At 50.9% G+C, this 279,526-nt stretch overlaps 11 protein-coding genes, 1 long non-coding RNA gene and 1 pseudogene across 30 annotated transcripts; 8 read left to right on the top strand and 5 right to left on the bottom strand.

The window, feature by feature from the left end:
* Positions 1-461: 461 nt before the first annotated feature.
* Positions 462-18,598, top strand: ST6GALNAC6 (ST6 N-acetylgalactosaminide alpha-2,6-sialyltransferase 6). Its single transcript, XM_082402713.1, is given in 9 exon segments — positions 462-607; positions 1,761-1,910; positions 1,912-1,932; positions 1,934-1,945; positions 3,764-3,854; positions 6,203-6,382; positions 8,402-8,808; positions 16,335-16,442; positions 17,129-18,598. Coding segments are annotated over 8 exon segments (1,053 nt in total). The 5' UTR covers positions 462-607; positions 1,761-1,866; the 3' UTR covers positions 17,319-18,598.
* A 4,908-nt stretch (positions 18,599-23,506) lies between these two features.
* Positions 23,507-32,237, top strand: AK1 (adenylate kinase 1). 3 transcript variants are annotated; one of them, XM_082402722.1, is made up of 7 exons: positions 23,507-23,617; positions 26,603-26,641; positions 28,202-28,237; positions 28,417-28,580; positions 29,336-29,452; positions 31,560-31,751; positions 31,997-32,237. In XM_082402722.1, exons 2-7 carry the CDS (start codon positions 26,635-26,637, stop codon positions 32,063-32,065), a joined length of 585 nt encoding a protein of 194 aa, XP_082258848.1. In that variant the 5' UTR covers positions 23,507-23,617; positions 26,603-26,634; the 3' UTR covers positions 32,066-32,237. The 3 variants fall into 3 exon arrangements, with proteins under 3 accessions (XP_082258848.1, XP_082258849.1, XP_082258847.1); XM_082402723.1 differs by lacking the exon at positions 23,507-23,617 and adding an exon at positions 25,041-25,107; XM_082402721.1 differs by lacking the exons at positions 23,507-23,617; positions 26,603-26,641 and adding an exon at positions 27,767-27,863.
* Positions 32,238-42,352: 10,115 nt separating this feature from the next.
* ENG (endoglin) lies at positions 42,353-72,084 on the top strand. Its single transcript, XM_082402627.1, has 15 exons — positions 42,353-42,774; positions 50,851-50,993; positions 59,576-59,716; positions 62,594-62,759; positions 63,469-63,634; positions 63,937-64,066; positions 64,509-64,683; positions 64,933-65,075; positions 67,349-67,486; positions 67,709-67,747; positions 68,259-68,375; positions 68,702-68,953; positions 70,005-70,059; positions 71,060-71,161; positions 71,288-72,084. The coding sequence occupies exons 1-15, from the start codon at positions 42,708-42,710 to the stop codon at positions 71,410-71,412; spliced, it is 1,959 nt and encodes a 652-aa protein (XP_082258753.1). The 5' UTR covers positions 42,353-42,707; the 3' UTR covers positions 71,413-72,084.
* On the top strand, positions 42,790-47,245 carry LOC309633630. The gene is made up of 2 exons (XR_014247655.1): positions 42,790-46,476; positions 46,581-47,245. It is a non-coding gene; the product is annotated as an uncharacterized lncRNA (long non-coding RNA).
* Positions 72,085-72,881: 797 nt separating the features above from the next.
* On the bottom strand, positions 72,882-92,502 carry FPGS (folylpolyglutamate synthase). 3 transcript variants are annotated; one of them, XM_082402662.1, is made up of 15 exons: positions 92,352-92,502; positions 80,491-80,619; positions 80,347-80,400; positions 80,188-80,252; positions 78,086-78,200; positions 77,853-77,933; positions 77,660-77,721; positions 77,469-77,571; positions 77,070-77,147; positions 76,681-76,828; positions 76,463-76,552; positions 75,510-75,660; positions 75,115-75,190; positions 74,181-74,247; positions 72,882-73,349 (listed from the first exon to the last, which is right to left on the bottom strand). In XM_082402662.1, exons 1-15 carry the CDS (start codon positions 92,472-92,474, stop codon positions 72,964-72,966), a joined length of 1,728 nt encoding a protein of 575 aa, XP_082258788.1. In that variant the 5' UTR covers positions 92,475-92,502; the 3' UTR covers positions 72,882-72,963. The 3 variants fall into 3 exon arrangements, with proteins under 3 accessions (XP_082258788.1, XP_082258787.1, XP_082258789.1); XM_082402661.1 differs by lacking the exon at positions 92,352-92,502 and adding an exon at positions 81,838-82,869; XM_082402663.1 differs by lacking the exon at positions 92,352-92,502 and adding an exon at positions 81,529-81,664.
* Positions 92,503-97,651: 5,149 nt separating this feature from the next.
* On the bottom strand, positions 97,652-102,305 carry CDK9 (cyclin dependent kinase 9). Its single transcript, XM_082402697.1, has 7 exons — positions 101,600-102,305; positions 101,054-101,135; positions 100,198-100,288; positions 99,669-99,835; positions 99,383-99,554; positions 99,075-99,223; positions 97,652-98,584 (listed from the first exon to the last, which is right to left on the bottom strand). Exons 1-7 carry the CDS (start codon positions 102,037-102,039, stop codon positions 98,219-98,221), a joined length of 1,467 nt encoding a protein of 488 aa, XP_082258823.1. The 5' UTR covers positions 102,040-102,305; the 3' UTR covers positions 97,652-98,218.
* Positions 102,306-107,892: 5,587 nt separating this feature from the next.
* On the top strand, positions 107,893-139,347 carry SH2D3C (SH2 domain containing 3C). 3 transcript variants are annotated; one of them, XM_082402617.1, is made up of 12 exons: positions 107,893-108,813; positions 110,856-111,333; positions 121,450-121,489; positions 128,762-128,890; positions 129,997-130,451; positions 131,754-131,878; positions 133,370-133,893; positions 134,816-134,931; positions 135,499-135,670; positions 136,486-136,597; positions 136,952-137,158; positions 138,730-139,347. In XM_082402617.1, exons 1-12 carry the CDS (start codon positions 108,717-108,719, stop codon positions 138,903-138,905), a joined length of 2,631 nt encoding a protein of 876 aa, XP_082258743.1. In that variant the 5' UTR covers positions 107,893-108,716; the 3' UTR covers positions 138,906-139,347. The 3 variants fall into 3 exon arrangements, with proteins under 3 accessions (XP_082258743.1, XP_082258744.1, XP_082258745.1); XM_082402618.1 differs by lacking the exons at positions 107,893-108,813; positions 110,856-111,333 and adding an exon at positions 113,379-113,505; XM_082402619.1 differs by lacking the exons at positions 107,893-108,813; positions 110,856-111,333; positions 121,450-121,489 and adding an exon at positions 124,486-124,768.
* A 1,551-nt stretch (positions 139,348-140,898) lies between these two features.
* On the top strand, positions 140,899-154,445 carry TOR2A (torsin family 2 member A). Of its 5 annotated transcripts, none has more exons than XM_082402698.1 (6): positions 140,899-141,136; positions 141,742-142,007; positions 142,760-142,935; positions 143,976-144,103; positions 144,420-144,532; positions 146,708-148,144. In XM_082402698.1, the coding sequence occupies exons 1-6, from the start codon at positions 140,986-140,988 to the stop codon at positions 147,170-147,172; spliced, it is 1,299 nt and encodes a 432-aa protein (XP_082258824.1). In that variant the 5' UTR covers positions 140,899-140,985; the 3' UTR covers positions 147,173-148,144. The 5 variants fall into 5 exon arrangements, with proteins under 5 accessions (XP_082258824.1, XP_082258828.1, XP_082258827.1 ...); XM_082402700.1 differs by lacking the exon at positions 146,708-148,144 and adding an exon at positions 154,175-154,445 and having other exon boundaries at positions 140,917-141,136; XM_082402701.1 differs by lacking the exon at positions 144,420-144,532 and having other exon boundaries at positions 140,916-141,136; positions 146,708-146,956.
* Positions 145,127-159,203, bottom strand: TTC16 (tetratricopeptide repeat domain 16). 3 transcript variants are annotated; one of them, XM_082402614.1, is made up of 13 exons: positions 158,765-159,203; positions 157,329-157,919; positions 157,010-157,153; positions 155,704-155,804; positions 155,475-155,604; positions 153,056-153,270; positions 152,155-152,399; positions 151,644-151,785; positions 149,813-149,978; positions 149,151-149,293; positions 148,819-148,990; positions 147,279-147,363; positions 145,127-146,221 (listed from the first exon to the last, which is right to left on the bottom strand). In XM_082402614.1, the coding sequence occupies exons 2-13, from the start codon at positions 157,584-157,586 to the stop codon at positions 145,266-145,268; spliced, it is 2,757 nt and encodes a 918-aa protein (XP_082258740.1). In that variant the 5' UTR covers positions 157,587-157,919; positions 158,765-159,203; the 3' UTR covers positions 145,127-145,265. The 3 variants fall into 3 exon arrangements, with proteins under 3 accessions (XP_082258740.1, XP_082258742.1, XP_082258741.1); XM_082402616.1 differs by lacking the exons at positions 157,010-157,153; positions 157,329-157,919; positions 158,765-159,203 and having other exon boundaries at positions 155,475-155,628; positions 155,704-155,788; XM_082402615.1 differs by lacking the exons at positions 155,475-155,604; positions 155,704-155,804; positions 157,010-157,153; positions 157,329-157,919; positions 158,765-159,203 and adding an exon at positions 155,239-155,451.
* Positions 159,204-159,214: 11 nt separating this feature from the next.
* On the top strand, positions 159,215-160,734 carry PTRH1 (peptidyl-tRNA hydrolase 1 homolog; the record flags this gene model as incomplete). The annotated part of the gene is given in 7 exon segments (XM_082402724.1): positions 159,215-159,334; positions 159,688-159,907; positions 160,172-160,189; positions 160,192-160,270; positions 160,420-160,465; positions 160,554-160,634; positions 160,636-160,734. Coding segments are annotated over 7 exon segments (639 nt in total). The 5' UTR covers positions 159,215-159,238.
* A 186-nt stretch (positions 160,735-160,920) lies between these two features.
* CFAP157 (cilia and flagella associated protein 157) lies at positions 160,921-167,292 on the bottom strand (the record flags this gene model as incomplete). 2 transcript variants are annotated; one of them, XM_082402665.1, is made up of 9 exons in its annotated part: positions 166,793-167,292; positions 164,559-164,830; positions 163,741-163,894; positions 163,056-163,323; positions 162,570-162,700; positions 162,192-162,342; positions 161,658-161,824; positions 161,306-161,492; positions 160,921-161,000 (listed from the first exon to the last, which is right to left on the bottom strand). In XM_082402665.1, exons 1-9 carry the CDS (start codon positions 166,963-166,965, stop codon positions 160,929-160,931), a joined length of 1,575 nt encoding a protein of 524 aa, XP_082258791.1. In that variant the 5' UTR covers positions 166,966-167,292. The 2 variants fall into 2 exon arrangements, with proteins under 2 accessions (XP_082258791.1, XP_082258790.1); XM_082402664.1 differs by lacking the exon at positions 160,921-161,000 and having other exon boundaries at positions 161,192-161,492.
* A 2,284-nt stretch (positions 167,293-169,576) lies between these two features.
* Positions 169,577-239,550, bottom strand: STXBP1 (syntaxin binding protein 1). Of its 2 annotated transcripts, XM_082402659.1 has the most exons (20): positions 239,339-239,550; positions 205,215-205,264; positions 203,465-203,546; positions 200,142-200,218; positions 199,096-199,174; positions 197,860-197,963; positions 195,998-196,146; positions 194,189-194,273; positions 193,254-193,384; positions 191,692-191,799; positions 190,581-190,641; positions 189,177-189,242; positions 188,456-188,536; positions 186,155-186,293; positions 185,326-185,435; positions 184,197-184,298; positions 182,099-182,184; positions 178,651-178,805; positions 176,912-177,037; positions 169,577-171,555 (listed from the first exon to the last, which is right to left on the bottom strand). In XM_082402659.1, the coding sequence occupies exons 1-19, from the start codon at positions 239,373-239,375 to the stop codon at positions 176,928-176,930; spliced, it is 1,812 nt and encodes a 603-aa protein (XP_082258785.1). In that variant the 5' UTR covers positions 239,376-239,550; the 3' UTR covers positions 169,577-171,555; positions 176,912-176,927. The 2 variants fall into 2 exon arrangements, with proteins under 2 accessions (XP_082258785.1, XP_082258786.1); XM_082402660.1 differs by lacking the exon at positions 176,912-177,037 and having other exon boundaries at positions 239,339-239,549.
* Positions 239,551-242,447: 2,897 nt separating this feature from the next.
* On the top strand, positions 242,448-272,701 carry LOC309633624 (transcription and mRNA export factor ENY2 pseudogene; annotated as a pseudogene). Of its 4 annotated transcripts, none has more exons than XR_014249597.1 (4): positions 242,448-242,793; positions 243,384-243,477; positions 264,512-264,659; positions 267,492-272,701. The product of XR_014249597.1 is annotated as a transcription and mRNA export factor ENY2 pseudogene (transcript). The 4 variants fall into 4 exon arrangements; XR_014249599.1 differs by having other exon boundaries at positions 243,384-243,501; XR_014249598.1 differs by lacking the exon at positions 264,512-264,659 and having other exon boundaries at positions 243,384-243,501.
* Positions 272,702-279,526: the final 6,825 nt, after the last annotated feature.

Here is a 279,526-nt window from a genome sequence, read left to right as displayed (position 1 = left end):
TGTGAGGTTGTTCTCCCTATTTCCTGGAAGCAGGGGAAGCATAAGTAACGTGCCAAGGCCGCACAGCTAGTAGACGGCAGGGCTGAACTTGAATCCAAGAGTGGATCCCTGAGTTCACCCAGGGTGACTACTGGGTGCAGGGCTCTGGAGGCCCGAGGTAGGGATGCCCAGGGAGAAACTCAACTGATTCCAAGCGCAGTGTGCTCTGGGACTCAGTTTCCCCATCCCCGTCGTGGTAACAATAAAGCGAGGTAGAAGTGGGCCTGACCCACACTAAATGTTCTCCGGAAGACTGTTGTTATTGTCATTGTCACTACAGGCTGCCCGGAGGAGTAAGCGAGGCGCTCGGGTGCCCCGGGCCGGGGTTCGTCCGCCCCTCACCCATCCCCGCCTGCACCGCCCAGGGGCGGGGCCACCCGCGGCCCCCCAAGGCTCCGCCCACCTCCCAGGCCTGAACCGGAGAGAGGCGAGCGGCGGCGCTAGGACCCGGCGGGCCGGGGCTGCGGCGGGGCCTGGGCGGCCAGAGTGGCGCGGACCCTGGCTCTTGGCTCCCGGCGCCATGTGAGGGGCTCGGGGGTCGCGGGGAGCCGGGCGCTCCCCGGGGGAGGTGAGCTGGCGCCGCGCGGGGGCGGGCAGCGGGAAGGGGGCGCTGCCTGCGCCCCTGGAGGTGGGGGGGCCGTCAGGAGCCGCTGGGGATGGAGATTGATATGGGGGCCCCGGGGGCTCCCGTAGACCCACTCACTCTTGGCAACCGCGCCTGGAGATCCCGGTCCCCGCGCCCAAGGGCTGTCGCGGGGTTCGCGGGGCCTCCTGCCGCTGACTACCCCATTAGAGCTCGGGGACCCTGCCGCCGTCCTGCCTCCCTTCTCTTCCCAGCTGAGGCTAGAGCTCCGTACCCCCCGGAGTGCTGGAGTTGGGGGGGTTCAGCGCAAGCGGGGCGCAGAGGGTGAGTCGTCCCCCTCCTAGGTGCACCCACGGTTTTGGCGCCCCCCATTTGGAATTAGGAGCCCCCCTCCCCCTTCTCCCGTGAGCTCTCCTCCCACGCGGCTCGTGGGGGCGTCCCAAGCCTGCAGGAGGACTCCCCGAGCTGGGAGAAGCAAAGCCCCCAAGCAGAGGGCAGGGTGTGGCCCCATAGCCTGAGCTCGCGGTTTCAGCCCTCCGGCTTGGCCCACCTTGGGGCTGAGTCCACGATCCTGGCTCAGAGCTATGGGCTGCTGCCTCCCTAGCCTGAGCAAGTCGCTCCCAACAGTCCTGCTCTCCGGTGCTGGGCCAGGCGCTGGGAACGCACTCAGTGGCCTCTGGTCAATTCCAGCCCTGGGGGATCCTTGAGAGGGATCCAGTCAGGCTCAGCCCTGGGCTGATCCCTGGAAACAAGCCGGGAAATAAGGCACCCCAGCAGGCTCTGGACAGCTCTGCAAGGCACTTTGCCTCTCTGAACCTCGGTCTCCTCCTCTGTGAAATGGGGATAAGAGCCCCTGCTGTGCAGAATTGCCAGGAAGATTCAGTGAGTGGGTGATGCTTAGCAAAGGCTCCGCATTTATTGATATTAGAGGGAAGTTGCTGGGCCATGCATCAGAGGGCAGGGGAGTGTTTCTCTGGCAAGCTCGTGGAGAGGCAGGCCTTGAACAATGAATAACCACAAAACTAACAGCTGCTGGCACTGATCAAGCACTTTCAAATCCTGTGCTTCCCTTGCCACATCTGCTTGAATCCTTCTAACAACATTGTGAGTTACCTACTCTTATTATTTCATTTCACAGATGAGGAAACTGAGGCTCAGAGAGGTCACATGGCTTGCCCGAGGCCCCTCAGCCAGTAAGTGGTGGAACCGGGATTCGCACTTGAACATGAGATGCTGTACTGACCATGGTCTTCTCAGAGCAGGACTGTGACGGGCCTGACCAGGGGGACAGTGGTCCTGGCTGAGGGCACTGCTCAGGCAAAGGTGGGAAAGTGGGGGCGTGGGCCTGGGAACTGGAGTGCTCTAGTGTGTCTGGAGCTTGGGGCATCCGAAGGAAAGGGTAGTGAGAGGGGAGGCTCAGCTCAGAGAGGCAGCTGGAATGCTAGAGGCGTCAGGGTAGATGGGGACTACCCAGGGATCTGGATGACTTTTGCCTTAACGGGCTATGAGTCTAAGAACAAGCTGCTCTTCCCTTCTGATGAGCCGCAGTTTCCTGATCTGTGCCGCAGGGACTGGACTGGACTGTGAGAGTCTCCATGAGAGTCCGGGGGCCCTCCCTGCCTGGCTTTGAAGGCTGGCTGCGGAGAAATCTGAAGCTGGGCTTGGGAGGAGGGGGAGCCCGCGGAGAGGGGGCGGGGTTGGGTGGTGGGCGGGGTTAAGACCCAACCAATCAGGAGCGGCGTGGGGGCACCTCCTTTGGCCTGGGGTTCTCTGGCTATTCCTGGTGGCGGTGTAGGAGTAAACAGCTGCTAGGTCAGGGGGCGGAGATAGTGGCGGGAGATGGGAGGCCCCTGGAGGGAAGGACGGAGCTGGGGAGCTCCTGGGCCCCAGTTTCTCTCTCTGCGCACTCTCCTTCCCTTAGTGCCTTCTGGCCTCGAATCTGCTGGAGGTGGCTGGACACAAGTACTTACTCCCTTTTGACAGGTGGGGAAATTGAGATCTGCAGAGAAGCTGCGTCCTGCGTGGATGGGGGAGCCGTTGGGGAGTGAGGAGCAGAGCTGGGCTTGTATGGTCCCGGAGCCCACCGCGCCCCAGGGTGGGGCTGTGATTATAACCATTGGACAGATGCGTCTGAGCCCTTAACCCCCAAGATCTTACTTATTTTTTATTTTATTTTTTTTAAAAAATTATTTATTTATTTATTTTTGGCTGTGTTGGGTCTTCGTTTCTGTGCGAGGGCTTTCTCTAGTTGTGGCAAGCGGGAGCCACTCTTCATCGCGGTGCGCGGGCCTCACTATCGCGGCCTCGCTTGTTGCGGAGCACAGGCTCCAGACACGCAGGCTCAGTAGTTGTGGCTCACGGGCCTAGTTGCTCCGCGGCATGTGGGATCTTCCCAGACCATGGCTCGAACCCGTGTCCCCTGCATCGGCAGGCAGATTCTCAACCACTGCGCCACCAGGGAAGCCCAAGATCTTACTTATTAATGAACAAAGTCAAAGGGGAAAAAAAAGATAAGAATGAAGTCATTCAGCAGTCCTCCTGCACCCATCTCCAGGGCTCTGGAGACACAGCAGAGAATGTGAGGCCCTGTGCCAGCTGCGACCTCAGAGAGCTCTCAGCGGGGAGGTGGCACGCAGGGGACATTCCTGGCCCACCTCAGGCTGGGAGGATGAGTGGGCATGAACAACATTGTGGAGGGTGTCCTAGTCAGAGGGGCCAGTTTATGCAAGACCTGGAAGGGTATGAGTGTAGAGGGGTTTGGACCTACGAGGAATGTTATTCCCAGGCCTCAGGAACATAAGACAGGGTTTAGAGTAGGGGTGTGAATGGGGCTCCTGCTGGGTGGGGGGCAGGCCCCCCCAGCAGGCGAGCCAGTTTTAGGCCTGCCAGCTGCCTTCGAGCGGAGTGGGAGAGTGCATGGGCAGGGAGAGAGGCAGGGCTTTGCCACCACCTGGCTGTATGACATCAGGCCAGTTCCTGCCCTTTCTGGGCCTCAGTGTCTCCACCTGCAAAATGGGTACAGCCCTGAGCCTTGAAGTCATGGGTGGGTAGGAGGGCTGGCAGGGGTGGGGAGGGTGTAGCCTAGGACCAGCTGGACTTGGGGGAGGGCACCCAGGCCATAACTCTTTCTGTGGCTTGCAGGTGTGACCCCACACCCCTGCCCCCTGGGCCACCTGCAGGACGCTGGCCCCTGCCCCTCAGCAGACGCCGGAGAGAGATGAGTAGCAACAAAGTAAGTCCCCCTTCATTTCTTGTCCCCATCTCAGCTTCTTATTTCCCTCCGTGAAATGGGCTCCTTTGGACCTGCCTCAGACCCAGGCACTACAAGTCTCTCTTCCCTGCCGAGAAGCTGCTGATGCCTGGGAGACCCTGGTGTGAGCCCTGCTGTGGCCACTGATCTGTGTGGCCTGGGCAAGCTCCTGCCTCTCTCTGGGCCCAGGTCCACCTCTGTCCTCCTAGGCTTGACTGTTCCCTCTGTGGTAAAGGATTGGCCGGGAAGGTGACTGTGGAGTGCTGTGCAGGGGGTGGGGGTGGGGAGTGAAGGTGAATGGGAGGTTGGGAGAGGGGCCAGTGATCAGAGTCAAAAATGACATGATATTGTGAGCATCACTCTGAGGGTGTCAGGGTTCCCCATGATCCATTCATTTATGCTTTCCTGAGCACCTACTATGTGCCTGGCCCTGCACACCCCTTTCCTAGCTGCACTACAGCTTTGGCAGAGCCTGGGGGTTGGGGGTGGGGTGATCTGGGTGTATCTGGGTCCAATCCAGAAAGAGAAACCACACAGTAATTTGAATAGAGAAAGTTTAACATAAAGAATTATTAATTATAATTGAGCATTGGAGTAACAGGGGATTAGAACTCTACAGAATACAGGACTAGCAGGTATAAGGAGCAGCCACTGGGAATTTCCAGTCGTTAGGACTTGGTGCTTCCACTGCTGGGGCCCAGGTTCGATCTCTGGTTGGGGAACTAAGATCCTGAAAGCCGTGTGGCACGGCCAAAAAAAAAAAAAAAAGGAGCTGCTATCACACCCAGGGTTGAGACCCAGGCCTTGCTGGGCTGGAGAGGGCACAGCTATGGCCCACTGGATGGCAGAGAACTCACTGTGGTGCTGTGCTGTGGAAGTTGTCATAAATCCACCTGCTAGGCTACAGGGAAGGCTGTTCACAGGAGGTAACTCCCAAGAGACACTTCAAGCATCAGGTAAAACTGCTCCAGGGGGCTTCCCGGGGACTTCCCTGGTGGCTCAGTGGTTGGGGGTCCACCTGCCAGCGCAGGGGACACGGGTTCGAGCCCTGGTCTGGGAGGATCCCACATGCTGCGGAGCAGCTGGGCCCGTGTGCCACGGCTACTGGGCCTGTGCTCTAGAGCCTGCAAGCCACAAGTATGAAGCCCGCTGGCCTAGAGCCTGTGCTCCGCAACGGGAGAGGCCACCGCAATGAGAAGCCCGCTTGCCACAACTAGAGAGAGTCCGCTCACAGCAACGAAGACCCAACACAGCCTAAATAAATAAATAAATAAATAGCAATAAATAAATAAATAGATAGCAATTCCTATTAAAAACGAAAACAAACAAACAAAAAAAACTGCTCCAGGAAGGGGAAGCTTATGTTTTTTGGGTGTTGCTGGTGTTTGAGTGTGCCACATGAGCACAACTCTGGAGAAGCTGTGGTCGCAGCAGGAATCAGAAGCACTCTGCTTCAAAACTGCCTGAGGCTGGATGCTGGAGGAAGCTGCTGGCCACTGGGAGAAGCCATGCGCACTGTAGAAGCAAGTGCACCAGCACCAGGCCCAAAGCCCCCAGAACCAGGAAGCAAACGCCCTTCCTCCTGACATGTCTCTCCAGCGCCCTCTACTGACAAAGTTTATTATGCAGTTCGCTGGCAAGGAAAAACACGTAAAGGGCCCAGATCCATTTTCACAGAGCAGGCAAAAAGAGTAAACCTGGAGCTGAGAAGCAGTACATTAATAACCAGCCCAGGGAGCTCAGCACAAGGAGCCAGGACTCCCGGGTCCCACCTAGCCTTGCAGACCCCAGGCAAATAAATACCAGTGGACACTTCAAATATCACTTTCCTGCCCTTTGCCATATGTTGGTGTACTGACTACTCATGCATCCTGATTCCTGACCAGATCCTTTCCCTTCAGGTTTAAATGAATGGTAAACATTTATAAAGAGTTACTGTTTGGGGAAGACCTAGACCCTCTCGTTGGAATGTCCCTCCTGTCTCCAAGTATCCTTCCAGCTGCAGCTGGAAGGATCGTTCTGACCCGCACTTCCAATCTAATCCAGCAAACCCTGAGAACCTTCTGTGCTCTGGGCCCTGCCCTGGGAGCTGAGATACAGTGGGGATTAAGGCTGACTCAGTCCCAGCCCTCAGAACTCATGGTTTAATTGAGGGGGACGGCTCTTTGAAGGCAGTGTGATTGGTGCTGTGGTAGGCGGTGCTCAGGGGGCTGGAGGAGGCCTTCCTGGGGGAGGTAGTGCCTGAACTGGTCTGGAATAAAGAGCAGGCGTGGTAGGTGGCAAGGAGCCTGCCGGGCAGCTGGGCCCTCACTGGCCTCTCCCCTCTCCAGGAGCAGCGGTCAGCAGTGTTCGTGATCCTCTTTGCCCTCATCACCATCCTCATCCTCTACAGCTCCAACAGTGCCAATGAAGTCTTTCATTATGGCTCCCTGCGGGGCCGTAGCCACCGGCCCGTCAACCTCAAGAAGTGGAGCATCACGGACGGCTACACCCCCATTCTCGGCAACAAGGTAGGGCAGCTGCTTTGGGAAGCTCCCTGGGAGCTGCCTGGAGACTAATCCTCCCCATTGCCCACCACCGCTGCTCCCACCTCCTTCTTCTCCTCCACCTCTTCTCTGTACTTCCACCATCCCTCCTAAAGGAAAGGGTGAATCCCAAGAGTCCAGTGCCTTCAGCCCCTTGTTTGCTGTGTGACCTCAGACAAGTACCCTGTCTCTCTCTGGGCCTCAGTTTTCTCCAAGGTCCCACCCTTAGTGCTAATATCCTATCATCTCCTGAGTCAGCATCCCTTTGGAAAAGTCTCTGGTTTTCACTGATCTCTGTCTCTGCGTGGGAGTCTACATAGGCTTTTGGAGCAGGACACTAGGGTACTTGACAACACAACAACAGTAACAATAATGGCTGCCCATTGTCAGTTGCCTGCTGTGCACTGGGCACTGTGCCCAGCAGTAATCCTCATACCAGCCCGGTGAGGTTAGCGTTATCTCCCTTGAAGAGATGAGGAAATTGAGGCTCAGAGAGGTGAAGTCACTTGCCCAAGGCCACACAGCAAGGGAGGGGAGGAGCCAGGGTATTGCCCCAATGCCTGATGAGCTACAGCTGTGTCAAGAGGCCAAAAGTCATTCTGGGGCTTCTGTTGGCCTTGGGTAACCATGAAACTCAGGTTGTGTTTCTGGAGTTCACCCTGTAGTCCTCTGAGCCCTAATGTTTTCCCTGGGGTCAGGGAGAAAATTATTGGCCTCAAGCATGGACTCCACCTTCTAGGAGGATGTCTCCCCAGGCCCTGCCTACCTCTCTCTCCTGCCTCACTAAAACCCTCATAAATCTCTCGGGGCCTTTGCATACAGTGTGTTGGTCCTGGGGCTCTGAACATACTCTCACTGGAAAAGGGCCCATTAGCAGGTGTTTAGAGACAGATCAACTCCCAGTTGAGACTTTTTCTACCCTAAGGACCCTTGAAAGAGAAATTTAAAAGGTGGAACCTGGGAGAAAGTGGAATGGCTTGAGTGTGGGCAATGTGGAAGGGAATGAGACAGAGCTTGGCTTGCAGCTGTTTCCAGCCTGATAGGAGAAGCCAGAAAGGAGGAGCTCAGGAAAGCTGGCAAAGCCATCAGTTGAGGTACCTGGGACATGTTGCTTGATCTTAGAGTAAGGGCTCAGGGAAGGCTGTCTGGAGGAGGTGGCACCTGAGCTTAGCCTTGAAGGGTGCGTGGGAATTCCATGGGCAGAAAATAGGCTTCAGATAGCTTGTGGTTCCAACCCGTTCATTTCACCAATGTGGAAACAGAGGCTCAGGGCAGCCTCCACACCCTTGCCTACTGACAAGGTGGTGTCCTGTTCATGGGTGATGTGGAAATGTTATGTGTGCATTGGGGAGGATGTCTTCTCTGGGGAGGCTGAGGCTGGGGCTCCGTGGCCATATAGACCTGGGTTCAAATCCTAGCCCTGCACTCCTCTGCTGTATGACTTTGGGGACATCCCCGCACGGCTGTCCTGTTCTTCTGTTCCTTAACTCTGCCCCAACCGAGCAGCCTTCATTTGCTTCTCAACACACCATGGTCATCCCACATCAGAGCCTCTGGTCTTGCTGTTTCTCCTGCTTGAATACTTTCCGCTGCATGGTTCCTTTTCATCCTTCAGGTGTCAGCTCAGAGAGGCCTCCCCAGGTGACTTTTCTAGAGCAGCCCTCACTCCTGCCACTCTTGATCCCCTGCCCCTATTTTCTTTCCTTCCCAGCGTGTTTAACTTACCACCTGGCATTATTTCATCGTTTACTTGTACACCATGTCTCCCCAACCGTGAGCTTCTTGAAGCCAGGAGTGGGGTCTCTTTTGTTCATTGCTCTGTACCTTGTACTTGGCCATTAGCCAGCTTGCTGTAAAGATTTGTTGAATGTTGAATGAATGGGTCTCAGTCTCCCTGTCTTTAAAATCAACATCGTAATTCCTGCTTCCTGGAGGCCTGGATGTACGGAGCACAGCGCCTGGCACTGAGTGGTCATAACAGTGTTGGCTTTCCTTACCCCCCAGACCCTGCCCTCCCGGTGCCACCAGTGTGTGATTGTCACCAGCTCCAGCCACCTGCTGGGCACCAAGCTGGGCCCTGAGATCGAGCGGGCCGAGTGCACAATCCGCATGAATGACGCACCCACCACGGGCTACTCAGCCGATGTGGGCAACAAGACCACCTTCCGCGTAGTGGCCCATTCCAGCGTATTCCGTGTGCTGCGGAGGCCCCAGGAGTTCGTCAACCGGACCCCTGAAACCGTGTTCATCTTCTGGGGTCCCCCAAACAAGATGCAGAAGCCCCAGGGCAGCCTGGTGCGCGTCATCCAGCGGGCAGGCCTGGTGTTCCCCAATATGGAGGCTTACGCCGTCTCTCTTGGCCGCATGCGCCAGTTTGATGACCTCTTCCGGAGTGAGACAGGCAAGGACAGGTACCAACCTCCTGCCCGCTCCCTCTGGCCAGCCCTGTGCTCCCTCTCAGCACGCTCCGTCCAGAGGGCCTGTTGCTCCCAGCATGCACTGCTGTGAGGGTGTGGTCAATTCTTGCCACCTTCTGGTCAGGTTTCCTAGGGGAGTTGGCTTCATGTCCAGCTCTTAGCCTGAGTCATTTCCAACACGCTCTGCATGGCCTCCTCTCCCCCAGGGTGCATGAGTGGCTCTGAGAGACTAGGGCTCCCAGCATACTCTAAGGTTGCACAGTCACTCCTAGCATCTTTCTAGGAGAGCTGCCCCATAACATGCCTCATGGAAAGTGTTGACCATTCCCAGCACATCTTACTTTAAGCACACAGTTGTTCCCAGCATGCTCTATTCTAAGGCTACAACACCCTCAGTATGCCCTTCTCTGACTAATCTCCCTAGAAAAGCTAGGCCAGTGCTATCCAATAGAAATATCATGCAAGCCACACAGGTAATTAAAATTTTTATAGTAGCCACATTTAAAAAGTAAAAAGAAACAGGTGAAATTAAATTTAATATATTTTTATTTAACTCAATATGTCCAACATATAGATCCTGTACATATTTTGTTTGATTTATATCTAAATATTTTTAAAATTTTGGAGCTATTGTAAATAGCATTAAAAAAAATTTTTTTGGTTTCCCATTATTCATTGCTAGTATGTAGAAATATGATAGATTTTTGTTTGTTGACCTTGTATCCTGTAATCCTACTAAACTTACTTCTTGGTTCTGGGAGATTCTTGTAAATTCTTTGGAATTTTCTGTGCAAATGATCATGATGTAAGGACATGCAAATAAGGACAGTTATTTTTTCCTTTCCAATCTGCATGCTTCTTATTTCTTTTTCTTGACTTGTTGCACTGGCTAGTACTTTCAATATAACATTGAATTGTATTGGAAGTGGTGAGAGTAGACATCCTTGCCTTGGTCTCAGGCTTAGGGGGAAAGTGTTCAGTCTTTCATCATTGAATATGATGTTGGCTGTAGGTTTTTGAAACTGCGGGTTGAGGAAGTTATCAGGTTGAGGAAGTTCCCTTCTCTTACTGGATTGCTAATAGTTTTTTTAAATCATTACTGGATATTGAATTTATCAAATGATTTTCTGCATCAATTGATATCACATGGTTTTTCTTTTTTTTTTGTTTGAATTTTTGAATTTTATTTTTATTTTTTATACAGCAGGTTCTTATCAGTTATCTATTTTATACATATTAGTGTATATATGTCAATCCCAATCTCCCAATTCATCCCACTACCCCCTCCACTTTCCCCCCTTGGTGTCCATATGTTTGTTCTCTACATCTGTGTCTCTATTTCTACCCGGCAAACCGGTTCATCTGTACCATTTTTCTAGGTTCCACATATACGCATTAATATACGATATTTGTTTTTCTCTGTCTGACTTACTTCACTCTGTATGACAGTCTCTAGATCCATCCACGTCTCTACAAATGACCCAATTTCGTTCCTTTTTATGGCTGAGTAATATTCCATTGTGTATATATACCACATCTTCTTTATCCATTTGTCTGTCGATGGGCATTTAGGTTGCTTCCATGACCTGGCTATTGTAAATAGTGCTGCAGTAAACATTGGGGTGCATGTGTCTTTTTGAATTATGGTTTTCTCTGGGTATATGCCCAGTAGTGGGGTTGCTGGGTCATATGGTAATTCTATTTTTAGTTTTTTAAGGAACCTCCATACTGTTCCCCATAGTGGCTGTATCAATTTACATTCCCACCAACAGTGCAAGAGGGTTCTCTTTTCTCCACACCCTCTCCAGCATTTGTTGTTTGTAGATTTTCTGGTGATACCCATTCTAACTGGTGTGAGGTGATACCTCATGTAGTTTTGATTTACATTTCTCTAATAATTAGTGATGTTGAACAGCTTTTCATGTGCTTCTTGGCTATCTGTATGTCTTCTTTGGAGAAACGTCTATTTAGGTCTTCTGCCCATTTTTTTTATTGGGTTGTTTTTTAATATTGAGCTGCATGAGCTGTTTATATATTTTGGAGATTAATCCTTTGTCCATTGATTCGTTTGCAAATATTTTCTCCCATTCCGAGGGTTGTCTTTTTGTCTTGGTTGTAGTTTCCTTTGCTTTACAAAGCTTTTAAGTTTCATTAGGTCCCATCTGTTTATTTTTGTTTTTATTTTCATTACTCTAGGAGGTGGATCAAAAAGATCTTGTTGTGATTTATGTCAAAGAGTGTTCTTCCTATGTTTTCCTCTAAGAGTTTTATAGTGTCCAGTCTTACATTTAGGTCTCTAATCCATTTTGAGTTTATTTTTGTGTATGGTGTTAGGGAGTGTTCTAATTTCATTCTTTTACATGTAGCTGTCCAGTTTTCCCAGCACCACTTATTGAAGAGGCTGTCTTTTCTCCATTGTATATCCTTGCCTCCTTTATCAAAGATAAAGTGACCATATGTGTGTGGGTTTATCTCTGAGTTTTCTATCCTGTTCCATGGATCTATATTTCTGTTTTTGTGCCAGTACCATATTGTCTGGATTACTGTAGCTTTGTAGTATAGTCTGAAGTCAGGGAGTCTGATTCCTCCAGCTCAGTCTTTTTCCCTCAAGACTGCTTTGGCTATTCGGGGTCTTTTGTGTCTCCATACAAATTTTAAGGTTTTTTTGTTCTAGTTCAGTAAAAAATGCCACTGGTAATTTGTTAGGGATTGCACTGAATCTGTAGATTGCTTTGGATAGTATAGTCATTTTCACAATATTGATTCTTCCAATCCAAGAACATGGTATATCTCTCCATCTGTTTGTATCATCTCTGATTTCTTTCATCAGAGTCTTATAGTTTTCTGAGTACAGGTCTTTTACTTCCTTAGGTAGGTTTATTCCTAGGTATTTTATTCTTTCTGTTGCAATGGTGAATGGGATTGTTTCCTTAATTTCTCTTTCTGATCTTTCGTTGTTAGTGTATAGGAATGCAAGAGATTTCTGTGCATTAATTTTGTATCCTGCAACTTTATCAAATTCATTGATTAGCTCTAGTAGTTTTCTGGTGGCATTTTTAGGATTCTCTACGTATAGTATCATGTCATCTGCAAACAGTGACAGTTTTACTTCTTTTCCAATTTGTATTCCTTTTTCTTCTCTGATTGTCGTGGCTAGGACTTCCAAAACTATGTTGAATAATAGTGGTGAGAGTGGACATCCTTGTCTTGTTCCTGATCTTAGAGGAAATGCTTTCAGTTTTTCACCATTGAGAATGATGTTTGCTGTGGGTTTGTCATATATGGCCTTTATTATGTTGAGGTAGATTCCCTCTATGCCCACTTTCTGGAGAGTTTTTATCATAAATGGGTGTTGAATTTTTGTCAAGAGCTTTTTCTGCATCTATTGAGATGATCATATGGTTTTTATTCTTCAGTTTGTTAATATGGTATATCACATTGATTGATTTGCGTATACTGAAGAATCCTTGCATCCCTGGGATAACTCTCACTTGATCATGGTGTATTATCCTTTTAATGTGTCGTTGGATTCTGTTTACTAGTATTTTGTTGAGGATTTTTGCACATATATTCATCAGTGATATTGGTCTGTAATTTTCTTTTTTTGTAGCATCTTTGTCTGGTTTTGGTATCAGGGTGATGGTGGCCTCATAGAATGAGTTTGGGAGTGTTCCTTCCTCTGCAGTATTTTGGAAGACTTTGAGAAGGATGGGTGTTAGCTCTTCTGTAAATGTTTGATAGAATTCACCTGTGAAGCCATCTGGTCCTGGACTTTTGTTTGTTGGAAGATTTTTAATCACAGTTTCAATTTCATTACTTGTGATTGGTCTGTTCGTGTTTTCTATTTCTTCCTGGCTCAGTCTTGGAAGGTTATACCTTTCTAAGAATTTGTCCATTTCTTCCAGGTTGTCCATTTTATTGGCATAGAGTTGCTTGTAGTAGTCTCTTAGGATGCTTTGTATTTCTGTGGTGTCTGTTGTAACTTCTCCTTTTTCATTTCTAATTTTATTGATTTGAGTCCTCTCCCTCTTTTTCTTGATGAGTCTGGCTAAAGGTTTATCAATTTTGTTTATCTTCTCAAAGAACCAGCTTTTAGTTTTATTGATCTATGCTACTGTTTTCCTTGTTTCTATTTCATTTATTTCTGCTCTGATCTTTATGTTTTCTTTCCTTCTACTAACTTTGGGTTTTGTTTGTTCTTCTTTCTCTAGTTCCTTTAGGTGTAAGGTTAGATTGTTTATTTGAGGTTTTTCTTGTTTCTTGAGGTAGGCTTGTATAGCTATAAACTTCCTCTTAGAACTGCTTTTGCTGCATTCCATAGGTTTTGGATCGTCACGTTTTCGTTGTAATTTGTCTCTCGGTGTTTTTTGATTTTCTCTTTGATTTCTTCAGTGATCTCTTGGTTATTTAGTAACGTATTGTTTAACCTCCATGTGTTTGTGTTTTTTACGTTTTTTTCCCTGTAATTGATTTTTTTTTCTCCTGTAATTGATTTCCAATCTCATAGCGTTGTGGTCGGAAAAGATGCTTGATATGATTTCAATTTTCTTAAATTTACTGAGGCTTGATTTGTGACTCAAGATGTGATCTATCCTGGAGAATCTTCCGTGTGCACTTGAGAAGAAAGTGTAATCTGCTGTTTTTGGATGGAATGTCCTATAAATATCAATTAAATCTATCTAGTCTTTTGTGTCATTTAAAGTTTGTGTTTCCTTATTAATTTTCTGTCTGGATGATCTGTCCATTGGTGTAAGTGAGGTGTTAAAGTCCCCCACTATTATTGTGTTATTGTCGATTTCCTCTTTTATAGTTGTTAGCAGTTGCCTTATGTATTGAGGTGCTCCTATGTTGGGTGCATATATATTTATAATTATTATATCTTCTTCTTGGATTGATCCCTTGATCATTATGTAGTGTCCTTCCTTGTCTCTTGTAACATTCTTTATTTTAAAATCTATGTTATCCGATATGAGTATTGCTACTCCAGCTTTCTTTTGATTTCCATTTGCATGGAATATCTTTTTCCATCCCCTCACTTTCAGTCTGTATGTGTCCCTAGGTCTGAAGTGGGTCTCTTGTAGACAGCATATGTATGGGTCTTGTTTCTGTATCCATTCAGCGAGCCTGTGTCTTTTGGTTGGAGCATTTAATCCATTCACATCTAAGGTAATTATCGATATGTATGTTCCTATTACCATTTTCTTAATTGTTATGGGTTTGTTTTTGTAGGTCCTTTTCTTCTCTTGTGTTTCCCACTTAGAGAAGTTCCTTTAGCATTTGTTGTACAGCTGGTTTGGTGGTGCTAATTCTCTTAGCTTTTGCTTGTCTGTAAAGCTTTTGATTTCTCTGTCGAATCTGAATGAGATCCTTGCCGGATAGAGTAATCTTGGTTGTAGGTTCTTCCCTTTCATCACTTTAAATATATCGTGCCACCCCCTTCTGGCTTGTATAGTTTCTGCTGAGAAATCAGCTGTTAACCTTATGGGAGTTCCCTTGTGTGTTATTTGTCGTTTTTCCCTTGTTGCTTTCAATAATTTTTCTTTGTCTTTAATTTTTGTCAATTTGATTACTATGTGTCTCAGCGTGTTTCTCCTTGAGTTTATCTTGCTTGGGACTCTCTGAGCTTCCTGGACTTGGGTGGCTATTTCCTTTCCCATGTTAGGGAAGTTTTTGACTATAATCTCTTCAAATATTTTCTCTGGCCTTTTCTCTCTCTCTTCTCCTTCTGGGACCCCTATAATGCGAATGTTGTTGCGTTTAATGTTGTCCCAGAGGTCTCTTAGGCTGTCTTCATTTCTTTTCATTCTTTTTTCTTTATTCTGTTCCGTGGCAGTGAATTCCACCATTCTGTCTTCCAGGTCACTTATCCGTTCTTCTGCCTCAGTTATTCTGCTATTGATTTCTTCTAGTGTATTTTTCATTTCAGTTATTGTATTGGTCATCTCTGTTTGTTTGTTCTTTAATTCTTCTAGGTCTTTATTAAACGTTTCTTGCATCTTCTCAGTCTTTGCCTCCATTCTTTTTCCGAGGTCCTGGATCATCTTCACTATCATTATCCTGAATTGTTTTGCTGGAAGGTTGCCTATCTCCACTTCATTTAATTGTTTTTCTGGGATTTTATCTTGTTCCTTCATCTGGTACAAAGTCCTCTGCCTTTCCATTTTGTCTGTCTTTCTGTGAATGTGGTTTTCCTTCCACAGGCTGGAGAATTGTCTCACATGGTTTTTCTTAAGATTATTAATCTGATGGATTATATTGATTGATTTTTGTATGTTGAATCAGCTTTGCATTTCTGGAATAAACTCCACTTGGTTGTGGGTGTCTTATTCTTTTTATATATTGCTAGGTATGATTTGCAATATTTTGTTGAGATTTTTGTATCTTTGTTCATGAGAGATACTGGTCTGTAGTTTATTTTGTACTGTCTTTGCCTAGTTTTGGTATCACGGTAATTTTGGCCTCAGAAAGTGAATTGGGAAATATTTTCTCTTCTATTTTCTGGAAGAGATTGTACAGAATTGGTTTTATTTCTTCTTTAAATATTTGGTAGAATTTACCAGTGAAACTGTTGGCCTGGAGAGTTCTTTTTCAGAAGATTTTAAACTATGAATTCAATTTCTTTAAGAGTTATAGGATATTCAGGTTATCTGTTTCATCTTGAGTGAGTTTTGGTAGTTTGTGGTTTTCAAGGAATTGGCCCATTTCATCTAAATTGTCAAATTCATGTATGTCGTTTTTTGCAGTTTTCTTATTATTCTTTTAATGTCTTCAGGGTCTATGATGATATCCTCTTTTTTTATTCTTGATATTGGTAATTTGTGTCTTTTCTCCCTTCTTTGTCAGTCTTGTGAGAGGTTTATTTTCCTTTAAACTTTTCAAAGAACCACGCTCAATCAAATATATCCAAAATATTTTCAGTTCAACATGTAATCAGTATCAAAAATGATCAGTGACATATTCTACATTCTTTTTTTCATACTATCTAAGGAATCAAGTGTGTATTTTACACTGACAGCACATCTTAACCACACGTCAAGCGCTCACGTGTGCCCACATGTGGCTAGTGACTGCTGTAGCGGGCAGCACAGCCTGAGGTTCTTGGTTACTTGTTCTATGCCTTGCTCTGAACTTGTGGTCACTTCCGGCATGACCTTCTCTGATTAGTCTCCCCTTAGGAGTTTGCTCCTAGCATGTACATCACTGCATCTACCTACCATGCTCTGTGATCATGGTCACTCCCAGCCTGCCCAGGTGTGACCAGTCTCCCCAGGAGTTAATTCCCAGCATGCTGTGTTCCTATTCCTCCCCTCAAAGGAGCAGTCCCCACACCCCTCATCTCTGTCCAGACAGCTTGCCCTCTGCCAGCTTGCCCCTGCTGCTGCAGCAGGGCTGGACAGGGGGTGGCTGAAGTGGGGGGAAGGCCCCATGAGTGGGTGGGAGGAGTTCTGGAAAACTCTGTGTGGGTTGACCCTTCCTCCCTGCCTGCATGCCCCCTCATCATGACCCCTCTCTGCCCCCAGGGAAAAGTCCCACTCGTGGCTGAGCACCGGCTGGTTCACCATGGTGATTGCGGTGGAGTTGTGTGACCATGTGCACGTCTATGGCATGGTCCCCCCCGACTACTGCAGGTGAGCACCCCCAGGGCGATGCCTAGCCATTGGCCGCAGGGTGGAGCTGGGGTCCCAGAAACCTTGGCTGGGGTGCCTTCAAGGGCCTCTATTTTATAGAATTCAAACTGCTCTGCTGAGATCTAGGCTCTTTAGAGCTACCCCAGGAGCCTCAATCCCAAGCTTAGCCAGAGCCCAGAGTTTGTATATTAATAATAACTATTTTCATTATTACGATATGAAAAGCCCAGCAGGTGACAGTTATTTTTTACTAAGTGCTGACCATGTACCAAGCATGGCTTTTTATTATCTCATTTACTCCTTATAGTGACCCTAAGGGATAAGTGCACTATTCTCCCCATTTCATAGATAGAAAAACTGAGCAGGACGTTTTGTGAGTGGCCTCAGTTCCCACGAACAGTAAGGGGTAGGGGCCAGGCTCCAGAGCCCACAGTCCTTACCACTACCCCATATTGCCACCCTCTTGGGAAAAGGAAAAGTTTCCACTGCATTAAAAAAAAAAAAAAAGAAAGTTTGAGAGTCACACACCTAGTCCCTCCTACACCCATTTCACAGATGGGGAAACTGAGGCCCAGGGAGGGGCAGGGATTTCTCCCACTGAGGCCCTACAGCAGGTCAGGGGCTGGAAAGGGCAGGGTCCTGCTGGTGCCCACCTTGCCCTTATGGCCCCATCTGCTCTGCCCCAGCCAGCGGCCTCGCCTGCAGCGCATGCCCTACCACTACTATGAGCCCAAGGGGCCGGACGAGTGTGTCACCTACATCCAGAATGAGCACAGCCGCAAGGGCAACCACCACCGCTTCATCACGGAAAAGAGGGTCTTCTCATCCTGGGCCCAGCTGTACGGAATCACCTTCTCCCACCCCTCCTGGACCTAGGCCACCCTGCCTGTGAGACTCTCACAAGGGACACAGGAGAAGTGGGTCTCTGCCCAGCTGCTCGACCAAGGGCCATCGTCTGGCTAATCAAGGCTGGTCAGAGTGTCTTCTGGCCATTCAGGCCTTGAAGAGGATATAACCTCCAGCCATTCCGGGCCTGGGGGTATCTCTTGGCCAATCAGGGATTTGGGCTTCTATGTGGTTAGTCGGGTGTTGAGGGTATTTCTTGTCCAGTCAGGGTCTGAGCATAGTCAATCAGGGTATTTCTGAGTAATCTGAGGCTAATGTCGTGTCCTTTCCTATGAGGCCTTGGTTCAGAGCCCCAGGACAGACTCTAAATCACTTCCTATTGGTTGGGACAGTGGGGTCCTGTCCCAAGGAGCTGGGAACTTGTGTCGACCCCTCACTCCCCAGAGCCAGAAAGAGGTTGTGTGGCGGTGGGAGCTGTCTGGAGCCCAGGCAGGGGCATCTGTGGGGTTAGGGGGGTTCCAGGCGTGGGAGGCTGGTGTCCGGTTCTTGACTCTGCCCTTGGACAGACCCCTTGCCCCCTCTCTGGGCATCCTTCTGCCTGTGTCAGGTTCTAGAGTCTGAGAACCCTCCCACCTCCCCCAACGACCACCTTGGGTCTGTCCTCCGTCAAGATTGGACCCCTCCAGCCACCACCCCTTGCCGGGGGTCTCAGCTCTCTGAGGGTCTGGGGTTCCCTTCCCCACCTCCTCCTGGAAACTTGAGGAGATTTTTGCGCAAACTCTCCCAGGCTTTGGGGGACTCTGAAAAGAAGGGACAAACCTTCAGCTGTTTTCTTAGCCCTTCCGCCCAGCTGCCATTAGCGTGGCTCTTAAAGAGCCAGGCCCCCTTTTCTGCCATCCAGCAGTGAGGTTTTCCACCTGTTGGAGGAGCCCTTGGGGCTGAGAGAGGGGGGATCACAGCCCAACTGAGGTTTCCTGCAGCCCCTTTGTCTGCAGCTGCTGGAGTAGTCCAAGGGTCTCCCCCAGCTGGGCCTGGGAATGCCCTAGGGGGCTGGGAGCTGTTGCTGAGTTCTGTCCCCTCCCTCTACATCAGGCACTTTATTGCTGGACTTCAGTGGGGTGGGTTTAATCCCTGCTCTTCTGGAGTCTTGAGGAGAAGACTGGGGGAGGCTGTGGAATGGGACGAGTCAGGCGGAGGAGGAGGAGGCCAGCAGTGAGCCACTGCACACTGGGACAAGGGGTGGGGGCCGGTGACTACCCTAGACTTGGTTTTGTAATGATTTGTACAGGAATAAACATACCTAAGCTCCGGCTGCGTTTCCTGTGTCTGGGTTCGAGCTCTGCTTTCTCTGGCCCTGTACTGCGGGCCCCGTCGGGACAGTGCCCACACTGTCCAGGCTGGGAGCCCACACACAGGCAGGATGTCCAGCTTTGTCAGCTGGCCAGTGAGTCATGCATTTTACAGCTTGGGTGGAGACCTGGCAGCCCTGGGGGCTGGAGGTACGTGGGCTTCCGGAGCCAAGCCCACCTGGCTCTTCCAGTTTGGCCTCCCCCTGCCTGTGTGACCTTGAGCAAGTCACTGCCCCTCTCAGAGCCCCAGTTCCCTCTTGGCTGAAACCAGACACTGCTCTCAAGGAGCTCAGGACAGAGGGAGGGGAGGGGCCCCACGACAGGTTCAGGGCAGTAAGGGCCACACAGAGCAACACAGGGCGCTGCGAGCACAGCTTTGGAGGAGGTGACGTTCTTCCCGAGGAAGATTCCTGCAGAGGTTTTGGGGAAGAGCTTCCGGCAGGAAGAGAAGGGGGGCGGGAGAGGACATTTCTGTCACAGAAGCATCTGTGGGGGACGGGATGGAGGAGGCCAGAGCAGAGGGTTGAAGGGGAGAGGCAGGTGATGGGGTCAGAGGTTGGCTGTAGGAGGGCGTTGCTGAGGGCAGGGCGCAGGAGTACCCTGCAGGCCCCGGCAGGAGGGATCCAGGCAGGGCTGCAGCCCTGGGCCAGGCGGCGTGTGAACTGTGGATCCCTCACTGCTGCCTCTGTCCTCTCAGCTAAAGGGCTTGTTTACTCCAGGTTGGCAGGAGCAAGGGGGTCCGTGACTCTGGGAGATTACAACCTGTTTAGGAAGATAAGATGCCCTTGGGAGTGGAGGCCTAACAAAGGGTGACTGTGAGACAAGGGCAGGTGGCCTGCTGGAGATGGAAAAGAGCTCTCCCGGGCACTGGGCCAGCGGGATGGGGGCCACGGAGCTGGCCAGCGGGAATGGCCCCTGCATTTGTCTCAGTTCATGTATGCATTGGCTCAATAGGTGGCCACGTGCCATGCGCTGTGTTAGGTGCAATTGATGAGGGAGCGGATATCAGGTGGGAAGAAGGGCCCGAATGGAAGCCTAGTGGGAGAACCCACGGCCTCGCTCAGTAGGCAGCGGGGCCGCAGAAGGAGGGAACAGTGGAAGATGAGACCACCTGGGGCCAGATGGCAGAAGGCCGTGAGTGCCAGTCCGAGGCGGGGCAAAGCCTCGATCTTTCCTGCTAGGAGAGGCCATCCTTGCTCAGACAGCAGCAGGACAGGCAGGAGGCTGGGGGGTTGCAGGGTCTAGGCCTGGGGCAACCAGACAGTATCCGAGGGACGAGACTCCTGGCAAAGTCATTACGTGGGGAGCCTAGGGCCCTGCATGGGAAGGGGATATGGGGATACGACACACTTCCAGCCCCACGCAAAGGCTTCTGGGAATCTGGGTCCAGGCAGAGGTTTCTAGGGGGAATTTCTCCCAGAATGCTGTGGCTCTCCTGTCTCCCCACTGGTGGACATGAAGGGGAGGTCAGCAGGAGGGAGTCAAGAGGGGTCGGTTGCTGGGGGTGGACCCTGGGAAAGCTCGGTTCAGCATCAGCAGGTAGGACTTTGATGGAGGATGAGGGCAGGAGGTCCAGGGTCTAGTCCTCAACCCCACATGCTCTCACTTCCTCAGATGGGACCCAGCCGAGACCGCTCCACTCATGGCCAAAGTTAACTTCCTGAAGCCACCTCATCGCGGCCAGCTTTGCTCTGAAAACTTCACTGGCTTCCCACTGTGGTCAGGACCAAATCCACCTCCTAGTTTGGGGTTCAGGGCCCTCCCATGAACTCTTTTACCCATTTACCCCTGTGAGGCCCCTACCCCCCACTCCTCCTTGGGGGAGGGGGCATCTCCCACCAGCTGCAAACCCCACATGTGCTGCCCGAAGCAGCCACTCCAGCTGTTTCCTGCGGATGCTCTGCGGTCCAGCCAGGCCCGCCCAGGGCAGCCCCACACCTGAGCCCCATGTGCTGGACGCATGGGTCCAGCTGTGCACCTCAGAGAGGGTCCACCCCAGATATATCCCCCGATGCTGGCTCATTGGAATTCTTTATTAGCTAGAATATTTTAAAATGTTTTTTAAAAATTGGTTTCATTTTGTATGGTTATGTTTTAGGTACTTTTTTTTATGTTTTAAAATAACTTGAACTATACAAACACTGTAAGATGGAAAGCGAGGGTATCACCCAGTCCTATTCTCTGTTGACAGTCTAGGGTTTAATCTTCCAGATTTTTCTTCCGTGTACTTTGTTTTCTTTCCCTCTCTCCCTTCCTTCCTTTTCTCCTTCCCTACTTCTCTCCTGCCTTCCTCCCTCCCTCCCTTCCCCTCTCCCTTTTTTTCTTTCTTTAGAGTATAACCGGGAAAAAAATCCTGAAACTTTAATATCCCAGCATTGGCGGAAAATCCATAGGTCATGCGCAAATGAAATAATTAAAACAGGTACTTAAAATATTTTTTGTTCCGTTTGTAAGATTTTTAAGGTTTTTTTATTGTGGAAGAAAAGCACATAAGATTTACCACTTACCCATTTTTAAGTGTACAGTTTAGTAGTATTAAGTTTTTTTACACTGTTATGAAACAGATCCCCAGAAATTTTTCATCTTGCCTATCTGAAGTTCTCCCTTTCCCCTCAGAACCTGGTAACCAGCATTCTACTTTCTGTTTCTATGAATTTGACTGCTTTAGATACTCTGTATAAGTAGAATCATACAATATTTGTCTTTTTGTGACTGGCTTATTTCCCTTAGCATCATGTCCTCAAGGTACATCTATAGATGCTTGTTATATTAAAAAAAAAGCATGGAGAAGGCTTTAAGTAAGAAGTGAAAGTCCTACCCCCACCCAGGCGATCCTGTGCGCACAGCTGCTCTCTCAGTTCTGCTGTAGTTCGTCAGCTTTAAGATACCATTGATTTGATTATAAGACAAAACGATTTCAGAGATTTTTGTTTTGTTTTATAAATTTATTTATTTGTTTTTATTTTTGGCCGTGTTGGGTCTTCATTGTGGTGCACGGGCTTCTCATTGTCGTGGCTTCTCGTTGCGGAGCACGGGCTCTAGGCGCACGGGCTTCAGTAGTTGTGGCACACGGGCTCAGTAGCTGTGGCCACGGGCTTAGTTGCTCTGCGGCATGTGGGATCTTCCCGGACCAGGGCTTGAACCCTTGTCCCTTGCATTGGCAGGCGGATTCTTAACCACTGCGCCACCAGGGAAGCCCAATTTCAGAGATGTTAAAATGCAAAAAAAAATAAAAAATAAAAATATATTCTAGGGTTAGATTTTACACACACACGCACATACGCATCCGTATGTTTTGAATTGTTTTCATGAAGGTAGGATAAGATCAGTGCTGTTGGGCCTTTTGCCTCTTTCTCTTGCCCCACCAGCTACACAGACCTCCAGCTTCCTTTCTCCAGCTGACTCTAGGGCAGTTGCCATCTCCCCAGCGTCACTGTCTGTGCCACTGTCCTTCCCATCAGTCAGTCTCCACTGGCACTAGAGAACATCCTGTACACGTTTTGCGCCCACTTGTGTGATTCCTAAGAATAGAAAGACACATTTGAAAGTTTGATTGACATCATCAATTTGCTTTCCCCATCATCAATTTGCCAGTTCACACAACCACCTACAGCTTTCGAGAGGGCCTTTCAAACAATTTCTAAGGCAGACTCTCTGACCCACTACTCACCCCTCCCACAAATGGCGAAACTAAAATCCCAATGAATAAGAACCTTGTCTGACGTCACAGGTCGCAGTGCTGGGATTAGGCCCAGGCGTCCTGGTGTCCAGGCTGCTGTTGTTGCTAAGAAACCACCCATCTAAGGTGGTCTCACCCTTCTGATAGTCTCATCCTCTTGCTTAAACACCTTCCATGGCTCTTTTGTGCCTGCAAGACAAATTCCAAATTCAACCCCCTCCATCTGGGGCTGCTGCCTTCAAGGTTGTGAGGGGGTCTAGTGGTCAAGTGCCTGAGTTCTGAAGCTGCATGGTCCTAGGCTCTCATCTCTGTTCTGCTACATCATTGGGCACCTATTGCTGTGTCCCAGTCTCATGCAAAATGTTGGGTAAATACATCACTTTCTACCTGGGAACCCCAGGCAAGCTCTTTTACAACTGTGACCCTCACTTTCCTTCTCTGTATTTAAGGATTGACAGACATGGTCTGAGTCCAGTGCTCTGCCCGGCACCTGGTGCCCACTGAGTCTCATTAATGGGAGCTGTTCTTTTTTATCAGGATTGTCAGTCCCCCATCTGGGTGCCCTCAGCATTCTGAATGACCCAAATCCTCACACGGCCTCACTGGGAGCTGCCTGGCTGGGTTTTTTAATAATCTACACAGCCACCGCCTCGGAGATGGGTATGTGGGTGGTCTTTGGAGTCCCGGGAAGTTACTGTCCCAGAGGAGCTCTTGGGTCCCTTCGAACAGAGGAGGAAGAGATCCAGGTGGGTCTTGGCCCAGGGGCCTCTGGGCAGGATCCGAGGAGGGGCTGGGGAACTTTGTCCAGCCAGCAAATCCCCCAGAATCCATGCCTCGGTGCCCTCCATCCCTGGTTCTGGCTTCTCTCTGCCACCAATTTGCTGTGGGATTTTGTGCAAAGAGCCTCTCCTCTCTGGGCATGTTTCCCCAGCTGTCATACAGGAAGCCTGGTTCCGTCCCCCTGGAGTCACGCGGGCACAGTGCGGGTAACGAAGGAATGAAAAACCCTGGGGAAGCTGTAAAGTACCCTATGCGTGTGCAGGCACAGCCACCTGCAGGTGCACGGGCGAGGGCGCCCGGCCTGGCTTCCCATCAGGGCTCCGCTCTGGTCCAGTGCCCCCTCCCTTCCCGGTCCGCTCTCCCTCCCTCTGTCCCTCCCCCCCTGCCATCAAGGAGCGCTGGCTCCCGGCATGCCGTGCGCTGCTGACAGCCTTATAAATAGTCGCCTTTGCGGGCGGGCGGCCGGCGAGGACGGGCAGGGCACGCACTGTCCCCGGTGCCCACCCGCACCCCTCCCTCAGGTCAGTGTGTGCCCGTGTGTGTGTGTGCCTGTGCACGTGTGTGGGGTGCCCCTGCGGGGAGTGGGGAAGCCGCGCGCACCTGGGGGGTGCGTGTTTGTGTGTGTCAGGGTATCCTCGGGGTTTGTGTGGCTGTGTGTTTGTATCCATGGTTGTGATCTGTATACATCTGCTTGCCTGTATTCCCCAGGCGCTGCTCTGGGTATTTGTGCCACACTGTGTGTGCCATTGTGGATGTGTGTGTGTGTGTATGTTGCTCTCCCTCCCAGCCTCCGCGACAGTCACCCCTTTGTCCTGCCGGCACTCTTGGGGCTCCAGGTCCCTGCCCTTGGCACGTCCCAGCTGGGGACTGGGGAGGGGGAGCTGTGGCTGGACTCCCTGCCCCGAGGACCTGGGCAGGGGCAGCCTAGGTGATGGGAGGAGCTATCCTGTCATGTCATTTTGAGTGCTGGGGGGACGGGAAGCCCCCTGGATGTTTGGCCCCCTGCCCCAGCCTCCTGAAAGGCAGGGGCCCTGTGGGAGCCCTGGGACAGCCCATGGGGCCTTTCCTGAGTGCTGCTCAGTTACCTACCTAGGACTCTCCAGCAGCAGCAGGACTGGGCCTGAGGGTACAAGCCCAGAGAGGGTACACCAGCTGCCCAAGGTCACACAGCTGAGTGATGGAGTTGGGATTTGAACCCTAGCCAGTTGCCAACCACTGGAAATGCTGCTCTTGGTCAGAAGCTGGGAGACCTGGGTCTTGCCCTGGCCTTGCCTTGTGATTGAGATGAAGTCGCTGTCCCATTGGGCTTCAGCTCCCCAGGCCCCTCAGCAGACCACCCAGTCATATTAGGAGTTGCTGTGGCCCTGATTTGGGGGCCATATAAGGCCTGGGTGCGGAGCCCGTAACCCAACTCTGTCCTGGACCCCTGGCTTCTGTGAGGACTCCTCACAACCCAAGTTATTTTGGACCAAGAAGTGGCAGGTGCCAGCAGGACAGAGGGGCTTAGGTTACCAGGAGGGGGCAGGGCAGGGTGGGGTCGGGAACACTCCTCAGGGTGTCGCTGCCGGCTGTCCCTGGCCTGGGGACCCTCTCCCTCCCCCACCAGCTGCAGAGGGGCACTGGCAGCTCCTACTCTTCCTGAAGCACACTCAGCAGGAAAGAGGTTATAACTCATACCCCATGAGCAGCGGGACGGTCAGCAAAGCTGCTAAAGGACCTAGTGGGTGCCAGGCCCAGGGCAGCAGAAAACGTAGCCCCAAGTGTGACCTCAGCCAGGCCCTGGAGCAAGTCTCTCCTCCTCTCCAAGCCTCACTTCCCCCCCAAGGTGACTGTGAGGATGGAGTGAGGCTCCCAGCGCTGTGCCCAGCCGGGGCCAGGCCCAGTGTGGTGGACACAGGCCTGCAGTATACAACAGAGAGGCCCAGTACAGTGTGGCGCGTGTGATGCTGGGCGACGGTCACCTGCCGGTGTGGGAGTGGAGAGCAGAGTCCAGGAAGGCTTCCTGAAGGAGGTGACACCTGAACTGAGTCCTAAACAGTAGCACCTTGGGGAAGGGCATCCAGGTGTTGGGTGCAACATTAGCCGGGCCCTGGAGTGGGACACGGTCGTGGTGGATGAGGGAGATCGAAGCAGTTCAAGCAGTGGCTGATAAGGCTGCAGAAGGTGCTGGGGGCCAGCTTGCTGGGCCCGGTCAGCTACGTTAGGGTTCATTTTGGCGACTGAGGGGGCCATACATGGAAGGGTTTTAAGCAGGTAAAGACGTGGTTTGATGCTTGTCAGAGAAAACCCTGCAGATTGCCTGGTGGGGTATGGAGGTGAGGAGGCCCACGGGAGGCTGGAGCAGTGGCCAGGTCCCCTGCTTGGAACAAGGCAGTGGCGGTGAGGACACAGACTGGAGGGAAGTTCAGGAGCGGAGGGCTGGGACTTGCGTGTGTGGGGTGGATGTGCGTGGGGAGAAGGGCGTTCGCTCTGACTGCAGCCTCTGGCTGGGTGATAGGGCACAATGCTGGGGACATGGGAGGGACTGTTTAGAGGCTCGGGGTCTGCGGGGTCTCTGGGCCTGTCCAGGGGCTGTAGATGTTTGGGGCCGGGAGAGGAGGCCTGGGCTGGCTGAGCAGGGATGGGGGTCCTGGGAACCTGACGCCAAAAGTGAGAGGGTGGAGTAGGGGCCCCGGGTGGGGACGTCCCCGGCGGGAGGAATGCTGGCCAAGGGTTGAGGGTCAAAGGTCAAGGCAAGAGCGTCTCTGATGGTTGCTGGCGGCCTTGGGGAGGGCTGGTGGGTGGGGAGTAAAGAAGTGGGGGCCAAAGATGTGTTGCAGTAACTCTGAAGACACTGATGGGAAGGGAAGGTGGAGGGAGACCCCTGGGGCTGTGGATGCAGAGCGGGGGGGGGTCCCAGGAGGCATTGGGCTTGATTTACACACTGAGGGGAAAGTGTGGGCAGGGGCCACATCAGGGGTGGAAGTTGGGCCTGTGCAAGGGTGAGAGCCTGGGGACCCCCTCAGCTGAGGACCGTACAGGCTGTGGCCACGTGAGCAGCCCCGCAAATTTCTCTCCCACCCTGGGCCTCTGTGTCCCTTTGAGCATCCTGGTCCAAACCTCATCCCAGATGAGGACACGTGCAGCTCCCCTCCCACCTGCCTTCCTCCGGGCCTTCCCCCCGGCCCTGGGGAGTGTTGTCAAGTTGTCGGGCAGATGCAGGACCCAGGGTCTGTTTTCCGGGAATTGCAAGGGGAGCAGCTCAGCGGTTGCTGGTGTGGCTGTTTGTGCCCCTCGGTTCTGCCCCCGCTGTCTGGCTCCAGAGGGAGGAGGCAGGGACAGGACAGTGGAGGCACCCAGAGGAAAGGGGACTTTGTCAAGTTCTCCCAGCCTCCTGGGCCTTCCCTGCCCCCAACGGCCCCTCCACCCCCAGAGGACGGTCAGGGCCTAGCCACACCATGTGTCGGGGCGGGAGCAGAGGCCGGAGAATCCCCCTCACCCGCCCCGCCTGTGCCCTTGTCTTGCAGAGTGCTGCCTCGGCTCCCCAGACCTCGGCAGGATGGAAGGTACGGAAGCTCCTCTCGTTTCCTGCTCACAGCCTGGGCCTCAGTGTGCCCATCTGTTTAGGGGGTGGGCTTTCGGAAGACATTCGGGGAGGGTTCGGACGTGGCTCTGGGGCTGCTAGAAGGGGCCTATCTGGGGGCCTCCAGCATCCTCCTTAGGCCTCTCGCGGGATATACCAGCTCCAGGATTACTTTTAGAAGGGGAGAGGCCTCCTTGAGGCTCCTAAGGGCCCCACAGCTCACCTCCTACACTGGTATTTATAGAGCTGAATCTCTGGCTCTTTCTGGAGAGGGAGGCGGCACTGGTGAGGGAAGGCCTGCCCTGTGGAGAGGCCCCAAGAGTGCAAATGCCAAGGCAAACAATGACACATTCCTGCCCCTCTCCCAGACCAGCAGGGGCGGGTCTTGAGGATGTCTTGGGCCCTCCTGGCTCCTACAGGCTGGGACCTGGAGGGAGACGTGGGCCAAGAGCCCGGCTGGCCCGCCTCCTGGCAGCACCACCCGTCCCTCCCTGGCGCTGGGCCTCAGCCTGGGCGGCTCTTAAAGGAACCCAGCTGTCCTGGCTGCTGCTGCGGCCTGAGGCCGGCGGTCATCCTTCCACCCCCGGGCCTCTGAACATCCGCTGCCACTGGGCTGTGGCCTCCCCCCACGGCCAGGCTTGTGCCCATCACACGGCAGCAGACGATGGGAACCCACAGAAGTCGTTCTTCGGCAGCTCCTCTAGACCTCCAGCCCCGTGGCTGGGAGGACCCTGGGGAACTGCCGAGCTCACCTCCCCACTGGGGCAGGGACTTCTTTCCTAAGTGCACACAGCGAGCTCCTACTTCCCTGAGAAGTGGGGAAGGCCTGGCAGCCTGGGAAGAGGCTCCGGCCCCAGTCCTAGCTCTGGCATCCCTGGGGCAGGCCCCTGCCTCTAGGCCTAGGTTCCCCTCTCTCTGGTGGGGCTACGGTCTTGCTGAGTTCTGAGATAGAGGTTGAAACGTAAGCTCCCTCCCTCTCCGGGCAAGGGTTCCACGTGCCCACCAGAGCCCTCTTCCCCGGCAACCGTCTCCAGGGCAACGTATGTTGTGGTTGCCAACTCCACACTGATACCGCCCAGGGAAGGCAGGCGGCAGGCTGGCCCAGGGCCTGGGAGGGGAAGGGTAGGGGACACGGCTGAGCAGGACCATGCGGGCCTGCTGCTCGGCACCAGACGCCCGCAGCGTGGAAGACGCTAACGCCCGAGGTGACCGGGCGTCTCGGTCCAGCTGCCCACAGGGAGGGGCCGCGAGGGTTGGCGTCCGAGCCCCTGAGGGGCACCCTCACAGCGTGTGCTGAGCCCGTAGCCTTCAGGCCTCTGCCTCTCTGCCTGGAACACCCTCTTCTCCCTGACCTGTCTCAGTCTCTGACTTTTCCTCGCCCCATTATCCCTCACTCTGGGCCGACTCATCTGCCTCTCTGACAGGACCATGAGCTGTGTGTGTGCAACTGCCTGGGGCCCAGCACAGGCCTGGGATCCCAGAGGTACCTCTGGTTCTCTGTCCAGTGACTCACTGAGCTCTGCTTCCCTTTTCTCTCCCACAGAGAAGCTGAAGAAAACCAAGATCATCTTTGTGGTGGGTGAGTCCAAGGCAGGCGGGTGAGGCAGCAGGCAGGGCGGGGCTGTGCAGGCCCTGGTGGGAGCCTGGGACTGGGGCTGCACCCTGGGCTCTGCCCCCGCTTCACTGGGTGACCCGGGCAGACCCTGTCCCTGCAGGGGTCCCATTTCTCGGGGCTTCTGAATGGGCGGGCGCTTGCAGGCGGGCCTGGCTCGGGGAAGGGCACCCAGTGTGAGAAGATTGTCCAGAAGTACGGCTACACCCACCTCTCCACCGGGGACCTCCTGCGGGCTGAGGTCAGCTCAGGCTCAGCCAGGGGCAAGATGCTGTCGGAAATCATGGAGAAGGGGCAGCTGGTGCCACTGGTGAGTGGGCCCCGGCAGGGTGAGGGTTGGGGGGTGATGGTGGCCCTGAGTGGACACCAGTCAGCAAAGCCCATGACACACTAGCATGGTGGACCATGACCTTCCCTGTTTCTGAACCCTCCTGAGGGTCCCCACTGCCCTTGGCAGAAAGCTCCTTCCGGAAGCTCCCAAGAGCCTCCAGGACCTGCCCTGCCAACCCTTCCAGACTCCCACCACCCTGGCCTTTCTGTCCCCTCACATTGGTCACACTCTTTCCTGCCTGGAATGTTCTTTCCTCCTCATCTTTCATAACTTGCTGACTCCTCAGACATAGGCTAAGACCCCCCCTCCCGCCAACTTTATACTCCAGTAGCCTCCCTTCTTTGCCCGTATAACCCATGTCATGCTTGGAAACTATAAATCAACTGTGTAATTGTCTGTCCCCTCAGCAGACTGTGAGTTTGCGGAGGGCAGGGAAGGTCTGCTTTGTTCACAGCTGTGTCCTCAGGGCCCAGACAGGAGGCTGGGAGGAGGGGCTCAGTCATATTATTGAGTGAATGAAGAAATGAATGAATGAATGAACAAATGAATGAATGATTCAATCAATCAATCAAGTCGTCACAGTTCACAGAAGACTTCCTGGAGAGGGAGGCTTGTTTGGGAAATGTGTGTTAGGGCAGAAGGCGTTTCAGGCTGTGGGGCCACGCGTGCAGAGGCCCGAGGAGGGGGTGGAGAATAGGGGCTCATGACTCCGCCTTCTTTTGCCACGCCTCCAGGACACAGTGTTGGACATGCTCCGAGACGCCATAGTGGCCAAGGTAGATACTTCCAAAGGCTTCCTGATCGACGGCTACCCCCGGGAGGTGCGGCAGGGAGAAGAGTTTGAACGGAGGGTAAGTGCACCCTCATGGAGCTGTGACATGGGATGGGCAGGCAAAGGCTGGGGAATTCACAAACCTGGCCGCAGGTTCCAGCTCAGCTGCTTGAAGCCTTGGGCCAGTCAGTCTGCCTCTCTGAACCTCGGTGTCCCCAACTGCAAAATAGGGACAGACAGTTCGCAGCTGCCTTGAGGGGCAGCGTGGGGATTAGAGAGAATGCATCCTTCAAAAGTGGGGCTTGGCACCCCATAAACACACTATCAGAGGGGCAGGGAACAGCATGGCTAGGACTGGAAGGGTCACGCTGGTGTGGGGAGAACAGAATCTGTGGGGCAGGGCAACCGGCAGTGATGTGGGTGGGGACCTTCAGGCCGGGCTGAGGCCTCGAATGCCATAGAGGGGCGTCTAGTCTCCTTCCAGGCGCCACGGGGAATCTGGCTAGAAAGAGTGAGCCTTGAGGATGAGGGCTCTGGGCTGCCTGGCATGGGTGTCCCCCAGGAAGACTTTCCACAGTGGGGGAGCACCTCACCCAAACACACACATGTGCAGGCACATGTGCCCACAGGCATACAAGCACACGTACATGTGCACACAGGTACAGACACACATGCACAAGGCCAGAGGCATATGCACACATGTACACAGGCATGTAATGTACACACACGCACACTCATGCAACGTGTGTGCACGGATGCAGTACATCCAGATACAGGGATGCACAGAGATGCACACATATGTGCACACACAGTTGCACACACATACACCAATACCTCTGATGTCACAGGCCATATGGGGGAAACAGATGAAACTGCAAGTGCCTAGGAGGAGGGAGAGGTCTGCTGACCTCTAAGGGTGGGTGCGGGCTCAGGGAGGGCTTCTCGGCAGCAGGAATGCCTGCGGGGAGGATCGGACATCTTAGGGGGCTGGGGCAGGACAGACCTCCATCCCCATTGCCTGTCTCTGTGAGGCTGGGCCATCTTTGGGCTTCCATAGCTTTGAGCCTCATCCAGAGGGAGGATATTATATTCCTTGACCTCGAAATGGCTGCAAGACCTCAAGAAAGTGTCTGTCCTGGTCTGGGCCTCAGTTTCCCTATCTATGCAATGGGGATTGGCTGGGTTTCCTTCAGACTAGGAGGCCATGGACCCTGAGGTCAGATGCCAGGCAGTCCTGAGGCATGTCCTGATGTACCAGATGCATGATGTCACCTCAGGCCCTCAGGGTCACATCTAGAAAATGTGGTTAATGAAAGTTAACCCATCCCTCCTGGGGCTGTTGTGAGTGCTACTGTGCGGGCTGGGCACCTGGTCTTCTTAGCTCTGGACACAAGGGGGCGCCTGGGCCTCACCAAAGGAGGACTGGTCGGCCTTCTGGCCCTTCCAAATCTTCCCCGCGGATGAAATGCTTATTGCAATGACAGTGACATTGTTCAGAAACCCCAGAGCTCAGCAGGCCCTCGCCCCTTCACTCAGCCCTCCTTATTCCTTTGTCAAGTTCATATCCAGCCTTGCAGGTATAAGACGCACCTACCTGCCCTCGGGGGCTCCAGGCCTGGCTGGGAGAGGGACCTTAAGTAAATAACCAGAGGCCCTCCTGAGACAAGTTCGAGGCAGAAGTAAAGGGGACTGGAAAAGCATGTCCCAGAGAGCTGGGATGGTGGGGGTGGGGGTGGGCATCTGCAAAGACTGTCCTAGAGGAATGAGATTTTAGCTCAAATCTGAAGGCGAGCACTTGGTATTGAGGGAAAGGGTTCTTGGCCAAGGTTCCCAGCATGAGCAAAGGTCTGGCAAGGGAGGAGGTGGATGAGAGCCCAGACCACTGACAGTCCGTGTGGCTGAAGCCAGGAGAGCAAAGGACTGAGAAGCACGAGATGAGGAGGGTGGGAAGGGTAGGTCAGGTAAGGAGTTAGGACTTTCTCCTGAGGGCACTGGGGAGCCATGGAAGAGGTTTGAGCAGGGGAGGGGCAGGGCAGATTGGTTTTAGGAAGGTCCCTCAGGCTGCCTTGCAGGAAGGGCTTGAGGGTCCGAGTGGGTCTCAGTGGGGACTCAGAAGTGGGACGATGGGGAGGAGATGGCCCCAGGGGGCAGGAATGAAGCCCCTGTAAATAGTGCCCCGCCCGCAGATCGGACATCCCACGCTGCTGCTGTACGTGGACGCAGGCCCCGAGACCATGACCAAGCGGCTCCTGAAGCGTGGAGAGACCAGCGGACGTGTGGACGACAATGAAGAGACCATCAAGAAGCGCCTGGAGACCTACTACAAGGCCACAGAGCCCGTGATCGCCTTCTACGAGAAACGCGGCATCATTCGCAAGGTGCGGGCCCGAGGGGGCCCTAGGAAACCTGGGTCTTTGCCTGGCTTGGCCTCAAATTGCTGTGACCTTGGGCCAGCTCTCCTGTCTGGGCCTTGGTTTCCCCACTGGTTGGATGAGGGCCTGCTGTCCGCTGTGGCTGGGCTCGGGGAGCCTGGCCTGGCTTCCGGGAGAGGTCAGCCCCCTGCCTCGGTGGGGCCCACCCAGCCTTCCCCGGCATCCTGCCCTCATGGCCCATCTCCCCACAGGTCAATGCCGAAGGCTCCGTGGACAGTGTCTTCTCCCAGGTCTGCACCCACCTGGACGCCCTCAAGTAGCAAAGCTGGAGCCCCTTCCCCAGCTCAGAGCCCGGCCCCACCCTCGTCCTGACTCAAGGCCTTCCCAGCCTGAGCTCAGCGCTTCCACCCTGCCCGGCCGGAGCACAGGCAGAGGAAGCCACTTTATCCTGTTTTCATGGACAGCCGAGCACTAAAGGAATTTCCAAGGACATTCAGTTTTACTCCTTTTTCTTTGATTCCATCAGGGATGATTCACATGGCGTGGCCGCCCCAGCCTTGAGTCCCCAGCCCCTGCCCTTCCCGTACCTCTTCGGGCCCCTCAGCCCACCTCAGCCGGCGCCCCTCTCCTAGCTCCGCTGGAAGATGCAGGGCCCTTCCTCACACATGGCGTGCTGGGCCTGGGCTGTGCCAGGCCTGGGGACACTGGGTGACTGAGGAGTGGTCCTGGCTCTCGGGGACTCGTGGTCAGGCAGAGCTGGGCCCTGGCCTGGGTTCCTCTGCATCCTTGTCGTGTGGCCTTGGTCCTGAGCCCCTTAGCTCTCCGAGTGTGTTCTCTGTCCCGAACCCCTGCTGGGGACTGGGCTGGAGCAGGCAGCGTGGTCATGGGCTGTGGGAGGGCTTCCTGGGCAGTGGGGGCAGCACACATCAGCCGGCCGAGTGGGCAGCGAATTGGCCTCCTTGGTGCAAGAAGCTCTGAGGGTCCGGAAAGGGCATCGGGATTGAATGCGGGGTCATGGTCAGGGGTGCCTCCCTGATGAGGCGAGACCTGAAGGATATCCCACCATGTGGTCCTGGACAGGTCACAACCTGCCCTTCCTGAGCCCATTTCCAAATCTGAATTAGGATCAGTGCCCCCTCCCCCAACCCTCCCCCAAGGTTAGGATGAGAACACACTGAGCAAGGGGTGTGGGTGGTCAGTTACCGTGGCCTGTGGGACCGGAGACCAGAGCAGCCTCAGGGAGGTGCAGGGCTGGGGTGCTCTGGGGCTGCCCCGGAATCCCCTGGGGAGAAGCATCTTCCCTTTTCTGTTCTCTTTCACTCTTTGACCTCATCACGGAGAGAGTCTCCATTGGTGCTCACGTGTCCCTAACACATGTCCCAAGCCCAGCTGGCTCCCTTTAAAGCCAAGAGAGCCTTCAGCAGGGCACCCCCAGCTGGAACGAAATCCTGTGCGGGGCTGATGGTGCCCCTGTGTGTCCCCTTCTACCTACAGCAAGTGCGGCTGGTTTTCCATTTACAGTAGTTATTTAAACTTTCCTTTAAAATAAACGTATTTAAGTTATAAAAGATGAGTCTATTGAAAGAAGAACACGAAATCAATAACTGATAGCACAGGGGAGATAGGTTCTAGAAGGCAGGCATCATGCGGCCCTGGGTGGGGTGTGGGCCGAAGGTCTCTGCAGCTGGTCTTTCTGTGCCCCGTGCCACCTTGGGCGCGCCGGGAAGCCCCAACTCACTCTGTGACCGCCCACCTCGGGGTCTCCAAGTCGCATCTGTCAAACTGGGCTAAAACACGCACACACGCATGCACACGCACACACGTGCACACACACACACGTGCACACACACGTCCTTTGTCGAGGTTGTCATGATCAGCCCAAGGATGAGTGGAAAAACATGCCCCCAAGATGAAAAAAAGCTAAGAGAAATCCACCTGACAAAATTGTCTTCAATATCTTCATTTTTTAAAATTACAGCTTCATTAATTCAGGTGTGTTTTCAGTTTATGAAAACCTAAGCTGACCCAAACTATTCACCATGGAATCACTTTATTCACTAAAGAAAAAAAACAAACCCTTGAAAACTTGAAAAAAGCACAAAATTTTTAACAGCTCCAGTAACTACCACCACCCCATCCTTGCCACCGCGAGCCTCCCTTTGAGGGTTTCCCTAGTTCACGTTTCTGGAGCAACGGCTATGCTGGCAAAAGATGGGGTCGCGAGCCCCCAGCCTGCTGTGCTGTGGCTCCCAGAATGAGGGCAGCCGTATTCACAAAATTCCATCCCACCTACTCAGCCCAGACCAGCTCTGGGCAGCTCAGTGCACAGAGCTCAGAGGGGCCCCTGGTAGCGGGAGTTTCCTTGAACTGGAACTCTGGAGTGGGGCCTTGAGGGTACAGAGGAGTTTGCTTCACCATGAGACAGAGGGCATGGAAGGGCGGAGGGAACAGCTCTGCGGAGCCTCAGAGGTGGAGAGGACCAGTTGTGGGGAGGGCTGAGGCCTTAGAGGGACAGGAGTGCAGGCTAGAGGCAGGGCAGTAGCAAGAGCCAAGCCTGGTGGGTGGTGGGCAGCGGGGCTCTCAGGGCCTTGAATGCTGACTCAAGTATCAAGTCTTTCCCTTAAGAGCAATGGGAAGCTCAGAAAGAGCTTTGTTTTTTAATGAAAAATTTCAAACAAAGTGAAAATTGGAGGAAATAATATAATGAACACCCATATACCTATCACCAAGATTTAGTAATTGGGAACATTTTTCCATACTTCATTGTTTTACTTTCGCCAAGCTATTTTAAAGTAAATTACAGATAAGAGAAAATTTCACCACTGAAGTCTGACTTCAGCATGACTCTCCAATAAATAAGGACACTTTCCTATATAACCACAACTCAGAGGTCCAAGAACACTAAGTTAACAGTAACATTGTGATAGGTAATAATCAGACCACATGCAATTTTCCCCAATTGTCCCCAAAATGTATCTTTGGTCAAACCGGGATTCTATCCAGGACCACATGCTGCATTTGGTTGTGATGTCCACTAAACCTCTGTTAACCTAGAATGCCCTTCCTACTCTTTGACATTGGCCTGTGACGGGATCAGCTGTCCTGCAGAAAATTGTTCCTTCCAGATTTGTCTGTTGCTTCTTCGTGGTGGTGTTTAACTAGCTCCCCCGTCCCCTGAATTTATTGTAAACTGGAAGTTAGTTGTAGAGGCTTCGTAGATGCAAGTGAAGCCTTTGGGGCAGGAATACCTAATAGGTGAGGCTCAGGAAGGGTTTTTAAAACAGGCAGGATCATCAGATCTGCAGCGCTTCCAGCTTTAACCTGCACACGCATCTCCCTGGGGTCTTATTAAAAAGCTGATTCTGATTCAGCAAGTCTGGTTTGGGAGGGAGGCCCCAGCTGCTGGTCCGAGGCCCACACTTTGAGGAGCTCAGAGAGAAGCTGCTCTGTGGAGGCGAGAGCCCAGGGAGGGCGTGGGAGGAGGGGGCATCTCTAGGGTCAGCGTGTGCTCAGCCCCTAGTGGTGAGCTGAGAGGGCGGCATGGCATTGGATCTGAGACAGCAGAAGCTGTCACACTCTTGAGGTCTCTGGGGACACTCCAGGTTTGTCCCAGGATGTTGGAACATTCTAACCATTCAGAGGACTGATACAGTGCCTCTGTAACTTCAGGGTCTCGGACAGGGTGGGATCCCAGGTAGGGAGGTGTCCTCAGATGCCTCCCGTTTACTGAGCCCCTAAGTCTTGGCCTCGGGGCTCCTGAGGGCCTGGCCGGAGGCGCTGAAGTGGGAGAGGAAGGAAGCGGAAGCGGGGAGCAGAGGAGGCCAAGGCTGTCGCCTCCCAGCCGCGAGAGGGGCCTCGAGTAAACAGGAAGGCCTGGCGGCTCCACAGTGGGGGGGCTTTGGAGGGGGGTGCAGAGCCCTACTGGACATGCGCAGCAGGCGAGCACAGGGCTTCCTCTCTGGCAAGCAGACCCAGAGAGGTTGTGTGGCTTGCCCCGGGTCACACAGCGAGGCAGGGGCACAGGACTAGACCCTCGCCTGCCTCTCCTGCTTCTGCCCCCATCCTGGGGTTCTGGTGCAGGGTCTCCTGCTTCTGTTGCCCACTGTGGTTCATGGGGTGCTGGACAGTTTCTCCCCTTCTTGGGCCTCAGTTTCCCTTCCTATGAACTCAGAGTCCCTACAACTCAGAGGTTCTAGAATCCTGGCCCAGTGGAATCCTTCTGCCTCCAAGGTCATCTTCACGGGTTCTCTAGACCTTGGGCATCGTCGGGTTTTGTCAAGAAGGTCAACATCACCCAGGAGGCGGCAGGTACCAGGACCTTTCCTCGGGGAAAGAGAGGGAGACTTTGAGGGATTTCCCTCTTCTAGAATAGAGTCTGGCAGGACCACTGACCCTGGTCACCTCCCTGTACCCTTGGGGAGTCATTTGCCCTCTTCAGAGACCCTGTCCCTGGGCTCAGAATGCCCCCAACACCCACACCCTGGAGACTCAGAATCACAACCTATGAGACCCCAGGCTGTGTAGCCCAGTGGTTAAGTTCATTCATTCATTGCATGAGCACTTACTGAATGCCTGTCGTGGGCCAGGCACTATGCTAAGCGATGGGGATTCAGCAGCAAACAAAGCAAGGCCCTTGCCCTCATGGAACTTCTGTTGTAAAGAGGGAGACAGACAGAATAAACAATATATAGTATGTCAGATGGGGACATGCACCCGAGGTCCAATTGCTGGCTTGGGGAGAGGGCTATTTACAATGCGGTGGGAAGCCCTCACTGCCCATGCGACATTTGATCTGCAACTTAAAGGATGAGGAGCAAGACCTGTGGTTATCTAGGGGGACAGTGTTTCAGGGAGCGGGAACAGCAAGTGCAAAGGCCCTGAGGTGGGCATGTGCTTGGTACGTTCAAGGAACAGCAAGGAGGCCAGCTGCAGTGGATTGAGCGAGTTGGGGAAGAGCAGAGGTCCAAGAGGGGACAGGGGTGGGGAACCTCCAGGGCCATTTAAGGGGCTCTGCCTTTTACACTGAGTGACATGGTTGCCTGCAGAGGGCACTGAGCAGAGGAGGGATGGAACTTGACTTGGTTTTAACGGATTCCCTTTACGGTGTACAGAATGGGCTGGGAGCAAAGGTGGAAGCAAGAAAGCCCACTGAGGCAGTGACTGCTATATTCCCAGAGGTGCTGGTGGTGACCAGAGCGGCAGTTGTAGGGTGGTGGGAACCCCACAAACAATGGGAATTTGGGGGGAGGAGACAACAAGATTTACTTATAGGTTGGATGAGGGGCATAACAGAAAGAGTCAAGGTCACCCTTAAGTCTTGAGCAACGAGAGGAGGGAGCTGTCATGGTCTGAGATGGGGAGACTGAGGCAGGAACAGTTGGCAGAGGACGAACAGAGCCCAGTTTTGGATGTGTGAAGTCTGAGTTGCTTATTAAGGGCCTGGAGCCTGGGGGAGAGTTCTGGCTAGAGACACAAAGCTGGGAGCCACCAGTATATGGATGGTATTTAAAGCTATTTGTCTGGGCTTCCCTGGTGGCGCAGTGGTTAAGAATCCGCTTGCCTATGCAGGGGACACAGGTTCGAGCCCTGGTCCGGGAAGATCCCACATGCTGCGGAGCAACAAACCCATGCGCCACAACTACTGAGCCTGCGCTCTAGAGCCTGCGAGCCACAACTACTGAGTCTGCATGCCACAGCTACTGAAGACTGCACGCCTAGAGCCTGTTCTCTGCAACAAGAGAAGCCACCGCAATAAGAAGCCCGTGCACCGCAATGAAGAGTAGCCCCGGCTCGCCGCAACTAGAGAAAGCCTGCGCGCAGCAAGACCCAACACAGACAAAAATAAATAAATAAATAAATTTATTTAAAACAAACAAATAAATAAACAAAACTATTTGTCTGGATAAGGGCACCCAGAACAGTCCTTCTCAAACTTTAATGTGCACGTGAATGCCCTAAGGATACTGATGAAAGGCAGGTTCTGACTCAGCAGGTCTGGGGCAGGGCCTGAGAGAAGCTCCCAGGAGATACTAAGACTCCTGGCTGTCCAGTGGTTAAGACTCTGCACTTCCACTGCAGGGGGCGCGGGTTCGATCCCTGGCCAGGGAACTAAGATCCCGCATGCCACATGGCGTGGCCAAAAAAAGAAAAAAAAAAAAAAAAAGACTACACTTTGAGTAGCGATCATCTAGGGCATTATATTCTGTGGCCAAGACCCATGGGTGGGCAATGAAATCAATAGGGTGGCTAGTGATCAATATTTGAAAGAGAATGGAACAGGGTGGATGTACCTCATAAGGGTATATATACCTATACATAGGTTCACAAAATGTTTGTTTTAATTATTTGAGCCTGAATCCCAGGGTTTGTGCTGGGACATGATGTCATGGTCACAAAGATTTGAGAAAACCTGACTTGGAAGTGAGGGTAAACAGAGAAGGGAAGAGACCCAGGGTCCAAGCATGGGAGGATGGGGAGGAACCAGTGAAGAGACAGATAAGGCGACCAGGGAGGTGGGAGGAAAACCAGGACGGAATGTTCTGGAAGCCAAGGGAGGAAAGACAGGCCCAGATTTGAATTATCCTCTGCTTCTCCTCAGCCCTGTTGTCCTGCACACCTGAGCCTCAGGTTCCTCTATTGTAAAATGGGGACATGACGGTCTCAGCCCGTTATAGTGGCTGTGAGGTGGCACTTGGCACAGGGCAAGTGTGTGAGTGGTGCAGTGATTCTGATTGTTCTCCTGGGCTTTGAGCTCCCGCAGGCCAGCAGGCTGGCCTCCCACTGCGCAGAGGAAGAAACTGAGACCCAGAATATATTAAAGTCTTGCCTGAAGCCACAAGGGCAGAGCCTGGATACCCTGACTCCCAGGCCAGTGCCCTCTTTCCCCTGTACCCACTTTTTCCCTTGCCCATGTGGGTCTGGCCCTGCTCTTTTTTGACAGCCCCTGGCTCCAGGCCGGTGCTGGAGACGGACTGCCGCCTGGTGGGGGGATCCCTGGGGGCCGCCTAAAATTCCTCCAGTGGCCAGTGGCCAGGGTACACGTGCTCCATCCCTTCCTGCAGCCCTGGCCTTCCCGGCCAGCCAGGGGGAGGAAAGAGTGGAGTTTGTGTACCTGCCCACGGTGGGGCCCAGGCACAGACGTCTGGCTATTGGCCACATCTCTTTGGCGTGTGGATAGGCAGGCGGCACCCGAAAATGTCTGTATCAGTCAGAGCCCCAGCAGGAAACAGATGGCACGCTCCAGTGGGATAATTTGAGAAGAGTTTAATGAAGGGTCTGTTGACACAGGTGTGGGCAGGGTGGAGGGGAACCACAGGGGACCGTGCAGAGCCCGGGGCTGGCAGCGGCCGTGGGCCATGACCACCCTTGGCCTGAAGGGCTTTGTGGAGAGGGCCAGGTCAGGGCTGTGGCCTTCAGTGCAGGGAGGCCACCAATTTGCAGTGACCCTTCAGGGAAGGCACCAGAGGAACAAATCCTCCTCCTCCTTCCCCTCTCTGAACTGTGCAGGGCTGAGAGGAGGTAGATGTGTCCACTGGGACGGAGCATGCATCCGGGGGGCAAACAGGAGACCGCTAACTCAAGGTCTGTCCCCACCCGTGAGACAGTGTGACCGTGCAGCTTCCTGGGGACAGGCAGCCCAGTCCCGGACTGGCATCTTCCACTGGGGAACAGGAGCGAGGCTTACCTCTCTGTGCCTCAGTTTCCCTATGCCTCCATGGCCCCAGCCCCTGCCTTACCTTCCAGGGCACTTGATGATTTCAAGGGCCAAAGAGTCCTGGCTCTGTGCTGGGGACACAGTGGTGCAGAGGCATCAAAAGCCCCTGCCCTCGAGGGGCTTCTAGTCGAGTGGAGAGACCTACATAGCACGACACACAAGCGGGGGTGGGGGAGGCCCGCGGTGCTGTGGGAGCTTCGGGGTGACCGCCTCTCCACCCCAGGGGGTCCCAATCTCTTCCTTCCTCCACCAGGTCTCTGGGGTCAGGGCTCCAGGCCCTCCTGTGCTGCCTATAGATTTTTCTTTCCCTGGAAGTTTGCTGCAAGTTCTTCCTGTGTCCACCTGCAGCCTCTCCTGCTTTCAAGAGAAACCCGGTGGATCTTGTTTACAACGTGGGAGGGGTTGGATTGTGCAGCATGAAGGTGGGAGGGAGGGAGGTTTGAGAAGGGCCTCCTATGGGGTCCATGTTACGGCCTCAGATGCCCCGACGCCCATTCTGGACCACAATCCCCCTCACCCGGTGACATCTGTCCTCTCCAGATTCAGCTCAGACGGGAGCAGCAGGGAAGGAGCTGAGCTTGGAGCCAGGCAGTCCTGGGGTCTCCAGCTGGGGGTCTCCCAAACCTCAGGAGGCCTTGGGCTCCTCCTCTGTCAATGGTGTGACTTAGGGGTGGCTGTGAGGATTCAGAGCTGATAAGGTGAACGCCTAGGGCGGGGCAGAAGGAGAGTTCAGCCCCAGGGAACTGGATTAACTAACTGTCCCTGGGGCACAGACGCTGGTAGAGGGGCCTGGGAAACCTCACCCAACCTTCCCCCACTGAAGCCACCCTTTGCCTTGTGGCGCCCACCTCCCCATCTCCGTGGCTGCAGGAAAAGACGGAGGAGCTGCCACTCTCGGGCTGACGCTTTGGGGTGGCCCCGTCCTCCCTGTCACGGCCTTCCTGGCCTGCTGGCCCGAGATGGGTCTCCTGTGAGCCCACACTCAGGTCTGGCCGGGAATTGGCCACGCAGCCAGCCGCAGGGCTGGGCAAGCGAACCTTCCCCCCCGCCACCCCAACTCCGTTCCCCACCCAAGGAGCCACACCCGCCCTTCACCCGGGGGTCAGCTCCTGCAGACACACACACACTCCGGCTCTGCCCTCTGCTCCCTTCAGAGACAGCCAGCGCTCCCACCTTCTCCTCCTTCCCTGGGCTTCAATTTCTCCATCTGTGACCAGGACAGTATAAAGAGAAAAAGCCCTGGCTCCATCCCCGCTGTGGGTCCCGCCAGCACACGCCACGATTTGTCTTCTCAAAGCCTGCTCTGCCGGCACCCTCTGCTCCAGAACCCTTCATGACTCCCCATGGCCTTCAGGAGAAAGGCCTGGCATTCAAGGTCCCCCTCCCAGAGCAGGGCCAGAGTCTGCGCCTCCAGGCTTCCCGTCACCACCACACCCCTGCTTGTCCCATGGTGGTCAGGCCACTTCTTGCCTCTATGCCTTTGCTCAGGCTGGTCCCCAGCCCAACATGCCCTCCTCACCCCTTTTTCTCTCCCCACCCCCAACTTGCCCAGACCTCCACAGGCCAGGCCTAAATGCCACCTCCTCCAGGCAGCTCAAGCTTCCTCCTCTGAGCTTCCTTGGGCCTGACCCTAAAGTGCTACTCGTGACCAGCACCATGGTAAGCATGTAGTTGGCTCTTACTGTTTGCAAAACGAACAAGGGACAGTTCTGGGATTGTCTCCCAGGCTCAGGGAGCACTGAGCTCAGGTGAGCGCTTCCTGAGTGCCAGGCCCAGGGCTCTGTGCTGCAGTGCCCCGACCCATGGAAACCTCACAACAGCCTGGTGAGGAAGGCATCATCATGCCCACTTTACAAATAGGATGACTGAGGGTGGAGGGCACTGGCTCGAGATCTCACAGCTCAGAGCAAGCACGGCAGGGTCCTGAACGTCAGAAACGCCATTAAAGGGACTTCCCTGGTGGCACGGTGTTTAAGAATCCGCCTGCCAAATGCAGGGGACACGGGTTCAAGCCCTGGTCCGGGAAGATCCCATATGCTGTGGAGCAACTAAGCCCGTGCACCACAACTACTGAGCCTGCGCTCTAGAGCCCGTGAGCCACGACTACTGAGCCTGTGTGCCACAACTACTGAAGCTGCGCTCCTAGAGCCCGTGCTCCACAACAGGAGAAGCCACCGCAATGAGAAGCCCACGCACCACAATAAAGACCCAACACAGACAAAAAAAAAAAGCCATTAAAGTGTGTCCCACCCCTCCCCATACACACATGCTTTCATTTAGGGCTGTCATTTGTCCCTGAAGGATTTTCCAACCATGGAGGGGACAGACAGAAAGTGGCCCTCTGCCTGCCCCCTGTCCTCTCTGGGCCCTGAGACCTCAGCCCCAGCTGCCATGCTGTGCCACTTTTGGAGTGTTCCTCCCTTATCCTGGGCCTCAGGTTCCCTGCCAGCCGGGTGTCACACTTATGTAAGCCACCTTTGGTGCCTGATGAGACCTGTTCAAATTCCAGCTCCACCATCTTCTTGGGTCAATAATCTCATCTCAGCAGGCCTCTGTCTGCTCATCTGCAAAATGGGAACAGTGAGTACATGGAGCCGAGTTCCACATGAAGCACCTTGGCCAGGCCTGGCCCCTGAAAGTTCCCCTTGGTGGGCTGTTGGGGTGATTCTTTTCATCTGCCCCCTGGGGGCTGCCAGATGCACCCCACCAGCCAGCGCTGGAGAGGGTGGGATGGGAGGGTGGGGTGTGTGGGGAGACGAGCCTGGAGCCTGGGTCCTCCCACCCCACTGCCTCCCACACGCCCCAGGGCCCCCCACCCAGCGACAAAGCCCGTGGCACTTCCTCTCCCCGCCTGGCAGGCCGCCTGGCCCGGCCCCTTGTCTAAGGAAGCGCATTTCCTGCCTCCCCGAGCCAGGCTAGATGAGCCGGGAGCTCCGCACTGCTGACGCTCAGACCCCAGCCTCCATCCGCATCCACAGGCCGTGACTGCCGCTGCCGTCCACAGGAGCCCCGCAGCCCCTTCCCGCTCAGCCCTTGGTCAACGACCTCCGGCCTGGCCCCGCGCCCCCGTGCCCACTTCTCCTGACCCCTCGGCCGCCACCTCAGAAGGCTGGAGAAGGGACGCCGTCGCTCCAGCTGCCTGCTCCCCTTGGGTCCCCGCGAGAGCCCACGCCGGCCCCGGCGCCCGCCTGCAGCCCTGCCCCTGGACACCGGCTAAGGCCCAGCGCACAGATCCCCGGGTGGACAGCATGGACCGCGGCACGTTCCCCCAGGCCGTCGCCCTGCTGCTGGCTGTCTGCAGCCTCGGTCCCACAAGTAGGTGTCCAGGGACCCAGGGTGGGGAGACTCGGCCCCCAGGGCACAGACCAGGCCCCAAGTGTTCCGGGCCTCCTCCGTGTGTCCCGAGCTCACGTCCAGTGGAGCTGTCCTGGGATGTTTGGACAGCCCAAGACAGATGCCACGGGGTGACCAACCATCCCGGTTTGGCAGGACGAAGATCTTTCAGCCCTAAAAGTCTCAGGCAAACAGGGATGAGTTATTTACCTTAACTCTGGCTACTCTGGCTTCTGCCCTCCCAGCTACGTCCAGTTTCTCCCCAAGAAGCCCAGGTCCCAGAGTGCTGTGCAGCCCCTGGAGACTCTCCTGCCCTCTCTGGGCCTTAAGTTTCTCATCTGAGGAACGTGTGGGATGGGAGGGTGTGCGGCCTCACAGTCAGATCGTGGGCTCTGGGTTCAAATCTCATGTCATTATTTCCTCGCAGTGTGATCTCGGCCTCTGAGCCGAGTGGGGATGGTAGGAGAACTCCCCTCGGGGCTGTTGGGAAAGTCGGTGGTGAGGCAATGCTTATAGAGAGAGGCAGGCTGGTTGTTTCTGTGTTGTTGTTGTTTTAGGATTAGTTTTAAATTCCTCTACCCTCACCTACCCCGGGATCTGTGAATGGCTCCCGTAACCCTTCGGACGCGGCGCTCTCTCTGCTTCTACCCAATTCTCTACTCCTCAAAAAGAGTACAAGATGCGGGCACGGGCCCAGACTAGGTGTCCTGCGGAGGCTCCTCAGCCTGGGGGCTTCTCCAGGTGGTCTTGGCCTCTGCTGTCTTCTGAAATGAGCAGATGAGGGGCAGTGAGGAGCCAGGGACTCCCAGCCCCTCGTCCCACTCACTGTGGGCCTCACTGTGCCCTGCCCCTCATCTGCCTAGAGCCCCAGGACAGCCCTGTGGACACCCCTTCACCTCTGGCACATCCAGGACCTCCTTAAAGGATCGGGGGTGGGGGGTGAGCATGGGAACAGCAGCCACCCCCTCCCCACCCTACCCTAACCCGCAGCATTTGCAAGTCCCTAACCCTTGATCTCTAAAGCTCTTACCACTGCCTCACTGATAGACAGGAATGAGTCTCAGACATTAAGTGACCCAGCAGGGATTTGCCCCAGGCCTGGGCCTCCCTTGAGCGCTTGCTCCTGACCACGGGTGATACGGCGACCCCTCTTGATACAGCTCCTAGTCACCCTGCAAGACTGCGCCCTTTATTGCCCCATTTTACAGGAGGGGAAGTAGAGGCTGTGACCTGCTAAGTTCACACAGCTCAGACAGAAGCCCTACCTGAGCTCCACGATAGGCCCCCAGGCCACCCTGCCTTTCTCCCACCTCCCCCCACATTCTAGCTTGATAACACTCTCTTCCTCTAGGTCATCAAAGAAAGATCCTCGAAGCTCTTTAGGGCCTGGTTTTATAGGATCGAAGGCACTGGTGTGCTGGCGAATAATGAACAGCCGAGTGGGGGGTGGGGTGGGGTAACGTTTGTCAATATCCATGGTGTAAATGTTCCCACAGGGCTGATTTCAAGCTATCAACTCAGCAGACTCAGAGTTGGGGCGGGTGCACAGTAATAAACCTTTATCTACTATTTCCACCACACAGATATTACAGACGTAGATAACCTCAAGAGCACAGATAATACAAAAGGGAATAAAATAATTAGGGAGTAATGAGTTTTGATATTTATTAACTTTTAAATATATATAATTTATTTAATTGTAAGCTTATAAAATTTAATTTTTAATAATGGCTGTGTTTAAGAGCCAACTGGAAAAACTCCTGAAAATGTATCAATCTGCTTCTGTGAGCAGGTACTAGCACCCAGTGATCATAGGGCTCAAGGGCATGCCAAAGCATCCAGCCCAGCTCATCTTCAGTCTGGGAAACTGAGGCCCATGGAGGGCAGATGAGGACCAGGGCCAGGTTGTGGAAGCCAGATCTCCACGCCAGGGGAGGGGGTGGGAGTGCTAGTGACCGAGGCATCCTCATTCAAGCTGGGGGGGGGGGTCAAAATGGGATGAAAACATGTCCCAAACGAGTCCAGCCTTCTGGGAACACAGCTTGGCAGAATCTTTCAAAACCATAACTCGTGTAACAGACTTACCTTCAGAAGTCAACCCCGTGGAGTTACTTGACCAACTCTGTAAAGATGTGTGGTCCGTAGGTACCTGTAACAAAAACCGCACAACTGGAAACCACCCAGTGTCTGCCAGCCTGGGCCCTATGAAGTGGTTGACTATGCAGTGGAACCCTAGACAGCCGTTACCAAGAAAAAACTAGCTACAGATCTACATTGCTGTGGACGTATGTCTGGGACACATTGTCCGGTGTCCAAACATCAATGACTCCATTTCTGTAAGAATAAAATAGTAATAACACACAATATGCACAAAGAAAATCCCCATGTCACTCTTCTTTAGCACTGGGTTCCTCTAGAGGATTTTCATTTTCTAAGACACACATTTTTGTCATGTTGGAATTTTTTTTTTAATTGAAGTATAGTTGATTTACATGAATTTTTTTAAGAACAAATATGTAGAGATTTTTAAAAAGCGATTTAGCCATATATTCGCTTTAGTCCACTCCTCAAAGGAAACAGAAAAGAGGGGAAAAAATGACCTCCCCGACTCCTTTATTAGTATGGGTACTGTGAGCATGCTGGTGGATTGCTTACTAGTTTTTGTCTAGCTTTTTAAGGTAATTTTAATGCAGGTGGATCAAATTTGGAAATCTTGTGTACCCTTCTTATGTCCCAGAAGTTTTCTGTGTTGTCACGTGGACTCCATAACCATCCCATTGTGGTTCTAGAATAGTCTCTGCCTCAAACGTGCCATCTCATCGTTTGCCTAATGAATTCTTTATTGTTGAATACTTAGGTGGTTTCCCCTTTGGGGCCAGTTATAAATATCACTTCCATGCACGTTTTTGGTACATGCATCTTTTCCTGTATTTTGGAGTATTTCACTTGGATAGAGTCCCAGAAGTGGAGGTGCAGGGGATCGTGGCCCATGTTGGGTGGCTGGGATCAAAGAGTGTCTCCTAAGTGTGGATGAGCGTTCGCTGGAGGATGGGGTAGAGGTGAGACTTGGAGTCCCCTGTACTGCTGGCCACATGTGTGAGGGTCTGGGACTCCCTGGAGAGGGGGCAGGACATGTCCTGCTAGGGATGCAGGACACAGAACACAAATATCCATCTCTTAGAGCCTGCATTGGGGCAGCTTCCCATTTGTCCGGAGGAAAGGGAGCCGTGTGAACCAGGAGACAGTGGGTCCCTGGGGACGGTGGGGGCATGACCATTAAGGTTCTCACTTCAGCCAGACAGACGGTGACACTAAGACCCAGAGGGAGAGAAAGAACTGATGTCTCTCTCATGCGCACAGATGGGTCATTGATGGGCCCTCTGAGGACAGGCCTGGTCTATTTATTTGCTTGAGGACCTGACGAGGGATCTGGGCAAGAGGGAGGGACCACCTCTTCTGTGTCCCCAGTGCATCAGGCAGCCCTTTGTCTCTATACCCAGGTTACAGACGAAGAAATCAAGCCTCGGGACAAGTGACAGGTCCAGGCTTCTTTTCTTCAACCCAGGTTCTTTTCTCTGCCTCTTTGGTGGCCTGGGTGGGTGTGGAAGGCTTGGAGCGCTGATTGCCCTGGCTCCGGAGCAACCTCCCCCTTCTAGCTCCAGCTTTGGGGCCTCAGCCCTGGAGGCTGAACACGACCCTCAGCCCTGGGGGCTGAACACGACCCTCAGCCCTGGAGGCTGAACACGACCCTCAGCCCTGGAGGCTGAACACGACCCTCAGCCCTGGAGGCTGAACACGACCCTCATCCAAGGCTGAGCTGACCTCAATACCTGTGACGGGGTGGGGGTGAATGCCAGACACTGCTCTAGGCTTGTTTTGTGTACCATCAGACTTAACCTTCACAACAGCCCAATGAAACTGACACTCCTGTTACCCCCATTTTAAAGCTGAGAAGACTGGGGCACTGACAGGTGGAGGAATTTGCCCGAGTAACACAGCTCAGAAATGAGCAGCTGGGGCTCGGGCCCTGGACCTAACCATACACCGCAGTGCCTTAGGGAAGACGTTGAGGCTCTCTCTGTTGCCAGCTCCTCTCACCCCACGCATTAGGTTTCTTTCCTACACCTGCAGTGGCCCTCCCACCTAGAGCACAACTGGATGGGTTCTTTTGTTTTTTAAGATTTTTTTCATGTGGACCTTTTTTAAAGTCTTTATTGAATTTGTTACAATATTGCTTCTGTTTTACGTTTTGGTTTTTTGGCCACGAGGCATGTGGGATCTTAGCTCCCCGACCAGGGATCGAATGCGCACCACCTGCATTGGAAGGCGAAGTCTTAACCGCTGGACCACCAGGGAAGTCCCTGGATGGGTTCTGATGAGAAGATTTTCACAACAGGGTTTTAAAGGATGAATAGGAATTGAAGAGAAGTGGTCAAATAAAGGAAGACTATTAGTCTGGGAAAGGGCATGGCAAGGGCAAGGAGCAAGGTGTGTTTGAAGGAAAAGTTCACTTCTCCCCACTGCTGGACATAAATAACCGTGATGGCGGTTGCCAGCTCCTCACACATCAGGACCCTGCTTGGCCCTGTGCATGTGTCAATTTACCAATATTCTCACCAATTCGTTGAGGAAGGTATTTTGATTATCACCATCCTCATTTTACAGATAATAGCACTGAGGCATGGAAAGGAAGCTGGCAGGTAGCAGAATCAGGATCTGAACCTTCAGCATCTATCAGATCCCTGCACTTATTTAACTCCACTCCAGGTTATGGAGTATGGCCTTAGCCTGCAGACATCGGGCAGCCGGAGACAGACTATGGAAAAGAGTGTTGAGGTCTCACTGGTGGCCAGGCCCAGGGGCAGTGGTTGGGCTGGACACAGGGAAATCTCTGAGGCCACGACTGATCCCTGAAAGGAGCAAAGGGTGGCTGGGTAGCTGAAGAAGAGGAAAAGCAGAAAATATCCTTGTCAAAGAGGATTGGCCCTGCTTTCATGAAATAATCACAGCTACTGTGTCCAGAACACTTACTGGGTACCAGGCTCTGTACATGGGTTACCTCATGCAGCTGTTACATAGCCTGCAAAGTGGGTGCTGGGCGCTAAGGCTGGATTGTCTGGGTTCCAATAGGGGCCCTGCCACTTAACAGCTGCGTGCCCTCAGGCAAATTCTTGCACCTCCCTAATCTTCAGTTCCCCCTTGTGTCAAATGGTTATAATAACTGCACCTACCTTGTAGGGCTGCTATGAGCATCAAATGAATGAACCCACATAAAGCCACAAAACAGTACCTGGAGCCCAGTAAGCATGATGGAAACTGTTTTGCAAATGGGGAAACTGAGGCTCAGAGAAGTTAGGCTTTTGCTCAAGGTGACCAGCTTTTTTTTTTTTTTTTTTAAATTATTTATTTATTTTTGGCTGCGTTGGGTCTTCGTTGCCACGCGCGGGCTTTTTCCTAGTTTCAGCGAGCGGGGGCTACTCTCCGTTGTGGTGCAAGGGCTTCTCATTGTGGTGGTTTCTCTTGTTGTGGAGCACGGGCTCTAGGCGCGTGGACTTCAGTAGTTGTGGCTCGCGGGCTCTAGAGCGCAGGCTCAGCAGTTGTGGCGCACGGGCTTAGTTGCTCCGCAGCTTGTGGGATCTTCCCGGACCAGGGCTCGAACCCGTGTCCCCTGCATTGGCAGGCGGATTCTTAACCACTGAGCCACCAGGGAAGCCCCAAGGTGACCAGCTTTTTTAAGAGGCAGAGCTGGGATTTCACTCAGACCATCCAGCTCCAGAGCTGGCTTTGCTTGACCATCATCCTCTCGGCCACCCAAGGTGCTGGGGGTGGCCATTTGGAAAGCCCCCAAGGTGGCTCTGTGCTTGTGGGTGGGGGAGGATAGGAAGGTGACAGAGGTGGAGAGGTGGCTCCCCAGTTGGTAGGTCTCTCACTCACCCGGTCACCCAGGGCCCCAGCGGCGCCTCCTCCAACCCAGGTCCCAGGAGCCCCAGAGTTTCCCTTGGTGCCAGGGGATTGTTTTCAGCTCTGTCTGGGCCCGCCTCTGGCTCCGGGAGACAGGCCCTGGGCGTCACACTCCCTCCTGTCTCCCCATTCTCGTCTGCGGAGTGGGGGCGGCCAGGACTCGAAAAGGCCCCAAAATAAATGGACCTCTTATCTGATCTCCCAGCCTGGCCTGTTATCTGATCATTACATAATGGCTAGGCCTGTGGCCTCTCCCGCTGGCTGACGCGCTGACGGCATGGAGGAGGTGGCCCCAGGCAGCCCCAGCAATCGGGGAGGAAGTGGGGTTCCTGGAAGTCTGGGGAGGGGGCAGGGAAAGTCCGAAGGGAAGGAGGAAAGCGCTGCACTAATCTGCAAGCCAGACCCTGGGTCGCGTGGGGAGAGGTAGGTCCGAGCCCGGCCCGGTCAGCCACGTGTGCTGTGAATCTGGCACATCGCATGTCTCCGGGCCTCGGTCTCCCCATCTGTACAGGAGGACTAAGTAACAGCCAAGAAGTCTGTCTTCACTATCAGGGACAGGGAGAGCGTGAGGGGCTTGGTGGGTCCCAAGGGGGTGGGGGGAATCAGCAGCAGATGGAGCCAGCCCTGAGTCTACCTGAGCCTGAGACATCAGTGACCTCCCTCACAGAGGCCCCTCACCTGCAGGCCACCCTTTCCCACCACATCACCACCCCCCAGGACAGTCACTTCTTCTCCCGTGGCTGAAGCCAATCAAAGAACTGTGATAAAAAGAACTGCCATACACCCTATCTCACCTCTGTGGGTTGTGTGGGTTCTATTCTTACTGTCCTTTTACTGACGAGGAAACCAAAGCCCAAAGTGAAATAGTTCGCCAAAGCAGCATCAGTTAGTAAGTGTTGGGCCTGAGATTCAAACCCAGGTCGGCCTGGCTCCGGGGACCTTGCTTTTAATGAAAATGCCCTATAATGCAGGCACTCTGGCGTCCCTGGCACACAGGACGGGGCCAGGGTGAGGACTTACAAGCCAAGTGTCCTTGTCCCGGATTTATCCTTCCCAAGGTGTTGCCGGCGGGTGGTGTGGCTATGGCTGGGGTGGCCGTCTGCCGTCCTTCTCTGACCCCTGGGGGTCCTGAGCCAACGAGGCGGTGGAAGGAGGCCGGGTTAGGCCAAAGACAGCCCAATGGCCCGGGATTCAGAAGAAGCCTCCCTCCCCCCTCCTCTGAGCTGGCGTCGGCTGGACGTGCGGCCAGGCCCTCCGCGCCCATCTTTGATCTCCAAGAAAACAGGAAGTGAGCGCGACAAGATGGAGACACAAACTTCCAAACAGTCTCCCCTTCTCTGTCCTCCTTCCCTCCTCCGGAGCCCCCCCTTCCCCGGCACATTCCTCAGGACGAGGTGTAGGGGCCTCATTTCCTCTTCCTCCTCTGCTGGGTCAGGGTGAAATTCCACTCCCTTCCCCCAGGACCTGCGCTTCCGGGCAGCAGGCTCTGCAGCCTACGCCGGCAGCTGCCCTCTGAACCTGGCCTCACTCTGTCCATCGGGGCCAGGAGACTCTCAACCCTCCTTGGCCCGTTCCTCCCGGCCTCCTTGAGGCATAAGAGGGGAATTTTTGTCTCCTGATCCTTTGGAGTGGACCAGCCCAGAGGCTTGGATGTGGGCACAGGTGGATCCTGCCACACATTTAGGGTTGCCAGATGTAGCAAATGAAAATTTAGGATGCCCAGTTTAAATTTTAATTTCGGATAAACCGTGAAAAAATTTTTAGTATAAGTATATCCCATGCAAAGTTTGGGATATACTTATTCTTTAAAAAATATTCATTTTTTTATTTATTCAGATTTAACTGGGTGTCTTGCATTTTGTCTGTCAACCCGACATCTACTAGCACTGTGACCTCAGGCAAGAGACTTTGCATTTCTGAGGTTCAGTTTCTTCATCTGTGGAATGGGTATAATGATATCCACCTTGCAGGGTAGCTCTGAAGATGCAATAAAGCCCTTCACCAGTGCCAAGCACCCAGTAGGCATTTGGAAAGTGGGAGCAATTGTCACCACGTTGCTCTTAACCGGCCCACTCTCTGGCTGTGCTTTCCCAACAGGTCTTGCAGAAACAGTCTACTGCGACCTACAGCCTGTGGACCCACAGGTGACATACATCACAAGCCAGGTTTCTGAGGGCTGCGTGGCTCAGAGCCCCAATGCTACCCTGGAAGTCCACATCCTCTTCTTGGAGTTCCTAAAGGTGAGTGCCTGATGGCAGGGTCAGGTGGGGACCCAGCAGATGGCCCAGGGCTGATGAGATGAGGGGAACCTTTCCTTGTGGCTGTCCCTGGGACAGTGGACTGAGTCCTCACCAGGGCCCCTGCCAGGAGTGTGACATCGGCATCTCATCTCACAGGGCCTGTAAGGGGTGGCATTTCTGGGGCAATCTTCTGGATGCCCACACAAGACCCTGGTGGAAAGGGCTGTGTTTGGCCGGCAGTGGAGTGGAGAAGAGCCGGGCGAGCTGTCATTCATGTACCTCCGTGATGGGGAGCTCACTGTTTCTCAGTGACACGGCTCTGCTCTAGGCAGCTTTGACCTTGAGACAGTGCTTCCCTCAGTTGAGCGCAAATCTCCCTCCCTGGAATGTCACTCATCGAACATCTGTGACCCGGCCAGGCAGCCCCCCAGAGACTGGAAGCCGGTGATGTCACCTCGGAGACCATTCTCCCCACACCAAGAAGGTCCATCATGAGTTTGTCTAAGTCCCTCTTGATAATAATAACATGTTTATTGAGCACTTACTATGTGCTAGGTACTGTGCTAGGCCTGGTAAGTACCAGGAACAGAGCTAAGCACCTTTCGTGTATTAAACCTCCTGAGGGCCCATCTGTCAGGGTCTGTTTCCCCACTTTTCGGAGGAGAGACCTGTGGCAGGCTGAGAGAGGTGAAGCGACATGCCCGAGGCCAGAGTTCACTAGATCCCTGAGACTCCAAGCTAGGCCGTCACCTGGGTCTCCAGTGGATCTCAGTGTTCAGCCGGCGCCTGGCCTGCCCGGGCTGGCAACCAACCACACCTGGCCAACGCAGCCTCAGGTCCTGATAGCGATTTAGTGGTGTCAGCTCAGGATGAACTTGTGGCCCCCGAAACTGTTAGGTTGCCCTGCATTTGTGCAGTGATAAGACAGTGCCAAGACCACCAATATCGGGGGGGCCTGCTCCCCACCACCCTGCCTGCCACCAGGACTGTGGGTCTCGATAATCCCCAAGCCGAAGATAGCGCCAAACACACGTTGTGTGGTTTCCATAGCCATTGTAATTTTTTTCAAGTTTGGTAATGATATGTAAAGTGAGATTGCCCTCTGTAAGTTCATTATGTGTGTTCGGATGTTCAGGTCTCTGTGCCTCGCCTGGGTGGCACTGGGATGCCCCCAGCCCCAATCACTCAACAGTGGGCCAGTGTCAGAGAAGGCTCCTGGCCAAGCACCCAGGTCTATTGGACACAGATATGTAGACAGACAGCCAGGACCCAGATGATTGGTGCTTTCTCGGGGAGCGCGGGGCAGGGGTATGTCAGCTGCTATGGGATTAGGCCAGGCTTCGTGGAGGAAGCAGGAACACTAAGAACGGCCAGAGTTCACAGAATGAAGGAGGCCGTGGGGAAGAGCAGAGGATAGAGAGAACGCACAGGCAGGAAAGTGGGACTCAGTTGAGGCCAGCGTGTGATTCACTGCGTCGTGAGCTTACAGTTCACCTCGGGGCAGAGCTGGGGAGATGGACAAGCCCCCATCGCCGTAGTAAGGGGTTCGGTCTTTATCCTGTGGGCAGTGACTGTCATTGGAGGGTTTTTAGGGGCATGACAGGGTGCTGCTGTAATATGTCATCCTAGAGCTCATGACCACAGAATCTCCCTGTCACACTCTGCCTCTTCCAGAGAACTCAGTCCATGGAGTGTCCGGCTTTTAACTCAAGGAGTCAGGCTGCAGCCTCCAGGACCGCTGGGCCTGTTTGTTTGAGGGGGTGATGGAGAGAGCTGGGGTTCAGGAGATGGGGGCTCCAGTCCTGGACCCGTCACTGGCCAGCACCTCGTATCGTGCCTGGCATGCAGAAGGGACTCCTTCTCCCCACGCTCCGATAGACACACACTTCCTGGGCTAAGGGACCCACCAAAGAATCACGGAGTAGCAGAAGCTGGCCCAGGGCCTGGAGGATACCAACGACTGTTTGTTGAATGTATGAATGAATGAATGCATGAAAGAATGAATGCACTGCCATGTGACCTTGAGGCCAGGGTTAAGAGCATGGGCTCTGGAGCCAGACAGTCTTCGAATTGAACCTTACCCCCCACCACTTACAGGGGCACGACCTTGGGCCACCTCTCCAAGCCTTGGTTTTCCCTGGGAAACATGGAGATGATAATCATACCTAGCTCACAGGGGGCTGTGAGAATCCAGTGGGGTCACACAGGCAAAATACTGAGCTCGGGCCTGCCCAGAGCCACTCTCGATGTTCAGTAGCTCTGCCTGTTGTTATTATCACGTCTCCTCTGTGGGCTCCGTGTCTCCCCCGTCAATACCCTCATTCGGCTGAGCACGCTACAGTGTGCAGCACATCTTCACGTCAGTCAACTAATTTGATCCTCATAGGTTGTTGCTACGAGGCGGCTGAAACAGGGACTGTGAATCCATTTGCAAAGGGGGCAGCTGAGGTCTAGCCTGACGGAGCTGGGTGCTCCTGGCCTTCTGGCCCCAAGGGTCGAGCCCATGATCCCACCAGATCTACTACCGTGACAGCGAAAGACCCGTGGCTCCCCTGGGAGACATCTTCCTCCCCAGGCGGCCCCCAAGAAGGGGGTCTACAGCCCAACAGTCCTCGCCGGGTGCCTGCTCTCTGCCCAGCCTGTGTTGGGCATTGATGGTGCAGAGAGAAAGCAGATCTGGTCCTTGCCCTTGAGCCACTCGCAGGGGAGGCAGAGGTGGGCATGGGCATCCCTGGCACCAAGTGATGGACTCGGCAGCTGGGGAAGGGGATGCAGGCGCCTGCGGGCCCCGGGGGCATGAGCACTGAGTGTGGAGGGAAGGAGGCATTAGGGAAACGGTTCCCAGTGTCTAGCCAGACCCAGAGGGGAGTCACGGGCATTCCAGGCAGAAGGCACTGTGTGAGCAAAGGCCTAGAGGCAAGAAACACGAGCGGGCAGCGGTGGTGTGGGTGGCGACTGTCTCAGCAACTGGCCCAATCCCTCCCAACTTATGGCTGCCGCCTTCAAACCCTGGCACAGAGAAACAGCTTTCCCCTGCATCCCCGCGTGGCCTCTGAAGCCTCAGATTTCCTGTGGGTGGGCGGCAGATGAGTTGTGGCAGCCAAGAGCCTCGGGGAAGAGAGGTTCGGGGGTGTGTGTGTGTGTTGGGAGGGTTTGCAGACAGATGAGGGGGCCGCTGGGCAGGGGCTCTATCTTGCTGGGTCCCCGAAGGGCAGGCTGGAGCCTGGATTCCGGGAGGGGGCCCAGGGTCACATCCTGACCTGCGGAGACAGGAAACCGGCCTGGTGTCTCAGCAGTTCCCGTCAGGCCGACTACACTGATCTGCTGTCCTCCTAACAAACCCCAGGCAGCCAGAGCTGAGACAGCCGCTGATTCACCCCACTTCTGGGCAAACTCAGGGAACTGACGATGCCTTGCCCACCCCCAAGCACACGAACTCACGGGGCTCTGGCACCGACTCTTTCCTGGGGAGAGGGGCAGACAAGGCTGCTCGGGCAGAGGGAGGGCAGGGGGGCCATGGGTTCCCCCAGACCATCCTGGGAGGCTGTGAAGGGCTGTGGAAGGCAGTGCCACCCTCAGACCTGGGCAAGGGGCCCCTGCCTGGGACCCACAATTTGCAGCCCCTCTCTGGCCCTTTTCCAGTTGCATCTCCCCTGCCCCGGGTGGGGAATCTGCCGAAGGAACCTGCATCCCTCCCCTAGTCCCTACCCTGGGAACCCAGGACTCCAGAATTCCCTGCCCAAATGCGCTGGGCCTCCTCCCAGGGTTGGATGGGGCTCTTTCTTGTCCTTTCCTCTAGAAGGGGCACTGCATGGCTGGCGTCAGCTCCCTTAGACCTGAAGGCTGGGTGAGGTGACTAAGGGTGGACATTGATGGTGCAGAGAGAAAGCAGACCTGGCCCCTGCCCTGGAGCCATTCCTGGGGGAGGCAGAGGTGGGCATCAGCAGCCCTGGTACTGAGTGATGGACTCAGCAATGGGGGGCACAGGGGGCTGGGAGGAGTAAGCATGGCAGAGCTTGGGCATCCAGGATGGTTTTCCACACAGGTCCATGTGAAGAGAAGCAAGGTGGGCTGGGGCCAGGGGCTGTCATATATGTTCTTGTCCCAGGCCTTGCAGATATTAGGGGCAAGCTTAGTGGAGGGGCATGGGCTGGGGGTCAGACAGACTGGACAGGGATTGCGTCTGCTCTCTCAGTGCTGTATCCCCAGTGTTCAGCTCAGGGTCAGTCCAGGTATTGGATGGATGGATGGATGGATGGATGGATGGATGGATCAGTGGGTGAATAACGGAAGGAAGGGGAAATATACGTGTGTATAAGCATTTGCTGATTGTCCATCCCCAAGAGGTTAGTGGTGTCACTGACTGTTTGGGGGTGTTACTCTTGTTCTCTGCCAAGCTCCTTGATGACAGGGTTGTGCCTTCTTTCCTGTCCCCCTCTGACAACATAGAAGCCCCAGGCTGGGCCCAGTGGTGGTCTCTCAGACAAATGAACTGGGAATGTGGGGAGAACATGGGCTGACCAGGGACCCTCAGCAGGGGAGAGTAGCGTGCCTCTCCTGGGTGTTCTGGAAGTCCACTCTGTAGCCACCTGGCTGGAGACCATGACTCCCAGGTGCCAAACACTGGGAGCCCCAGGAGGCCGGATGGAATGTAGGGGCCACACAATACTAGAACATCACTGAGCCCAGCTCCTCCCCGCACAGATGGGGAGACTGAGGCCCAGAGAGGGGAAGCTGCAGGGCGGCGTGGCTGAAGTAGGTCCCAATTCCAGCTAACTGCTGCCCAGCTCTAACGCCAACCTCCTCAGCCCCCAAACCATGGCACTCCTCTGGATGAGCCGGCAGGGACGGAACCGGCGGCAGTGAAAGCCAATCTATCAATACTACCATGTATTTAGCTGGGCACTGGACAACCCGCTTTACAGGCAGAATCTCACTGAATCCTCACAAGTCTATGAAGTGGGTATATTGTTCAGCCCATTTTCCAGATCAGGAAGCCGAGGCCCAGAGAGAGGAAGTAACTGCCCAGGGTCACAAGCGAATGACTGAGCCCGGGTTTGAATTCAGGTCAGTCTGGCTTTGACCCCCTTCACCCGTTACCCTGCCTGCATGTGCCGTCTGAGTCTGCTAGGGTGGACAGAGGACGGCTGGCTCCAATCTGGCCGGCTCCAGTCTGGCCCTCGGAGTGGGGGGGCTGCAGGCAGCCCCGAGGCTCCACTCCTAGAAGAATTGCTGGAAGCGACTTTCTATAAGTGGCTACTAGCACTCAGGACCTCCTCACCGAAATCTCCCCTTCCCGCCACTGACTGCTGGGCCAACAATGGCATCTGTGGGACACGGGCACAAAAATAGAAACATGGTCTCCCGCCCACTGGCTCAGGGAGGGGGCCGGGGCAGGCCCAGGCCGGCCCAGGTTGCAGAGCTGGGGGAGAGGGCTTGGCTGGCCTGCCCGCCTCGGCTGGGCTCCCAGAATTCCCAGGATGACATTGGGAAGACCGGGAGCTTGGGGTGGGGGGCAAGGCAGGCCCCTTTCTTTGCCTTTGGGCTCCAGGCTGGGAGGGAAGAGGGAAGTCGGTGTGTGAGTGGCCACGCTGATGAGTCAGGGCCATGGGATGGAAATGTTTGCTGTGGAAACCCTGACTGGGTTTTTCTGGTAACCAGCTGGCCTTCGGCTCGGCCCAGGGGCTCAGAGACCCCAGGGAGCCCAGCCAGACGAGTTTCCACATGGCTCGCTTGCTGTGTGGCCCTGGCCCCTGCCTGCCCCTCTTTGGGCCCCAGCCCCCAACTCTACAGGGAGGGACTTGGTGACAACTGAGTGGGGGGATTGGTATGTGAGCCCTGGGAGCACAGCCAGATGTCATGACAAATGTCACCAAGCTCCAGTCTCCTAACCCCCTCACCCTCAGCATGACCCGACCCTGACCTCTACTTCTCTTTTTTAACTTCCTTTATCCCCAGCCCCACCTGGTTTTGGTTCCCAACCCTGTCTTACTCCCATTTCACAGATGGGGAAACTGAGGCACAGAGAAACTGGGACAGTTGCAGAGCGGCAGCAGGAATGGATGTTCACAGGGCTCTTTCCTCCCAGCTCAGGGGCTGCGCTCCCAGTCGCTCTGTCACCTGCAGTGCTCTCGGCCTGCGGGTGTCCACCCAAGGGCAGAGGAGGGATCTCCTTGTCTGCAGCAGCCGTGGCACCTCCAAACCATGGGGCCCATCTATTCACCATGTATGGGCCTCAAGGTCTACTCCTCTGTCGGAGGACAGACAGATGGGGCTGGACAGGGATGAACTGTGGGGCAGTCTGGGGAGTGGCAGGGTTGAGAGGGAGGACACGGTCCAGGTGAGCTATCCAGGGGTCCAGGCACCCGCTCTGGCACCAGGCTGATGTGCACTGGGCGCCTGACTTCATCACTCACCTTGGCATGTGACCTCCCTGTCCCCGACAGCTGCATCTGTGAAATGGGAGAGTACCTGACCCTGCTTCATGAGAGCATGCACAACTTTCACAGCACAGGACCAGGCACAGATTAGGCTGAACCACGTGAAATTACTGATATTTGATTGTTGTTTCTTTAATAGCTTTATCGTGAAAACATTTGCCTGTTTAAAGTGTACAGTTGAGTGGTTTTTATCATATACACAGAGTTGTGCAATCATATTCGATTGTTCAAGCTAATAATACATAGGCAACTAAGGTAAGGAAGCTGGGGTGGGTGCATTCTCGATGGTTCAGACAGGTCAGCAGTGCCCGGGCCTTTCCTGACACCGCCGAGGTGGGTCTCCCTTCACTCCGGTTAATTTCGAGTACTGATCACAATCCTGGAACAAAATGTCAGTTCTGACCTTTAGGTTGGTATTTCATATTTTACCAGAATATGATATTAAATCCAGTATTTAATTCTTCAAGTGTTAAGAATGCATAATATTTTTAAAAATTGATGAAACAAGATATTTCAAAATCCAAAAGTTATAAACCCATTAGAAAACATAAATTAATCAAAAATGTGAACTTATACAAACATAAATTTGAGACACATCATTCTACTATAAATTAGCATAAAAGTGATTATTCAAAAACTAAGCAACCTAAGTAGCTCACTAAAATGAAAAAAATTATTTATGAAACATTGAAAATGAAACATTATTTGCTTTTTTGTTGTTGTTTCAAAGAGCAAACTTACAAAGAGTGATTATGGTGTCATTATTAGGTAACGGAAATATTTCTGGCAGATTTTTCCAGCAGCTGAAACACTCTCTGGCTCTGTGACATCAGTTGGGGAAATGGCCAGGAGATAATTAGAAGTTAAATCTAAAAACTTTCCACTGATGTCTTCATCTTGAAATATCTGTCTCCTTTTTGATAAGTTTGAGGAGATTTGGGGAGGGTCAGCTTTTTGTCTCTTTGGAGAGACTGCCAGCTTTTGAGAGCCTCTGGAGTTTGTGTTTCAGTCAAGTGTTTCCATTTGTCTTTGTCCTCGTGAGGGCGGGGCTTCTGAGGCCTACACCTGTCTCAGTTTCAGGAGTCACCGGTTCATACTCCATTGGTTCAGAGAGTCTTTGAGCAGAGCGGGGGTTCTTCTTTCGATAGAAGCTTTGCCTTGTGGATCCCTGTGTTCTTTTTCTTCTTGAGAATAAGGAGGTATAGAAAAACGTGATGGGGCAGGATAGCGGTTGCCCAGGTCCAGATCTTAGCTCCATACTTACTTGCTGTGTGATCATAGCCAAATGACTTCACCTCTTTGTGCCCCACTTCCTCATCTGTAAGTGAGAATAACAATGGTACCTACCTCTTCGGGTTGTCGTGGGGATTAAGTGAGTCAATGTGTAAAGCACTTAGAATAGTCCAAGCACTTAGTAAGCACTATATAAGTGTGAGGTATTAATTATTGTTGTTGTCGTTGTTATGAAAGCATTCTAAATGCATACACCATGATCAAGTAAATTTTTTAATGCAGTCAGTACCTCTCAAGACATAAATGATTTCAAATTGACATTTCTTATAAAATATCAAAATAATGGTATTACTCAACAAAATATGAGTATTTAGTACTTTAAAATAGTAAAGCAAACAGGAATACTGTGAACTGGGGAGGGTTTGATGCCTCAGCGCTGCTGCATAGGGACAGAGAAAGGGCACAGGGTACTCTCTAAGTCACACAGGTGTTTGCAGGCCTGGTACACAGCAGGTGCTCTGTGGAAGTAATAAACCTCAACTGACTACTGGATAAAGTTCAGGCTCATTGCATTTATTTATTTATTTTCATGGAAAGGCATTTTATTTTAACTATAGCAGTGTGTACATGTCAATCCCAAACTCCTAATCTATCCCTCTCCGCTACCCTTAAAAAAACATCTCCTTGGATTTGCTGGGACTCATCTCCTTCATTCGTTCAGCAAATATTTTCTGGGTACCTCCTGAGGGCCAGGCACTGTGCTGGGCTCTGGGAGACAGGAGTGGACAAGCTGGGCAGGGAGAATGGAGTGGAAGCTTACAGTAAATGAGTCGTCACTACTGATCTGGTGGCACAGCCTGTGCAATCTGACTGGTCTATGTATGTGTCTCTCCCCTGCCCCCATTCCAGGAGGTGTCAGTGCTGGAGCTGACTCTCCAGACATCCAAGCAAAATGGCACCCTGCCCCGAGAGGTGCTCCTGATCCTCAGCACTAACAAGACCATCTTCCTGAAGTTGCAGGCTCCAGGAATCCCACTCCACCTGGCCTATGTGAGTGTGTTACCTCCAACCCCAGCCTCAGGCACGGGCCGTGGGAGGCTCCTGCTGTCCACCTCTGTGGGCCAGGGTCCCCTGCTTCTCTTTTTCATTCTGACATTATTCACCAGGGCCCTGCCTCGTGAATCCCATGGGGCCCTGACAGAGAGAACGCAAAGGGCAACAGAACCTGGGATAAAGAGCCCAAACCTGGAGGTGGGAATCAGGTTGATGTGCAACCCTGGCCAACTCCAATCCTCTCTCATCGCCTCAGTTTTCCCATATGTCCAGTGGGAGAACTGATGATAGTCCCATAAAATAACCTTGTCACTGTCTTTGAAAAAGTTACAAGACATAAATTTGAAAATATTTAAGTGCAGACGGAAAAGGCCAGGAAGAAACCTAACAATGATGGACTTCCCTGGCCGTCCAGTGGTTAAGACTCCATGCTTCCAATGCAGGGGGCACGGGTTTGATCCCTGGTCAGGGAACTAAGATTCTGCATGTTGCACGGAGTGGCCCAAAAACCAAAACCAAAACCAAAACAAAACAAAAGAAACCTAACAATGTGTTAACAGTAGTTATGGGGAATTCCCTGGTGAAAAAACCAAACAAAACAGTAGTTATGGCTGGGGAGTGGGATTCGGAGAGATATCTGTTTTGTTCTTTAAACTTTGTTGAATTTGCAAGATTTGCTATAATTAGCATGGCCTAAGTTGGAGAAAAATTATTTTTAAAAAATTCAGATATTAAGTGTCAGACACATCCACCGGAGAGAGGAGGTCCACTGTCTGGGACCCGCAGTGAGGAAGCTCAGGGCTGGAGGAGGTGGGGCGGACCAGGGCACTGCCCCCTCCACATGGAAGGCCCTGGGAGGTGGTCCCCAGATGCGAGCAGCTGTTGTTTACAGCCAGAGAAAGCAGAGGGGAGGGAGGCAGAGCCCAGGGGAGAGCAAAGATAACAAGTGGGAGAGAGACACAGAAAGAAAAAAGGCAACGGAAAGAGGGCGGGCCTGTTGTGAGAGGAATAGACAGAGTCTCGGAGAGACCACAGAGTTCCAGGAGCGGGAGAGAGGAGCTGGGGACCTGAAGAGAGGCTCAGATCCAGGGCTGCCTGGGAGACGGGCCCAGAGAGAAGTTGAGGGGTTGCGGGACTGGTGGCAGGGGCAGCACAGAGGCGGACGGAGCTGGCCAGCCCGATGCCCCTGGGAGGGAAGTTGCAAGCCTAACGAAGCCAACCAGGAGGGCAGAGCCGACCGACCCCACGCGGCACATCCCTCGGCTCCCAGTGCGGGAAAGCAAGATCCTGCCACGGCTCCTCCTCCCTCTCGACTCTCCCTTTTCCCCTTCCCATTCCCGGACGCCCTGGCGGCCCAACCCCGGGATCTAGGCCCGGCGGCGGGGCTCCGGGTGACGCAAGGCACATGAAAAGCGCCCGCCCGCCGGGCCGGAAGGTCGCAGCAGCCGCCGGCTCCGACCTCCGCCAAGCCTTCCTTCCCCCCTCCCCCCACCCACGCTAAGAATACACGGCCGGGGGGTCGGGCGGGGGGCACCTCCGGAGCCGCGCGCGGCCTCGGCCCGCAATTTCCGGAGCCGGGCCCCCGCAGCCGGAGCCGGGACGCTGCTGGAGGGACAAAGAGCCTCACGGGGGCGCAGGCCTCTGTGCCAGACCCAGCGCCAGGAGACTGACAAACGCCTTGCCCTTTAATCCCTATTACATCCCCATTTTACAGAGCTGACCCTGAGGGTCAGATGCGTAAAAGTCCCCCCACCCCCAAACTCTCCAGCTCTAACCCACTGCCCCAGCCCTTCCATGCGGGTGGGCGCTGGGTTCCTCACCCAGGTGCTCATCACTTTGCCCCCTTGTTACAGCCCTGCTCCATTCCAGGTGGACCATTCTATGGTGTCTTGCCTCTTGCCACTGTCAGGCAGTCCCCCTTAGTATCTAGCCTGAAGCCCTTATGCTGCTGCTGCTTCAGCGCAGTGCCTCTGGCTTTGGAGATAGATGGAAAAGGAACTCTCTTGAGTCTGTGGCCCCAACAGCTTCCTCTGAACCCTTTGACTTCAACAGAGTACCTACAGCAGGAAGTCTTTCGGATTTCCTTCCCCAGCCCACCAGAGGCTCTCCTGAGGCCTGGGCAGTGGAGGCAGTGAGGTGCTGGAGCCACCCAGATTCTCATCCCTGCCCATCCAGGGGACCTGTCTTGCTCCTTTGTTTCTTATTAAATAATATCCTCTGTCTTCTGTTGTTCCAAATGACTTGAGGCGTGACTAGTTTCTGGGTGGTAAGATCCCCCAGAGCAGGGACCACCCCTGTTTGTCTTTCATTCATTCATATATTCGTCCATTTCTTCTCTCTTGCCTCCTCCCTTCCCACGTGCAGGGAGCACCTGCCATGCGCCAGGCATCAGGGAGAAGCTGCCATGTCAGGATCCCCAGTGCTGGGCCCAGGGCCCGGCACGAAGTCAGACAAATATTTCTCAGTGCCTACTATGTGTCAAGTCCCATGCACGGGTGGGCGAGGCAGGCGTTGTCCCTCACAGACCTTAGAGTGTGGGGGAAACAGACAGTAACCACAGATGTCGTAAGTGTGGGCTGAATGAGGATGCCTATGGAGGGGTGCGAGGGTGATGTCTGGACAGGTGGAGGCACGTGGATATCTGTCCATCCAGCTCCCCAGGTGTAGAAAGGAGATGGGCAGATCCGGCTCTGGGGGAGCCCTAGTTAGGGGGCAGTGAGCTGACTTCAAGTCCACCGGCCTCAGCACCCTCAGGCCTGGCCTCCTCTGCTCAGCCAAACAGCTGCCTCCTCAGATTATCTCCTGACCTCCTGCATGGGACAGAGGGGACTCAGGCCCAGGAACAGCACCCTGAGCCTTCACGTGTCTCCCCAGAACCCCAACCTGGTCATCTTCCAAGAGCCCGCAGAGGTCAACACCACACAGCTGCCACCCTTCGCTACCAAGGGTGAGCTCCTCAACTGGGCGGACACAAAGGGTCCCATCACCTCTGCTGCTGAGCTGAACAATCCCCAAAGCATCCTCCTCCGTCTGGACCAAGGTCAGCTTCCCCAACAGCCTCTCTGGGTTCGGGACTCGGCTCTGGAGGAATGTGAATTCCTCTGGCTCACTCCTCGGATGTGGACACTAAGGCACTGAGAGGGGATGTGATTTGCCCCAAGTCACACATAGCAAGTCAGTGCGCTCTTAGGATGGTGATTACCCCTTCACCAAGTATTAGATTGAACCATGTGAAATTGCTGCTATTTGTCAGTTTCTTGAACTACAAAAACAGCACTTTCCTATTATTTATTGTGTACCTACTAGGCACCAAGCCCTATGCTAGGCATTTGGGGACTCTGTGGGGACAGACCCAGACCCTGCCCTCCTGGAGCTGGCACTGTGGTGGGGAGATGATAATAAATATGTACACAAACAAATTCTATAATTTCAGGTCATGGTAAATTCTATAAGAAAGATAAAAGGGGGATGATATGCCGGTGGTTGCAGGGCTACATCTCTAGCATATGCCATGAGTTCATACCTTAACTTAACCCTGTGTTGACGGATGAGGAAACAGAGGCCAGGGACCTCCCCTGGGTCCCTCTGCTGTAGGTGGTGGAGGGGTGACTTGAACCCCGGTCCTCCCATGGCCCCCACTCTTTGCTGCTCCATCCTGCCTGCCCCACCGTTTCTGTGGCTGAGGATGGGCCTCTGTATTAGATGCCAGGCTGCTCGAGGAAGAGACATAAGTGCGCTTGTCTCCGCAGCCCCGAGGTCACCGTCTTCCTGCAGTCTGGAACCCCACAAGGACATGGGCCACACGCTCGAATGGAGCCCTAACGCCCAGGCCTCCGTCCGTGGCTGCCGCTTGGAAGGTGTGGCTGGCCACAAGGAGGCACACATCCTGAGGGTCCTGCCGGGCCCAGAGGCCTGGTAAGGGTGCCCGCCCTGCCCCGCCAGCCCCACCCCCTCTAAAGCCCCGCCTCTGTCCAAGCCTCAGCCCCGCCCCTGGCCTGGTCAGAGTACTGTCACCCCCACCTATCTCGGGGCCCCGCCTGTTTCCTCGTCCACCCCACGGACCCACGACCAACCAGGTTAAGAGCGCAGCCGCTGCCCACCCGACCCCAGGTCTTGTCCATGCCCCGCAAGTCCGGGTCAAGCACCAACCCCCCGCACCCCGTCCCCTGCACCCCGCACTACCGCCCGCTCTGATGCGGCGGTCTGTCTCCCCACAGGCCCCGGACAGTGACCGTGAAGGTGGAGCTGAGCTGTGCTTCGAGGGATCCCGACGCCGCCGTGCTCATCCTTCAGGGTCCACCCTACGTGTCCTGGCTCATCGATGCCAACCACAACATGCAGATCTGGGTGAGACCCCGTTCAGGCCTCCCCAGGGCTCCCCAAAGAAAAACACCAAACTCCCTGCACCATCACCCCAGCCCTGAGCCTTTATACATGATGACCCTTCTGCCCCCAACCTCTCCTTCTGTGCACTACCTATTCTTCCTTCAGACCTTCACCTAGATGTTACCTCCTCCAGGAAGCCTTCCATGATCCCTTAGGGAGGCCCCTAACCCAGCCCACAGGGTCAGGGAAGTTTCCTGCAGAGGTGAACTCCAAGCTGAGTTGAAAGACGAACAGGAACCGGTAGATGAGGGGAGGTGGCCCAGGCAGGGGAAACAGCAGGAGCGAAGGAGAGAGCAGGATCGAGCCCTGGCAGACCCTGACTGGCCTGCAGGTGCCCCCGCCAGGCTGTGTGCCCCCTGACTGTGTCTGTAGCTCCCTGCTCTGCCTCTCTCCCTGTCATTAGACCACTGGCGAATACTCCTTCAAGATCTTTCCGGAGAAGAACATCCGTGGCTTCCACCTCCCAAACACAACCCAAGGCCTGCTGGGGGAGGCCCGGAGGCTCAACGCCAGTGTAGTAGCGTCCTTTGTGGAGCTCCCTCTGGCCAGTGTCGTCTCTCTGAGGGCACCCAGCTGTGGTGAGCACCCGGCTCCCTCCCTCGCCCCCCTCCCTTCCCTTGCCCTCTCCTTGGATCTGTAGCCACGCCCAGCTGCTGTGTGTGTGTGTGTGTGTGTGTGCTGGGCAAGTTGCATCAGCTGGTCGGAGCCCCATTTTCCTCATCTGCATCTCAGGGACACTGAGAGTACCTGGCTATAGAAGTGCTTAGCGCTTAAGAGCACAGCGAGCCCGCAGTGACTGTCTGCTGCCTGTCTCTGCTGCCCTGCAGGCAGTGGGCTGCAGCCCTCACCCACGCCGGTCCAGACCACCCCTCCCAAGGAGGGCTGCAACCAGGAGCTGCTCCTGTCCCTGATCCAGCCCAAGTGCTCCGACGACGTCATGACTCTGGTACTCAACAAAGATCTCATCTCGGTAAGGGAACTCCTGGCCTCCGGCCCAGCTGACATGGGCAACTGGTCCTTCCTCTAGCCCAAGAATCTTGGGGTCCTAATCTAGGCAGGAGGACAAATCATATCCCTCTGCAAGCGTCAGTTTTTCCACTTGTAAAATGGGGTTGATAATGGTCCTTACCATGTGGTGAGAATTACATGAGGTCTGATGACCCAGCCAGATGTGGAACAGTAAGTGCTCAGTAAATAGATACTAGGTAGTCGTCATTATTAATCCTAAATGGAGGCTGAGCTGAGTGGCCACTTAGAATGTCTATACAATATGATCTCTGCCTAATTGAAGAACAAAGATGTTTATTATAAAAATAACACAGGCTTTTTTAAATGTGGAAAAAATTAGAAGAAAATCTCAATCACCCCATCCAAAGACAATGGCTACCAACAATTCGGTGGATTTCTTTCTGGAATGTTTTTTCTGTGTATTTCTTATACAGTGTAATCATATTGGATGCAATTGTCTGTTTCCTGCTATATTCATTTAATGTATTTTTAAAACTTTGACATATGTACTTAATAATATCACTTTTTTATTATTTTTTTAATATTGATTTATTTATTTGGCTGTGCTGGGTCTCAGTTGCGGCAGGCGGGCTCTTAGTTGCAGCATGTGGGATCTTTAGTTGAGGCTTGCATGCGGGATCTAGTTCCCTGACCGGGGACTGAACCCGGGCCCCCGGAATTGGGAGCGCGGACTATTAACCTCTGGGCCACCAGGGAAGCCCCAATAACATCACTTTAAAAGCACATCCAATCCCATGATATTGACATGCCATAATTAACTCCTCCTCCCTCCTTAGACATTTGGGTTGTTTCCAATTCTGTAATATTATAAATATACAGAAAGTGTCATTGTGCATATGAAATTTTTCTTTAAATAGGATTATTTTCTTAGGATAGGTTTCCACATTAGTGAGATTGCTGGGTCAAAATGAGTGAAAATTCTGGAAGTTTTGATACATGTTGCCAACCGGCTTTCCAGTAGATGATTCCAGTTTTCACTGCTGATTAATGAGAACACTTTGACTCTCTCTCTCTCCAAATTATTATTTTTTGTCTAAAAAACTTTTTGCTGATGTGAGAGTGGGAACACTGTGTCCTATTCTTGTTTGAATTTCTACTTCTTTGATTAGTAGTGAGTTTGGGCTTGGCTTCGTGCGACTGATAATAACCAAAGTCTCTGTGTGCGTTGTAACTTGGTATTTTTCTTGATGATTTTTATTAGCTTTTTACATGAAGAAAGACATTTGTGGCCCTTTGTCCATCATTCTTATTGAAATAATCTCTGCCGGTTTGTTAGAGTTCTTTAAATTTTGGCCAAAGTGTTTTTTAATTTTTTGGACATTTGAAAACGTTGGGCCATCCTAGCTGGTCATCTTTTCCTTTGTGATTTTTTTTCTATTCTTTCCGAGGCAGGAAATCTCTCTGCCAGAGCCTTGACAAGTCATGCATGTTCTCAGGGATTTTTAGAATGACGTTTAACTCTACGTCCATGTGGAAGTGTTTTGGGGTGTGGGGTATTGGGGCCTAGGAGAAGCTCCATCTGTCTGCAGCCCATCTCCCCCTCCTGCCTTGCCTCTGCCTGGCCAGACAGATGTCTGGGAGGTGGAGGAGGTGGTGCAGGGACCAGCGATGGCTGGCATTACTGCCGTCCTGTCCCAAGAGGTCTGGATGCATACACTGTAATCCATCGATCTTTGGAACATTACACTCCAGTTAAAAAGAATGTTCCAGATCTATAATATAAACATAGAAAGATGTCTGTGATTTATTGTTCAGTGAGAAAACTAAGCTAAAGCATGAAGGATGGTATGATGTCATTTGTTAAAAATGAGGGGGAAAAAAGGGACTTGCCCGGTGGTCCAGTGGTTAAGATTCTGAGCTTCCCCTGCAGGGGGAACTAAGATCCCCCATGCCGGGCAGCACGGCCAAATAAAAAGGAAAAAAGAAACCAACAAAGCCACACAATTTCTCTGAGTATATATGTCTGTAGAGAAGAAAACACTCATGATGTCACAGATCTTATTGCTAAGTACAAAAGTGTTTGTCAAGTTCAGGAAAAGTAGTCTTAAATGGTGTGGGATGATGAGAACTAACAAAAATGGGGAAGGGAGCAGAGGCATGGCTGTGATTTGGGACCCCTGGGGGGTGGTCAGTCCTTGGTGCTGGGGTGTGATGGACAGGCCCCCGGGAGCCCCGTGCCTCCTGACGGTGCCCCCCCCCCAAACCCTGGCCCAGACTCTGAGGTGCACCATCACGAGCCTGACCTTCTGGGACTCCAGCTGCCAGGCTGAGGACAGAGATGACCAGTTTGTCTTGCGCAGCGGCTACTCCAGCTGTGGCATGATAGTGACAGAAAATGTGATCAGTAACGAGGTAAGAGCTGTGGTGGGAAAGGTATCAGGGCCGGCTTAATTGGTGCCCCCTGGATCTACGAGGCTGAGGGGCGTTTGGGAGAGCGGATGTGACGCTCAGTAGGAAGACAAGTTTAGCCATTGGTTGGCTCAGTCTCCCCATCCAAAAAAATGGGTGCGTTGGGTGGGATACCCTCTGGGCTCCTTTCTGGCTCTGACCAGCTCCTTGGCTCTGTTCCTGCAGGTGATCGTCAACCTCCTGTCAAGCTCATCACCACAGCAGGTGAGCTGGATGATCACCGTGCTAACCCATCTGGTCCAGGGTCCTGGGGTCCATTCCTGGCCTGGGAGGGAGCAGGCCTCGGGAAATTCAGGCCCTGATCCTGGCAAGCCAATGTGTCTCCAGCGTGCCTCAGTCTCCCCTTCCGTGCAATGGGAGCAGTACTGCTTAGGGTTATGTTCTCAGCCTCTCAAGTCAGAGGGTTCATGCACATATCGGCTGTGTGGCCTTGGGCAAATCACATAAGCTTTCTGGGCCCAAAGGTCCTGTTAATAGTGGCATAGGAAAGGATCCCCATACGGGATGAGCCATCACTGAGATGATGCACGGAAAGCACTTCACACAGGTCTCGTGCAGAGCAAGTTCTTGATCAATATCAGCTTTGGGTGGGGGGTGGTTTAAGGTGATGATGAAGGTCAGGCAACAACTCTGGACCGTGACTCCTGCTCCCACCCCTTACCTTCCTGGCTGGGTGCCTCCCCGACTGACCAAGCCTCCCTCCCATCTCCCACAGAAAAAGGTGCAGTGCATCAACATGGACAGCCTCTCCTTCCAGCTGGGCCTCTACCTCAGCCCGCACTTCCTCCAGGCCTCCAACACCATCGAGCTGGGGCAGCAGGGCTTTGTGCAGGTACTGGACTTGACCTCTTAGGCCTGCCAACTCCTGGGATTTCTCAGAGCCTTTCTTTCCACCCAATGGAACTTGACTTCCCAGAGGGAGGAGGGAGCCCCCATGGTGCTTGGTGGAGGGGAGAGAGAGCAAAGGCAGAGCTCAGACACTGGTTGGAATGTCCCCTCTTCTTCCTCATTTGCTCCAGGCAGGCCCATGACTGTCCTTCCACCGTCAAGGTTCTGGAGCAGGAACCCTAGAATGAATCTAGCTTATTTCATGAGAACAGGTAGGGCAGAGAGTTAAGAGTAACTGACCGTGCCTCGTCCCCCTTCCTACCCATGCAGGTGAGCGTGTCCCCATCGATCCCTGAGCTCACGATCCAGCTGGACAGCTGCCAACTGAATTTGGGGCCTGACATGGAAATCGTGGAACTCATCCAGAGCCAGGCAGCCAAGAGCAGCTGTGTGAGCCTGCTGTCCCCGAGCCCTGGTGGTGACATGCGCTTCAGCTTCCTCCTCCGTGGCTACATGGTGCCCATGCCCACGACTGGCATCCTCAGCTGCACTGTAGCCCTGCGTCTCAACACTTGGTCCCTGGTGAGTAGGGGCTGGGCTAAGCCCAGCTTCAAGGGTGGCTTCCGGGTCTGGAGTTTTCAGGAAGGGATGTGATAGACCATGAGGATGTGGGACCAGTGGGCGAAAGACACAGCCACAGGCAGGCGTGTGGCCTCTGCGTACCAGGGGCACTCTTTCTGCCACCCTACAGCCTTCTGATGGCTGTGTCTTGGACATTGGTAGGATATGCAGCTGCAACCATTAGCTAGCTATCCATCCATCCATCCATCCCACCCAGTCATCTATCCATCTTCCCACTATCCCATCCAGTCATCCATTTATCAGTTGCTACTTCTCACCATCCCACCCAGTCATTCATCCACAGTCCTTCCATCAGCCAGCCAGCCATCCTTCTATGATCCCACCCAGTCATACATCAATCCATCCACCCAGGAATCCATCCACCCACCCATCTATCCATGTAGTATGATCACCAATGTAATCTCAACAAACAGGAGACCTCGGGGAAGAGGGTTAGTACAAAGGACACAAAATTCTGATTTTCTGCTCTTACTGGTCACGTTTCACCATCCAGTGGATACCTGTTCTCGGACACTCAGCCCTGGACACACTCACACAGTCATCCCCAGGCCCTTGCACTCACAAGGGTCTCCAGGATTAAAAGCCTCTCTGGTTGTATGAAGCTGGAGAAGCCTCTGGGGCTGCTCCTGAGTGGGCCTCTCCCCCCAGCCACAGTGAGCCTGGGCCTCTGGGCTGACCTGGCTCCTCTCACCCAGGCATTCACAAGGGTGATGGGTACAGTGCCCCCATAATCCTCATGGGAGTTGGGGCCCTCTCAGGAACTCACAGGAACCATTCAAGTAGCAGCCAATGATTGTCTGGGCGACACCCTCCCAAGCACAGAACTGCCAGCACTTGCCCAAAGGCTGCCAACCAGAAGGTGGTGGAGAGGGGGCTCAAAATCAAGGCCCCAGGGGGGTGCTGTGACAGGCCAGGGTCACAGAGGCAGGGAGTAAGCCTGGAAGCTGCTCCCGAAGGCTGTGTCACACACTGTGTACTCTTCCTCCCCCAGGACGTCCAGAGGACTGTCTCCACACGCCTGAACATTGTCAGCCCTGGCCTGCATGGTGAGTTCTCTCTAAGTCTCTCCAGGGTTCCAGGGGCTGAGGTCAGAGTGGGGCACGATGGACGGCCCAGAGGGATGGGTCTAGGCACACAGCAGGGAGGACCCCAGAGAGTAGGGTCCACAGCTGCATCTTCCAGATGGAGAGCCTTTGTTCGTGACCACCCCGTGGGACCGGATTCCAGGCCTTTGGCTCTTCTTGATCCCCAAGGTTGCTGGCTGACCTTGCTGGGGGGCGGGGGATGGGGCCTCCTAGGAGGAGACTTGGGGCAGCACTGGCCTCACCTTCCTTAAGGCCCCTAGTGTGGAGGGTACCCCTCAGCCCTCAGCCCAGCTCCCTCCAGCCTGGGCAGAAGAGTCCCTGACACTGAAGGCAGAGGTGGGAGAGGCATCTGCCTCTTTGCCGTCCCACCTGGGTCTGGATGGAGCTCCTACACCCAGCCTGCAACCACGAGGGCAGGCTAATGACCCCACTGCAGGGATGGAACTCAGAGGCCTAAGGGGAGGCTGCCTGGCCCATAGTCACACAGGAATCGGGAGTGTGGAAAGAGTGAAGCTTGGGAAAACCCAAGAGCAGAGCTGAAGAGCCCTCAGAGGTGCTCTGGCTTATCCCTACCATGGTATAGGGCTCAGAGAGGGGCAGGGACTGACTTCAGGGCACACAGCGGGACTCTGGACTCTCCGGCCCCACTCACACTTGGCTCAGGTTATACCATTTATCCTTCCTAAAAATGCATCTCTACCGGCCTTGGGAGGCAGAGGCATGGCCCAAAAGGCCTGGCTGGGCCCTCTGGGTGGATGGTCATAGCAACCACGGCTTAGTGTCAGGCATGGGTGTGATGAACCCATTTGCTAGGTGAGGAAACTGGGTTGCAGAGAAGTCAGGGTCAGTAGCTGAGCTGAGACTGGCACCGAAACCTGTGCTCCTGGCCAGCACAACAGGGTAGGGGGGCAGGGAGGAGGCGGCAGTGCTGACCACAGCTGTCCTGCCCTCGGTTGCGCAGACAAAGGCCTCGTCCTGCCCGCCGTGCTGGGCATCACCTTTGGCGCCTTCCTCATCGGGGCCCTGCTCACCGCCGCGCTCTGGTACATCTACTTGCACACGCGTGAGTATCCCAGGCCCCCACGATGAGTGCTCAGGACCCCTCCACCACCACCTGGGGGAGCCCGGCGAAGCCTCTGGGGGAGTGGGGAGCCCTGGCCGGGGCCCTGACCTCCGCCCCTGCCCCCAGGTCACCCCGGCAAGCGGGAGCCCGTGGTGGCGGTGGCTGCCCCGGCCTCCTCGGAGAGCAGTAGCACCAACCACAGCATCGGGAGCACCCAGAGCACCCCCTGCTCCACCAGCAGCATGGCGTAGTGCCCAGCCCGGAGTCCTGGGGGCCACCCCGCCAGCCCTCGCCCAACAGGAGAGACTGAGCAGCCACCAGCTGGGAACCAATGGCCATGAGCTTATCCTGGGACCCCAACCCCTCCACTCGAGCAAGGATGGACAAGGCCCTCTGTGCCCGCCCCTCCTGCCTCCCTCTCCAAGGCCTGCTGCCAGTGGGGGCACCAGCTTGGAACACCTTGGGGTCCCCCCACCCCACCACGAACCTTCAAACCCAGTGGGCCTGGGGTACGGCTGCCCAGGACCACGGAGAGAGAGTCCGCTGCGCTATATGTCCACATTGCTGTAGAAACCCAAGTCCCTGTAATTTTAACCTGGATCCAGTACTCGGTGACGTGGGCTGGGCAGGAGTTGAGAACTCCAAAACGGACTCAGCCCAGCCCACCCAGGCTGACAGCGCCTCCTCCATGGAAACAGAGCCAGCCCAGAGCCACCTGGACCTGCTCCCATCGGCCTCTACATCTGGACTGGCCCAACTTTGGCGGGGGAAACAGAAGCCTAGCGGAGCCCAGCCCGGAAGTGAGTGGGGGAGCCTAGCTCCTCCCTGCGACTGTCACACAGAGACACCCCCCCGGGCAGCTAGGCTGCCTGTCCTGGGCCCCCTGTATATACTCACCACCAATAAATCAGACCATGAAACCAGTGCTGGGCTGGGCTGAAAGGAGAGTGGCACCTAAACTGGGGTTGGGGGGGTGGTGACAGTTCTGGGTTCAAATCCTGGACCTGCCACTTACTGGCTGTGTGACTGTAGGCAGGTCCCATGGCTTCTTTAAGCCAGGCACAGTTCCCTTATCTGTAAAACGGGTATGAGAATTTGCGATCACAAGGTCTCTCTGTGAGGAGGTCTGCAAAGTGGTGCATGGCCATGGTCAACGGACATCAATCCATTCTTCTCATTTCACAGACAGGCCACCTGAGGCTCAGAGGGAGGAGGGGACTTGTCCCAGGCCACAAAGCCCAGGCTCCTACACAACCCAGTTCCTGTACTAGCTGTAGCCCCCATCCCCCTATTGTCTGCTGAGGGAGCTAGAGGTCAAGAGTCAATCAAATGTTCAGCCAATGCTTTTTAAAAAAAAAAAAAGTTAAAGGCTTTAAATCACTCCGGCCACCCTCTGCCCCCAGGGGGCCCCAGGCAAAGACCCTCTCCTCTCCCAGAAGGCCACTGGGAGGAGGAAATCTATCAACCAGCAGCCAGTATCCGGCAGGACCCCAGGCTAGGTCAGGCAGCTTATACGATAAGCTGCGCCTGAGGCAGGGAGCCGACAGGGTGGGAAGGGAGATGGGCTGGAGGGTCAGGTCTACTACAACAACCAGAGAACTAGGAAGGAGAGGACAAGGGCACCTGAGGTTCAGAGACAGATCTCAGCTTCCTGCCCCCAGCCCTCTATTTCACCGCCCAGAGCCCAAGTCCCTGGGGCCAGTCTAGACAGAATCAGGAAGGCACGAAAAGCACGTAATTTAGTTCATGGCGAAATGCAGGGCAGGTGTGGGGGAACCCCACCTCCAACCCCACTGCCTCGGCTACTGGGACAGGGAGGGCTCCAGCAGCTTCAGCACGCCGCCCACCAGGTGCAGGCTGCCTGTGACCAGCACGTGGATGGCAGCAGCCTCCTGGAGGACGATGGCCCCACTGCCTGCCACAGGGTGGGCAAAGAGGACCCGTGGGGGACTGGCTGGCTGAAAGACAGGGTCCCGGCCTTGGCTGATCCACTGCAAGGCGTGGGAAATGCAGCTGAAGACGAGGGAGCTGGTGCTGTGGGTGTGGGCTGGGCGGGGTGCCAGCAGCAGGGGTGCAGGCCCACCAGCCTCCGGGCTGGCCTGGTCCTCGTGCAGGCGGCTCCAGTGTTGCTGGTGTGCAAGGCAGCGGAGCAGCACCTGGTCCAGGGTCACTGTGAAGTTCTGTTGGTCTGCGGGGCACAGGGACGGGCGCATCAGTGAGGCAGCCGAGGGTCGGGGAGGGAGAAGCACGCTGTGAGCACCTGCACGATGCCAGGCTTCATATAAGCATCACCCGTCCTTACAGTGGGTGCTATGAGGAAACTGGGGCTCAGGAAGTTCAGTGAATGCCCATCGTCACAGAGCCGGTGAGGAACAGGGCCAGGCAGTTTAGCTTCAAAGCTGGGGCTTCTGCCTACCAAGCACATCTTTCTGCCCTAGCCTTATTGCCTTCATCTGTAAAACGGACAGGGTCCATCACCAGGTGGGCATAAATACTTCCACAATGCAGACTCCCGGACTGTCCCCCGACAGTCTGATGTGGGGCCTGGGGATCTGTATTTTTTTAGATTATGTCAAAAAAACTTTTAACATGATCCACAGTAAAAAATACATTTTACAGTGGCAACCCAGTACTCACATACGTGCACATATATGTTTGGAACAGAATCTTCATCAAATAATACCTACCCTTAACTTTGTGCAAGACACACTGACACTCTCTTCTCTATTCTATTTAAAATTTAAAATGCTGGTTGAGACCCACTAAACTGATTTCAAGAACCATCACTGGGTTGTAACCTGCATTTTGAAAAATAGTTTCACCAACAATTCTTTTTTCAGTATTGCAGTCACATGCAAAATTCAAAATGTACCAAAGGGTATTTATTTATACGATAAAACAAATCTAGTTCCTACCCAAGACCTTCAGTTCAAAAGCTCTCACCGTCACCAACAGAGCAATCCACCTCAGGGCCCTCCGCCCCCTGCCCACCGGAGGGACCATGCCTGTCACCTCTCACCTGCATTGTCCGTGGATGACACCTCTGTCAGGTTAGGGCAGAAAATGGTATAGTCAAACTGGCAGGGCTAGAAGGCCAAGGGGAGAAGCTCAGTGTCAGAGCCCTGAGAGGATGTCCTCCATCCCAACTTCCACACAGCACCCCCGGAGTCCACATACACGTCCCCATCTCTGGAGATGCCCCCCCACCAGCTGAAGTGGAGTGATGCTGCATAAACCCAGCCACAACACTTCCATGCCCCCCATCTACCTCACTATGCCCTGCCTGGCCTGTGGCCTGGGCAGCATGGCCCAACACAGATGGGGAGACAGAGGCTGGAGCGGGGGGGCTGCATTTGCTTGAGGTGACCCAGCTACTGAGCACAAAGGATCGAGGTTCTGGATATGAAGAACAGCCTCAGCATACTGGTCTGTGAAATGGGAAACGATCACTAGGAACCATTTCAGCCCTGACAGTCTAGGGCAGGCTCAGTTTCCTTGGGCAGAGAAGGGCCCTTCCCGATATGCTTTATAGCCCAGTGACTCCTTAAACGAAACTTTAGAAGCAGGTATCCTAGTAGCAGCCCTGTTCTATGGAGAGGCAAATTGAGGTTCGGGGAAATGCCATCTCTTATCCAGGGTCATATGCTAGCAGCTGAAAGGGCCTGACAAGTGAATCCAGAGCCTGCACCTTACACCACTTACCTGGTCCTCACTGTAATCCTGGGCTTGAGTGTGACCATGGAGGAGAATGAGGACAATGACCTGTGACTTGACTTCCCTGTGCCCAGTGCTTTCACATTTAATCCTCAGTACAATTCAGGGGGGAGAGGAAAAATCACTCCCATTCTACAGTTGAGGAAACGGAGGCTCAGGGATGAAGGCACCGCTGCTGGGGGTCAAAGCCAGAACCAGGGCTGGGTTGCCTGCTGTCCATCCCCCAGCCAGCCCCTCACCTGCAGCAGCTTCAGCAGGGCCGCGGAATCCCGGTCCCCAGTGGAGTTGAAGAGCAAGACACGCACCTCAGACCCGCTGTGTGAGTGGTGATGAAGAGCGGGAGAAGGGAGGGTCAGAGCGGCGCCTCCCACCCCTTCTCCGCGGGCCCCGCCCCATCCTTCCTCCAAAACCTTCCCTCCTCCCTACTGTCCCAGTCCGACCCCGTCCCTGCGTCCCGCCCCATCCTTCCCCGAGGCCCCGCCCCTCCCCACTGGCCCAGTCCTGCCCGGGGCCCCGCTCCACCCTTCCTCAAGGTTCCTCCCCTCTCCACTGGCCAAGTCCCGCCCCCGTAACCGGGTCCCGCCCCATCCTTACCCGAGGTCCCGCCCCAGCCCCGCCTCTGTCCGCAGCTCACCCGCCCGGCCTCTCGGGGCTGTGCAGCGCCTGGCGGAACCAGCGCACGCAGGCCTGCATGCTGCTGGTGGTGTGCGCGCCGTCCAGGTACCAAGTGAGGGGCCCCCGCCGCAGCAACTGCGTCCGGCCCGGCCACTCCGTGTCCCGAAGCCCTGGGGGAGGGGAGCAAGGCAGTCCTCCAGCGGCAGCCGCGAGGCTGCCCTTCTACATCCTCCCACTCCAGTCCTCAACTCGCACACACTACCCGCACACACTACCCGCCCGTAGAGCCCCCGCTGCTGGCCGCCCTGACAGCCCAGGAGCCTCTTACTGGGCACTAGCCACTGGGATCAGCTCTTTGGTTGCCTCATCTGGTGGAATCATCCAGGCGGCCCTGAGAGGGGGCTGCTACCATATATCAGTCCCAAGTTTCAGGCAGAGAACCCTTAGCTCAGAGAGATTAGGTCACAGAGCAAGTGACACTTGGGGCTGGGATGTAATCCACCTAGCTCCAGGACTGTGTCATGGCCCTGACACGGGGCCTGGCACACAGTGGGCACACTGGAACCAACTGCTGAAGGGGCTTAACAGCCACGAGGACCTACTGTGTGCTGAAGGCTTTGGGGGCAAGCAAGAAGCCTGACAATATCACCATCCTCAAGAACCTCATGGTCTTATGATGATGACGACAAGGATGGTAGTTTGGCAGCTACCAGTGGCTGGGCACTTTATCCCATATCTGCCAGGCTCTGGACTCAGTCCCTTAGTGATGTCACCTCACAGTGGGCCCTATCATCATCTCATTTGGCAGGTGGGGAAACGGGCTCAGAGAGAGTTCATGAACTCAAGGTGTGGGAAGCTTACTGACTTCAGTCCTTTCTCTTAAGGCACCATCTTGAATTGCCCCCACCTCTCAAACAGGAGACCAAAAGAAACATCTGAAGCAGCCTGGCTGGGCAGGAAGGTCCAACTCACCATGCTGCATGTGGGACGTGGGCTGGAACACAGGTGCCAGGGGCAGCTGCCCCAGGAGGCTTGGCCTGGATGCCTTCAGCTCTCCAGTATCTGGGCAGGGGAGGGGAGGGAAGGGAGAGGGAGGGCTGTGTGGGACTCAGTGTGCTCAGGCCTCACCTAAGGGCCCTCAGAGGCAGGTTCCACATGTCCCCTGCCCACCCACTCACCTGCCCACTTACCCTGGTAGCCCTTTTGCTGCAGCCAGCAGCGAGCCAGCTGCAAGGCCAAGGCGGCATTGGACTGCTGGTGCTCCCCCTCCAGGCCCAGGGTCAGCAGTGGCCCCCCTTCCTCCAGGGCTTCTAGTGGTGGGCACAGGTAGAGGGGACACTGCAGAGGGGATGGGCAGCAGCTGGTCAGGGGTGCTGCTGCTGCCTCCTCGGCCAGCAGGCCCTCCCTGATGCCATCAGCCCTTCCATCTTTCCCCATCAACCACAACCCACCAAGTCCTGTTCCTAGAACCGAGATGTCCTCCAGCTGGACGAGCACAGATGAGCAAACTGAGGCCCCAAAGGATAAAGTACCTCCCCAGTCAGCCGCGCCCCCACCCAGCTGTTCCAATCAGACTCACTGAGATCTGCTGAGCGCGGTCCCTCAGCACTGCCAGGGGCCCGTCAGGCTGGAGCACGGTGAAGGCGGGGATGCCACACTGTGGAGGACACGGAGGGTGAGCCCAGGGTCCTCCACCTCCCATCACTGGCCCCCACATCCCTGGTTCTGGGTGGCCCACTCAGCCTTCCCCCCCATCAAACCTTTGGGAACCCCTCGATGGGGAAACTAAGGCCAGAGATGAGGCTCAACTTGTTCCAGTCCCATGCAGAGCTGGGACGAGAACCCAGACCCCACTGATGCCCAAGACCTCATCCTGAGTCAGGAGGATGCAAATGACCCTGCCACACCCGCCCCCACTTCCCTGAATCTTGGGGCCCAGGCCATCCATGTACCTCCCTCCCCAGGGCTGCCTGGTCACCTTAAAAATGCCCCCTTTCTGCCATGCGATCTTCTCCATCGTGTCCCCCAGAAGGCCAGTGTGGTCGATGCCAAGAGAGGAGACCCCACACACCACAGGCTTCCTGGGGGAAATGAAAGCGCCATGATGCCCCTGCCCCCGGCCACCGGGCTCCTGGCCACCATCCCTCTCCTCAAGCCGCTCCTCCTCACTTGACGATGTTGGTGCAGTCGTAAGCCCCGCCGATGCCCACTTCCATCACTGCCAGGTCCACCTGAAGAGGATCAGAGGACATGGCAGGGGGTACAGGGGCTCCTGAATGCCACACCGGAGCCCCTAGCCTGCTGAGATTCCCCTTCCCAAGGCCTGGAACACAGGGTTCTGGGGAGTGGCGGGCACACACACCTTCTCTTGGAGGAAGACATGGAAGGCCATGAGTGTGAGGAAGCGGAAGTAGCCAGGCATGGAGACACAGCTGCTGTCATCCTGTGGACAGGATCACATCAGAGCTCGGGGCCCCTGCAGCCTCTGCCCTGGGGAAGATGGTGTCCTGGGATGTGCAGTGCCCTCTGGGTCGGTCTACCCACCCACTCCGGGCCCCTTACCCTGCCCACCCACCAGCCCTCCGGCATGGGCACCTTGGTCTCCTCCAGCCGGTGGTAGAGGCGCCAGAAGTACTTGGTGAAGAGCTCGGGGCTTATGGGCTGCCCATTGATTCGGATCCGCTCACGCACCTGCACCAGGTGGGGAGAGCTGCCGAGAGACCTAGGGTCATCAGGACTCCCTTCCCAAGACCCCCAGGCTGTCCCCCTCCCCACAGTCAGACCTGTCTTCCAGAAAAACAAATCTAACTATGTCACTGCCCTGCTGAAAACCCTTCTGTCGCTTCCCCCTGCCCTTTAGAGTCCCAGCTCCTCATCTCAGCCTACCAGGCCCCGGTGGGTCTGATGCCACTGGCCTCACCTCTCACACATCCCTTGGTAGTTCCCTGTGCCCCGGCCCCTCTGGACTATTATTAGTTCCTCCAGCTCCACCCCCCACCAAATTTTCTATCTCCAGGCCTATACACAGGTCCACTCCACTGGTCTCAACTAAGACGGCTCCTCCAAAAAAGAGAAAGGACCCCGCCCTACCAGACTGCTCAGGCATGCTCTCTGGGCTCCCACAGTCCCCCATGCTTCCCCCATCCCACATCAATCAGTTACTCGGCCAACATCTGTCCCCATAATGTCTGTCTTCCTGCCCTTGAGGGCAAGGCCCCATCTGCTGTGTTCAAGCTGCATCCCCAGACTGGCCCATGAGGCCACATGGGCCCAAGTTAAAGGCTGGGTTTTTACCCCAAACATTATTTTGGAAGAGAGATTGTTGGCTTATATTTAAATCCTCAAAGGCCCTCTGGTATTATGAATCCACTCCATTTCTTTAATTTGAATGAAGAACTGTTGAGGGAAAACACATTGGTCTGAAATGACCTCAGTCAGCAGGTTTCAGATGCTTACAGAGGTCACTTGATGGAACTGGTAAAATAAAAGGAGGCAAAAATCTTGAACGCCCCAAGCTTAAGGACCAAATCCTGAGCAATCTACCATCATGTGAATCCCACTGCTCTACCAGTGACAGGCTTAAGAAGGCATGTACAGCTCCAGGGAAGAGAGACCCATGTCTAACCACCCTGACCCCCCATCCTCCGGTGTGAGTTTAGATGCCTGAACGCAACCAAGAGGGGGTGCTGCCTGGAGGGCAAAGCAGCAGCTGAGGCTGGCACAGCGGAAGGGCTCCCTTCCTCTGCCCACCTGGGAGGTCTCAACAGAGTTGTCATAAACTACGCTTATTGTTTAAGCCCTCACTAGCCTGGTTTTCTGCTCCTTATGGCAAAGATGCCCTAGTTGATAAATATTTCTATGTGATTTAAAAACTGTATAAATAAAATAAATAAATAAAAACTGTATAAGGAATTTAAGTTAATAAAAAGATATCTGAGGGGCTTCCCTGGTGGCGCAGTGGTTGAGAATCTGCCTGCCAATGCAGGGGACACGGGTTCGAGCCCTGGTCTGGGAAGATCCCACATGCCGCGGAGCAACTAGGCCCGTGAGCCACAATTACTGAGCCTGCGCGTCTGGAGCCTGTGCTCCGCAACAAGAGAGGCCGCGATAGTGAGAGGCCCGCACACCGCGATGAAGAGTGGCCCCCGCTTGCCGCAACTAGAGAAAGCCCTCGCACAGAAACGAAGACCCAACACAGCCATAAATAAATAAATAAATAAAAATTGTATAACTCAAAAAAAAAAAAAAATGTAACAGCTCTCCTGTTTAAAAAAAAAAAAAAAAAAAAAGATATCTGAGGGACTTCCTTGGTGGTCCAGTGGTTAAGACTCTGCACTTCTAAAGCAGGGGGCACGGGTTCAATCCCTGGTTGGGGAATTAAGATCCCGCGTGCCGCTAAGCGTGGCCAAATACATAAATAAATAAATAAAAAGATATCTGACTATTCCAGCTGTGTATTTCGTTTATCCATTCAAGTTGCTGCCCCCCTCCCCAATTTCTTTCCATTATGAAAATTAAAGATTGCCATAAACTTGGGCTAACTGGTAAATGCTAATTGAATGTTTGTTGAATGAATGAACACTAGGCAGAGAGACATGCAGCTGAGCTGCTGGGGGTGACCCTGGCCCTGAGGTGCTGGCTGGTTCCAGAGCCCCCCAGAGAGCTAGGAGACACCACATCCCTCTGTACCTCAGTACCTAAAGAATCCCGTCTTCAGGCCATAGCTTCGGAGGATACGTTCAGTGAAGGCACAGGTGGAGCCCTAGAAGAAAAGGTCTTGTCTGGGTAGGTCCCCCCCACCCCACCCCACCCCACCCCACCAAGTGCACGTCCTACACCTGGGTCCTGTGGCTCACCTTCCCCTTGGTCCCAGTGATGTGGATGATGTTCAGTTGGTCCAAGTCCTCCACCTAGGACAGCCGGACAAGGTCCCCGCCTCAGCCACAGGACTCACAGACAGATGGGAATGGGGGGGTGGTCAGAGGCCCTCCCCACCTTACCTGCAGCCCACTCCGTGCCAAGTACAACTTCATGGCTTCCAGTTGTGTCTGGGGGTCACCCCGCTGGCGCTTCACCTGCTCCAGGTAGTTGGCGTTGGTCTGCAGGGTGTTGAGTGTGCGCACAGCATCCTGGCAATGAGTCCCCAGGTAGTAGGTTAAGGCTCATTAGGGGTCCATAGGCACAGAGGAACCCAGCATACCAGTGGCCAGGGCCAGGGTCCAGGCCTGCCATGCCAGCCCTGTTTCCCCAGCCTAGAGGTTAGCCACCAGTGAGAAAGAAGTGGCATCTTTCCAGTTCTAGCAGAAATGGGAGCCTAGGGCAGTTCAGACCCACCCAGGGAGTGCCAGGCAAAGCAGGCAAAATGACTAACGGCCTATCCTTGCTTCCTGTTCGGCCTCTCCAGGCTTCACTCTCAGGCTTTTGCCCTCATTCTCTCCATGGTCCACCACTATATTGGGCCCCTCTTAGGGCAGGGCCAGAATTACAGAAGGCTGGGGTCTTAAAACTGAAGGAATTAGAACTAGGAATTCCTGGAGGCTTCCATGCCCAGGACTGGGCATGAGGATTGGGGTTCCACATTCTGACCCAGAGAAGAGTTGCTTGAAGCAACCAGATGGGGAAGAGGAGTCTCAGGGGGAGGAAGGGTGTGCCAGGGTCACTCAGACAAGAAGGCAAGTAGGTATAGCCTCAGGACTATACTATACTTCCACTTGGGGGAGGGGTGGGGTGGAAGTGGGGGTGATGTTTATTTCCCCTCAGGGCCTCAGTGGCTGGTTGGAGGACCCACTCTCATCACACTGGTGTCACCCGCCTGGCCAGCATCAGGTTCTGGTCTCTGGCAACTGGCCCCTGGCACAGAGCCAGGAGGAAGCTTTCTGTTTTCCAGATTCTTGCACTACCCCCACTGCTCCGAGTCCTGCCTGCTCCCCAATTCCAGGCACTTGGATCTTCATCTCCTGAATCCTAGAGATGCCAACCCAGACCTATACTCTGGGTCTCCCAAGTCTGGACTCCTGAATCCCTTTCCCCTCCCTCACCCCAACTGCTGGTTCTGAGTCCGGAGACACTGGAACTCCAGAATCTCAGCTGAGCCACTGGATCCCTTGGTCCTATCACACGGCGTCCCTTCCCATTCTCTATCGCGTACACTTCAGCCTCAGACTTCCCAAATCCGGTACCCCAGGTCCAACTTCCTGGTGCCTGTCCCCACCTCCGGAATCCAGGATGGCCCCGCCCCCCTGAGTCCCCCAGTCCCAGGCTCCTGGCCCCTCTCTCAGCTGGCGGAGGCCAGATGCCAAGTGCCTCAGGCCCGGCTCACGTGTCATTGCAGGACCTCCCTCCAATACCTGATACTCCATGCCGGGCTCCTGTGGCGCAGGCCACGCGCTCAATACTCGCCTCGCTGCGACCCCGGTTGTTGCACCACGCGAAGAAACCGCTGCCAGGAAGAGAGCCGCGCGCAGGTGGCAGCGTGCCCGCGACATAGTAGAGATGCAAGCGGCGGCACGCTAGGCCCGGACCGAATACTCCACGCCCCTCGCCTGGCTCCGCCCCCGACTCGCCTCCGCCCTCCGCCACTCAGCGTTTCCCAACAAGCCCACCGGCACCAATAAGAATCTGCGGGACGCCATCCTTGTGAGGGGCAGGCCCCAGGGCGGGGCGGAGAGCTTCATTCATGTTTATGAGGGGCACGGTCCCGAGCGAGTCCTCTGCCTTAGAGAAATACGCGCTCCTTTTCGTCATCATCCTCTCAAGGATACGGCCGCGCCCCCCAAATTAGCCAGTCCCAGTCAGCAGCCCTGCTCCAGGCCAGAACCAGCTTCGAGCCGGGACAGAATGACAGAACTGGCGGACAGCTTAGGGAGGTCGCTGAATCCTGGCCCCAAAACGTCCCGACCCAGCGCAGAGACCCCGGGCGGCGGGGATGCGGCCTCTGCTCTGTCGAATCTGGGAGCTCGATTGTGGGGCAATAGGCCAAAAACCAGGCACCTACGCTACTGGGGCCCCTAACCGTTCCTGGGCAGCCTGGGAAGGCTTCCTGGAAGAGGCGACATCCTGGCCTCACGAGGCCTGGAGATGGAGCGCAGTCAGAGAGCCCTGGGGTGACAGGATGCCAGATCCAGCAGGACCTTGTAGCCTTATAAGAAATTGGATTACATTTAGATGACAATAAAATGGTTCTAAGGAGGGATGACAAGATCAGATTTGCCCTTTGGAAGATTTGCTGTTTGGGGAATTGATGGGAGAGCCACCCACGGAGGGGGCAATAATCTGTCCTACCTGTGGGTGGAAGACTCCCATTTGTCCTGGAGTTTTCAGAACTTTTTCTGTCTATGACCTTCTTAGCCCCAACTGCTAGCATGGAAAAAAGTAGTATGGAGATTCCCTTTCTACAGCTGAGATCTGGAAAGGTGTGTGTGTTTGGGGGGGTGGGGGTGGGGGAATGTCTGCAAAAACCCTCCAGGGAAGTTTCCTCAGATAAAAGGCAGTCCCTTAACAACTGATGGGGTTTCAGAACCAGTAGCCCCTCCCGCTTTCCTGCAGGCATTGGGGATAAATATTTATCAGAGATTGTTTGATTTTGAAATAAACAAATATGTTGAGAAGACTCTGTCATTGGCTGGACTTCCGCTTTTCATATCACTGCAGGGTGCCCCACCCCTGCCGCATGGGAGACAGAGAAGTCCTTTTCTCTCTTAGTGTTCTTTTTTTTTAATCATTGAAACTTTCTTTATACATTATAATTTAATAATTGAATAAAAAATAATCATAAAGAGGCTTTAAATGATTTTTCTTTTGCTTAACCCTCGCCCCCAACCCCCAACCCCCAACCCCGGTTCTCTTTTGGTAATTCTCATTGACAGCCAAGTGTGTGTCTCACGGTTGTCTATGCTCATGAAATCCCAGACACACCTAGACATCTATAAGGCCTTGATCTTTTTTGGTTTTGGTTTTGGTTTTAGTTTTTGGGGGTTTTTTGGTGGTGGGGGGAGGTGGCACGCCCCACCTGGTTTCCAGGATCTCAGTTCCTAGACCAGGGATTGAACCTCGGCCACGGCAGTGAAAGCACGGAATCCTAACCAGCAGACCACCAGGGAACTCCTTATAGGGCCTTGTTGAGGCAGACAACAAGATTTTTGGCATCTTAACTTTCTTACTCAACAATAAGCTCATAGGGATCCCTCTAAGACATTTACTTAACAAATAGTTAAGTAGCATCTTTCTGGGCCAGGCACTGTTTTAAACACATTCTACACAGTTGCTCATTTAATCAACAAAACTCTATGAAACAGGTGCTAGTATTATATCCTGTTTCACAAGTGAGGAAACTGAGACACAAAGGAATAAAGACACATGCTCAAGTCACAAACTCAAGCTTTGAACTCTGGCCCCAGAGTCCTTATTCCTAGCCTCTGTACCTCCTTCCTGCCGCCCTCCCCCACTGTGGGTGAGGGGGCGCTGCTAACTCAGCAGCAGTGGCTGTACCCTAATGCATCCCCCACTTGCCTGCAGTGTTCTGCCGCAGTGGATAGCATCTACACCAGGGGCTTATATTTCTGCGGGTGAGATTGCACGGAGGGGGACAGTTGGGTCCAGGGGTGTTTGCATTCCTTCCCGCCAACACTTGTAAACATTGCAGCCCACCAGCTGTGTAGTGTGAGGAGAGCCCCCTTCTTCCAGAATGTCCCCCAGACGACTGGGTGTAGGGTACCCTGTCATTCGTACTCTGCATTTCCCTGGCTGCAGTGAAATTGAGCATCTTTCCAGGCATTTATTTTAGTAAACTGCCTCTCACTCATCCTTGGCCTATATATATTTCCAACGTCTGTTCAGCACCTTATTGTCAATTATAAAGCACTTTGGGTATCACAGATGTGAGTCCTCAGTTCTGTCCTCTCTATGGGAAGTATTTTTTTCTTAATCTATTAGTGGTGGCCCCAGTTGATTCATTTGTAACAGCGGGTATTGGAGGTCTCGGCCATTCTTCCAAGAATAAGATCCCAGGGAAAATGAGATCCCAGGAGGGAGACTCCCTCCTCATTTGGATGATTTGGAAGCAAGTCTTCCAAAGTGCAAATCTGACCTTTTCATCCCTCCTTAGAACCATTTTATTGTCTTCTAAATGTAATTCAATTTCTTATTGGAAAATCCCATTGCCTACTTTCCTGAATCTTAACTGATTTCTTTCCCTTTGTTCTGAGCAAAGCAGTCCTGTCAGTTCTCCCCTCTGGCCTGATACAGCCCTTCTCTAGGGTGGGGTGGACTCATAGTCCTAAAAAATCGTTGAGGGCTTCCCTGGTGGCGCAGTGGTTGAGAATCCGCCTGCCAATGCAGGGGACACGGGTTCGGGCCCTGGTCCGGGAGGATCCCACATGCCGCGGAGCAACTAGGCCCGTGAGCCACAACTACTGAGCCTGCGCATCTGGAGCCTGTGCTCCGCAACAAGAGAGGCCGCGATAGTGAGAGGCCCGCGCACCGCGATGAAGAGTGGCCCCCGCTTGCCGCAACTAGGGAAAGCCCTCACACAGAAACGAAGACCCAACACAGCCATAAATAAATAAATAAATAAATATTTAAAAAAAAAAAAAAGAAAAAATCGTTGAACTACACACCTCAGCTCCAGCTGGAAACAGAAATAGATGTAGAGACACAGAAGGCAAGAAACAGCACAGAAAATTCCAGGGATCCTATTTGGTATCATCCCAGTTGTGCAGGAAATTATAACTGGTGACTGGAGCCTTGGTAAAGTCACCCAGTGGCCTTAGGCATGTCACCTGTCCCCTGGACCTCTGCTTCCTCCATGGTCTCCAAGGACAAAATTTTTTTTGGCCGTGCCGTGTGGCCTGCAGGATCTTGGCAGTGAAGGTGCTGAGTCCTAACCACTGGACCACCAGGGAATTCCCTCCAACGACAATTTTCATAGCCAGTGACGCCAGGAAATTTAAAAGGGGAGGGGATAGAATAGGTTTATTTTCTTTTCCTTATTCAAACTTTTCCTTACTTTTTATTTTGTTTTTAAGTTCTAAATTTTTTTTTTTTTTTTTGGATGGGTGATACATCATATCATTCAAATAGTCAGAGGTACAAAAAGGAACACAGAGAAAAGCTTCCCTCCCACCCCAGGTCTTAGCATCCTTATTCCCCTCCCCAAAAGCAAAGCTATGTTTCTTGTGATCTTTCCAGAGACATTTTATGCATTTATAAGCAAATACAAATATATTTTGATTTCCCTTTTATACTCAGAGATAGCAGCAGACTATCTGCTATACATGAGTCTGCATTGTACTTTTTCCACATACCTTTATATCCTGGACCTTATTCTGGACTGTGTTGGCACCTAAGAGCTGCCCCATTGGCTAATTTGTTTTTTCAAAGCTGCATAGTACTCCTTGCTGAAGAAGTACTGTCGTGTATTTGGCCAGTCTCCTACTGATGGACATTTAGGTTTTCAATATTTTGCCATCACAAGCAATGCTACAATGGGTAACATCATTTCTTCCATGTGTGAGCACATCTGATGGATAAATTCCAGGAAGTGCAATGGCTAGGTCAAAGGTGATTTGCATTTGACACTTTCATACAGATTGCCACGTTGCCCTCCAGAGGGACAGGACTGGTTTCCACCCCCATGCCCCTGCAGGGCATGAGCCAGCTGCTTCCTCACCAACATACACTGTTAGCCAACTCTGATCTTGCCAATTGCATAGGTGGAAAAAGGAATTCTCAGGGTAGTTATCATTTGCATTTATTTTATTGTGAAGGAGGGTGAGCATTTTTCTTGTGTTTAAAAGTCATTTGTATTTCTTTAGCGGTCCACTCCTCTCCTTTGCATCATTGCTTTTAATTTGAAAAGCCACAGATGTTTGTAGAAGAAAATAGAGAAATGTATAAAGGAGAAAATCAAAGGCATCTTAATAGGGCACCTGGAGAGCCGCTGTTGGCCTTTTGGTGCCACCACGGAGGTGTTCTCAGTCTCCATAAAGAACAGTAGAAACAAAGGCATTGTCTGGAGAGCAAAGAAAAGAAAACAAGGGCACAGAGAAACTGGCAAGCAGGCCAGTGTCCACCCACGGTGAGGCAGGTCTGCAGGCATGTGTGGAGGGTTAAGTGAGGGGCCAGGGCTCCTGCTTCAACCCACGCCCTCCCAAAGGGAAAAGATGTGAATCCATCCATTCCCTCATTCATTTGATGAGAAACTGTCTCTATGCCAGACCTGGGCTGGGTGCTGGGGACACTGGGTTCTGGGGACAGATGACAAGGCTCTGCTCTTGGAGTGCCCTGTCCAGGGGGCAAGAGAATAATAAAGAATGAAACTTGCAAAGAACGAATATTTGCAACCCCTGATTAGAGTCTGTAGGGGCAGGAGTCTGAGGCCCAGAGAGGGACAGAGACAGCTCGGGGCCACACAACAGGTCAGCAAAGGCACCATGCTGGGCTTTCTAAATTCAGATCTGCCTGAGTTACTGCCCCCTCTCCTGCCTCATCATGACAGCTGGAAAGGACTTCAGAAATTGGCCTTGGCCTCTTCCACCTCCACCCAACATTTGCCTCTGCCTGAAACACCCTTCCCCTAAGCTCTTCCTCTTTGCTTTTTTGGGTGGGTTCTTTTCGCTATTATTAAGCACTTATCCCTGTACTTGGCATTGCAATCTCTCTCTTTTTTTAATAAATTTATTTTATTTATTTATTTATTTTTGGCTGCGTTGGGTCTTCCTTGCTGTGCATGGGCTTTCTCTAATTGCCGCGAGCAGGGGCTACTCTTCGTTGTGGTGCGCGGGCTTCTCATTGCGGTGGCTTCTCTTGTTGCAGAGCACGGACTCTAGGCGTGCGGGTTTCGGTAGTTGTGGCACACGGGCCTAGTTGCTCCGCGGCACGTGGGATCTTCCCGGACCAGGGCTCGAACCCATGTCCCCTGCACTGGCAGGCGGATTCTTAACCACTGCGCCACCAGGGAAGCCCTGCAATCTCTTTTTAGTTCTCACAAGAATTGTATGAATTAGAGATTATCCCCACTTTACAGGTAGCGAAATAGAGGCTCACAGAGGGTAAGCAACTCACTCAGGGTGACACAGCCAGGATGCTGCAGAGCCAAGATACAAACCCAGATTTCCTGGCTCTAACACGTGCCCCTACTCTCTACCACTTGTCTGGTCAATCTCTGCTGTCAATGCGCTGTGTGACCTTGGGCAATTCGCTTCCTCTCTCTGATCCTGACTCTCAGTCTCCTCCTTAGTAGAACAAGGGTTGAAATGAGTTCTGTCCCAGGTCATAATTTCTAGGGGGGTCTTGCTGAGGACAAGAGCCTCCAAAGGCCACCGCACTCCGCAGAACCTGGACTAGAGGAGTCCTGCTGCCCCTTCGCCGCCCCCATCCAGGGTTCTGTGGAGACCAAGGGAGGTTCAAGCTCATAGGCAGGTTTACGCAGAAGCCTAGCATTCAGAAGGGAGGTACATTTCTGATGGCCACACCAGGGTTCTGTCCCTCCGATATACATAAGGACTTCCCCACCTCTGAATATCAATTCATATCCAGTGACCTACAAGAAAACACTTTTCTGTCACTGGGTGAAAAGAAACTTGCCTTAAACAGAATTCCACACCCTCAGCGGCACAGCCTCTCCTTACCCTCGCCCCGACTCTGGCTACAGAGGTGTTTAATGGATTTAGTTTATTAGGAGGGCAGCGAACCTTGAAAATGGGCCTCCCTTTGACCCTGCAATTCTACTACTTCTAAAAATGACCCTGAGGAAACAAACAATTGGAACTGTGCTCAGAGCCCCACGTGCTGTTTATCACTCTCCAGTGGCAGGTGACACGGTTGGTGACCTGACAACGCCCTCCTTCCTGAAACCCTTTGTTCTCTGGGCTTCCCCGACACCTCCCTCCCCCATTCTCCTTCTTCCTTGCTGGGTGTGCCTTGCTGGCCCTGCCTTCTCCCTTCCAGTCTCCTCACCTTGGCGGCCAGGGGCTCATGCCTCTCTCCAAGGTGGTTCCCGCTGTTCTGGCTCTATGATGATGTCTGACTTTCAAATGTCCCTCTTTGCTGAGCTACCAGACATGAGCATCTGGTGACCTGATGCCTGCAGGCATTTCTGCCTTAAAACCTGCTGCTCCCCAGGACTTCCCAGCACGGAACAGCTCCACCATCCACCTAGGGGCTCAAGTCTAAAGCTGGGCCTCACCCTGGGTTTCTCTCCCCATCACCCCCGAGCCCCCCCGCCCCAGCCTCTCCAGCAGCCATTCCCATCCCTCCAGTGGCATCTCAGGCTGCCACTGCAGGTCTACCCTATAGCCTCCTTGCTGCTGTTCCTCTCTACCCTTACAACCATAACCATTCTCCATCATTTTTAAAGAAACACAGATCTCATCTCTCCTGCTTCAAATCTTCCAGTGGATTCCCACTGCACTTAGGATGAGGTCCAAACTTCTGATCTTACCTTCTCTAACCATTGCCCCCCCGCAGCCCTGCTGTCCTCCTCTGATTCGCAACCATGCCAAGTTCATGCCCACCTTTGTGAAAGTCCGCACCTAGTGAGCACCTAGCATTAAAAGTATGCATTTAGGGCTTCCCTGGTGGCGCAGTGGTTGAGAGTCTGCCTGCCAATGCAGGGGACATGGGTTCGAGTCCTGGTTTGGGAGGATCTCACATGCTGCGGAGCGGCTAGGCCCGTGAGCCACAATTACTGAGCCTGCGCGTCTGGAGCCTGTGCCCCGCAATAAGAGAGGCCGCGATAGTGAGAGGCCCGCGCACCGCGATGAAGAGTGGCCCCCACTTGCCGCAACTAGAGAAAGCCCTCGCACAGAAACGAAGACCCAACACAGCCAAAAATAAATAAATAAATAAGCCTACACCTTTAAAAAAAAAAAAAGTATGCATTTAATCCTCCCAACAGCTTTAGGAGTACCGTGATTATCCTCCTTATGAAGATGGGAAACTGAGGCACAGACGGGTTACGCAGCCAGCCAAAGGTCACACAGAGTGAACGCATGACAGAGCCTCAGGGCCTTCGCACTGGGGTTCCTTCTGCCTGGAATGTTCTTCCCCTCAAAGTTCACATGACCGATTCATGATCATTCCAGGTCTCTGCTCAAACGGCACCTTCTTGCCACATTCTTTTCACCATCTACCCTTTTGTACCTTTTGAATTTTGAACCACGTGATTGTATTAGCATTTCAAAATAAACGTTTTCTAAAAGAGTGTTATAAATCTCGATCTAAGAAGACCCTTAAGGGAACAAATCTGTTGATGAGACAGTATGGACAGTGGGATCCCATTTTTGTTAAAATAATTATAATTTAGAAAACAGCCTGGGTGTAATTTCCCCAAATGGTAACTGTAATGAGCTCTGAGCGGTGAGGCTAGAGGTGCTTTTTTAATATATACATGTATATTTTTTTCTTTTTTAAAAATTTTATTTAGAGGTGACTTTATTTTTTTGGCCGTACCGCACGGCTTATAGGATCTTAGTTCCCCAACTAGGGATTGAACCTGGGCCACGGCCCTGAAAGCTCCGAGTCCTAACCACTGGGAAGCCAGGGAATTCCCTAGAGGCAACTTTTACCTTCCTTTCACTTGTATGTGTCTTATAATTTTTCCCCTGGGAACATGCATAAGTGGGAAGAAGAATGAATGATTTCTTCCACACTGGGTGGCTGGCACTTCAGAGCTCTTCTTGACCAACCATCTCGGTCAGCAGTTGGGGACACTGAGGCCAGCAAGGGGCCCGAATTGATCCGGAAGCAGGTGTGGCTCCTGGATGCTCCTGGGGTGTTCCTGGGGTCCCCACTCATGGCCAAGAAGGTCCTTTGGAGGGCACCGGACATGTGGCCTGGGGCCTTGAGGTGGGCCAGGTCACAGAAAGGTTGGTTTCAGTTCTGTCACCTCTCCGAGGGGTCTGAATGCTCTCCGAGCTGGTCGAGCCCTTCTCTGCTCAAACTTGAGAGCAGGTGTCTTACCAATTTTCAGAGGGAAAAAAAAGTGTGGAATATTTTTTCTCAATTTTTTATCACACTCTGAAATCACAATTGTCCTCAGTACCTGCTCCCTGGGGTATAAAATTTACTGAGCCTCCTCCTTGCCATTTAACAGGTGAGGAAACTGAGGACAAGAGGAGAGGAATCACCTGTGAAGGTCACCAACTAGCAAGTTGGTTCAAAGATTCAGCTCAGTTCCAGCTCCTTTTGATTCCACATTTAGCCCCTCTGATCAAGCTGGGAATCCCTGGCTTTTTTTTTTTTTTCTTGTAATATGGATTTTCTTAAATAACAGCTTATGTGTGTTCTTTCTAGACAGCAGCGCTGTGCGAAGACATTTACACGCATATATTTCGTTTGATCATCACACTCACCCTGTGAGGAAGGTTCTGTTCTGGGCAGGACCCATTTCTCAGGGGAGGCAACAAAGGCCTAACGGGGGAAGTGGCTTAGTCATTCACAGGCGTCTGTAACACCAAGCCCCACGCTGCACCCCGGGCACCCATGGACCCCGCCCCCACCTGCCCTCTGCCCTTGGACGTGCCTGGTCATCTGGTCAACTGGGCTCTGGCTTTGAGCCGGCTCTCAGTTCAGAGGGTGGCCCTGTTGGTGATGAGGAGCCCTGTGAAAGGCCAATCCTCCCCAGCTCCTGGGGCCACCCTCAGTTCTTTCCCCCCGGTGAGGGGACCACACCGTGTGACAGGTCACCTCACCTCTCTAGGGTCCTGGCCTCTAGAGTGAGGGGGCCTGGATGACCTTGCAGAGGCCATAGCTGCCAAACCCTGGCTTCTGGGGCTGCCCTTCCTCTGCTGGTGGGCAGCAGGCTCTGTCTGTCACGAGGTCTGGGGAGAAGTGGCCCGCCTGGCGTGCGGCCCCTGGGAACGCCGGCTGAGTGCTGCAGGGCCTCGGACGGCCATCCCGAGAGGGAGGGAGGCACTGTCTCGTGGTGCCCATTCTACAGAGGAGGAAACCGAGGCTTGGTGAGCCTAAGAAACTTGTCTAGTGTCTGACAGAACCTAGACTCCTGTAGCCCAGCCCGGGGTTCCCATCTCCAGCTCTGGCCGGTCTCCGCCAGGGACTGGCTCTGCAGCTTCCCAGCTGGTGGGCTTCGGCCTCGGCCACGGCCAGTCTCCTCGTCCCCTGAAGCCCTGTTTCCTCATCTGTAAAGCGGGTGGACACAGTCCTTCCAGCCTCAGAGGGCCGGAGGAGGTGAATGAGGTAGGGCTGGGCCCAGAGCACAGAGCAAGGTCTCCACACATGAGCAAGGTTAGGAATCTTTAACAGGCCGAGTCCTTAAATGCTCTTAACCGCACCTTCCACATCTATGAAATGCAGATAATAATGGTCTCAGATCCATAAAACGCAGACAACAATGGGCACAGGGCCCAGCAGGTAGTAAGCACTTTGATCAATGTTGACATTATTATTATTTTTATTATTATCATCAAAATGGAGCTAACAGCCCTTCCTCACAGATCAGTCCGGAGAGTTAAATCAGAAGAAAACCAGTCTGTAAACGGGGCCTGGCACGCAGGAGGACCCTTGAGACTGCCTCTGCCACCTCCCAAGCCTGCCGCGGGGTCTCCCCTAGAGACCTCCCTCCAGAGCTTCCCATGCCCACACTGGGTGGGAGCTTCTGTGGCGCCTCCAGCTGGGCGGAAGGGGGGCTATGAGGCCTGTGGGGAGGGGTGGGGGCGGCCCTTGAGCACCCCAGGCCTTCAGAACAAGGCTTATGATGACAAGATTTCTCCCTTGGGGCCCCGCAAAGTGCGGGGTTACTATCATCACTAATGGCCTTGGATCCCTGGGGGCTATTTACACCCTTTGTACAAAGGAAGAGTTTAGAGAGGCAGGCCCCCTGTCCAAGGTCACCGTGTTTTCCTACCTGGAAGGAGGCAGCTTTAGCCGAGAGAGGACCCCTGCATGAGCCCGGCTGCTCCATGGGTGCTTCCCACCAGAGCTTCTCAGACACTGGCCAGGAGGTAGCCAGGGACCTGGCACCTCTCATCCCTGGGCTTCCTGCTCCCTGACCGGCTGGGTCACGAAGTGACTCACAGGTGTGGGTACCCCTGCCAAGCCTGCCCTGGGTTGGGCCAGAGAGGGGAGGGGGAAGTTGGGGGGATTCCCAAGACCTCGTAGCCTTCTCCCACCCTGATGTCGGGTGAGGCGGGGTGGGGAGTGTGCTGGGAGGCAGGTCTTCCCTGATAGGTCTCTGCTCTCATCCTGGGATCAGCCCAGGGATCTCAGCCTCCCCGGCTGTTTTCCGAGCGCAGGACTAGTCAGGATCTCCCTGTGAGTTAAATAACAACCGGCGGAGGTTAAAGGTGAGCAGGCAGAATGGGGTGTGTAGGGAGGGGGCACTTGGGAGACTTCCGGACCTTGGGGCTGGGCTTCCTGCCCAGTGTGGCTGGCTTTATCTGGCCTCTCTTATCACAGCCCACCCCTCTCCTTACCTCCCCTTACCGTTACGGCCGTTTCCCTGGCCCTGCCAGGCTGGGATCCCTGGAGAGGGGGGATAGGACACGGGGTGCCCTTGACCTAAGGCGTCCAAGCCTGCCAGGGGGAGGGCTGTGTCACCAAATCATTTGATTAAAAAGATGCCAGGACACAGACCCAGTCCTCGGCCTGCAGGGTGACATCGAGGGCCTGTCCAGACGAGCTGGCAAAGGCCGTTCCCAGTTCCACAGCCTTTCCAGCCATCCGCTTGACCGCTGGCTGACTCACTCCTGCATTTGGGAGACTCCCAGGTGCCAGGCTGCCTCCGGATGATGCCTCCACAAGGCCCTGCCCCCTGGGAGCATTTATTCCTGGCTCCGCACCTCCCTCCACAGATGGGGATGACACCACATCACCCCAGGGTTCAAGGCTGAAGGGGTCAGACCCACATCTGCCCGGCTAGTCCCAGCCTCCTCTCTGGGGTGTTCTATGGGGACATGGGGAGGTGGGGAGACCTCAGAGCCAGAAGCTCCAGGGTTTAGGGCCTGTTTTGGTTGTTTTAAAATACAGTTTAGGGCTTCCCTGGTGGCGCAGTGGTTAAGAATCCTCCTGCCAATGCAGGGGACACATGTTCGAGCCCTGGTCCGGGAAGATCCCACATGCTGCGGAGAAACTAAGCCCGTGCGCCACAACTACTGAGCCTGCGCTCTAGAGCCCGCGAGACACAACTACTGAGCCCGCGTGCCACAACTACTGAAGCCCGCGCGCCTAGAGCCCGTGCTCCGCAACAAGAGAAGCCACCGCAATGAGAAGCCTGCGCGCCGCAACAAAGAGTAGCCCCCGCTCACCACAACCAGAGAAAGCCCGCACGCAGCAACGAAGGCCCAACGCAGCCAAAAATAAAAATAAAATTAAAAAAATAAAATTAAAACAATTAAAAATAATAATAATAATAAAATACAGTTTAATTGCATGAGTAAAAATATTAATTCAGGAAATACGAGAAAACACAGAGAAGCATAAAGGACAGAACCACCCCAAATAACCATGGGTAATGTTTTAGTGTGATTGCTTCCATCACACTCCTGCAGAAGCAGGAGATACTTTGTAACCTGCTCTTTCCACCTGTTGTCTTTGTGTTGTTGTTGTTTTTTTAATATTTATTTTATTTATTTGGCTGTGCCGGGTCTTAGTTGTGATACACAGGATTTTTAGTTGCTGCGTGTGGGATCTAGTTCCCTGACCAGGGATTGAACCCAGATCCCCTGAATCGGGAGCGTGGAGTCTTAGTCACGGGACCACCAGGGAAGTCCCAATCCACCTGTTGTTTTTGGAACGTCTTTCTGTCATAGTGTATATACTTCGTCCTTTCACGTGGCGGCCCAGCATCCCATCATAGGGCCGTGCTCTACCTGCGCCACCCAGATCCTGGCCAGCAAGGCAGCATCGCCCGTCAGCTTGTTAGAGGTGCCCCACCCAGACCTGTGAGTCAGGGATCGGATGTGCAGTGACTCTGCATGCTCTAACTTATTGAAGCTGATGGAGGTTTATGCTTTTCCACCTTTTCCACAAGCAAGGCTGCCCTGAACATGATGGACACACTGGGTGGAGGTAGCAGAGAACAGGGTTGGAGCGTGGCCTTTGAGGTTCTAGTCCTGGTGTGGCCACTGTACAGTGGGCCACGTGGCTCTTCTGTGTACAGGACAAGAGTCAACACGTGCCCTCTCTAGTGGGTCATTCCATGATGTGCTGGCTCCCGTCTTAGAATATACAAGACCAGCTCCTTCCCTAATCCTCCTTTACAGTAGATTGTTGCTACTTCTTGTCTTTGGTCCCCTTCCTCCTGTTCTCCAGTGATCCTACTCCTCCCGGCAGGGTTTCACCCAAAGCAATCCACCCAGTGGCTCTTGCCAAGGTCATCACTGAGGTCAGTGTGGCTAAACCTGATGGTCAGTCTTCACCCCCATCTTCTTGGCCCATCAAGAGCACTTGTCTAGGCGATCACTCCCATGTCTCAAAAACACCCTCTGTCGCTTAGCTTCTGGAACTCACTCTTCCTATGGTCTCTCTCTCTCTCTTTTTTTTCTTTTTGGCTGTGCTGCGCAGCTTGTGGGATCTTAGTTCCCTGACCAGGGATCGAACCCGGGGCCCCGGTAGTGAAAGTGAGGAGTCCCAAATACTGGACAGCCAGGGAATTCCCTCAGTGGTCTCTTACTTCATCAGTTGTTGTCCTCAACTCCCTGACGACATTGAACACTGGAGTGTCCCAGTGGACCACGTCTCCCTACTCCGCTCTACACATGTGATCTCATCCTGCATTGGGACTTTAAAAACCACCAGGCTGGCAACTCCCAAAGGTGTGTTTAGACTCTGGGGGGCTCTGAACTATATATATAGTTCAGGTATATACCTGCCAACTCAACCTGGATGTCCATCTGTCAACCTCCAATTTACAATTGAAAAACCATGCTCCAGGGACTTCCCCGGTGGTCCAGTGGTTAAGACTCCGCCTTTCACTGCAGGGGGCACAGGTTCGATCCCTGGCCGGGGAACTAAGATCCCACATGCATGTGGCGTGGCCAAAAGAAAAACAAAAACCGCCTGAAAACCTCGCTCCAGCCTGACCTGCTGCAGCCTTCTCTGTCTCAAGGATGGCAGCTCCGTCCTCCTTCCAGCCAAAGCCTAGGACTCTCAACTTCTCATTCATTCAAACTCACATCCAACCTGAATGATTTGCCCTCACAGTAGCCTATACATCCAAGCACTCCTCACCACCAGCTTCATGACCAGCTTGGTCCAAGCCACCATCATCTTCTGCCCAGATTATTACAATAGCCCTAACCAATCTCTCTGCTTCCATCTTTACCTCCTTAGTTTTTCTCAACATAGTCACTGTGAGTTTTTTTATTTTTTATTTTTTAAATTTATTTTTTAGTGAAGTATAGTTGAATCACAATGCTGTATTAATTACTGCTGTACAGCAAAGTGATGCAGTTATACATATATATGTGTGTGTGTATATATATATATATATATATATATATATATATATATATATATATATATATATATATATATACATACATTCTTTTTCATATTCTTTTCCATTATGGTTGATCACAGGGTATTGAATATAGTTCCCTGTCCTATACAGTAGGACCTTGTTGTCTATCCATTCTGTATATACTAGTTTGCATCTGCTAAGCCCAAACTCCCAATCCAACCCTCTCCCACCCCCCGCCCCCTTGGCAACCACCAGTCTATTCTCTATGTCCCTGATTCTCTTTTTGTTTCATAGATAGGTTCATTTGTCTTCTTTTAGATTCTACATATAAGTGATAACATATGTGTCTTTCTCTTCCTGACTTACTTCACGTAGTATGATAATCTCTAGTTGCATCCATGTTGTTGCAGATGGCATTTTGTTTTTTTATGGCTGAGTAGTATTCCACTGTAGATACGTACATCTTTATCCATTCATCTGTTGATGGACATTTAGATTGTTTCTGTGTCTTGGCTATTGTGAATAGTGCTGCTATGAACATAGGGGTGCATATATCTTTTTGAATTATAGTTTTGTCTGGATATACATCCAGGAGTGGGATTGCTGGATCATATGGTAATTCTATTTTTAGTTTTGAGGAATCTCCATACTGTTTTCCACCGTGAGTTTTTAAAAATCATGAGTGTGTCCCCCTCTGTACAGAGCTCTCTGAAGGCTTCCTAGGCTCAGGGCTAGAATAGATTCTCCCTCAGAGCCTCCAGAAGGAAACAACCCTGCCGATGACACCTACAGATTTCAGAAATTCACCTCCAGATCTGAGAAAATAAGTTTGTTATTTTAAGCCACCATGTTTGGCAGCCCCAAGAAACAAATACACTAGTCAGGAAATTTTTTACTTTCACTGGCCTTTTGTGAAGCTGTGATCTAAGTTAATACCTACAAGCAAAGGACAGCTGCGGTAAAAGGTTTTGCCAATGTTCCTTCCCAGGTCCCTCTGAGAGGACTCCCACCCGACAGAATGTAGAATTTGCCTCATACATTGGCTGTCCCCAACTTCAGACTCGCAGGAAATGTATCCCCCAGAATGAGCTGCTCCTCCAAGGGTCCCAGCTCTGAGCCCTCATGATCCAATCTTCCACTAACTATTCTCTGTCCTCCTGCCCACTGGCCACCCTAATCCAGGCTACTGCCACCTCCCCAAGCCCCTGGAGATCCTTCAGCTTCTCTGGTCATTTCCTCTCTTGTACCCTCTATTCAGCAGCCTGAGAAGTTTTGCAAGTTACAGATTTGACTATTGTCCTTCCACTGATCAGGAGCCTCTGCAGCATCCCGTGCTCACGAGTCAAGTCTGAACACGTGTCAAGTCTGAACACGTGTCAGCCACAGCAGACTGTGCCTCCACCCCCACAGCCCCGCCCTGGGTCACCGCTGCAGATGTAGCTCACAGCAGGCCATCTCCAGTTCCCTCATCAGCAGACTGAGCCCCATTTCTCATGTCTCCCTGCTTCCTCTGAGTGGAGAGGAGGAGCAAGGGAGCATCATGGTACCTGCCCGGTGGGGAGCATGATGGCAAATGTTCTGGAAGGTACTCAAGAGAAAAACAGAAAAGACAAAGTCCTCTGAAGGTATGTCACGGGACATGAACTGGGTCAAAGAAAAGAACCAAGACTTGACAGATCAAATCTCAATGGTCAGCTACAGCGTTAAGAGCTGGGGGTCTGAACATAGCACAGAGCACACGGTCATTTACTGAAAAAGAGTCAACTTTAATTGTAACTGACCAAACTGCATCCAGGAATGTCTCTGAACAATTGAACAAAGAAACACGATAAAATTGTCCTACTGAAGAAACCAAGAGTTTCCGCCAGCCCCAGAGCTTCTGAGGGTTAGGCCAAGAGCAGCCCATTCCCAAGGCCGGTTCTGTCCCCCACGCCAGCTTCTCATCCCATGAGGAGGGCTGGAGATGGGCGAGGGACCTGTCCCCTCCTCCCAGCACGCTGGGATCTCTTAGAAAGTCACCAGTGCGGTGTGCCTTTCCTCCCATCTCATTCCTGTCCTAAGGTAAATGGAGACCCTCTGGGAATCACCCCAAAAGCCAGGAAACAAGGTGAGGCAGCCCAAGTGCCTTCCTGGACTCTCAGCCAAAGCTGTATTCCAGTCTGCTCGGTTGGTTCCTGATGCCCAGGGTGGGGATTAAATAAAATATGCACTAGAGAAAAAACTCAAATGCCCCCAAATCTCCACAACACAAGTCACAGAGCAGAAGAAAAAATAAAACAACGGCCCTAATGAGAAGCAACAGCGGCCGGCCCTCAGAAGACACGTTCAAACTCCGTCTGGTTGGTAGTGGCGGGATTGCGGCTCTGGTTGGTTGACTGCTGGGTGATCTGGCTGCCCTTCCGGCGCGGCGGTGCGAGGTACTCAAACATGGACGTCAGGTGGGTGGACAGCATGCCCTTGAGGTCCGAGGGCATGGGGTCGGACCAGAAGAAGTCGTGGTTCAGGGCGTCGTCACTGTCGATGCGCTGGGCGGGATCCAGCACCAGCAACTTGTCGATGAGGTCCAGTGCGTAGGGGTCACGCACATAGGCCTTCAGCCTGTCCTTCACCTTCCGCTTCTGGCCCTTGACCAGGTCCAGTTTCTCAAACAGCTCGTACTTGTCCACATTTGGCCACACCTGGGGTGGGAGGCATGGAAAAGAGGATGTAGTCAGTTCAGGGGGTACGTGGCTGGTCCACCGGTCAAGCACTTGAAGGGACTAAACATTCTCCGTTCAGAGGCTCCCAGACTGCCCCTAGAGGGCAAACTTGACCCCTCCAAGGTGAAAGCAGCAGGAACTACATATTTGGCAAACACCAAGTACCGGGCCCTTTGACACAAGTTGTCTGGCATATGTGCACCGAGCCTGATGGAACCACAGTTGTCTCACAGCAGAGCAGCTCAGCTCTGAAGTGAGGGGCTCAGACGCCCTCCCCAAAGCCACAGAACTAAAGGGATGCAGCCGAGACTTGAACAGTCTGCGTGGCTCTAAACAGCAGACCCCAACCATCCACCAGCAACCTCTCCGGAATGGAGCTTTTCCTCTATTCAGCACCCACCCCTCCCCTGCCAGGGAGACTTCTCTGCAGCCCGTGGGGCCCAGGGGCCCAGGCAGCCCGACTGCGTACCTCAGGAGTGATGGAGCCACAGAGCTGGCTGATGAGGGCAAGCTGGTGCTGCTCTGTGTTGCCCTGCATGATAGGGCTGCGGGTCCACATCTCTGCCATGATGCACCCAGCACCCCACAGGTCAATGGGGGGGCCGTAGTCCCGCTCCCCTGAGAAGAAGAGCACACCAGGAGGGCCCCTTGAGCCCGACAGCCTCCTGAGAGGCAATGCCCCCGGGCCGGGGGCTCAAGAAGCCCTGGCAGTGGGGAGCTGAGGCCAGGTAAGTGCCCAGCCCCTGCTTCCCTCTGCCAGCTCGGGAGAGTCCTCACCGAGCAACAGCTCCGGGGGCCGGTACCAGAGCGTCACCACACGGTTGGTGTAGCGGTTGGGCTGGCTGTTCTTGGCCAGGCTGAAGGCCCGGGCCAGCCCAAAGTCTGCCAGCTTCAGAACTCCATCACGGGTGATGAGCACATTAGCCGCCTTCATGTCCCTGTGCAGGATCTACAGGAAGCACACAGGTGAGGGTTCCCGAGGGTCCTTCAGCCACACCCACCCCACAGTGAGAGCAAAGGCCAGCCCCAGCCTTGGTCTCTCCTCCCCTACTCTGGCCCCCACCTTGTTCCTGTGGATGTAGTAGAGACCATTGAGCAACATCTGCATGACCCTCTTGATCTCAGACAGTGTGAACTTGACTAAGACGTTGCTCAGCAGCCCGGCAAGATCATGCTCGCAGAAGTCAAACACCAGGTATATACTGCCTTTGCAGCGGTTATAGGGGGAAGCTGAGACCAGAAGAATGAGGGGGAGAGAGAGGGACAAGAAAAAAATCAAAAATCTCATATGCAACTCACTTTCCCACAAGCAGCTCCTACCCTCTCTAACCTATGGACCCCTGGATATCCAGGTGCGAATTCCTTCACAGGTAAAATATTTTCTGAGCGCCTTCTCTGGGCTGGGTACTGTGGCAGGCCCCCAGGAGGCACCTGCTCTGATGAAAAGGCCAGAGAAAGCAGTCACACTTGGTATGTCTGGGTTAAGAAGAGGCAATGTAAGTGTGTCCACTTCCAACTTTTGCAAACAAAACCTTAGGCAATAAGCCTCATTTTCTCAATCTGAAAATGGGGATGAGATCCGAACAACTTACCTTTGGTTCGACAGATCTCAATCAAGTTGACCACATTCTCGTGTTTTAGAAGCTGGAGGATCTTGATTTCCCGCAAGGCTGTAATGGGGAACTGGGTGGGAAAAAGACAGGAGAAGGTCAAAAGTGGGTGAGCGCACCACAGACCAAGGAACTGGCCAGGGAGTCCACAGGAAGGGTCAAAGGTTGGGAGACAGAGTAAGAGCATAGGCTCTGAAATTAGCTGTCTCAAATGCCATATTTGTAAAATGGGTGTAATAGTATGTAGCCCTCAAGGAGCTGGTTTCAGACAATGAATTGAAATAGTGATACTTCACACAAATGCTCTATTACTAGTTATTAAATGCTCCACAGTTTCTTCAACCTTGTAAGTTTTAGCTCTATGCCTGTGTTTAACTGTTAGGTCGTTAACAAATACAAAAATAAAGAAGCAAGTCTCTTGAAAGCTGGACTAGAGCTAAGATCGGGCGGGGGGTGGAAGGCACTGTTGTTTTTCAAGTGAATACCAGTCACTCTTTTAAAGTCATTGCATATAACTTATTATTATTTTACATTCAACAAAATTAAACTCTAAAGAAAAAGTGCTCAAAGACTTCCTAACTTCAGGAACCAAGGTGCACTCAGTGCAAGCATGAGCTCCCTCTCCTGGCACCAACCATCTTCACCTAACAATGAACTATGAAGCGCTTTAAAACATTTGAATTAAAAGATTTAACTTGGAAGTCAAATTCCCTGGAATATGGAAATTTCCAAACACGTAAACTGAATCTATACGTTAAGAGTCCCAGAAGCAGCAGGGTGGAAACCCAACCTCATGCCCAAGGGAGCTGGCCGACCTGCCCACCCCACCCATACTCACCCCCTCCTTCTCGTTCTCCATCAGTACCTTCTTCAGAGCCACTTTTTGGCCGGTCTTGCGATGCTTTGCCTTAAACACCTCCCTGCAGGCCGAGAAGGGGACCCAAGAGGATCTTTAGGCCATTTCCGCAGGGCCCGCCCCTCCCCCACCAGAGGAGAACAGGAAAGGGAATCCGGGCGGGGCGGGGCTGGGCCGGGTACCCAGGGCACTCGGCTACCCCACCACGCGGTGTCTTCGGTCCCTCTCCGAGCCTCTACCTCCTTCCCTCTGCCCCTTCTCCCCACCCGGCAGTCTCGCGGAGAGATCCCGCACCACTCACATGCTCCTCTCTGCAACCCCTCCCTGCCCCCCATCAAGGGCCTCAAGCTCCTCCCCGCCAGCCGGCTCTGTCAGGCCCGGGCGGGCTGCGGCGCGGCCTAGCGAGACCAGGGGACAAGTCTGTGGCTAAATGGCTTCCCGACCAACTGGGCCCGGGCCTGGGCGTCCCGACGTCGGCCCGGAGGGGTGCAGGCTCAGGGCTCCCGGTCCCTGGGGGCCAAGACTTACCCGAAGGTGCCTTGGCCGATTTTAGCGAGCTTCTCGTATTTGGACACCTCATCACAAAAGGGGCATTCCACCGAGTCGTACTGCTTTGCCATGGCCGCCTCCAGTGCGCCGCCGCCACCTCCAGCCGCCGCCGCCGTCGCTGCTCCCGCTCCAGGTCCCGCCGCCGTGCTCCAGGCCCCTCCGCGGCCGCGCCACTTCCGCCTCCACGGCCACTTCCGGCCTCGCGGCGCCGACCCCACCTCTTCCGTCCGCCGCCCGCCGCCAGGCCCCCTGGGACTTGTAGTTCCCGAGAGGCCAGGAGGAGCCGGAGCTGCAGAGGCGCCTCCGCCACCGCCGCTGCCCCCGCCTCCGCCGCCGCCACTGCTGGCGGCGGCCCCGATCGGGGGCGCGGGGAGTCGGGGCGCCGGGGCTGGGGCTCGGGGTGGTGCGTCCCGCTGCATCGGCTCGGGCCGCCGCCGCTGCCGAAGCCGCTGCCGCTCTGGCGCCCGATCCGGGGCCAGCCGCAGTGCCCTGCTCCTCCTCCTCCGACGGCGCCGCCTCCGCCAGGCTGCGCTGGGCGCGGGGCGGGGGGGCGGCCCCCGAGCCGCGGCCTGGGGGCTCCCTGGCCGGGCCCGGGCCCGGGGCGGCCGGGCGAGGGGGCCGGACGGGAAGAGCCGATGAGGAGGCGGCCCGAGAGCCCGGGAGGGGGCGCGTTATAAAGGGGGAGGTGCCCCAGCCTCGCCCTCCCCTCCCCCTCCTCCCGCCCCCTCACTCCTCCCTCCCACCCTTCGCGGCCGCACCTGCCGCCGCCGCCGCCGCCGCCGCCGCCGCCGCCGCCGCCGCCGCCGCCCGCCCGCTCGTTCGCCCGCTCCCTGTCCGCCCGCCGCCCTCGGCGCGTCACCGCCCGCGGCCCCTCCTCCGCCTTCGGAGGTGGGGCCCCGCGCTCTACACCTGGCTGCAGGGCGACTCGCCGCGTGCCTCAGTTTACCTACACGTGCTAGCTGCCGCGGGGAGCCCCTTCCTCCCCAGCTCGGGGTGCACCCCCTCACAGGCGAAGGCGGGAGGTGCCGAGGGAGCGGCCTCCGGCCTGGGGAGGAGAGAACGGCCCCCACCGCCGCCTCCCCGGGCCCCTGCCACCCGCCGTTGATATGGCAACTGACAGCCGCCAGGGGGCGCGGCGACATTGGTGGCGGCGAGCGAGCAAAGCCCAGGCTTTCCAGCCCAGGACCCCCTGTTCTCCGGGAGGCAGGGATGAAACCCACAGGACCCCCGTCCCCGCTGAGCTGCGCCCGAGCTGGTCGCGCCCCGGGTCAGTAGTCACAAAAGTAGCTAGCATTTACTCTGCACCCTTGTGTGCTCAGGAAGTGCTGGGCGTTCCTGCTGAATCCTTAATCAACAGCCCCATAGTCAGGATCACTAACCAATTTTACAGAAGAGCACATTGAGGCTCAGAGAGGTGAGGTCATTTGCTCAAGGTCACACGGTGACAAAGCTGGGACTCGAACCTTGTCTGTCTGAATCTGAAGAGGATTCTCTTGACTCAGGCTATTTACAGTCTGTCCAGGAGGACAGCAGTCGTGCTGTTTGAGGCCTGTTGTCCTTATGTGCCAGGCACCAAGCCCACCATTCACCCATCTCCTTCTCTGGTCCTGTGCCCCCTTTCCCTACCCTGGCCCTTCCCCAGCATCTTTCTGATACCTTTCTGGCTCCAGGAGCCTCCTCTTTCTTCCTCCAGCCCTACTCAAAAACCAGCCCCCAACAAGGCTGTCTTTCCAACTCCTCTGCACCTCTTCTATCTGCCCCTCCTCTCCAATCCTCTGCCAATGGATCCTGAGTCCTGTCCTCCCCAGTCTGCCCTCTCCATCTGTCCCCCTTGGAGCACCCGCCAGATCATTCTGAAGTGGAGTCTGTATGTATTTCCCTCCACTGTCTTCAGGAAAAACCAAATTGTGACGTTTGAGGCTCTTTCCATCTTCCCTCATGGGCTGTGGCCACACTGTTTCCTGCCCCCTGGGCCTCCTTGCCTTCAGGGCTGTGCTCTCTGATTGCACCCCAGTACCTTTTCTACCTGCAGGAAGCCCCCCGCACCGGTTGCTCTCCACCTCTTAGCTTACATGGCTTGGCCTTGAAGCTTCCTTGTAGGAGCAGTCAGGAATGGGTCTGGTGATCCTGGTGTCCCAAGAGACCCTGTTCTGCCATGGGGGACCCTGCCAGGGAAGGTCTTGAGGGTCAGGTGAGGAGCAGAGAGCACTCTCCTGAAGGCAGTGTAGACCAGCAGGGGTTTGAGGCATGTCAGGGAGTGATCTGGGGTCAGCTTCTTGGGCACACTATTAGAAGCAGAGTGGCCATTGGCTAAATTGGGGGTGGGAAGGGCAAGGAGGGAGAAAATAACAATTGTAGGGCTTCCCTGGTGGCGCAGTGGTTGAGAATCCGCCTGCCAATGCAAGGGACACGGGTTCGAGCCCTGGTCTGGGAAGATCCCACATGCCGCAGAGCAACTGGGCCCGTGAGCCACAATTACTGAGCCTGCGCGTCTGGAGCCTGTGCTCCGCAACAAGAGAGGCTGCGATAGTGAAAGGCTCGCGCACCGCGATGAAGAGTGGCCCCCGCTTGCCACAACTAGAGAAAGCCCTCGCACAGAAACGAAGACCCAACACAGCCATAAATAAATTAATTAATTAATTAAAAAAAAATAATTGTAGTAAGTACAATTTATCAAGGGAAAATAAATGGTCCAAGCTGTACGCTTTGCACTTCATGGGAATTATCTCAATTCTCACTCAGCAATATACTATTATTACCTCTATTGTACTCGGAAGGACTGAAATTCAGAAGTGCCATCATTGGCCAGGGTCAAATGGCTAGCCAGTTGCTGGTATTTGAACCAGGTCAGTCTGGTGCCAACCCCAAGCAATTACCCGTGTCAGGACCCCACCCATCTGGGCTGAGGGTGGAGTTAGGGCACAGTCATGGCACAGTCATGTCACAGCACCACTGGCTGGGTGCCTTGGATGCCGGTGGGAGGTGCGGGAGGGGATAGTAGCATTGGAGGGGGTAGCTCTGCCGTGGGCTTGTGTGGCTTCCACCATCAGACTCTCAGGCTGGGGCCCCTACTTGTTTCTCACGAGCCCTCCCTAAGTCACATCCTGTGGGCAGAGGCCTCAGCAAAAGTTCCGGTGGTGTCACCTCCTCCACCCCACCATCCCTGGCCTGAACCCTGACATCGCCAGTCACTTCCCCTCAGGGCCTCAGACCCTCAGCCCTCCCTTGGGGAGGAAGGCAGGCAGGAGCGGTCAGAAGCCCTTCAGAAGGCTGCCCAGGTGAAAGTGAGAAGAAATTAGGTCCTAGCCAGAAACAATTTCTCACTGACTTTGACTTCTGATTTGCTGGTTTGAGGGAAATGTTTCCTGTTTCCATGGATCAGCTAAGCTGGCAAAGCAGGGCATGTGGCCAATACTCAGGAATGTTTGCCGATTGACTGACCAGGCTCTGAGAGAGCCTCTGGTCCTGCTGCCATTTAGCAGTTAGGGAAACTGAGGCACAGAGTAGGAAAGGGAGCCACTGGCCAGCTGTTTGACCCTGGCCTGGACCCTCTGTTTTCCTCCCCCGAGTAGGAACAGGGTACGGGGCATATTGAGAGAAGAAGAAAGGCTCGTGGGGTGGGGTGCTCTTGGCTGCCGGTCTGTCTGGGGAGACAAGGGGTCACTGGATAGGGGGATACAGGACAGAGAGTGGCTGTGTGATGCCCACAGCCCTGCAATCCCATGGACATTCTGCCCACACCGGCTGGGTACTGACTGTGCCCGGCCCCATGTTGTTATGTGTCAGACCCCTAGAACTTTATAGCACCCCTCTTAGGAAGTTGCTATTATGGGGCCAAAGTTATAGAAGAAGAAACTGAGGTTAGGAGTGGTGAAGTGGCCTGCCCAAGGCCACGCAGCGAGGGAGCTATGGAGCTGGGATTCAAAGCCAGGTCTCTTTGTCCCCCAATATAAGACAACTGGGTCAAGCTGGGGAAAGGTATCTACTGAGTGCTACAGTATAGCAGGCCTGAGGCCAATATGGATGCATGAGGCCAGTTCTTCTCTCAACGGAGCATGAGGTCTGTTTGGAACATGCATATAAAGACAAAAGTAAATGTAATACAGATGATAACTCTCAGTGTAAACGTGTTATTTCGTTGCCACAGGATATTGTGAGGGATGTTGTATTTGTCCAATTTTACTGATGAGAAAAATGAAGCTCAGAGAGTTGATGTGACTTGCCCGAGGTGGGGTCTGAACTCAGGTTTGCCTGGGTCCAACGCCTTTGACTATGACATTGAAAGCCTCCAATCCCTGATAGCACCTGGTCAGATTGCAGACAACGGTGTCATAGACTTGGGGGGAGGAGGGCAAGGAGGGAGGGGACAGAAATCAGAGCAGGGTTCCTGGGGCACTATGGCTCAATCAGACCTCAGGGACTCAGTGGAGGCAAAAGGTAGAGCCAGTGGAGGGACAAGTGGCATTCTGAGTGCGGGTCTGGCCCAAGCAAAGGCCTGGAGGTGGGAAAGCGCTTGTGTGTTCAGCGCTGCAGAGTGGGGCTGGGCTGGCCTCCAGCACCGGCTGAGGAGGGCCTGGGGGACAGCCACCCGCCAGCAGGTCCCCAGCCACACTCCCAACGGCCACTCGAGGCAGCACAAAGAGGGCTCTGAGCTCAGCGGAGCCGCCACACTGAGCCACCACACTGAGCCCCATTCATCCTCTCAGGGATGCAGCAACTGACCTGGCACCTGGGCCAACGGCAGGGCTAGCCTGGCGCTGACAAGGCCCCTCCACCATGGCAACAGAGCCTCGTCGTGGCTGGGACTCCCAGGTTTCACACCACGTGCCTGCCCTGGGGTTTTCCTGGCCTGCGCCAGTCTGCCCCTGGCCTGAACCACCCCCATCCCTCAGCAACAACCACCAGGGTTTGCTGAGGCCACAGTGTACTGGCCCGGGTCATCATTTGCTCCTTTCGTCTTCCCAACAACTCCAGGAAGTGGAGGCTACTGTGACCCCATTTCACAGATGAGAAAACTGAGACTCAGAGAGGTAAAGTCTCTTATGGAGGATCACACGGCAAGTCGGGAGTGGGCCTGGCCAGGAAGCCAGCACTGGCTGATGCCACAGCCTCAGCATTTAGCCCAAATCACTGTGACTGCCTCTTGGAAGAGAAGCTGGGGGACCCACCCTCCACCTCCCACCAGGAAGACCCCCAGCTACCACCAGGCCACAGGCCCCTCTCCCTTTTCTGACAACAACCCAGAGAAGGGAAGGGACACTGGCCTGGGAGTTAGAACACCCGGGTATCTGTCTGTCTAGTCTCTGCTCCTCTTTAGCCTCAGTTCCCTCATCTGTGAAATGGGACAGTACCAGGATCATCTCACAGGGCTGTGACGATCTGTAGGGGCTTCCAGCTCCATGTCTGGCTCATGGTCAGTGCTCAGTAGAGGGAGCTGGAGTTGTACCCCTCCTTATCCTCCTAAGGCCATGGTCCAGAAATCCCATCCTTTCATTTGAACTTTGAACACCTGTCCCATCCAGGCCTGTTTGCTGCCTCTGTCTCACAGGCTGTGTCCCTTTTCCCTCCAGGGCCTCAGGTTCCCCCTCATCCCATCGAGAAGGTTCAGCAGAACTTTCCCCCGCCAAGGTCTATCATCCAGCTGCCAGAGGGTGGCGGGAGTTATGAGTGTGGAAGTTAGGACCTCAGGTTCCACAGCTGGACAGGCAGATCCCAATTCCAGGTAACTTGACTTTGGTGGGGTGGGGCTCAGTTTCCACATCAGTAGAATGAGGACAAGAGAAACAACATTTGCCTCTTAGGGCAGAAGAACTGAGCCCTGTGGCTGCACATACTAAGTGACCAGAAAACGTTAGTCATTAGTAGTCACTATTTTTATGGAGGATGCAGGATGGGCCCCATCTGACCTTGAACTTCCCCTATCACAGCCCCAGTTGCCAGCCCTGGGGCCAGGATAATAATGTCCAATCATGCTGGAGCCTCTGGGGGTTGACTGCATACCTTGCACTTGTGCCTATTCTAGAGATTAGGTGACTGAGGCTTCAGAGGCAGAAGTAACTTGTCAGCAGCACTCAGAGCCAGGATTTGAAGCTCCTGGTCTTTCAGCTGCACCGCCCCCAGCAGCTGCTGAAAGCCTCCACAGGTGTCAGGGACAACCTGTGTAGGAGAGGTTTCATTTCCTCATCTCTGTCCTGTCCACGTGAGCGCGCGCGCGCGCACACACACACACACACACACACACACACACACACACACACACACACACACACACACACACACGGGGGTTGTAGGGTGGAAAAACACCAGACTGTGGGTTAAGGGGCCTGAAAGGGCAAGTTGTAACCCAGTCTGTGCCACCAACCCACTGTATGACCTGGGGCAATCCTTCTGCCTGTCTGTGCCTCGGTTTTCCTATCTTTGTACAATGGGGTGGTGGACTAAATTATCGCATGTCCCTGCTAGCTTGAAAAGGAGTATAGTGGGCACTGATTCTGTGTCAGGCTTTGCACCAAGCACTGGACTCTGTGAGGTGGGCATTGCAAATACCCCCTACTCACAGAGAGGAAACTGAGGCTCCGGGAGGTGAGTTCCCTAGTCCAGGATCACACAGTGACAAAGTGGCCAGCCAAGACTTGAATTTGGGTCTGGGTGGTCCCAGAGCCCACAGGCCAAACCATGGCACTCTCCTATCCACCGCAGCCAGTGCATCCCCCAGCACTGAGGCTTAGAATAAACCCCCCTGCCCTCAGGCCTGACTCCCTGCACCCTCCCAGCCTGCTGGCCAGACCCCCTGACAGCTGTTGGCAGGTCCCCAGAGGCCCCCAGCCCAGTGGGCTCTGTTCCCAGAGTCTGTGGTTTATTTCCCAGACCTTCCAGATCTCACGCGCTTGCGGTCTGTCCCCTGCCTCCCCGAGGCCGAGGCCAAGGAGGAGGCCCACAGGGGCCGGGACTGGGGGAGGCCCCTGCCTCCGCCCCCTGCAGAGAGGATGGGGAGGGTGGGGCTGTGGGAGTTTCACTGGTTTAAAAATACACAGAGGAAGCGAGTGAGAGGGCGCGAGAAAGGGGAAGGGGAGGTGAGGGAGGCATCTCAACGTTGATGTCCAGAGTTTCGAGTGGCCACTTGCCTTCCAGCGGGGGCTTTGCACGACTTGCGAAGATGACGGAGGGGACGAATAAGGCCAGCAAAAAGTTCAGTGAGTGCAGGGTGCCGTTTGCACTGTCCTTCATCCCTTTGTCTGTCCGTCCATCTCAGCCTCTCTGTATTTGCTTCTTCATCACTCTACCTCGTTTCTGTTTTTCTTTCTGTCCATCTCTGTCTCTCTCCAGAGGCCTCTGTTTCTGAGTTTCCAGTCGCCATCTCTCCATCACTGGCCCGGTGTCTCTCTCTCTCCAGCTGGTTAGGCTCTCCATCTCTGTTCTTCTCTGGTCTGTCTCTGCCCGTCTCTACTTCTCTGTCTCTCCCCACCCCAACTCTCAGTCTCTCCATTCGTCTGCGTGTCCTCTGGCTCCCTTTGACCTCATGGCTGGGCCAGGGAAGACCTCCACACAGCCCACCCCCTGCCTCTGGGCCTGGTTCACATGGGGTCTCAGGCTGGGAGTTGCTGTGGCTGAGGCGGGGGGAGGGGTGTGTGCCATGAGATCCTGTCCCATGTCCCCATCAGCAGTGACGCTGGGACCCAGAGCAACTCAGTGAGGGGCCACACCCACCCATCACTTCTCCCCCAGGTTGGCGATCCCTTCCTGGTTCCAGCAAACTTCGGTTTCCCCTGATTCTTCTGATCTGACAGCACAGGAGGAGGGTAGACAGGGCAAGGATTATGACTGTATTCTACAGATGAAAAGACTGAGACCAAGACACTTGCCTGAGGTCATATGGGGCTACAGAGCAGGGCTCGATCTCAAGTTCCTGGACTCTGGGCCTCAGTTTCCCTCCCTGCCCCACTACTGTTTCCTCCAGACCCCCAGTCCCCAGGGGACAAAACAAGTGGTGCCGAGAAAGAAGGCAGTCGTTGGCACAATTTCTGCCCCATGGCATAGCTTTCTAAGAGCAGAGCCTCAGCATCTTCTGACAGCATTTGTCAGGAGGCAGAGAATAAGACCAAGTGAGGGGGTGGGCAGGACTGGGAGGAAAGCCCCAGAACACTGACCCCAGCAATCCAGAGCCCTGGGCCCTTGTCCAGGCTCAGCCTTGCTTTGTGACCCTGGGCAAATTCCTTCCCCTCTCTGGGCCTGTTTTCTGTCTGGTCAGATGGGGGCATCCCACCTATATATTCCATCATGGTTGTGAGGACCTGAGGAGGCACAGGATGCCGAGGAAGTGGAAAATGCCAGGGTTTTTCCTTTTTGCTTATCTGGAGGCTGTAGTGAAGTCAGTCAGATGGTGGTGGCTGCGAGGAGGGGCAGTCTCACAGCTGGGGACAGGGAGGAGGGAACTCTCATGCACCCCTGCGGAAACGAGGAGATGGTATCACCCGAGCACTGCTGCCTGAGTCCCAACACCAGGCTCAGCTGACAGGAAGGACAGAACCGCAGGGAGTGGGACCCTCAGGCTCCCGACAACCCCCTTCTCATTTCATCCTCACCTCAGGGGCACAGAGCTTCATTCAAACGCCCCCTCCCCACCCCAACACACACGTCACACACACACACACATATACATGCTTCACCTCCCGCTGTGTGACCTCGGGCAGGTCATGTCACAGCTCTGAACCTCAATTTCCTCATCTGGAAAATGGGGGATTAAACTTGTGTCATGGAGTTGTGTTGAGAATTCAGTGAAGTAATTAATGCATGCAGCATGTCTGACAAATGCAGAGGCATTTATTGTGATCACCATCATCATCTTCATTACTTCTTATGGAGGTTATTCTGTGTGTCAGGTACCGTGTTAAGCATGTTATTTACATGCTGAGTTCATGCTTTTCTTCAGTTCTCCCATTGCCCATAGGAGATGGGTACTATAATCTCTATTTGACTGATGTGGAGAATGGGGCTCAGAGAGGTCAAGTGACTTGCCTAAGGTCACACAGCTAGGATGTGGAATTCAAGGGATTCAAGCCCAGGGCTATGCGATTCCAGAGCTGCCATATTATACCATAACAGTTAGAGGGGGTGTCAGTGAAACTCCTAACCCTCCTTGGACCGTCAATGAGTGGAACTGCACGAATATTTTATTGTTAGTATTATTAGTGCTGGCAATATCATTAACTTCTTTCCCTCCCCTTCCCCCTGCCAGAGTTCTTCAAGTTCAAGGGCTTTGGGAGTCTCTCCAACCTTCCTCGGTCCTTCACTCTGAGACGATCTTTGGCCTCCACCAGCATCCGGCCCCATCTGGAGGCTGACACCTTTGACGCCACACAGGATGACATGGTGACAGTCCCCAAGAGCCCCCCAGCCTATGCCCGCTCCAGCGACATGTACAGCCACATGGGCACCATGCCTCGCCCCAGCATCAAGAAGGTTCGGGACCAACAGGCCACCCAGGAGGCCCCGGAGGTTGGCCCTGAGCCCCATGTGGTGCCCCGAGGGCTGCCTGACCCCCCAGGCTTGGAGGCAGCCAAGAAGGTGGTGGTGGGGACCAATGCCCCCGTGGAGGACACCCCAGCAGTGGGGCCCAACCCTTCAGCAGTGGAAGTGGGCACCATGAGAAAACCTGAGGAGCCCAGGGCAGACACAGAAGAGGAGCGAGACCCCAGGAACGTGCTCTCAGAAAGGTAGGTGCCCATCAGGGGAGGGTGAGGGCAGGACCTGCGGGGATGGTGTCTCCAGCGACCTGCGGGGATGGTGTCTCCAGCCTCCTACGAGTAGATCCCGGAGAGGACCCCCGCAACACACACATCTGAGTAGAAACAAAACAAAACACACACACACAACCATACCTATACATTAACCAAGTGCTTACTATAGACCAGGCACTGTACTTAGCCCTTCACTTGTAATTAATTCTCAGGAAAAAAACAAAAACAAAAACAAACAGGGAAAAAAAAAACACACCCGGGGAGAAGATACTGTTATTTCCATATGACAGAAGAGGAAACTGAGATTCAGAGAGGGAATGTCATCTGCCCCAGTCAGGGTGCACATCTAGCAAATGACAAACTTAGGACTTGAACTAAGACCCGCCCCCGCCCCCCATGCCCACTCCGCGACTCCAAAGCCCTAGGCAGCCTCCAGCATGGACCCTCAGCTACTGGGTGGATCCAAGCCCAATCACTGGATCCCTGCCCTGGGGCCCACACCCGAATAGCCGCCTTTAATTCTGCTGGACAACATTGCTCCCCTTGATCTAGAAGACCATTTGTTAACTAACTTGGTTACAGGGTGTGTTGAGTTGATGCAAAAATACAAATAGTGATGATATGACCATAGCTCTCATTTAGTCAGTACCCATTTTACTGGGTGTCAAAACAAATGTTACTCACTGAAAACTCTGTAAAAGATTGTACTATTACCCCCCCCACCCCCGCCCCCACCCCGGCCAATCTTACAGATGGAGAAACTAAGACTCAGCCAAGGTTGCAGAGCTGGGATTTGAGCAGGAATCTGCCTGCCTCCAGTGGCTGCACACTCATCCACCACGTTGTACCCACCATCTTCTAAGCCCTACAGCCATGTACTTCATGCCCTTGGGAGACCCCCTCAGCCCCCACCAAAGGAGTCCCTGGCTTTTCTTTTCTTTTTTTCCAGTTTCTTTTTTTTTTAATTTATTTTTTTATACAGCAGGTTCTTATTAGTTATCTATTTTATACATATTAGTGTATATATGTTAATCCTAATCTCCCAATTCATCCCACCACCACCCCCGCACCCCCAGTCCCTTGCTTTTCAACCCTCAGAGCCTTTGTCTAAACCATACTGGTCAGATGTACCTACTGAAATAAAGAGGGGGAAAAAAATCTGAGCAAAAGTAACTCTAGGGTTGGTTCTGGAACCTCTCTTGAGTGACTTTGCCCTGAGACACCAAGCACAGCTTCTGTGTGCTGGGGTAATTGGTCCTTCAGTGGGGAGCAGGACCTTGTAAAGCTGCAGAGTGAATCCGGTCCAGACGCTGCCTCTTACTGACTGCATGACCTTGGACAAGTCTGTTCCCTTCTCCGAGCCTCACTTTTCTCATCTGATAAATGGGCACAACGATAGCACCTACCTTGTAGGGTTGTGGTGAGAATTCAAGAGTAACATACTTGTAAAATCTTAGCACAGCGCCTGACACACCACAAACAACTCGGTAAATGGGAGTGCTTACGTTTATGATGAATAAAACTAATGCTTTTCCACCATCTCTGGCTGCTCCAGGCTGCCTTCTCTAGCCATCCCTCTTAAATTCGGCCTCATTCGGGTGTGGAGCAAGGATTGTATGCAGGGTAGCGGGCCTCATAGTTCCGGGGGCGTTCTGAGGTAACCAAAGTCTGAAAAGCGCGCTGAGGGTTTGCGGAAGCGGGGCGGGGCGGGGCGGGGCGTGGTGAATGGGCGTGTGTAGGGGGCGTGGCCCTCCCATGCGGCGCGGGGACTGTTGGGGAAGGTGGCCTCGGAGTGGGGCGGGGCGAGGCGGAGGGGGTGTGCTCGGGGGCGTGGCCTTTCCTCTCCGACCTGACAGATGGGGAGAGGGCGGAGCGAGACAGCAGGCGGAGGGCGTGTCCGAGGCGGGGCGTGTCCTTCCCGGAAGGAGGAGTAGGCGGTGGAGCGCGCCCAGGGAGGGCAGAGGGGCGTGTCCGAGGCGTGGCCTACAGGCCAGGCTCCTCCCCAGGAGTCCTGCTGTAAGCTCCGCAGCTCCGTATCCTGAGAAAGGCGGGAGCCGTCGAGCAGAGGAGGTCCCTGGGCTGCAGGCCGCGACGACAGGGAACTATGACTGCGGTGGGCCGAAGGTGCCCCGCACTGGGACCCAGAGGGTGAGTGACCGAGCTGGGACCGAGGAGGGCCGCCGGGGAACGGGAGTTGTCTAAGAGGGAAATCCGTGCCCCTGGGGCAGCTGACAAACCTGGGTGTGAGTTTAGCATCAGGGACTTTTAAACTTTCTTTTGGTGTAACTCTATCCCCAGCCTCTCCCGGCACAGGTTGGGCATCTTCTGGTCACAACAGTACCAGGAGAGAGGCACTATTACTATCTCCAGTTTTCAGATGAGGAAAGAGAGGTTTACTTGCCCAGTTTGACACAACTAGTGAAAGTCAGAGCTAGGGTTTAACTCCACCTTCCTGGACCAGGCCCTCAAAGACTAGGCAACCCATTCCCCTCCAGCAGGTCTTGAGACACCTTGAGAATGCCAAGTCTAGGACCCAGCCTTCCTCCCCTGTGGGCAGAGATGGTCCTGGCAGTGCCTCTGGCATCAGGCCTGGCTTAGAGCTAACAGAGGAAATAGGGAGACTCTCCCTTCCCCCCCTAATCATCTGGAGTGTCCAGGGGTCCTGAGGGGGTGGAGTGAGCAGATCAGATTGAGCCCTTTCCTGGTGCCCTGGGACCCAGTGTCCCACCTGCTCTCCAGGCCAAGTAGGAGTCCAGGAATTGTTGAACATTTCTTCTAGGAGCCTGTGAAGCCCAGATCTGTGCTGGAGTCAGGCGACCTGCTTTGCCTGTGTGATCTCAGGCTTGTCCTGCCCTACTGTGGGCGTCAGTCTCCCCAACAGCCAAGATGGGCCTGGGATGGTCTCTGAGGATCCATCCAGCTTGGGAACAAGGGTATTTGAGAACTGCCACTGAGTAAGACTGGGAGCCTCATTCCTGAGTGTCCCAAGGGGGTCATCCCAGTGGCCGTTCAGGGAGCAGCGTAAGCTGGGGAAGACGTGTCCCTCCCCTACCCCCTGGGAAGCAGGTTGCACCTGGAGCAAAAGGAAGGAAGGGGAAGAGGTGAGGCTGCAGGAGTTTCCTGGTGCCCTGTTCCCTGCTGAGATCATGGGGGATGCAGAGGAAGGAGGGAGGAGGGGCCAATAGAACGGGAATGAAGGGCCTTTAGCTCCCAAAAAGGAGAGCACCAGCCCAGTCTCCCCCCATCCCCCGGCACCCTCAGCCTTCTGCAGGGAAATAGTGGGTCCAGAGAGCCCTGACACTCTACCTTCAGTCCATGTTATAGAGGAGGAAGCAGAGTCTCAGAGAGGGAAGGGAGGTCCCCCAACACCCCACACCCACACACGCACAGAGGAATTGTCAGGCCAGGGTCCCACCAGAGGACAACTGGCCGGCCCCGCCTGGAACACTCAATGGGTGCCATCTACCACATTTTACCAGCGAGGAGACTGAGGTTCAGAGAGAGAAAGGGACTTTCCTGGGGTCACAGAGAGATTAAGTGTCAGAGCCTAGATTTGATTCTGTCCTGACCAACTCCCAAGCCCAAGCACTTAACCACTAGGCCACATTTCACCTCCTGCAAGTAAAAATCTCAGAGCTGTTTCTACCATTACTTCAAATGACTTCCCATACCTCCCTGAAAAGGCGGTAATAGGAGCCCATTTTACAGATGAAGACATCGAGGTTTTGTGAGGTTAACAACTTGCTCGAGATGACACAGTTGAGTTGGAATTTCATTCATTTTAATAGTTACTGAGATGCAACTATCCCTAGACATTCTTCTAGGTCCTGGGGAGACAGCAGTGAGCACAGCAGGCAAAACCCTGCTCTCAAGGAGCCCCCATTCTAGTGTGGGGGAGACAGATGATAAACAAGATAATGAGTTACCCAGTCAGCCAGAAGAGAAAAGCACTACGGAGAAAGATTCAAATCAAGTAGGGGAACTGGTCTTGGAGGGTAGTGGCTGGTGGTGGCAATTTAGGAAGGTTAGCCAGGAAAAAAGTCTCAGTGAGAAACTGATGTTTGAGCAAAGGAGATGAGGGAACAAACCCTCTGTTTTTTTTTTTTTTTAGTTGAAATATAGTTGATATGCAATATTATATTAGTTTCCGGTGTACTGGGAACAAACCATCTTGATATCTGGGGAAGGGTATACTAGGCCGAAGGAATAGCAGGTACGAAGGCCCTGAGGTGGGAGCATCCTTGGCATGTTTGCGGAGCAGCAGAGAGCAAGATGGGGGCTGGGGAGAGGAGTGGTGGAAATGAGGCCAAAAAGGAAATGGGTTCAGATAAGTAAGGCCTGGGAGGCCCGGCAAGGACCTGGCTTTGACTCTGAGCGAGTTGCAGCCGTTGCTGGCCTCAAGCAGAGGAAGGCCCCACTCTGACTTATGTTTTACGAGGACTTCTCCTTTAAGGAGGATTTGACCGCAGTCCTACTCATTCTAAAGTGTCTCACCTGAACATCCTTTCCTGCCTCCCAGAGACCCAGGTCCCTCCACTCCACTTCCAGGGCTGTTCAGAAGGAAACTGAGATGTGGAGAAGGAAGCACCCTGGCCGGGGGCACCCTGTGTTGCCCGTGCCCCAGCCCTGGTGCCAGGCATTGAGAACAGGCCAAGACCCCCGTCCCCACCCCCCCACCATTTCCTTTCGGAATGTTGATTCTGGTCCAAGAATTCCCAACACTCCCCAGAGTCCCACGACCCTCTCGGCCCTGCAAAGTGACGTCAGCTGCCGGGCATCTGGTAGTGATTACCCACCGGGGGAGGGGGCTGTGGTGGGCTCAGCCCATTCAGCCTCCTCAGACTCTGGGCGGCTGGTCCTCGTCTTCCAAAGGGGCCCAGCTGCTCCTGGCTCTCATTTCCTGTGGAGACTTTCTCACAGCCCTTGAGACCCCCAGACGCCTGAGGCTGTGGGAACTGCGCTGGCTCGGGAAGGATGGACGGTCCCCCCACCAACCCCAGCTGGAGCCACATCCCCTCAAACCCTTAGGGGACTCTGTTTACAGAATGCTGGACGTATGTGGCGTGAGAGCTGGGGAAGAAAGGGGTCGGCTACATCAGCGGCTCAGAGGCCCACTGACTGTCTTTACAACATTGAGAAACCCCCTTCCCTTCTCTGACCCTCAGTTTCCCCATCTGTAAATTGGGGACAATAACAGCACCTGCTTCACAGGGTCATCGTGAGGACTAGACAAAGTAAAGCATTTATCCTGGACCTGGCCCGAGGAAGTACCGGTACACAGGATGCTCAGGCGATCACCACACCCATTTATAGAAGAGGAAACTGAGGCCCAACAAGGGGGATTCGCCCAGGGTCACACAGCCTCCTCCCTCCCAGCTGAGGGCCCTCTCCAGAGCCCCCGAGGGTCTTTCCTCTGTCCATGCCCACTCCATTTCCTCTTCCTGATGTTGATTCTGGGCTCCTGGTCTGGTCAAAATATTCTTTTTCTTCACTTTCCCCTCCCCAGTGTCCCCCATCTCCATCCAGGAGCAGTCCCCATCATCTGGGGGAGCCTGCCTCGGGCAAGGAATAAAGCAGAGCCAACCCAGGGCAAGGAATAAAGCAGAGCCAACCCAGGTCTCGTCTGAGCAGCTCTGCGCCCTTCTGTAAAGTGGGGCTTCCACACAGGCATTCAGTCGTCTTCCCCATTTGCTCTTCTCCAGCAGCTGTTAAGTCTCAGCAGCTCTTGGGACTGACTCCTCAGCTCTGCCCTGGGATGAGCGGCCCCCGATCTGTCCTCTCCTCACAGAGCTGGGACCCTTTCTGAAGCTCTGCTGGGGAGCTCACCCCTGTCAAGAAGACTGAGGGCGCAGAATGGTGGAGAGGAGGAAGGACGTCTCCAGGACGGTGGTGGCCCATCGTACAGGAAAGGGGGCAGGGCAGAGGCTAAAGCCAAGGGCCTTCCTGGCAGGGAATCCCAAAGGCCCCTTGGCTGGGTGTCCCCAGAGAGATGGGGCTTTCCACCCCAGCTCTCTCTGCTCAGGGCCTTTAAGGACTAAGGAGCATAGAGCAGGGTTGCCTCTCTGCCCCGGGTGAGTGAAAGTCGGAGTGAAGGAGGGAGAGTATCTTCAACCCCCCAGGAGGAGCAGGATGGGAGGTTTCATTTGGGGGGTGGTGGTGCTGGGGCGACGAGAGGAACCACAGGGGATAAGGAACCTCCCACCTTTCCTTCTCATAGGATCCTTGCAGCCCCTCTGGGAAGACAGTTAAAATATGCCCATTTCACAGATGAGGAAGTTGAAGCTCAGAGAGGGGAGGGCAGGGGGAAAGCTGGGAAGCATGAGGCAGACGTTGGGGAAATCTCCACTCAAGGCCATATGACCACATCCCAGGGAGCAAAGTGGGGGACAGACAGAGGGCAGGGAGGCTGCAGGGCTCTGCAGGGCAAGGCTGCCCATGGTGAGGGAGGGCCAAGGTGGAACAGGATGGCAGCCTCTCCTCCAGGGTCCCTGGGGGAGCCTCGCCCTTCCCTCCTGGCCAGGATGGAGACCCTGAAGGTAAAGCTCAGACCAAAACCTGCACTGGGGAAATAAAAGATAATGGACTCTAATGACTGGTCATTAATTCAATTAATTAAGCTAATATATGCAATGAGTGGTACTAGTTATAAGAACAAATCAGCTAATACAGGCAATTAAAGGGGTTGGTTATTTAAATAATTAATGCAGCTGATTAATGGAACTGATTTAGCTCAGTTGTCGCTATTATTTATTAATTGATTTTGCCACTAATATTAGAGGGGAAGTGCCTTTTAAATCCATAAAATAAGAAATTAATTAATTGATTAATTAATTAATGGAGCTGAGTTTTATTTTTAAATTTTTTTTAAAATACGGTATTTCAGTTTCATTTTATTATTTTTATTTTTAAATATTTATTTATTTATTTATTTATTTATTTTTGGCTGCATTGGGTCTTTGTTGCTGTGTGCGGGCTTTCTCTAGTTGCTGTGAGCAGGGGGTACTCTTCATTGCGCGGGCTTCTCATTACAGTGGCTTCTCTATTGCGGAGCACGGGCTCTAGGCGCACAGGCTCAGTAGTTGTGCCTCGCGGGCTCAGTAGTTGTGGCTCGCAGGCTCTAGAGTGCAGGCTCAGCAGCTGTGGCGCACGGGCTTAGTTTCTCCGCAGCATGTGGGATCTTCCCGGACCAGGGCTCGAACCTGTGTCCCCTGCATTGGCAGGTGGATTCTTAACCACTGCGCCACCAGGGAAGTCCCCAGGACTTCAGCTCTTACTCTGAGTAAAACTAGGGGTCACTCCAGTGGGTTGGAGCAGAGGAAAGTCATAAGCTGACTTTCATTTTAACAGGATTGCTCTGGCTGCTGGGGTGAGAACAAGTCAGAGGGACACAGATGTAGGCTGGGAGGCAGTGATGAGGTGGTGGCCATAGTCTGGGCAAATGATGGCAGTGGATGGTGAGCCAACATGGTCACCTTATGTCTTAGGAATCCTGGAGTGTTGTGGGGGGGCAGGGAGAGGTGATGGGGGCTGTTGGTGGCTCCAGGCCCTCAGCTTCCCGGGCCTGGGCCTCTGCCTGAGCACCCCCACTGGCTTTGGCCACCTCAGCCCACCTGCTCCCTGGGGCAGGCGCCCCCTCCCCAAGGCTCTACTCCTGCCCAGAGCGTGAGGGGAAGTGAACAGGAAACAGGAGGAAGTGCTAGGCGATCCCAGTGTCCTGGCCAAGCTGTTCCCAGCAGTGGGAGGATTTCCGGTCCTGAATGGCCGGAAACACTGGGATGGGACACCTCACCCAGGAAGAGCAGGGTGGTGAGAAGGGGAGGGGTCTGTACTCCGCCCCACTCCCAGCTCGACTGGACAGAGAGAACCCAAACACCTTTGGGAGCCTGCTGGGGCCAGGCTGCAGCTTGAGGGACTATGGTTAGAGATCAGGAAGGAAGGCTAGCACCAGGGACTCTGGAATGTCACAACAGGGAGGACTGTCAGACAGCTTCTCAAGGAGGAGCCCCCGGCCTCAGGAGCTGGGGGAAGCCCTGCATGGAATTCTGCCCTGGAAACGTATACTTCACCCACAGTTTTTGTTTTGTCTTGTTTTTAGCTCAGCTGTTTTTGTTTTAAATTTATTTTATTAGATTTATCACATTTAAATTTAAATTTGGTGCTTCTGTATTTGAGGAAGCAGTTCCCTGATGTTTGACTTTCCTCCCTATTTTGCAGATGGCAATACTGAGGCCTGTGCCAGCCAGAGAACCAGGGCCCAGCCTGACAGAATTAATAATAATAGTGATGAATACTGGTTGAGGGTTTACTGTTCATACATTCCTTAACCAATAAAGAGTTCTTGAGCTCCTACCATGTGCCAGGCACCGTGGTGGGGGCTCACCTGTGAGCGATACAAAGTCAGTGCCCTGGTGGAGGCGTCAGGTAACTGAGTCAACAAATAAATGTAAAGTGATTGTTTCAGGCAGAGATTGAGGAAAAGAAAGCAGGGTTGAGGACAGAGAGTGAGGGACAAGGGACTATTCTTGGCAGGGTGGTCAGGGAAGGCTTCTCTGGGTTGGGGACATTAAGCAGAGCTCTAAATAAAGTAGGGGGAGGGGCAAGCTGTGTGATGATGTGAGGTGGGGCGGAGAGCATTCCAGGCAAGGGAACAGCAAGTGCAAAGGCCCTGTGGCAAGAACGAGCTTGGCAAGGAGGCCGATGTGGCCGGGGCAGAATGAGGGACAGAATGAGGGAGGGAGGCATATTTTGGGGGTGGGAACTGATGAGGTGGGCAGTCAGATACCACCAGGGCGACGCAGGGTGTTGTAGGTTGGGGAACACATGAGCCTGTTTACACTTGTTTTTCTGGCATGAAAATGGCACCCTCTTTACTCTCACAAGGGAAGAAAAGTCTTGGTTTAGTTGATAAATTACATGGCCAGCCATTTGCAGACCATGGAGTGGGATTTAGATTTTGTTCTTTGAGAGATGGGAGGCTTGGGGATGGTTTGTGCACCGCGATCTGCTTAGCTTTTCACTTGAGCGCCGCCTGGGTGTTGGAGGGCTGTGAGGGCAGACACAGCGAGAAGGCTGCTGTGTGCTTCACAGAGGACACAGAGGGCGTCCCAGATGGGGCAGCGTTGACACACGGAGAGAAGTGGTCAGGATCTATTTTGGAAGTAGAGCCACAGGATTTCCTGATGGATTGGGCGTGGAGTGTGAGTGAGAGAGGAGGTGCAGAGGACCGCAGGGTTTTGGGCCAAACAAAGCAACAAGAAGGATGAAGCTGACATCAACTGAGATGGGAATCGGATGTGGGGAGCAGGGGCGTGGTGGGGGGGGGCAGATCAGCAGTCCTGCTTTGGATACGAAAGTCAAAATGACTTCAGACATCTGAGAGGAGATGCTGAGGAGACAGTTGGGTTTCTGAGTCTGGTGTTGAAGGGGCAGGTCCAGGCTGCATCGGAGAAGGGAGGGCATTTAAAGCCGAGGACTGGGGGAAGTGGCTCACGGAAGCCCTCACAAGGAAGGGTGATATCTATTTGGCACCTGGGAAAAACAGCCACCCCCAGCCTCTGGCCTCTCCAGACCCCATCCTGACCACCTCTTAGGGGAGGGGATCAATTCCGCAGCCAAATATCACCAGCAATGGCGCCATGATGTGCCCCTGGGTGGGTCACTCTGCACTAGGGAATGAGGGTAGGGCGGGAGGAAAGGAGGCTGAGGCCCAGCCTGGGGCCGCCAACTGTGGAGTCAGGGAGGAGGTGGGGAGCGAACACCAGGAGAGTGCAGTATCCTGAAGCTGGTTGAAGATAGCAATTCAGGAGCAGGCCCCGTGTTAAGCATGTAACCTTCACCAGCTCCCAGAGTCCTCGAGACAACCCGATGAAACAGAGGCTATCATTACCCTGATTTACAGACAGGAAACAGGCTCAGAGAGGTGAAGGGACTTGCTCAGGGTCGCACAGCTGGAGAGTGGAGGAGTAGCCCAGCCAACAGATGCCAGCAAGTGCCGTCAGCTGCAGTGCCCCCTCCTGCCTGCAGGTGGGCAGAGACTGGCAGCTGGGGAGCCAGCCAGGGCTGGGAACACTCACTTTTCTTCTCTCCTTCCAGGGCCACTGGAGAGCTGGAGGCTGGCGGGGACTATGTGAAGGTAAGAGGGGCTGGGAGGGGACACTGGAGGGCCCAGAGTCTGTTCCAGGAAGGGCAGAGTCCTTTTCTGGCCTTGTTAGGAGCCAGATCTCACCGACTGTTCCCAGGAGGAGAAGGTCTAGGAGTCAGGGCAGCGTGTGGGGTCTGCTTTCAATCCCAGCATCTTCTTCCCATGCCTTCCATCATTCTTTCCTGGCCCCAGACTCAGGACTTCCCAATGTTTGTTACTACCAGACTCCATCCAGCTGCCAGCTGGACAGGGCCCTAAGGGCGCCTCCATGCGAAGACCGGCTCTAATCCCACTTGGTCTCTGAGCGTGTGCTGGTGCCGGGAGGTGGCAGCAGGAAAGGATGACTCAGTTCCTCATCACAGATAATGGGCACAGTCACATCGATCATAAGCTTAATTTGTCCTGGGCACTGAGAATGTTGAAAATGCAGTTTTGAAATAATAACGATAACAACAATAACACGACAGAACATTTTGAGTGCCTATTGTGTGCAGAGCCCTGTGCTGGCTGCTAGTTCTGGGAGTCAGTTCTGAGCTCTTTACATGAATGAGGTCTGTGACTTCTTCCCTCATCACTGGGCAGTGAGGGCTTTCTTGTGCCCATTTACAGATGGGAAATTTGAGGCCCAGAGAAGTGCAGTGACTTGCCCACAACCACACAGCTACTGCAGGGCAGAACTGGGATTGCCGTCCAAGTTTATTTGATGCCAAGACCATGGACAGAGCCCTTGGCCTTCCGCATCCCGGAGCCAGGTCCCCTGCCGAGTATGGAGCACACAGCAGAGGGCAAGGAGCACCAGGCCCTGTGTTCCAAGGGCTCCTGGCCCATGTGGGGACCAGGGCAGAACCACACAATGGTTTGGGCTTGTGTTTTGTAATTTAGCTGACCCAAATTTTAGTCCCAGATCTGCCACTTATTTGCCACATGACTTTGGGTGTGTGTGTCACCTCTCTGAGCCTCAGTGTTCACCTGTATGAAATGGGGTAACAGTGGTGCTTCCAAACCAGGGTTGCTATGGGCTCAATGAGTCCATGCCCATGAAGGGGAGATCTGGGCCTGGAACAGAGCAGGCCGGGCTGGTTCCTGACCCCAGGGCATTCCATCACCCAAGATGCTGCCTGTCAAGCTCCTTGTAAGTGACTAGTAATGAGCTCTGTGGGAAGTGCTCACATTGCTGTCCCCCACCATCCCCAGAAGGCTCAGATAAGAAGCCATTGGAGCTCCAGAGGTAGGGGACGACTTTCAGCTCAGGAGCTGGGGATGGGGAGATCAAGGAAGGCTTTCTGGAGGAGGAGGCATTGAAGCCAAGCCATTGCAGTTGACCAGGAATATTCACCAACATCCTCTCTCCAAACAGAAAGCTGGAAAGGAGATAAAGATAAGCAGAGATGGGTGGTAGAGTGATCCAGGCAGAGTTAAGAGTGTGGGCGCGGTCAGAAAGCAAGCTTGAGTGAGCCCAGGAATTGCAGCCCAGGGCTGCAGCAAGTTGAGCAGGAGCTGCTCCTGGGATTTGGGCCCTGGCTCCTCATCCCGAGCCCTGACACCACAGGGGAACAGAGGCCTCAGGTAGAACCAGCACCAAAGCCAGTGGTGGACCACACAGGGGCATATTTCAGCACCCCGTAAGTCCCAGCTACCTGGCAAGGTAATGAGAGCCCCATCACTGATGGTAGTGAGATCCCTGTGAGGATTAGCTTTGTATTTTTCCCTTAGTTTACTGGGCTGAAAAATATAATTTAAAAATGCTATAAAAGAAATAATACCTGCTCACTGGAGCTGAGCTGAGACCTGCTATTCACTGCATGTATCATTGCCTCTGTGCTGACCTTGTGTCCAAGTCTTTGGTTGAAGAGATGGTATATGACTATTTAGTGTTCTCTTTCACACAACTTGGTTTTCAAATAAATATATTAAGATCTTCAGATGGAAAAACAAAAAACAAAAAACACACAAAAAAAACCCAATCCCTTGAAGGATGAACTCAAAAGAATGTTAGTTGTAGCGTCAAGCCTCAGAAGAGGTTGGAATCAATAGTCGGTTACCAAAAGTCCATTCCTGACCTTACGTACTCAGCTTCCAGACTCCAGGGTTTCTCAGACCGTGATGTGAGTACTTTGATCCTAAGGCAAGGATTCTAAAGTTCCAAGACCATAAAATTCCAAGCTCCATGATCAGAGCTTCAGATGTATTTACAGAAAATAATCAAATATCTGAGACCCAGAGAGGTGGACTCACCTGCCTAAGGTCACACAGCCTGTCAAAAGGATTTGAACTCCAGGCCTGACTGATGCAGAGTCAGTGATGACCCCCTTTGTGCTGAAGAGCCTATGATTCTAGGACCAAAAGTCCAGATTCTAAGACACTAAGCTTGAAAACAATAGCAGGCATTTATTGAGCACTTATTTTATGTCTGGCAACTTACATGCATCAGCTCAGCCAATGCTAACAAGAGTTCTGTGAGGTCAGCACAGGTATGTTTTCCAGATGAGTAAATCTGGGCTCCAGGAGAAGGGACTGGTTGGGTGGAGGTGGGGCATCGCTAGTTGAACCCAGGTTGATTCCCAAACTATTGAGCCTTACTGAGTCTCTGCCCTCCCCACCCCGCCAAGTCTGTCAGTGGAATATCCCGCAATTCCCAGCAGGGTCCCTGATTCCAAATCAGAGATGAGAAATCCTGGGCTCTGGGAGATTTCCTGAGGCCACAAAGGACTTGGTCAAACATATACAGGGATTTTTCCAGCTTTAGATATGATTTAATTCAAAGTCTCTGCCCGCTCCGGGTCAGTGAGGGGTGAGACCAGTGGGGGCGGCAGGACCCCCCCCCTCCCTTGCCGGCCCAGGGGTCCCCACCCCATCCTTCTGCCCCCCGTGAAGCCCCCCTTGGCAGGTCCCCCGTTCAGCATCCCCGGACTACAGGCTGCCGGGGCGCGCGGGTATGGAGCTCTGGGGGCTAGGGGCGGGGAGCCGGGGGCGGGCGGAGGGAGGAACAATGGCCCCCTCCCCTCCCGGGGCCGGCTGGAGGGTGGGGTCTCCCCGCCCCGCCTCCCCGCTCCTCCCCCGACAAGGCGATGAGGTAATCGCGCCGCCGAGAGGCAAGCGCAGCCGGTGCCCAGCCCGGTCGGTCCCGCGCCCCTGCCCCGCCGGCAGCCGTTCCCCGCACCGTCCCGGCCCTGGCCGCCCGGCCCCACCATGACCGAGCGGTGCAGCCTGTGGAGCGCCCTGTCGGCCGCCGCCTGCTGCTTCTACCGCGGCTCCTTCGTGCAGGTGCAGGTGAGGGGGCGGCTCGGCCCCCGCCAGGCGCTCCGGGCTGGGACCCCTGGCCGCTCGCCCCCGGAGCCGGGGAGCCGCAGCCCGTGACGCCGCGCAGGGTCCGGCCAGGCAGGGGCTGCGGGCTGCAGGCTGAGGGCTGCGGGAGGGGGCGGGGTCGCCCCAACCTCACCTCTGGGCGCCCAGACGCTCCGCAGGGTGAGGGTCCAGCTGCCACTCCCGAAACTCGGGGCTGCGGAGGCTGCCGTTCCGGTCCTGCCTCCTCTGCAGGATGGAGCTGAGCTGGGGCGTTGGGTACCTGGAGATGGGGTCGCCGGCGTCCTGCCGGTCCTCCAGCGAGCACTCCGGCCCCTGCGGCTGACCCGGGCAGCCTGACTCCCCATTGTACCGGGGGCGCTGGGCTGGGGTCCAAAGGCTGAGTGAGGGGTGAGAAGCTGAGGGGATGCTGCGGGTGCCGAGGCTGGGGCCAGAGCGCCTGCAACCCTCCTGCCCTCTAGGTGGGCTCGGGCGTGCTCCGGGCGCGGGTCTCCTAGCCCAGCTGGCCGGTCAGTGCGGGACGGCGCCGTGGCGGTGAAAGGGTTAAACGGAAGGGGGTGGAGGGGAGGACCCGGACCCCGCCTCTCTGCGGAGCATCATCTGGGGATGGCTTTGCTTAGGGTTGCGAGACTGAAGGGAGCTAGAGGGAGCTTGCTGGGCACCGGCTGGTGAGAAGGGGTTAAGACCCTGACCCGGGGTCTCCGCGCTTTTGCCTCCCGAGCCCCCTGGGGGACGCGGGGCGCATCACCTCTGCGCTTCCCCAGGCTCACACATGCTCCGAGCCCGCCTGAATGACTGCCCCGCCGGCGGCTGAGCGCAGCATCCCTGCACCCGCCAATCAGGCGCTCGCAGGCCGGGAGGCGGTGAGATCATCTCTGGCCAATAGCAGTGCACCGGGAGCAGGGATGCTGCATTCGCGCCCCAGCACCCACCCTCCTTGGGAGCTAGGGACCCCTGGGTCGAAGGTGAGGAAGCACAGGGACCCTAGGGTTCCCTAACCTCAGGTGTGTGGGAGGACCAAGTTTGTCCCTCCAGATTCTCCCTGACCACTGATTATGGTTGGAAAAGTGGAGCCCAATCTCCCACCCCCCATTTACAGATGAAGCTACCCAGGCCCAGAAAGGGAAAGTGATTGGCTCAAGGTCACACAGTGGCAGGCAGAGTCTTGAGGCCAGGTTCTTTACCACACAGCCCCCTCCCCTTCTTTGCCCCCTGTCCCTCTTGCTCCAGCTGTGGAACTGGGGCAACTTCTCAATTGCATGCTCTTTGTCAAGGAGAAGGAGCCTCCCCTGTGACTTCCACTCTTCCCTCTCCAGGGTGTGGTGTGGTATAGGAGAGGGGCCAGGACCCTGAAGAATAGGGAACCCCATGGAGGAGTGTAGGTATCTGAGTTAGCTAATCTCAGTTCACCCCGGACCTCCCTGCCTTTCTGGGGGATTGGTTTCTACCCTGGGCGGGGGATGTACAGTATCCCCATCCTCAGGCCCTGCCTTTCCCTGAGAACTCATCTCCATCACCCACTCCCACCGTCTGTCCCCAGAGCCCTACAGGTACCTCAAAGCCCAAATTTTTATGGGCCCATCCCCAAGCTGCTCCTGCCCCAGCCTTGCCCACCTTGCAGAGTGTCTCACTGTCCTCACAGGCTCTCTACCTGGAATCCTCTCTGACCCCTCCGCCCTCTTCCCCACACCTGATCAATGGTTGTGTAAACACCCTTCCCCCAATTCCCATCCCCACGCCCCACCCTTCCCTGCCATTGCCTGGAAAACACTAGGCCATCTCCACGCAGTGGATGGAACCTGCCCCAACACTTTAAAAACCTTCTGCAGCTCTGCTGTGGCCTCTGGGTAAACCCCAGCTCCCCAAGGCAGCCTCACAGCCCTGCCGTGCCTGCCCTTGTCACCCCCAGCCCTTTCGAAGCTTCTCCTCCCGCCCCCAGGGCCTTGGCTCTGCCTACAGGGCCCTGACTCTGCCACTGTCTTCCCAGAGCTCTTTCCTGCCCACCTGCCTGTCCCCACCCTGACACTTTTGCTTGGCTCAATCAGGTCTCAGTGGAGACGTCACCTCTTCAGGGACTCCCTGACCAGATGAGGAGGGACATGCTCATCTGCTCCTGGAGCTCCCTGTGCGTCTCTGAACATCCAGAGACCCTGGGGTTGCTTGTCAGTATCTGTGTGGCTCCCCCAGGACAGAGGCCACCTGTCCTGATGACCTTGAGCTCAGCCCCTGGCACAGGACCTGTCCCAGGGTAGGGGTTCAGTGTTGAAAAAATGGAGTCAGAGACTCTAGATATCTCTGAAGCTGGGAACCAGGATGTCTTGGCAGCAGTGTAGACTGAGGTAAATCAAGGCAGTGGGAGCAGAGGGGTGGAGAATGGAGCAGCAGGGTTAGGCTCTGAGAACTGTGAAAGGTCAGAGGAGGCAGGGAGCAGACTGGAGGACGCTGGACCCTGGTGAGGAGCGGGTCCTGGGGAGAGATTGCCCTTTAGTGCCCCTCTTCATCTGTCCCGCTGCCTGGCCAGGTCTGGGCCATATCTATCTGTCCTGGACCAGCCATCATTGTGGCCTGGAACTGGGGAAAGGGAGAGGAAGCAATGTCACATGTTCTGGCAGTGACAAGGACATCTGTGGGCTAGTTGCAGCGCTCTGGAGTATTGTATCCTTTCATCCTTGCAATCCTGTGAAGCAGGTTCTGCAATTGTTCCCATTTTACAGAGGAAGAAACTGAGGCCCGGGGAACTCACACAAGACAGCCAGGATTGGGCTGGGCTTCATGGTGGGGGCACACCTGGCAGCAGGGGCTCCCCTTCCCCTGTTCTTAGGCCTCCAACCCCAGGCCACAGTAACCAGGAAACCAGGAATCTCCCCCTTGGGCAGGTGGAAGGGGGGATCCTGAGCATTATCTCCAGTGAGTGACCTCAGGCTTCCCTGCTGGGCTGCAGTTTCCCCATCTAGCAAGGATTGCTTGAGACAGCAAGGAAGAAAGGGCTTTGGGAACTGTAGAGGACATCACAGGTGTCTTTAGGCAGTGGGGTGCTCTGCTACCCTGTTTGTAGCTGCCTCCTCGACGCCTGTATAAGTCACTGTCCCAGAATGTATCCTCGTACATTCAGCCCTGTTTTTGTCTATGCTTTTGCCTGGGTACCTGCTGTGTTATATACTTGTAGAAATCCTCCCTCCCTCCACTTCAAGATCAGTTTGGTGTCTTTGGTGCAGAATGAGTGTTTGTGATTGCCATCTCCTCCAGGAAGTCTTCCTGGACCACTCCACCTGGCCTAGACTTCATCTCCTCCTTTTGAAAAGCTACTCGGCTCTTTGCCGCTGTCCAGTGTTGTGGTGCTGACCTCAAATGCTCATGTCGCTTTTTAAAAAAAATTTTTTTTTAAATATTTATTTATTTATTTGGCTGCGTCAGACCTTAGTTGCAGCACACAGGATTCTCTCTAGTTGTGGCATGCGGGCTCAGTAGTTGCAGTGCACAGGCTCTCTTGTTGTGGCACGCAAGCTCTAAAGCACGCTCTTAGTTGCCCCGCGGCTTAGTTGCCCCGCGGCTTAGTTGCCCCGTGGCATGTGGGATCTTAGTTCCCTGACCAGAGATCGAACCTGCGTCCTCTGCATTGGAAGGCGGATTCTTAACCACTTGACCACCAGGGAAGTCCCTCAAATGCTGATGTCCCTTTTGCCTCCCCTCTTAGACTAGGAGCTTCCTTGAGGACAGGTTTATTTATTGACTTATCTACCCTGGCACATAGTTCAGAGCCTAGAACACAGTAGGCACTTTTTGGTGGATTTAATTGAGACTCCGTTACTCCTGCTGGGATAGGGACTCATGCGTGAGGATCTGTGCCTAAGTGTTCCCAGGGTCCCAGGATGGAATGAGTTCCCCTGGGGTGGGGGAGGTTGGGAGGGAAGGAGGAAGGGGCTTCAGTTTGGATGCCAACTTTTGCTGTCTCCTGCCCAGTTCTCCAAGGAGAAGTACATCCTGGACTCATCGCCTGAGAAATTGCACAAGGAGTTGGAGGAAGAGCTCAAACTCAGCAGCACAGATCTCCGCAGCCACGCCTGGTACCATGGCCGCATCCCCCGTGAGGTGAGCGGGCCCTGAGCGGGGACCTCAACTCTAGACCCACCGCCTTGGCCAGCCCCAGCCCAGAGAAGCTCTGACTATTGTTTGGTGGGTTCAATCAGAGTAGCCTGGGATGAGGTCTAGTTCTGCCATTTACTGACTGTGTGACCTTGAACAAGTCACTTCACCTCTCTGAGCCCCAGTTTCCTTATCTATAAGATGGAGGATAATAATAGTGCCTACCTTAAAGGTTGGTTGTGAGAATTAAATGAACTAATGCATGTGAAGTTCTTAACATGATGTCTGACATGCAGTGAACTCAATGAACATTGTCCTTTATGGTGGTGGTTGTTATTATTACTACGATTATTTTTACTGTTATTGTTATAGGTCTATACATCAGCCTCTTGTGTGTTTGGTCAGTGCGTATCAGTCCTTAGGCTACTCAATTCTGACAAAGTTAAATTTCTGGGCTGAGGCTAATAGTCACCTGTTCCCTTTTACATTCGTGCTGTAAATCTTTGTCAAGCATCAGCTCTGTCAGGTCCTGTGCTGGGCACCAAGGATGCAGAGATAAAATAGGTGGTGGCTTCCCTTGAGGGCTGGTATCCCAGGGTGGGGGTTGACAGGCAGGCAGACCGTCAGAGCCCAGTGGAAGAAGTGCAAGAATGGAGTACCCAGCAGGGAGTGTGGGCTGCCCCGAGGAAGGGGTGCTGAGGAGAGAGGCCATTGTGAGATGGATAGGAGTTCACCAGGTGGGCAGGATGGGAAGAATGTTCCAGGCAGAGAAAGTAGCTTGAGGTACAAAGGCCCAGAGATGTGCCAGAGCACTGGGTGTTTGGAGGAACGAGGATTGAGACTCCACTCTGCCCAACGTGAGACCTGAGAAGCAGTAGGTCTGAGACCTGAGTTTCAGATCATGGCGACCCCCATCCCAGGGTGTTATGTCCTCCCATGCCTGAGCCTCTGTTCCCCGGACCCAGGGCCTCTGGCTGAGTTGCACCCTCTGAATCTGGGTCAGAGGGTGCAACTCCCAAGCTTCAGATATCTCTGTTCACTGTGTCCCCCAGATCCGGGGTCTGGCCCTCTCTGCCCCTGCCCTGCTCCAGCCTGACCCTTGCCTCTCGCAGGTCTCCGAGACCCTGGTGCAGCGCAATGGTGACTTCCTCATCCGGGACTCGCTCACCAGCCTGGGCGACTATGTGCTCACCTGCCGCTGGCGCAACCAGGCCTTGCACTTCAAGATCAACAAGGTGGTGGTGAAGGCGGGTGAGAGCTACACCCACATCCAGTACCTGTTCGAGCAGGAGAGCTTCGACCACGTGCCGGCCCTTGTGCGGTATCACGTGGGCAGCCGCAAGGCTGTGTCAGAGCAGAGTGGCGCCATCATCTACTGCCCCGTCAACCGCACCTTCCCGCTGCGCTACCTGGAGGCCTGCTACGGCCTGGGCCAGGGCAGTGGCAAGGCTACCAGCCCCGCCAGCCCCTCAGGCCCCAAGGGCAGCCACATGAAGCGACGCAGCGTCACCATGACCGACGGGCTCACCGCCGACAAGGTCACCCGCAGTGATGGCTGCCCCACCAGGTGAGTGAGAACCTATGCTAGACCTCAGGCTCCCCATCTGTCAAATGGGGGTGTTGGTAATGCGAGTGCTGGTGAGAAAGGGGAGGCCCAGTCACACGGGTCTGAGGTGCTATGACTGCCCTGGAGCCTTGGTGTGCGGGGAAGAACAGGAGGAAGCTCAGGCTGTGCTGAGTGGAGGTCTGGAGCGCAGGTTGCCATCCCAGCTCTGCTACAGCTAGCTGTGCACCCTTGGCCCTGGCATTTCTCCTCTCTTGCCTCCACGTTCCTACCTATAAAAGGCCCTCACTCAGAAAGCCCTCTCTGGCCTAGGGGGAGCCCTGGGTGCTGTCCTGTCCCAGGCAGGGGCCTGGTCCTTGTTGCCAGCCCAACCCACCCCACCAAACTAGGCCAAGGTGGGCATCAGAGCAGAGGGCTTTGTAGGATGCAAGCCATTGCACAGGGAATGGAATGTTCTCAGCGACATTTTTGATGACACCCAGTTGTCTGGGGCTAGGTGACACCAGGCCCTGATCCCAGGAAAAGCCACAGCAGCCAATCATTCCTGAGGCCCTACTGTGTACCTGGCCCTCTCCTGGTGCTCTTGTGCCCAACTTCAGTGACTCCCACGTCCCCCTGGGAGGTGGCCTCTGTCCATGCCCCCACTTTGTAGATGAGGAAATAGGCTTGGAAAGGGGCAGCCGCTTGCTAGAGAGTGGTAGGACCCAGATTCTAACCCAGGTCCTCAACTCCGAAGTCTGTGCCCCTAATTTCTATGGCCTCCCTGGCTGTTTGCAGCAAGACCTGCCATCCTGTGCCACCAGCACTTGGATAGGTCCCATCTCCCTGGGCCTGGGCTGGGTGCTGTCAACCAAGGAATTGCTGGTTGGATACCCTGTGGGGAGTAGCCACTTGGCCTGTGGTTTGGAACCAGTGATCAAAACGGTGCTAGGATCCACAGGCCACGTGTGCCCAAGGCATCCTGGGTATAGTATGGGAGCAGTGAGGAGGGACCAGGCTGGTGGGCCTGGCTCCCTTGGCCTGCCCACCTTTCCTGCTAGCCCCTCTCCCGAGACTGTTCTGCAAGTTGGGGGCAAGGTTCCCAGGGAAGAGAACAGTTGTGCAGGTTGTGGACTGCACAAGCCTTTCCTCCTCTGGGCTTTCGTTTTTGTACCTGTCAGTTGGGAGGTTGGACTTGATAATCTCCAAGCCTTTTCTGCCTTTGAAGTTGAGCAGATCTTGGATGGACGCAGAGGTGGGGGTCCTAATGCTAGCTGAGGACCCTGACCTCTGGGCTCTCTGCTCATGAAGGTGTCTGCTCCACAGCACATCACTGCCCCACCCCCGGGAACCCATCCGCAACTGTGCACTCAGCATGGACCAGATCCCAGACCTGCACTCTCCCGTGTCCCCCATCTCCGAGAGCCCCAGCTCCCCCGCCTATAGTACCGGTATGTCCAGTGGAGGGGGTAGGGGCAGGTGGGGGGATCTGGTGGGAGTAGCCTTGTGTGCACACGTGTGCGCTATCTTTGACGACTTCTGTTATAGTATGTGATCATGTGTGTTTCTACCTCTTTTCTGAGAGCAATGCTCTGCAAGAGTTGACACTAAAAACTTGCCAGCAGAACTATCGATGTTGACATGCAAAACATATCCATGGCTTGTTCGTTCTGCAACGACTCATTGAGTCCCTGTTGGGTACCAGGCACTGTGCATGTGGTTTCCAGTGCATTCTCCTGAATGTTACTGAATCCGGCTCCAATGCTGTGAAGTGCGTGTGGTCAGGAACACTCAGCCCCCATTGGTCAAGTGCCTCCCTGTGTGGTGCTCTGCCAGGCCCTGCATCGGCTGGGACTTAATGCGTCCCGGATTCCAAATGGTGGGCTCAAACCGGACTCGTCATGCTTGCTTTAGTCTTTTAAATAGACTTTTTCAGAAAAGTTCTAGATTCACAGCAAAATTGAGCAGGAAGCACAGAGCGCTGTGCTTTTTTTAAATACAAAGAAAATTTCTACTGTAGAAACATGCCACTAGTTCATTTCTGGAAGAAAACAAGTGTTTTCAACAGGCCATACTGCATATTGTCCACCTGGCAGGAAAAGCTCGCAGGCAGAGGTGCATCCCGGGAGGAACCTTTGCTGGGAGACACTGTTGCCATGTTGCTGTCTATATGGGTAGTCGCAAATTCTTCTCTAAACACGGGCCTGCCAGCTTGTCATAACTGCCAACTTGCCTTCAAAACAATACCCTTGGGTGTAAATGTTAAAATGCCTTGCCACAATTTATTTATCGGACAATTTCTAAGCAACGCGGCTCAGGGAAGTACCCAGGAGTGAGGACTTAACACCTGGTTTTAAATCCCAGCTCTATGCCTTGCTGGCTGGGTGACCTCAGGCAGGTCAGCTGGCCTCTCTGAGCCTCAGTTTTCTCATCTGGAGAATGGGGATCATAAAAGTACTGACGCACAGGATGTTGAGAGGGTTAAACAGACTAATGTGCAGAGAGCTCAATAAACATCATCTCTAATTTTGGATGATGGTTACTGTTTTGACCGGTGTATCCCCAGCATGTCACCAGTTCCCAGGACACATGTACTCAATAAATCATTATTACTAATTCATTGAGAAATAATTCCACACGATGAACTCCAGCAAGTGCTTAGCTTCTCTGAATCACGGAAAGCTCCTTCAAGTAGCTCAGTCGTTCCCCAAGGCTACAGCAGCCTTAGGGTAGGAAAGTGAGACTCCTGGGGTCCAGGTAATTTCAGAGTACCACTGAGAGCTGGACAGTGTGCCAGAGTCTGCTGGGCTGGGCCTGGGTCCAGGGAGGTGGGACTATCACCCATGTAGGGTGGATGGAGCCTGTCCTTTGGGAAGGGGGTGGGGGAACCTCACTGCGTGGGGAGTCATGGAAACTAGTCCTCTCTCTTTATCTCCCTGCAGTGACCCGTGTCCACGCCGCCCCTGCAGCCCCCTCAGCCACAGCGCTGCCTGCCTCACCTGTCACCCGCCGCTCCAGTGAACCCCAGCTGTGTCCTGGAAGTGCCGGGGAGTCGGACAAGGGCCCTTACTCCAGCCCCTCCCACACCCGCTGCGAAGCCTCCCCATCACCGTCGCTCAGCAGCTACAGCGACCCGGACTCTGGCCATTACTGCCAGCTCCAGCCTCCTGTCCGTGGCAGCCGAGAGTGGGCAGCAGCTGAGGCCTCCAGCCGCCAGGCCAGGAGCTATGGGGAGAGGCTTAAGGAACTGTCAGAAAATGGGGCCCCCGAAGGAGACTGGGGTAGGACCTTCACAGTCCCCATCGTGGAAGCCACCTCTTCCTTCAACCCGGCTACCTTCCAGTCACCACTGATCCCCAAAGATAACCGGCCACTGGAGATGGGCCTCCTGCATAAGGTCAAGGAGCTGCTGGCAGAGGTCGATGCCCGGACGCTGGCCCAGCATGTCACCAAGGTTGACTGCCTGGTAGGTGCTGGGTGCGCACTGGGGCAGGAGCAGCACCTCCATCCTCTGGCTTGGGGACAGGGGTCAGGGTGGTGAGGAGCTGGCCCCAAATTCCCAAGTATAGCGAATGGGCCTGGATTCTGACTTCATGGCCGTCCTTCACTTGCTGTGTGACTCTGACTAATCACTTTACTTGGGCCCCAATTTTCTCCTTTAAAAAAAGCAAAACCCGAGATATTCTTGCTTCCTCCAGATGTCAGTTTGGCACTGGAACTGAGGAGTCCTGAAAGCCAGTGGCGTCTGGCTCCCTGGGACACTTTTTGAGCCTGGTGAAAGTCAGTCTGGCTGGTCCAGGGAATACAAAAGGCCCGACTTCCCATCCCCACCCCCCCTAGTGGACAAAACTCATTGCCTAGGTCCATAAATTGTTAATGCCTGGGCCTTTGCTTTGAATGAATCTTGACCATCTAAGGACCCTGACTTGCTCTCCGTCTCAGTTTCCCTCTCTGAAGTTTGTGGCGGGAGGGCACTGACTGCTTGGTTGCACTGGTCTCAGCTCAAGAAGCAAGAAAAGAAACAGTGCTGAGATGTAGCTCTGTGAAGAGTGCTAGGCGTGAAGCGAGCAGCCCTGGGTTCTAGGCCCACTGTGTGACCTTGGACAAGCCCTTTCCCCACCGGAGCTCAGGTTTGCCTTCTGGAATAAGGGTGTCCTGGGCACCTCTGGCCCATGTCAGACACCTCTGGGCATTTTCCCATTTATCCCGCGTTTCACAGATGGGGAGAATGAGGCTCATTTTGCTCCATGTCGGAGGGTTAGCAGTAGAGCTGGAATTCAAACCCAGCCTCCCAGCCAGGCTGCCCTCCAAGATAAAGCTCCCTGCCTCCCAGATGGCTTGAGCTAGCCTTGACAGAAAATTAATCAGCCCTCTGGGCGTCCTTGTAGGTTGCTAGGATACTGGGCGTTACCAAGGAGATGCAGACCCTAATGGGAGTCCGCTGGGGCATGGAGCTGCTCACTCTCCCCCATGGCCGGCAGCTACGACTAGACCTGCTGGAAAGGTAAGGCGAGTACACAAGGGGACTCTCGGGGAACCCCCTGGGCTACCGCGCGGCCCTTCGCTGTGGCCGGCTGGCCAATCACAGTCTCTCACCCCGGCTCCCAGGGGTTCTGGCCACGCCCCCTATCCCATTGACCAATCGCTCCTTCTCCATATCCAGCTCCAAGTAATCTTGGTTTCCCAAAGACCGAGTCCTTTATCTCCGAATTCACATTTTGCATCCTCTTGACCGATCACAATCCGTGAGCCTTGGCCCTCTCATCAGCTCTGGCTTCTCTCCTTTTCTTTCTTAGAACAGCTCTACCAGATGATTTCCGATGATTTCCGCTGATCGGTCACAAGCCTCTCAGCCTGGAGTTCTAGGGCCTCTGGCCCCGCCCCCTGACTTATACTAACCAATCAGAAGCCCTTAACTTTGCTTTTCCTCACTCTGGCCGCGCCCCCTAATCTCATTGACCCTTTACAATCTCTCGCTTTTGGCTCTGCCCTCCGCCCCTCGGCTCTCAACCACAAGGACCCCCAACCTTAGGTCCCTGGCCCCGCCCCTCTGACCTGGCTGCTCCGACAGGTTCCACACCATGTCCATCATGCTGGCCGTGGACATCCTGGGCTGCACGGGCTCCGCTGAAGAGCGGGCAGCTCTTCTGCACAAGACCATCCAGCTGGCGGCCGAGCTTCGGGGGACCATGGGCAACATGTTCAGCTTCGCTGCAGTCATGGGCGCCCTGGATATGGCCCAGGTACTGAGGGGCCCACGTAGAGCTGGGCATAAACTAGTCTCTGTCCGGAGGAGCCCTGGGATGTGTTCCTTTGGGATAGCTGTATATTGAATCAGGAAGAACTTTGTGACCTTCTAGGCAGCATTGGTGACAGGGTAACTGGGAGAACTGAGTCCTTTAAGTGCTGACCTGCTCCCAGACAAAGTCTTCCCTTTTCCCTGCTCTCAGTTTCCCTACCTGTAAAATGAATGAGGAGCATTATATGAGTGTAAAGAATAAATATAAAATGGCACTCATTTAGCAATCACTGACTATATGCTAGGTGCTACATCGAGTACTTTAGAAGCACCGATTCCTAAAAAAAAATCTCATGAAGGGAGTGCCTTTATTGTTCTCATTTCACTTATGGAGAAACTGAGGCAGAGCAGTACTTGCCTAAAGTCACATTCAGAGGCTGAAAAAGTTGGGATTCAAACTAGGTCTGTCTAATTTCACAGCCCGGACCTCATCCACACTACACTTCCTCTCCTTTGCCTCGTCAACAGTGACAGCAGGGTCCCAGAGCAGTGGCTCAACTCCCAGCTCTGCCACTTATTTTTGGAATGACCTTGGGCAAGTCATTCCCCTCTCTGAGCCTTAGTTCCCTCATCTGTAAAATGGGTTGTTGGGAGGGCTTCATGGGAGACGTGTGAAAAGCAGTCAGCACTGTCCCAGATTCATGAATGGTGACTATACTAATAATTATTATCCCACATCTGGGTGTCCGCTTGGCAGAGTGGCCTGTGGCCCCAGCAGGCCCCTTCCCTGGCCGGTCACTCACAGTCTGGTCTCCCCAGATTGCCCGGCTGGAGCAGACATGGGTGACTCTGCGGCAGCGACACACGGAGGGAGCCATCCTCTACGAGAAGAAGCTCAAGCCATTTCTCAAGAGCCTCAATGAAGGCAAAGGTACCTCTCCCACCTTGCTATGTGACCTTGGACAGGTTCCAGCCCTCTCTGGGCCAGCAAAGACTCTCCCAGCGGGGAGGATGATGAGGGCTTGACCGAGCTTTGTGCAGGCTGTTCCCGCACTCACTTTCTGCATCTGGCAACCGTGTATGCCACGTCCAGGTCCAGCCTCAGCCCCTGAGCTTGGCCAAGGCTGCAGTGGGTTCAGCTGGAGGAATCCGAAGGGTTTGTCTCAGGAGTCAGAATCTCTGGGGGCTCTCTCTGGGACCTCAGGCAGGCCCCTTCCTATAAAACATCCGCGGTGGATGGCTGGACCCTCGGGGACCTCTAAGCGCCGTGTGTCCCTCCCTGCAGAAGGCCCGCCGCTGAGCAACACCACATTTCCTCACGTGCTGCCGCTCATCACTCTGCTGGAGTGTGACTCCGCCCCGGCCGAGGGCCCCGAGCCCTGGGGCAGCACAGAGCACGGCGTGGAGGTGGTGCTGGCCCACCTGGAGGCCGCCCGCACTGTGGCACACCACGGCGGCCTGTATCACACCAATGCAGAGGTCAAGCTGCAGGGTGAGTCATGGGTCGCAACTGGGGGCGATCCCGCCACTGATCCTGCCAGCCTGGGCCTCCCTCCACATGACTTGCTCTCCCCTCTCCTCCAAACACCCCTTCGCATTTCTCCATCCCTCTTTCCTGCATGTTTTCCTGACTTCTTTTTCTCACCCCTTTTCTTCACTTATTCAGCAGTTTGACAAGCAGTTGTTAGTGGCAGGCACCAGGTTGGGTGCGGGGGACAAAGAGATGATTCAAAGAGCACCATAGCTGTGTATCTTAGCTTCTCTGAGCCTCAGCTTTCTCATCTGTGAAGTGGGCATCCTAACAGGCCTACTTTACAAGGTTGTTTACAAAGCACTCGGCCTGGGGCCCTGGGGCTGAGGCAGACCTGCCCTGCCTTCAAGGAGCTCACAGTCTAGTCAAAAAGTAGAACTCCTGGGCTTCCCTGGTGGCGCAGTAGTTAAGAATCTGCCTGCCAATGCAGGGGACACGGGTTCGAGCCCTGGTCTGGGAAGATCCCACATGCCGCGGAGCGACTAGGCCCGTGAGCCACAATTACTGAGCCTGTGCGTCTGGAGCCTGTGATCCGCAACAAGAGAGGCTGCGATAGTGAGAGGCCCACGCACTGCGATGAAGAGTGGCCCCCGCTTGCCACAACTAGAGAAAGCCCTCACACAGAAACGAAGACCCAACACAGCCATAAATAAATAAATAAATAAATAAATAAATAAATAAAAATTAAAAAAAAAAAAAGAATCCACCTGCCAATGCAGGGAACACGGGTTCGAGCCCTGGTCCAGGAAGATCCCACGTGCCGCGGAGCAGCTAAGCTCGCGAGCCACAACTACTGAAACCCGCACACCTAGAGCCCGTGCTCCACAACAAGAGAAGCCACCGCAATGAGAAGCCCGCACACCACAACGAAGAGTAGCCCCCGCTCACCGCAGCTAGAGAAAGCCCGCGCACAGCAACAAAGACCCAACACAGCCAAAAATAAATAAAATAAAATTAATTAAAAAAAAAGTAGAACTCCTCCTTGTGGAAGGAGCAGAGAGATAATGTCTTCAGATAATCCACCTTTTACTTCTCTAGGCAGTATTTAAGTCACAAAAGTTCTCTGTAGACCAATTGGAAATAACAGCTGAGCAAAACCAAGATAAAACAAATCACCAACAGTTACCTGGAGGTAAATGCTGTGAGCATCTGGCATATGTCTTTCCTGCCTTTCTTCTTCAGAGAGGACAAAAAGAAACTATTTTTTTACATTTACTTATAAAATGTATATACATTTCTTAGGAAAAATTTTGGAATTTACAGAAAAATACAAAAGAGAAAAGAAAAATCTCCCCCCCCAAATTAATTTTAATATTTTCTAGTCATTTTAAAATTATATGTTGCAAATAGTAGGACAAAGACTGGGTGCTAAACTGCTTGGTCATGTTCATCAGCGAACCTTGTGGGATCCCTGGTGGAGGTGGGGGGAGGTCCCTTGCTATGAGGCCCTGAGGCATGTGGTGGCTCCGAGCGGGAGTCCCAGCCTCTGCAGCTGGATGGTGGTTCCCTGACACCTGTGCCCCACCCTGCAGGGTTCCAGGCCCAGCCAGAGCTCCTCGAGGTGTTCAGCACCGAGTTCCAGATGCGCCTCCTCTGGGGCAGCCAGGGCGCCAGCAGCAGCCAGGCCCGGCGCTATGAGAAGTTCGACAAGGTCCTCACTGCCCTGTCCCACAAACTGGAGCCTGCCGTCCGCTCCAGCGAGCTGTGACCCCCATAGACCCTTCCCCTCTGCAGCTGCGGGCAGCAACAGGGACAGAAGGGCACAGACCTTTCCCCAGAGCACCCCAGGGACACTGTGATCAGCCCGAGAACGTTCTGGGTTCAACTCCAGGATCTCCCTTGCACCTCCAGGGTCCTACGTGGACTCTGGGCTCCATCCCACCTGCTACTCACTCACCAAGTTTTCCTTCAGGAAGAACTGGAACCCCTGTTTCTCCCTCCAGCTTCTGCCTCTCCCCTTCCTGCTGAGGTGCCCTGTATTTGAGCCACGGGAGGCTTCTCACACCTCCTCACTCTTCTCCAGGTACCTGCCCCCGCCCCCTCACTGACACCAAGGCCTCCCTCTGGCTGTAAATACATCTGTCTGTTCTGTAAATAGATGTACAGAAGCCGTGTTCTTTCTTTCATATAATAAACTTTTATGACTCTTTCTTCTGTCTCTCAGGGGGCTTTGGGGTAGAAGGAAGCGTCTTTTCTCAGGTGAAAGGTGGAAAAATTCATTCAACAAATACTTATTTAGCACTTGAAACATTCCAGATTGTACCAGGAGCCAGAGTTACAGCCAATTCTTAAAACCCAGTCCCTGTCCTGGGGGAGCTCACAGACCAGAGGGGAGATAAACAGCTAATTCCAACCAGTAGGAGAAATGCTGACCTGCCCTGCTCCTTCCGCATTCGCTGCTCCAGGAGCCACAGCAAAGCATCCCGCAAATGTACAACCCAGGATCCTAGATGTTTGGGTGGAAGGGCTTTATGAAATCTAAGATTCCAGCTCCCCTCAGGAAAACAGAACTGGAGGGAGAAGGGACTTGCCCTGGGTCACAGCAGCACAATCAGGAAGGCTGGAACCTGGGTGTCCTCACCTGGAGTTCTTTCCTTTTCTCAACAGTGGGAACTACTAATTTCTTTTCAAGTTTTGAAACGTGGCCCCAGAAGTCTTCGTGTGTGTGTGTGTGTGTGTGTGTGTGTGTCAGGTGGGTGAGGCAAGAAATCTTTGAGGAGGGCCGTGAAGGCAGTTGTCTTGATTTCATGGGTAGGGGAGGTAGGCAATGTGGATCAGCATGATTCCAGGCCAGGCTGGAGGCCTGGGGAGCCTGTTCACTGAATTTGAAACGTCTGGGGTCCTTTACCTTATGAATCCTTTGACCAAGAGAGGATGGATACCACAGTGCATTAGATCTTTGGCAGCAGCCAGACTTGGGTTCAGTTTACTAGCTGGGTGGCATTGGATAAGGGGCTTAACCTGTTGGGCCCTAAGTTCCTCCTCAATAAAATGGGGACAGTAACAGAACTGACCCCTTTGGGTTGCTGTTAAAGCACTTAATGCATAGTAGCTGCTAGGTAAGGGACTGCCATGTTTCATACATAATGGATTTTTTTTTTTTTTTTTTTTTGGCCGCACCATGCGGCCTGCGGGATCCTACTTCTCCGACCGGGGATGGAACCCGCGCCCCCTGCAGTGGAAGCGCGGAGTATTAACCACTGGACCACCAGGGAAGTCCCATAATGTATTTTCAGTGATCATTTATTGATTACTTTGTGAAACAAAACACTTCACGTGCCTGTACCTCACTGAAATATCACCATTCCTCTATATGACAGGTACTGTTATCATAAGATATATAAGGCACCTAACGTTAACGGTACATAGTAGGTGCTCACCAAAAGCTATTAGCGCTCTTTTATCATATAAAAGAAAAAAAAAGAGCACAGAAAAGGTGTTTTGCAAGGTGTAAGGTGCCGCACAAGTTTTTGCTACAATTATTACGTCACCCTTTGTGGTCATAATCCTTCATTTATTTTTCTTTCGGAGCTACTGTGATGGTCCCCTAGTTACCGTGGCCATGGAAACTCAGCCCGCAGTCCTGGCTTGGACGGTTCGCGGGCTCCCCCTGGAGGCCACCTTCCGGGCCTGCAGCGGGACGACCGGGCAGGCCTTTGAGAGGGGAGAGAAGGGAGCCGGGAGTTGTAGGCCACAGGCGATGGCTGCCGCGGAGCGATGCATGTTGGGAGTTGTAGTTCTCGGGAGAGGAGGTTGGCGGCCGCAGACCCAGCTCCGGTCTCACCCGGATGGCGGCTGTGAGGCGCGGCTGTTGGCTGTGGGGCTCGCTCCTCGGGCTGCTCGGGCTGGTCTCGGCCGCGGCCGCCGCCTGGGACCTGACTTCGCTGCGATGCAACTTCGGCGCCTTCTGTGAATGTGACTTCCGGCCCGACTTCCAGGGTGAGCAGCCGCGGGCGCCCGGACAGGAGCGGCCGGCGGACCGGGGAGCCCTCGGACCCCGGGGGTGCGCCGGGGCCGGACCTGGAGAGTAGAACCGAGGGTGTGACCCCCAGACTTCCGGATGGCCAGGGCCGGAAGTGGGCCCGGCGTTGAGGGACCCTGAGAGCCTGGGGCACGGGACTTGGGGCGAGGGTTTGGGGATGCCTGTTTGGGGTCCAGGCAGAGCCCTGCCAGGATGGAGAGAGGCCTTTGACAGCAGGGCCTTGGGGGGAAGTTTAGACCTCCGCACTGGACTGGCCATCAAGGAAGAAGCCTGCCTTGGAGATGGGCGGGAGTCTTGGGCAGATCCTCTTGACAGCTCGCGCCCACTTAGGGCTGAGCGCAATCCAGAGGGCCATCTGGTGGGGGCGCTGCTGAGCTGAGTCAGGCCTGAGGGTGACTCCTGAGGCCGAGACCCCAAGGGCCGCACTCCTTTCCGCAGACAGCCTGTAAAAACGTCCCAGAACGCGGATCCCCAGACCAGGTTCCAGACATGACTTCCCTCCTGGACCTCTTCCGTGGCGGGTGTGTCCTCAGCTCTGACACTGTCCTTCTTGTGGCCCTAGGTCTGGAGTGTGACCTGGCGCAGCACCTGGTGGGCCAGCATTTGGCCAGGGCGCTGGTGGTGAAGGCACTGAAGGCCTTCGTGCAGGATCCAGCCCCCACCAAGCCACTGGTCCTCTCTCTGCATGGCTGGACTGGCACCGGCAAGTCCTATGTCAGCTCCCTGCTGGCACACTACCTCTTCCGGGGTGGTCTCCGCAGCCCCCATGTGCACCACTTTTCCCCGGTCATCCACTTCCCCCACCCCGGCCACCTGGAGCGCTACAAGGTAGGCTGGTTTTGTCCTGGACCACCATCCACCTGCACTGTGGAGTGCTGGACCCTAGGGAAGGAGTGAATCCTGAGCCCAGAGAGGGGAATCACTTGCTCCAGGCCACACAGCCAGTTGAAGCCTCACCCTTCAGGACCCACCCTGAACAAAGCTTGGGGTGGTACCACCCGGCAGGGAGTTCTTGATTTAATTCCTGGGGGCCAGTAATGGCACCTACCTGCCAGGGTTGTTGTGAGGGATGTGGGATTATAGAATTGCAGGTGTTATTTATTGAGCATTTACCTTTGCCAGACAGTCTGCATTATCTTCTCTGTGTAAAGCCCTTAGCCCCAATTTGAGGCTCAGAGTAAGCACTCAGGAAATCCAATTAGCCTTACTACTGTTGTTGTTGATTGCAAGGTACTTTCCAGGCTAATCTGTTTCAGTTGTCAACTCTGTTGGGAATGTTCAGGGAGCAGGAAGGAGCCATCCCCTTTTTTAGAAAGCAGTAGGTGTCGGGGAAGGAGCCCTGAAAAGGCAGGTGAGAGGCCTGGGTCTGAGTCCCTGTTTTCTTGCTGACTTGCTGTGTGAGCTTGGACAAGTCTCTGCCCCTCTGTGGGCCACAGTTTCACCATCAGTCCCATTAAGGGATTGGTACTCTCTGGGAGACCATATCTTCCTGGGAAGGAGATTAATTCTTGCTCTGGGAAGAAATCTGGGATTGGGGGAGCATCTCCAGTCCCCCTCATACCCTTGCCTTTCTCCCACAGAAGGACCTGAAGAGCTGGGTCCAGGGAAACCTCACTGCCTGCAGCCGCTCTCTCTTCCTCTTCGATGAGATGGACGAGCTGGCCCCAGGCCTGATAGAGGTCCTGAGACCTTTCCTGGGCCCCTCCTGGGTTGTCTATGGGACCAACTATCGCAAAGCCATCTTCATCTTCATCAGGTGGGGCCAGCTTTGCAGCGGGCAGGGTGCAGGGACACTCATCAGAGGTCTCAGCTCTCCAGTCTTGGCCTGTGGTCCCATAGCAGAATACTGTTCCCCCCGGGCCCACTGGGCTTTCCCAAAGTCCCCCACACCCTCACTGGTGACACTGTCATTCAAGGTGGTTGACTTCCCTTTGACATTCTCAAAGCCCATTCTGGGCTCAGTCTCTCTCTCTTAAATAAATAAATAACTAAATTATTTATTTAGTTATTTATTTTTGGCTGCGTTGAGTCTTTGTTGCTGCGCACGGGCTTTCTCTATTTGTGGCGAGCAGGGCCTACTCTTTGTTGCGGTGTGCGGGCCTCTCATTGCAGTGGCTTCTCTTGTTGTGGAGCATGGACTCTAGGCGCGGGGTCAGTAGTTGCAGCTCGTGGGCTCTAGAGCGCAGGCTCAGTAATTGCGGCTCATGGGCCTAGTTGCTCCGCGGCATGTGGGATCTTCCCGGACCAGGGCTCAAACCCGTGTCCCCTGCATTGGCAGGCAGGTTCTTAACCACTGCCCAGTGTTCCCTGGGCTCAGTCTCTTAATCCTTATTTCTTTGCGGAACCCTGCTGGGTTAAGAGTTTTCCCTCTTTTGTGGCCAAGAGGACACAGGCCTGGGAAAAACAGGACTAGAGTTTCAGTCCCACCTCTAGGAGTCCTAGCTTTGTTTCCTCAGGCAAAACGCTTCAACTCTCTGAGCTCCCACCTCCTCTTCTGAACAACAGGGTCAATCTTAATGCCCCACTGTCCTCCTAGAGGCTGGGTGAGGGAAAGTCGGTAAGGGACCTGAAAGTGTTCTATAAACTGTAAAGTGCATGACACATATAGCCGAACTTCCAGGGGTCATGGTTAAGGGCACAAGCTCCGGAGAGGGGAAGTGGTTCCCGGGGTGTTTTGAGTGGGCTTGGCTCCTGCCAGCACTGAGCTGGGCCCCCAGGCTCAGGTCACGTTAGGTGGCACGTGGGAAGCAAGGGCCACATCCTGTCCTCACTGTCTGCGTCCCCCGTGGTTTTTAGCAACACTGGCGGTGAGCAGATCAACCAGGTGGTGCTGGAGGCATGGCGCAGCCGCCGGGAGCGCGAGGAGATTCGCCTGCAGGAGCTGGAGCCGGTTATCTCCCAGGCCGTGCTGGACAACCCGAACCGTGAGTTCGGCCAAGGACCCCACCCCAGGGTGGTTTCCAGGCTGAGGTCTCACGCCCAGATCACATGGAGGGATGGGCTGGGCTCCCTGGGGTGGGCCAGGCTCTCCCAGGTCTGATGCTCTGCCCCCTGACCCGGTACTTCCCAGCCCAGGCTTTGGCGCTCTGGGCTGGCAGACAGCCTCCCCGAGCCCAGCACCTGGAAGGTGGCTGGGAGGATTAAGACCAGCCCCGTTCCTGCACTTCCTTCCTTTGGGGGTGGACAGGGCCCAGCTGATCCCCGTGAAGCACTGCCTCTTCCCATCGCTCCTTCCTGCAGATGGCTTCTGGCGCTCGGGCATCATGGAAGAGCATCTCCTGGACGCCCTGGTGCCCTTCCTACCTCTCCAGAGGCACCATGTGCAGCACTGTGTGCTCAACGAGCTGGCCCAGGTAGGCCTGGAGCCAAGGGATGAGGTCGTCCAGGCTGTGCTGGACAGCACCACCTTCTTCCCTGAGGACGAGCAGCTCTTTTCCTCCAATGGCTGCAAGACTGTGGCTTCCCGAATCTCCTTCTTCCTCTGACTCTCCAGGCAGCATCCTTATCTTCCTCTACCTGGCCAGGCTGTGAAGGAATAGCCCTGGGGCCTCTGCCACAGGGTCCCTTGTCCTGTGCCTCCTGGGACCCAGAGCACAATAGGAAGATGAGGAGGGCTGTTGGCTAGGCCATGAAACAGAAGGCCAGGGCAGGCCCTGGCCTCTTCACTGGTCTGAGGGCATCTTGGCCTTTACTTCCTTCCTCAGGGAAACCGCTGGTCACCCCAGAACTTCAATGAGCCTTGACCTCACCCTCCAGCCTGAGCCTTCTTAAAATGTGAATTTTAACTCAGGGACGGTGGCTCGTGGCTGCTCCCTCCTTCTTTGGTCTCGGCCCTGGCTCAGGCACCACACCCCTACCCTCCACCCCACACCCTATGTCCCAGTATCGTAAAGCCAGGCTGAGACTTCTGTCTCTGGAAACAGAGGGACTCAAGTTGCCACTTGGGCTGGGCTTTTCAAGTTTTTAATTTTGTAAAAGAAGAGAACAAATACAATAAATTTAGCCATGGGACCAGAGGGATGTTGGCTGAGGTTCTGATTGCTCTGGAGGAGACTGCTTTGCTGAGCGGCCCCTTCAGAGAGCAGCCTAACTGCCGGGGCTGGGGTTCTGTCTCAGGCCCTGGGTGGTCTGCGTGTTGCTGGGACTTTGGATCAGTCTCCAGCTCCAGTCCTGGGTGGCACCAGCCTTTCTGGGTCTCCAGCTCTGGCCATGGGCACCCTTGGCCTTTCTGAGCCTCTGCCTTGAGCCCTGGGTGGCCTCAGTCCCGCTGGGCCTCCGGCTCCGAGTGGCCTCGGTCTTGCTGGGCCTCCGGCTCTGGACCTGGGCGGGCTTGGTCCTGCTGGGCCTCTGGCTCAGGGCGGCCTCGGTCCTGCTGGGCCTCTGGCTCTGGACCTGGTCGGCCTCGGTCCTGCTGGGCCTCTGGCTCTGGACCCGGATGGCCTCAGTCCTGCTGGGCCTCTGGCTCTGGACCTGGTCGGCCTCGGTCCTGCTGGGCCTCTGGCTCTGGACCCGGATGGCCTCGGTCCTGCTGGGCCTCTGGCTCTGGACCCGGATGGCCTCGGTCCTGCTGGGCCTCTGGCTCTGGATCTGGTTGGCCTCGGTCCTGCTGGGCCTCTGGCTCTGGACCTGGTCGGCCTCGGTCCTGCTGGGCCTCTGGCTCTGGACCCGGATGGCCTCAGTCCTGCTGGGCCTCTGGCTCTGGACCCGGATGGCCTCGGTCCTGCTGGGCCTCTGGCTCTGGATCTGGTTGGCCTCGGTCCTGCTGGGCCTCTGGCTCTGGACCTGGTCGGCCTCGGTCCTGCTGGGCCTCTGGCTCTGGACCTGGATGGCCTCGGGCTCGCTGGGCCTCTGGCTGTGGCCTGGAGTGGACTTGGTTTTTCTGGGGCTGTGGCTCAGGCTTAGGTCTTCCCTCTTGTCCCCCAAGTCTGAGGATTGTGTCCTTAGCAGTGAAGAGTCAGAGAACGTCACAACAGTGGTCGAAGTGCTCCTGTATTCCTGGCAGACAGTGGACATCTCCGTCTCTGAGGTGGACGTGGTCCTGACTGGAAAGGATATGTCAAGAGAAGCTGTCAGGCCGCCTTCCCCAGACAGTGCCAGGAAAGGGAGACTTCTAGGCCTCACCCTTGCCTATGTCCCAGAGGACTTGCATGGCCAAGGGGAAGGCCTGCCAGCTCACGGCAGCCCAGCCCTCCTGGCACCCTGAGCCCTGCAGGTGGGTCAGGGCCGTAAGATAAGGGGGAGATACGAAGGACCCCACTCGCCCAGCGCTGGCCTCCACTCTGCTGCCTGCCTCTTGCCCTCTGCGTTCCAGCCACAGCCAACAGCCTGCAGGGCCCTGGCCCCCTGCCTGCAGCAGTTCCCCCCGCTCCACCCTGCGCACACTTGGCTACCGCTCTTCCCCTGGGTCCTGGAAGCCCTTCCTGACCCCCCAAAGGGAGCTAAATGCACCCAGAGCCCTCAGGACTCCCCTCCATAGTATGGCTACACTGTCCTGGTATCTGTTTACCTGTGTGCCTTCTTCCCTCCAGGACCAAGAGCTCCCTGGGGCAACGACTGTGCCATTCATGCCTGTAACCAGCGTCCAGCACAGGCCTGGCCCTAGGACGCTCAACGCATTTGCTGAATGGCAGGAAGGCGGCTGGCCGCTGCTACTCCCGTCCCTCCCTGGACTGCCCATGGCTGCCCCTGGGACCCAGAGCAGCATTCTTGCGTTTTTTACTTTTGTCCCCTCCACGCTGGCACCTTTCAGAATTGAGGGTAAAAGCCCCCTGGACGTGCACAGGCTTCGTGGGCTTATTTCAGGGAGAGGCCAAGGGGGTAGAGAGAAGAGAGACAGGCCTGAGCGGGGAATGAGGGTGGAGCAGGCAGCAACTGTGAAGCGCCTCGCGGTGAGAGCCGGCCTCGCGGGCTGTGTGCTGGGCATCGCTGAGGGCTCCCTGTGCCCCCCGCAAAGCTGGGATGATTCCTCCCACTCCACACTCACACAGCTGTGACAGCAGAGCCCAAATTCACACTCAGGCCTGGGAGTCCCTGACCCCTGACCTTTGCCCTCCCTGCTGCGTCGGCTCACTCAGGTCTGGCAGGAGCAGGGGGACTTACAGCCCAAGATGGAGCCTGAAGAGGTCTGGCTGATGTAGCTGTCGGTCAGGGACCTCTCCTTGCTGGGACCCGGCACCAGCTTCTCCTAGGGCAAGAGACAGGCTGCATGATCACTGGCTGCACGGTCACAGTGGCCGCAGCTCTGTAAGTCCAGCCGCTTAGAGCTCCTCGAGGGTCACAGGTTAGGGCTGGATGGGGACATGGAGAGGTTGACTGGACAGGAGGGGGCGTGGCCAGGTTAGACAGGTGTGGCCACGTGAGAAAAGCAGTGTCAAGAGGCTCTTGGGCCTCATCTCTCTATCTGCAAAATGCAAATTAGTTCAATTGTGGGATAGGCTTCTGTGAACTGTGAAGTGCTGTGTCCGGGGAATGGCTAGTGAGAAACTGAGGACCTTCTCCGTGTTTCATCTCCCTGCGCATCTGGGAGGGAACTCGCCTGCCATTACCATTTCCCGGACCAGGAAACACCTAAGCAGCTGCCCTGGGCACTCGGCTAAGAGGCAGAGAAGCAGGGCTGGAATCCAAGTCAGGGGGACTCTGCGGCCAGGCTCTTGGCCCGGCTCTCGGCTGCTGGTCGCACTTGCAGGCCGCGGGAAATGTGCGGGAGTAAGATGCGATGCGGGAGCGGGCAGGGCTGCGGAGCACTCAGCAGGGACCCCACGATGACTTCAGGGCGTACACAGACCCAAGTTCTGTATTTTTGTATCCTAATGTGAGCTAGGAAAACGTAGAGCTTGCCTTTCCCATTTCTGGCAAGGGATGCTGGCACTCCGTTTACTTCGATGGTTAAAGTCTCCCTTGAACACAATTTACTTGCTGTCCATCAGCAGTCGAGTGGATAAATAAACGGCAGGATATTCGCAGGATGGCACTGTCTCCAGCAATGAGAAGGAGCAGTCAACTTGGATGCATCTCACAGACTTGGACGCTCGGTGAAAGGAGCCAGAGCAAAGGGGCATGCGCCACATTTGTCCTCTGTTGTGAAGGACAGGCACGCTCGTCTGTGGTGTTAGGAATCAGGACAGCCTTGTGGGGTGTGCTGGGCTGAGGGAGGGGCCTGGAAGGGGGCACGAGGGGCTTCTGGGGAACTGGGAATGTGTTCTTTCTTGATCTGGAGAATGGTGCCATGGGGGTATTCAGTTTGTGAAAATCCATCAAACAGTTCGCTTATGAGTCATGTACTTTTCTATATGTTCCATTCAGTGAAAAGATTTTAGAAATGAATTTAAGAATTAAGAAAATTCTGGTACAAGTGGCCAGTCCACACAGCGGAATTTATGAAGGTGAATGTGGACAAAGTGTGGGAAGCCTCTCTCCGTGAGGGGCCCACATTCTCACGCACCCTCCTTCAGGTGTACCCCTTACTGGTACCTTCTCTGTCTCACAGCGAGATGTCCCCAGCCCAAGTCACACATCTGAGTGGTGGCAGAGCCAGGCCCAGAAGCCAGCCTCTAGCCAGCGTGCATCCCTCAGCCCTGACTTGGGGTACATTCCACCTTGGACCTCAAGGACCTCCGGCTCCGGCATACAGCCCACTTACCTCCTTCTCCCCAGGGGACTTGGCCTCTTCTTCTGGGCCTTCTGGCTTTGCCTGCAGGGACTGGCGAGTGGCCTCTAGCTCTTTGGAGGTCTCGAACAAAGGCTGCTCCAGCTTCCATGAAAGCTGCAGGGCCCGGGCCCTCTGGCGCTCTAGTTCCCGCTCCTTGAGCTGCCTGACAAGCCGTGACCCCAGAGTGCTGGGTTGGCCTCCCTGACTCACCCCATCATCCCCAGGACTGGACAGTGGCCTGAGAAGGCGATTAGGGCCAGAGGTGCCTTGAGCCCCAACCGTCCCCCGACTCTGGGCCCGCGGGCCCTCCTGGAGAAACTTACCCCACGATATCCTGAGGGGTGCCGGCCTGCAGGCTGTGCTCCACCACCCGCTCCAGCTGCAGCCTGGCCAGGTGGGCCACCTGGCTGTTAAGCACCTCCTCCACTGACATGCCGGGGAAGAGGGTGGTCATCAGTGGCAGCAGCTGCCAGGAAAGAGGGTGACCAGAGTCAGGTGTGGGCCAGGACAGGGGGCAGATGGTGTGGTGCTGCCCTGGCAGAGGAAGGGTTTACAGATTGTTGTTTTTTAAAGGGCTGGACCTTTCTGCCCCAGAACTATTAGGACATCTTGAGAAAGGAACTATTCGGTGAGGGAGTGCTGATGGTGAGTCTGACCAGTGGTTCTGCAGCCAGCCAGATAAGAGTGTGACCTCCAAGCTCCATGACCTGGGCCAAGGGAACTGACTTCTCTGAGCCTTACCCTCTTCCCTCTATGAATTGTGGGGTGATGATAATGTTACCTGTCTCATAGGTACTGAAGAGGGTTAAATGGGGTGATGTAAGCTGAACTGGTTAGAACAGTGCCTGGCACATCGTAAATGCTCCAGCATTAGCAGCTGTTATTACTGCTAGGAAACCAGGTTTCTTTTAGGGACAGGGAGTATCTTTAGGTGGCCAGAGGTACTGACTCTGGAGTCCACCCTCCTGGCCCAGCAGGCACACACCTTCGGTTGTTTGGGGTCAAGGAGCAGGACAGTGGCAACATCCTGGCGGGCCCCAAAAATGTTCTGCATGAGCTGCCGGCTCCTGGCGCGGTACAGGTAGTACTGGGGCTTCTGGGGATTGTGCTGGATGGCCATTGAGAAGCGGTTCTCTGCCTTCTGGAACTGCCTGCAGGACACAGCAGGCCACAGGGTGCTCTGAGCTGGGCCACCTGGAGGATACGGAGGCTTCTGGACCCCAGTGGGGAGTTTGGGGAAAATCAGGCTGGTCTCTGCTCCCTGCCACCACGCCCCTCTTGATGGACCCAACACTTAAATGTTAGTGTAAAATCCCAACATAAGTGGACATTTTTATGATCCTGGAGTAGGAAAGGCCTTTCTGAGATGTCATAAACCCAGCAGCTAAAAATGAAAAAATTAATTTGACTATGGTTAAATCCCATTATTGAGTAGCAAAAACACCACAAAAGAAAGCAGTAAATAGTGAAGAATATTTTGCCATAGAAGGCAGATGATAAGCTAATTTTCCAGCCTACAAAGAACACTTATAACCAAAAAAAAATTTTTTAATGAACAATTTAAGAGCAAATGGGCGAATGATTTGGGCAGGCCATAATGGCCAATAAACGCACGAAAGATGCTGTCCTGCACTCACAATTTAAACATGCAAAGTCAGTCCGCTGCGAGAGAGCCTTTTTTTGCCTACCCGATTAGCAAAGTTGAAAAACAGTCTTAATACCCTGGGCTAGGGAGGTTTGGGGAAACCAAGACTTTCCTTTACTGGGGGAAGTTTATATTGGTTCATTATTTTTGGAGAACAATTGGGTATTATCTTTTAAAATGTTAATTTTTTACACTTTTTAACCCAACAATTTAACTTCCGGCAATCTAACTACAGAATTACTAGTATGAACGCATGAAAACATATGTCTTGGGTCTCATTACTGCATTATTTATAATAAAAAACTGAAAACAGCCCAAATACTCATCAGCATACTACTGTCTAAAGAAATTAATTGTGGTACCTACACAGAATGGAATACTTTGCAAGCAATAAAAGAAAATGAGGTCGTCCTATATGTAATTGCCATGCGGAGTAAAAAAGTAAGTCAAAAATCAGCTTAGTGGACTTCCCTGGTGGCGCAGTGGTTAAGAATCCGCCTGCTAAGGCAGGGGGCACGGGTTCGAGCCCTGGTCTGGGAAGATCCCACATGCTGCAGAGCAACTAAGCCCGTGCGCCACAACTACTGAAGCCCGTGCACCTAGACCCTGTGCTCCACAACAAGAGAAGCCACCGCAATGAGAAGCCGGCGCACCGCAACAAAGAGTAGCCCCACTCGCCGCAACTAGAGAAAGCCCACGTGCAGCAACAAAGACCCAACACAGCCAAAAATAAATAAATGAATAAATAAGCTTATTAAAAAAAATCAGCTTAGCATGATCTCACTTTTGTAAAATGATAACAGTTGTTAACATATGCATAGAAATCAATCTGGAGGACTCTTTACCAAACTTACAGGGGAAGGGGAGGCGTTGGGAGGTAGATATTAGAAGGAACTTTCATGTTCTAAGTTATATGTTACTGAATACTTAAGTTTTTTTTAATAAAAAGCGCAATTACCATAACAATATTCGCAGAAAAAATGAAGGAGTTTTAGAGAAAACTTGAAAAATAAAATAGATATTTAGGAGACAACTGGGAGAGCAGAGCATCTCGACCCCAGGATCCCAGCCGACCGGCTTCACTCCAGACTCTTCGGCCCCGCCCGCGGCCCGGTCCGCCCCGCCCACAGCCCCGCCCACAGCCCCCGCCCCACCCACAGTCAGCGCGCACCTGCTCCTCTGCTCGCAGAAGCCCAACTTCTCCTGCAGCAGGCCCATGCGCAGGTGGGCGCCCTCGTCCTTCGGACTCAGCGCCAGCGCCTGCTGGTAGTCCGCCTCAGCGAAGGTCAGGTTGCCCAGTTGGAAGAAGCAATCTGGAGACCGGGGGCCGGGGGCGGGGGCTGAGTGAGCCCCGCAAACCCAGGGCCCAGGAGCCCCAGCCCAGCTGGCTCCACCCCCAGGGGGCGGGGCCTGCAACGGGTGGTGGATGACACCAGCGGGCGGTCGCGGGCACCTGCAGAGGTTTTCCGTGCCTCCGGCCACCTTCTTCCAGCTGCCTGATGCCGAGCATTTTGAAGGGCTGTAGCCAGATTGTCTAAGGCAACGTTTCCCAAAGTGTGTCCGTGGGACCCTGAGACTCCGCTTTCCCTCCTTCCCTCCTCCCTCCCTCAGGGCCCTCAAGCGCCCAGCCCAGGCCTTGGAGGGGCAAGGGGCTCACACTGGGCTGCCCGGCCCCCACTCACCACCGCGGTTGATGTAGAGGCCTTTCTCCCGCTGCTCGCCCTTGAGCGCCTTGCTGAGCAGCAGCACCCCCTCCTGGTAGGCGCCCTGCATGTAGCAGTGCACAGCGAAGTCGTTGTAGGCCAACAGCAGTTGGCGCTGCGCCTGCTGCACCAGGTCCTGCTGGTGCTCGGTCATCATGTCCAACGCCTTCAGGAAGTTCTCCACGGCGGAGTCAAACTCCCAGAGCCGTCGGTACATGATGCCCCTACGAGGGAGGGACGTGAGGGCCAAAGTGCCCCACCGACCAGGGGTGTCCCAGAGAGAGGCTGCGGCTCTGGGCCCTCTGACCTGGGGGGGAGGGCCTCCCACCTCTTGCACTGAGTTTGGCCTGTGGGGCTCCTGGATTTTGCTACTTAGATAGCCAGCTAGTCACTGGTAATTTGACTTTTCTTTAAAAATAGCTTCCCTCTTTCTTTCTGGGAGCTGTGTGTGTGCCAGCCTCTATGCTAAGGCCTTTTTGTACACAGGACATTTTACCTCCACTGCTTATATGAGAAAACCCAGGCTCAAGGAAGTGCAATGGCCCAGAATGAGGTGGTGGGTCCTCGTGGGGTGGCCCAGATTCAAACCCAAGCCTCGTCCACTGAGCTGGGCTGAGCCTGCCAGTGTATAACTGCTCAGCAGGCCCGGGGGTCCAGGATTCCAGGCTCAACAGGCTGCTGCCTGCCCCTCCTCCAGAGGCAGTAGCAGAGACCACCTCCCATGATCCTGTGACCCCCGATGGGGAGTAGGGAAAGATTGTTAGAGGCTAGATGGGGAAACTGAGGCCTGGGGAGGGTCAAGGGCTCTCCTGAGATCACACAGCACATCTGAGGCAAGGCAGGGCCTGGGACCCAAGACCAGCCTCTCCCCACTCAGTACCGGAAGAGGCAGAGGCTGGGGTCCAGAGGGTTGTTCTCGATGGCGCGGTTGATACACTGCAGCGCATGTTGCAGCTTGCCCTGCACGGCCAGGATCCCGGCATCTTGGCGTGCCTCTTGGGCCTGGCCCACCATCACCTTGAGCAGCACCTTGGCCTGTGGGTGCTTGGGATCCAGTAGCAAGGCACTGTGTAGGTCTCGATGGCAGAGGCTGGGCTGCAGTTGGGGGGCCAGGGATGGCATTGGGGTGCAGGCCAAGCTGAACCCTGCCCTGTTCAGTGTGGGGAGGCAGACCTCCAGGCCTGTAGGGGCCTTTCTCTGGGCAGGCCAGCACCATGCCACCCATCTTCAGTGGCTCTGCATTGCTTTGTGGGAAAATCCCATCTGAGGCTCCACCCCTACTGGCCCCTTTCTAGATACGACCTCAGGTGAGCCAGGTCCACCTCAGTGGTTTCTGCTGTAGAATGGGGTTACAGATGCCTCCTCCTTGCAGGACTTCTGCAAGGCTCACTTCAGGAGGGGGGAGGGTGCGGTCTCCTGACTGTGACTGTCGTGTCCTCCCTATACTCCCCTGTACACCCTCCCCAACGCTCCTGACCTTTAAGCCCAAGACAACTCTAACGAAGAACAGATTCAGCCCTGGGCATGAGCAGAAAACATCCCTAGGCAAATACCTTCCACTGGGTGAGCAGGTCTGTCAGTCAGTCAACAAACAGTTTTAGCAAGCACCCCATGTCCTATAGGGTAATTGGTTGGAGGGTGAGTGAGGCAGTGTAGACAACAGGTGTGAGTGGAAGTCGGGAGGGGGAAGATGGCCGAGGCTGGGGCAGGGCTTTGGAATAGATGGACTTAAGTTCAAGGGGAGCACCACTGTGACCTTGGGCAAGTTACCCAGACCATCTGGACCTGTTTCCTCATCTGTGAAAAGAGGGCAATGGGTTGTGTCTACCTCAAAGGGTTACTGCCAGCCTTAGAGATAAACATGAGTAAAGTGCTTAGAATGTGCTTAGGCATCGCAGGGAGCAGCTGAAATCCCAACCATCAGAAATAATTATCAATAATTACTAGTCTCGGGACTTCCCTGGTGGTGCAGTGGTTAAGAATCCGTCTCCCAATGCAGGGGACACGGGTTCGAGCCCTGGTCTAGGAAGATCCCACATACCGCGGAGCAACTAAGCCCGTGCGCCACAACTCCTGAGCCTGAGCTCTAGAGCCCATGAGCCACAACTACTGAGCCCACATGCTACAACTACTGAAGCCCGCGTGCCTAGAGCCCGTGCTCCACAACGAAAGAAGCCCACACATCGCAACAAAGAGTAGCCTCCGCTCGCCGCAACTAGAGAAAGCCCGTGCTCAGCAACGAAGACCCAATGCAGCCAAAAGTAAATAAATAAATGTATATAAATTTAAAAAAAGAGCAATAGCAGCATCTTTAAAAAAAATAATAATAATAATTACTAGTCTCCTACCTTTGAAGGAGACTCTCCCACTGAGTCACCTGTGGGACACAGAAGCCCAACCCCCAGCATAGGGAGGCTCATGGTTCCAACACCCCCAGGACACTCCGCCCAATCCGGCCCATCCCATTTACCCCCTCCTGAGGTTCCCCCCACCCCACCCCCAAGCACTCAGGCCAAGCTGGAACACCAGGCATTGTTCTGGATGCCTCCCTTTCCCTTATGTTCACCGCGCCCCCCCCCCGCCCCCCCCCCCCCCCCCCCCCCCGGCTAGCAAGTCAGTTTCAGGTCCTGCTTCCAAAGGTCTGTGGAACTTGCCCCCTCCTTGCCACCCTCATGGCCATCCTCCTCGAGCCCCACTCCTATCCAGATGGATGGTACCCGGCTTCCGGCCTCCAGGCTTGCCCCTCCCCCCAGCCCACATGCCCCCTGGCAGCCAGAAGGCTCTTTCTAAGGCCCACTGCCCCAGGGAGCACCCTTTTGAGGCTCCTGCTGCCCCCCAGGAAGAAGTCAGAGTCCCCTGGATTCACAAGACCCTGCCCATCGCTCTCTCATCCCTGCAGTCCCTCCTCGCTTGTGACCCCAAGTCTCATATCTAAGGGAAGCCTGGGTGCCCCTGATGGTGCTTCACACAATTGGGAAATCATCCTTTGTGTAATTATCCGCTTGGGGACGTCTCCCCTGGGCTGTGAGTTCCATGAGGGCAGGGATGGCAAAGGCCTCTCACCTTGTGGTTTCTGGGGGCTGGCGCAGGCCTGGCACAGAGACAGGGCTGAGTGAGGATGGAACAACTACCCGACTGGGCCAGTGCCGGTTGGGGCCTCTGCCTGGGGAGGACAGGGCCCCCACTACACTGGGGGAGGTGGCTTCGGGGCTGGCCGACAGCCCAGCCGCCTCCTGTCATCTCAGCATCCAGACAAGGAGGAGGTCCACCCCGCTGCCCTGCTGCCCTCCCTGCTCTACCTTCTGGAAGAAGTTGTAGAGCCTGGCCCGGAGGATGTAGACATCGGCATTGGTGGTGCCATGCTTCACTTCCTTGGTGACGAATGAGAGGCATTCACGATGCCGTTTGAGGGCCAGGAGACAGGCCATGCTGAGGGCAGAGGGCAAAGGTGCTCTGTCTACTGGGTGAGAGGGGAAGGAAGGGGACGCCGTGGGGGCAAAGGCCAGCAAGGACAGCCAGGGCACTCACCATCGATAACGGAAGCAGAATTTCTCAGGCTGGAGCTCAGAGGCTTGAGAGAAGACGTTCAGGGCATCCAGAAAGGTGCGTTGCTCGAAAAGGCACTGGCCCTGAGGACACAGAGGGCAGTCACTTCTGCTTGTGACCCCAGCCTAGCAGCACCCACGAGTTGAGGGATGGCCAGCACTGAGGTGGAATGACAAGGGACAGGGACAGAGCCCTTTAGATCTGGGAGAGACTTTAAGAGATAGAGACACAGATGGAGAGAGATCCAGAGCTGGGGAGACAGAAATATACAGTTGACGACAAGAGAGACAGCAATACACACAAAGGAACAAGGAAAAATAGAGAAAATCTGGGAGGTGGACCAGAACAGCAGATCTAACAGTAACAGGCTCCCACCTGGCCTAGGGCTCCAGGTGCCAAGCCCTGTATTAAGAACTCGAACTTAGGGAATTCCCTGGTGGTCCAGTGGTTAGGATTCGGCACTTTCACTGCCCAGGATGTGGGTCAGGGAACGAAGATCCCGCAAGCTGCCCAGGTGCAGCCAAAAAAAAAAAAAAAACCCCAAAAAACAAAAAACCTGAACTTATCTCACTGGGACTAGCTAACATTCCCCTTTTAGATGAAAGAACTGAGGCTCAGAGAGGTGAAGTGACCTTCCCAAAGTCACACAGCAAGAGCAGGACTGGACTCAGGACCCCAACATTCTGGTTTTAAGAATGTTTCTTTTTCAGAATTGAATAATTATTGACATTAAAAACAAAGGCATTCAATTTGTCAAAATGGAAAAAAAATCAGGACTTTGTTGGGATTTTATGGTTTAATATCATCTTTATTTTGCATTGCAAATGGTGGGCACTCTTACCTTTTTAGTGCTTAGAGCCTGTGGACTGCAGGCCTGTGCTGCCCCATACAATAGCCACCTGCTTCCCGTGGCTATGTAATTTCAAATCAATTCAAATTAAATACAATTTCAAAATTAGTTCCTCAGTCACGCTCGCCACACTTCAAGGGCTCAACAGTTCCACGTGGCTAGTGGCTACCAGATGGGACAGTAATCATTGTCACTACTGCAGAAAGTTCTACTGGACAAAGCTGCAAAACCGTACCCAGCCCTGGTGGTAAACCAATACAGGAGGCGGGAGAGGTCATTAGTGGGGCAGCAGATGGGGACATAGACACAGGGACACGAAGGTCCCCAGGGAGTCAGGGCTGGTCTCAGGAACCAGGACAGCCCCCGTAGCTGGAGGGAGAGTCAGCAGGCCGGGGGGTGAGGTGGGGCCTTGTGTGGGCCTGGGGCAGCCCCAGGCACCTTCAGGTAAAGCACCAAGGTGAGCCGCTCCAGGTAGTCCGTGTTCTCCGGCTGGGAGGAGTAGGCCTTTCGAAGGTTCTGGGCGGCCGAGGAAAAGTCGCAGAGCTGGATGTAGGCCTCGGCTCTCAAGGCATAGAATTCTACCTGTGGGAGAGGGGACCCAGGCTGCCGTTCCCCTCCCCACAATCCGCCCTGAGGCTTGACACTCAGCTACAACAGGGACTTGGTGGCCCTGAGAGAAGGGGCCAGGCAGGTGGGACAGTGAGGGGTGAGCATGGGGCCAGCAACTGCCTGTGCCCACCCAGGCCGTCCCCCTCACCAGCTGGGAGTCCAGGTGGAGGCCGCGGGAGAAGAACAGCACCGCCACCTCCCAGTCTTCTTGCTCCAAGCACTGATAGCCTCGATGGTAGCTGCAGGGGCAGGGGGCACAGGCGGAGGGGCTGGCCCTGACTTGGGACCAGTCCAGAGCATACAGCTGGGGCTTCGGGAATGGGCTGGGAAGAGGGGGACTTGGGTAGGGAGACAAGAGGGGTAGACAGAGACCCAGGGAGAGGAGGCTGACATTCTTGGAGCTCATCCCGCCCAGCAGCCTTTTATCTGCTGAGGTGGAAGAGCCCTGTTATACAGTTGAGCTCGCTGAAGCTCAGGGAGGGAGAGTAACCGGCCCAAGCCTGCACAGCATGTCAGTGGCTGTGCAGGGTAGGAACCTGGGACCCCATGGCAAGGTAATCACTCACTACTCCCTGACTTTGAGGGGCACCGTTAACCCCGCAGCCTTTGGTTTTATATCATCAAAGTTCCGGAACACCTGGCTGGTCCCAAAGACGCGCTGTAGGGTCCCCTTTGGCACTGGAATCACCCATGGCTTTGGGATGTGCTGTGAGGGAGCCTGGTCAAGCCCCAGAGCATTCTGGAACCAAGCGACAGCAAGCTGGAGCAGGCCTCCAGAGACAGTCCCCACTCCGCTTACACACTCTCCTCAGGTATTTTACAGGATGGAGAAGGGGTAGAAATGAGGCCTGGTAAGAAGCACAATCTGGGGTCTGGTGGCACTCCCACCCCTACTCCCCTAACCTCTCTCCAGTCCTGCCTCTGTCACCTATGGTCAAGGTCTCACGCTCACACTGGCCTCTGCTCTCCTCCTGGTCCCCCTCAGCTCCTACCTCCAGCTACTGACACCCAAAACTCTGCAGCTCAGGCCCTGCCCCAAGCCACAGGCCCTGGGGGTCCAGCAGCTTCTTGCATATCCTGTAGGACCCTCACACTCAGCATGCCAAACTGAGCACCCCACCTGACTTCTGCCCCAGGTTTTCCCACAGCGGTGAGTCCACTTTCCTCTGCCAACCACCCAAGCCCAAGATCTATGTCCCATCAGTCCTTAAGTCCTGTCTATCCCACTTCCTGAAGATCTCTTAGATCCCTCCTCTTCTCTCATCCTCTCATCTTGGCCAATGCCATCTCTGCTATATGCCAGCTCCGGCCACCCCTCTGACCTCCCCACCAGCCACAGGTCCTAAGACCTCTGTTCTCTGCACAAGCAGCCAGGGACTTTATTGAATCGCACAAATGATCTTGCCACTCCCGTACTTAAAACCTTTCCTGTGAACCCAGACGTGGTCTCTTCTCCCCCGACCCTCTGCCTTTGCCTTAGCCTTCTCCCGCACCTCTCTGGACTCTGTCATGAGGCCCCTTCCAGGAGGACCTCCGGGCCTGGGCGGGCTCCCTCGCGGCCCTCACTTGCCTCCCGGCACCCACCCCTGACGTTGCTAGGCATCATCTCCAGGACGCCCACAGGCTCCGCCCCTCTAGCCACGCCCCCGGAATCCAAGGACTCCACTCGCTGGAATCCAATTTCAAACAGAGCCGGAAGGAAGTTAGCAAGTTTTTATCAGCTAGGGAGGCCGAGGTGTACAGCGGGGAAAAGACTTGCCGGGTTTCCAAAGCGAGGCAGGGCCACAGCGGGGGCCAAAATACGGCTCCCTCCTCCCAATCCGGAGGTCAAGCAAGGGCTCCGCGAGCCCCACGACAAACCCCTCGGACACGGTGACGCGGCCACGGGCAACTCGCGGGGGCGCCCCGCCCCGCCACTTCCGCCCCTCAGAAACATGGCGGCCGCGTGGCCCGCCCCGGATTGGACGCTAATGGCCGCCCCTGGATAGGTGGCGGCCGCAATTGGCCGAGGGCTGGCTGACGTCAGGGGGCGGGGTCTGGGCCATTTTTTGGGGCAGCATGGGGCCGTTTGGCCTCTGGCGCGTAGGGCTGTGGTTGAGTCTGGCCGTGAGCCGGTGCGTTTTGGAACCCCGGCCCCCGGGGAAGCGGTGGCTGGTGAATAGAGTGAGGGACGGCAGCGTAGGGTAGCCAGTGTCTCCTGGGCAAAGCCCCCCCCCCCAGTTCCTTGTCATAGTTTTAGTATCAGAAATGAGTCCGATGCTCGGATGGGCTCCAAACTTCCAGGAATTCCGCTCCTGCACTGGGGTGCCCTGCCCGCCCACCCCGGGGGCGCCCGTTTCCACTCGGCCTTCTGAAGTCTCCGGGGTTTCTTGGGCTCCTCTTCGTACCCCTAACCCACTCTGGCCCAGTTTTCCGTTTACCTTCCCCTGCTTTGGGTCCCGGAGGGCGCTGTGAGAAGGCGGATGGGGAGAGTTGTCGGGCCTCGGTTTCCCCGGTGTCGCCCGCAGGTGGCCGGCCTGGGGAACCCTGGACTGCCCGGCACGCGGCACGGCGTGGGCATGGCGGTGCTGGGGCAGCTGGCGCGGCGGCTAGGTGTGGCGGAGAGCTGGGCGCGCGCCCGGCGCTGTGCCGCCGACCTCGCCCTGGCCTCACTCGGGGATGCGCAGCTGGTCCTTCTCCGGCCACGGCGGCTCATGAACGTCAACGGGCGCGGCGTGGCCCGGGCCAGTGAGTTGAGGTCCCCAGGGGTGGGCCGCCCGGGAGGGCGCAGGGGCCAGCGAGGGGATTCTGGGCTGCGGCAGATCAGTTCACCTGGAGCTCCAGGTGCCTGTTGAGCTCCAATTGCTGCCTGGCCTTGGGTGATTGTGAGAGCCTCAGTTTCTTTATACATGAAGTGGGGTTAATTGCGGCCCCTCCTCATGGGAGCCTTGAGTCGGGACAAACCCCCTGGGCAGGTCAGCGGTAACCAGGGCCACCGTTTCCCTGTGCAAGCGGAGCTGTTTGCACTGACGCTGAGGAGGTCTGCCTGGTGCACGATGAGCTCCACAAGCCGCTGGGGAAACTGGCTCTGAAGTTGGGAGGAAGTGCCAGGTGAGGCCCTGAGCTGGTCAGGGTGGGGATAGGGAAGCTGGCCTCCCAGCTGGAGTGGGGTAGGGTTGCCGACCCCAGTCTTGGCAGGGGATGGGGTGAAGGGTGCTGACCCAAGACAGCACTAACTGCTCCTCTCGTATCCCTTGAAGGGGCCACAATGGAGTCTGTTCCTGTATTAGCTGCCTCAACTCTAACATGAGTCCTGCACTGGGTCGGGTGGGCCGGCGCAGGGCCCCCGACACTCCTCACCAAAGCTCCCTGGGCCCCTCTGGCTCGCCCACAGGCAATGCCACGGCTGCAGGTGGGCATCGGGCGCCCGACACACCCAGACACAGTGCAGGGCTACGTGCTGGGCCACTTCTCCCCCTGCTGAGCAGGAGCTGCTGCCTCCATTGCTGAGCGCCACCGACCTGCTCCTGGACCACAAACGTGAGCAAAGCCAGAGGCCTTCGTCAGGGCCCTGACGCCAGTGGACTTGGCTCCTTGCCTGACTGTCGTGCCCACACACCCAGCCACGTCCACAGAGGTGCCACGCCAACCTGTGGTATCTGTTTTTTATATAACTCTTCTCTGGGCTGCCCCAGGCTGCCTGTGGACGGAAGCGGGGACTGTGGCCGGAACAGTCCATTTTTGGGATAGGAGGTTGGTCTTCTGTGTCCTACTTAGAAAGTAGGGAAACTTCAGGAAGACTAAACTTTTTGAACCTTTTTGGAGAACCAGAGGTATGGATCTGTAAGAACAAAGATGCCAGCTTGGAAGCTGAGGCCTGCTCGGGGGGTTCCCACCTCTCCCCTGCCGGCAGAGGAGGGGGCCACAGGGCCTAGCAAGCCCCCCTCCCAGGGGATGTGTGGGCATGTCTTAGCCCACTGAGGGCTTGCCACACCTTTCTTCAGCCCATTTTACAGATGAGGAAATGGAGGCTTAGAGAGGTCCAGCCACCTCCCCAGGGCCACACAGCTGCAGCGTGGCAGAGCCATGATCTGCACCCAGGGCTGGCTGCCATCCTGCTGTCCCCAGGGCCCCTGGCACCCTCACCTTAGGGCTGCTGTGTGCCCATAAGTTTCCCACACGGGTGGTATGTGAGAGCAGCCTGAGGTCCTCAGGGTTGGGTGGGATGTGGATCCGTCGAGGCACCAGGCCCAGGCCCCCTAGCTGGTAGGGTGTGACGCTGGACAGCTGCTGCAGCAGAGGCCCTGTCTTGAGAGGCTGGGTGCTGCACCGCCTATGGGGAGAGGGCTGGTGTCATCACCTCCACTTCATAGATGAGGAAGCTGAGATTCAGACAGGCTTTTGGGAGCCAGGTTTCGGGCCCAGGCTCAGCTGAGGACAGCCCTTGGACTAGTCCCGTAGCTCCTTCCTCTGAGGTCACACAGGGTCACTCGCTCACCGCTCCTTTGGTGGGCCGCAGGACTGGCTCTCCCGGCGGGGGTACACAGCCATCTGGCGGCTCAGGGCCATGGCCGAGCTGAGCATGACCAGCAGGTGCTTCAGCATCTCGTTGCGCTGCAGCTGGAACACTACATCGAAGTCACCGTCCTCCTCGTCGGGCTGCATCTGCCGGTAGGGGTGCGGGCGGGCCCACGAGGTCAGGCCCTTCATGGCCCCAGCACCCACCTCTGGGAAACTCCAACCCCAGTGCCTGTTTTCTCAGTGTTCCCTGGCTGTGGTGGGATACCCATTCTCCAAATGGGAAGACTGAGACCCGAGGCCTTCCAGGGCCTCAGAGGACTCCATCCAGCTCCTTTGAGACCTCGAAGGGGTCTTTGAAGTGCAGAATCAGAAAAGGACAGACTTGCCAGGAATCTCACAGGGAGCAGGTGGGGCGCCTGGCCTGGCCACCTCCAATGGCCCGGTTATCTCCGAGCAGTTTCTGTCCTTGGCTCCATCCCCCGTCCCCCACTTTCACCCACTTCCAGTTCACCTGCACAATGTCCTGTAGGAAGGAGGTGGCCTGGGCCAGGGCTGTCTCCAGGCTCGCCCGAACCTTCTGCTCTTCGGCCAGCTCCTGCTGTAGCCGCTGCCCCTCGGCCTGCTGACGCTCCAGCTGCAGGTTCAGCTGTTCTCTCTGGCTCCTGGGCCCGGGACCAGGACAAGTCAGCCTCCTCCCCATTCTAGGGTGAGGGGCCCTGCCTTTTCTCTCCAGCCCACAGGGGCCCTCGGCCAGCCCCGGGCCTCAGCCTGTTTGACAGATGAAGCCTCAGGGCCCCTCTAGAGAGGGGGAGTCGCTGGCCCGTGTCACGTGGCCACAAAGGGAGGGGTTCCCACCTGCTCCCGCCGCTTGCCCTTCTGCGGGCCGCACCTCAGTGCTTGGTGGTCCTTCTGCAGCTGCATGAGGCTCTGCTCCAGCTGGCTCAGCAGGAGGCGCAGCTGCTTGGCCTCTGCCCTGCCCTGCTGCTGCTCGCGGCACTTCTCCGTCAGCATGAGGATGATCTGCAGTGTGGGCAGGTGGCCATGCCCTGGGCCCACCACAGGCCCTCAGCCAGCCCCGCTCCCCCGGAGAGGCCAGCCGAGGCCCTGGGAGCCCGGCACCCTCTCTAGATAGCAGCTGGGTCCCCAGGGTTGGGTTCGACTTCAACCAGTTACGGGGGCTTTAAACCAAATACAAACCAGAGATGGGGCCAGAGCCCGCACAAGAAGGGCCCCATCGCCTCACAGCTACCTCCCTCGAGATTTGGCCCCTGGGGTCCACCCGTGAGGGGCTGTATTTGCCCGGAGGACAGGGCCCCTAGGGTTCCTTCCTGTTCTCCGTGCCAAACACCCCATGATGAGGGCCTGGAGGGCACACCTTCTTGTGGCCTCTGCTGTGCCTGGCCATGACCTTCTGGGAGTTCTCCAGCAGCTCCAGCTGTTTGCACAGGTTGTCCTGGTTGCCCCTGAGCTGCTCGTTCTCCTGCAGCAGCTGCATGCCTTGCCGGGATATCTTGGCCAGCTGCAGGGTCACGGTGTTGTTCTCCATGATGGCCCGCTTGGTCGTGTCCCACATCTGGCTCGTGGCCACCTTGCGGAACTCAGTGGCCACCATGTTCACGCGCTGGATGATCTCCTTCTTCAATCTAACAGGAGGGGTGGGAGTGAGGGGGTCGGACAGAGTGGGTACAGGCACCTCCTGCCTACGCGGGGGTCCCCAGAGCACCTAGATCTCTACATTCTCTCCCCCAGGAGGGGATAGGGCCACAGGCGGGAGGCTTTTTACTGTAGACCCTTTGTACCATTTTGAACTTTATCCATGTAAATATTATTCATTATTAAATAAATATAAGTTAAGTCACAGAAGGTGGCAAAAGGAAGTCCAGGGATTCTTCAGCACCGGCGTGAGAACTGGGAACCTTTTTTCCCCTCCACCGTAAATCAGCCAGGATTGCGAGGAGCAGCGGGTCGGGGCGTCTAGGAGCTAGTGCAGTCCCCCCAGTTAGGAGCCGAGGCTGTCAAAGGTCTGAGGACCGGGCTGTGCTTGGCACCGGCCTGCCCACCTGTCCTTGTCCAGCACCGACTTCTTCTCCAGGTTATGCACGTAGTCCTTGTATTCGTTCTCCTGCTTCCGCAGCTGGTCCTCCAGCAACATGAACTTCTCCATGAGCTCCTCTTTCTGCAGCCGGAACTCCTCCAGGGCTGCCAGCTTCCCCCCTGCCCCGCCGCAGGGCACAGGCCTGGTGAGGGGCCACCTCGGGAGGGCAGGGTCCCGGGGATCTTGAGCGATGATGCCCCTAAACGTCCCGATCCAGTAGGGCCAGTCCCCTGTCCCCACACATGCCCTGCACGGTCCTGCCCACCTTTATGGCTTCGTCTGGAATGCTCTTCTTCTCCTCCACTAGTCTTACAAAGCCTGGGCTTCAAGGAGCCTCCCTTGACACTCTTCTCTACTCCCCTCTCATGAAAGTGACAGTGACAACAGTCACTGAATTTGAACACCTTCTCTGGATCAGGCGCTCATGCTGTCATTGAAACTCATAACCACCCTTGCCAGCTGGGTGACCTTGGGCAAGACACTCCCCCTTGAAGTGCTTCCTCACCTACAAAGTGGCCAGTGGTGAAGGGATTTCCTGCCTCAGGATTGCTTGGACAATTACCATGGAGGATACATGTGGGAAGCAGCACGTAGCTGTTGTTCCTCAAGGTAGACGTATTATCCCCATTTCCCAGGTGAGAAAACAGGGTCAGAGAGAAGTGCTAGCCCAAGGTCACAAAGATAGTCCATGGGAGAGCTAGGGTTTGAGACCAAATAAACAGAGCCTTGGATTCCCCACCCCCGTGGCGTGTGCCCCCAGGCTCGCTGGCCAGTGCCCCTCACCAAGGATGATGTTCTCAGTGGTGAGCTGGTCCTTGGTCTCCTGGAACTCGTGGCGCACCTGGGCTAGCTGTGCCTCGAAGGCGTCCTTCTCCATCTCCTTGGCCAGCTGCAGGCTTTGGAGCTGCTCGTTGAGGTCGGTGATCTCATCCACCCGCTGGTTGAGCGTGTGCTTGAGGAAGGCCACGATCTCCTTCTTGTTGTTGGCCAGCTGCTCAAACTCCTGGCGAAACAGCTTCTCCTGCACAGCCAGCTCATCCCACTTCTGCTGGTACCTGAGGCAGGTGCGGGGCAGAGGTCCAGGGAGCTGGACAAGCCAGCCCTCCATGCAGCTAGGCTGCTCCCTGGACCCTCCCATATCAGGGCATTTGAGGTTCCAGCCTCATGTCCCACTGTGCCCCCTGATCAATGCTTGCGACCAAGCCAATGCCTGTGCTCGGCACTTTACGTTCATTACATCACTAGAATGTAAGGTCCGTGAGGGCGGAGCCTCTGTCTGTTACATTCACAGCTGTGTCCCCAACACCGAGGAGAGTGCCTGGTACACAGTAGGTACTCTGTGTATTTGTTGAATCCACAAAAACCTGTAAGGAAGTAGGTACTATGATGATTATACCCATTTCACAGGTGAAGAATCTGAGGCACAGAGGGATGAAGCATCTCTGAGTTAGTAAAGGGCAAAACCAGAACTTGAACCCAAGTCAGTCTGACCCCGAAGCCGAGGCTCTCAACCATAATGCTTGCTGCTGGCTCTGCGCCCTCCTTAATACTTCAGGACTTTGCGATCCCAAGCCTTTGCACCTGTGATCTTCCTTACCCTCCTCCACTGAGTGAACCCCTGTGTTGCCGCCTCAGTGGAGTCTTCTTGGCCCTTAGCAGCATTTGTGGCCCTTTCTTTGGTGCCCTCCTGTAGGTTGACCCTTGTTGCACTGGGAAGTCAAGACCTGACCTCCTCCATCTCTGTATTTTGGTGGCCTGGCAGAGGAGCTTGGCAAATAATAAGTACCTAATAAACATCTCCCAAATACATTCCATCTGGTGTCTCAGCTTGAGGGAAGCTTGTGAATTTTTAAGAGTATCACATAAACAATTTTCTGGTTTCCAATGGAATAATTGATAGAAGTTATTTGGAAGGATGTTTTACTTCACAATTGACTCAACCAGCATCTTTTTTTTTTTTTAAGCCACGCTGCGCGGCTTGCAGGATCTTAGTTCCCTGACCAGGGATTGAACACGCGCCCTCGGCAGTGAAAGTGCAGAGTCCTAACCACTGGACTGCCAGGGAATTCCCACAACCAACACCTTTTGTATGGCTACTGCACACAGGGCAGTGCAAGGTACAAAGCTGAATGACCTGATCTGTGGAGCAAGGAGGCAGCCTGGCGTGGCAAAGTCAGGGGCCAGGGTTCGCATTCTGGAGCCTCTTCTTCGGGGTGCCTTCCTCTCCCTGAGCCTCAGTCTCCCCACCTCTATAATGGGGATGACATGAGGGCCTCTCTCGTGGGACCATTTTAAGGACGCGGTGAGCGGCAGCACAGGAAGGTCTCAACGTTAGCTGTGAGTATCTGCAACATCACCTGGGGAAGACCCTCTGCCTACTTGTCACCAAAGGGGTGTGTCTTTTAAGTGTCACCCTGAGACTGGGCTAGTGCATCCTAACTGAGAGGAAACCAGTGTAAAAATAAGAAAAGTGGGCAAGTGAACGTGTCTCAGAAGAGTTAGAGAATCCCCTCTCCACATACCACCACCCATGTCTCACAACCCTCCTCATTTACATTCGGGGAAACTGAGGCCCAGCATGGCCGAGTGGGCTCAGCAGCTGGGGAAGCCGGTGGGGCCCACAGATCAGGGAATCACGGTGCAGGCTGGGGGGAGGGGGCAGGCAGAAGGAGGGACACGTGGTCACCCGCCTGCCAGGGGGCTGCCATTTCCAATTCATCCCACTGATTGAACTCTGCCGTCTTATAAAATGCATGGTCCCACTGGGCAGCGGTGAGGCACGAGGGAGTGGTGCTTGCCTGGGGTGGGCTCGCCCTGAGACCCCGGAACTCTGGGGGCTGAGATGGAGCAGGGACATACATTTTGCCTCAAAGTGTTACCTAGGAGGAAACTGAGGCTGGGGTAGGGTGGGGTCTGGACATCCCATGGGAGTCCAGAACATAGGTCTAGGACCCCCTGGCTGAGCCCACACAGCGGCCAGCGCTGACCCAGCAGAACCACCCTACCCGCCCACCCACCGGGCCAGCCTGTCCTCCAGGTCGCGGATCTGGATGTGGTAGAACTCCCGGATCTCCTCGCTTATGGGCGTTTCCATGGGCTTGTTGGCCGGGCTGGGATCCTTCTTCCCACCTTTCTTCTTCTTGACCTCGGGTTCCTTGGGCCCCTTGCCTGCCTTCTTTCTGGGAGCCATGGCTGGGTGGCAACCACTACTCCAGGGCCCCTTTAAGAGGCCAGGTGGTTGCTAAGGAAGTTGTTCCCATACATAGCAACAAGCTGAGGATGTGAGGCAGGGCTTAAAGGGACCTTCCTTCTTCCTGGCGAGGCTGGGCTTCAGAGACCAGCCTCCTGCTCCGAGGCCAACGGCGTCACAGGGGCCCTAGGCCTGGGTGTCCCAGGTCATGGCATCTCAGAGATCAGGACGCCAGGCTCACAGGACGTTCTTTTGGGCTCTCGGGAGACCCCTCCTTCCCTCAAGTGGAAATAAGTGACATGGGAATATTAGAGTGAGTCAGAGCCCTAGAAATCACCACCCTGCCCCTTTGTGCCCATTGGGAATGGGAGGGACTTCTACAGAGCTCCCCCCCACCCCCACCCCACTCCCGGGTCAAGAAGCCCCTCCCTCTGAGCCCAGCTTGTTCATTCTTTGGTGATGCAGCTACACAGCAAAATCATTCTCTCGGTTCACCCAAAGCCGGGTGGAGAGGCAGTATGGTAAGGAATGGATGTTTTCTATCAGAGGCTCCCATGCTGGGGTCCCAAGATGTCCCAGTCCAGAGGCTGGTTCAATTTTCCGCAAAGCTCAGGGGAAGTGCTCCATCTGCCCCATGCTGACCCCGGCAAACAGAAGCCCATTCTGTAGCTTTGGTCTGGGGTGGCAGCATCCTGGGTCAGGAGGGCAGTCGGTGACTGGTTGGCAGATGCCCTAGCTGGCAGCCGTGTGCCCCAACCAGGCTCTGGCCCCTTCATGCTCCTTCTCCTGGCCCTCATCTCCAGCCAGCCACGCCTGCATGCCTGCTGTGTCCACCCAGCGCTTGTGAGCCGAGGCACTCCCCGGGACAGTGGCCGGGTCCTATCTATCCCTGTTGTCCCAGGGCTCGGCAAAGGCTCAGCACTTAGCAAGAGATGGCTGCTGCCCTTCCCTAAAAGTCTGACGGCTGGACAAGCGGCAGCTCAGTGTTACTTCAGCAACTGGGGTTGGTTTGAGCAGCCGGATCTTGTAAACAGTGGGATCCTCGGGGTGGGTGCAGGGAGACGCGGAGGTGGGTGTTTGGCAATGAGGCAGGTTGCAGCGGCGGTTGGTTAAAGCAGGCTCCAGTTTGGGTACAGTTTCTCGCATCCCATGGAAGAGACATCTTACATCTTGGGCCAGTGGCCTGACCTCACTGAGCTGTAAAATAGGGAGACCATGTTGTGGACTGAAAGTGACCTTGTATGTGAAGTCCATGGTGCAGGGATCTGGCCCAGGGATGCAGTAGGCACTTAGTAAGCGGCAGCTGACGTTGCCATCCGCGGAGCAGGTGGGTGAGGCTCCAGCCTGCTCTGTGTTGAGCAGCCTCTGGGATTTCCAGCATCCCAGTACCCCCAGCCTGTGGTGGTCCGTCTTTCCCAGAATATCTGTTCCCTGCAGGCTGGGGCAGCCCTGGGAGGGCCGCCACACTTGTGCACGGGCTTCAGCCTTTCCACAGACTCACAACAGTGCAGCGAGTCCTGGGACTGCAGACGGGGCGACACCGAAGCCCCAGAGAGAGACTGACCTGGCCCAGCGCCCGAGACCTGGGGCCAGCAGGGGGGCTGCCCCTCTAGCCCAAAGCAATGCCCCCAACTCCGGCTGGACACCGCCCTTCCCCGACCTGAGCATGGCATGAGGGGCCCCAGAGGAGCCCAGCCCAGGCGAAGCTTCTCCATGGTGCCACCCCAGTGCCCTTCCTCGTCACGCCTCTCAGGTTTCTTCCTTCTTTTACCTGAAGCACATCTCAGGAGGTAGCTCTGGGTGCCCAGCCCAGTGGGGCAGCATGACCAGCAGCCCCTCAGGCTGCCTGGAGCCCACAGAAGGCGTCAGCTTTGTACCCCCTTAAGGCAAGTCTCACCAGACAATAGCCTGGTTGTGGAGATGCACCTTCCACCAACTGGCCCTGACTTGTTGGATTTCTTAACAGTATGAGGGAGATCAGAATTTGAATGAGAGGGTGACTGGGGACAAAAGGGTAGAAACGGAAGTTCCTACAAAGAACCCCACAGTATACTGCGCCCAGTATTCTAGCAGGTTTCCAGTATGACCCCAACACTAACTTAAGGGTCCCCTCCCCACTGGGACCAAACTCATCACAGTCTCTCCAGGTCACCAACAGGCTTCATGACCAGCAGGATAAGCTTTTCAGATCTGGAAATAAGCTCATCGGAAGGCTAGATGGTGTGGCAGCAGGAATGGAGGAGGACAGCAGTAACACAGATAAAATGACCTCATCACGTGCCCGAAATGCACCGGCACCACATGCTCGAGTAGGGCGCCACCTGCCAAGACAGAGCCCTGCTGTCTCTGCGATAGAGAGACATTCTACATACAGAGACACAGGACGATGGAAGAACTGCCTGGTCTCAGGCAGTGTAGTACACACTTCATGGATCATTTCCAGACGCCAGGTCGCTCTAGATCCTAATGCAAGTAACAGTGAATGGATCCAGAAGGCTCCGAGCCACAGCCAGGGGTGGCTGGGCTCCTCCCCAGTGGACCATTGACAAAGCCTTTCTCCTTCCGCTCCCCAAAGTAAAACCAGGCCGCGAGTCACCCTGGACACCGTGAATGGGCGCTGATTTATTTATTTATTAGACTCAAGTGCTTTAGTACAGAACAGTACAGAGAGGATACATGTTTGTGCTTCAATACTTTCAAACACTGAGATTCTGATAATTTCAAGGTGAACAAGTTTCAAGACAGACTAGCTTTTTTTTTTTAAAATATCCTTTTGATAAATTATTTTTATATAAATAACAGAGAAAGGAAAACCAACATGTCGGACAAACAAGGTCCTGAAGCATGAGCATCGATCGTTTGGTCAAGGGCAGGGGACAAAACAAGCAGTAACAAGAAGAAACAAACCAAGGCAGGTCCCTACAGTCTGTCCTAAGGAAATAAGATCTTGTAAGGGGGGGAAGGGAGACAGACCTGAAAACTAATCTGAGTGCAAAGGGGAGATTTCAAAGCCTTGAGAAGAGAATGCCACGATGCATCTAATGGGGCGGGTGAGGAGTATATTCTGAAAGGGAAGTGAGGGCCGCGGAGAACTAGCACACACCACATTTGCAATGACGATGCCACAAGACAGTAATATACACACACGGTTTGCAGGGGTTAAGGGGGTGGGTGGGGGTGGGCGCGGGACATTTTTGTGACTTCCACTGTCATTATAGTTCACAACAGCAGCAGAACAAATAGTGCGCTCCCTTCCGGAGAACGAGCTGCTGAGTCCTGAGGGCGACGAGACATCCTTCCTGCATTTGCTTCTTCGATTTCTGCATTAGAGCTAAGTTTTATACAGCTACGTTTTTATACAGAGAATAAAATGATTGTTTTCTCTTACAAGCACGACGACATATGACCCCACACTACACAAAATAAAGTATTAGGAAGTATCTTAAACGGAGGATAACCTGAGTGGGATCAGGGTCTGGATAAATCCACCGGGCCACTCTTCAGGTGGTTTGGAGTGTCAGGGGCACACACAGTGCTCTACAGGAAGGGACCTCTGACCAGGAGCCTGCGGAACTCGCTCTGCTCTGGTTCGCTCCTGTCCCGTGAGCTCTACCCAGGCTGACCCTGCTGAGAAAGAGCAGCTCTGTCGGGGGTGATGCCTGGGGAAAGATGGGGTCTGGTCTGAAGGACCAGGTCTAACTGCTTCTCCAAGGGACCCAGGTCCCCGGTGGGAGTTTGCTCCCCACTCGTCTGGGGACAGTGACAGATCACAGAACAGGATCACAGCGCCGCGGCAGCGGCCAGGGAGCGAGCCATGACAGGCACCCAGCCTGACTTCCTGTGGACGCCCCCAGCCCCTACCTCCAGCACGGGGGAGGGGGGGAATGAGCCCCCCTGGGGAGAGCAGAGGTCGACTCCAGCTCAAACCTCTCGAGATGTCACCTGAGCTTCACTTCCAAGCTTATCTGGATGAGAGCTGGCACTGAGGGGTAGGAACTGGAGTGAAGATAACAGATTAATACTCAGTTTAAAATACTCCAAGAACGGACATCTCAGTGATTCCCAATAAGAACAGGAACGATCCCAAACGGGTTTTTAAAAACACCCAAACATCTACCTTCCCATACGCAAGCAATGTGCACATGTCACGCTGGGTTATGTACAAGGTCCTAAGATCATGACTGATGGGGAGGAGGTGTCCATTCATCATCCTACACAGTTCAGAAACCCTCCAGCAGCACGTCCCGCACACCGAACGTCTCCTCCAGGATACATCTAGAAGGTACTCTTTTTTTTAAAAAACACAATGCATTATTTTGTTTCAAACGAGAAGAGGGCATCACCAAACACGAGAACGCAGCTGGCGACAGTGCCGGCCGGGCGTGCAGAGCTGGGGCAGGCGATGGAGGGAGAAGGGGGTCAGCAAAGGAACCGAGGCGGTCAGCGGTGGTCAGGGCTGCGAGCACTTTGGGGAGAGGGTTCGTTTTTTGGAGGCGTGGCTTATTTTTTAACTGCTTATTTCTTCATCTGTTTTATTCAGTTTCTTCAGCGTGTCCAGCAGTTTCTGTGGGGTGAGAATGTGCGTGGATCCTGGAGGAAGGCAGAAAAGACCGTGAGCTTGCCAGCTCCGGTTTCGAACACTTTCCCCTTTCCTGCCCTGTTCTATCCCCAGAGCTGTAGCCGTTCCCCCTCCCCCACCCCACGCAGGGAGGGGTTGGGGACTGGGGTTTGGGGCCTTGTCCCAGTAGGCCTGGGAGACACGTGAGGGCTGTGGATACACAGAACACACCCTCTGGCTTGGGCAGGGTCCCGGGCTGTACCAAGGAAGGAGCCCGCCTCTCCATCAGTGCTCAGCGCTGCCGTCTGCCAGGGGACAGGGCAGCTGCACTTCTAATTCTCTCCTGAACTCAAGGTGAAACCAGGGAGAGAAGTTCCAAACCACATGGCCGGGGAAGAGGCTGGGAATGGGGCAGGGGTTAGCAGGGGGGACTGTGTGTGGTAAGAGTGGTTCAGGTAGGGAGGAAGAATTGGACGGGCGGAGCGCCTGGGGGAAGCCACTGCCTTCCGGGAGCCCGCTGGCTGGGACCGCGTGGTGGGAGGGACCTCAGGTGTGAAGGGGGAAGGGCCGGGGTACCTGAGGCCTTACCTTGCAGAGACCGCGCATTGTTAAGAGGTTAGAAATGCTTGCAAAAATTTAAGCTAATGGAATTAGATATACTTCTACTGCAAAAAGAAAAAAGAAAAAAGGAAAAAAAAATGAAGTCCTTTTTCATAAGGAGAGAGAGAGAGATCTCATAAGTGCAGTAAAAAAAGATGCATGGATCGTGTGGTTTGGACATGGACTTAAACAGAACAGGAGTGACTGGCGTGTGAGCGTGAGGCCTGCACGCATGCAGCAGTAGGCTTCAAACAAAGAGATCCCGGTGCGAGAGGAGAACTGAACAAAAGAGACCCGTACTTGAAAATGTGCCTCCCTGGAGATGCGGCCAAGTGAGTGGGCCTTCACATGAGGAGGGGACCAGAAACCACGGGATGCCAGATTTCCACCCTGAGGGCAGGCAAAAGAAAGCTTTGGCTGGCTTGTTGGGAGTGATTCCAAATACCAGGGTCCCTGTGCCTTTGACCGCTACTTGCTCAGCTGACCTGTGACTGCTGGCACTGCAGCCTGGAGCCTTCCTGGTCAGTCCAGGCCAGGAGAACACTGGTGAAGCCCTCTCTGGTGTGAGAGCCTTCTCAACATCCCGTTCTCTGCAGCTCAAGCCCCAGCCCCACCCAGGGCCTGCTGAGTGAGGAAGCAGTCCCCAGCTACTTCCCCGAGGTGCGGAGCGCGATGCCCTGAGAGTGCAGCCTGCGCCAGCCCCTGCGCCCAAAGCTGACTCATTCTGCAGACCCGAGGCTCCTCTGGCAAGTGTGACACCGGTTTCAGCAGTGTGTCCCCCTCTCCCCCGAAGACACTCACTTCTGTGACCTTATCAATCTTCCTACTAGTCCTAAAGGTCAAAGGCTGCTCCACAAATGAGGAAACGGGGATAAACGTTACCAAGTTCTGACCAGAACCACTGGCAGAATGAAAGCCTTCCAAATCTCAACTCGATGCAGCAGTTTGAGTGTCTATACCTGAAAGACAGCTGCTGGGAACTCCATGAAGGGGATTAGCTTGGGGGCTACCTAGGTTAAGGCAATGCACATGCCAGAGAAACTGTCCCTAACGTCCTCCCTCGCAGCCAAAAGGCCTCTGAGCAGATGCCTATTCCAAGGTGTCCCCTACCCTTGCTTATGTGCAGATTCAGGACTTGGAGGGAGGCCAGAAAGAGGTGAAGGAATCCACGCTTCAGAACTTCCAGATATTATCTGATTGCTGACCATCTGGTGTTCCCAATCTTTGACTGAAGGCAGAAAACTTCCAGCACCAACAGTATCAGGCAACAGTTACATTCCTGGGCCCTAACTATCAATACCTGGTCTCTTTAAAGGATGCAGACCAGCTGGTGTTAATCCGAATCACCTGAGGGCCAATTCTTGCCACGCAATCAACTGTATCGCTTTAATACCCCGGTCAAGCTTTTCACCACCACAAACATTGCCAATGTTCTCACTTGAACCCACAGGTGGCTGACCATGTCGGCCCTCTAGAACAGCAAGTGGGTTCTACTGCTCTGAGGGTCCCTCTTGTTCTACATAACTGCAACACTGAAACGTGAACGGTGGTCTCCAAAACAAAGTCATCCAAAGACTCTCAAAGCTGGGGGCCAGACACAGTGACCTCTGCCAGGACAAAATCCTTCTTTCTTCACGGACGGCACCTGAAAACCACAGGAGTTCTGACAGATCAGCTGGTCTAGCTGTTCCTGGATTTGGCTGAAACAGTCCTGCTGACTCAGACTACTGAGGGCAGTACCGGTGAACGATAGGATTAAATTGTATATTTAAGAGCAGCCCAGGTGAGTTTGATGATCTGCCAGATGTGGAAGACAGTGGTCTTGCCCACCCACATCCAAGACGCCCAGGGTGGTGAGGCATGTTGGTGGCACAGCCAGGCCCAGAAGCCATGCCACTGCTCTCAATTCTGGGGGCCCTGTGGCTTCCTGCCCCAGGAGGGGATGTGTAAGGGAACGCTGAAAAAGCAGCTGGGCATTGGATCGGCTCTGCGTTCAGATTCAAATCTGAGTCCCACTGAAAAATGAAACTTATCTGACCCTGATCTAGAATAAAGCAAAGTACTCAACATAATAAAACAAATACACTCTCCCGTGTAAGTGCTCTATAATAGGTCTAAGCCAGCCTTTCGGCCCCCTTTCATCAGCTCCTGAGGCCTCCTGGACCTTCCCTAATGGTCGGTACTTTTAACACAAACCACCTAGAGCACCGAGGTGAAGATCTAACCAAAAGATTTCATTTCTTAGACAATTGAGAGGAATGATGGATTGATTAGTGGGGACTGAGCCAAAGCTTGGTGGCATCTGTGCACTTCAGTTATCCATGCCCACTCCCTTCAGCCCAGCCCTGGGGAGCCAGCCTCGGCTCCAGGACAGAGAGGGGCCAGGAGGACGGAGCACAGCACCGGCACCTGCACAGGGCCCGCCGCAGAGGCTCGTTCACTGCTAAGCAGGGGAAACCCATCCCTTAAAAGCTAAGTTCCTGCAAACACCAACATGGGGGAGGAGACCACTCAGCCTCTCTAACGCCCTGCACTGTCCTCGGCTTTGGTCACCTGGACAATCGCAACAGACGTGGGCAAGTCGGAAGGCTCAGCTGCTTTCTGACCTCCCTGGTATGAGGGCTCTGTACCTCACTTTTCCTTAACTGAACTCTCTAAAATCCAACACTGTTCAACAAAGCATTTCAGAAGCCAGGAACAAACAGCCAGAGTCTGTTCGTGCTCGCTCTGCTCTGATGGCAGCTGAGACCTCTCTGCTGATTGAACATAAAACAGAGGAAGCAGTGTGCAAAGAAGAGGCATCTTCCAAAGCAGGGAATCCCAGAATGAATCCTAGCAGGAGCCCCTGGGATCTGGGTTTGTGATTCTTTCTGACTCTGCAAGTGGTCTGTCATTGCTCATTTGTCCTTTGAGAAGCCTCGAAATACACCTTGCAGCAAATGCCGTCCACCTACCTGCCATCTGCACAAGAACCAGATGTCTCTGATTACCAACCTACCAAGGTGCTGCTGAACAATGGCTGTTTTTTTTAGTTGCTTTTATTGACCACCCACTGGCCTCGCTTTCTAGGGTGAAGGCAGCCTGGGCAGGATGGCAGGTAGCCCAGGGCCACAGCCAGCCCCGATGTCCTGGCTCACAACCACTTGCTTCTTCTCATCTCCCTACTGCCCTGGGGCAGCTATCTCCGGCTCAGGCGAAGAAAGAGGAGCTAAACAGCACAGCCTCCGGTGCAGACCTTTAGAGCAAGCCTTTCGTGGATGGAGCTTATTCTCTTTAAAAAAACAAGCACACTTCTGATGTCACCCAGCCAGGGTTCTGATGTCCATTCCCCCAAAGGTCGCCAGAGAGTGTGCCAGAGTGCACAGGGCTGCCTGGTTTAAGCCAACAACTGAACGACTGCATTACAGACGGTCAGAGCCCGAGCCGCCTCGGGCCCTGCCATCCAGCCTCCCTGTGTTCTGTGTACTGTGACCCAGTGGGAATGACCTCCCCCAGTCACACAGGTGCTTGTGGCCAAGCTGAGGCTAGAGTCCATGCCTGTCCGCGGCTCACTCACGGGTGACTCACGCTCTGTAACTCACCGGGCCACGTTTCAGCCCCGGGTGGGGGTGGGGACATTTCTAGGGTGCATCCTCAACAGAGTAGACGAAGTCAGGTACACAAGACGTGGCCTCATCACAGAATGTGTAATGAAACTAAAGAATGACTAATGGTGCAGTGAGGTCTTCAGGGTCAGTCTGCCATCTGAACAGGTCAGGGGAGATTTCCAGCACAAAAGAAGGGTGGAAAGAGAGAGGAAGGACTGAGGACAAGGATAAAACCTGGGTAATCTGCCAAACTGACAACGGGTTCCCGGGTAACTGACATAAAGGCACGAGCATGGTGGGAGAGAAGACGCTCTTTAAAAACAGCACATAGCGTGGAGAACAGATTTCTATCCAAAGGCTCTCAATCTGACCAGGAGACTCCAATGGGAGAGAGGGATATGATTCTCAACTCTCGAAAGGATCCAAAGGAGAATTAAAACAAAAGCAATTACTGAAAGAGCAAATGACTGTTAAGTGCTGTTTTTCCCCAGAGGAACAGGAGACATGAGCTCTTTCCACCAGTGGCTGGAGTTCACCATGTACGAGGTGGCTTATGACCCCATCACCCCTTAGAAATTGTTCCTCAGGATAAATGTCCGTCCTGGGAAAAAGGTATTGACACATCTAACTACCACTGACTGGGAGTCTACCCTGACACCCTCTGCCAAGCATTCCTCATGATCGTGTGCCCACTGGCATCTCCACTGGAGTTCTGCCTTGGACAGGACTGTCCCTGAACACCTGCTGGTCTCCCTCTCAAGTTCCCACACCACATCACAAGCCGGAGGCTGCCTGGTGTTCTCTGCCTGTGGCCACAAATTCACCCCGCGGCCAGCAGGCTGCGGCACCGTGCCTGTGGCATCCCTGCACGTCCAGCTCCCCCTGGAGGACTGTACACAGCAGTTGTGATCGCTTCTGGTCTAAAGCCCACAGGGCTGCAGCTGTCTGACTGAGCGACAGGTAACCCGAGGTATGAGCGAGCTGGCAAGCTGGAGCCCAGTGGGGCTCAGGGTAGGGTTGGTGAGGGCAGCATCGGACACATTTTCAATCGGTGTTAAGAACTGCAAGCATTTTCTCGTTAAAAGAAAATCAAATAAATAATAAACGGAAAAGGGAAAAATAAAGAAAAAGAGTGACGGAATAAATCAAAGAAAACCCTTCAGAGTGGAAGAGTTTCTTTTCTGTAATAAGCTGCTTTTACTTTGTTTCTTTGGCTCTCACTCCATTGTTGGAGCCTGATCCTCAAAAGATACCCTAGAGGACTCCCGGAAGTCGGGGTGTCTCAGGTCCATGAGAAATTTGGTGGGAGTGAGAATATGAGTAGAACCTGCGGGAGAACAGAGGCCGGCTGACTGCTTGAACAAAGGTACGTTACCGGAACATGCCAACTTAGGCCTATGTTTTATGCAGCCAATGAGGTGCGAGAGAGCGAGACGCACACGCACGCGCGGAGCACACGCCGTGCACACGCGGCGCATGCGCACATGGGCCGCGAGGACACCCAGCATGCACAGAGCGGGCGGGGCCACACAGCGGGCGTCAGCGGTCTGCACCAGGCCTCTCCACCGATGTGCAGGGGCGACCCTGTCTCCCCGGGTCTCCGCCTCCCAACAGGGAACCTCAGGTCGGGCCAGCGTGGAAGAGGGGGTTACAGCGAAGCCTGGCTGTGACGGCTTCTGCCCGGGAAAGCTGTGTTTGAGCAGAGAGTTAGCCAACACGCTCATGCAACATGTACGCAAGCAGGGAACACCGAGAGCTCTGGCACGGGGTCCTATGTAACCAAAAAGGAAAGAACACAGGGAGAAACGGTGACCAGACAGGGGAGGCTTCAGGGAGAGGGGAGGGGGGTGTGCGAGCTCCCCAGTGAATGGTGGTATCTGGAAGGCGGGTTGTGAAGACAGTGCCAGCTCCATCTTGATACACCCAGGAACGGCCATATGGACTGGTCTGCAGAACCTGCTCACTCTGAAAGCTTGGGGGGCACTGCGCCTTGGTCCCCCCAAAGTGGAGGTATAAAACTGACACATCTTATTGAGATCAGGGCAAGGGCAAGGGCAGGGCCCAGCCAGGGCAGTAGGTGCTGATCACCTCTTGCCAATCAATGTTAAGAGGTACTCTGGGCAGGTCCAACTCCATTTTGTTAAGGGCAAGATGGGACAAAAGGAAGGCATCTGGAGAAAGCAAGATTTTTCTCAGCTCACTCTTCCTCTTCCAGCCGAGAAATTGGAGAAGCTCCTGTAGACATGAAAAAGGAGAAAAATCTTCTCCTGCTGCCTTAAGTCAGCTCTTATAAGTTACTTCCTTTCTTCTGGAAAACCAGCAGGAAATAACCAGAAGGGGTATGACAGACCCTGAAGTAGTAGGAACTGGCTGGGGGAACCCTCAGCAGAACCCAGAAGTCAGGCCAATATGTTTCAGGCAGTATCTGCTCTCCCTCCTCGTCTGTGCATCTCCAGCTGACAGGTAAAGGAGCCGGTAATCATTTACCTTCCGTTCACTGTGTGTCTTCTGGATGTGAGGCTGGAGGCCAGGAAACTGACACCACCCTACCCTACTAGGCCAGCACCAGGCCTAGTTCAGGCTGTAAGTGGGTGCTCTTAACCCCATTTTCGTGGGTAAGGAAATAACAGCGTGGAGAGGGGAGGCACTTTCGAGGTGACCCACGTGGCAGTGGCAGAGCAGGAATATCAGCCTGGGTCTGTTGGAGCCTGTGACCAGGCTCTTCCCACCACATGGGGCTGCCACTCGTCAAGAGACAACAGTGCAGACATGAGGAAGGAACCCTTCGCTTGTCAGCGTCTGCCGTCCACAAACGTGTCTAGAGACTTAAGTTTTTCAGGGGCAACAGAGAACCGAAGACAGAATGAAACACCAAAGCATGGAATGGAGTCCAAGTGCAGTGAAGCGGCCCCTTCCCTCTAGAAAACATACCCCACTCACCTATGAGCACTTCCCACTTTCCATTGGCTTGGGTCACCTCGTAAGCACAACGCATCTCATTCAGGCTCACGCCCCCCAGGATGAAGATGATGAGGCGAGGACCACTGCGGTACTCCCCTGGGGCCTTATTCTTATGCCAGTGCCCATAGCGGGCGCTGGGGCAGGAGAGAGGGGGAGGGAGAGGGAGAGAGAAAGATATTAATCATGTTTATCTGCATTCACAGCATTTATACTTCATACCTCCATGACGTGTTACACACTTGTTCTGTACACCAGTGACCGAAACAGAGCAGACGCTTAGCGAGTGTTGGCTGAACTGAACTGCAGTGCAAATTATCAAGCGCTTTGGCTGCCGGGAGAAGAATCACTATGAGCGCCTGTGCTGTGACCCCATCATGCAGGCAACAGACGAGTTCAGGTCAGCTTTAAAGCTGGACGTTCAGCGCTTCACCCGCATGATGTCGGTCCCGGTGTCTCCCCCCAGTTGTACAGTTCTGGGCTTGTCTGGGACACTCTGCTGGAGGGAGCAGTGACCACAGAGTCCGAGGCCTGTCTGTAGCCGGCACACTGATTCACTGGACAGATGTGCACCAGGCGCCTCCCTGGGCGGGGGCCACCCCAGCACCGAGGAGCTGACCTGAGTGAGATGTGGCTCTTGCCAACCAAGAGCTCAGGCTTAACTGGGGCGGGTGGGGGCGAGGTGGGTGGCAGGAGGATGGCGGTCTGCGTTGCGCCCCAAGGAGAGGAGCTCAGTGCCGTGGGAACAAACACGGGGGAGGGCCTTCTAGTGCCGACCGGGCATCACTGGGGAAGGCTTCCTGGAGGAGGTGACACCGAGCTGCCTCCTGAACGACAGGCATCTCAGTGGCAGGACAGTTCCCCAGGTGCCCCCCCCCCCCACTCCCGGCCCCGGCTTCCCTCAATGGGCCTTCACCTTGTCCTCGGAAACAATGAGAAATTGGTTGCTTCCAGGCTAAGAAAATGGGGAAAACAAAACAAAAATCAAAACAAAATGAGGGGCCATCTCTTAAGAAGATCATATACGTTTTTTCTTGTGTGGAGAATTACGTTGAGGATTTTAAAGTGTTAAATCAGCCTTGCATTCATCAAACAAACCCTTCAGCAAGATGCATTGGTCCTTGTATGTGCCACTGGGTTTAGTTTGCTAATATTTTATCTATAACATTTGCCTCTCTGTGCTTGAGGGAAGTTTTATTTAATGCCATTTTCAAATTTGCTTTTAGGATCATGTACTCCTCATAAAATAAGTGGGAAAGTTTCTTCTCTCTTTCTATCATCTGCAAATGTGTTAACGTTGAGTGGTTTCTTCATAAAATACCAGAAGAATTCACCATTGCATCCATTGGGTTGGGATTTCTTTTGTGGAAGTTTTAAAAATAACTAAAAAGTTAATAGGGGTCACTGAGTTTCTATTTCTTAATTGTCAATTTTTGTAATTTGTAAAATGCATTTGTCCGTGTCATCTAAATTTTCAATTAAATTAGGATAAATTTGAAACAGAACGAGGAGAGCAAGGCTTCTCTGAACAGTGGAATCTTTACCCTTCTTCCTGACTTAGGACAGCATTAAAGCCACTTTCCACATCGCGAAGGCCAGCCCAGAGGACCTCAGAGTCACTTTTTTTTGCCTGTGCAATCATTTGTTTGTCTGCCGTTGTCAGCCAGCCTGGCTGTGGCACTGTGTGGGATTTTGTATTTCACTCCAACGCTGGCAATAAACATTTGGCCTCCACTGGCATCATGCAGGCCTGAGAGTGACGACAGAAGGGGGGCACGGTGGAGAGAGAAGACGGGCGGGCAAAGTACGAGTAGAGGCACATGTATTGAAAAGTGTTACCCTGGGAGCCTGCGCCACACACAAGAGGGAGGCAGAGAAGAGATTCTGGAGGCAAAATGTGTTCCTAGTGTTGAGAGTCCCAGGGACTGGCTGTGAAGATGTGGCCTGCAGAGCACAGCAGGAAAAGCTTCTGGATGAACATGGCAAGGTGGTGAACAAGAGGAAGAGCTTTCAAAAACATGCACAAGGCCTCATGGGCAGCCAAGAAAACACAGAGGGCTGGAGAACCCAGAGATGGAAGCATGGATTGCTGTCTGCTCACATCTCCAAGCTGAGAAATGTCTGAACATCACCAGGTACGTGGCAGAAACCCAACAGACCCAAGGCATCCACATTTCCATCATCTATGTTTCCATCAAGGATGAATCTGAGAAATGTGGCTCTATGCAGTTGATGTATTCATCCCTTTCTTAATTAATTACTAAAATTAACTAATGAATGAAAAGTGAAGACAGAATACACCAAGTGCCTACTACATGCCAGGCTCTGTTCTAGGCACTGAGGATAAAACAGACACGAATCCCTGCCCTCATGAGGCTGACATTCTAGTCGGGGGAGACTGGCAGTAAACAAGGTAAATATTAACAGCACACTAAGCGGTGGTATAATCTATGGAGAAAAAGCAGGGAAGGGAGACAGGAAGTTGGGGTGCTGTAATTTTTTCACTATTTTCTGTAATACTTTATTGAGAAATAATTCATGTATCATACAGTTCACTCATTTAAACTGTATAATTCAGTGGTGTTCAGTATAGTCACAGAATTGTGAGCCGTCACCACAATCAATTTTAGACCATTTTCATCAACCCCAAAAAGAAATTCTGTACCTATTAGCAGTCGCTCCCCATTCCCCAACCCTTACTCCCATCCCCAGTTCCGAGCAACCACCAATCTACTTTCTGTCTTGAGACTAGCCCGTTCTAGACATTTCATATAAATGGAATCATAGTGTATGTGGGCTTTAGTGATTGGCTTCTATTCACTTAGTATAATATTTTCAAGGTTTGTCCATGTTACAGCATGGATCAGTATTTCATTCCTATCTTTGGCTGAACAATATTCCATTGTATGAATGTACCATATTTTTTTTATCCATTCATCAGCTGATAGACATTTAGGTCATCTCCACTTTTGAGCCGTTAGGAATAATGCTGCTAGGAAGACTGGTGTACTGTAATTTTAAACAGGGTGGTTAGGGAAGATGGGAGAAGGTAACAATTTATGAAAAGACCTGGAGGAGAAAAGAGGCGAGCCATGCAGAGATATCTGGGGACAGATCATTTCAGGCGGAGGGAAAAGCAAGTGCAAAGGTCCTGAGGCAGAAGTAAGCCTGGTGTGTTCGGGGTAGAGCAAGGAGGCTGGTGTGGCTGAAGTGGGGGAGGAGTAGGGGGTGAGGGAGGAACGGGAAGCCAGGGGCTGAAGGGCCTCATGGGCCGCTGCCAGGACTTGGCCTGCACCCTGGCTGTGACGAGAAGCAGTGGGAGGGTTCTTGAGGGTTGTGCAGCGTGACAGCAGGACTGCCGTGCGGCTGCCGTCCAACCAGACACGGTGCCGCTCGCTCCCTGCCCGCTTGCTCAGGGACTTGCGCTCACCTGACCGCGGTGGTGCTGAAGGAGGCAGACGAGCGGGTGGAGATGTACGGGTAGTGCTTGCTGTCAAGTCTGTCGTCAATGGCGTCCTGGAAAGAAGAGGCACAGCTATCGACGGGCCATCTCTTTGCAAAGGGCTGACGCAATCAAGGTAAGACAATTCGAAGAACAAGTCACTCAGCCAGAACCATGTCCAGCTTTGCAACAACCAGAGCTCCCCTGCCCGCTGCCCGCTACCGGGCGCCTCATGCTGTGCTCAGAGCGGGCGGACCAGATGCTTCGTAACCAGCGGATACAATGAGATAAGTTTGTAGGTCTGCTCTTGAAGAGAAGTTTTTTTTAAAAAACCTGCATTGGGCTTCCCTGGTGGCGCAGTGGTTGAGAATCCGCCTGCCAATGCAGGGGACATGGGTTCGAGCCCTGGTCCGGGAAGATCCCACATGCCGCGGAGCAGCTAAGCCTGTGTGCCACAACTGCTGAGCCTGTGCTCTAGGGCCCACGAGCCACAACTACTGAGCCCACGAGCCACAACTACTGAGCCCATGTGCCACGACTACTGAAGCCCGCACACCTAGAGCCCGTGCTCCACAACAAGAGAAGCCACCGCAATGAGAAGCCCGCACACCGCAATGAAGAGTAGCCCCTGCTCGCCACAACTAGAGAAAGCCCACACGCAGCAACAAAGACCCAATGAAGCCAAAAACAATAAATAAATAAACTTAAAAAAAAAACCCTGCATTAATTTTTCTTGCTTCTCTTCCACCCTTTTATGTTCCATGTGAGGTTATAAATGTCGCATCCTGTCCAATAAACTCCTGACCCTTGTCATCCGTCTTGAAGACACTAGGCATGGGTAGTCTCTCAGGCAAGCTGAGGCCTTACAGCCTCGGTTACCCAAGGGCCTAATTATCTGGTGGGTGGATCCAGCTACCCACCCCCTGCTGCCGAGAAGTCTACACTCCTAACAGCTATCGTGTGAAGCCCACACATGTCTCTTTGGGGGACTGGGGTTGGGGGTGGGGAAGGAAAAGGGAGCAGAGAACAAAGGAGGGAATGAGACAGAGCGGTTGATCCACCCTGCCAAGCAAAGAAACGTAATTGGTTTCAAGATGTCTCATGTTCACCCATCTTTTTGGTTTGTGGGTTTTAAAAATAGGAAGCTGACTCACTATATATACTTAAAATATATTTATTTTAACATACAATTCAGTGGGAACACATGGACTGCTATGCATTAACAAAGGGATCCTGGCCAAGACCTTTCATTCTCTGGACCCCAGTCCTGTCCACCTGTCAAGGGCAGGAACTGGAAAGACCATCTCCAATTCCCACCCCAAAGCTCCCAGGGTGCATCAGGATTCTACACAGGGTTTCCTCGACCTCGAGCTACAAGAAGGGGAGGAAGGGGCACCGCTGGGCTACCTGACTTTCACAGATACGAAACACCTACTATGCGCAAGGCTCGGTGCCAGAGGACACGTCAGGTGAGGACACAGGACCAAGGTCTAAAATGACGAGCCAACACGGCGAGCAGCACACACATGTAAAGAGCACCCTGACACACGCTGCGGGAGCCCAGGGAGGCCTCCGCGGTGCTGGGTGGGCAGACAGGTGGGCCAGTGTATGGGACATGGCAGGAAGGCAGGGTTCAGGAGGTGGAAAGGAGGGTGAGAACTCCAGGCAAGGGAGAGGGTTGAGCAGACACATGATCGGCAGGGTCTGTGGCTGACGTGAGGGCTGAAGGAGGGGCGCAGCAGGAGAGGAGGAGGATGGGCTGGGGTCTACTTCCAGAGGCCCTGCCACCCTGCTGCGTCCTTGGCGTGGCACGCCTTACTCATAGGAACTTCAGGTGCTGTGATGCGTTTGGTTCCTTCGGCTGCAGTACCATTGAGGGGTCTCTACTGCGGGGCTCAATCGTGTGGATCTGAGGATCCACACCTGACAGCCTCCTGGGGCTGCTCTGCACAAACCCTCCAAGGCCTGGGTGCAAGTCCCCGGGTGTCACCCCCACCCGACGGCAGGTGAGGCTGAAGCCTCCGGGCCTCAGGTGCAGAGCCCCGGGCCCGGCTGCCCTTGTACCCTCGTCTCGGCCCGCGCTGACCTCCATGATGTCTTTGATGATCGGGGTCCATCGTGAGAGCTGGTAGGTCTGCTCGCTGATGCGCTCCTTCCGCTCCGGTTTGCTCCTGCGACGCAGCGTGGACTGAAGGCAAACACACGGATACGAGGCTCTGAGTCAGCGCCTGGGCTCCCTTCTGGGAGTCAGCCCTGGCAAAGACTAAGAAGTAGGGAGCTTTTCCTGCAAAAGCCCGGACTATGCCCCATGGGCTCCAGCCCAAGAACCTGGAGCAAACGTGGTTCTTCAAAGCCAGGAAAAATGGCAAACGTGGGTCAAACGGATAAGTGCCATTTCTTACAAACGCAGGGAGTTAAAAAAATTAGTTTGTTGTCAACTATAGGAGAAAATACTGCTTTGGTGTGACTTATCCTTTGATTTTGCTTCAACAGCACGGGATGCACTGAATGAATCATCTCTGTTCTCATTTGGTCCCTTTGTGAACAAGGGCCTGAAAACGCCAGATGGCCCCCAGTCACAGGTCTCTGGTCTGGTGGCTCCGGAACAAAGCTTTTGACTCTAAGATTCCAGAAGGAGCCCACCTACAACCCTGCTTTACCAGCACTGAGGCGTGAGCTGACTCCCTGCAGGAAGTGAGGTTCCTACAAGCAAGGTTCCTGGCGGGGGGCTCTGAAGAGTCCTGGAGCCCCCCGCCCGGCCTCTTCCAGAGTTCATTGCTGGTCGGGCCCCCCACACCTGACCCCACTGGGTCCTGAGTCATTGTCAGAGAAGCAGACCGAAAGGTGGCAAGGCGGCGTGACACTAATCGTTGTGTTCACAACCTCACAGAAGATGCTGAGTCTAAGTGTCCTACGGCAGAGCCAGGCTGACTCAAGACACGTGGGACGGAGCTGGTATGACTCCTGTTTGGGGCGGGTTCACAGACACAGCTCGGCTCTGTGACTATGTGTGCCTCCTTGATGTGCCCGCCTGGGTTCCTGGCGCTACACCTTGATTTTATGTATACCTCTACCCCTGCATCCCTCTGATTTTATGTTTTCTCCTTCTCAGTGTTGAGTGTGTGTACTGTAAGCTGCCTTAAGTCAGTCAGGGGAGAAGAGATGAGAGCTGCTGTCTCCCCTCTGCCTCCCCCCGATGCGAGGCTGGTGCTCACATCTGTGACGATGGGCACCCCGAGGTGGGCCATGTTGGTGATGATCTCACTGTCCTCCGGGGGGATCTGGGCGTGCTGGATCAGCTTGTTCAGGTTTTCCTCGGTGATGCCTGCGAGAACAAAACCCCGATCACCACGCCAGCCCCTGGACATCACACACTGAGAAGCAGAGCCTGGGGAACAGTGCCCCTTCTCCTCGGGATTAGTGGGAACTAATCCGCTCATGGCATCAGGTTTACTGTAAGACAAGACAAGATCAGGACTCCAATTCCACTCTAGCCTACGGGCTGTGACCAGCAGCAGCTGCCCCTCATGGTCTGTATTTCCACCCGTCTCCTGCTCCTCAGCCGTCACCACCACCCCTGGCCCACATCACAGTCAGCTTGGACAGGAGAGCCTCCGTGTCCACATCTTCGGCACAGTGGACACCTATGGACACTTATGGGCAACATATGTGGGTAAAAATCAGTTATTTAAAGGCACAGATTACAAGTGTGGGGCAAGTTAAAAGTATCTAGCAGAAACGCTCTAACAAACTGGCCATAAAGCCAATAGACTCTCCCAGCTGTCCCCACCCTATCCTCTTCGAATTATCCTGTCCCTTCGACTAACTCCAAAATCAATGGGGGATACTCAGCCTCTAGTTGCAACTGTTTTGCCTACATGACATTTCCCCAGATGTAAACAGCCCCTCAGATCTTATTAAACACCCCTTTCCTTCCCTTTTCCTTGTCTTTTACACTGTTTTCCACTTTGTTCTCTCTCTCCCAGCTGCCTCATTTTCCCCAAGAAAGGGCCTATCCCCTCCTCTATATCCCACCGTTCCTACCATTCTTCAAAAAGATGTAGAGAAGGATGATGCGGATTTTGTCGTAAGTGCTGACATTCGCGTCCAGCAGAATGGGGACAATGGCTCTCATGGGGTCCTTGATCTTCTCCCCTTCAGCATCCGTGCCCATCGCCAGGTCCTGCAGAAAACACACCATGTTGACCCCATTTCTGGCAACAGTCTGGACAAATGGTAACTATTAGAAAACTGGTTCTCCATAAACGTCTGGGATGTTTAGTTTGGTTGGGGGAAGGTCTTCAGCAGGTGCTTATGCTCTCAATTAATTAATCAGAACGGGGGTAATCAGCACTGGTATCTACAGCATCAGTGAGAACGGAGGAAAGCCCCAGGCTTCGCTTTCCAAAACCAGAAACCACGCTGATTCGCCATCTTGTTTAAAGGCAGGCTGTTCCCTCCAGGTGAGTTCCAGTGTACGTGTGCCAATTCCTCAGGGAAAGCCTCAATCCTGGTAGGTCCTCAAGAGGGACGAAGCCCTACAGAGGGGTCGGGGCTTAAGGGGATGCACTTCCCACATGTGAAAAGCTTCAATATTATAAGGTGCCTCCGCCTGGCTGGACTCTTCCTGCTCCACTCCCCTTGGCACGGAAGGCTGTGCCCGCTGAGTTTTAACTACTCTAGGATTTTAACCTCTGTTTTTAATCTTCCAACCACTTTTAGGGAGAGGAGAAAAAAACATGGGCTCCCTGCAAATCCCACTGAAGGAGATGAAGGGGGAGGGGGTGCTAACAGTGGGACTGAAGATAAAGAGTGAAGTAAGCACGGTCTATGGCCCCGCCCTCGCAACTCAGGCAAGAGGCGGATCCATTCTCAACAGGCCCGAGAAAGCAGCACATCAGTCTCAGCAAACCAAGAACGATTTGGTCTTGTTCTGAGACCAGCGGCTGCAACTTTCTCTGGAGCTCTTACAGAGGTTGCCGGAAGGTTGCCTTTTTTCTCTCAAGATCCCAGGAGTCCATAACGAGCATGATCTCAAGCTCAGGCCTCTGCCCAGCCTGGGCCAGAGGAAGGTGGGGCCCCTCTCCGAGGCCCTTTCCCAGCTCAGCGCAGCCTCAACAAACATCTGCTCAGCAGGACCTGGCTCTAATACTGCCTCAAAGTCAGATTTAATGTGACTACATAGCACAGGGAGATCAGCTCGGTGTTCTGTGACCACCTAGAGGGGTGGGATAGGGAGGGTGGGAGGGAGACGCAAGAGGGAGGAGATATGGGGATATATGTATATGTATGGCTGATTCACTTTGTTATAAAGCAGAAACTAACACACCATTGTAAAGCAATTATACTCCAATAAAGATGTTTAAAAAAATAATAAATAAATAAACTAAAAAAAAATTTAATGTGACTAGTTCAACGAATACCACTGGGCACTTCTGGAAAAATGCAGACTTCCAAGGATGAATCCCAACTGCATTTGTACCGTTTGCTCTAGGGACAACCTATCTTCTGGAGAGTCAAGTTCTCTTGGAGAGGACGCCTTGCGTTTGCAAACATCACCCATGAAACTGATGAATTTCAGCAGGGCTACTTCCCCGTAGGAGACAGTCCATGAATCAGGGCTGGTCTTACAAACCTAGCCGAGCCTGTCACATCAAACCAGGAGATTTAAATCTTAGCCTCACACTGAGAACTTGAGTTCTTTTTTCTGTGAAGAGGGACCTTTGGCTGAGGCTTCGGCATCGTGGGATGACCTCCCCTCCTTTAGAAGCTGACCCCGGTTGAGAAATGTTATCATGTGTGAGGAATGTAGTGCCAGGATTAGTGACTCGACACGACACTCCTGGAAAATGTGGCAGCTTTGTTATGTCCCTTTGCAGACGAGGAAAAGAAAGCAGAGAGAAACAAGCACGTCAAACAAACCAGTGACAGGGACAGAACTCCGATCCCAATTGTGATCAGGGAGGCTGTGGGTGAATTTCTGACCTTCGGCTGCCCTACCCACTTTCAGCCTCTAGGTCTCCAAGCTGGTGTGGCTACGGCAGGAGGGAAAGACATTCAGGATACAACCTTCAGCCAGCCCTGTCAATGTAGGGCTCAGCGCTGCGTACACCTCTCTTCTGCCATTCCAGGGAGCCTCTGGAAAGTCAGACATGCAGAATCCAAACGGCATGGCATTCCAGACCAACCTAGTCCCTACCATTGAGCGTGGAACTGCACTGGCTCCAGAGAGTCGAGACAACACGATCTAGCAGGCTTTCCCATTTCTATTTCCTGTGATTCTGCAGGGTGTTCAAGGTTAAGCAAATAAATGGGCCTGGCAGAAAGAGAAGGAAAAGGCCCTACCTGTTCCACCCGGCAGAGTTTGTCCACGGTGCCTTGGTAATGCTTCATGCAGTCCTCGGCAAGGTGCAGGTGGGTCGAATACTAGGACAAAGCAGAGAGCGTGTGGTCAAGGAATCACTCGCTGATTTGCGCAGCATCTACTAAGCACGGGCTATGTATTGACACAGGGCTAGGCACCAAGGCGTCTCCAGCCTCATAAAGGAGATGAAATATGCATTCAAGCAGGTTCACAGACACCGCTGGGTAGAGAATTGTGTGTGTCGGGAAGAGGGAGAGACCACCTTCTACAAGAGTCAAGAGGAAGGAGAAATCCTTTATGGGGGTGGTGTGGTGTGATGGTTTCACAGGCATCCACAAATCCTTTCATACTCCTCCCTCCAGCAGGTGGCGCTCAATCCCCCTTGCCTTCGTGTGGATTTAGTGAGTGACTCGCTTCTAAGGCGGAAGCGATGTGTGACTCCCAGATCATTGTGACTTCCTCCGAGCTCTCTCTCTCTCAGGCCCATAGGGTAAGGAATTGCAAGGATACAGAGAGAAAAAGATGAAAAGGAGAAAAGAAAATCATGGGAAATAACCTGTCTATCCCAACGTTTCATTTTTTTCTAATAAAAATTGAAGATGACTAAAAACCTGTGGATTTCTATGAATTAGCAAGGGTAGAGGAGCCTTTTTGCAGCTGTTTATACTCACTATGCGAATGGATCATTTTGGATCGTCATACCTTGCTGAGCTCTTTCTGGTACTGGGGCATTTTCTTCAGCATCTGGGACAGGTCCCGCATGGTGGTCTATGGGAAGAGGGAAGCACATGGTCTCACTCCAATGGCCCTGAGCTAAGAGGGTGGGCAAGGAGGGTGGGCACAGGACAGGACAGTAGCCAGCACCGGACTCCCAAGTGTACACTCTGTGACCCCCCCCCCCAAGTGCATCTGTTAAACACAAGATCACGTATGTTTAGATTTCCACCTCTCTGGCTCAAAAAATTATTGATTCAAATACCGTGACTGTCTTATAGCTGGGGAACTGACCTCTGAAACCTAGCAATTATGTTTTATTTACTGGACTAGAAAGTTACTGAGAGCATAATGCTTGCCAGCAAAGAACAGTTTTTCCTCTGCATGCTGCTCTTCTGCGTGCTCAGCTCAAGCAGTCATGGAATCAATTCACATTTCATCCCCGCAGAAAGGCTGTAGTTGTGTAGACAGGTAGGAAGTAGGGAGAAGGGGGGAGAAGGCTGGAATCTGCATCCTGACAGGTGGAAGGGCTCTGCTGACTTTCTAATTGGGTGACCCACCTAATCCCACTCATGTACCTAAAAGAAATTTATCGAATGACTGCTACATACCAGGCACTTTTAGGTGCTGGAGATACAAGGACAAAAAGAGAATTTCTGCCTTCATGGAGCTAACACTGAGCAGAGGAGCCATTCTAAGTGAGTGGATTAGCACCCTTGGAGGGAATCATGAATGTGGGCGCAGAGCAGAGACACCTCCCTAGTCTTGGCTCAGAGAAAACGATGCCTGAGCCAAAGGAAAGGGACCTCATAAGGCAAGGCCGAGGCAAGGAACACAGGCATGGCTTGAGCAAGGCGATGGGGGCAAGGAGGAGGGAGGCAGAGATGAGAGTCTGTGGGGCCCGATGACCTGGGCGCTGTAAGGCGTGTCCACGGTGGGGCTTGATTCTACTGGGATCAGGAAATCGCCTAATGATCCTAAGCCAGGGAGCAACACAGTCAGAGCGGCATTTCTCCTAAGAAGAGTAAAACACCTCTGATAAACAGTCAGGAGGAGGAGAGGTCCAGGTGAATTAGGATATAAATTCTAATGCTACCACAAGCTAAAAAAGGTTTTAGCAAGTTCTTCTGGCTTAAAGTGAACCATGATCCAAAACAGTAAACACTAACTTGGTAACAAGGAGAAGCTCTCTATAAATATCAAAAGGCGGGGGGTTCAGATCTCAATTTTGAATACAGAAATAAGACAAAATGGTAGAGATGAAAAGAGGACCATGACCCTCTCAGCCCCCAACTCACTAGCCCCGTGCTGAGGAGGCATCTTCCCCGCCCCCAGAGAGAAAGCAGGGGTTTCGGCTTTCTCTGGAGCACTGGAGCATGAGTCCGGGTTTACCTTCTCTCCAGTATTCATTCTCTTGCTGGAAGAAAAATCCTTCAGAGAACGGGTGACTTCCCTGGAAGACAGAAGGACGCAGCTAAGCTTCAACGCGGCACCAAGTGTCTCTATATGATGCTATAGGAGTCATGCAAGATTCCTCCTTTAGGAATATGTGGCGGCTTTTCTTGCCCGTAATGCATACATCTAAAGTGATTTTCTAAGAGGAAAGACAGATACATCATTTTCCTAATACCCTAAGCCAGGGGTCTCCATAGTGGAGTGTGCGAGACAATTTGAGAGCAGAAAAGAAAATGTTAGGACATCTATTTATATAATTTTACTTCATCCTTTTCAAATTTATGTTTTTTGTATATGCTATAAAATATGCATATTAGTACAATAAAGCATATATTTAATGCATGAATAAATTATATACTGGCAATGTGAATTAACATTTAACAACAGAACTATCCCAGGCTGAAATAGTTTCTCACTCTTCTTTGTGAATTTCCTGCCGGATAGCACCAACTCAGTGTAGCAGAATCTGTCTTTCTGCAAAAGCAGGCTTGTTATCTACAGTTTAAAGGTCTTATTAAAAACTTCCCAGTGTCAGACACATTTTGAAACACTTTCAGAGCAAGGTACTGGTTTAGCACATGTATCAGTAAATACATCAACACTTGCTCAGAAATTTTAGGTATGACAACAGGGAGGAAGGGGACACACCAGCTATATAAACGAAAACTGAACTGTATGTAGTGGAGTCTGGATCCTTCAACAGAATAAACTGGCTTCAAGTGTTTAGTGTCTATAAAGCATCTTACTGAGAGAGCTACAAATGCTTTCTAAAAATCCTAAAAGCAACCCTAACACAGAATGGATTTTCTAACTTCATGAAGTCGGTGTAGCCTGAGCTCAGATATCAGAAGGGGTTCATCATCACTGGTTAGCACGTTGGCGACTTAGCAGAAGCAACGAATTCATGCACTGGTGAGCTCTGGTCAAGCTGCCCAGAGAACGCACACCGGCAACTGGCAACTGTGATTGCCCGTGTCGGTGGGGTGAGCTCTGGAGCCTGGGGCAGGGCTGGCCAAGGCTAGGGGAAGGGCGCAGGGTGGGCTCTTACTGGGACACCTCCGCAATGTGCTTGTGGCGTAGCGCTATCCAGAGGTCGTCATCCTCGTCCAGGAGCACTTCCTTCACCCTCGCCTCTCCGATGCCGCTCGTCTCATACCTGGAGAGGAGACATCCCACAAAATTCATCCAATCCCCCTGGTTTAAAACAGACAGATGGGGCTTCCCTGGTGGTGCAGTGGATAAGAATCCGCCTGCCAGTGCAGGGGACACGGGTTCGAGCCCTGGTCCGGGAAGATCCCACATGCCGTGGAGCAACTAAGCTCGTGAGCCACAACTACTGAGCCTGCGCTCTAGAGCCCGCACGCCACAACAACTGAGCTCGTGAGCCACAACTACTGAAACCCGAGCCCCTGGAGCCTGCGCTCCGCAACAAGAGAAGCCACCACAGTGAGAAGCCTGCGCACCGCAACGAAGAGTAGCCCCCGCTCGCCGCAACTAGAGAAAGCCCGTGCACAGCAACAAAGATGCAACACAGCCAAAAATAAATAAAATAAAATAAATTAATTAAAAAAAAAAAGTAGAACTCCTCCTTGTGGAAGGAGCAGAAAAAAACCCAAACAAACAACAAAAAATAACAGCCAGATGTTCACACGAATCTTTCTGAACATCAAGCAAGCACCCCAACCATCTGATGTGTCACTATCTGTGTCAGGTCTGCTGCATCTAAAAAGGCTAACGATTTCTTAGGCAGAGAGAGACCCAAAGGTCTAATCAAAGTCAACTGACTTGAGGTCCTGGTTTAAAACCCCCAGGGTCAGTTGATATGAGCTCCATCAGAGCCACCTGGCTCAGGTGTGAAGTCAGGTTATAGGTGGGTTCAGAGGTACTTGAAAGGGAAAGGCGAGGATCACACTTGTTCCTGGTTGGAAACGGCCTGGGACACCATCCTCAAATGTGTGGGACCTAAACAGCATTCTGCAGCTGCCTGCAACTGGCCCTCAGCAAATTTTCACATGTGAAATCATGAACATCTAAAGGAAAGCAAGAATTACAGGTACCAAAGGGGAAAAGCTGAGATTCAGTCATATTTTTAGAACCTTCATTTTGAAACAACTATCTTTACGGTTAATGTTATAAAATAAAGGACATAGAAAGAAAAATAAGTTTTTACAGATTGAGTTTCTGATGATTGCTGCCAAGAAAAATGTTGTTTATAATGAAGCAAACTGCAAATAAAATTCAGTAGGAAACTCCTGTTGATATATTTTATCATCATATTTCATGATCTGTAGTTAAGAAGTTTCAACTCTGAATAAGATATGCTCTTACACACACAAGTCAGCATATTAACACACCCAAGCCAGCTATGAACTGAGGTGACGTGAGCTGTGAAATAAAGATCTAAAGTTCTTGTTCTCTTTGAAAGGGGCAGGAGTTTCTGGCTGGTGGTGCAGCTGGACTTTGGGAACTCACAGAAAAGCTTGCGGGCTTATTAGCAAGACTGTATCAATGCACCGGATTTTCCTAGGATTAACAACATCCTTTTTCTTAAATTAGAGGTGTGTTTGGTTCATTTGCAAAGCTGCAGTCACACCGGGTCTATGTACTTACTTGTATACATCATTTTCAATAGGCAGCAGGTCGTAACTCATAGCCTGAAAAGTCAATTCATGAAGGACGGGGGAACTGGGGTCGAAACCGCGGTCCAGGATCAGGAGCTGCGAGCGTGCCTTGTCTGGGCCCTGAAGGAAGGACACAGGGAATGGTTTCATGAGCCGCCCCATACAACTCCCACTTCTCCAACTAGCATAGCTACCCCTCCTGTAAAAAGTGGCAGCAGGATGTAAACTCTGACTCAAACAGCACTAAGTCCATTTACTGCTGGACAAGGACACCAGCACACACCATGTGAGAATCCAGTGTGTCTATTTCATAACAAGGGCCCTTTGATGCAGACCAAAACTGTGGCTGGGGTCTAAAGTGAGCTTACGAAGGGGAACACCACCTAGGTTCAGCTATAAAAAGGGTGACCCATCATCCAGCCGGCTTGGGACTAAGGGGGTCCCCAGAACCTGGGGCTGTCAGTTTTTAAATCAAGATAGTGATGGGATAGTTCTGTGTCTTGATCGCAGTGGTGGTTACATGTATCTACACATGTGATAAAATTGCACGGAACTGTGCACGCACGTGCGCGTGCACACACACACCCGAGCACGTGTACTAACTAGTGAAATCTGAATAAGGTCTGGAGATTGTAGCAATGTCAATTTTCTGGTTTTGATACTGCTCCACTGAGGGGGGTCCCAGGAGGCAGGGCTGTCGGTGCTAACACTGGGAAAGTCCCAGGAAACAGAAACAAGTTGGTAGCTCAGCTACACTGAACACAATCTGTATCGCCTGCCCAAGGGCTTGCGCTGGAGCTCACTGCGCAGGAACAAGGGCGCTCACACACGCTCTGTGAGCAAAGGAAGCCAGCTGTGCCCAGGCTGCCACACGGACACTGTGGTCGCCTGGTGAGAGAAGCACATGGGCCAAGTAAGACTTACCTCCCCCATTGTCGGGTCATCGGCTTTGTACGCGTCGAGCTTGTCCTGGATTAGCTGAGCCAGCAAAGCATTGTCCTTGTATTCCCTGACAAAGGAGGAGGGACAGAGGGTGAACGGCCCTGCCCCAATCGATGACACTGTCTGCCCTCAGGGAGGAAGGCAGGACAGTGCGGGAGGGTCAAGGGAGACACAAGCTTCATCTGTATTGTTCTTTTACAATGAGAATATACTCACATTAGATGTATAATTTAAAAGGACAAATAAAAAACTTAGCTCGGTGCCTGGAACATAAATGATTTTCTAGTTTCCTTTAAAAAAACCAAACTATCCAAATGGAAACAGAGGTAGTATTTCCAAGCAGCTCCAGATAAACAACCACACTTCAGCAGAGGGTCCTAACCATCCATCCTTTTCCCATGATCAGGCTGTCTGAGTCTGACCCACCTGACTCTCACTTCCCTCAATTCAAATTCCCTTGGACCCTGTTTTGTTTCGTTGGAAGTGACATTTCTGCCAGCAGAGCCGGAAAGACACAAGTGAGAACCTGTGGACCTTCCGCCTTGTCTGAGCCGGGTGGCACTTCTTGGGCTCCTCCTGGCGATGTTTATCCTGTGGCTGCTGCCTGCCACCCGGCCACGCTCAGCGCAAAAGCAGCTCTGCTCCCAGCCCTATCCCTCCAACGAGTGAACCCCAAGACCCCATTTCTTATCTTCCACCAGGCTTCTGTCGGGGAGGACGCTAATGGAGGGGGGCGTTGTCCCACGGGTGCACGTCCCTGCGGACAGTGAGGTGATGAGGATCCTTGCACTTCCTGCTCAGACCCTCCGCTCCTCCTGCTGTGCCCCCCGCCCTTCTGCTTCTCCTCGTGGGGCTGTGACTCCCACTCATGCTCCCAGCTTCGCACTCCCACACCACTGCGTTCACTCCCCGTGCCAATCCCCCAGAGGCTACCCAGTGATAACCACTGAAGGGCATGATCCCAAACTTGGCATCCAAGGCCTCCAGAAATGGCTTCACCTCGCCCCACTGCCCACACATACACCGCGCTAGACTACCACCCCTCCCCCAGCTCGCCCTTTGTTGTCCAACGTCATGCTTCTGCTCATCCCAACAAAATGGCCCCGGCTCCTCATCGGTCTACTGAGATCTGAACCTGGCCTCCGGGACTGGGCTCAGATGCCGCCTCTGCTCTGAAGCTGTGCTTGCTCCTCTCAGCTCAAAGGGCCCTCTCCCTGCTCTGGATGCCCAAGCCTGTGGCCTGCACTGTCCTAAGGCACTGGTCTCGCAGGCCTACATAGTAGGTGTGCACATCCTACCTGCCCTCCCAGATCAGGGGTTTCTAAGGGCAGGGGCTGTGTCTTCAGGTTAAGTCCGCCTGCCTAGCACTTAGCACACAGCAGGTAAGTGATAAGTGAATGACCTTATCAAATCTGAGAAATGTGTCCTTTGGAGAATTATTCTCCTTGTATTTTATCTTACTCTGAAACATCTTTTGCAAGGTGGGTATTTGATTTTTAAGGTTAGGAAGAGATGAAAAATTGTAGGAAACCTGGATTGTAGTTACAGGGGGTTCACATTTAGTTATTCACTGACTGAATATATGTATTTCATGCCCTTTTCTGTATGTATTGGTATATTCCACAATAAAATTTAGAAAAGAGCAAAAACACTGTTAAATAATTATAAATGGAGACACTCAAATCTTGACCCTCTGGAGACAACTGCCAGAGGAATGGCAAGGCCAGAGGAAGTTCTTGCTCGGGGACACGCTGGGGGGGCCACCGAAGGCAGACTGGGGCGCAGCCTTACCCCCGATACCGCACGGCTGGGTACTCCTTCAGGGTGGCGCACAGAGTTGCGATCTGCTCCGCCAGGCGCTCCAGGATCGGATTCTTCATCTGAGCCTTGTGGGGACTGTAGAAGCTTTGGAAAGAGTCAGCAGAGTCCAAGGAATACACCTGAGATGGGGAAGAAATACATATATTTCCAGAACGGTGAACTGTCATATGCATCCAGAATGGTGAACCGTCAGAGTTTTTTTCCAAGCTGGTAGTGAGGCTGGGTGTCTCAGATTTTCATTTCTTCTACAAACACGGCTTGAGTGTCTGCTGAGTGCCAGGCACTGTGCTAACCACTTGGAACTGTTAGTGACCAAACCATGACTGCCCTCAAGGAGCGTGCAATCTTGCAGGAAGAGGCAGACAACAAACATAATGAAAAGTAAATTTTATGGTATTTGAGAAATGGGTACGTGTATGAGAACATAAGAAGCAGGGAAAGAATGCCCACAGGATGTACAGGGAGGACACGAGCCTCCTTGAGGAGGGGATGTTTTGAGCCAGGGCTTGAAGGAGGTGCAGGGTTTCTGCCCAGCAGGGGGCTCCCTGAGGGACCGGCTGGTGCCAAGGCCCTGAGGCAGGCATGTGCCTGCGTCTGATGAACAGCGAGGAGCCCAGGAGGAGAGCAGGGGGGTAGGTCTTGGCGCACCACACGGGCCGTTGCATTGTAAGTTTAAATAAGTAAGGGACAGGCTAGAAATTGTGCTGTGACTGTAGCAAATAAAGGAGCTCTGTATGGATTTAATAATTTCCTATCCTCATAGTATGTTCTAAGTATTTTTCTTTTTCTTTTTTTTTTTTTTGGAGGGTTCTAGAAGACTAAACTTCCCTCTTAAACTACGAGGCTACCAGCTATCAGTATTCTCTCAGAATCTCTATGAGATAAACTACCGTGATCTGGAAAACCTGAGGTTTTAAAAAAAGGTTATTACGTTTCAAAAATATATGAAATATAATATGGTTGAGTATGCTAAAGTTGGATTTTGTTCAATCCAAGTGGTGACAGGGCTCACACAGAGGAAAAAAATTCCTGTGCTCAAGCTGAGATTAAGCTTTAGGCCAGGTAAGAGGGCAAAGAGACTGTCTTTTTAAAATATTCACACTCTATTTTTTCCATCTCTTCTTACCGAAGAATTGGTCACTCTCTGGCGTCTAGAAGCTGATCTATAAAGACCCGAAATGCCGCAATCATCTCTTACCTCTACAAAATGCACAGAAGTTGTGTTATTTTTTGTTTCTTTGCAAGGAGGAGGCATTTTAACAAATCTTAAAATACTAAGGTAAAAATTTTGTATGTTCTCTCATGATCAGCTTCACCTTTACTGGTTTAACGACTTTGTTTTTTTCCAAGAGGAGAGGTTTTGGCACTTGAAGCGTTAACAGCTCATGATGAAGGCTACCATCTGTTCCTTCGGCACATGACAAGCTGAGGTTATCTCTACATAAAAACAGTCTCCTTTGCAGCAAACGGGTGTTGTCTGATCCCTTCCCCTCCCCTTCTCCCAAGCTCTTTCTGGATTGGCTACTTTTTGCTTATTCAAGGAGTCAGCCAATAGGCGTGAACAATGTGAGTGAGGATAAAATGAACACTAAGAAGGGCAGGATGGCTGCAGAAAGTCAGAAATAACTGGAGACTAACACGAGGGCATCTTGGGCAGACCCCTAAGGACTACTGTTGCCATTACGTAAACGTCCACTCACAACACGTCATTCAGCAATCCCCTCCCCCACTCTCTTTATTGCACCCCTGCCCCACCCTCTCGCATGTGGCCAGAGTTCCTGAGAGAATAGCCAGGATGTGGATTTTCTATGCCCTCCCCCACGCCGCCTCACCTGGGATTCATATGGGAGAAATGCAATGTTGATTTCCGTCAGAGTTCTGATGACTTTGGCTGCTCGAGATTTTACCAGCTCGTTAAACAGGGCGTCTGGACAAGCTGCCAGAATGACAAAGACAGTAGGTTTTCCTGCTCATTTTCTGGTTCATTTCAACATTTGCACATATCCAGGGAATTCTTTATCTTATTAGGATTTTAAAAAGGTAAATAGAAAGTTCATCCTACCCTACAACCTACTACCTATAGGGTATAAAAGGAATAAAAGGAATACAAAACCACCTACAAGGCCCTCAATGTATAACAAAGAAACAAATGGCAATAAAGACTGAGATATTGAGAGCTAATAAAAACTATTTTCTGACATTAAGGAGAGGAAGAAAAAGAACCAAGAGAAATCAAGAAGGGATCAGGAAAAGGCCTGTAATATAAACAAACACCACACATCTGAGATACTTATGAAAAATAAGTAAAGAAAAATAAAATCGTTGGGAAATGTGATGCAGACATTTCCCCAGGCCCTCTAAGGAACTCAGCTGCACAGGAGTCCCACTTGGTGGGGGAACCACGATTTCTCATGACTCTTCTGGGCCAAACAAATAGTTTCAGGTCCCCAGAAATGTGTCATTCGTTTATTATTACTAATGCCATCTGCCTGCTTTCTTTGCCACCCGTCTTCAAAGAGTATAAAATTCTTCTTTGCAAGAACCTTCCCCCATCTGCTCAGTGGTGAGTTTTGTGGGGTTTTCCCCAGAGAGAACACAGGGTGAACTGTTATTATTGTGCACTCTGCACTAGGTTCCATGCACAAAACCTCCACAAAGCAAGAAAACACATTCTAGGACAATGATACAGTTGTACCTGATACAAATACCACCAGATCAGAGTGTCTTTGTAGTTGAAAAGTAGATGGAAACACACTGCAGTTTATAGTGATATCTGGAAGTCTATACAATGAAACACCAAGGCTGGCATTGGAAAATTCTTCTCAGCACTAAACATGCTAGACCTTAGAAGAGGAGCAATTTTTTTAATCAGGAAGGGACTGCAGGACCTAGTAGGTTTGTATTTGTGGGCATTTATTTTTATCTCTTATGCAATTTGTCTTCTGAAGAGAAAATAAAAGATCAGGACAAACGTGGGAACAACCCATTTCTTCCCTGTTGGCCTGGCTTGGTTGGGGTCAGTCTGGCTGTGCAGGAAGGCCGGGGCGGCAGCTGACAGCTGTACTCACAGTCAGTGAAGAAGACGTGTGCAGCCCGGTACTTGGCAGTTGGTGGGTCCTTAAAGTCGCTGATGAGAGAGTGGACAGACTGTGGAAAGGGAAAAAAAGGGAACTGGATCCGATTCTAGATGCAAATGGAACCTACATCTGAACGGAGTCAAATCCATGCTGGCTTCAAGCTACATGCGTAAAATAGCAAGGGATTTCTGATGTATAATTCTAACTTATGTTCGGCCATAACTGAGTTCTGAGGATTTAAGATTAGGATTGTTTCAGAGTTTAGATGAACAAAAGCCTCCCCAGCTCATTCCAAAACGACAGCGTCCATGCTTTGGAGCCACCATAACTTGGGTTCCTAAGAAGAAACCAACAAAAGAGGAAAGTGGTCAGAAACCTGCCAGGAGATTCATTGCGATGAAGTTCTGGCAATTTAGTTGCATCTGCAGAAACTCACGCATAAGCCAGTTTTCAAAAATGAAAAGAAAACATGAAAACTGGGGGGGAATTTCATTAAGACAATTAGCAACCAAAAGCAAGAAGGTGGGCCTTGCTTGGCTACTGATTTGAACCAACCCCCCAAAATGATAAGACAGGTAAATTTGAACCCTAACTGGATATTGATGAAATAAATCTGGGAATTCCTTGGTGGTCCAGTGGTTAGGACTCCAAGCTCCCACTGCAGGGGACCCAGGTTCAAACGCTGGTCGGGGGAACTAAGATCCTGCAAGCCGCGTGGCGAGGCCAAAAAAAAAAAAAAAATCTGAAAGCATAAAATACCCAAGTTCTGGAGGCGGATCACTAGATAAAGTGATCTCCTACCTAGAAAGCAAACACAAGGGTGAATCGAGATGGGTCCAGCCTGGCTTTTGGCAGAAAGTTTAATGAATATACTCTTCACTCCTCACCACACCCCACCTTCCCCGTTGGTGGATTGCACGCTTAAACAGAGCAGGGTGTTAAATGCGTGCTTAACCCAGAACCATCAGACATGGTGCCACACAGACACCAAGCCAGCGCGTGTAACCTCAGCCAAAGCTCTTCTGGGCAGGGCTTACCTTCTCAGAGGGAGTGATGAGATACACAGCTTCCAGGCTGGGGAGCGGCTCTCGGCGCTTGTTGATGTCTTCCACAACTAGACAACAAAACAGCGGCCCATGGTAAATAAGAAAACAGAACTGGTGATCATAAAACTAGAAGCCATAGAGAGAGGCCACCTTCAGACTGGCACAATAAAAATCTACAGTGGGGGGGAGGAAAGACTCAATGCCCCTTCCCCAGATTTACCACGTTCCTCTGTCTCACGAGGCTCAGGTGGTAGAAAACCTGAAACCTTATCACACTAAATACTTCCTATTTCTCATTTCAGTTTAAGTAAATTCCTTGATCTAGTCTTTTGCCTCTTCCTTCAGTTTTTTCTCATCTGTCCTAGATAATCCCAATTCCTTTAGAATTTCCATGTTGGGTTGGTTTTTCAACAATTAGATCGTTTTATCATTTTCCTTTGTATATCAAATGAAGACATTCCAAACATACCTGCTGTATAATACTGTTCCTCGCAATAGTTCAAAGACTAAACATCAAATTTTGTTAAAGCAAACCGTGGGTGTTTGGTTTGCTGGTTTCTTTTACAGTATGTCAGCTACTTCATCTGCTGGGGAAAGAAGACCTAAGTCATCATCTCTCTAGTCACCTGATAAAGCTTAGGATGCATCACCTACGCTACACTGTCCTCTGGTACAGAGCGAGCAGGAAATCGTACAGTGCCATTCTTCCTATGCAGGTGATGTAAACAAATAAAAGCATCCCTTTAGAAGTATCCCTTGTAACATTTACAAAGACTTTTCACCCCAAACAATGTTCAAATTAATACCAAAATCTCTCAACCATCTACTTTATCAGGGGTTGTAGATGTTTGAATTTCATAGGCTAGTAATACTTCCCCCCCCAAATATTTGGGGGTGGTTAACACAGGCTTGCTGGCTTTTAAATTTTGCCAAGTAAGGACATTTAAAAAAAACTTCTAGGATAGGGAAGAGTCTGTGGGCAGGAGGGGAGAGCTGAACCCTCATCTACCACAGGAAGTCAACAGATAATGTCTAACATGATGAATCAAGAGATAATCCTATAAGCACTTATTTAGAAATATCAAAAAGATAACCAGAAGAAAGAGCAGAGTAGCTGTCTCTGGGGTGATGGATCCTAGGGGATGGGGGAGGAAGAAGGAGGGCAGGACGGTGCTGCTTCTTTGTTAGAAGCTTATTAGCTACATTTGGCTTTTCTCCTATATTTGCATTTTTTGCCTTGATAGAGGAAAAAAAAAGTTTTAAAAATTCAGTGAGGAAAATAACTTTGAAGCTCAAAACAGGGGCAAGTCTGGTCTTGGATAACTGAATGACGTAAAGTCACACCAAAAATGATGTACTCCTATTTACAGGACTACGCTTTTGGTGATAGATAAACTAGATTTGGAAATATGTTTATATTTTATTTTAATTTCTTTTTTTTGTCCTCTATTTTATCTTAAAAAAATTTTTTTTGCGGAAATGTATTTTTAAAAATGATGAAGTCACCAACCTTTACATTACATTCATCTAGCTTAATGAAAACCTCAAGCCTCCTTGTTCTCCCTCCCGTGATTGTGGTATGGTAGTAATTTCGACAAAGACCAGCAGTCGTCTGTGGGCCACATACCATATAAAAGTTCTCTCCAGGGGAAAAAACTGGGAGCTGCATTGCAACAGGTATGTTCCACCCAAAGTTTTTTAGGAGGAAAAACAAAGGTTAAACTTCCTTGTTTGAAATAATACATCAAAATAGACAGCTTTTCCATTAATGCTGTTTCACAGATCAAAATACAAGATCTCTCCTGAAAGGGGCTCCTAAGTAAGACTTGAGCTGCACACAAATGTGAAAAAGAGCTGGGGAGAGCAGCCAGGAGGTCTGTGTCCTAGTCTCAGGTGTGACACTGGCCAGTGACCTTGAGCAGGTGATTGAACTTATTTCAAAAACCTATTACTGTGAAATTCTAAAGCACATTCCAAAGAATGAATTAAACATAAATATACAAATAATTATAAAGCAAATGCTGCACAAGCACCACCCCAGTCAGGCAACAGAACCCATCAGCACTGCAGAAGTGCCCTCCTCCACCCTCCCTCATCACAATTTCCTCCCTTCCCCCCAAAGAGAACCACCATGGTGACATGAATGGTGATCACTTCTCTTTGTGGTTGTTTAAGACTCGCTTGTCCCTGCATTTCAAAGCAGTAGAGCTTAGCTCTGCCTGTTTTTGAACATTACGTAAATTAAGGCATATTGTTAAGGATGTACCTTGCTTCTTTTGCTCAACATTGTTTATCAGATTCATTTACATTTTGGAATGAGCCAGTAGTCAGAGTTCATTCCTCTTCTTTGCTATATGTCAATAGTATTCTGCTGTGTGACTATTCCACAATTTATTTTACCATTCTACTCCTGATGGATGTTTTGGTTGCTCCCACTTTGGGGCTACTATGAGTGACGCTCTGTGAGCATCCCGGGCGCACACACCTGGGTTACCTAGGACATACATCTAACTGCAGATGTGCTGGCTCATAGGATCTGCATGCCTCAACTCTCCTAGACTCTGCCAAATGTTTTTCAAAGTAGCTGTACCAACTGACACGTGTCAGATCAGAGTTCCATTTTTCTATATCCTGCCACTTGGCATTATCATATTTTAAATACTCCAATCTGAGTACATAGCAGTATCTCACTCTGGTTTTAATTGCATTCCCCTGACCACTACTGAGGGGGCCAATTTTTCACGTATTTATTGGCCATTTGGATTTCTCCCTTTGTTAAGTGCCTGTTTAATTCTTTTGTCCATTTTTTTCTATTGGGTGGCCTGCCTTTTTTTTTTTTTCTTGATTGAGCCTTCCTTTGGCATCCTTTCACAGATACTTAACGGGCATCTAACACTGGACTGGATGCGGGGGATTCAGTGATGAACAAGAAAGCCTGGGGTCTCTCTCAGGAACTTACGGTCCTACCACCCAGGTTGTTGGAAGATCTAAAGTCAAGCAAGATAGGGACTTCCCTGGTGGTCCAGTGGTTAAGAATCCACCTTCCAATGCAGGGGACGTGGGTTCGATCCCTGGTCAGGGAACTAAGGTCCCACATGCCGCGGAGCAACTAAGCCTGCGCACCACAGGAAGAACCCACAGGCCACAACAAAGACCCGACGCCTCCAAAAAAAAAAAAAAAAAAAGAATGTGGTTTCACGAATAGAAATTATATAAAAAAATAAAGTCAAGCAAGATAATAACAGATAGGGAGGAGAAAGAACACCCCAAGAGAAGGCTGAGTGTCACGGGAGGGCAGAGGGAAGGCCGCTCACTTGTTATCCCCTCGGTCATGATGTCCGTCATCTTACAGCAGGAGGAAAGCATCCTCATGCTCAGCTGATCCACCACCAGCACCTGCAAACAAAGGGAACAGTTTACAGCCTGACGGGCACCTGCTACGATTATCTCCTCCGCTGACCCAGTCAGACTTCAGAAAGAGCTTAGCAACACAGAATTCTGAGTCATTAATGCTTCCTACGAGCCAGAAGTTTGCCGAGATACATGCTAGCTTTTATTTCCCCACCAAACCTAAGCTTCTAGGAGAGTTTGCTCTCGCTGATGTGACTTAATATTTTAAACTTAAAAAAATTAAAGTTTTTTCCATGACAAAGAAAATACTCATAAAAATGCGAAAGAAAAAAAAGAAAAAGAAAAAAATTCATCTACAGCATCCACACTTGGAGAAATTCATATTAGAGGGTGTTTTTTCAGGGCGTAAACTTTTTCTTAGTGGGAGAATGAACATAGTGCCACATTTACGGGGTGGAAGGAGAGGACTTCGTTGCAGACATCATCAGGATGGACCAGCACGTGTCATCCCGGGAGCGAACTCTATCTCAGTTCAGATGGGAAGAATAAGAATGTGCCGTCCTGGTCTAAAAGCTTCATACCTGCAATTCTTCAGCCAACCTTTCCTATCTCCATTTGGCCCACAGTGGAGAGAGGAAGCTAAAACAAAGCTATTTCTCCTATGCTTCTTCAAAGATAGAAACCCAGGCAACAGGTGCTGGAAAAATGTGGGCCTGAAAGCATCTTGCTGTAGCACGAGGGCCAATCAGTTTTCATTTTATGAGGCAGTTTCCTCAAGGTTAGTTTAAAATTCACATGTCCACAAGTCCATTACTGATGGGAAGCATAAGAGAGAAAGGCAGGCATAAAGAGTTCCCACCAGCTGGCCTCCCGCTCTGGGTATGAGGATGGATGCTTTGGCTAAAACGTAATCTCACGAGGCCAGGGTGAGACTTCAAAAGCCTCCTGGTACCAATCAGCTCTGCTGTTCCCAGGCCGGGTGAACTTCACTACAGGAAAACTCGGGAGCAAGAATGGTTGGCATAAGCCCTTCAACAACACACAGGGAAGTTCAAGTAAGATGGTGTGCTCTCCTGGTCATTGTAATGCCCGGCCCCAGACAACCAGATGGTCCTTCAAACACAGACTTCCTGGATGGAGGACAGCATGTTTCCGACTTGCATCACCCACTCCCGGAACCGAGGCCATAATCAATTAGACTGACTTAAATACGTGTTTCAGGTACATGACAGTTTCCAGCACTGCTCTCAATGTTAAATGAATAAACAAGCTTAGTTGTTTTGTCTTATGCAGCTACGGGCAGACGGGACAGGCCAGACGAGGGCTTTTCGGACTGCTGTGTGGGTTCCATGGACACGCTTTAGGGCCACCAGAGGGGCAAGAAGGGTCCCCTCTTGTCTCCCAGCAAGCAGAATAATTCCACCTTCTGCTTTATTCAGGTAAGATCTTGTCTGAATAAAAGAGTTCCACTTCTAGAATGCCTCACCAGGTGATCTTAAAGATAAGCTTTATGACCAAGAGATTTCCTAACCAGGATTGTATAAAATGGGAGGCACAGCAGATTACCTTTCTCTAGTCCAGAAGCTTTTGGTATCCTCTGGGCACAGCAAAGGTCCTCATTCCCCGCCTACATGCCTCTCCCCAACTCTACTCCATTCTTGTTTTTCCCCATGAACTCACCTTTAAGGTCATTAATTGTGCTTTTCTACTTACCTTCCACTCTCCCTTCTTCTTTACCTTCTTTATCACATCATGCATGATCTCTAAAAAAGGAGAGAAAAAGGAAGGAAGGACAGAAGGAGGAAGGGAAGGGGAGAGGGAGGAAAGGAGAGAGGGAAGGAGGAGGGAGGTGGAAGAAAAAACCTAATGTAATTTCAAGGACTTCCAACCCCTGCCTATTAGACGAGGTCATTTTCCCTCCACAGGCTTAGGTTCTCCTGAGTCATGCAATTGAACCAATCTGTCTACTGAGCCATAATCAATCCACCATAAAGACAGTTCTCTTCCTGCTTCCTTAATTCAGTAGTTCTCAAACTTTGTAGTCTCAGGACTCCTTTATACTGTTAAATATTGAGGACCCCAAAGAGTGCTTGTGTATGTGGGCAAATATCTACTGACATTACCTGTATTAGAAGTTAAACTGAGAAATTTTTAAAATATGTGTTAATTCAATTACAATAATAATAAACCCATTCTATGATAACATAGTTGCACTTCATTAAAATGCTATTTATATATTTTTTTTTTGGCTGCGTTGTGCAACTTTTGGGATCTCAGCTCCCTGACCAGGGATTGAACCTGGGCCATGGCAGTGAAAGTGCTGAGTCCTAACCACTGGACCACCAGGGAATTCCCAAAATGCTATTTATATTTTCCATAATAAAACAATTTTAGTGAGAATACTGGCATTGTTTTACATCTTTGCAACTCTCCTTAATGTCTGGCTTCGTAGAAGACAGCTGGGTTCTGCTTCTTAAATAACCTGCTGTGAATCATATAGCATCTGGAAAACTCCACTGTACGTTTGTGAGAGAATAAGAGAATGCAGATAACATCTTAGTCTTATTATGAAGATAGTTTTGACCTCGAATTCCCAAAAGGGTCTGGGGTTTGAGAACCACTGATTTAAGATAAGTGGGTAAAATGTTATGACAATACCCCAGGGCACATGAGCCCCCGTCAAGCTCCAAAAACAGATGTGAAGAGCAGTTGTGATATCTTTCCAACCCTGAGAACATCTGTGGGATGCTCTCACCCAAAAACAACACTTTTGTTAAGCCACAGTTTCTATAATGTCACACCACACACAAGTCTACCCGGTCACGGAGGATTCACAGGAAACAGCGCTCTGCTACTCTTTCTAAACCCAGATCATCCACAGGCCTGGAAGGACTCAAGGCTAAGAGCTGTCATTAGCAAGTGTGCTTCAAACATTTTAGGTCATTCTCCAGAGCACGATGGTTCCTGACTCTGCTTTTCACTAGCTACAATAATCTGATGTGTCATCAAAGTGTTCTAAAATTTTTAAGAGCTTCTTACCTGATTATAAAAAAATACGCACTCATTGCAGTAAACTTGGAAAACACAGAAAAGTATAAAGAAGAAAATATCATGTATTACTTGTATACTTGAAAAAAATCAAAAGGAAAAATCATTTGTAATCCTGCCAACCCAAAATGCATAATTAACATTTTAGTTTATTTTCTACTCGCTTTTCCCATGAACTTTTACATAGCTAACATCATGTTGTATATATAATTTCGTATTATGCTTTATTTCATTAAGAAAACTCATTTCTCCATGTTAATAAAAATGCTTCCTAGGATCTTAAATGCCTGCATAATAGTCCCTGGTTTAGTCAACAATTTTCCCAATAGCCATTTAGATTATTTCCCATGTTTCAGTGTGGTGAAAAACTGGGAACGTATATATCAAATAATAAGGCAGTGGTTAAGTCAATTAGGTTACATTTGTGCAATGGGTACTATGTACCCATTAGAAATAATGATATGGAAAATACCCACTCATTCACTCAATACCACTGTTTGCCAGTCACTGGACCCAGCACCAGGGATGAACAACAGCAGACATGGCACTGCTTCTTCGGAGCTTACACTCTAGTGACGGAAGCAGACAAAACAAAAGGGCAATCACGGCTTCTCACAAATGCTCTAAGGTAAATAAATAAGGGCCGTGGTAGAAAGGAAAATACCCAGTGTGGAGAGCTACCTTTAAGAGGGGATCAGAAGAAAAAAAGATGAAAAAAACCCAGAAAACAAAAACCAAACAAAAAAACAGGGAAAAAAAAAAAAAAAAAAAAAGGACTTCCCTGGCAGTCCAGTTGTTAGGACTCCACACTTCCACTGCAGGGGGCGCAGGTTCGATCCCTGGTTGGGGAACTAAGATCCTGCACGTGGTGGACAAAAAAAAAGGAGGGCGGGCTCAGGCACGGCCTCTCTGAGGAATACGCCAGCCAGTCAAAGGCTGGGAAAGGAGCATGGGGAGGCACAAAGGCTCGAGGTGGAAAAAGGAAAAAGAGCCTGACAGCTTCTGGGAACTGAAGCTGGTAGAAGCTGAGGCTGGAGGCCAGATCACAGGGGACCTTGACGGGAGGATGATTTTATCTGAAGGGCACCGGAAAGCCACCGAGGGTAGGGACGTCATCTGATGTGCTGTAGAGATGAGATTGGAGGGGGGCAAGAACTGAAGCAGAAGTACAGTCAGGACGCCTTCTCAAGGGCCCATCCATGGCTGGTGGCAGTGGACATGGCGAGAAGAGGGTAAATTTGATATCTATTTGGACGTATAGCCAACAGGGCTAGCTGCTGAATTGGGTGTGGGGGAAAAGTAAAGAAAGGAAACAGATAACTCCTAGCTTTTTGGCTTAAACAAAGAAATTGATGTAGAGACACAAAAGATTTAGAGGGAGGAAAGAACTGATCTGTAGGAGAATACCGAAAATCCTTTTTTGATTAAAGATTGAGATGGCTAAGAGACGTCCGAGGGGAGATACAGCGTAGCTGGAGCTTGAAAGACTGACCTTTAGCTACAGTTTAAAATCTGGGCATTATTACTACATAGAGGTAAGGTTGGAGAAAATCCCAAATGCTTGTAGGACCAGTAAGATGGGATGGAAACACGGTCTTTATTGACAAGCATTCTTGTGAAATAATAAGGATGAAGCCAGTTTAAAATGGGTGATGAGGAAGACAGACTCAGACTATCTAGACAACTTTTTCAAGAGGTTTTCCTATAAGGTAGCAGAGAAAAGTAAGAAAGCTAGACAGGGTAGACAGAGAATGTGAAATCAAGGAAGGGATTTTCTTTTTTTTTTTTTTGAAATGAAAGCTTTTCTTCAGTTATTTTTACTTAATACTAATTCTTTTTTTTTTAAATTTATTTATTTTTTATTTATTTATTTTTGGCTGTGTTGGGTCTTCGTTGCTGCACGCGGGCTTTCTCTAGTTGTGGCGAGCAGGGGCTACTCGTCGTTGCGGTGTGCGGGCTTCTCACTGCGGTGGCATCTCTTTGTTGCAGAGCACAGGCTCTAGGCACATGGGCTTCAGTAGTTGTGGCTCGCGAGCTCAGTAGTTGTGGCTCGTGGGCCCCAGAGCGCAGGCTCAGTAGTTGTGGCGCACGGGCTTAGTTGCTACAAGGCATGCAGGATCTTCCCGGACCAGGGCTCGAACCCGTGTCCCTTGCATTGGCAGGAGGATTCTTAACCACTGTGCCACCAGGGAAGTCCTTTGTTTTTTTAAGATGTGAGAAATTAGATCTTTTTTTTTTTTTTTTTTTTGGCCACGCTGTGCGGCTTGTGGGATCTTTGTTCCCTAACCAGGGATCCAACCTGGGGCCCTGGCAGTGAGAGCACGGAGTCCTAACCACTGGACCACTGGGGGATTCCCAATTACAGCATTTTAAAAAAATGGTATTGGCGATAAACCAAAAGAGAGGGGGAGATTGATGATGCAGGAGAGAGGACGGATCATTCAAAGACTGAGGTCCCTGAGGAGGAGGAAGGGGCTGGGGTCTGAGACACAGGAAGAGAGCCTGACCTGGGATAGGAGGCAGGGCACCAGGTCCACCCGGTGGGGGGAGGCAGGGGACCAATGGTGGGCTGAAAGAGTGGTGGCAGAGCGGAGGGGCTTCCTCATTAGAAACGAGGTCACTGGCTCAGAGTAGGGACAGTGGTGCTGTATATGGAAGGTTTGAAGAAAGATGGTATCACACATCTTCCCAAAGATTGGGAAAGCGCATATCCTTTTAGTTCCCTGACATACAGGGATCAAACCTGCTTCCCTGCAGTGGAAGCACAGTGTCTTAACCGAGGGATCACCAGGGAAGTCCCGAAAGGGGATTTCCTACAGAGATGTTTTAGCATTTCTCAACAGTTTTAAGGGCTAATTTGAGGTCCACGACCATAAATTTAAAGTAAAACCAGGCAGCTCAGTTGTGTGATTTTCTTTTTTCTGCCCCAGTAATGTTTGATTGTCCAGGTGTATGCCAGAAAGGAAAGAAAAGTTGGTTTCAACTAGGGTTAGAGTTTCCCCAGGTGAATACAACAGAGGGAGAAAATATTCAAAATACATGGCTCTGGGAAAAAGGTAGGCTACAACTATTTTTTAAAGGATAGGGCTTCCCTGGTGGCGCAGTGGTTAAGAATCCACCTGCCAATGCAGGGGACACAGGTTCGAGCCCTGGTCTGGGAAGATCCCACACGCCGCAGAGCAACTAAGCCCGTGCGCCACAACTACTGAGCCTGTGCTCTAGAGCCTGTGAGCCACAACTACTGAGCTCGTGTGCCACAACTACTGAAGCCCATGTGCCTAGGGCCTGTGCTCTGCAACAAGAGAAGCCACCGCAATGAGAAGCCCATGCACTGCCACGAAGAGTAGCCCCCGCTTGCCGCAACTAGAGAAAAGCCCTTGCGCAGCAATGAAGACCCAACGCAGCCAAAAATAAATAAATAAAACTAAAGAAAAAGGATATATGCATAGGAAAAAGTAGAAAATTTTAATCAAAATGCTATTTTTGTGTGGTAAGATTATGATCAATCTTTTAAGTGCCAATTTGTGCCTTCCTATGTCCTCCCAAGCTTTTTACGTTGAGCATGTATTAGGTATTATAATAGGAAAAATGCTCTGAAAGTAATGTCAGTGAACATCTTTGTGCCCAGGGCTTTTCTTTGCGCAAATTATTCTGTTAGGAGAGCTTTCTGGGTATGGAATGAATAGGTAAAGAGTATAAATATGCTGGGCTCTTGGTAAATTCTGCTGAATTATTTTCCAAAAACACAATTTACACCCCCATCAGTACTCTGAGTGGCTCTCCAAAATAACATACTAACTGATAAAATAATACCTTGAGGTTTGTTTGCTAACATGACAGTGGAAAAATGGTATATTTCACTGTCTTTTTTGTATTATCGAGGAAGAACATGTTCCCTTTTTTTTTTTTTTTTTGCCACTACACACAATTAATTTAAATTCACTGACTTTAAATTCAAGTCACCTTTTGATAGGGGAAGACAGAGATATAATCAGAAAATCAAAACAAGGATCACAAGTCCTAAAGACTGGGAATACTGCTGCAGGTTCAAGCCTTCTTGCCTAGTGATTCCTGTTCCAAAATTCTCAGGGCCTGTATTTGTTGTGGGCATTGTTGTCAGCCAATTCTAATCCTGCCCTACATTTTTCTAATCCAATACCGAAAAGGAAACAAGGATTAGAGCCCATTTTAGCATTAAGAATCAAGTAGGTTGGGCTACTTCCTCACAAATAAGCCCTGACAATCACATTTCAACTCCCTTATAAGTCCTCTTTGTGTGGAGAGAAACAATAAAGCCTTCTGAAGCTGGTGCAGCCAGAGGATCTTATTTCTGCATTCCAAGCCATGTATATCTACAGCCAAAATGTCCGCTCCACCACCACCTAGCCTGTGTATACGGGGCAGCTTCAGCTTCTCTATAATCGTGAGGACCGTAGCCCTGGTGGACTCTGCTTCCCTCATGGCCAAAAGGCAAGAAAGCAGATTCCTTCCCAACCACATCCTGGGTAACTCCCAAACTCAACAAGTCCCTCCCAAGTCCTGAGAAACACAGCAGGTGGTCCAGATTATCTGGGACACCTTCAGATGCACCCAGTATACCAACTGGAGTCCCAAAGCGCAGGCTCTAGGGATAGCTGCAAAGCCCTCCCCCGCCCCCTGCCCCCCCGGGGAGCCCTACCCTTACCGCCCTGGCACCCATGACTGCCCTCGGCAGTGACACATGTCAGGGAACCTAAGCCCATGGCACACCAGAACATCTGAAATAGCATGACTAATACTAGATGGGCTGGAAGCTTGGGAGAAGTGGGAGCATCACCAAAGTCCTCAAAACCACAGGGGATTCCAGTATCCTGTGCTCTGTAGTCCCAGAGCTCCATGCTGCCCTGACACATGCACCAGGAGTCTGGTGCCCAGACACCAGAATGAGAAGTGCCTCCGCTCTGCTGAGGGATTTAAGGGAGTGTGAACTCAGGCCACAACTGCCTTCCTCTTTGACTGAAATTCCCTTTCACAGCACAGGGAATTTCTAGTTATTCCAGCTCAATAGTGGCAGTTCTTCTGAAAGGCACCCTCTTAAATAAACCCCATTTGTGTGAGGGTATAAGGCTAGTTACTCAGGCAAAGGTCACTCCCACCCTCAAGATTAAGAAAAAATGCCGAGGGAAGCACTAAAGTTAGATAGACCAGGGAAAATCCAGGTTCAGGCATTTGTTAGCTGTGGACCTTGAGCAAGTGTAAAACGTTTTAGGCTTCAGTTTTCTCATCTGCAAAATAAAAATTATAATACTTTAATGACCAGTTATGAAGGTTAACGAGACAATATGCCTGGTAAGGTGTCTGGCACATACGAGGCACTAAATAAAAGGCACCCATTGTGATGTCACTATAAAAACATGTTATTCATACAGACAAGGAAATAAGAAAATTACAACACATCACTTCCACCAATCAAGATTTTTAATATAATGTAAAAATCCTATTAAAAAGAAATACATATTTAAAATACAGTTTTAAAATAATCACAAAAATATTTAGATCTCAAACTCTACGGGTATTTAACCAAAAACTTCTAAACTTCTCTGACCCACAATAAACATGTGAATACTCTTTGGAATAACGGCACCGATGTGCCAATGTATATAAATCTTAAATGTAAATGTAAAATTGAACAGAGGAACCCTTATACCACTTCTGAGGAGACAGAGAGTCACCTCTGTTTACCTAAGAAGAGATGCATTAATGCTGAAGCACAAGTCGGAGCCCCCAGAAAGTAAGATATTTCATGTCACAACACAGACACAGGACTGTATTTTTAAGTTGCTATTACTTAACATCGTTCTGAGAATTCACTTAGACCAGAAAAGAAAACAAGGTATAATATTGGTAAGAAGGATACAGAGTTACCTGCCTGCAGAAATCATGGGAATCAACTGAAAAACTATTAGAAACATTAAAACCTTTAGTAAGGTGGCAGATACAAAATAAACACATGCAAACCAAGAGGACTTTCACATGTCAACAGTAACCAGACTCTAGGAAGGCAGCTCCACTGTTTCCCGGTGCATCCGGGGCTGGGACTCCATGCCCTGTCGATTCTACTCTACACGCTGCTGGTAATTCTGCTCTGAAGCAACAGCAAGCCTGTTCCTCTTTCCCTGACGGCAATTCAGATACCTGAGGAGGGCAACCAAGCCTCTTTGAATGTCTTGCTCTGTGCTGAAGATCCTCCTTGCTAACAAACAAATGCATCTCCCTAGGTGGAATAAGTAAAGGCTACACAAAACAGGAGGAAATGGTTCAAATACTTGAAAAAAAGCCTTCCCAGTACTCTCAAGGTCCTTGCCTTAGAGAGACCCATGTACACAGAAACTACCGGCAACTAACTACAAACCACTTTAATTTTTTGCCTTATGATGTTTTTAATAATATAGAAGTAGCACATTCTTGTTGAAAAATTAACAATAGAGAGCTGTATAGTTACAAAGTGAAATTTCCCTCCTTACCCCCACTCTTGAGGGGAAACAACCCCTCAGGGTTTAGGGGGCAGCCTTCCAGATCCTTTTCCACACACACACAGGCAAGCGTGGGATTGTAAACACATAAACCCATGGCTCCTTGGCAGAGGCCTGGGGAAGTAAAATAACTTTCAATGATTCTACTTCTTTGGTGTTTAAGAACACTTATATTTTTGTGCATGGTGTCAGGGAGTGTTCTAATTTCATACTTTTACATGTATCTGTCCAATTTTCCCAGCACCACTTACTGAAGAGGCTGTCTTTTCTCCACTGTATATGCTTGCCTCCTTTATCAAAGATAAGGTGACCATATGTGCGTGGGTTTATCTCTGGGCTTTCTATCCTGTTCCATTGATCTATATTTCTGTTTTTGTGCCAGTACCAAACTGTCTTGATTACTGTAGCTTTGTAATATAGTCTGAAGTCAGGAAGCCTGATTCCCCCAGCTCCATTTTTCTTTCTCAAGATTGCTTTGGCTATTCGAGGTCTTTTGTGTTTCCATACAAATTGTGAAATTTTTTGTTCTAGTTCTGTGAAAAATGCCAGTGGTAGTTTGATAGGGATTGGAAGCAGCCGCATAGCACAGGGAGGTCAGCTCGGTGCTTTGTGACCACCTAGAGGGGTGGGATGGGGAGGGTGGGAGGGAGGGAGATGCAAGAGGGAAGAGATATGGGAACATATGTATACGTATAACTGATTCACTTTGTTACAAAGCAGAAACTAACACACCATTGTAAAGCAATTATACTTCAATAAAGATGTTTAATAAAAAAAAAAAAAAAAAAGAACACTTATATTGGAAAGAACTTCAGAGACCATCTAAGGCCAGAGTCTAGGTCCCTCATTTTCGGATTGAGATGCTCCTGGAAAACACAGCCATCTGTAGTGGGAAAGGCCACCGACTGGTCTCTCTAGAGTGAGCAGAAATAGGTCTCTGGATCCCCATCCAAACGCTCTTTCCACTACACATACTGTCTCTCAGACACCAGCAAGGACTGGACTCTGCACTTGAACCTGGGTGTGCGTTTCTTTGTTATATTGCAATGATCACCTTGACAAAGTAAAGCAAAATAACTCTGATGGGTTTTGGAGCCAGATGGTTAAGGTTCAAATCCCTGCTCCTCCACTTACTAGCTGTGACTTTGGACAAGTTATTAAATCTGTGTCACATTTTCCCCATCTATAAAATGGGGATGGCCACACATGCCTCACAGAGTTATTGTGAGGATTAAATGATTTAATGTGTGTAAAGCACTTAGTTCAGTCTTAGAATGGTACTTAGCACTGTTGGCTACCACCAGCACCATCGGCATCTATTTTAAAGGTATCTGACCTTCCTAATAAGGGAGAACCCAGTGATTTTTAATTGGTTTCTTATTGCTCCTCCATGGAGTTTGTGATGTGTCTCCCGTTCTCCCGTTTGTTTCTCTCCATTCAACAATGATGACTTATTGAACACCTGCTATGAGCCAGACATCCTTCCAGGCACTGGAAAGACCACGATGAACAAGCTAAACAAGATTCCTGCCCTTAAGGTGCCTATACCTGATGTGGAGGGGAGAGAGAGCCAATACACACAGGAGACAAATAAGATCATTCTGGAGAGTGATAAGTGCTCAGACGAAATTTTAAAGATTAATGAACTAGAATGTGGCGGGGGTATGGGAGAAGGTCCTCTGGGGAGGTGATGAGGAGGAACTAACCCAGTGAAGATCTGGGGGGAGAGTTCTCCAGGCATAGGAAGAGCAGGTGCGAAGTCCCCAAGCCAGGATCAAGGATGGGACAGTCTAGGAACAGAGAGACTCAGCAAGCTCAGAAGAGGAGAGAGTGGCCCAGGCTGGTCTTTAAGGTAGCAACAACTGGCTGAGGACTCCACAAGTCACCCACTGTATTCGGTTCCTTGAACACTAAGCCTCATTCATTCACCTTCAAACATGACAACTCCCTCCCCCTCCCTGTACCCACCCTCCTGCCCTGTCTCTGGCATCTGGCATAAAATAATGATTCAGCAAATGCCCGCAGGATGAATGAACCCCCTGAGTGGCACAGCTAAGCAGTGCTTGCTGGGAGTGAAACGGGCAGTTCTGTTCAAGGCTGAGTGAGGTGACCCCACCCAGGAGCTCTCCTCAACCTCCCACACCCCCCTCCTGGGGCCACCACTCTCCTGACACCCACCCCCCAAGATTCAGAACCCCCAGTTCAAAAGTCTCAGAGACTCTTTCACAGGGATTGCTGGGGAGAGAGCTCTCTCTATTCTTGAGGAACATGACAGGTAAACTATGGCTATTCTGGCCAGTCCAAGTTCGCAAGCCAGAAGGATCTAGAAATGTTTTCCCTTTAACTCTGCTTATTCAAATTCAGTGAGGAGTGTGGTATTATGTGAAGGTACAGATACAAATGCTCATATCCAAAGTTTCTGCTATCCTAGCATTTCTCTATATGCTTAATTTTTAACCAGTGTCTGAGATACCAACAGCCTTAGCCAAAATACTTTTAAAAGCTCTTATTAAAGAAAAAACTCAATCAATAATTTAGTCCCAATAAGGAAAAAGTACCCACATTTATTCAAGACTTACTATATGGAATACATTGTCCTATACATTTTCCACGTATCCTCTCATTTAAAGCTCACGGTAACCCTCAGAGATTAATATTATAATCACTCCCATTTTACAAAGGAGGAAACTGAGGCCCAGAGAAGTGAAGTGTCTAGCAATTGCACAATAAAATGCCCATAACCACGTGAAGTCTATGGAGGACATTAAAAAATATATATAAATCAATTTCTTGATCTCCAAGAATTTGCAGTCCTGTTTGGGAAAGCAGACATTACTCCTGAAGCATAAAAGTCATCAGACCCCTCACACAGTGCTGGTGGGAATGTAAAATGGTGCAGCCGCTTTGGGAAACAGTCTGACAATTCTTCAAACAGCTAAATGAAGAGCTACCTATGATTCAGCAATTCCACTGCTAGGTATAAGCCCAAGAGAAATGACAACACAGGTCTACATGAAAACTTATACACGAATGTTTACAGCAGCATTATTCATAATAGTCAAAAAGTAGAAACAACCCAAATGTCGATCAACCTGATGAATAAATAAATGTGGAATATTCAGACAATGCAATATTAGCCATAAAAAGGAACGAAGTACTGAGACATGTAACAACATGTATGAATTTTTAAAATGCTGTCAAAGAAGCCAGTCACCAAGGACCACAGATTGTGTGATTCCAATTACATGAAATGCCCAGAATATGCAAATCTGTAGAGGTAGAAAGTAGGTTAGGGGACTTCCCTGGTGGCGCAGTGGATAAAACTCCACTCCCAATGCAGGGGACATGGGTTCGTTCCCTGGTCTGGGAAGATCCCACGTGCTGTAGAGCAACTAAGCCCGTGCGCCACAACTCCTGAGCCTGCGCTCTAGAGCCCGTGAGCCGCAACTACTGAGCCCATGCACCACAACTACTGAAGCCCACGCGCCTAGAGCCCGTGCTCCGCAACAAGAGAAGTCACTGCAATTTGAAGCCTGCGCACTGCAATGAAGAGTAGCCCCCACTCGCCACAACTAGAGAAAGCCCACGTGCAGCAGCGAAGACCCAATGCAGCCAATAAGTAAATAAATAAATAAATAAATAAATAAATAAAAAGAAAGTAGATTAGATTAGGGGACTTCCCTGGTGGTGCAGTGGATAAGACTATGTGCTCCCAATGCAGGGGGCCCAGGTTCGATCCCTGGCCCCAACGAGCCCACGTGCTACAACTTAGACCCAGTACAACCAAATAAATAAATAAATATTAAAAAAAAAAAGAGTTCACATACCACAACTAAGGAGCTGGTGAGCCACAACTAAGGAGCCCACCTGGTGCAACTAAACATAAATAAATAAATAAATAAATATTTTTTTAAAAAAGGGGGGGGATTAGTAGTTGCCTAAGCTGGGGTATGGGGGAGTTGGGAGTGATGTCTAAGGAGTATGGAGTTTCTTTTTGGGGTAATGAAAGTGTTCAAAAATGGATTGTGATGATGGATGCACAATTCTGTGAATATACTGAAAGCCACTGAATTGTACACTTTAAATCATTGAATGGTATAATGTGTGAATTATATCTCAAGGAAGCTGTTTTTAAAAAGTCATCAGAAAAAATAAAAAAGTCATCAGAGAATTTTATATGAAAACTTGTAACTCAAATAACAAATGCAATTTTGCTTAGTATGGAACTGTTCCATAGCGTCTTCATCTGAAGACAGGTACTCTGGCTTATCCCTATAAAATATGTTATCTAAAAGTATAGCTTAATATAGTTTTGTATCTAAACTGTACTTTGCAAAAGTGAGAGAGACCAAAATAGAGACCTCAAATTGTCAGGCACGGGGCAAGAACAGGGTACCACTCCCTATAAACTGCTGAATGACAATTGCTTAATCTGAGAATGTTTCCAATGAAGTTTGCTTTTTGGGGTGGGTGGGAAAGGGAGAGAAGGGAGGAGGTCACAAGCGTTAGAATGCGTGGAGATGGGTGAACGATGGCTTGGTTGCGTTGCCCTGGTGAGCACACCCAGACGTTGCATAAGACGCAAATGTCCAAAACTTGGACTGCTGCCAACATCTGAGGGGAGTGATGATAAATGCCTGCTATCTGAGAAACCAAAACTTAACCTCAGACCCATAAAGATGCTGGACAGTATTACAGGAATGACAATTCACTTTCTCTTTCATGGGAAATCCTCATTTTCGATCTTCCTTTCCCCCTCTTTCATAAGATTTATAGTCAAAAGGTTAAGGAGCTAGAAGCTCTCTAAAACAAAGCCTCCTGGACCTTGGAACTTTGATTAGTAGAAAGAAAATCTCAACCTGGAGACAAAAAGAGGTTAGAGATAGGAGTTTCCGGTTGTACTTTAGATGCAACAGTCACTTCCCCTCAGCTCCAAAAGAGCTATTTTCTTCTTCCTAAGATTGCCTACAACATGGATAAAAGGAGCTGTGAAGTTACCAAATATACACAAATAGAAAAATCAATCAAAAATGGGATCCAAAACAATTCATCTCTTCTTCAAATCAATAGCTTATAATAGTAAATACTATTCGGTTATATTAATATTTTGAAACAAAAAGACCAAAGACAAAAAAAAAAATGGTGAAGTGGCCATTAATCTTCCAGGACAGAAAGCACCTTTTCTCATAAGCATTGTTGAATAAGACTCTTTTTTTTAAAGAAAAGAGTCTAGAATGAGGGCCATTTTTGTACAAGATAGTGATAAGCATGCAGTTATTTGGGAAGCATTTTACATTTGAGAAACAGAGAGGGAGAGGGAAAGAGAGAGAGAGAGAAAGAAAACACACTGCCCTCATGCATTACCAACAGCAGCCGACCTTATCTGTTAATATTCCATTTCAGCTGCCAGCTTGTACCTGTTTCTCTCCAAAAACCCTGTCCTCTTCCTATATAGACTCCATGACGACTGCAGCAATTCCTCTTCGAACTGCAGAAATGGAGAATAGCTATCTATCTAGATCCTGGCAGGAACCCAAGATGTGGCCAGTATCTTAAATTGGTACACGTAGCAGTGAATGGCTCCAAATCATATTTCTTGACTTAAATGGGAGTTTCCCTAAGTACTAAAGGGTTAGGGAAAATACACTTTGGAAAAAAGGGGAAAAGAGTGTTTCATATAATTCCAGAAACCCAGAGCAGACAAAACATGGTCTAGTCTAGTGGTTCTCAAAGGGGAGTGATTTTGCCCACCCCCAACCCCTCCCAGGGACAATCAGCAATGTCTAGAGGCGTTTTTGATCGTCATGATTGGAGGGTGCGATGGGCATCTAGTGGGGAGAGGCCAGGCATGCTGCTAAACATCCTACAACGCACAGGCTCATACAGCCCCAGATGTTAACAGTGCTGAGGCTGAGAAACCCTGATCTAGTCCATTTTATAAAGAAACTGAATCTCAGAGAGATCAAGTAACTTGTCCACGGGAGCGGTGGTAGAAATCACCTTACTTCCAAGGTCCAAGATTCTGACCAGCCCAATCTGTTCTGCTCTAGGATTTAACTTGCTACACGTCTTCAGGTCTCAGATATTTAAAAATGTGTAATCTCACACAGCATGACAAGGCCACAAGCTCAAGCCCCCTCTGGAAGCGTCAATGCAGCCATTCAATAGGTGTCCAACTGACATAAGACAAAAGCCTCGGGGAAGCTTCCAGAAGGCAGGAAGTACTCCCCACACACACACGGCCCAACACACACAAAGGTCTAATTTCAGGAGGGCTGCTGCCTTTTCCCAAATCCAGGGAACTGGTTACAATAAGATGCCAGGAAAAGAAAACATCCTGTTGGGATTTGGGCTCAGGATCAAGCACAGGAAGAGGGTGGAGCCCCAAAGAGAAGAAACATTGAAAATCCAGAAGAAATGGCTGAGTTTGTGCAAATTTTCACCAAATATACAGACTGAGTGATCTTCTCAAGTCAGCCTTCCATACTCTAGAGAACAGATTTTGCTTTTTATGTTTTCAAATTGGCTTATTGGTTCTGCAATCCCGTTATTTTTTGTTTTCCGTTGCCTTGGCTGGGCTAGCCTGCTTTCCACTTCGTTCTGTTATTTCACATTACGTCCCACTTGAACTCTTGGTTCATCATTTTTATGTTTGAGAGTGATTTAAATTGTTTTCCCTGTACCTGTCTTCTTCCAGAATAAATCCTTTACCTGAGCCTTTATGCCATGCTTCTGTCATTTTTCCATATCAAATGTTTACAAAGTTCCTGTACAAAGTTTTTTTTTCCTGCTTTAATCACCCAGACCGGAGGCAATTCTCTCTGGCCGTCTATATGTATCAAAATGCATAGGTGGGCTATTGCCCCCTCCTCATTTACCTAGGCATTATTTGAACATTGCCCTCAGAATATGAGTTGGTTCTGTGTTGGGACAGTGGCCTTTGCCCAGACTTCCGCTAGGGGATGGGTACGGGAGAACTGACTGGTGAAATCTGTCTCTCCAAACTGTATAATTTAGCAAAAAGTTCTGGGCCAAAGACCAGTCCACTGAGGGTGTATACTGGAATCTAGGAGGGGATACCCAGTATCAGAAACAACGACCTTGGGCTTCACTTGATTTCCTGCTTCAGAGTGTACTAATGAGCTAATTCAGCATGAAATTCCTGGATTTGGGATGTCCCAAATATTTTTTAACCTGCCTCTGTCTAATCAGGCTTTTGTTTGCTGCCAAGACAATGAGCCCTAGGGCTCTAGAAGACTGTTTCCATTCTCCTTTCAGCAAGCAAGCAAGAAAAAAGTGGCCCCAAAAGCCTGTTGTTTTGCTATAAGAAACTAGGCAAACTAGGGTGTGGTGGTCCCCAGCCTTTGGCTGGTGGCCACTCTCCCACACCGTCCCCCCACCCCCCATCTTCTTGGAATGCAGTTCTTACAAAAGATAAAGTCTTAGTTTTAAATGCTGAGTCTTATTTTCTACAATTGATGTGTGGTAACTGACTCAGCAGGCCTGGGAAAGTTGAATCCATCTGAAGTGGAATCCTAAGCCAGCAGCAGGGAACACTGAAAACCCATTAAGTGTACATGGTAGAATCCTCAACAGTTTCAGGAGCTGGCAGTGCCAGGTACCTCTGGAACTTAAAAGAGTGGGAGAAGGTATAAGGCATGTTGGTAGAAAGGAATTTAAGAAGCAGGTACATCTAGATCCCTTGTCCCACTTCCCGTCACTGGGTGAATAGCCTCCCAACACAGAAGAACACTAAAAGTTTCCTCCTCAGAGTGTAGTGTGTACAGGACCCCTGGACTGGGCACAGGAGTCCAGTCCGGGCCTGTGAATCTCACCTTGAAAACAGAGGGACAAATGGCTATACGTATGGATTGTTGAGAACTACCCTCCATCCCTTGGCCCTTTTCTTCCACTCAGACCCCAGAATTCTGGCAGCCAGACCTTCACCTCCAAGGAGGAAGAGACTTCTCTGGGGAATGGAGCCCAAGAAGAAAAACCCAAAGATACTGACCTTGGGGATTCCCCAAGAAACAGCCCACCCAGATCAGGCCCATCCACAAGGTTGGAGCTCCCAATCCGTGTCTACGTCTCTCATTTTTAGTCACAGCAGCTAGCCAGGGTTTGCTATACATCTGAGAAACTTCCTATATGGAAAATAGAGACCAAAACAAATGAAACAACAACAAAAAAGCATGGAGGAAACAGACTATACAGAGTTTTGTTTTGCTTTTTTAAAGATAGAGACATAAAAGAAGATACCACATCCATGAAACAATAATAGAGAGCTATAAAAAAGAAAATTTCAGAGAGCTATTATAAAATTTTAAAGAACATGACAGCAGAAATTTTAAATTAAATAGGAGGGTAAGGCAAGAAATAACAAGTGTTGGCAAGGATGTGGAGAAAAGGAAACCCTAATACAAATTTGATGGGAGTGTAATAAATCAGTGCAGGCACTATAGAAAGCAGTATGGAGAATCCTCAAAATATTTTTAATATTAGATGTTAATTTAATATTTAATTAGTTTATAAATTAATATTTAATATTAAGAACACAACAACTATATGATCCAGCTATTCCACTTCTGGTTATTTTTTTTTTGAATATTTCAAAAGTATTTATTCTTGGGGAGTCTACTGCTAAGTAACACTGAATTCTCTTCTATGGAATATTTTGATATATTTATATTTTTCAGTTAAATATAAACCTTAATTTTTTTTTCAAGTTCTTTGACACTTTATAAGAATTGCCTCTCCTCCAATTCCTTTTTTTCTTTTTTGACGTTTGAAAAGCTCTATAATAGTGAAATGATGGTTTTAAAAATTTGCATAAGTCATATCCAGTCATGGCTCATGTTTTCCTTAATATACGTTCTACGTTAGCATCAAACCAATGCAATAAAAACTCATTAATCCAAGCCCCATTCATTTTAAAGTCAATCCCCACTAATGACCTCTTATTTCTGCTTCTGTTTCTTTCCTCTCACCTAGAATTCCTTTTTTTTTTAATTTTTGAATTTTATTTTATTTATTTATACAGCAGGTTCTTATTAGTTATCCATTTTATACATATTAGTGTATACATGTCAATCCCAGTCTCCCAATTCATCACACCAGCACCGCCCCCCCGCCACTTTCCCCCCTTGGTGCCCATATGTTTGTACTATATGATCCATATACTTCTGGGTATTTAACCAAAGAATACAAAAACGCTAATTCGAAAAGATATATGCACCCCCAAGTTCAATAACAGCATTATTTACAATAGCCAAGATATGGAAACAACCTAAGTGTCCACTCTATTAACAGATGAATGGATAAAGAAGATGTGGTTAATCAACTACCCTCCAATAAAAACTAATTAAAAAAAATAAAATTAAGAATCCGCCTGCCAATGCAGGGGACACAGGTTCGATCCCTGGTCTGGGAAGATCCCACATGCCGCGGAGCAGCTAAGCCCGTGTGCCACAACTACTGAGCCCATGTGCCACAGCTACTGAGCCCGCGCGCTACAACTACTGAAGCCCACGCACCCTAGGGCCCACACGCCACAACTACTGAGCCCATGTGCTGCAACTACTGAAGCCCGCACGCCTAGAGCCTGTGCTCCACAACAAGAGAAGCCACTGCGATGAGAAGCCCACACACCACAACAAAGAGTAGCCCCGACTGGCTGAAACTAGAGAAAGCCTGCGCGCAGCAATGAAGACCCAACGCAGCCAAAAAATAAATAAATAAATAAAATAAAATTCAAAAACAAAAACAAACAAAAAAAGATGTGGTATATATATATACATACAATGGAATATTATTCAACCATAACAAAAGATGAAATCTTGCCATTTGTGACAACATGGATGGACCTTGAGGTTATTATGCTAAGTGAACTAAGTTAGACGGAAAAAAAAAAATACTGTATGATTTCACGCATAGGAGGAATATAAAAAACAAACAAAATAAATGAACAAACCAAACCAAACAAAAACAAACATGTAGATACAGAGAACAGAGTAGTGGCGAAGGGGCGAAGGGGTGGGAGGGAGGAGGGCAAAATGGGCAAAGGGCATCAACTGTAGGGTAACAGATGGAAACTAAATTTTTTTTTTTTTTTTTAAATTTTTGGCTGCATTGGGTCTTTACTACTACACGAGGGCTTTCTCTAGTTGTGGCGATCGGGAGCTACTCTTTGTTGCAGTGCGCGGGCTTCTCATTGCAGTGGCTTCTCTTGTTGTGGAGCACAGGCTCTAGGCACGCAGGCTTCAACAGTTGTGGCACGTGGGCTCTAGAGCACAGGCTTAGTAGCTGTGGCGCACAGGCTTAGTTGCTCCACGCCATGTGGGATCTTCCCAGACCAGGGATGGAACCCATGTCCCCCGCATTGGCAGGCGGATTCTTAACCCCTGCATCACCAGGGAAGTCCCAAAACTAAATTTTTGGTGGTGAGCACACTGTGGGGTACACAGAGGTAGAAACATAGTGTTGTACACATGAAACTTATATAATGCTATAAACCAATGTTACCTCAATAAAAATAAATTTAAAAAAATTCAAGGGTGAAAAAGAGGGAGGCAACGGGACAGACTTCTGAGTTGACAGGTCATTTGTTCACCAATGGAGCAGGAGAAAGATTTATCATTTTTGGAAATGTTGGTTGAAAAAAAAACAAAAAGTGTATAAAATTAAATTAAATAGAAGGGTTGGAAGATAAAGCTGAGGAAATCTCCTGGAAAACACAGCAAAGAGCCAAAGAGAGAAATAACTGAAGAGAAAAGATAAGAAAATCAGAGGACCAGTCCAAGAGGCTCAACATCTGAATAGCAGGAATTCCACCAAGAGAAAACTGAGAAGAAATCATTGTGAAATTATTTAAGAAATGTTCCCAGAAGTAAACAGCATAAGTTGCTAAACTGAAGGGACCCAGTGAATATCCAGCAAACTGTGGTCCATGGGCCAAATTCAGCCTGCCGCCTGTTTCTGTACAGACCTTTACACTTTTAAAGGGGTGGGAAAAAAGAAGAAGTGGCAGAGATCATATATGAACCACAAAAACTATAGTATTTAAACACGTGGCCCTTTATAGAAAAAGTTTCCTGAACCTTGTCTTGCACAATGGATAAGAACAGACAAATACCAAGGCAAATTACCATGAAAGTACAGAACACTGGGGACAGAGTGAAAGTTTCAGAGGGGACAACATGGGATATGTACAAAAGATCAGGAATCCAATGGCTTCAAAAACTTCTCAAAGGCAACACTGGAAATTAAGATGACAGTGCAGCCGTGTCTTCAAAATTCTAAACGCAATTTCCAATGTAGAATTCTACACTCCTCCAAATCGTCAACGAAATATGAGGGTAAAATAGATATTTTCAGACATGCAAGGTCTCAATAAAATTACCTCCCTTTTCTCAGAAGCTCCTGGGAGATGAGCTCCACCAAAACAGAAGAGAGTAAACCAAGAAAGGAAGACACAAAATACAAGAGACAGGACAATTCAAAACAAGAGAGGTGAGAAAAATCCCAGGAGGATGGTGAATGGAAGTCCAGTGTACTGGGGATGCACTAGAGGAAGACTGCCAGTCTCTGCAGGAACGTGGCTTTACTTTTACCACATGGGTACCACGTCCAGGGCTCTTTATTCTGTTGCGTAGAACCAGGTTTCCCTGTGGCCTCATTTCATGTAGTGCAGATCTGCTGGTGATGAATTCTTTCAACTTTTTTGAAAGTGTTTATCTCGCTTTGTTGCTGAGGAATATATTCTCTGGGTATAAAATTCTATGTTAATATTTTGCATCTTTCAGTCCTTTAAAGACAGTGCTCTGCTACCTTCGAGCTTACATTGTTTCTGACAAGAAATCTGCTGCCATCTTTATCTCTGTACATAACGTGTCTTTGCTCTCTGGCTAATTAAGCATTTTGCTTTTTATCACTGCTTTTAAGCAATTTTGGTTATGATGTGCTTTGGTATAGATTTCTTCATGTTGCTTATGATTGGGATTCATTGGAATTCTTCGATCTAAGAGTTTATAGTTTTCATCAAATTTGGAAAATGTTCAGCTAATATTTTTTCAAATATTGTTTCTGACCCCCCTCATTCTTTTCACCTTTATATATATTAGGCTCCTTGACGTTGTCTCACATCTTGCTGATACTCTCTTGTTTTTATTCCCCCAATCTTTTTTCTGTTTCACTTTGAATCGTTTCTATTGCTTTGACTTCAAGTTCACTAATTTTTTCTTCTACAATGTCTAACTTGTAACCCTAACCTTTAATAAAAAGCATTTGTGTAGAGAGATAAAAACAAAGATGGCAAGAGGTTAACCATTGTGAAATCTAGGCAGAAGATAGGTGGGTAATCATTACACTATTCTTTCAACTTCCCAGTATGTTGGAAATTTTTCTTAATAAGGGATTGGGGGGCAGAGGAAGAATGAGTATTACCTCTCTATGAGAAACCGACCAGATCTTTCAGTCTCAGTGAAAGCTCAAAAAAGCTTATTACTCTAACTAGAGTTTCAAATTCCTTAAACGGTAAGTAGGAGAAAGAGATAGAGACGCCCCATGATGCAACCAAAACAGTAAAGTTCAAGGTGACCCCTTTCCCCAAGATTATGTGAGGGAAAGCAAACCAGAAAACTCTTGGTGGCCACATGATTGCCTCATCTTAAAATCCTGAAGTACTTTTATCCAAAAGATGATGAGATCTGTCGACTGAGTAATTTTAAGGGGTTCACCTCACAGTAGTCTATTGTTAAAAGCCTATAGTGTGAAATTCACACAGAGCAGAGGGCGACTCTTGTTCAGAGCCAATGTTCTATTCTTCAAATCCCTAGCAACTAGTACCAACAATATTGATGTGTCCAGAGACCAGGGAAAGGCCTCTTTGCTTCAACTCCTGGCTACACCAACGCTCAGAAGATGGGTGAAGAAAAACTATGAGAGAAGAAGGTCAGCAAGCCCTCTTCACCCCGTCACTGCCAGAGTAGGGGCTCTGAAGATCATCTAAACGTAAAGGTTCTTTCTTTCCCCCTCAGCTGCCAAACAGAAGCAGCTTTGTTCCTACTGCCATTAAGGGAAGTTCATGAGGATCATCTGAGACTGGATTAGAATTAGCTGGGAAGTCCTGAGCTCCCTCTAAACACAGTATAAGCAGCCTTCCCGCCCTTACCATTCTAACACTCCTAGCAGCTTATCCTTGTCATTGTGAATCTACGCTGGCACAGAACATAAAAATAATACTGCTTGTCCCCAACAGCCATGGAGAAGGAAGATCTGCCAATGCCATTCATCCAGCAGACTAGTACAACCTGACTTCCTGCTCCGGATGAGGCTGGACTAGATGCTCTATAATTCTTCCCAGACTGAAGATTCTATGATTTGATGGCATCTTTTTTTTTCTTTTAATTGGAGTATAGTTGCTTTACAATGTTGTGTTAGTTTCTGCTGTACAGCAAAGTGAATCAGCCACATGTATACATATATCCCCTCTTCCTTGGATTTCCTTCCCATTTAGGTCACCACAGAGCATTGAGTAGAGTTCCCTGTGCTATACAGTCTGTTCTCACTAGTTATCTACTTTACAGATACATCCATAGTAGTGTATATCCGTCAGTCCCAATCTCCCAATCCATCACACCACAACCCTACCCCCACCGATTTGATGGCCTCTTGACACAGCATAACACCCAAAATCCTCAGAGCCTTGCATTACGAGTGGCTATAATCATTTCCTCTTTCCTCCTCAAAACAATCCTGAACAACAAGGTTCAGACAGGCAAGGACTGACTTTAAGACACAGGGGAAACACCACAGCAAGAGTAAGTCCTGAAAAGTTTCCAACTGTCAAGGCCCCCAGCCTGGAGACTGGAGACTCATCACTGAATGAAGGCTCAGGCCTGCTTTGGGATGATTTGAAGGTGGACCCTGGGAGCCACAAAATCGTAGACACTGCTCTGCTAGCCTCCCTTCCCTCCTGACTCTCAAACCTGCTGGCTTTTCTTCCTGTACCTGGCTGTAAATGTTTGTGTCCCTCAGGGGTGAGCCCAGGCCCTCTTCTCACCCTGCACCCTCTCCTCTGTGATCTGACCCACTCTTTTTTTTTTTAAATTATTTATTTATTTTATTTTATTTTTTAAATTTTTGGCTGCGTTGGGTCTTCATTGCTGCGTGCGGGCTTTCTCTAGTTGTGGCAAGTGGGGGCTACTCTTCGTTGCGGTGCACGGGCTTCTCATTGCGGTGGCTTCCCTTGTTGCAGAGCACGGGCTCTAGGCACGTGGGCTTCAGTAGTTGTGGCACGAGGGCTCAGTAGTTGTGGCTCATGGGCTTAGTTGCTCCGCGGCATGTGGGATCTTCCCGGACCAGGGCTCGAACCCTTGTCCCCTGCATTGGCAGGCAGATTCTTAACCACTGCGCCACCAGGGAAGCCCCCAACCCACTCTTAACTCTTTCCAACACCTGATGACGCCCAACCCTAATCTCCAGCCCAGACCTCCTGCACATCTGCCCTTAGACAGTCCATAGGCACCAGAAGCACAACGCCTGCAAAAGGAAACGTTCCCCAGCAAACCTGCTTCTGCTCCTTCTTTCACATCTCAGTGAATGGTACGGACTTCCAATAGGTTGCCAAAGCGGGAAAACTGGGAATCTTCCCCCACTCCTTCTCCTCACCCTCTGCATCCAATCAATCACCATAACCTGACACTTCTACCCCTGAAGACTCCTTCAAGTCACTTTACTTCTCGCCACCTGCCGCTACTTCTCCATCCCCCCCGCCACCGCCTCCAGCCTGGACCACCACCATAGCTCCTAATTGAACCCTCCATCCAGCCTCCACACAGCAACCAGAGGTCTTTCTAAGCCATGTCCCTCCCTGACTTAAAGCCTTCAGTGGTGTCCCAGTGCTCCTGGAATAGGGATAAAGTTCCTTCACAAGCACAGGAAAGCCCCGAGCACCTCTCCAACTTCTCTGTGCATACTCCCTTGGCCCCCAGCTCCAGCCAGCCTCCAGCCTTCTCATTTTCTTGCCAAGCCTGGATATTTCTCTATGTGACTTACTGTCCCCCATACCCCATCACCACCACCCTCCTCTTGGCCAGCTCCTCCACATCCTCCGGGTCTCCCTCAGCCTCCCTCAGTACCCAGGCCTTGTTGGGGGCTCCACCACGTGCTCCAACATCACCACACCATAGTGCCCCTCTCAGGGCACTTACCCCAATGTATTACCGCTGCCTGTCTGAATTCCACTAGGACCAGGTCTCCTTATACACCATTACATCTGCAGCTCCCACACAGCTTCTGGCACATAGGAATGACTGCATAAACGTTGGCTAAATGAATAAAAACCCTTGGTCCCGGAACCCACCAAAGCATGCTGAAATGGAAACAAGCCATAATGTATGGTCCTGGGTTTCTCTGGCATCTCAGAAATCCTCCAAACAAGGAGTGACTGCTGGAGACTCTGATTCAAACCCGTCTCTTCACAGCTAGGCTCCAATGATTTTTTTAAAATTTGTTTGTTTTTCTCTACTTTTCTCCACATCTCTCTACATTTTTTAGCTCCCAAGAATAAAATAGGCTTTCCTAGTGCAATAATTACTTAATATCTCATTTACTTCCTACAAGGTCAGCTGTTAGGCCAAATCATTAGTAGACATTTAAAGTGAAATACCATCAGCATATAAGAAACAGAAAGAAAGGAATATTGGAAATCTGCCCTGTGAGAGCTTGCAACTTGAGCCATTAGTAGTTATTCTTACTTTGGAGCCCCAAAGACATATATTAAGATCAGATCAGTGTATATCAGAAGCAAATTGCTTTGTTTTAACCAACGCAAACTTTCCCAAAGAGCACTGAGCGGGCAACAGCTGGCTGTTATCTGGTGATTACTAGATCCTGTGTCTATCAAAACTATGAGCGATTTGTTTCCTTGACTCTGCTAAGGACTTACTCATAACCTTGAGCAGACAAACTTATCTCGGTAATTATATCTGTAAAATAATAATAACCCCTTATAATGACTCATTGTTTCTGAGCAATTTTTTTGATTATTATTTAATGCAAGCCTTCAAAGAATTCTGTGATGCTGGGATTAGAATTTCCAATTGAAAAAGATGTTAAATAACATGTCCAGGTCACCCAGCCCCTAAGGGTTGGAACTGGGACTGTCAGCTGGATGTTCTGACTTCTAGTCTAGAACGCTTTCCACTCCACAACACTGCTTCGCGCTGACTTTTTTTTTTTTTAATTTTAATTTTTAAAAAAGCCTGGGGACAAAAAGCAAGGAAAACTCATACTTGCTGCAATTCAAATGAAGTCTTGGCTATCTCGCCCTAACTTCAGTGCTAGCAACAGCCCTTCACAGGAGAAACTGATTGAAGCAATCAAATCAGAGGATCGCCTTGGGGATTCTCCAAGCACTTCTCACAGAGGCGAGCCACAGGACTGGGGTTCACGATTTATGGCTGTTGAGTTGCCAGTGATAACTTCACAATTTGGCCTGACTACTCCACTAAAGAAAAGATTCTGCATTAGCAGCCAAACCCCTGTTTGTCTAAGAGGTGCTATGTGCCAAAAACACCAGAGGGAAAATCTTTTAGTGCACATTCAAAAAGCCCTTTTTGGATCCTGTGGCAGATATGCTCTCTTATATCTGATGGGTGACACATGGATGGTCCCTGAGTCGCAAACTGCTTCGCATCGAAATTTTACCCCAAATTAAACTACTTGTCACCCTATCATAGAGTGACATTTAGTCCAAAACAAAGAAGACTGTGTTTAGAAATAAACGGCAAGAATACTGCATATTAAAAAACTACAGGGGGGCAGTGGGGAGGGGAGGGTGGGGAGCCTCTGGGATTCAACCAAAGCTGTACTCAAATGACAACTCATATCCTTAGATGCTTTTATTAGAAAAAAGTTAACCAAGCATTTGATTCAAGAAATTAGAATAAGAACACACACACACACACACACACACACACACACACACCCCCCACAGAAGGAAGAAACTGAGTTTTTTAAAAGACAATTAAAATAGACAAATCACTACCAAATACTTCCATGAAAATAATAATACTAACAGGGTAGAATGAGAAAAGAGATCACAATTACCAATGCAGAAGATATTTTTTAAATTATACAAATCTAATTTAAAGTTAATAAATTTGAAAATTTTAGGTTGAAAGGCCTATTTTATAAGAAAATATAAATTGTCAAAATTGATTCAAGAAGCTGAAGAAAGCCTGAATAAATAAATTTATAAGACTGTCAAATATTTATCCTCTTCCCCCCCAAAAGCAACAAATTCAAATAGCTTTATGGATAAATCATTCCTAACATTCAGGGAAAGGAATGTCCATGTTATTTTATCTATTCTGGAACATGCAAAAAGATAAGAAACTTCCCAATTCATTTAAGGAGAGAGAAATTCTGATGCAGAAGATCTGAAAAAGACGGGAGAGAGAGAGGAATTATATATATACACACACACACACACACACACACACACATATATATATATAAAATACATAGTATTCAACTGTTCATTCCAAATATTTCTTGAGTGCCCACTATGTACCAGCATTGTTCTAGGTGCCGGGGATACAGAAGTGAACAAAACAAAGGCTATGCTCTCACGGAGTTTACATTTGGCTGGTGGAGGCCGAGATAAAAAAAAAAACAAAGAAAACAGTAAGTATGAAATGTCAGATTTGACAATTCAGCATGGTGAGGGGGATGAGAAAGTAGAGGGAATTTCAATTTTATATAAAGTAGTCAGAGGAGACCTCACTGGTGAGGTGGCATTTGACCAGAGACCTAAAGGAATTAAGGGAACAGGCATGCAGATATCTGAAGGAGGAACATTTCAGACATAGGTAACAACAAATGCAAAGCCCTGAGGTGGGAACATACTTGGAATGATCAAAGAACAGCAAGAAGACTCCAATGCTAATGAATATAGACGCAAAAATAATAAGTAGAATTTGATAACACCAAAAAAGAACACTGCATGTCTACCAAGTAAGTTTATCTCAGAAATGCAATGAATGATTGCTCAATATTATAATTAATTATATTACATTACTAGATTAAATAAGAAAAACTGTACGATCGTTTCAAAAGAAACTAAACCAGTAGCTAAGCCTGGTTTTAAAAACAAAACAAAAACTCTCAGTAAGCTGGAACTAAAAGGAAGTAATTTGGATGTCAACTTCCTTAGGGAAGCTTTCTCTAACCTCCCCAGGCTTACACCAGACTACAGCCCTGTATCATTCCTTTGTAATTCTTATCACAATTATAACTAACAAATTATTTGTATTAACTGTAAGACTACCATATTAGAATCCTTTTAAAAAGTGAGGCGTTTTGGGGGCTTCCCTGGTGGCGCGGTGGTTGAGAATCTGCGTGCCAATGCAGGAGACACGGGTTCGAGCCCTGGTCTGGGAAGATCCCACATGCCGCGGAGCGACTGGGCCCGTGAGCCACAACTACTGAGCCTGCGCGTCTGGAGCCTGTGCTCCGCAACAAGAGAGGCCGCGATAGTGAGAGGCCCGCGCACCGCGATGAAGAGTAGCCCCCACTAGCCGCAGCTAGAGAAAGCCCTCGCACAGAGACCAAGACGCAACACAGCCATAAATAAATAAATTAATTAATTAAAAAAAAAAAAGTGAGGCGTTTCAAAAATATGATACGTTTAATTAATAAACTAGGAATGAAGATACAATGTGACCATTCAACAACAATTTTTAAAATTTAAATGAATTGTCTAAAAGGACACAGGATGAGAGTTATAACAAGAATAAGTAGTTTTTATTAAAAGTACACAGAAAAGGACTTCCCTGGTGGCGCAGTGGTTAAGAATCTGCCTGCCAATGAAGGGGACACGGGTTCGAGCCCTGGTCCAGGTAGATCCCACATGCCACGGAGCAACTAAGCCCGTGCACCACAACTACTGAGTCTGCGCTCTAGAGCCCGCATGCCACAACTACTGAAGCCCATGCACCTAGAGCCCGTGAGCCACAACTACTGAACCCACGTGCCTAGAGCCTGTGCTCCACGACAAAAGGAGCCACCACAATGAGAAGCACGTGCACCACAACGAAGAGTAGCCTCCACTCGCCGTAACTAGAGAAAGCCCGCGTGCAGCAACGAAGACCCAATGCAGCCAAAAATAAAAATATAAATAAATAAATAAATAAATTTATTTTTTAAAAAAATAAATAAAAATGGGCAAAGGGTTTGTGTAGACATCTCTCCAAAGAATATATACAAATGGTCAATAAGCACATGAAAAAATGCTCAACATCACTAGCTGTTAAGGAAATGCAAATCAAAACCGCAATGGGATACCACTTCACACCCACTAGGATGGCTATAACCAAAAAGACAGATAATAACAAGTGCTGGTAAGGATATTATGAAATAGGAGCCCTCATACACTGCTGGTGGGAATGTACAATAGTGCAGTCACTTTGGAAAACAGTTTGGCAGTTCCTCAAAAAGTTAATTACCATATGTCCCAGCAATTCTATTCCTAGGTATCTACCCAAGAGAACTGAAAACACGTTTCAAAAATAATAAGTATAACATAAATTCTTCCAATCCATGAACATAGTATATCTCTGCATTTATTTAAGCTTTGCTATCTTTCATCAGTATTTTGTAACTTTCAGCACACAGATCTAGAACACATTCTTTTAGATTTACACCCAAGTATTTCATGGTTTTTGTTCTACTATAAATGATACTATTTTAGATTTCAATTTCTAATTGTTCATTGCTAGTATATAGAAATACAATATATTTTTGTAAATTGACTTTGTGTCCTGCAACCTTGTTAAACTAGCTGCAATTCTCCTTATCATACAGTTCCTCCCTTATTTGTGAAGTTAAGAATTTTTATTTTCACATTGCAATACAGCAAAGAAACTAGAATATTAAAAGTAAATTTGTTAAAACGTCAGTTCTCCCCAAACCAATCTATAGATTCAAGACACTTCCAAACAGAATCCCAGAAGAATTTTTAAAATAGAAATTGACAAGCTCATTCTACAATTTATATGGAAAAGCAAATGAACCAAAAGAAGCAAAACAATTTTGAAAATGAAAAACAAAGCTGGAGGACTCACAATATCCAGTTTCCAGTCTTACTTTAAAGCTACAGTAATTGAGTCAGAATAGGTGTTAGTGAAAGCATACATATAGGTCAAGAAATAGAACAGGGAGTCCAAAAACAGACCCATCCAAAGATGGTCAATTGATTCTCAACAAAGAACAAAGACAATTCAATGGGGAAAAAGGATAGTCTTTTCAACAAATGGTGCTGGAACAAATAGACACTCACAAACAAAAAAATTTACATATACACAAAAATGAACTTTGATCATAGCTCACAATATATAAAATTAACTCAAAATGGATCAAAGACTAAATATAAAGCCTAAAACTATAAAACATCTAGGTGAAAACACAGGAAAAAAAAAAAAAACAAACATAGAAAATCTTTGTGAACTTGGGTTAGGCAGAGATTTCTTAGATAGGATACCAAAAGTACAATCCATAAAAGAAAAAATTGATAAATTGGACTTCATAAAAATTAAGAACTTCTGCTCTTTGAAAAATACTGTTAATAGAATGAAAAGACAAGTCACAAACTGTGAGAAAATATTTGTAATTCACGTATCTGATGAAAGAAACGTACCCAGAATACATAAAGACCTCTCAAAACTAAAATAATAAGAAAACAGACAATCCAATAAAAAATATGCAAAAGATTTGGACAGTTCACCAAAGAAGATACACAGATGGCAAATAAACACATGAAAAAATGCTTAACACTATTAGTCATTAGGAAAATGCAAATTAAAATCATAAGATACCACTACCTCTGAGAATGGCTGAAATTTTTTAAACTGACAATACCAAGGACTAACAAGGATGCTGGTGAAAAATGTAAAACGGTATAGCCACTCTGGAAAACAATCCGACAGTTTCTTATAAAGTTAAACACACACTTATCACACAACCCATTAATCCCACTCCTAGGTATTTACATATCCAAGTGATATGTTCACACAAAACCTGTGACTGCTTCTAGAAGCATTATAGAAGCATTTGCAATTGCCCAGAAAGTGAATAACTCAAATGCCCAAATGCCCTTTAGCTGGGGAATGGAGAAACTATAGTACATTCCTACAACAGAAGAGTAGTTGGCAATGAGAAGGGACAAACTACAGATATATGCAACATGGATGATTGTCAAATGCATTATGCTAATTTAAAGAAGGCACATTCAAAACGCTACATACTGTATGATTCCATTGATACGACATTCTGGAAAAGGCAAACATATAGGGACAGAAAACAGTTCAGTGGTTGCCAGGGCCTGGGGGTGGGAGGGCAGGATGACCATAAAGGGGCTGCACAAGGGAATTTGGGGGATGATGACCTGTTCTGTATTTTGATTATGGTAGTGACTATATGACTGTACGTAATGGCTGAAATTTGAAGAACTGTTCACTAAAAAGGGTAAATTTTACTTATGCAAATTACACCTTATTTTAGAAATGAAAAATGCAACATGCATTTAATATATTTCAAAATATAACACTTAAATTATCTGTATGCTAACCAAAGTTTCTTTAAAAAAAAAAAAAAGTGTAAGAATGAATGAAAACTGCTTCAACCTAGGTGTCCTCTCAACTTCTGACACATCCTATGACTCAGGGCCCCATCTGAAAAAGGTATGTAATATATTTAATATACAAATTGAAACTACATTCTTTTCCAAAAGAATGTGATTCTTATAAACTAACATGAGGAGAAATTGCTAACAGCTAGGAAACAAGAAAAACAGTACATTTTGTAATCCTTGCATCTTTGAAACACACTGACAAAACTTCAGGGAATGAGTAAATTTTGGATTACAACATGGATTTACATAATTGAAACATCATCCATCAACATAAACTAGATAAAAAAATGCCTCAAAAAAAATGAAATTCTCGAGATTGAGACTGACATATATACACTAATATGTATAAAATGGATAATAAGAACCTGCTGTATAAAAAAATAAATGAAATACTAAAATTTTCTAAAAAATGAAAATTGATGACTAATAAGAACCTGCTGTATAAAAATATAAATAAAATAAAAATCAAAAATTATTTTAAAAAAAATGAAATTCTCCTTTCTCTTACAATCTCTTTGCAAAGTCAACAGCAGGAAAAAAAAAAAAAGAAAAAAACCCAACTATATTTTATAGAAAGAAAATAAAGAAAAAAAAAAAGTAAAGAAATGAGTAAAACTGGAAACAGAAGTTGGGTCAGGTTACAAATCATCCATACATTCTTCAGGTCTATTCTTCCATTTTCCAGCTCATTTGCACCTCGTTCAAGAAGTTTACCGAAGTTTACCAAAGACTCCACTTTCTCCCCCAAAACCCTGGCCCCACAGGAGAGAAGTATTCTATCTCTTCTTACAATCCTCTAACACTTGTACTGAACCTCTTTGTTGATCTTTTCATAAGGATAATATTGACTGAATTTACTGTGTGTCAAGAACTGTATCAGACGTTATACCTGCATTACCTCATTTAATACTCATAGAACCACATAAGGTAGGTGCTATTATTACCCATTTTATAGATGAAGAAATTGAAGCACAAAAGGGTTCCATTATTTACCAAAGTCACACAGCTAATAGTGGTAGATCAGAATTTTATCCCAGGTAGTTCAAATCCAGAGCCCATTCTCTGAATCGCTATACATAAAGATTAAGTCATTCATCCAACATTTACAAAGACTAAGCACTAACTCTCACACTAAAGACAGACTTAACAGAAAAACAAATATCATATCTTAATGCATATATGTGGAATCTAGGAAAATGGTACAGATGAACCTGTTTGCAAGGCAGAAATAGAGACACAGATGTAGAGAACAAACATATGGACACCAAGCGGGGAAAGGCAGGGGTGGGATCAATTGGGAGATTGAGATTGACATATATATACTAATATGTATAAAATAGATAACTAATGAGAACCTGCTGTATAGCACAGGGAACTCTACTCAATGCTCTGTGGTGACCTAAATGGGAAGGAAATCCAAAAAAGAGGGGATATATATGCATATAACTGATTCACTTCGCTGTACAGCAGAAACTAACACAACATTGTTAAGCAACTATACCCCAATTTAAAAAAGAAGAAAAAGAAAAAAAAGGAGTATACAAATACCAAAAAAACCCCAAACCGGACAGACTTAAGAATAAGATGAGGTCCTACTCTCCCGTGAAAGAGCTTCTGGTCTAGTTGGAGACCAACACAAAGAAGTGCAATACACTGGTTATACCTTAAGTATGTCAGGGGAGTGACAGGGAGGGCATCTCAGGATTGTCTGTGTCTGTCACAACAGTGTGACACTGTTCCATATTTTAGTGTCCCTGTATTCCCCCATAATTCCTACCAGGCTCTGAACTAACCTTTGTTGAATGAACAGCTAACACCCATCTCCTTTACTTTTGTTGTATCCGTACCTACTGCCACTCTAAAACTCAACTTAGAAAGATGTGACAGGAAGCCAAAAACTACATTTACCTTCCTCTCAGTCATATCCTTAAGAACGTTGATTCATTCCATGAATATTTATTGGCTACCACCTATGACCAGCCATTGTTTTTGGTATGGGATACAGGGATGAACATATCAGATAAAGACCATGCTCTCCCGGAAGCAACATTCAAGTGGATGAAACAATCAAACAAGTACCAAAAAACAAAAACAAACAGACAAAAAATCCACCAACCAAAAAAACAAAAAATGAAACAATATCACTTCAGATCATTTTAAGTGCTATGAAGAAAATAAAATTAGGGAATATGATAAACAGTGACTATGAGGTGTTAATTTAGACCGGGAAGACCAGGCTGTGAAGATGACATTTAAACTGGTGCGTGTTGGTTAAAAAACATCTTTGTTTTACTCCTATTTGTAGAGGAAAAAGGCAAAGCTAGAAACCCCATCCGAAATTAGGAGTCAGAATTAACAGAATTCTTTGTGTCACTGACAAAGAATTGCAAAAATAGTTTTTCCAAAATTTATACGTAACTCAATTGTTATAGAAATAGAATGCTTTTCACACATTCACCAACTTTATGTAAAATTGGTTTGGTTTTATTTTTGTAAACAGTGGCTTTGCTTTATTTCAGAAAATAAATTTTGACCATATTGCACGTTAATTTTTTTTTGATACTTGCTTCTGAAAGTTGGGGGGAGCTACCTGCATGAACAAGGGTCACAGCAAAAGGATGCAAAAACGTGATTTCTATAACACCTGTTTTCGGGATTTTGTTTTAAAAGCACCTTATTCAAATATAACATTTAAAAGAATGTAACATAACAATCCACATTTCACAACCCTTTAAAAGGCATACTGGAAGGAAATGGTATATCTAGAACAATGAAGAAAGTTATTTTTTACTAATACTGCAAGGAAATGGACAAGAGGTTTTTAAAAAATTAATTAACACTGATTTTGGCAAGTCATTTAACTGCTCTGAGCCTCCATTTCTTTCCCAAAGGTAAAATGAGGGTGTTGACATTAAGGATCCCTATGGGTCCTTTCAGTCCTAAAGCCTTTTTAAAGGCTTTGATTGGCCTTTAAAAATAGAAGGTACGTGATTCAGAACCTTTACCACATGGGGAAGGCAGGCGATAATCATCGTGGGCACTTTTTAAAAAACTTGCTCATTTTGGGGTTCAATTTTTACAACAATTTTCTTCTGGTGTAATAGGTCAGATAAGGTTGTACAATTGGGAATATTTTCTATATATCGACGAAAAGAATAAGGAAGAAGAAACAATTATGATGCCTCAAAAGGACCATTACAGTCAAAAACATTTGACAACCAGAGAGAGAGCGAGAGAGAGGAATTGCTCTAATATGACAGAATCATTGGAAAGGAAACTAATTTCCACCATTTTTATTCTATTTCCTTTCTTATCCTCTCCCACAAAGTCCACTTTTAATTTTCTCTCAATTCCAAAAGAGGTAGCGAAAGTTACAGCAATCCTCTCACATTTTCTGTTAAAGAAACAGCCGAAATATTGAAGAGGCACGATTTGTCTACACAGATCATCAAGCTTATTTAGCACTGGGGACGCCGTTTTCCAAATATTACCACCGTCACAGCTCACTCCGCTGCAGCCCACACGCTCCACCATCCATTTTTAAAAATCCATTTACGTTGAGCCTTTCATCCAAACCCACGAACAACCATTTCCTCCCTGCAACAGTGGCTGGAACTGCCCGAAACCAAGCATCGGCTGAGTCCTGCTAACAGGCAGACTGCAGACTGCGGTGCTGGGCAGGGCCACTCCTCCCGCGCACACTAAAGCTTTCCTCGTCTCCCGGGTGATTTAAGACAGTTCAGGACCCGGATAAGACCCCGCCCTTGAAGCCAAGACCCAGGATCGGGAGGAGGACAGAGGCGGCCTCAGCCCAGCAGAGCCAAGCCTCTGGAAAACAGGCTTCTCTCCAGCTGCCAGGAGTGGCCCAGGCTGGGCGAGCGGCGCGTCGGAGCCAGGGCGCGCGGAGCCGCTCCCAGGTGGGTCTCTGCAGCCGGGGACCGCGGCTCCGGCTCCAGGGAGGGAGGAGGAAGGGGGAGGAGGACGCAGGCCGGGATCTCGCTCGTCACGACTCACGAAGGAGGGTGGGAAAGAGGGAGGGACTGGAGACGGGAAAAGGAGTGGAATCAAGGAGCTTAGGGAATAAAGAAGGCGAGGAAAAGGAGAGAGGAAATGAGGGGAAGGTACTGGGAGTGAAGAATGGGGGTGCAGGGGAGGATAATAGGCTGCAGGGGGTAAAGGCGAGGTGAAGGGGGAGCGATGGGGTGCCAGGGGTGAAGGGGGAGGGATGGAGCGATGGGGGTGGAGGGAGATGGAGGTAAAGAGGGAAGAGCGGGATGGGGCGAAGAGGGGAGGGGTGGGATGAAGGGTAAGGGATGGAGCAAAGGTGGGGGGGGCGGAAGGGGAAGGAATGCGGGAAGGGAAGAGCAGGGGAAGAAGGGAAGAGGGCGCGGGCCGCAGGAGGCCGGGAGGGACTTCCCTCCGAGGAGGGCGGCGCCGGAATAACGGGACCCTCCCAGCCAGGAGCCCCGGGCCGAGCGGGGCGAGAGGCCAGCGCGGAGGCCGGGGCGCTGCGGGCAGGTACGGCGCCCGGCTTCTCCCGGGCAGCCGTAGCCGCCGCCTGCGGGGAGGACCCCGACTCCACTTACTCTCTCCGACCACCGCTTTGAGGCCAATGGGGGCCATCGCGCTGCGCGAGTCTCTGGGCTCCGAGCCTCCTCACGCGACGCCTGCGGACACCGCCGCCTCCCCGGGTCGCCGCGCTCCGCTAGCTGCAGCCAGCCGCCCTGCAGCCGCGCTCGGGATCGACTGACGCGCGGACTCGGCGCGGGGGCGCGGCGCGAGCCAGAGCGAGGCTCCCGACCCGCCAGCGCGCGGGGGGGGCGGGGCCGGCCAGGGGCGGGGTCTCGCGCCAGCCGTTAGCGTCACCCGCTCGCCTCCGCCAATCGCACTGCGGCCCGGAGGCTCGGCCCCGCCCGCCGAGATGCGGCTGGAAGCGAGGAGGTCCCTGGCTGGTGGGAGAACCACGCCCTTCCCCCCACCTCACGCGCCGCGCGCGGCCGGGACACCGCGCGCTCCCGGGGCGCTGGGTCCAAGAATCTTCTCCGCAGCCTCCGCACCTGAATCCCTGGCCTCAGGCTACCGACGCATTCCATCTTCCTGAAACCCCGCTGTGGTCTGTCTTACCTATTTCTGGGAGCCTTACATCCACCTCTCACCCCCCCACCCCCCACCCCCGCCCACAAAAGGAACTCAGAAACTAGATCTCTTATTAGTAGTACGCACTCTCCAAAACAACGTAACGTAAGGTTTATCGACACCATCTTTATCTTTTTGGGTACCCATATCCATAAATCCACCATTCACTGAGCTCTTACATGCATCATCTCATTAAATCCTCGCAATAATTGGACATTGTTTTTAATCTCCATTTTCAGATAAAAAAAAAACAGGCTCAAAAACGGTACTAGACTTGCTCTCAGGTTGTGTTTCATTCATTAGCAAATATTTATTGTTCTCTCACTACTATATGTAAGCCGCTGTTCTAGGCATTGGAGCTCCAGCCATGTACAAGGCAGACACCGATCCTAGTCTTTGGGCAACAAAAGTCTAGAAATATCTAGGTCCCAAATCGAATAGGAATATGCTGTGGGACGACTCTGATCAGTATCTCCTTCCTGGAGTCCACATTTACCAAAGTGGTCCCAGGTCAGTTTTTGCTCGATTTAGTTGACAGGGGAGATTGCTTTTGAAATATGGGACAGGGCTCCCCTCTGGCTTCAAAGAAAAATGAGTTGAGCCAATTTAAAGTCAAAAAGGACAAGAGAACTGGTAGTCATAATATCAATGAATACTCATTAAATTTTTGGAACAGCTCTGTGAGCTAGCTCCTTTTCTTTATATTATTAAGAAATATAATATTTTACAGATGAGGAAACAGACTCAGAGAAGATAAATGCCTTGCTAGTAAGTGACAAAGGAAAGATCTAATTTTAGAATCTGAATTCTGAACCATTATTTTATACTGAGCAACAATTAAAGAAGTTGAGGCCTAAAGGAGGACTTTCCTAAGGTCACACAGTGAACACTGGCTGAGCCAGGACGAGGGACCACATGTCCTAGTTCAGCCACCAGCCCCAGGGCATGAAGATTTGACCATCTTCTCATCCTCAGTTCAGTCCACCCTAACAGGACCTTCATATGGCTTCCCAGAAAGGGAAAGTGTTCACCTGTCATCTCTTCGTGTCTAGGCTCTGCCTTTTACCCAAGGAAGGTACTGATAACCTTGGGTTGCATTTGGAAAAGGAGGAGATAGTTTGTAAATGTGAGGGGAACTAGGATGCACTTGTGATGCCACATGCTCCCTCCTTGACCCTCTGGCACGTGTCAACAGAGACTGCCCTCAAGGAGCCGGTATTCTAGCTGAGGAGACAGACAGGAATCAAGGAGTTAATGTTCTAATAAGTGCTGAAGCAGAAGGACAGAGGGTTCTGAGAGCAAATGACAGAGCACCTGACCCAGTGGACCAGGTAGGGTGCAGTCAGGGCAGGCTTCCTGAGATTAGTAAAAGGTAGCGAGAGGGGACAGGGAGAGTGTCCTAGGCAGATATACAGAAGGTGTCAGAAAGGAGTTTGACTTTTCCAGGAACAGAGAGGCACCAGTGTGACCAGAGGGAAGAGAGTCTGAGGGACAGAGTAGGAAAGAAAGCTGCTAGAGGTAGGCCTTGTTGCAAAACTCCAGGACTTTTGGGTGGCCTGGAACCTGCCTGGAGACCTCCTTAAAGTCCACAGAAAATAAAACATAGAAGCTCCTTATTTCCTACAGAAGGATAAAAAAAGAAATTCTTTCCTGTGCATGTGTACCTGAGATGTTTAATAGGGATGGCAAAAATCAGAACAGATGTTGTTTTAAATAGGATGGTTGAAAAAGCGAGTAGGGTGACAGACTGTGAACTCACTCAGGAACCCCTGACTCAGGAGTGTCGGATTGGAATCTCTCTGGATGTAGAATGCAAGACCTGTTCCAAGACCTCTTGACATCTCTGAGCCTTGATTTCTCCATCTGTGAAACAGGGACAATAAAACTTCCAGGCTTCTCTAGAAGGGTGCCTCTGAGGACCCAGGGTGATGACCTGCACGATAGGATAAAATCCTCCCTCAGTCATCACACAGCACTATCCTTTGCACTGTATTCTTTATGTGCAATACGTTTGATACCCGCCAGGCACCACGCAAAGGGCTCTCATGAATTTTCATCGAATTCTCACTACGGCCCCACGAGGTCGGAGCTATTATTTTTTTAAAATAAATTTATTTATTTATTTATTATTTATTTTTGGCTGCATTGGGTCTTTGTTTCTGCGCGCGGCTTTCTCTAGTTGGCGGCGAGCGGGGGCTACTCTACATTGCCGTTGCGCGGGTTTCTCGTTGCGGTGGCTTCTCTTATTGCGGAGCTCAGGCTCTAGGCGCGCAGGCTTCAGTAGTTGTGGCGCAGGGGTTTAGTTGCTCCGCAGCATGTGGGATCTTCCCAGACCAGGGCTAGAACCGGTGTCCCCTGCAGTGGCAGGTGGATTCTTAACCACTGTGCCACCAGGGAAGCCCCCGGTGCTATTACTATTACATTTTCCAGGGGCACAGGGAGGTCAAGTCACTTGCCCAAGGTCACACGGCTCTAAGAGCAGACCTGGGACTTGCGCTCTGGCTTCCTGATGCCCAGAGGAGAACGTCCAGCGCCCAGGTGCAGCCGCAGCTCCCTGACCCAAGGACAGGTTTAGATGTGTGGACCTCTTGCTGGGAGCGTATCAGCAACGGGAACCGAACCTCTTGGGAGTCGGGACTCAGGCGGGTCCGCTAACCCTTGCCCCTGCCCAGCCTGAGGGGGTCGGGTGGGGGGCTGCGGCCCCTGGATGCGCCGGTTTGGTCCGCGGCCCCGCCCGCCCGCTGGGCAGGTGCACTTGTAGCTGCGCATGCGCGGCCTGCAGCCTCTGCAGAACCAGGGTGCCGGCCAACCTCTAGGGGTGGGAAGAATCCTGTGATTTACGCTTAGGTCACGTGACGGCGGGGAGCTTGCTTGCGGCTTGGCCGCTGCGCCAGGAGCCCGGCAGGTGGGAGACGGATGCCGAACAGAGAGGGGAGAAGCTAGGGGGTCAGGGACTAGAGAACGGGGGTGGTGGGGGCGGGGAGAGAGGGACAAACAACCCGGAGTAGGCAATGGGGCGGAGCAGGGAGAGACGGAAGAAACCGAGTGCCGTGGCCTCCACCAGCCCTGATAGCGCGGACCAACTGACTTGGGCCCCCCACGTACAGGGGCCTGTTGGAGAGCCCTGGTCCAGAGTCTGGGCCTCTTGGAGGGCCCTGGGTCCAGAGTCTGGGCCTCTTCTCCGACAGTCTCGGGCTTGCACCTGCCTCCCTTCTGCTTTTAAGCTGCATCATCAGCTGCATTTTTCCGTGTTCACCCCCACCCCCTCCTCCTGGTCTCTGGGCTTTTAGATTCTGCTGCATTCTTCTAGAAGCAGTTTCTAAAGAATTCAAGATAATGTTAATAAGATTCTTTACCTAGTACCGGGAACCTATTAAGGACCCAATAAATGTTAGCTATTAATATCATTAAATTTGGCATAATGAGTCTGAATACATCAGTGCTGAATACAGTTATGGAGCGTTCAGTCGGTTTCCTGTTTTTTTGCTGCTGTAGTTCACGGGCAGAGAATGAAAATGTAATTGTCTCCAGCGCAGCCACCCACTACCGCCCACATCTACGAAGAGCGGCAGGGCCTGGAGTGCTTCAGGTTGGTACATCCTTGCCGGAAAGAGTGAGTTAACAGTTTTTTGTGTTTGAGGTCGGAATACACTATGAAAAAGGCTTTGTTTTCAAAAGCGTAGGCTAGGTTCTCAAACTCAAAGGAGTGTAGGGGCCAGGCAGATGTGAGTAACACTACAGATGTGGCCAAGGGTGAAGCACGTGCCTTGCGGGGAGTTGGGGGGGCGTGGGGCAGTCCTTACTCAGCTCCAGCCACTGGTTTACGTGCAACGATCAAGGATCTTGATTGTAAACATTTCGGCATCCCCCAGTAAGTCGAAGTGTTGCAATGGATTAAAAAAAAAATGTAGGGCTTCCCTGGTGGTGCAGTGGTTGGGAGTCCGCCTGCTGGTGCAGAGGACACAGGTTTGAGCCCTGGTCCGGGAGGATCCCACGGGCCGCAGAGCAGCTGGGCCCGTGCGCCGCAGCTGCTGAGCCTGTGCTCTAGAGTTCGTGAGCCACAACTACTGAGTCCATGTGCCACAACTATTGAGGCCCACACTCGTGGAGCCCATGTTCCACAACAAGAAAGACCACCTTAATGAGACACCTGTGCACTGTAAGGAGAGGTGGTCCCCGCTCGCTGCAGCTAAAAAGAGAGCCCACATGCAGCAGCGGGAACCCAATGCAGCCAAAAATAAGTAAGTTTCTTAAAAAAAAAATTTAATAACACCACACTGGCTAAACAAAACACTTCTGAGGGCCACATCCAGTCCCCAGGTTACCTGCATGTAAACTCTGGGGGATTAATACCTCTTCTGGAAGGGGGAGGTTGGATTCCCCCAAGGCACAGGTTCTGAGGAGCACTGACTTCTCTCCCATGCACATAGAGTCCTGGAGCGGTCAGGGCTTTGGACAGGGGTGGTGGTGGTGTGAATGCCTGGGCACCAAGCGCTAGGACCTTCCCCCGTGGCCCTGAGAGCCAGGAATGAGTCCCTCTGCTTAGCCTGGCTCTGGGGCAGCAGATTAGGGCCAACCACTTTTGGATGGACTGGTGAGCACTGTGGTGGCAGCCTCTGAGGACAGCTGTTGTGGACAGCTCAGTTTTGCCTGGACTGTGAAAGTCCCGTAGTCCTGATCCAGCCCAGGAACAAGGAGAGAGCCACACAAAAATACCATCCAAATGAAGTTGAGCAACCTCAGACGGTGGGGGCTTCAAGCGAGTTTTATTCAATTTAGAGAAATAAAGAAATATGACATTGTTTACACCTTGGCTATCAGAGAACAATTCATGCCTTTTACGTGTTAAATTGCCGTGGGATCCCAGGGGAAGAAGTTTTCATTCCAACTGGAGAAATAATTTGGTTTAGATGTGGTTTGTTTTTGGCCAGTGGGGCCAGAAAGCTTCATGGAAGAGGTGGCATTTGAGCTGAGCCTGGAAGCTGAGAAGAGAGAGAAGATCAAATCCAACCAAAGAAAAGAGCATAGGCCCACGGTTCCCAAACTGTGTGCGAGGCACCCTGGGGTGCCACAGCAAATAGGAACACGGTGGAGTATTTTAAATTTTGGAGAGAAACACAATGATGCTTATCATCTGTCGGACACTGTGGAACCTGCTAGCTGGAAGTAGTTCATAGTTTCAACATTAGACTCTGCTACATTTCTTTCTATGACGTACATGTCTTTGAAACTGAGTTTTCAGCAATCGATGTGGTAGAAGAAAATAACTCATGAAAATCAATGTGGAACAGGAGACTGAGAGTGTTAATGTCTGATGTGGATTCTAAGGTCTGAGAAGGTGCACATATCTTGTTAGTAAGGAGTGGTGGTTTTAGAATTACATGAAATTTTTTTTCTTTCAATTTATGGGTACTGTTTTTTCAAATGGCTACTAAGTTGTTAGGATATAACGGAAGTTGTTTGGTCCTGACTACTTCATAAACAGAGCTATCGGGTTTTTCTTTGGGTCTGGGATGCTGTGAAAACATACTGAGACACAAAGGCTGCCACGTTTGGAAACCTCTGGCATAGGCAAAGTGTGAATTCATTAATTCAGCAATACTTATTGAGCACCTACTGTGTGCCAGGCACGGTCCTAGTCATTGCAGGTACAGCAATGAACAAAAGAGAAAATTCCTTGTAGATACGAAACTGACATTCTAGAGGGGGAAACACCATAAATATGTAAATAGTAAATTAGTATGTTAAAAAGGTGATAAATGCTATGATGATAAAAATAGAGTAGGGTGATCAGGGTTAGGCTTGGGTAGGGGTTGGAGGGAGATAGTTTGCATTGTAAAGGGGATAGGCAGGTTAGACTTCATTGAGAAAATGTTGGGTATGAGTTCAAAGTCAGGAGTCAGATCTGGGCACCCCTGTCAGCACATACAATGTGGATGACTTCAGGAAGAGTGACTCACGTGACCCAGGGGGTTAGGGATTGGTCATGTAAAGGACACTGGGAAGAACTCCAGTTTAAGGCTGAGTGAACGGAGCAGAGACCAGAAGGAGGCAGAGAGGAAATGGTCAGAGAGGTACAGGGTGAGTCAGGAGTGCAGAAAGACGGCAGAGCTAACAACACCTCATGCCCCAGGGCTCTGACTAAAAATAAAAGACATCGGTGGGTCTGGTCGTTGAGAGGTCACTGGTGACCTGGGCAAAAGTCAGAGTGCAGACAGGGAAGGACTGACTGAGAGGAGAGGGGGGCTATCCTCCAAACTTCTTGAAAAAGTATGGACTTATCTTTCTGCAAGAAAGACAACAAAGAGGAAAAGAAAGGCTGGATGACCCACAGGGGATCAGAATCAGGCGAACTTTTTTGAATAAGGGGGAACCTCTCTCTCTCATTTTTAAATGAAACTTTAAAAAAACACAGAAAAGTAATAAAGCAAATTCCCATATGCTCCTTCCCCAAGAGAAAAGAACAGTTAATGTTTTGCTTCAGGATTTTGTTTTAGAAAAATAGATCTGATTATATCAGGCGGATTCTTTTTCCTCCTGAAACCTCACTAAAATACTAGCAGGGGAATTCTAAAAAAGTTTAAATCCACGAGGACACAAAGAACAGGAAGAGAGGCAATGGGAGATGAGAGATGGTGACAAAACTTTGGAAGATGAACAGCACATGGTTGAGGGTTGATGAGTGAATAGAAAAAAGGAAGTGGAAATATGAACCTCCAGAAGGAGACTAGCCACTCAACCACGGAACCTTGGAAAAGTTCAGGAATCATTGGTACCAGGTACTTCCAGAGGTGGGAGTGAAAGGATGGGCTGAAAACAAAAGACTGGTAAAGAAAAGGATGAGTCGGACCACCAGATCCCCTCCACCACCCTGCATAGTCAGGTGACTACCCCTCCCCAGCAGAATGGTAAACAATGATGATGGTGACGGTGATGGTGACATGGTGATGGAAGCAAGCATATACGGGGCATACTGTGTGTCAAGCACTCTTCCAAGCTTGTCACATATATCAGTTCATTTAACCCTAACAGTCACCTGTGAGGTATTTACTATTATTATCTCCATTTTACACACGCGGAAACTGAGCCATTTGTCCAAGGTCACACAGCCAATAAGTGATAGGGCCAGGATTCAAACCCTGGCATGTGGGAGGTAAGGATAGACAGTAGAAACCAGTGAGTACTCCTGTGGTTTGGACTTCATTTGTCTCTCCATGAAAAGCCATGAGGATGGGGATGGGAGAGGAAGAACATAATTGAGATGAATAAAAATAGCACCACCTCCTTGGCACCCTGATGTGCCAAATGCTTCACGCACATTATCTCTTTTAATCCCCTCCTCAAATCCTATGAAGTACGTATGATGATTTATATCCATCTTATAAGATGAGGAAACTGACACGTAATGCATTCTGGGGCACATAGTCAATTTCTGGGCAAACCAGGATTTGAACCTGGTATGTCTGAGCCCAAAGCCTGAACTCTTAACCACAGAGCTCTGTTCATCTCTAGATTTCAGAGCCTTTTTGAGCCAGACATGAAAGTATACACTATGAGTCCATACATATGAGGTTTCAGGAACAGTCTAATCTATGACAATAGAAATCAGGATAACAACTATCTCTTGGAGGTGGAGAGCAAAGAGGATTGATTGGGAAGAGAGATGTGGGAGGCCCTGGGTCTCTGGAAATATTGTGTCTTGATCTGGGTGGTAGTAACATGGGTACATATTTATGTAAAAACTCACCAAGCTTCTCACTTAATTATGTAGTTTATTGGATGTTACACTTCATGTTTTTAAAAAAGACTTCCTGGAAGACATGCCATTTGAAGTGAAACTGGAAAGCAGTTTAGACGATTATTATAATCATATATAAAATGCTTACCATATATCAGGCATGCCACTTATTGAGTGCTTATGATATGTTAGACACTGTGCTAAGTGCTATACATATTATTTTATTTAATCTTTACAGTGGTCCTGAGGAGGTAAATATCCTGCCCATTTTACAGATGAGACAACTGAGGTTTCAAGAATGCAGTGACTTGCCTGGATCACACAGGAAGTGGCTTAGCCAGCCCAAGTTTGTCTTGTCAACAAAAATTCAATTAACAATCAAAAAGGAAAAAGAGAATTTTGTTCAAGCCAAACTGAGGGTTGTAACCCAAGAGAGAGACTCTCAGAAGCTCTGAGAACCATTCCACCTGTTAGAAGTCAAAGGCACAGTCATATACATTTTTAAGACAAAGGATCATACATCAAAATGACATACTGACATTTTACATAAAGTTCATCAAAGGCGTGTAGTTCAGGTAAGCACAAACAAAGTGAACAGTGAGTCACCATGACCCCTTACAGAGTTGGGAAAGAATGCCAGTCTTCTAAGAAGTTACATTGCTGGCATCAGAAGAAAAGAAAAAAAATGATCTCCACAGTCAAGTAGGCACTTCCATCTTTGAGGAGGTCTGGTTAATGCAAAATGCAGATGCACACTGCACACTAAAGGGGAGGGAGGAGGCCCAAACTGACAGAGAGAGAATTTTAAGTTAAAATTTTCTTGTCCTGCCTTAAAATGTAAATTTTATTTAATCAGCCTGACCCGCAAGTCTAAGCTCTTGGGACCACCTGCTCCCACCTCCCCGGCTCCACGGAGGTGGTGGGACTTGGGTTACAGAGGATGGAGGAGGAGAAACCAGAGATGGCTCTTTTTTTTTTTTTTTTTTTTGACCGCCCTGCACCGCATACAGGATCCTAGTTCCCCGACCAGGGACAGAACCGCGCCCCCTGCAGTGGAAGCATGGAGTCTTAACCACTGGGCCACCAGGGAAGTCCCTGTTTTACTGTTCTTAAAGAGAGCCCCCCATATGGTCAAAGCTTCAGGCGCTGGCTCAGAGGGTGTCTGGGAGAACAGTTGCCCCATCATTAGATTGCAGAGTGTCACTTAGCAATACCTTAACCCCCATCCCAGCTCCTGACAAGGTGCCCTGAGGTCCTCCTCATCAGATGCACCCCTCCAGCACCAGTGTCTTGTAAAGCAGACCGTGAAAAGCTCTCAGTAGCCTGAGAAAAGCAGGGGTGCCCGCCTCTCCCAATTCAAATTGAACACAGGCTGTCTTTCTGGCCCTTCCAGCTTCTTGCTTCCTCTCCGTGCCCCTCCTCCTTCCCTCTCCTTTTGTCTACTGTCTTCCCACCTCGCTTTTCCTCACTCACCCCTCTCCTTCACAGCAGCTGCCTTCCCACCTTATTCCACAGAGAGTCAGGCCCAAGAGCCTTCCCCGCCCTGGTACAGACTGAGCAGGACACTGAGCCTTGGGGGAACCGGGAGTCCAGCACTCAGGGTCCTGCCTTGTTGGGTCCCCAGCCAGTCACTTCTTCCCTCTGGACATCAGTTTCCCCACTTCCCATTTATGCATAACCTGGGTCCCGGGCTCCTTGCCCTGAATCACACCGGCTGTCTCTCTCTCTCTCTGAGTCAGGAAGCAGGTAGACAAGGGGGTCCACCTTGGGGACCTGACGCCCTTCTCTCTACCTGCCCACCCTGGAGGTATCTCAGGTGCTGTCACTGGGTCAGCAGGGGAGGCAGGCTTTGGTCCTGGGTCTGATTGTCCAGAGGCTCAAGGTTCACTGCCCAGACTTTTAGGGCATCCCCATGTGGGGTCCCTTAGTGGGGTCCTCTTAACCCCCAAATCTTTCCCTCCCTCCCTTCCAAGCTGTGACCCTCCCCCAGCTGTTGATAAGCCCCCCTCCTTAAATGCATCACAGCCGTGCCCTGTTTTGAGCAGATGCTTAATATACGAAACAAAAATAGCAGTTATTTTGTTGAATGGATCCCCAACAATCTGAAGCCATCTGTTTGGGACAACCCACCCTGGGGCCTAAAAATGCCTGCCGCCTTCCTTGGCAAAAGCACAACAGCCCAAGAGCAGTTTGAGCATATTTATAAGCAGCTCTCTGCCCTGTTTTGCTGAAAGGCTGCAAACACCCCCTGTGCCCCTAGTCCTCCTGCTGATGGGGCCTCATGGAGGAGGAGAGGAAGCAGAACTTTGCATTCTGCATCCTGGGTTACAGCTTGCTTTTTCTTCCTTGACATTTCCTTTGATGCTTTAAAAAAAAAAAAAATCAAAATAAGCACCACCAAAAAACCTCCTTTACTCTGAAGATGAAATCTCCTGCCGTGGGCACTCTTTCTCTAAAATCCACTTCTCACCACCCCACCACCCCTATTGCTGACCCAACTTTTGAACCTCGTCCTGCTAAAAGAGTGCCCGTCTCCTTCTTTGAAAAGCAAGTTCAAATCCTCTGCCATTGCTATGCCCTTCATCATTCCTAATTCCTGCATTTTCCCCTCTGACTGCTGCAGGGAAATCCTGGAATGATGTAATTGGACTCTAGTGGGGTTGGGTTTTGTGTATTTTTTTTCTTCACTTTTCATCACCCAGGTAATACAGTACGCTTTTATTGTTAAAAGTATCTCAGTAAGGAAATGAATTCTTCATACTAAAACCACCTGGGACACAGTTAAAGTTGTGCTCAGAGGAAAATTGATAGCCTCAGGGTTTCCCTGGTGGTCCAGTGGTTAAGAATCCACGTTCCAGTGCAGGGGATGTGGGTTCGATCCCTGGTTGGAGAACTAAGATCCCACATGCCATGGGGCAACTAAGCCCACGTGCTGCAACTACTGAGCCCATGAGCTCTGGAGCCCGCGCACCACAACTACAGAGCCCACACACTCTGGAGTGCACCACAACTAGAGAGAAGCCCGCGTGTCGCAATGAAAGATCCCACGTGCTGCAACTAAGACCCGATGCAGCCGAAAATAAATAAACAAATAAATAAGTTAATTTTAAAAAAGAAAGAAAATTGATAGCCTTAAATACTTTTATTATTAATATTGGGTTGGTCAAAAAGTTGATTTGGGTTTTTCCGTAAGATGTTATGGAAAAGCCCCAACAAACTTTTTGGCCAACCCAAATAAAAGCCCCAAAGCAACTGAATCGAATATTCAACCGAAGAAATTAGAAAAATAGCAATAAAATAAAAGAAGAGGGGAGAATGAGATGAAAGCTGACAGAAATGATATAGGAAAAAATACGAAAAAGGTAAATAAAATTTGTTTGAAAAGACAAATAAAATGAGAAAAATCTTAACTAAAGGCAAGTCAAAGCAAAGAGAGAAAGCAAAAATATGCAACTTTATCCAAAGAAGACATACAGGGACTTCCCTGGTGGTCCAGTGGCTAAGTCTCCATGCTCCCAATGCAGGGGGCCGGGGTTCGATCCCTGGTCAGGGAACTAGATCCCACATACCGCAACTAAGAGTTTGCATGCCACAACTAGAGATTCCACATGCTGCAACTAAAAGATCCCGCACGTGGCAACAAAGATCCCGCATGCTGCAACTAAGACCCAGTGCAGCCAAATAAATAAATAAATAAATATTTTGAAAAATTTACCAAAAAAAAAAAAAGAAGAAGACATACAGATGGTAAAGAGGCACATGAAAAGATGCTCAACATAACTAATTATTAGAGAAATGCAAATGAAAACTACAATGAGGTATCACCTCACACCTGTCAGAATGGCCATCAGCAAAAAATCTGCAAACAATAAATGCTGGAGAGGGTGTGGAGAAAAGGGAACCCTCTTGCACTGTTGGTGGGAATGGAAATTGATACAGCCACTATGGAGAATAGTATGGAGGTTCCTTAAAAAACCAAAAATAGAATTACCATATGACCCAGCAACCCCACTACTGGGCATATACCCTGAGAAAACCATAATTCAAAAAGACACATGCATCCCAATGTTCATTGCAGCACTATTTTCAATAGCCAGATCATGGAAGAAACCTAAATGTCCATCAACAGATGAATGGATAAAGAAGATGTGGTACATATATACAATGGAATACTACTCAGCCATGAAAAGGAACAAAGCTGGGTCATTTGTAGAGAGGTAGATGGACCTAGAGACTGTCATACAGAGTGAAGTAAGTCAGAAAGAGAAAAACAATTATATATTAATGCATGTATGTGGAATCTAGAAAAATGGTACAGATGAACCTGTTTGCAAGGTAGAAATAGAGACACAGACATAGAGAACAAACGTATGGACACCAAGGGGGGAAAGGAGGGGTGGGAGGAACTGGGAGATTGGGACTGACATATATACACTACTATGTATAAAGTAGGTAACTAATGAGAACTTGCTGTGTAGCACAGGGAACTCTACTCAATGCTCTGTGGTGACATAAATGGGAAAGAAATCCAAAAAAGAGGGGCGATATATATATATGTATATATGTATACACACACACACACACACGCACACACACACACATATAGCTGATTCACTTCACTGTACAGCAGAAACTAACACAACATTGTAAAGCAACTATACCCCAGTTTTAAAAAATATGCAACTTTAGGAATGAGAAAGGCAGTATAAACACAAATATGGATGTCATTAAAGTAATGATTTAAAACATTGTGGAAATAAGTTGAAATTACCAAAGGAAATATGATTTTTTAGCAAAATATAAACTATCAAAATTGAGCTAGGAAGTAGAAAATTTTAACAGACTAAGAACCATGGAAGAGATTAGAAAGATAAGTAAGGTGACTGCATTCTGATGGAGAAATTTTTCACATATTGAGGTATGGGGACGTCATTTTGGCTTATGCATGCTTCACCCTGAACTTTGTGTGAAGTAAAACAGCTTGACTCAAGGCCTGTCAAATACACACAGTACGTCTACTTTAATCATTAAGGTAAAGAATATCTGTGTGGAAAATGAGAATATGGCATTCATGCTGACACTCCCTTGGAGATAAGTTTCCCTCCCCAGACACCAGGGTCCTGCTGTCTTGCTGTGTACACTAAATCTACCTCTATTCAAACCTTGAAGGAACGTAGTCCCGTCAAGGTGACGTGTGTTTTTTGTACTGTAAGGCAGAAAACTATGCTGGAAACCATGCTTCAATGGAGCAGTCCTCAGAGCTACTGAGAGGCTCCTCCTGGGCTTTCATCCTCAGCTTGGTGCGAATCAAACTCTTTCCTGTTCTTTACTATGGATTGATTATTGATGATTTCTGTCGGCATTGCTTGGCGTAGGCTGCAGGATATCAGAGAAACCCACCTGTGGTCACATGGGGTCTACTTTGGACCAGCTCTCAGTACCAAGCACAAGCCCCTCGAGCTCCAGGCTTCACAGCACCCTTCAGGTGCTTGGGTGAGTTCTTCCTGGTATCTGGACCTCATTCTGGACAGTCCTGAGTTGTTGTTTTTAATTGAAGTAAAATTGATTTACAATATTGTGTTAATTTCAGGCGTACAGCAAAGTGATTCGGTTATACATATATATGTATATATATATATTCTTTTTAAAAAAATTCTTTTCCATTATAGTTTATTACAAGATATTGAATATAGATTCCTGTGCCATACAGTAGATCCTTGTTGTTTATCTATTTTATGTATGTTAGTGTGCATCTGTTAATCCCATCAGGCGGTCCTGAGTTTTATCTGAGCTGTTAAAATTTTAAGACTTGGAGTCTTAAGGGAGTACCAATACACTTCCTGGGTGAAGGGACCTAGGAGGAATTTCCTAGGCAGGGACCTGGGGGGGATTTCCTACACAGGGAAATCCTAGAAGGAACTTTGGAGTGAACTGGGTTGGTTGGCCTTATTTAATTTGGCTTAAATTGGAAAGATCGTGTACATCTGGTCTGAACAAACTATTTGACAACAAAACAAGAAATTGAACCTATTTGTCTCTGAAGAAAAGGGATATTTGCTCCTTGTGGGCACAAGGTGTCCTCAGGCAACTAAGAACCTAGTGGAAGTATCTGAGGATTAATCCTGGTGATGAGTAGTGGTCCCACAGGGAAACCCATCATAACACTTTAAGTTATTTACGGCTCTCCCAGGGACACACACACAAACTGGTCATTCAGTGCTCAGAGCCCCCGCTGTGGATTTAGACTGCCAGCTAGAGAAACTGAGATGCAGAAGAGCAGAACCGACTCAAGGGTGACACCTTGAGGAGCTAAGTTCATAAGCAGCACACCTCTGACCTTAGAAATTGTTCAGACTTTATGAAAAGACAAAACTGAAAGAAAATGGGAAATCGTGCTTCTAAAGCGGAGCAGCTCCCGGATGGGCCGCCACCCACTGGAACCCCGACTGGCTTCATGTACAGTACCTATAGAGCCCATACATGCAAGTACTTGGTAAAATGGGAAGATCTAACAAAAGATAACTTACCTCTTCAGTGGTCAAAATGGGGAACATTCAACTTACCAAAATTAGTTTACTTACATGCACAATGGAAAAAAGCTGACTATAAAATTACACAGACAGGATGGGAAGCATATTTCCATTGGTACTTAGAAGCTTCCAAGCGTGGTAATGATACAATGGCATCTTTACAGGAAACTAACCAAAAGTTATTAGAAACTGTTGTTAAATTGGAGAAAAGCTCAGAAGCTACCCTCTCCCCTTCTCCTCCTCCTTCCCCTCCTCCAGCAACTTTCTGAACTTCTGTACCCTGATTTGTCTGCTTTACCTCCTCCTCCTGCACCCTTAAAGGAGAAGCCTACTGGAAGAGGTGAACCTGCACTTATGTATACTCCCTGCACTAGAACTGAACTTAAAAATTTAACTAAGGATTTCCCAGACCCTTTACAGGATCCTTTAGGGTTTGCTGGAGAATTCGATCTGACTGTTAAGACATATGAACCAGGATACTCAGATTTATATCAGCTTGTGCGTTTGCTGGTATCCAAAAGTAAAGCCAGAGAATGGATATAAGAGGCAGAATGGAAGGTGCTTACAGAAGATTTTCACAAGCGTGAGCCTGTAGATCTTCACAGGTGTAGAGAACTTGCTCATAGCTTGTACCAAGCCATTCTCAAAATTTTTCCTAAGAAAATAGGTTGGACAAAGATCCACCAATGTAAACAAAAGCCCGGAGAAACTATTTTTGATTATTTTGAGGGGTTTAAGAAAATCTATAAACAGCACTCCGGAATGGCCTCTGAAAGGTTTCAAAATCATCAAAATGATCCAGTTCTAAATTCAATCTTTTAAAAAGGATTAGGTGAAGAATTAGCAAAGCTAGTTAAAAGGCATGAACTGAACAGGGCCACAATACATACTAACGCGCTGGTCACTATTGCAGACAAGCTCTCTAAAACCTTCCAAAAGAAAGAGAAAGAGCCACTAAAGGCAAGAATGTACAACTGCAACAGCTTAGTGGCCCTATGATAACAACTTTTTCTAACTCCGGCCAAAAACGAAATGACCGCACTTGTTTTTATTGCAAAAGACCTGGTCATTTCAAACTTGACTGCCATACATTTAAATGGGATTTGGAACACAGCAAAACTAAAAAGAAATAGTGGAGCTCCGAGGATCATGCAAGGGTATTCCCCTTCCTCCTCCTCCTCCTCCTCAATATGTCAGGTGAAATCGAAACAACAATTGGAGGGGAAACTTCAAAAGCCCTTGTAGATGCTGGGGCTACTTTATCAGTTCTTAACCCTACCCTTATTCATTGTCCTCTCCCTCGGAGTAAACAATCAGTTCAAATAGTAGAGGTTTCTAATTTATTTACTCAAGTTTTAAGAGCAGAGCCCATAAGCTTTCAGTTAGGAACTATCACAGGGAAACGTGTTTCTTCTAATAAAATGTGCCATGATTCATTTGATAGAATGAGACCTTTTAGAAGCCTACAATCCTGCTATAGCCTTTTCACAAAAAAGTGAAATGCTCCTAGACTTTTAAAATTGGGATGCTGATCCAGATCTGTTACTGAAACATTGATGGTTATAAAATCAGTGGCTCAAACAGACCAAGAAAAAAATTGATGACCTGTTATCACAAGTGCCTAAAGAATGATAATCATCTTCTTCCTCAGATATTAGAAAAATTAAATTGGGGCTTCCCTGGTGGTACAGTGGTTGAGAATCTGCCTGCCAATGCAGGGGACACGGGTTCGAGCCCTGGTCTGGGAAGATCCCACATGCTGCGGAGCAACTGGGCCTGTGAGCCACAATTACTGAGCCTGCACGTCTGGAGCCTGTGCTCCGCAACAAGAGAGGCCGCGACAGTGAGAGGCCCGCGCACCGCGATGAAGAGTGGCCCCCGCTCGCCACAACTAGAGAAAGCCCTTGCACAGAAACGAAGACCCAACACAGCCAAAAATAAATAAATAAAATTAAAATAAATAAATAAATAAAATTAAAAAAAAAAAGAAAAATTAAATTGGCTACTCATGTTAAGGCAACTGTTAATAACTTTAAGCCTCTACCTGATATTCAACAAAATCCACTTAAATCAGAGACATTAAATGGAATTATTTAGGAATTTCTTAAGAAGGGACTTGTAATTCCTTGTACTAGTCCTTGTAACACACCTATCTTACCAGTGAGAGAGCCAAATGGGAAAGGCTGGAGATTTGTTCAAGATCTGAGAGCTAGAAATAATATTGTGATTCCCTGACATCCTGTGGTCCCAAACTCACACACATTGCTCTCAGCCATTCCAGCTGATAGCTATTTTTTAGTAACTGATTTATGCAGTACCTTCTTTAGTATCCCTGTGGGAAAAGATAATATCTTTTTGTCTTCACCTGGGAAGATCATCAATATACTTGGACAGTGATGCCGCAGGGCTATACTGAAAGTCCTACTTACTTTTCTCAAATACTCAAGGCTGATTTAGCTAATGTAGATTTTCCTAATGACGCCACCTTAATTCAATATATAGATGACTTGCTTTTATGTTCCAAAACTAAATTAGATTCCCAAAAGGGCACCATCTATTTCAACAATTAGCATCAAAGGAATATAAGGTGTCCAAAGATAAACTCCAATTTTGCTTACCTATTGTAAAACATTTGGGCCACTTAATGTTTAAGGATGAACTATTGATTGAGTCTGAAAGAATTAAAGGAATTCTGGCTTTTTCACTCCCCAAAAGAAACAAACAAACAATAAAAAACAATGGAGAGGATTTCTGGGACTAACTGGATACTGCAGGGATTGGGTACCTAACTTTTCACTTATTACTCAACCTTTATATGCATTGCTTAAGTCTGACCAGCCTGATCTGATTGAATGGATGCCCAAAGGAAAAGCTGTCCTAAGCACCTTAAAGTCCATCTTAACTCTGGCTTTGAGTCTCCCTAGTTATAACTAGCCATTTTTTCCCTTTGTACATGAAGATAAAAGAAGTGCTATAGGTGTATTAACTCAAAAACATGGTGATCAACATTGACCCACTGGACATTACTGTCAGCTATTAGACTCAATAGCAAAAGGACTTCTACCTTATATAAGGGCTCTTTCAGCAACGGGTCTCTTTTGTAAGGCTTTTGAAGAAATAGTAATGGGGTCTCCTTTAACTCTTTATGTCCCATACTCAGTTGAGTCTCTTCTAAACTCTCACCACACTCAGCACTATTCTATAAGCTGACTAGCTTCTTATGAAGCATTGTTGCTCTGTGCACCTAATATTACCTTAGTTCGATGTAATAACCTTAATCCTGCAACTTTGCTTCCAACACTACAGGAAGAAAACAACCACAGATTATTAACAGATTATCTTCTTGCTCCTAGGAATGACTTACAAGAAACTCTTATCAATAACGCTGATTTAATTAGGTTTACAGATTGATGAAATAAGATTCATATTTTAAGACAAGACAAGAAAAATCCAAAGATAAAATTTTCTCTATGCCTGTTTGGGCCTCCTCCCTTCCCTTTAGTGTGCAATGTGCATCTGCATTATACATTAACCAGACCTCCCCAATGGCAGAAATGCCTGCTCAACCATAAAGATCAATTTTTTTCTTCTTCTTCTGGCACCAGCTATGTAGAAGATAACATTCCTTGCTCAATCCTGTAAGGAGTCCCAACAACCCACCACCTAGTACATGCAGATCTGGACTATGTATCTTTGGTGAACTTTATGTAAAATGCCAATATGTCATTCTGATATATGGTCCTTTATCTCAAAAATGTATATTACTGTTCTCTCAACTTCTTGTGGGTGGAATAGTTCTCAGAGACTGTCTCTGAGAGACTGTCTCCTGGGTTATAATCCTCAGGTTGGCTTTAATAAAATTCTCTATTTCTTTCTTAGATCGACCATTGATTAATTTTTCATCAACAAGATGAATCCTACTTAAAGGAAGAGCAGAGACATTACTGAGCTGGATATGCAGTAATGGTCACAGTAGACATAATTGAAAGCTCTTATTTACCAGAAACAAAGTCAGCACAACAACCAAATTAGTTACTTAAACCTGAGCTTGTCAACTATATAGAGACCAGATAGCAAATATTTATACTGATAGTCATTACGCCTTTGGAGTGGCACATAAATTTGAAATGCTATGGAAACAATGAGGGGGTTTAACCTTTTTGGGACAGCCTACCAAAAATGGAAAAGAGGTTGCAGAGTTATTAAATGCTATACAACTACCAGTATAGTTGGCAATTATTTAAAACGCCAGGGCATTCAAAATTTGACACTATGGAAGCTAAAGGGAATCAATTTGTTGATGCTGCAGCCAACAGACAACTTTAAAAACTCATCCTGTTCAGCCTCAAGAATGTCCACTGCTCTCTGTTAACCCTGCTAACCCAGTAAAAGATTTCCTTCTACAGGCTCAAGAAATTGCCACTAAAGAAGAGAAACAGATATGGCAACAAAAAGGGGGAATTTTTGACCCTGTCACACAAAAAAACTATAGTGCCTGTTGGAGCACAATTGCCATTACTCCAGAATGTACATTATTTAACTCATTGGATACCTGAGAAGATGGTCTTATGGAGAGAACAATATTTTTGGAAATTTTCTCCCATGGTGGCTCATAAAGTATATACTCACTCTACTACATGCCCTAAATACAATTCTGAAAAACCACTTCATGGGTCACAAGGCCACCTGCCCCTTCTTAAGGGACCCTTTGAGGTATGACAATTGGACTTCGTCCAAATGTCACTGTCTCAAGGATATACATATGTCTTCGTAATGATCTGCATGTTTTTACACTAGGTTGAAGCTTTTCCCTGCAGGAGAGCAATGGCTTTAACAGTGGGTAAATTGTTATTGGAAAGGATAATTCCTGTTTGGGGAATTCCTTCCAAGTTACATAGTGACCGGGGAACTCACTTTACCAGACAAATAATTAAATCTATTTGTAACATTTGGCCAATAATGCAGCATTTTCACTGCACTTATCGTCCCCAATCTTCAGGACTGGTAGAAAGAAATAACAGCACTATCAAAACTCAATTGGCGGGCTTCCCTGGTGGCACAGTGGTTAAGAATCTGCCTGCCAATGCAGGGGACACGGGTTCGAGCCCTGGTCTGGGAAGATCCCACATGCCGCGGAGCAACTAGGCCCGTGAGCCACAACTACTGAGCCTGCACGTCTGGAGCCTGTGCTCCGCAACAAGAGAGGCCGCAATAGTGAGAGGCCCGCGCACCGCGATGAAGAGTGGCACCCACTTGCCACAACTAGAGAAAGCCCTTGCACAGAAACGAAGACCCAACACAGCCAAAAATTAATTAATTAATTAATTAAAAAAAAAAAAACTCAATTGGCAAAACTTTCAGAAGCATTTAATCTCTCATGGCCAAAAGCTCTTCTGCTAGTGCTTCTCAACCTTAGATCTTCACCTCTTGGTAAACATCAGCTGTCTCCTTTTGAAATAATAGCAGGATGGCTTATGTGACTGCATGAGGGAATATATGAACCAACCTTACTCAAGGGAGGTATATTACATTGTTGTCAGGGTCTTATTAAGGCACTTAAAGGAAATGAAAAGTTGGTAGGTAATTTCTTTCACAGTGAGTTCTCAGGAGTCAAAGACCTTATGGATCATGGATTATAACCTGGAGATTTTGTCTATTGGAAAAGACATCAAATAAAAGATTCTTTGCAGCCATGTTGGAAAAGACCTTATCTGGTATTATTAACTAATCCATGCGCTGCCAAACTAAAAGGCATAGACTCGTGGATTCACATCTCTCATTTAAAGAAGTCCCCTCTCCAGTAGTTAAGAATCACCTGCCAATGCAGGGGACACGGGTTCGATCCTTGGTCCAGGAAGATCCCACATGCCGCGGAGCAGCTAAGCCTGTGCGCCACAACCACTGAGCCCGCGTGCCACAACTACTGAAGCCCACGCGCTTAGAGCCCGCGCCCCACAACAAGAGAAGCCACCGCAATGAGAAGCCTGTGCACCTCAACGAAGATTAGCCCCAGCTCGCCGCAACTAGAGAAAGCCCACATGCAGCAATAAAGACCCAACGCAGCCAAAAATGAAATAAATAAATAAATAAATATATTTTAAAAATAAAAATAAAAAAGCTCCCTCCACCTGCATGGACTTCAACCCCTGTTTCTGACACCCAGCTTCAACGGACAAGCACCACCAAGCAAAGACGAAAAGAAGAGAAGAAGAAGAGAAGAAAATGACAGCAGGAGCAGACAGCTAACCCAAGAGTTTGGACCAGGCCTGTAACCCCCAACCTTGTCAATACTTTTGGACTTTAAAAAAAAATTTTTTGTTTATGTGTATGTTACCTATACTCTTGACCTCATTCCAGCCACAGTCAACAAGCCCTTTCCCCTTTCCCCCATGTTTTCTTTAATCTTAAAGCTTCTCCTGGGGTCTAGGTCCGGGCAGCCGAAGAATGTTGTAGGTAACGGTCATCAGCGCAAGGGTCATTTCGTCGCTGGGAAGGGACGGCCCTTGCCCGCGGTGATGGTGGTTAGCAAGATGAACAAAGATGCGCAGATGAGAGCAGCAATTAACCACAAGTTGATAGAAACTGGAGAAAGAGAACTCCTCAAAGAGTTGCTGAGAGCTAAATTAATTGGATGTGGCTGGAAAGATCAGTTGAAGGCACACTGTAAAGAGGTAATTAAAGAAAAAGTTCTAGAACACGTTACTGTTGATGACTTGGTGGCTGAAATCACACCAAAAGGCAGAGCCCTGGTACCTGACAGTGTAAAGAAGGAGCTCCTACAAAGAATAAGAACATTCCTTGCTCGGCATGCCAGCCTTTAAGATTGAATTAGATTATGTTGTTTTGTAGTTTTATTTCTGAAAGTAAAAGTTGCCATAAATTAGGAATCGATTTCCCAAAATGAAATCCTTGTTTGTATGATGGTATACAGTTTTCAGTAATGATGTATACAGTTGTATTGATTTTTTTCCCTAAATGTGTTATTTTAATAAATATCTCATGAATGAAAAAAAAAAAAAAAGCTTCACCTAATTTCTCTGTTGTCTTGCATCTGTATAGTTCACTGTCATCCTTGGAAAGGCAATGTTATTGTACAAATGTCACAGTCTCTTGCCTCCTCTGGAAATTTTTCCAAATGCTGGATATGTCACCATTCCCCTACTGGGTCCTTTGTAAAATATAATGACCCCATAGTTGTGCCCATAACCAATTTTACCACTATGCTTAACTTTACTGTGACTCATAGAAAAGAACTCTCAGATCACTTACCACGTTCATATCTTTACCCAGTTTTCTCCTGTCCCTTGCTTCTTCCTGACCCCACTAGAAACAATCCCAAAGGACACTGGGGGGCCCACATGTAACCAATCTGATGCTTATGGCCATGATATTAGTCAAAATGTCTTCACAAAACATTACAATTTGCAAGGTCAGTGCCACTTATTTCTCTTCCCCATCCTCTACACTGTACTTACTGACAACCTGTTATAATAAGGCTGATAGCAAATATAATTCTCCTTTATGCAATGGGATTAGAACTTGACATACTTGGATTAATGGAGGGCTCACTCCTCTTCCTACTTGTAAGGTCAGTTTGACTGATTGGAAACTCCCATATACTAACCCATGGTTAGAAAATTTTGGTTACATACCTTCCAAAAAAAGACTCAACACCTGGAGTACTATGTGCCTCTAAAGGATTTATATTTGTTTGTGGGTGTGATAACTGGCCCTGGGCACATGAATGTTTAGACAGTTGGAGAATGGGAGGAACCTGCCTGCTGGGATATTTGACTACTCTATTTACTATCTTGAAATTACTCACTGGCTCAAACTCTAGCCCTGATGATCATAGCAAAAAACAAAAACCAAACAAACCATAAAACCCTCTCATTAGTTGAAGACTACCCAGATGAGGATCCCTCTGAATATGAAGGTGACAGCTGTGGCCATTCTCAGGAATGTGACCTCCCTGCAGGATTCAGAAACCAATATAACCACCTCCTCAGGGTTTGGGGCTCTTGGCTAGGAGTTGGTACCACTGACCTAGAAGTGATGATGAGAAATCTTACCCAAACCATCAGCAGGATTGCCAGAGCCTCTGCAAGAGCTATTAGGGACCAACAAAGATCTCTAGACTCTTGCTTACGTGGTACTTGACAAATGTATTGCTTTAGATTATCTCCTTGCTGCCCAAGGAGGTGTCTGTGCTGTTGTTAATACTGCTTGGTGTACTTGGATCAATATCTTCTCTCAAGTAGAGCTTGAAATTAGTAAACTGTAACCTTGCAAAAATCCTTAAAGGGCCCTCTAACTTTGTGCCCAGAGTTCCTTTTTTTTTTTTTTTAATTTATTTTAATTTATTTTTGGCTGCGTTGGGTCTTCATTGCTGCGTGTGGGTTTTCTCTAGTTGCGGCGAACAGGGGCTTCTCACTGCAGTGGCTTCTCTTGCTGCGGAGCACGGGCTCTAGGCGCGCGGGCTTCAGTAGTTGTGGCTTGCGGGCTCGGTAGTTGTGGCGCTTGGGCCTAGCTGCTCCGCGGCATGTGGGATCCCCCTGGACCAGGGCTTGAACCTGTGTCCCCTGCACTGGCAGGCAGACTCCCAACCACTGTACCACCAGGGAAGCCCGTGCCCAGAGTTCTTAATTTTAGTTTTTGTACTGTTTTTAGCTGGCTTCCCTCAGAAATAGGCAGTTTTTTTCACTCTGCTTTCCAGACAATTGTCATTGTCATAGTATGTATTATTAGTCTTTTTCTGGCTATCAGACTACTCATGACATGTATCTGCTTGCTTTAAGTCTACTGCTAATAGCACAGGTAAAATGCTTATGTGACAATTTGATATAATTGATAATATGTATAACCTGTGTCTCCCAATCAGCATATATCTCTCTGCCTTTTCACTGTATCTTATTAACCACCACAGTGTAGATAACTAGGCAAATCTATATACATTTAAAAAAAAAAGAGGCCTAGCACCGAGGGACATGAGGGATCCAGAGCAGGCAGCAAATCACCTGGAATCAAGGGACACATATTTTGATCATTAATGCTTTCTATCAAAAGATTTGTGATCAAAATGGGAAATGATGGGGAAATTTTTCACATATTGAGGTATAGGGAAGTCATTTTGGCTTACACATGGTTCACCCTGAACTTTGTGTGAACTAAAACAGCTTGACTCATGGCCTGTCAAACGCAAACAGCACATCTACTTCAACAATTAAGGCAAAGAATGTCCCTTTCAAAGATAAGGATAAATAACTCCCTTCCTATGGCATGCATGTTAACATTCCCTTGAAGATAAAGTTCCCTTCCCAGACATCAGGGTCCTACTGTTTCACTGTATACATACTAAATCTTTCTCTTTTGAAAACTTGAAGGAATGTCCTGTCAATTTGATGTATGTTCTTTTTTTCTGGTGAGGCAGGAGACTGCTGAAAACCATGCTTCGATTGAGCAGTCCTCAGAGCTACTGAGAGGCTCCTCCTGGGTTATTTGTCCTCAGCTTGGCTCGACTCAAACTCTTTTCTATTCTTTATTATTGATTATTTCCATTGACAATTCCAAAAGACTCCAGGTCAGTAGAGGACAAACTAACATTAGTGCCTCCTAAGAAGATGCAATGGGAAATAGACAACATCAGCTATGTAGTGTTATAGCCCAAAATGTTCAACCTAAATCCAGTTATGAAGAAACAGACAGACAAATCGAGATGGTGGGACATTCTGCAAGAAAACTGACCTGGACTCTTAAAAAAAAATCAAAGTCATGAAAGGGAAAAATAAAAGGCAAAACTGTTCTAGGCTAAAAGATATGACAACCAAATGCACTGGGGGGGTCTTTGATTAGATCCTGGAGTTTTAAAAAAGCCAGTTAAAAGAATACTGTTTGGACAGTTACAGAAATCTGAATATAGGAAGTGTACTAGATAATATTATTATATCTAGTTCCTGTTGGGTGGGAAAATGGAATTTTCTTGGTTAGGATAATGGAATTTTGTTTATGTAGGGAAATGTCCTAAATCTTAGGAGATACTTTTTAAAAAAATGTAGTTAGGAATGAAGTGTTTGATGTTTGCATTTCACCTTTCACATAGTTGAGCAAAAAATTTTTAAGTGTGTGTGTATGTGTGTGTTTGATCCAGAGAATCAGGGCCACTATGAATGGTATAGAATAAGGGGTTGGTAATAGGGACTAGATCTCATGCAGTTGTGGGTGCTGGTGGAACAGACTGTGTAAGCCCTCTATACCTGCCAGTAGTTGGAAAGGAGAGATGGACGTGAAGTTGGGGAGAACAAGAACAAACTGGAGCTCACATCTGTCTCCCACCCTCTCCAATTTCAATGACACAGGTGACCTGCAGGAGAACTGGTGTCCTTACCACAGAGCTGTACACATACTTGGCCTGGGACTCAGAGAAACAAAAGGAGGCGACCTAGCAGGAACCAGGGAGGCTACGGGTCCGGGTGCTGCCCCCAAACCAACAAGGCAAGTTAGCAGGTCAGTGGCAACCACATGCCAGCTACAGCAGAGCCTGAGGCCTTTCATCAAAGTGCAAAGCATAAAAAAATGCCTGCTCCCTCCAAATCTTGAGCGAATTAACTTTATTGCCAACCTAACTTGGAACCACTCAGGGGAGAGAATTCTAGGAAACTTGGTTCCAGCTAAGTTAAGATGACACATTACCAAGTAGAACGTGTGTGTGTGTGTGTGTGTGTGTGTGTGTGAGAGAGAGAGAGAGAGAGGGAGAAAACATGTGATAAAGTATTAACAATTAGTGAATCTAGGTAAAGAGTGCTGAAGTTTTTTTGTAGATTTGAAATTTTAAATAAAAAATTGGAAGTGGAAAAAGGCACCAGGCCCAGATGGTTTCACAGCTGAGTTTTATCATAGGAAAATGTAGAAAACTCCCAATCCATTTTACTGGCATATCCTTAGTACTAAAACATAATTTTTTTTTTTTAAAAAAGGAAAACTATAGACCATCTTCACTTTTGGGTCTCCCCCCGACCCCCAGGAATAAGAGATTTTGTCACTAGGAATACAGTCAACTTAATTCATTACATAAACACATTAAAGGAGAAAAAACATGGATAATTTTTAACCAGAAAAAATATTATTTAAGCACTGAGTGAGTGCTATACACATTAGGAAAGCTATAATGGTTTGTACAATAGAGCTTCTGCCCTTCAGAAACTCACAGGTTTCTTGTAATTGAGTGTTCAACCAATCAGAGGATGTAGAGGCTGAAATTAGGTGCTAAAGTGAAAACATTTACATTCCAAATGGTGTGGCCTGATGAGGGCAAACGAGAACTCAGGGCTGAGACACTTGAGCTTAGAAATGAAATTTGAGCTCCTAGTCCTTTACAGACAGGAAAACTGAGGCCCAGAGAGGAGAAGAGACTTATTCAAGATCATAGATTGCCCATCCAGCCAGGTCAGCATCTACTTTAATTCCACAGATCCGAAAAGCAAAGGACTAGCAGAGACTATTTTCTAAAACCAGGATGACCTCACCAACTGCAGGTAGCCAGCAAGAACAGCAGGGCCCTGAGGGCCGGGACGAGGGTGATAGCATCTGTATTTTTCCTTTTGCGCCAGGCTCCAACATGGCTCAGCACGGCACTGTTACGAATCCTGGTTTTGTTTAAAATTTTGATATTTTGCTCACTATGGAATTTTTGGCCCTAATTTTGATTTTTAAAATATATTGCATTGAACTATTATTTGTCTTGATGACTGAGGTTTTGGCACCCACCTCTTATACTGTGCACCCTTGACTCGTACCTCATTTGCCTCCTGTTCCCATCACCTTATACTCCTAAAACTGGGAATCTTCAACCTCATCCTTATTTCCAACCCCCCCAACCCAGCACTGGCATCTCACCAGGGGACCTCACCTCTTCTGTAAGACCACAGATAAGAACACCCTCCCTCCCTCCCTCCCTCTCTCCCTTTCTTCCTTCCTTCCTTCCTTCTTTCCTTCCTCTCTCCCTCCCTCTTCCTTCCTCCCTCCCTCCCTTCCTTCTTTCCTTCCTCCCTCCCTCCCTCCTTTCCTCTTCCTTCCTTCCTCCCTTCCTTCCTTCCTTCCTCCCTCCCTTCCTTCCTTCCTTCTTAGCTCCTTTATGCCAGGTGCTAAGTTGACAGGGGGTGTCTTTGCTCTTAGGCAGTTGTCAGGTAAGGAGGCATCCAGAAAATACAATAAAGTGTTACAAGAGCTTTAAATGGCCAAGAGAAGAAGGATTGCGTCAGGGCTCATGGGAGGAAAAGAATCTGGACGGTTCTGTGCCAGTTCCCATCCATACCTGCTGCCTCATCTGTGTCTGAACCACAAATAACAAGTTATCAAGTGCTATGTGCCCGGCAATATTCTACAAGCATTGGTTCATTGGATCAATAGACACCCCTATGATAGAGGTGCCACTTTTACCTTCATGTCCAAATGAGGAAACTGAGGCTCAGAGAGGTAAAGTCATTTGCTCAAAGTCCCACAGCTGGTAAGTGACAGGGCAATGATTCAATCTGAGGTCTGCCTGACTCATTGCCCATTCTTGTAATCATTGGGCCATATTTGTTTATTCAACAAATATTTTTGCATTCTGACTATGTGACAGGACCTGTTTTAGGTGCCAAAAATATGGCAGTGAAGAAAATTATTAAAAATCCCCTCCCCGGGATTTCCCTGGTGGTCCAGCGGTTAAGACTCCACTCCCAGTGCAGGGATCCTGGGTTCGATCCCTGGTCGGGGAACTAGATCCCGCAAGCCGCAACTAAAGATCCCGTATGCCACAATGAAGATCCCGCGTGAGGCAACTAAGACCCAGCACAGGCAAATAGATAAATAAATAAATAAATATTTTTAAAAATCCCCTTCCCCTTGCAGCATTCACTCTGGGAAGAGGACAAGTAATAAACATATAATTAAACAAACAAGATAATTTCAGGTACTGAGAAGTGTTATGAAAAAAAACTAAGGCAGGGTAGTGGGAGAGAGAATCTGGGTGGTCAGGAAGCCTCTCCAAAGAAAGGCCATTTGAGATGAGACCTGAATGCTAAGGAGTCTACCAGGTGGATATTGGGAAAAGAGTGTTCCAGATGGAAGGAATAGGGAATGCAAAGGCCCTGGGGTAGGAGTGAGCTGGGCACATTTATGGAACAGACAGATTGGTGTGGCTGGAAAGCAGTGAACAAGGAAGAGAGAGGGAGGTGATAGTCACATAGGGCTTAGTAGGCCAGGCTAAGGAGCCTGAATTTTATTCAGAGAGCAATGGAAAGCCATCGGAGGGATTTAAGCAGGAAGGTGATGGGATGTACTTCATGTTTTTAAAAGATCAATCTGGGACTTCCCTGGTGGCAAAGTGGTTAAGAATCCGCCTGCCAATGCGAGGGGACAGGAGTTTGAGCCCTGGTCCGGGAAGATCCCACATGCCGCGGAGCAACTAAGCCCGTGCGCCGCAACTACTGAGCCTGCGCTCTAGAGTCTGTGAGCCACAACTACTGAGCCTGTGTGCCACAACTACTGAAGCCCACATGCTGAGAGCCTGTGCTCTGCCACAAGAGGAGCCACCACAATGAGAAGTCCGCGCACCACAACTAAGAGTAGCCCCCGCTTGCCGCAACTAGAGAAAGCCTGCACGCAGCAACGAAGACCCAACGCAGCCAAAAATATAAATAAATAAATAAATTTATTATTTTTTTTAAATAAATAAAAGATCAGTCTAGTCTATGGTTTCTCAACCTTGGCACTACTGACATTTTGGGCCCAATAATCCCTTTGTTGTAGGGGGCTGTCTTGTGGATTGCAGGATTCCATCAGCATCCCTGGCCTCTATTACTAGATGCCAGTAGCACACTCCCAGCTGTGACAATCCAAAGTGTCTCCAGAAGAAGTCAAATGTCCCTTGGAGGGCAAAAATCACTCCTAATTGAGAAAGACTGTTCTAGACATAAGAGCAAAGAAGGGTTAGGATATGTTGCAGATTGAAAGAGTCTGCAGAGATGTGACAGCTACATGCAGTACCTGGTCTAGGACCAGATTCTGTGCTGGAGAGGGACCAATGCTCTGCAAGGTGCTATTGGGTCAATTAATAAAACAAGAGTGTGAATGGTAGGTTAAAGGAAAGTATTGAATCAATATTAATTCTATCTAAGTTGAAAACTGAACTGTAGTTATGTAAGGGACTATCCCTCTGCTTAGGAAATACACACTGAAATGTTTAAGGGTAAAGAACCATGATGTATAAAATCTACACTCAAATGATTCAGAAGAAATTATATACACACATACATATACATGTGTAAATGTTTTACATATATACACATACATGTGCATGTGCGTGTGTGCGTGTCTAAAATCCCATACTATGTGTATATATCTATATATTCTTATTATATATGTGTATATAGATAGATTCCTATGATATGAAATATAGTTTAATCTGTGTAAAGGATATACGGGTGTCCTCTTTGTACTATTTTTATTCTTGCAAACTTTCTGTACGTTTGAAATTATTTCCAAATAAAAAGTTTCAAAAATTGTTCATAAACACGATGGAATACTGCCCACCATAGAAAGGAAACATGTAGATACACACAACACCTCGGAGTGTGTGCTGAGTGTGCTAGGCGGGATGAAAGAGTGCACATTATATGACAACTCCATTTCTTTGCAGCTTAACAACAGGCCACAAGGATCTTTGGTGACAGAGATTAGAATAATGCTTACCTTTGGGGGGAGGGGGAACTAGGTGGGTTTCTGGGGCTGGAAATGTTCTGTATCTTGATCTGGGTGGGTGTTATGTGGGTGACTACATATATAAAAAGTATCAAGCTATACATTTAAGATTGTGCAATTTACTGTATATAACTTTTACTTAAATAAATATATAAATAGTAATAATAAAAGATCACTCTAGCTCCTGTGTAGAGACTACCATAGTGCTCCAGACAGCAGAGAAACTATTTGGGAGGCTGTGTCAAAGACAGGGGTGACAGGAAGGGAGGATCAGCCTGGGGGAGCCACAGGTGGATTGAAATGAGAGAAAGAGGGGTCTTGCGGGTGAGCTCTGGTGAGCCGACTGGGCGGTGGCACCAGTGACAGAGATGAGAGGTCTGGGAGAGGAGCAGGACCGCTGGAGCCCTGCCCAGTCCGCATTTCCTGGGGTCCTGCAGAAGTTGGATTTCCCTTCACAGCGGCATCCTGGTCACCACCAGGGGGCAATGGGTTCCTTTGTGACCGGCACGGCAGCCTGAATCCTGGAGAACTGTCTGCCCCTGGGAGCAGCTGTGGAGCATGGCGCCCGGATGGCCTCCAAGCCACCAGGACACTGTGCCCCTTGCAAAAGAATCTTGAAGGATGGGGAGGGAAGGAAATTAAATCCTAAAACCCTAGAATCTGAAAACTGTGACTCCAGCCCTTCCATGGTCCTCATGTATGCTCCCAGTGGAGCCAGGTTCCTTAAGACGGTCACAGGGTCTTGCTGCCGGTGCTGCCCCTCCAAGTCGCCTGCCTCAACTCAACCCCAGCCCCACCTCGGGGAAGAGAGGGGCTTCCTGCAGTGCGCCCTCTCCCACACATGCTGTTTCTTCACCCTCTCTCCTCGGCATCTTACACATCCCTCAGGGATCACTTCCTCCAGGACTCTTTTCTGACCCAAAATCTGGGTTTGGCTTGCCCCCTCTACTTCTCCCATCATACCCCTTTCTCCCTAGATTTTATTAGTTAATCTACCTGTCTGACTGCTCAGCTCATCTGTGGCTCGAAAGCAGGGCAGGGCCTGGAACGGGCTTCCAGAGTATACGTTGGATGAATGAAAGAACAAATGAATGAGTGGGTGAATCTAAGGTGGTAAGACAATAGCATCTCCATTAATCCATCTGGTGTTTTAAATGTGGATTCAAATATGGGCACTGCCACTTATGAGCTGTGTGACCTTGGCAACCATCTTAAACTCTCTGGGCTCTAGTCCCCTCACCCAGTTATCACAGTTATTGAACAGATTCAGTGATAGGATGTATGTCAGTCCCTTAGCTTAAAATCTGCACATAGTATACACTCAACAAAAATAAGACGATTTTTGTGTGTGTGGTTTAAAAATGTAAGTACATGCACACGTGTGTATTTAATTATATCTGTTTGAGTAGGCTATATCATAAATTGTGAGCTAATGCCAGCGGTGAAAATGGGAGAACAAGGTAAAATTTTTTCACTTTGTACTTAATATGTTTCTGTAGTTGAATGTTACATTAAACATGTTACAAATTTTAAATGAAAAATAAAATCCAATAAACATATGAAAGAATACTCAACATCATTACTTATTAGTCATAAGGGAGATGCAAAACAAAACCACCATGAGCTAACCCTACTCACTACCAGAAAGGCTAAATTAAAAGGCTTGACCACACCAAATGTTGGCAAGAATGTGGAGCAACTGGAACTCTCATACATTGTTGGTAGCGGTGTAAATGGTACAGCCATTTTGAAAAAATGTTTGACAGTTTCTAGTAATAGGCATACTTACCCTATGAACCAGAAATTCGACTCCTGGCTATGACTCAGTCAGCAGGAGAAAAATATATGTCTACATAAAGACTTGTATGCAAGTGTTCACAGCATTTTTATTTATAATAGCCGAAACCTGGAAGCAACCCAAATGTCCATCAACAGGAGGATGGGTAAACACTTTGTGGTGTATCCATACCGGGGAATGCCACATAGCAATAAAGGAATGAACTACTGATAGAGATAACAACATGGATTAATCTCGGAAACATAATGTTGAACAAAAGAAGCCAGACACAAAAGAACATGTGTTGCATTGTTGTTGTTTAATTCCATTTATGTGAAGTTCTAGGATAAACAAAACTGACTTATGGTGATAGAAGTCAAAATAGTGACTTGGAGACTGGCACAAGAAAACATTCTGGGGTACTGGAAATATTTTGTATCTTGATCTGGGTGATGGTTATACCCATGTATACATGAATAAAAATTCATCAAGCTGTGCACAGATGTTCACAGCAGCTTTAACTGGAAACAACTCAAATGGCCATCAATAGGTGAATGGATAAAAAACTATGGTACATCCACACAGTGTAATACAAGACAGCAATAAAAAGGAATGAACTATTAATACACACAACACCATGGATGAATCTCAAAATAATGATGCTGAGTTTTTTAAAAAGTCAGACAAAAAAGAGTAAACTGTATGATTCCATTTATATATAAAATTCTAGAAAATGCAAACTAATCTATAGTGATGAAAATCAGATCAGTGGTTGCCCAGATGCCTGGCAGGTGGGAGAGGGAGGGAGGAATTACAAAGGGCCAGAAGGAAACTTTTGCGGTTGATGGGTATGTTTCTTATCTTTATTTTGGTGATGGTTATACAGATGTATGCATATACCAAAAATTGTCAAATTGTATGCTTTAAATGTCTGCAGTTTATTACACTTCAATAAAGCTGTAAAAACATAAATAAAAAACTCATTGGGAATTGTGCATCTGACATATGTAAATTAGGCTTCAAGAAATAAAAAAGAAGAAAAGAAACTGTACTTCTGACCCTGTTTCCCAGATTGGCACTTCCAGCCTCATCTGGGTCCCATGGGATCCTTCTTTCTCACCTGAAGAACCCCCCAGAGAATTTCAACAAATCAGCGCTCTGCAGCTCAGCTGGTGCCCCTGGGATGCATGGCTCTTTACAGCAAATCTGTTCCATCCCTCACAGCCCAGCTCAAACCTTACCTCCTCCACCAGGAAGCCCTCCTGCCTCGTGCCACAACCTCCCAGCTCAGGGCTTCCCGGGCCTTTGGCTCAAAGCTCTGTCATGTTACCTGCTACTGTCCACCCTGTACCATCAGAATTAGAATCCAGTGTAGACCACCTATCTTCCACACGAGATGCTGACAGTCATCACGAGAGCAGCTACCATTTGATGGGCATGCCAGGCTCTGGGCCAAGCGCTGTATGTGCTTTGTTGATCTCATTGCCTCCCTACAACAATCCCTACAATGATAGGGATTATTAGCTCCATTTCACAAAAACTGAGGCCCGGGATGGTGAGAGCCAGTTGGAGCCGGTCCTCATGGCCATAGGAAGGTTGAAGAATATCTGTCTGCTCACCGCGAGGGCAGCCACGGGCTTTCCTGGTGGGCAGAGAGGAAAGATTTGGCACCTTGGAAGTTCTTCAAAGTGACAGGAAGACAGCTTAGAGGGAGAAAGTCGCCCTGTACTTTATTTTTATTTACTTTTTTTTTTTTTAATTTATTTTTGGCTGTGTTGGGTCTTCGTTTCGTGCGAGGGCTTTCTCTAGTTGCGGCAAGCGGGGACCACTCTTCATCGTGGTGTGTGGGCCTTTCACTATCGCGGCCTCTCTTGTTGCGGGGCACAGGCTCCAGACGCGCAGGCTCAGTAGTTGTGGCTCACGGGCCTAGTTGCTCCGCGGCATGTGGGATCTTCCCAGACCAGGGCTCGAACCCGTGTCCCCTGCATTGGCAGGCAGATTCTCAACCAGTGTGCCACCAGGGAAGCCCCTATTTACTTTTTTAAAGGAAGACTTTATTTAAGACTATTGCAATAGGAGTTATGACTATTGCAGTAGGGCAGAGAGATTGGGCTCAATTCCTGCAGGTTACTTTATTTAAAAATTTTTCTTTATTTTTAATTTAATTAATTAATTAATTAATTAATTAATTAATTAATTAAATTTCCCTGCAGGTTACTTTAGGCCTTTTACCTTAAAGTTTTCCAGAGCAGGAAATCCTTGGAAAAAGTAGGCAGCGTGGGTAGAGAGCAGGCACAGGAAGGCCTTTTCTAGGGGCTTTGTATTCTTATTAAACTGCCTCACATTTATAGACATGGGCCTTTGGCAGAGGGGTGGAGCAGGAAGGCTCCTGATTAAGGGGCTCAGACACCTTGGTTCTGCCTGGCTTTGCCAGTGGCTAGTTGGGGAGCAGTGAAAATTTCTGTGTGTCAGCTTACCCATCTGTCAAATGGACCCAGTTTTGTCCTACCAGTGGGGAGTAGGGCTTTGGAGTGAAGGAGACCCGAACTGGAAAGCTGGCTTCCCGACTTCTCACCCTTGTGACTGACCTCACCTCTCTGAGCCTGCGTTTCCTCATCTGCAAAATGGGGATAATATTAGTGCAGCCCTCGTGGGACTATCGCGAAGATAACACATCCAAAGTCCTGGCCCCTTGCCTGGCACGTAGGGGTCACTTGGTGTCATGCCGATGTCATTACCATCATTATTACTAGGTGTCAATGCTAACGTCAGCTTCACTCCCTCGCCAGGGAAGGTTCGAGCCTAGTTAGTGAGACAATGTATCTTAAAACCACCTGGAAAACTGGTCGGTACTTCTGCAGTCAGCAGGGTCCTCTCCACAACCATCTGGGCAGCAGAGGGGTCTCAGCCCCGGATTTGGGGGCAGGGGAGGATGTTGCTCCTGTGTAGGACTGGCCATCCCAGTGGAATGCTTGGTATCCCTGACTTTCAGGAACTAAATGTCAGTGGACCTCCTCCCGCACCTCCACGGACACCAGACATAGTAATAATGAAAAACACCCCCTTACACATATTTCCAAATGCCCCCTGGGAGGAGGTACCACCCCTGCCGCTGCCTCCTGGCCCAGAGCTCCCCACACGAGTGTGCAGGTCAAACCTTATATAAAGGTGTCTGGTGGACGGGGTGACGCGGCCTGTATCCAGCCCGTGCTGCACTTGCCAAGCTGTCTAGGGTCCTGGCACGAGACTGCCCTGGCCTGTTGTCACTGGACTTTGCTAATTCTCACAGAGGTGCCGAATGGGGTAGGATGGCGCAGTCCTGAAAGCTCCCTGTCCCTGGGTCCCTGACCAGTCCTTACTCATGCATGCATTGGTGGGGCCCACACCAAAGCCCAGCTCTGGGCTCTCCCCATTAAAGCTCTCTCCCCCTCCTCCACCCACGTGACTCTTGGGCCTCCTCTGTTCCTCCATGTGCAATGGCTTCTGTCCTCCAGGCTGTGCCCCCACAAGGACGTCTCAGTCAGCCCTGATATACTCAGGCACTCAGAACCCAGGATTATTCTCATTGTATCTGGAAGACCCAGAGGACAAAAATCAGCAAGACTTAAGGGAGAAGGGAAGGAGGGCCAGACTGGGGTGGAGGTGGCCCCACCCCAAGAAGCCCCGCCCAGGCTCACTGCAAGCAAGCTTAATCCCTCGGAGGGCTGGGGAGGCACGGCCAACACTGCCATCCGGGCCAGGCTCTGAGTCACCAGTTGGTGAGAGGCAGCCTTGGCCCAGCAGGAAACCAAGCTTGACATGGAAGGGGTTGGGCAGAGGTTGGTGGAGACTGAAACCCCTCCTGGCTGATCTTGGAGGAACTGGGGATGACTATCAACGCTGGCTCAGCAGCCAACATCTCTCAAGGACTTGCCAGGAAGTCAGGAACTGGCCAGGCTCAGGGTCCCTGCGCTTGGGGGCTCTCACTCTGGAGGGTGGGGTGAGATGGGAGTGTAGATTTGTGCACAAGTCACCATGACACAAGGGGTTCCTGACAAGGGACACATGACAGGCATGTGGCGAGTGTCAGGGGGATTCTGGCTGCTACAATCATTTCATCAGGGCAATTTGTCACCATGTGTCAAAAGCCTCAAAAGGAGGTTTATACCAGCCATTTCACTTCTAGAAATATATCCTCAAAAGATGATTAAGAAAATGTGTCCAGTCATAGGTAAATAGTTTTTTGGGTCATACAATGGAATATTAATTATACGGCCATTAAAATTAGTAGAATAAACAATTTATTCTTCAATTTATTTATTTATTTATTCAATTCTTTTTTAATTAATTAATTAATTATTATTATTATTATGTTTTGGCTGCATTGGGTCTTCATTGTTGTGCACGGGCTTTCTCTAGTTGCAGCTAGTGGGGGCTACTTTTCATTGTGGTGCGTGGGCTTCTCATTGCGGTGGCTTCTCTTGTTGCGAAGCACGGGCTCTAGGCATGCGGGCTTCAGTAGTTGTGGCACGTGGGCTCAGTAGTTGTGGCTCGTGGGCTCTAGAGTGCAGGCTCAGTAGTTATGGCACATGGGCTTATTTGCTCCGCAGCATGTAGGATCTTCCCGGACCAGAGCTCGAACCCGTGTCCCCTCGCATTGGCAGGTGGATTCTTAACCACTGCACCACCAGGGAAGTCCCTCATATGACATTCTTAAGTGAAAAACAAGTGGGTGAGTAAATAGTGGGTGTAGTGTCTGAGAACTAGATGAACGCATGGGATTGGGTTTGGAGGAATGGTAGTGTTTAGCACGGTATATGATTGTTCTGACACTGGCAGAGCCGTGTGTGGGCCCTGTCTTCACCTCTTACTTGTTGTGTGACCTTGGATAAGTCACTTCACCTCACTGAGACTGAATTCTCTCTCCTTTAAGATGAGCGTTCCCTCAAAGGGCCTCCTTCACAGAACTGTAGTGAAGATTCAATGAGGCAGAGGGTATAAAGCCCAGAGCTGGGTGCAGCATAAGCCTGCAATGAATGGGAGCTTTTGTGGTCTTCATCATCTACCTGTTATTATTTCTCACTCCCTGACTATTTGCTGGCACTTCAACACCCCCTTATCTGCCTTTGGTGCTGTTGGGTCCAACTGGGAGTCGTGACCTGTGGAGGTGGTGAGCACCCGTTTCTGGAGGAAGGCAAGCAGAGACTCTGTAGAAAGAACCATGCTATCAAATGGGGAGTGAAGTGGGTGTGGCCACGGCAGGCATGCACATAGGCAAGTCTATGAACAAGCCTGCTGAGTCCCAGGCACCAGGTGGGTGCCCACCATCACATTCCCCTCCAGTGCCCACGACTCACCCAAGCTACCATTATGTTTGACACTAGGGATGTTGTGTTGAAGGAAGACATTCCCTGTCCTCAAAGAGGAAGCGCTATTTAAATGAGTAATTACACACAAAATAATTATGAATGTGCTGACTGTGATGGAGGGAGTATGGGGCAGTGGGAGAGGTGGGGAGCTGAAGGGTCGTTTTAGCTGAGGTCTGAAGGATGAACGGTGCAGGGTGGGGCAAAACGGGGAAAGAGAATCAGTGTGTGTGGAAGCCGTGACGCAGGATAGACCATGGCTAGTTAGAGGATGTGAAAAGTCAGTACAGCGAGAGGAGGGCAGAGGGACAGAAGAGATGCTGGCAGGAGCCCTAAATGCCATGGTTAGGGTCTGACTTTATCTCCAGGACAGTGGGAGCCACAGGTTTTATTTCTGGCCGCGCGGCTTGCGGGAGCAGGATCTTAGTTCCCCGAACAGGGATCGAACCCATGCCCCTTGCAGTGGAAGCGTGGAGTCTTAACCACTGGACTGCCAGGGAAGTCCCAGGCACAAAAGGTCTGAAGCGGGGGAATGGCATGGTCATCTTTGTGTTCTAGAATACAGCTGGCTGCCCAGCAAGGAACAAATGGGAGGCTGGAGGCAGGGAGGCCGAAAGGGCTGGGCATTCAACCAGGTTGGTAGTCACGGGGCCTGGACTTGGGTGTGGCGGGGGAGCTGGCCACCGGAGGAGCAAGAAAGGACTTTAGCTGCCGGAGGCCAGGTGACAGATGGAACGGACTGTGAGCTGCCTCTCCTTCCATCACCCAACAGTTAATAAAGAGGGGAGGTCCGGGCGGGGTGCCAGGGTCCCTTCCGAACAACGGGCCATGCCAACTGGATAAACAGTGGTGGACACATGATATTCCTTAAAAACAAGATCCTGATTCACTCACACCCCCTGTTGTTTACCAGAGGTGTTTGTTTTTTTTCTCCTGGGCTATTTCAGGTCTGACAGGTTTGTGGGGAGGGAAGAGTTGGGGCTGAGAGCCAATTGGGAGGGAGAGGGACTAACAGGGCAAGGAAGGGACCTCCCCCTTCTTACAAGACAAGGAAGGAGCCTCGCCTGGGCCCAACTATATGTTCTGGGGCAAATCCCTTCCCTTCTCCAGGCCTTTGTCCGAGCTCTGGCTCTGATCTTCTGGACCCTCCCTTTCAAAGTAAAGTATTCTTCTTCTTCACCTTTGGGTTCTTGTTTCTAAATGTGCTTTAGGGTGGGATGGGGTGGGGCAGCCCTGCAGGGAGGCAGCTTGGCAGAAGCCACTTCCTGAAGGACTGATGAATCAGGGTCTGTAGGTGGCATCCTTGGCCTGGGGGTGGGGTGGGGGAAGGCAGGCCCAGCATGTTGGCGGGGTGGGGGTGGGGCGGGGAACCTTCCCTCTCTGCTCCAGATCTGGACCATCTGGACCATTCCTATCCTTTGTCCACATGCCTGTTATCTTCCACCAGGCTCTGGGGCCTGGGCCAAGGAAAGGGTGTGGGAGAGCCTGGTGGATAGAGATGGCACCCAGAGCCCTAGAAAAAGAGCAGAGACAACCCCCACCCCGCAACCTGCCCCTGCCTTGCAGAGTTGAGAAATCCTTCCTATAGAAAGAGCTCTAAAAAGTTAATAAGAAAAAAGATAGACCTTCCAATAGAAAAGCAGAGGATATGAATAATAATAATAATCACCCACAAATAGCCAATGAATGTATGAAAAGATTCTTTAATTTATTCAAAACTAAAAACTGAACACTGAACCAGCCTCAAGTATAAGGGCGGGGGTTCCCAACCTTTTAGCGTTGAGAAACTCTCCTGATGTCTAACTTCCTGGGACCCCTTCCTCTTCCTCATATGGTGCCGATGACTATAATCCTTCTTCTTTCCTTTAAAATAGAAATCATTCTTCCCCCACCCAAAGATTATAACTGGCCTGGCCTGATTTATTACCTTAAAGTAGTGGAGAGTTGAGAACTTCTAAAGAATTTTACGATCTTCCCAGAATAAAGTTAAAAACCCCATGTTCTGGATGCTTGGGGAGCCTCCCATCTCGTCCCACCCATCCATGGCAGGGGACCCTCTCTCTTCTCCCCTGCAGGAGTCAGGCCTTGGGGCCCATAAGGACTCATCTCCCTTGCCTTTTCTCCCGCTGTCACCTTTACCTGGCATGACCTCTCCATGCCCACCTATCTATCTAGTGTTTAAATAAGGATTGCTAAGTGCATACAATGGAATACCATCTTTTAAAAATCCTCACAATTGGTGATTCTTCCAACGAAGTAGTTGCGAGGAGGCTGTGAGATGAGGCAGGGAACGTCTGGCGTGGTACCTGGATGTGGTACCCACTCCATAAATGGTAGCTATACCTGGGTCTTCACGGAGCAGACTTCTTGCCAATCAGGTCTCAAAGTGTCACCTCCTCCGAGAGGCCCTCCCAGATCACCTTCCTAGGTGGCACCCCCCCACACACCTGTCACTCCATCCCCTCGTCCTATTATATCATCTTAATGCTTAGCACTCCCTGAAGCCATCTTATTTGTTTATTATCTTTCTCCCTCCAGCTCTGTGAGCACAGGGATCTTAACTATCTTGTTTACTGACGTACCCTCAACACCTACAATAGTGCCTGACGTAGCAGGTGCTCCGTATATTTGTTTTTCATTTTTATTTTTCAAATTTATTTAATTTTTTTGGCCTTGCTGTGCAGCTTACAGGATCTCAGTTCCTCGAACAGAGCCACGGGCGGTGAAAGCCCGGAATCCTAACCACTAGGGCACCAGGGAACTCCGTTTTTCATTTTTATGTTTTTATTATTTTTAAAAAAATTTATTTATTTATGTTTTGGCTGCATTGGGTCTTCGTTGCTGCGTGCGGGCTTTCTCTAGTTGCAGCGAGCGGAGTCTACTCTTCGGTGCGGTGTGCAGGCTTCTCTTGTTGCGGAGCACCGGCTCTAGGCGCGCGGGGGTCTACTATTCGGTGCAGTGCGCAGGTTTCTCTTGTTGCGGAGCGCCGGCTCTAGGCGCGCGGGCTTCAGTAGTTGTGGCACGCAGGCTCTAGAGCGCAGGCTCAGTAGTTGTGGCGCACCGGCTTAGTTGCTCTGTGGCATGTGGGACCTTCCCGCACCAGGGCTTGTAGCCATGTCCCCTGCATTGGCAGGCGGACTCCCAACCACTGCATCACCAGGGAAGTCCCTGTTTTTCATTTTTAAATCAACTTTATTGAAGTAGAATTTACATACAATCAAATGCACCCCTTTTAAGTTGTATAGTTTGATGAGTTTTGACAAATATGTACACCTGTGTAACCGTCAAGGCAAAGACCATTTCCATTCATCTCAAAATTTTGACCCTGATTTTTTTTGCAGTCAATTCCCCTCTACCCTGCTACATTTTTGTGTGTGTGAATTGAACTAATCTTGAATTAGAGGGGACTGGCCCCAAGGTCTGGGGAGAGCTATTCACATGTTTACAATGCCTTTCCACTACTACGATCTTGTTTGTCTCACATGTGAGGCCATGGGTGCTCAGAAGGG

This window comes from Balaenoptera borealis, assembly GCF_965194805.1.
Source record: "Balaenoptera borealis genome assembly, chromosome: 8".
In the NCBI taxonomy this organism is placed as follows: Eukaryota; Metazoa; Chordata; class Mammalia; order Artiodactyla; family Balaenopteridae; genus Balaenoptera; species Balaenoptera borealis.
The sequence above is the reverse complement of the archived record's forward strand: the minus strand, read 5'-3'. Positions and strand labels throughout refer to the sequence as shown.

Bases quoted from the DNA above. Each gene is read 5' to 3' on its own strand.
- AK1 (XM_082402721.1), top strand. From the start codon at position 27,806: ATGCGGGCCTGCTGCTCGGCACCAGACGCCCGCAGCGTGGAAGACGCT. The intron at 27,864-28,201 runs GTGACCGGGCGT...TCTCTCCCACAG, and splicing joins GGAAGACGCTAACGCCCGAG to AGAAGCTGAAGAAAACCAAG. The intron at 28,238-28,416 runs GTGAGTCCAAGG...GGGCGCTTGCAG, and splicing joins CAAGATCATCTTTGTGGTGG to GCGGGCCTGGCTCGGGGAAG.
- SH2D3C (XM_082402617.1), top strand. From the start codon at position 108,717: ATGTCCAGAGTTTCGAGTGGCCACTTGCCTTCCAGCGGGGGCTTTGCA. The intron at 121,490-128,761 runs GTAAGAGGGGCT...TCTCCTGCCCAG, and splicing joins CTGGCGGGGACTATGTGAAG to TTCTCCAAGGAGAAGTACAT. The intron at 128,891-129,996 runs GTGAGCGGGCCC...TGCCTCTCGCAG, and splicing joins ATGGCCGCATCCCCCGTGAG to GTCTCCGAGACCCTGGTGCA.
- TOR2A (XM_082402698.1), top strand. From the start codon at position 140,986: ATGGCGGCTGTGAGGCGCGGCTGTTGGCTGTGGGGCTCGCTCCTCGGG. The intron at 142,936-143,975 runs GTGGGGCCAGCT...CGTGGTTTTTAG, and splicing joins GCCATCTTCATCTTCATCAG to CAACACTGGCGGTGAGCAGA. The intron at 144,104-144,419 runs GTGAGTTCGGCC...TCCTTCCTGCAG, and splicing joins CGTGCTGGACAACCCGAACC to ATGGCTTCTGGCGCTCGGGC.
- ENG (XM_082402627.1), top strand. From the start codon at position 42,708: ATGGACCGCGGCACGTTCCCCCAGGCCGTCGCCCTGCTGCTGGCTGTC. The intron at 62,760-63,468 runs GTCAGCTTCCCC...TTGTCTCCGCAG, and splicing joins CCTCCTCCGTCTGGACCAAG to CCCCGAGGTCACCGTCTTCC. The intron at 71,162-71,287 runs GTGAGTATCCCA...CCCTGCCCCCAG, and splicing joins GTACATCTACTTGCACACGC to GTCACCCCGGCAAGCGGGAG.
- STXBP1 (XM_082402659.1), bottom strand. From the start codon at position 239,375: ATGGCCCCCATTGGCCTCAAAGCGGTGGTCGGAGAGA. The intron at 190,642-191,691 runs GTAAGAGCCCAC...TCTGTCTTCCAG, and splicing joins CACATTGCGGAGGTGTCCCA to GGAAGTCACCCGTTCTCTGA. The intron at 186,294-188,455 runs GTAGGGCCTTTT...TGTTTTCTGCAG, and splicing joins AACTCTGCCGGGTGGAACAG to GACCTGGCGATGGGCACGGA.
- TTC16 (XM_082402614.1), bottom strand. From the start codon at position 157,586: ATGAGCTCCAAGAATGTCAGCCTCCTCTCCCTGGGTCTCTGTCTACCC. The intron at 157,154-157,328 runs GTGAGGGGGACG...CCTCTCCCACAG, and splicing joins TCCACCTGGACTCCCAGCTG to GTAGAATTCTATGCCTTGAG. The intron at 152,400-153,055 runs GTACTGAGTGGG...CCTCCCTCGTAG, and splicing joins CCCAGCCTCTGCCTCTTCCG to GGGCATCATGTACCGACGGC.
- CDK9 (XM_082402697.1), bottom strand. From the start codon at position 102,039: ATGCAGCGGGACGCACCACCCCGAGCCCCAGCCCCGGCGCCCCGACTC. The intron at 99,555-99,668 runs GTGGGGGCCAGA...TGCTTCCTGTAG, and splicing joins ACTACATCCACAGGAACAAG to ATCCTGCACAGGGACATGAA. The intron at 98,585-99,074 runs GTACGCAGTCGG...CTCCCACCCCAG, and splicing joins GTGGCTCCATCACTCCTGAG to GTGTGGCCAAATGTGGACAA.
- FPGS (XM_082402661.1), bottom strand. From the start codon at position 81,975: ATGTCGCGGGCACGCTGCCACCTGCGCGCGGCTCTCTTCCTGGCAGCG. The intron at 80,401-80,490 runs GTAAGGTGGGGA...CGGCTGTCCTAG, and splicing joins TGGCACGGAGTGGGCTGCAG to GTGGAGGACTTGGACCAACT. The intron at 80,253-80,346 runs GTGAGCCACAGG...CTTTTCTTCTAG, and splicing joins TCACTGGGACCAAGGGGAAG to GGCTCCACCTGTGCCTTCAC.